This window comes from Oncorhynchus kisutch, linkage group LG23 (genome assembly GCF_002021735.2).
Source record: "Oncorhynchus kisutch isolate 150728-3 linkage group LG23, Okis_V2, whole genome shotgun sequence".
NCBI classification, from domain to species: Eukaryota; Metazoa; Chordata; class Actinopteri; order Salmoniformes; family Salmonidae; genus Oncorhynchus; species Oncorhynchus kisutch.
In genome coordinates, this window is record NC_034196.2 from 1,445,286 (window position 1) to 1,733,643 (window position 288,358).

Genomic DNA, 288,358 nt, shown 5'->3' on the forward strand with positions numbered 1-288,358 from the left:
CCTGCATGGTTTGTAGTCCTCTCTAGAGTTGCCCTTGACAACATTCCATGGCTTGTAGTCCTTTAGTTTGTAGACCACTCTAGAGCCCATGTCCACCAGTACGTCCTGGTTATCCCTCCAGCTCTCAGGTGATTGGTTGTCTCTCCAGCTCTCTAGCCCAACCATGGGGACCTCCCTCCCAGGCGACTGGTTGTCCCTCCACATATCTGGGACCCCCACAGGTGGCTGCTCTCCCCCAGGAGATGTGTCTCCCAAACACCTTGCTTTATAGCTCAGCAATGTTGTTACGTAAGAAGAAGATGGCACCGACGGAGATGGCAGCATCACTCTTAGAAAACTTTGCAATATTGTTTATGTACTATTTTTATTACATTATTAGCTCAGGCAATGTTTTGTGTCCTTACATACAACCAGGAACTATTGGATATTAGAGCGGCGGTAACCCACCAGAACTACCAGCATTACGACCAGGAATAAGTCTTCCCTGGAGCAGAACCTTTGTTCACTCTCCCCAGAGCAATTGAACTTATTCCAGAGGTCGACCTAAAATATTGTTGGCGGAGGAGAGGCACTCGAGGTGGCTTGCTTGTTCGGCTTAAGAGGCGCGCACACCACCCACCGCTTCTGAGTATATTACTCGCTAATGTTCAGTCTTTGGATTACAAAGTTGATGAGCTTAGAGCAAGGATTTTTTTCCAGAGAGACATCGGGTCCTGTAACATACTTTGTTTCACGGAAACATGGCTCTCTTGGGATACTCTGTCGGAGTCAGTAAAGCCAGCAGGATCCTCAGTACATCGCGCAGACAGGAATACATCTCTCTCCGGGAAGCAGAAGGACGGATGGGTGTGATTCATGATTATCGACTCATGATGTAATTCTAGGAACATACAGGAACTCAAGTAATTTTGTTCACACGACCTAGAATTTCTCACAATTAAATGCGACCATATTATGGGGTGGCAGGTAGCCTAGGTAGCCTAGTGCAAACTGGAAACCACAGATCCTGAGGGTGCATTTATTGTAGCTGGGGATTTTAACAAAGCAAATCTGAGGACTAGGCTGCCGGGGTTCTTTCAACATATTGACTGTCCTACTAGCTGGAGTCAGAGCCCAAGCCTTCTTAGGTCTCTCCTCCGCCCTCTCCTCTACCCTTTACAGGGTCTCAGCCGCCGAATCCGCCCACCATTTGCACTGACAAATTGATGGTGCTGACTAAAGCTAAAACTGGTGTAGAGAGTATAGGGATATTGTTATCCATGTCAGCAGCAACGATGTTGGGATGACACAGTCAGAGTTCACCAAGCACAACATAGCTTCAGTGTATAAATCAGCTAGAAAGATGTGTCGGCATCGAGTATTTGTCTCTGCGGATTATTATATTCAAAATTCTTTAAGTTCAGATGTTGTAGATCATTGCTAGACAACCATTTTCAGGTCTTGCTATAGATTTTCAAGTAGATTTAAGTCAAAACTTTAATTCGACCACTCAGAGATATTCACTGTCTTCTTGGTAAGCAACTCCAGTGTAGATGTGGCCTTCTGTTTTATGTCATTGTCCTACTAAAAGGTGAATTCATCTCGCAGTGTGTAACGGTTTTCTTCCGTTGAAGGAGAGGAGGACCAAAATGCAACGTGGTTAGTGTTCAACATGTTTAATATTGATGATAAACGAGAACACTACAAAATACAAAACAACAAATGTGAAAACCGAAACAGTCCTATCTGGTGCAATGACACAAAGACAGAAGACAACCACCCAAAGTACCCACAGAATATGGCTCCCAATCAGAGACAACGATAAACAGCTGCCTCTAATTGAGAACCAATCTAGGCAACCATAGACATACAAAACTACCTAGAAAGGAGACAGCCTTAAACAACAAAACCCCTAGACCAGGGAAAACACATAAATACCCCATGTCACAGGAGGCTCTAGCAGCTCTGGACAGGCGGGAGACTCTAGCAGCTCTGGACAGACGGGAGACTCTAGCAGCTCTGGACAGACGGGAGACTCTAGCAGCTCTGGACAGACGGGAGACTCTAGCAGCTCTGGACAGACGGGAGACTCTAGCAGCTCTGGACAGACGGGAGACTCTAGCAGCTCTGGACAGACGGGAGACTCTAGCAGCTCTGGACAGACGGGAGACTCTAGCAGCTCTGGACAGACGGGAGACTCTAGCAGCTCTGGACAGACGGGAGACTCTAGCAGCTCTGGACAGACGGGAGACTCTAGCAGCTCTGGACAGACGGGAGACTCTAGCAGCTCTGGACAGACGGGAGACTCTAGCAGCTCTGGACAGACGGGAGACTCTAGCAGCTCTGGACAGACGGGAGACTCTAGCAGCTCTGGACAGACGGGAGACTCTAGCAGCTCTGGACAGACGGGAGACTCTAGCAGCTCTGGACAGACGGGAGACTCTAGCAGCTCTGGACAGACGGGAGACTCTAGCAGCTCTGGACAGACGGGAGACTCTAGCAGCTCTGGACAGACGGGAGACTCTAGCAGCTCTGGACAGACGGGAGACTCTAGCAGCTCTGGACAGACGGGAGACTCTGGCAGCGCTGGAGAGGAGGAAGGCTCTGGCAGCGTTGACAGGCGGGAGCACCTGTAGGGCTGAGACGGAGAGACAGCCTGGTGCGGGGGGCTGCCACCGGAGGGCTGGTGCGTGGAGGTGGTACTGGATAGACCGGACCGTGCAGGCGCACTGGAGCTCTTGAGCACCGAGCCTGCCCAACCTTACCTGGTTGAATGCTCCCGGTCGCCCGCACTGGGCTGTGCAGGCGAACCGGGGACACTATGCGTAAGGCTGGTGCCATGTACGCCGGCCCAAGGAGACACACTGTCTCTAAATAGTGCTGCCATAGGGCTGCCTCTCCTGCTGCTGCCTGTTACCACGCCGCTTGGTCCTTGGTTGGTGGGTGGTTCTGTAACGGTTTTCTTTCGTTGAAGGAGAGGACCAAAATGCAGCGTGGTTAGTGTTCAACATGTTTAATATTGATGATAAACGAGAACACTACAAAATACAAAACAACAAAATGTGAAAGCCAAAACAGTCCTATCTGGTGCAATAACACAAAGACAGAAGACAACCACCCACAAAGTACCCACAGAATATGGCTGCCTAAATATGGTTCCCAATCAGAGACAACGATAGACAGCTGCCTCTAATTGAGAACCAATCTAGGCAACCATAGATATACACAACTGCCTAGAAAGGAAACAGCTCCATTAACAACAAAACCCCTAGACCAGACAAAACACATGAATCCCCCATGTCACAGCCTGACCTAACCAAAATAATAAAGAAAACCAAGATAACTAAGGCCAGGGCGTGACACAGTGTCATGCATGTGCTTAGCTCCATTCCGTTTTCTTTTCATCCTGAAGAATTCCCCAGTCCTTAACTTATTACAATCATACCCATAACATGATGCAGCCACCACTATGCTTGAAAATATGGAGAGTGGTACTCAGTAATGTGTTGTATTGGATTTGCCCCAAACAAAATGCTTTGTATTCAGGACTAAAATGAATTGCTTTACCACATTTTTTTGCAGTGTTACTTTAGTGCCTTTTCGCAAACTGGATGCATGTTTTGGAATATTTGTATTCTGTACAAGCTTCCTTCTTTTGACTGTCAATTAGGCTAGTATTGTGGAGTAACTACAATGTTGTTGATCAGCCTCAGTTCTCCTATCAGAGCCATTACACTCTAACTGTTTTAAAGTCACCATTGGCCTCATGGTTAAATCTCAGCAGTTTCCTTCCTCTCCGGGTAGCTGAGTTAGGACGCCTGTATCTCTGTAATGACTGGGTGTATTGATACACCATCCAAAGTGTAATTAATAACATCATCAAAAGCTCAAAAGGGATATTCCATATCTGCTTCTTTTTACCCATTTGCAAGGCATTGGAAAACCTCTATGGTCTTTGTGGTGGAATCTGTAAAATTAATTACTTGATTGAGGGACCTTACAGATAATTGTATGTGACTTATGAAAACTTCCTTCACTTATTTTGGTTTGCCCTAACAAATACATTTCAGCTTTTCATTTATATTAATTTGTACAAATTTAGAAAAATATCCTTTCACTTTGACATTATGGCATAAAATGTATATTTAATCTATTGTAAACTCAGTCTGTAACAACATTTGGAAAAAGTCAAGAGATGTGAATACATTCTGAAGGCACTGTAAGCTAAATTGTTAGCTTGGCTTTTATGATGTTTAAGGCTTATGCAGACAGAAGCCCTGTTTATACCTGGCGCTAACATGCATCCTGTGTCTTGTCCACATTCTGATTGTGTCCAAATTTTCAGAAATGCATCTACACATTACCACATTACCATTATGCAATGTATTAAGGCTACGTTGTCAGAAGGTGGGTGTAGCTGGTGCATGAAGTCAGGAGCAGGAAAGCAGAGTGAGTGAGAAACGTACTTTACTCAAAATAAAAGGCACAAGGTAACAATACACTTGACCAACAATAAACGGTAATCAATTACACATGGGTGGAATGAAACCAGGTGTTTAGAAAGCAAAGACAAAACAAATGGAAAATGAAAAGTGGATCCGCGATGGCTAGAAGACCGGTGACGTCGACCGCCAGCCCAATTCTGATATTTCTTTCACTAATTGGTGTTTTGATCAATCCGGTCTGAAAAGACCAATTAGTCGAGAAAAAAAACTTGCCCATGTAAACACAGCCTTACACATCCATTGTGTACAAATTGTGAACAGATATCAAATCCAAGAAGGCAGCATGTTAAGTCGTCCGTCTGTGACTAGTAGTTTACCTATTCATTTATGGTGGGGCGAATCGACACCTTGTTTTGTAGTGCAAAATATTTACCTTAGCTGGTGTAAAGATCATGGGTCTCCTTTAATTTGGATAATTTTTCATCATTAGTTGCACTTCCCTACTCAAAGTTTACCAAAGTAACCCTCTCTCTGGCTGGCCTAGGTTTTATTCTTTGCTTTCCCTCCGGATTGTCTCGTCCAAGCTGCTCCTCTTTGCTCTCCACCTGGCTGTCAGAGGCAGCTCCCGTTCCTCAGTCGACCCCCAATCTACTCACACACATACATACAATCCCTCTCTCCCTGGCCTCGATTACTTACATCTCTCTGAGAAAATGACAATTTTAGTGGTATTGCGTTGCGCACTGACTTTACTGAACTCTGGAGAACTCAAAACATTGTCACTGGGTGAGTACATCTGACAATGTGCTCTCCCCTCCATTTGACATTGTGTCTGCGGGAACTTGCTCTTTTTCACTTTGTCTACTCGTCCAAGTGCCAATTGTCATAGCTGAATCAGAATTAGTTAGGTAACATTGATAAATAAGATGTTTTATTTTCTTTCATAATATGCTTATGTGGAATAAGTCACTTGGGGCCCAAAGAGGGGAGAGGTCAGACTTGAATTTCACGTGTCTGGTAATAGGCAGAATATAAGAAAAGGGAGAAGTCAGGTTTGAACATTATCTTCATAATGAATATATCTGTGAAACCATGTGAAGGGCTCTACTATGTCTGTACTTCAGTCACTCCCTCCTTTTCCCATTGGGGGGAGGAGTATGGCAGTGTCTGGAACCATTGTATGTCCCCTCTGATGTTGCACTTATCTTGAGATAGTATGGAGGCTCACTACTCTCCGGGAGTTTGTCCAGGAGGAGGGTATTTGAGATGGGTGTATCTAGAATTGACAATTGATATATGCCATTGGATGAGGTAATGTTTTGTTAATATGAAGTACCAAGAACGAGAAGTAGAACCTTGTCTTAGAGAGCAAACTGAATGATAATTTATAGCTAATGCTGTCTGGCTATGGGATACTCCTCTCTCAAGTAAAAGTATTTCTTTGTGAACAGGGCTTGGTCGGTAGGGATGTCCTTGTCTCACCAGCGACTCCTGTGGTGGGCCAGGCGCAGTGCGCGATAACCAAGGTTGCCAGGTGCACGGTGTTTCCTCCAACTCATTGGTGCGGCTGGCTTCCGGGTTGGATGCGCGCTGTGTTAAGAAGCAGTGCGGCTTGGTTGGGTTGTGTTTCGGAGGACGCATGACTTTCAACCTTTGTCTCTCCCGAGCCCGTACAGGAGTTGTAGCGATGAGACAAGATAGTAGCTACTAAAAACAAATTGGATACTATGAAATTGGGGAGAAAAAGGGGTAAAATTTAAAATAAAAACAATACTAATAATAATTTGGGGAATGAGGTAGTTGGGTGACAATTTACAGATGGGCTGTGGACAGGTGCAGTGATCGGGAAGCTGCTCTGACAGGTGATGCTTAAAGTTAGTGAGGGAGAAAAGACTCCAGCTTCAGTGATTTTTGCAATTCGTTCCATTCATTGGCAGCAGAGAACAGGAAGGAAAGGTGGCCAAAGAGGAGTTGGCTTTGGGGATGACCAGTGAAATATACCTGCTCGTCACGCTCTGACCATAGAGAGCCCTTAGTTCTCTATAGTGTAGTAGGTCAGGTCGTGACTAGGGGGTGATCTAGTATAGATTTTCTATGTTGGTGCTAATATGGTTCCCAATTAGAAGCAGCTGTTTATCGTTGATAATATATAGGTAGGCTTTTTCCCCACCTGGATTTGCGGGATATTATTTTGTGTTTTGTGCATCACGTAGTCAATTTTTTTGTGAGTTTATTTGATTTATTGTTTTGCTAAGTTTCACTTTATAATAAAAATGTGGAACTCAACATCTGCTGCTCCTTGGTCCGTCTCTCCTTACGTTCGTGACACTGCTGGAGCACGTGCTATGGGTGGGTGTTGCTATGGAGACCAGTAAGCTGAAATAAGGAGGGGCTTTACCTAGCAAAGACTTATAGATGACCTGGAGCCAGTGGGTTTGGCAACGAATAGGAAGCGAGGGACAGCCAACGAGAGCTTACAGGATGTAGTCTGAGTAGAGTGTTGGAGGCTATTTTGGAAATGACATCGCCAAAGTCAAGGATCGGGAGGATAGTCAGCTTTACGAGGGTATGCTTAGCAGGATGAGTGAAGGCTGTTGTGAAATAGGAAGCCGATTCTAGATTTAATTTTGGATTGGAGATGCTTAATGTGAGTCTGGAAGGAGGGTCTACAGTCTAACCAGACACCTGGGTGTTTGAAGTTGTCCACATATTCTAAGTCAGAACCGTCCACAGTAGTGATGCTAGTCGGGTGGATGGGTGCTGAAAGCAATCGGTTGAAAAGCATGCATTTAGTTTTACTAGCATTTATGAGCAGTTGGAGGCCACAGAAGGAGAATTGTATGTCATTGAAGCAAGTCTGGAGGTTTGTTAACACAGTGTCCAAAGAAGGGCCAGAAGTAGACAGAATGGTGTCGTCTGCGTAGAGGTGGATCAGAGAATCACCAACAGCAAGAGCAACGTTATTGATGTGTACAGAGAAGACAGTCTGTCCAAGAATTGAACCCTGTGGCACCACCATAGAGACTGCCAGAGGTCCGGACAACAGGTCCTCCGATTTGACACACTGAACTCTGAGAAGTAGTTGGTGAACCAGGCAAAGCAGTCAATTGAGAAACCAAGGCTGTTGAGTCTGCCAATATAAATGCGGTGATTGACAGAGTCGAAAGCCTTGGCCAGGTCGATGAAGACGGCTGCACAGTAATGTCTTTTATCGATGGCGGTTATGATAACGCTTAGGACCTTGAGCGTGGCTGAGGTGCAACCATGACCAGATCGGAAACCAGATTGCATAGCGGAGAAGGTACGGTGGGATTCGAATTGGTCAGTGATCTGTTTATTAACTTGGCTTTCGAAGACTTTAGAAAGGCAGGGCAGGATGGATAGATAGTTGAAGTCGGAAGTTTACATCCACTTAGGTTGGAATAATTAAAACCCATTTTAGAACCACCCCACACATTTCTTGTTAACAACTATAGTTTTGGCAATTACAAAAGTAATTTTTCCAACAATTGTCTACAGACAGATAATTACTTATAATTCACTGTATCACAATTCCAGTGTGTCAGACGTTTACATACACTAAGTTGACTGTGCCTTTAAACAGCTTGGAAAATTCCAGAAAATGATGTAATGGTTTTAGAAGCTTCTGACAGGCTAATTGACATAATTTGAGTCAATTGAAGGTGTACCTGTGGATTCATTTCAAGGCCTACCTTCAAACGCAGTGCCTCTTTGCTTGACATCATGGGAAAATCAAAAGAAATCATCCAAGACCTCTGAAAAAAAATTGTTGACCTCCAGAGCTCTGGTTCATCCTTGGGACCAATTTGTTTGTTTGTTTGTTTGTTTGTTTGTTTGTTTGTTTGTATGTATGTATGTATGTATGTATGTATGTATGTATGTTTGTTTGTTTGTTTGTTTGTTTGTATGTATGTATGTATGTATGTATGTATGTATGTAAGCAAGCTTCCAAACGCCTGAAGGTACCACGTTCATCTGTATAAACACCACAGACCACACATCTGTCATATCGCTCAGGAAGGAGACGCTTTCTGTCTCCTAGAGATGAACGTACTTTGGTGCGAAAAGTGCAAATCAATCCCAGAACAACAGCAAAGGACCTTGTAGAGACGCTGGCGGAAACAGGTATCTATAGTAAAACGAGTCCTATATCGACATAACCTAAAAGGCAGCTCAGCAAAGATAAAGCCACTGCCTCAAATCCGCCATAAAAAAAGCCAGAATACGGTTTGCAACTGCACATGGGGACAAAGATCGGACTTTTTGGAGAGATGTCCTCTGTTTTGATGAAACAAAAATAGGACTGTTTGGTCATAATGACCATCGTTATGTTTGGAGAAAAAAGGGGGAGTATTGCAATTTCTGTTTGAATTGCAATTTCTGTTTGAAAAAGTTAGCCTTTACTTTCCTAACTGACTGTGTATATTTGTTCCTAACTTCCCTGAAAAGTTGCATATCATGGGGGCTATTCGATGCTAATGCAGTACGCCAGAGGATTATTTTGTTCTGGTCAAGGGCAGTCAAGTAGGGAGTGAACCAAGGGCTATGTATGTTCTTAGTGCTACCTTTTTTGAATGGGACATGCTTATTTAAGATGGTGAGAAAAGCACTTTTGAAAGCAACCAGGCATCCTCTACTGACCGGATGAGGTCAATATTCTTCCAGGATACCCGAGCCAGGTCAATTAGAAAGGCCTGCTCTCTAAATTGGTTTAGGGAGCATTTGACAGTGATTGGGGGTGGTCGTTTGACTGCGGATCCATTACGGACGCAGGCAATGAGGCAGTGATCGCTGAGATCCTGGTTGAAGACAGCAGAGGTGTATTTAGAGGGCAGGTTGGTCAGGATGATATCTATGAGGGTGCCCGTGTTTACGGATATAGGGTTGTACCTGGTAGGTTACTTGATAATGTGAGATTGAGGGCATCTAGCTTAGATTGTAGGACGGCCGGGGTGTTAAGCATATCCCAGTTTAGGTCACCTAACAGTACGAACTCTGAAGATAAATGAGGGGCAATCAATTCGCATATGGAGTCCAGGGCACAACTAGGGGCTGAGGGGGGTCTATAGCAAGCGGCAACAGTGAGACACTTTTTCTGGAAAGATGGATTTTTAGAGTTCGAAATGTTTGGGCACAGACCTAGATAGCCTGCAGAGTTCTGTCCTGCCATCTCTGCAGTAGATTGCGATCCCACTGTAACGGCTTTCTTCTTCCTCTTCTGAGGAGGAGTAGTAGGAAGGATCGGAGGACCAAAATGCAGCGTGGTATGTATCCATAATGTAATTTAATGAGAATGAATACAGAATACAAAAAGAACAAGAGAAACAAAATGGAAACGGAAAATAATCACCCACTCCACACAGGTGGGAAAAGGCTATCTAAGTATGATTCTCAATCAGAGACAACTAACGACACCTGCCTCTGATTGAGAACCATTCCAGGCCAAACACAAAAACACCAAATAGAAAAAGGAACATAGACAACCCACCCAACTCACACCCTAACCATACTAAAAGAAAGACATAACAAAATAACTAAGGTCAGAACATGACACTCGCCCCCTTTGGCAGTTATATTTTTGCGGAAAATGTTGTAGTTAATTTTGGTGGCCTTCCTAAGCCAGGATTCGTGCACGGCTAGGACATCAGGGTTGGCGGAGTGTGCTAAAGCAGTGAATAAAACAAACTTAGGGAGGACGCTTCTGATGTTAACGTGCATGAAACCAAGGCTTTTGGGGTTACAGAAGTCAACAAAATGATAGCGCCTGGGGAATAGGTGTGGTACTGGGGTCTACAGGGCCTGGATTAACCTCTACATAACCAGAGGAACAGAGGAGGAGTCGGATAAGGGTATGGCTAAAGGCTATAAGAACAGAATAAAAGGAGCAGATTTCTGGGCGTGGGAGAATAGATTCAGGGCATAATGTACATACAAGGGTATGTTAGGATGTGAGTAACAGTGGAGGTAAACCTAGGCGTTGAGTGACGATGCCCATAAGCTTGACACCTGTAACAACGCAACATCAAAACTCAAAAAACAGACAATGACTATGTTTCACCACTCTCGGCACCCTGTCCCCATTCGTTTAACGCAGAGTGCCTTCTCCCTCTGACCAGCAGAAAAAACATGCATCACAAGACCACTTCTGGTTACCCTCACCGATTCCACAGTATCCAAATATGTTTTCACAAAACCTAAAACTACAAATGGATCAGCCAAAAGGCAAGGGTCCACTTTTTCCAAAAACTTCACTCCTGCTGTCACAGACTCATCTTTATCCTGACTCTCGGTGCAAGCCTCGGGCTCCGAGAACTTCACCACACCTACCATCTCCCTTTTTTGCCACCGTTTTTTAAACGACTCAAGCCTACAGTCTTCCTCCCTGTCTCTCAGACCTCCATTCCTCCTCCGTATTACAAGTATACATCTGCTAATACTGCAATTCTCCTGAAATACATGTTTTTCTTGCTTTCTCAAGGGACATCATTTAACCGGCTTTCACATCTCTGTACAATCAGCACAAACCCCTCAAGATGTAGTGCTCAACAGTGCATTCCACAGAAAGCAGCTGCTTTGTCTTGATGTTATTCTTTATCAAAAGCAAACGCAACGCTTTTCCATTTCATAGAAGCGTGCTATTCCAACCACCATCCCAGTTTCTGGGTCGTCACCATAGACCTCCGCCCCATCTCTCAAGAAAACACCTCATCACTAAGTGTTGTATCATTATGCTCCTAGTTTTGTTAGGCAGACAGACTACCAATTAGACTGCACATATGGGTTGCAGGGAGACAACAGTGGACTAGAACGAAGTGAGCTACATTTAAGAACAACAGAGTGCGAATGAATACCACAAGAACATTGTGTCTGTTGTAGTGTTGTTTTTGGAGAGAAAACACGGGAAGAACAAAAAGACTGATATGACTGCGGCTTTCTAAATCTTCGAATACAAACATTCTTACATTGATGTACAGTATAAGGATTAAAATATGATGAATACAATTAAACTTATTGATCTTACGTATTGAGGCCCAAAATATTGTGAATATTAAATGGCCATTGACATTCTATGCCGTTTGTTTCCTGTTAATCTAGAAAAACAAACTTTGAATCAAATCAACCTGACAATGACAAGGTAATACAATTATTTCTTAACAGAAATTTTCACAGAAATGTTGTTAGAAATTCTATATAATATATTCTATATTCAGTGCCAGGACATGTAGGTGAGTGTCTTGTTCAACCTTGCAGCACTGCTGAAACAGCACAGAAGAGTACCGGTCCTGTCCTTAACTAATCAGGCTGGGGGAGATGGGGGAAGCTGGGGGGAGTGTGTCCTTAACCAATAGCTAGGCTCATTCTGTGAAGGGGAGGCTGGGGTTTACCGGGAGAGGACAGGACCATGTCCTCAACCAATGGGGAGGCTATGATTTTTTTTTTGGGGGGGGGGGGGGGGGGGGGTGGAGAGACAGCAGGACAGGTCTTGTCCTTAACTAATGGCACAGTTATGCAAAAGCCCCCATCGGCTGGCCAGCTGACCCTCTCCACACCATTCCTCACACACAGACACACAAATGCTTACACACACATGCACAAACACACCACTCTCTTTCAACCCATAGAAACACCACATGATCATTTTCCCTGAAAAATAACTAAGCTCCACTTCACCCTTCCAAAACTCTCTCTAGGCTGGCTACTGTCTGGTCTGTCTGTCTGCAATCGCGGGGGCATAAGCACTTCAGATCATACAGGATTAACATGGATTTTCCCAACTGTCCCTCATATATCTGGCTTGCCATAGGCGATTTTACTTTTTGATCCACATAATCAAGTCAACAGTTACATACTGTACCTTTCATGTATGTCTCTACCACTCTGGTCATGTCCTCATGGTGTAAATTAGCTGTTTTGTCTGGTTTTATACTTTAATACCTCCTCAGCTTTGATTTCCACCTGTATTTGAGCATCCCTATGTCTGAGTTGATAATGATCTTTGTTTGGTTGGATTCAAAAAAGTGTGAAATCACTGACTGATTTTGTTGATCTTATCAAGAAATACAAACGCTGAACATTCAGTACATTTTCTATGACTGACTCCAGTTGCCCACAGCGTTTAGCCATTATTCAAGACAATGTCAAGTTTGTATGAGGCTAGCACTGCACCTAAACAAGTCTAAGCACAAAATAGTGTTATCTTCATGAGTGGATGATTTGTCATCAATTAATAACCGCAGTTAAAGTTCAATAAACCTCTATTAAGGTTAAAAAAGGTTTATTTTTATTAGTAACAAACACAGAGAGACAGACTTTTGGTACTGGTGTCTTGTGACTTGAATTTCATTAATCTGATGACTGTTATTTATTTAATCCACTAAATATGTTTATTGTTACCTGATTAAATTAATCATGTGACAATTAACTCAATAGGAATTTGGGGCACCACAGAAGAAGTTGTTTAACGAGTTACCATCTCCTGAATTTATCTCTAGAAGATATATAAGTTATATATAAGTTATAGATTATATAGATTGATAACTTATTAATCTCATATCAGTCTCATTCTGAACAGTTGTAACCTTCTTGCTGCCTGCCATCCAGGACCTCTACACCAGGCGATGTCAGAGGAAGGCCCTAAAAATGGTCAAAGACCCCAGCCACCCCAGTCATAGACTGTTCTCTCTACTACCGCATGGGAAGCGGTACCGGAGTGCCAAGTCTAGGAGAAAAAGGCTTCTCAACAGTTTTTACCTCCAAGCTATAAGACTCCTGAACAGGTAACCAATGGTTACCCGGACTATTTGCATTGTGTGCTCCCCCAACCCTTCTTTTATGCTGCTGCTACTCTGTTTATCTTATATGCATAGTCACTTTAACGATACCTACATGTACATACTACCTTAATAAGCCTGACTAGGTGTCTGTATATAGCCTTGCTACTCTTTTTTCAAATGTCTTTCTACTGTTGTTTTATTTCTTTATACACACACACACACCTTTTTTTGGCACCATTGGTTAGAGCCTGTAAGTAAGCATTTCACTGTAAGGTTTACACCTGTTGTATTCGGCGCACGTGACAAAAAAAACATTGATTTGATTTGATTCCCAAAAACCCCAGCCTTGCACATTATTCAGTACTACACAAATTGATTTAGTCATTTATTTACTAGCTAACTAAATAATTACACAGAATACACACTTACATGAGACAAAGGTCCCTGGTGGACTGACAAGATATGAAGGCTTGTTACAACATAACGTTAGAGGGGAGAGAGGCAGAGAGAGGCAGAGAGAGATTAAGGGAAAGAGACACTTATCGTACATTTGGAAACTACGCTCACAGTAACCATTTACTTTGCACACGAACCACCGCTCGTTGGTAGTAAGAAAGTTATGTATTTATGTGTTTGAATGCCGTTCCTCATCTATCTCTGTTGAAACCTAACCTTCTGGAAAGGGTTTTTGTTGGCCTTTCCTGTGGGCCACTTGTACACGCTCTGATTGTCCACCAGAGGTCACAATGTCCTTCTTCTTAGTTGTCCGGTCCCATTTCCTCAGAGCTACTTAGCTGTACTTGTGATTGTCTGAGAGGATTTTTATCCTTTCTTCCTCGGGTAGATGGTGAAAGTTCCAAACTCACTTTACACATGCATCAGCCCAGCCCCCCCCCCCCCCCCCTTCCCTGTTCTATGGGTGAGTGAGGGCCTGGTTATTTGTCAACCCCTGCCAAGCTGATCTGAGCCACTGGACCCTCACATGTAGCCATGATAGTCCTCCTCTGATGGGTTCAACCTTCTGCAAGTTGCAACCCACCATAAAAATGACCACAAGTTGTCCTGGTTTGTGGATCATATTAGCAGTCCCCTTCTGCTGGTTTACCCTGGTAGGATTTCTGCAAACTGTAGACCTCCGCAAGAATGGCCAGGGGATGTCCTCTTTGAGGAGCTCCATTCCGTCCGGTTGTCCAAACTTGTGGATCTAGGATGTAACTTAGACAGACGTTAACAACGCACTCACCAACACACTCACTAACAACAATCACCAAATACATCATTACATTTCTTCCCCAAATGAGCGGCATTGTGGCACTAACTGGTGTTATATGGGGAACTTGTATGTGGCTCTATCACTTTCTAAGTGTCAAAGAAAATGAAACAAATGAATAAAAGCATAAACTAAATATTTACAAAATATAGTTACCACACCTTAATCATCTAATGGGAATATATTCTATATACGTCCACGCTCTTGGCTAAATGACTCTATCATGACATTTTGTCTAATGTCACATCTAGGACGAAACTACTTAGGGGTGTGTTGCTTATGGCACCATCCTAAGTTGATAACTACATGATAAGCCTACAGCTGTAAGGCACCAGCTTTGGACAGTCTACAGGGATGACCTATGGACCCGTGGGGAGAAACGGGTGATTCATGTAGCTGTAGAGTGAAAGGGCTTCAGAGTAAATTTGTAACTTTACCAAGGCTGGTACTTTGCTCGAACCCTTAAGTGATCCTAGTATAATTCCTCTTTAAATGTTCCATTGTTCATGTGCGTATATGCTTGCACATGCCGAGGGAAAGAAAACCAAGTATCATAGCAGGCTGCAACCTGTTCAGAATGAGTCTGACTTCATCAGATAACTTCAGTGTCATTAACTGTGTCTCTGTAAGAACTGGTGCCGACCTCAAGTCATATGCCAAGGGGACCTCTAGTGGTTTTCCTGCAAGTCAATGTGTCTTACACCATTGTAGTGGCGATAGGTATGAAGGAGTCTATCTCATAGCTATGTTATCCATGGAGGGGCTAACCTCGTGAAGGAAGTACTCTATAAGCACTGAACCAATCGTTGTGGTCATTGTTCATGACTACTAGTTAACTTTCCTCCTGAATGGAGGGTTCTATTTGTTAGCGGCATGTGTGTTATCCATCAGAAGAGTGTTTTGGAGACGCCCTTCCACGTGTTGCAATCTGAGTGACTACTACCTCCTCTGTTGCTGTTATCAATGGCAATTTGAATTGATAGGTCTCTAACCTTCTTACTGATTGTGGTTGGACTGACTGTTGCTGGCATTGGTACTGGTACCCAAAGGAACCAGCTTCCCTACCAATTCATTCAGAAATGTTATCCTACCAGAACGAATGATTAGAGCATTTTACTAGTTGCATTGTAGTTGAGACTACACATAGAACAGAATGATTATTGTCACCATTTTGTTTTTGGAGGTGGAAAGTCCACTTTTATGACCAGTGTGGTATACCTCAGTGATATATCAGATGTATTCTTAGGTTAACCCCGTCGAGGGTCTTGTCTGCTCCTCTATTTTCTCATGGGGAAGTTTACAACAAGATTTGTTTCCTGATCAGGCAGTCTCGTACAGTGTTGGACCCGTTGTACGAGTTGTCAGCAGCCACGTTGTTACTAGACTGGCTGTAATCTTTCAACCAAATCTCCTGGTGTTTGTGCCTCAAAACGCTGAGACTGTCTTGGCCTGCCAGTCACCAGTTGCATGTGGCAACTGTTCCATCACCTGCGAACTGAGACAAGGATGTTTTTCTGCGATATGTCATCGGGTCAGTGGCAGGACTGATGTCATCAGATGGCATAGAAAGGGGTTAGATTCCCTTTCAAAGTGGAAAGTGTATAATGGAATGCAGAGTTCACTCTGCACGTTGATGCTTTTATTCCTGAGATGGTCGCAGTGCTTGCGAAAGTGTCTGGAGGACAAGAGAAGTTAATCTAATGACAGCATCGCATGCCTCCAAGAAGGAGGGAAGTTGCTCACTCACAGTGACTGCTGGCTCGAAATCATGAAAATAAGAGTCAATCAGGTTTGCTGATTGAATGTGATGAGATATGTTAATATCTGCTTGAGTCCGATTCCAAGAGGTATCAAAATGTCTCTTGCCCAAGGGGTTCTGTTGACAGATACTCCTTGTGGGTGACTGTCCATCAAGTCTGCTCCGAGTAGCAGATTTTCAGTTTTGAGGCTGGTAACATAGTGTGAACAAGCGATATGTCTTGGAAGTGTAGTTTCAGCATGAGTTGCATTGTGAGAGGCGAGGTAGTCTGAATGGAACCTCGAAGTTCAGTGTCGCATCGTTCTGACACATTGGGTTCAAAGCCCTTTTTAGATCATTGAACAATGTTAAGCAGTCACAGGTTTAGCAGTCCTCCAGGACTGTTTCCAGGTATGGCCTCTGAGTTGGGTTTTTGTTGTCATATTCCCCACAAAGTGGAGTGAATGTTGGTATCGACGTGATGTGTCAATTGTGTTCATGTTTAAAAGAGTGGAATTGGCTATTGCGATGTTAACCTTGTGCTTCGCAATATTTGTATCTGAGTCAATAGTCAAAGCATGTGGGCTTGTTTCTTGATCAAGAGGGCCCTGCATAGGGTCTCAAGTGACAGCGGAAGTCATTTGATTGTTTACGTGCTTGCTAATGGAGTTCATTTTTGCGGACCTGTTGTCCAGCAAATCCACACCTAGTTATGGTGACTTACCTTTTGCCCTTTTCAAAAAAAAATTGGCGCTTTTGTACTGGTATTAGCCGAGCTTCTAGAGATTATTGGTCTGTTTCGGTCGCCATTGAACCTTTACCATTTTGACTTCGTGTGGGTGGGGTGCAGGAACGTGGAGGTCAGGTTGATTGTAGTGGTAGTCATTTTGCTGACGACATACTTTACAGCTATTTTGACCGCGGTGGTTACTGGTATCGTGATAGATACCTTTTGTTTTGCGTCATCACTCAACGCTCCTATCTCTGTTAACACACCCTGTAACTGGAGTGACTTCTCCTGTTCAATCTTTAAAACCTGAGCTGTCAGGGCTAATAGCGCGGCTCACTTTTGATGCCTCTAAAGCTGTGCTCGGAAACTCTTAGTACTGAAATTGGTAAACCAACATGGGCTGTAGGGCCCAAGTAGTTAATGAATCGGGGATACATGTTCAACAGAAAAATGTATTGAATGGCAATAGCTCTTCCATTCCTGTTTCAGTGAGTAGGCCAAAGTGAGGTGAATGAAGCCAATGATAGTTTGCTTGTGGGTGTTCATTCCAAGCTTGTTTGACAGTGTTAGCTGTCCTGTTTGCAAGTTGATGAACCACTGAATTCTATTTTCAAAGCCGTGGCAAGTTTTGCATAGTCGTTTTGCACGTGTTGCTGTTGTAGACGGATTAACCTTGTCATGTGTCTATTCGACATTGCATTCAACAGGTAAAGCCTGTCAGTATAGGAAGCGTTCGGGTAGCCATCCAAGGCGTCTTCTATGTCTGTTAACGTCTCGCTTGGCTTCCCTGGAACGGGGACAAAGGTGCAGATGTTTTTGACGATTTTGTCAAGGCGTTCCTTGCCAAGTGGCTTTGTTGGCGAGGAGGCACCATACTACTCTGTGCCGAATGTCCAAGAGGAGAAGACTGAGGGACACCTAAGAGAGGCAAAATCCGAAAACTCTAGTTGTCGTCACTCCTTCGTGTACCAAGCTCCAGGTGCTTGGTTAGGTAGTCACAATGTACCGCGGGACTGTTCTGGAATTCCTCCACATGGTACCTAAGGTATATAGATATTCTGCTACATTGCAGAGTCCACTTTGGCATTTGGAGTACTGATTATAGACACATAAGTGTCACACTGGCTCCGTTCGGCCTCATACTTATCTGTCATTGTTTGCAGGTAGAGGTCTTGTTGCAGAGCGAGAGAGTCAGTTACGAGATTCTCTGATTGCTTGGAGATTTTTTACATCTTTCTCACCCGGGTTCTCTCATCAATAACTTGATCAGCGACTTCATTGAGTTCTGAAAAAACTAGTTGTTCCGGTGGATGATGAGTTTGTGCTTGTTTGTCGTTATAAGTATTTATCATGACTTTTAATTGTTCTGTTTTTAAACAGTTCCATGGCTAGCAGTATTTTTCCCTTTTCTGCTATCTGGGAATTAAACTTTAATTAACCTGAAAGTGTTGCTGTGTCTAGGTTAAGATTGACATGTCTCATGGGTTGGAACAAATGAATTTGTTCCCTATCCAAATGAACAACCTGGCAATTTAACTTCCTTGTTCCATCTAATGAGACAAAAATATCCAATCAGTTGAGATTGGTTGGATATTATTTAAGTGTAACCAGTTGTTACAAATGTGAGAAGACGTTGGGCGTCAGTGGATTTCTTTTCATTATTAAACATTTCTGGTGATTATTCACCACAAGAGGTCACTTACCACTGAAAACTGAAACCACACGGAATTCCTGCAAAGGCGGGACTTCCGTCAATACTGGATAAGTACTGTAGGAGTTGGGCTTCAATGAGCTGGCAAAAGCAAATGTCATTGATTAATCAATGTTAATAATTAATCATACCTGTATAGGCTATCAGGAAATTAAACTTGAATTAACCTGAAAAGAGAGAGACAAAGGGAAAGAAACACTTATCGTACATTTAGAAACTACGCTCACAGTAACCATTTACTTTGCACACTAACAACCGCCCATTGGGAGTAAGAAATGTTTGTATTTACGTGTTTGAATGCCGTTGTTACGGTCTTCATCTGAAGAGGAGGCGAGAAGGATCGGAGGACCAAAATGCGGCGTGATACGCGTTCATGTTGAATGTTTAATTAAAGAAAGAACTGAACACTGAAACATTATACAAAAACAGTAAACAAAATAACAACCATGAAGCTAATGCGAGCTGCGCTAAAACAAGCCATCAACATAGACAATCACCCACAAATAAACAGTGCAACCCAGGCTACCTAAGTATGATTCTCAATCAGAGACAACTAATGACACCTGCCTCTGATGGAGAACCATACTAGGCCGAAACATAGAAATACCCAAATCATAGAAAAACAAACATAGACTGCCCACCCAACTCACGCCCTGACCATACTAAATAAATACAAAACAAAGGAAATAAAGGTCAGAACGTGACAGCCGTTGTTCATGATCTATCTCTGTTTCTCTCTCTCTAACGTAAACATGGGCACCTTCATAGATATTATCCTGACCAACTTACCTTCCAAATACACCTCTGCTGTTTTCAATAAGGATCTCAGCGATCACTGGCTCATTGCCTGCATCCGTAATGGGTCCGCGGTCAAATGACCACCCCTCATGACTGTCAAACGCTCCCTAAAACACTTCTGCAAACAGGCCTTTCTAATCGACCTGGTCCGGGTATCCTGGAAGGATATTGACCTCATTCCGTCAGTAGAGGATGCCTGGTTGTTCTTTAAAAGTAATTTCCTCACCATCTTAAATAAGCATGCCCCATTCCAAAAATGTAGAACTAAGAACAGATAGTCAGATTGGTTCACTTCCGACCTGACTGCCCTCAACAAGCACAAAAACATCCTGTGGCGTACTACACAATCATTGAATAGTCCCCCGCAAATATGCCGCTTTTTCAAACATAAATTTGCATCCCTCAGCTCTAACTCCAAAACGTTCTGGGACTGTAAAGTCCATTGTGAAGAAGAGCACCTCTTCACAGCTGCCCACTGCACTGAGGCTAGGAAACACTGTCACCACCGATAAATCCATGATAATCGAGAATTTCAATAAGCATTTCTCTACGGCTGGCCATGTTTTCCTCCTGGCTCCAAAAGCTCCTCATGAACACAGTGGAAACATTGGTCCTGTGCCAAATGTCATTGACAGATTTTAAGGAAATGGAGCTACTTGCCCGCAGCTACTTGCCCAAGCCTCCCCAGCTTCTCCTTCACCCAAATCTAGATAGCAGATGTTCTGAATGAGCTGCAAAACCTGGACCCCCGTACAAATCAGCTGGGCTAGACAATCTGGACCCTCTCTTTCTAAAACTATCCGCCGCCATTGTTGCAACCCCTATTTCTAGTCTGTTCACACTCTTTCGTATCGTCCGAGATTCATAAAGATTGGAAAGTTGCCACTGTCATTCCCCTCTTCAAAGGGAGAGAAACTCTAGACCCAAACTGTTACAGACCTATATTCATCCTGCCCTGCCTTTCCAAAGTCTTCGTATGCCAAGTTAACAAACCACTGGCCATTTTGAATCCCACCGTACCTTCTCCGCTGTGCACAGGTGAACCTCAGCCACACTCAAGGTACTAAATGATATCATAACCGCCATCGATAAAACCTGGCCAAGGCTTTTGACACCGTATTCTTATCGGCAGACTCAATAGCCCTGGTTTCTCAAATGACTGTCTCGCCTGGTTCACCAACTACTTCTCAGACAGAGTTCAGTGTTATCCGGACCTCTGGCAGTCTCTATGGGGGTACCACAGGGTTAAATTCCCGGGCCAACTATTTTCTCTGTATATATCAATGATGTCGCTCTTGCTGCGGGTGATTTCTTGATCCACCTCTACGCAGAAGACACCATGCTGTATACATCCTACCCTTCTTTGGACACTTCTTTCGGATCATTGGGATGCTAGTGTCACACCTCGACAACATCCAGTGAAATTGCAGAGTGCCTAATTCAAATTACAAAAATAGTAATAATTAACATTCATGAAAACACAAGTGTTATACATCGGTTAACTTCTTGGTGACAGGAGGCAATATTTTCACGTCCGGATGATATGCATGCCCAAATTCAACTGCCTGCTACTCATCCCCAGAAGATGAGATATGCATATTATTAGTAGATTTGGATAGAAAACACTCTGAAATTTCTAAAACTGAATCATGTCTGTGAGTATAACAGAACTTATTTAGCAGGCGAAACCCAGAGGACAAACCATTCAGATTATTTTTTTGAGGTCACTCACTTTTCAATGGGAATCAGATTTCTAAGAGACCTTCTTGCAGTTCCTATCGCTTCCACTGGATGTCAGTCTTTAGAAATTGGTTGAGGTTTTTCCTTTGTGTAATGAAGAAGTACGGCCAACTTGAAAGAGGGTCACTTGAAGTGTACTGTTAGATAGAGGCGCGAGACCAGAAAGCATGCTACAGTTTGTTTCTCCTGTATTGAACACAGATCATCCCGTCTTCAATTTTATTGATTATTTACATTTAAAAAGACCTAAGGTTGTATTACAAAAGTAGTTTGAAATATTTAGGCCAAGTCTACAGGTAACTTTTGAGATTTTTTTGTAGTCACGTTGCTCAAGTTGGTTTTTATGGATCAAACGCTCCAAATAAATTGACACTTTGGATATATATAGACGGAATTAATGGAACAAAAGGACCATTTGTGATGTTTATGGGACATATTGGATATATTTATATTGGATACATATTGGATACATATTTTTATTTCTGCGTTTTACGGAGGTGTTATCCTCAGATAATAGCATTGTTTGCTTTCGCCGAAAAGCCTTTTTGAAAGCTGACATGTCTGGATTCACAACAAGTTTAATTCGATTTAATGAAAGTTTGAACGTTTTAAAGTTTTTTATAGTAATTTATTTGAATTTAGTAAAATTAGATTACTAAAAATATTATATAGCAAAACACAGCTTAGCTTGTTGTTAATCCACCTTGCGTGTCAGATTTCAATACAGCTTTTCGGTGAAAGCATAACAAGCGTTTATGTAAGAACATCTCTCTCCGTAGACAAACACCTAGCAGCCAAGTAGATTGGTCACGAAAGTCAGAAAAGCAATAGATTAAATTGCTTACCTTTGATGATCTTCGGATGTGTGCACTCACGAGACTCCCAGTTACACAATAAATGTTCCTTTTGTTCCATAAAGATTATTTTTATATCCAAAATACCTCCATTTGTTTGGCGCGTTATGTTCAGAAATCCACAGGCTCGAGCGGTCACAAAAATTCCAAATAGTATCCGTAATGTCCGCAGAAACATGTCAAATGTTTTTTATACATAGTTAGTGGATTAAATAAATAAGTCATCAGATTAATGAAAGTTGAGTCACAACATTTGTTAGAGATGTTCACATGGCATGTAGCATCCCACATGCTAAAAATGATTCAGACAACTACAAAAAAAGAGGATATGAATTAGTAATGACTATTTACTCAGATTTGAGCTCAAGTCCATTCTAACCAGACAGAACAAAACACGTCGCTGAGTGTAGGCTTAGGATTTATTTACTGTATATCTGATGATCAGTCTGCAACACAATAAGCACGCAAGCACACAACACACACAAGCAAGACAGACTGTAACGCTTGTCTTCGTCCTCCTGTGACGGGGAGTAAGAAATGTCAAACCAATGCACAGCGTGGTAGGTGTCCATATTGTATTTAATATGAATACTGAACACTTGAACAAAAACTAAAAAACGACAAAAACGAACAGTCCTGAACAGTGAAGCAAAACACAGAACAGAAAATAATCACCCACAACTCAAGGGTGAAAACAGGCTACCTAAGTAGGGTTCTCAATCAGGGACAACGATTGACAGCTGCCTCTGATTGAGAACCATACCAGGCCAAACACAGAAATCCCAAATCATAGAAAAAAGAAAAAGAACATAGACTGCCCACCCCAACTCACGCCCTGACCATACTAAAACACAGACAGCACAAAGGAACTAAGGTCAGAACGTGACACAGACACATACCTCTACCCCTATAGTTTATTGGAACTATAGAACAAAAGATTGTCACTTCTCGTTCTGTACATACAGTAGTAGTGCTTAAATGTTCTAAGCATAAAACCAACTGGCCATTCACTCTAAAGAGATCCATCTATTGTGAAGGTGGACACATAGATTTTCATTTCAAACATTGTCAAACTGTAAGCATCACTCACAACTGGTCTGAGACAACTGCTCTGAGAAAACCATAGCAAAAGCAGTACCAACAGTTTTTAAAATATTCTGTAGGCTATCAATCAATCTTTGGCCAAGACAGAAAGCTGCTGCTCCTCCATTCCCTATTGTGCCATAACTAGGAAAAGTGACAACAATGGATATGGATCAGGCTAGCTGTCATTGAAGAAGAAGAAGAAGGTAGTTGGAAGAGGTGGAGAAGGCGGAAAGGAAAAGGTGGGGGAGAAAGAGGTTAATGAGGAGGACGAGAATGAGAAGGAGGAGGAGTTTGTTTGGCATGACAATGAGTGACATTGAGTTGACATGATATCACAGACTGGCAGTGAGGCTAGAAGAGGAGGAGGAAAATGACAAACACTTGGTTCAGCAGTGTCTGGGATACTCCTCCTTTAAGTACACAACCCTTCAAGGGAGCGACGCCTGCCTGTAATGACAAGGCCATGAAATCCATTACTAAAAAGAATTGCCGATCCGCAGAGATTCCTACGCCTAGCATGCTAGCCAAAACTCAAATTAGACAGCGCAAGGCTGTCAATGGTGTATCAAGCCCACACCTGGCCCTGGCCCTGGTCTAGCTGTCTAGGCAGGGCTGCCAAGTGGCCCTGATTAAAAGGGAAAAGGGTGACATTTCAGACGCACACTTAGATCCTGCAGGGATAATGGCAACCTGGCACTTAGATACTGGAGTTCTCAACCTGACCTGAAACCTCCTGCCAATCGATCACGATCCTCACCATCTTCCCAAAGCCTAGCTGGTCCTAAGCTTGTCAAAAATAAAATGTTATTGGTCACATACACGTTATTAGCAGATGTTATTGCAGGTGTAGCAAAATGCTTGTGTTTCTCACTCCGATGGTGCAGTAATATCTAACAAGTAATATTTAACAATTTCACAACATATACCCAATACACACAAATCTAAGTAAAGGAATGGAATTAAGAATGTATAAATATATGGACGAGTAATATCAGAGCGGCATAGACTAAGATACATTAGAATTGAATAGAATACATTATATACATATGAGATGAGTAAATGCAAAATATGTAAACATTATTAGTTGTTTAAGTGAGTTATTTTATTTATTAAAGTGTCCAGTCATGATGAGCTTGTGTTAAAATTTTTTATATAATTGAAAAACTATTATTTTCCTTCCCACGGATGTAAAAACAATCCAGCTACAGTAATGGCTGGAATATGATACATCCTGTGCCTTCGTTTCAGACCAGACTAGCCTAGATACCTTCTATCCCAGGGCCAGCGTGGAACTGAGACAATGGCAGGCATGGAGCCAACCAGGGATTGTTCAATCACTGGTCTGGAACCAGTGATAGCTCTAGAATGTTGTATAGAATCTAGAATTACAGCCATCAATCATCGGTCTGGAATCAGGCAACGTTATGGAATCTGGATTCTCAGCCATAATCACTGGTCTCCACACTTGAGACCTCCTATGTTGTGGGATATGGAACAGATTGGCTCCTCTACCTGAATAGATGCTAAAGCAACTAGCCGTATGACTTGCAGAATGAGAAAACGGGGGCCATTTTGTAGCTAAGGTCTATTTGTGGCATGGACGATAGCTGGCATTGTGAGTAATGTAATGTTTCATGTCTAGATTAAGTATTGACTGTGAAACATAGCACTCTGAATGTAACTGAAGAGATACTGTAATCCCTATGGACTGGTGAGAAGCCCAGGGGAGAGAACAAGGAAGACATTCTTACCTCACAGGAAGCTGGATATTTGGGGAACCATTCTGTTGGCCTATATTCTATACTGTATCAATTCCTATTCCTATCATAATTCTTTATTTAATTATTTTCACTGAGCACAACCAAGCCAGGGCACTACCCCCAAAATGTTCTTGTTAACATTCTCGGTTATGCTTAAACATTTGAAAACATCTAATTGGCTGTTCACTGTTTGTTACAGAACAGATCAGTCTCCATTGAAGATTGTACTGCCTTTATATATCCTCATTATTTAATTAGCCCACAATCACTTGCAAGCAGACACTGGCAGGCAGCAGCAGACAATTTACATAGCTTGGCACGAATGTGCCTTCTTAAAACCTGAAATGACATTTGACTTCAAAGCTTCAGATACCCGCTTGCTGCATTCCTATCTAAATGGTAAAGCAGGGATGGACTGGTCATAGGGTAATTCTGGCAAATGCCAGATAGGCACCCTGGGCTAAAGATGGCCCAGCCCATCTAAAATGTGATAGTTTTTCTGTGCGAAAGGATCATTATTTGGCTAATGATGGGGTTTTTGTGCAAAAAAAGGTCTGTGTGGCTTCTTAACCTGTGCCTGAGCATTGTGTGTGTGTGTCTGGGCTTGAGGAAACAAATCTGCCAGTGTGATCGAAGTGCTTGGGCTGATTTATGGTCCCAGTTCGGACCTTGGGTCAGTTTAAAAGCCCTGTCAGTCTGTCACTATGACGTTTATCAGCTACACATTTCTTTGTGTTGATAGCCTTACCCAGACACCTGACTGGCCAGACTGGGGTTTGCCCTTTGGTCAATTTCAGTATTACTTTCAGATATACGCAACACTCCTCTCCCTCTCCTCATTAGCTGAAAAGCATCCCCTATTGAGGAAACAATTGCTGTGTGTTTCTGTGTGCATGCGTGCGTACTTGAGTGTGTGTTGGCATGCAAACTAATCCACCAAACAACCCCAGCTGACAGGAATGAAAATAAAAACTGAGAAAATCAAGGGATGTTTAAATTATGATAACACTGGGAAGCTTGCATAATAATTCCCCATCACACCCAGATAGCTACTATCTGAGCTAATTCCCTTCTTGGTGACACATCAGACAGTTGTTTGGGATATGTTTATATATGGTATATTTTTGCTGTACAGTGTACAATACATTTTGCTGTATATATGGTAGATATATGGTACATGGGGGAATCATTACCCTTTGAAAAAATGCTCTCTGGCTCCAAAAATACCAATATTCTATCCAAAGAATGTTATGGACTCCATGTTTCAAATTCATACTATCTTTTGGGCCAGCAGCATACCACCCTGCATCCCACTGCTGGCTTGCCTCTGAAGCTTAGCAGGGTTGGGCTTCGTTGGTCCCTGGATGGGAGACCAGATGCTGCTAGAGGTGGTGTTGGAAGGCCAATAGGATGCATTCTTTCCTCTGATCTAAACAAAATATCCCATGTCTCAGGGCAGTGATTGAGGACATTGCCCTAAATTCCCATACCATTATGGCCACCTAATCCAACTTCCAATTGGTTCATTCTTTCCCCTGTAACTATTCTGCAGGTCGGTGCAGTAAATGATCATGTTTACCTGGTTAAATAAATCATGTATTCAGAAAGTATTCACTCCCCTTGACTTTTTCTGTCACGAATCCCGTTTCCTGAGTCTGATATTTGCCAGTGTTCTGTCCTGGAGTTTTTTTTCCGGCGTCCTGGAACGCACCCTGTCTGGTTGCCGGGCAATGTAGCCAGTTGGGAGTTCTGATTACCCGCACCTGTATCCCATCAGCTATCTGCACACCTGGTCCTGATCATCATCTCTCCTCTTCATAAGCCCGGACCTGACAACCATTCCCTGCTGGATCGTTAGCCATGAACAGTATGTTGTGCCATAGTATCAGCCTCAAGTTGGATAGAATTTGTTTTGTTGTTTTGTACGTCTTGCTTGCCTTAAACTTACCTTCGTTTGTTCTGGCTTCAGTTACTCACCCGGATCATTTACCCCATTCACGCCTGGTCGTCGGAGGATTCCGCTTCCCCATTGGATCCACCTATTTACTCCCATCAACTCACCACTGCTGCCCGCTACGCCACCTGGATATATCTACCCATTCACATTCACGTGTAAATAAATACTCACCTTCTTCCTACTCTCCTTGTCCTGGTCTGCTTCTGGGTTCAATTTTGAAGAAACGTGACATTTTCCACATTTGGTTTACAATTCAAATGAATGTAATTATCATTTTTTGTCAACGAAATACTCTGTAGTATCAAAGTGGAAAAAATATATAAAAATTTATGGAAAATAAATCACTGTCTTGATTAGATAAGTAATCAACCCTCTGAGTCAATACATGTTAGAATCCCCTTTGGCAGCAATTACAGCTGCGAGTCTGTCTGGGTAAGTCTATACAAGCTTTGCAGACCTGGATTATACAATAAATTGGTTGTTAATCATTGCTACTCAGCCATTTTCATGTCTTGCCAAATATTTTCAAGTCAATTTAAGTCAAAACTAACTAGGCCACTCAAGAACATTCAATGTCAGTGGATATTTGGTCTTGTGTTTTGGGTAATCATCCTGTTGAAAGGAGAATTTGTCTTCCACTGTCTGTTGGTAAGCAGATTGAAACCAAGTTTTCCTCTAGGAGTTTGACTGTGCTTAGCACTATTCTGTTTATTTTTATCCTCAAACTTCCTAGCCCTTGGCGATGACAAGCATACCCATAACAAGATGCAGCCACCCCCATAATGCATGTTTTGCAATATTTGTTCTTCTTTTCACTGTCATTTGTTAGTACTGTGGAGTAACTACAGTATTGTTGATCCATCGTCAGTGATTTCCTATCACAGCCACTAAACTCTAACTGTTTTAAAATCTACATTGGGAATGAGACCCTGGTCTCAATTGGGCTACCCTGAATACAGAAAAATTGGTCTCATGGTGAAATCATTGAGCGGTTTCCTTCCTTCCCGGCAACTGAGTTAGGAAGGGCACCTGTATCTTTGTGTTGACTGGATGTATTAATACACTATCCTAAGTGTAATTAATAACTGCACTATGCACAAAGGGATATCATTACACAGGTGCACCTTGTGCTGGAAACAATATAATGCTGTCTAAAATGTGCAGTTGTGGCACACAACACAATTCCACAGATGTCTCAAGTTTTGAGGGAGTGTACAATTGGCATGCTTATTGCAGGAATGTCCACCAGAGCTGTCCACCAGACAATTAAATGTTAATGTCTCTACCATAAGCAGCCTCCAATGTCATTTTTGATAATTTGGCAGTACGTCCAACTGGCCTCACAACCGCAGACCATTTGCAACCGTGCCAGCCCATGACCTCCACATCTGGCTTCTTCACCTGTGGTATTGTCTGAGACCAGCCACCCGGACAGCTGATGAAACTGTAGGTTTGCACAACCAAAACATTTCTTCACAAACTCTCAGAGACAGTCTCAGTGAAGCTCATCTGCGTACACGTTGTCCGGACCAGGGTCTTCACTTGACTGCAGTTTGGCATTGTAATCGACTTTAAATGCTGACCTTCGATGGCCACTGGCACGCTGGAGAAGTGTGCTCTTCACGGATTAATCTCTGTTCAACTGTACCGGGCAGATGGCGTCGTGTGGGCGAGCGGTTTGCTGATGTCAATGTTCTAAACAGAGTTCCCCAATTTGGCAGTGGGGTTATGGTTTGGACAGGCATAAGCTATGGACAACAAACACAATTGTATTTTATCGATGGAAATTTGAATGCACAGCGATACCGTGATGAAATACTGAGGCGCATTGTCATGTCATTCTTCCACCGCCATCACCATGTCATCATGTTTCAGCATGATAAAAGGATCTGTACACATTTCCTGGAAGCTGAAAATGTATGTTATTCTATGGCCTGCATACTCAAGACATGTCACCCATTGAGGAATGTTTGAGATGCTCTGGATCGACGTGAACGACAGCTTGTTCTAGTTCCCGCCAATATCCAGCAAAATCACACAGCCATTGAAGAGGAGTGTGACAGCATTCCACAGGCCACAATCAACAGCCTGATCAACTCTATGCGAAGGAGATGTGTTGCGCTGCAGGAGGCAAATGGTGATCACACCAGATACTGACTGGTTTTCTGATCTATGACCCAACCATTTTTTAAGGTACTGTGACCAACAGATGGATATCTGTATTCAAAGTCGTGAAATTCATAGATTGGGACCTAAATTAATTTATTTAAATTGACAGATTTCCTTATATGAACTGTAACTCAGTAAAATATTTGAAATTGTAGCATGTTGCATTATATTTTTAGTTCAGTGTAATTCTAATGTTTATTCAGTTTATGGATTGGTCATGAGCAGTCTTTCTCTTTTGGGGTCGAGTTGATTCAGATCCAACAACAGAAAATGATGCTTGTTGGCTTCATCTGTATGCTCTTTTTGTTTTTCTTGTGTCTGTAATACTAGGTTGCAAGTGACTCACTTTCTCTCCAGCTCCAGGGCAGCAGGGTCATTTGAGTAGGCGGGATTCTTGCAAAGACACACATGGCCCAGAAGGCCAGCCCAAGGAGTCTCAGGGCTAAACCCCTTTGTTTTTGTTCAAAGTGAAAACACTACACAAGAAAATGGGGAGGCATATGGTCGCCAACTCCATGCAGAATCCAGCTTTAATAGAAATCCCATCCAACCATGTTTACAAGTTTGAACACTGGAATGTGAGATGTAATCTACACCTCGATTAGGCTGATAGAAATCCTCATTATTTTGTTCAATGATTTTCAATTTGAGCTTCTGTGAGGACAGACGCTGGAGAGGAGAAGCAAGTACAGGGAGTGTATTAATCAATTAAATAATAATGTATATATATAATATATATATATATAATATATATATATATATATATATATAATTAATGTAATTAATTAATTAAATAATATTTACGTCCAACGTTTCGACAGACAAGCTGTCTTCATCAGGGTAAACAGCAACCAACCATTATGGACCATTCTGTTTTGATCTAAATATGAGCATAGCCCTTGTGATCATTATATGAGAAGGAGACCGTGTACTGGTGTACTTTACAAAGAGTTTGGACAGACCTATTCATTCAGGGGTTTTTCTTTATATTAACCATTGTCTACATTGTAGAATAATAGTGAAGACATCAAAACTATGAAAAATACATATATGGAATCATGTAGTAACCAAAAAAGGGTTGAACAAATCAAATTCTTCAAAGTAGCCACCCTTTGCCTTGTTGGCAGCTTTGCAGACTCTTGGCATTCTCTCAACCAGCTTCATGATGTAGTCACCTGGAATGCTTTTCAATTAACAAGTGTTGAATTTCTTTCATCTTACTGTGTTTGAGCCAATCAGTTGTGTTGTGGCAAGGTAGAGGTAGTATAGAGAAGATAGCCAGCCCTATTTGGTAAAAGACCAATACCACATTTTTAGAAGAACAGCTAAAAAAAAGCACGGAGAAATGACAGTCCATCATTACTTTAAGACATTAAGATCAGTCAATCTGGAAAATTTCAAGAACTTTAAAAGTTTCTTCAAGTGCAGTCGCAAAAACCATCCAGCGTTATGATGAAACTGGCTCTCATGAGGACCGCCATAGGAAAGGAAGACCCAGCGTTACCTCTGCTGTAGAGGATAAGTTCAGTAGAGTTAACTGGCTCTCATGAGGACCGCCACAGGAAAGGAAGACCCAGCGTTACCTCTGCTACAGAGGATAAGTTCAGTAGAGTTAACTGGCTCTCATGAGGACCGCCATAGGAAAGGAAGACCCAGAGTTACCTCTGAGGAGGATAAATTCATTAGAGTTACCTGGCTCTCATGAGGACCGCCACAGGAAAGGAAGACCCAGAGTTACCTCTGCTGCAGAGGATTTTTTTAAAATGTTTTCATTTCACCTTTATATAACCAGGTTGGCCAGTTGAGAACAAGTTCTCATTTACAACTGTGACCTGGCCAATATAAAGCAAAGCAGTGCGACACAAACAACAACACAGAGTTACACATGGAATAAACAAACATACAGTCAATAACAAAATAGAAAAGTATATATACTCTACAGTATGTGCAAATGAGGTAAGATAAGGGAGGTAAGGCAATAAATAGGCCACAGTGGCAAATTAATTACAATTTAGCAATTAAACACTGCAGTGATAGATGTGCAGAAGATGAATGTGCAAGTAGAGATACTGGGGTGCAAAGGAGCAAATAAATAAATAACAGTATGGAGATGAGGTAGATTGGATGGGCTATTTACAGATGGTCTATGTACAGGTGCAGTGATCTGAGACCTGCTCTGACAGCTGGTGTATAAAGTTAGAGAGGGAGATATGAATCTCCAGCAGCAGTGATTCTTGCAATTTGTTCCAGTCATTGGCAGCAGAGATCTATAAGGAAAGGAGGCCAAAGGAGGAATTGACTTGGGGTGACCAGTGAAATATACCTGCTGGAGCACGTGCTACGGGTGGGTGCTGCTATGGTGACCAGTGAGCTGAGATAAGGCAGGCTATCTCTGCAGTAGATTGCAACTCCACCCCCTTTGGCAGTTCTATCTTGTCGGAAATTGTTATAGTTAAGGAAGGAAATTTCAGGGGTTTTGGTGGCCTTCCTTAGCCAGGATTCAAACACGGCTAGGAGATCCGGGATTGCAGAGTGTGCTAAAGCAGTGAATAAAACAAACTTAGGGAGGAGGCTTCTAATGTTAACATGCATGAAACCAAGGCTTTACGGTTACAGAAGTCAACGAATGAGAGCGTCTGGGGAATGGGAGTGGAGCTAGGCACTGCAGTGCCTGGATTAACCTCTACATCACCAGAGGAACAGAGGAGAAGTAGGATAAGGGTATGGCTAAAGGCTATAAGAACTGGTTTTCTAGTACATTCAGAACAGAGTGTAAAAGGAGAAGGTTTCTGGGCACGGAAGAATGGATTCAAGGCTTAATGTACAGACAAGGGTATGGTGGGATGTGATTACAGTGGAAGTAAACCTAGGCATTGAGTGACGATGAGAGAGGTATTGTCTCTAGAGACACCATTTAAACCAGGTGAGGTCACCGCATGTGTGGGAGGTGGAACAAAAGGGATAGCTAAGGTGTATTGAGCAGGGCTGGAGGCTCTACAGTGAAATAAGACAATAATCACTAACCAAAACAGCAATGGGAAAGGCATATTGACATTAGGGAGAGGCATGCATAGCTGAGTGATCATGGGGTCTAGTGAGTAGCTAGGCCGACTGGAGACACAGCAATTCAGACAGCTAGCGGGGCCCGGAATAGCAGACTAGCAGATGGGCATTCAGGGGACGTCATGACGGAAGAGTCCGTCGTAGCCCCCTCGGGCGTTTACGTCGGCAGACCAGTCATGAAGGATCGGTGGGGCTCCGTATTGGCAGTAAAAGGGGTCCAGGCCAATTGGCAAAATAGGTATTGTAGCCCAAGGAGTGGCTGATGGCCCTCTTCAGCTAGCTGGGAGATGGGCCTAGCATAGGCTAGCTTCAGGCTAAATGGTGATTGCTTCGGTACAGAGACGTTAGCCAGGAGTAGCCACTCGGATAGCAGCTAGCTAGCTGCGATAATCCAGGTGAAAAGGTTCAGAGTTTACGGTGGGGAAAAGAGTTCAGTATGTTCTAGGTTGAATCTCGCTGTGCAGATTGGCAGTAGTTGTCTGGGCTAAAGGTTAGCTGATGACCGCTTGCAGTGACTAGCTGACTATCTTGTTCCGGTTCTAAATTAAAGAAAATAGCAGATCCATACCACATTGGGTGAGGCGGGTTGCAGGAGAGAATGCTGGAGTTGAGGATTAAAAATATTTTAAGTATATATATATATATATACGAAGAAAATGCAAAGAAAAAAGATACGGGACACGACAAGACAAAGATGCCTGACTGCTACACCATCTTGGATATGGATAAGATCATTTGCATTACCAGGCTCAGAAATTGGTAATTAACTGCACCTCAGAATGCACCACAGAGTTCAAGTAACAAACACATCTTAACATCAACTGTTCAGAGACTGTGAACCAGGCCTTCATTGTCGAATTGCTGCAAAGAAACCTCTACTAAAGGACACACATAATAAGAGAGACTTGCTTGGGCCAAGAAACATGAGCAATGGACATTAGACCAGCGGAAATCCATCCTTTGGTCTGATGAGTCCAAATTTGAGATTTTTGGTTCCAACCGCTGTGTCTTTGAGAGACGCAGAGTAGGTAAATGGATGATCTCTGCATGTGTGGTTCCAAACATGAAGTATGGAGTAGGGGATGTGATGGTGTGGTGGTTCTTTACTGGTCACACTGTCTGTGATTTATTTAGAATTCAAGGCACACTTAACCAGCATGGCTACCACAGCATTCTGCAGCGATACGCCATCCCATCTGGTTTGCGCTTAGTGGGACTACCATTTGTTTGTCAACAGGACAATGACCTAAAACACACCTCCAGGCTGTGTAATGGATATTTGACCAAGCAGGAGAGTGATGGAGTGCTGCATCAGATGACCTGGCCTCCACAATCACCCAACCTCAACCCAATTGATATAGTTTGGGATGAGTTGGACCAAGGAGTGAAGGAAAAGCAGCCAACAAGTGCTCAGTATATGTGGGAACAACTTCATGACGGTTGAAAAGCATTCCAGCTGACCTCATGAAGCTTGTTGAGAAAATGCAAACGGTGGCTACATTGAAGAATCTCAAATATAAAGTATATTTGTACTTGTTTAACACTTTTTTGGTTACTACGTTATTCCATATGTGTTATTACATAGCTTTGATGTCTTCTCTATTATTCTACATTGTAGAACCTAGTAAAAATGAAGAAAACCCCATGAATGAGAAGGTGTCCAAACTTTTGACTTGTACTGTATGTGTTCCAGAGTAGAGACCCATGCTAGCAACTGTAATTGAGTACTGGCGGTGTCTGCTGTGGCAGGTGGGAAGGTGCAAGTTAACTGAGCTTTACCTAGCAAAGACTTATAGATGACCTGGAGCCAGTGGGTTTGGCGACGAATATGTAGTGAGGGCCAGCCAATGAGAGCATACAGGTCGCAGTGGTGGGTAGTATATGGGGCTTTGGTGACAAAACGGATGGCGCTAAGTAGAGTGTTGGGGCAATTTTGTAAATGACATCGCCGATGTCAAAGATCGGTAGGGTAGTCAGTTTTACGAGGTTAAGTTTGGCGGCATGACTGAAGGAGGCTTTGTTGTGAATTGGGAAGCCGATTCTCGATTTAATTTTGGATTGGAGATGCTTAATGTGAGTCTGGAAGGAGAGTTTACAGTCTAATCAGACACCTAGGTATTTGTAGTTGTCCACATATTCTAAGTCAGAACCGTCCAGAGTAATGATGCTAGTCGGGTGGGAGGATGAGGGCAGCAATCGGTTGAAGAGCATGCACTTAGTTTTATTAGCATTTAAAAGCATTTGGAGGACACTGAAGGAGTGTTGAATGGCGAAGCTCGTTTGGAGGTTTGTTAGCACAGTGTCCAAAGAAGGGCCAGATGTATACAGAATGGTGTCGTCTGCATAGAGGTGGATCAGAGAATCACCAACAGCAAGAGCGACATCATTGATATATACAGAGAAAATAGTCTGCCCGAGAATTGAACCCTGTGGCATCACCATAGAGACTGCCAGAGGTCCGGACAACAGGCCCTCAGATTTGACATACTGAACTCATTCTGAGAAGTAGTTGGTGAATCAGGTGAGGCAGTCATTTGAGAAGCCAAGATCTATTGAGTCTGCTGATAAGAAAATGCAAACAGTGGCTACATTGAAGAATATCAAATATAAAATATATTTGTATTTGTTTCACACTTTTTTGGTTACTACATGATTCCATATGTGTTATTACATAGATTTGATGTCTTCTCTATTACTTACTAAAAATAAAGAAAACCCCTTGAATGAGAAGGTGTCCAAACTTTTGACTGGTACTGTATGTGTTCCAGAGTAGAGACCCATGCTAGCAACTGTAATTGAGTACTGGCGGTGTCTGCTGTGGCAGGTGGGAAGGTGCAAGTTAACTGAAAAATATCTAATCTCTCAATGTTCATATCAAAGTGAACCAAATTCTGCTGAAATTCCTTCCGAAGGAAAATGCCCCCAGGACCCCCCTACTGTCTTTGGGTTAAGCCCTGAATGTCTTCTAATCCTAGAAATGCCCATGATCAGTCACGTTATGGAAATGAAGTGGTCAAGCGCCAACAATGTCCCCGTTAAACCGCAATGCTACGCGAGCAAGAGAGAGTTGAACTCTAAATCGGTTCAGTCAGTAGATGGCGGTAATCCAGGAAACCTGATCTGTCAGGTTCAACAGAAGTCTGTCTCAGTTTGCATCATTCCCAAAGGAGGCAGAGGAGCCGAGCAGTTGAATGACATCTAATGAAACACGGGAGTTTACAGCGAGTCCTTTTGAGTTTTGCGCGTAGCTTGTCTTCCGAGCCAGGAGACAGTACGTTTTATTGAAAATCATGGAAGAAAAATCGAATTCGTTTTCCAGCAACAAAGAAGTGGAAAAAGCAGATGGGAATAATATATTTCAGAGGCAAGATTCGATACAGAAGAAGAATATGGGGAGCCAGAACATGAAATCAGGGGACCACCCGAACTCGGTGGGCTTCAAGGGTGACCAGGAGGAAGCCTTGGTCGGGTTCGACGATCTAGACGGGTCCGGGAACCGACACGGCTTTGTGCAGAGGCAATTTGGAGCGATGATGCAGCCTGGCGTCAATAAGTTCTCCCTGCGAATGTTCGGCAGTCAGAAAGCCGTTGAGAAAGAGCAAGAAAGGGTCAAAACTGCGGGATACTGGATCATTCACCCCTATAGCGATTTTAGGTAAGGAGTGGAAAGTCACCTTCTGATCTTTTTTTTTATTACCATGCGATCCATTCATCCACACAGCCGGGTCCACAAGACACCACATCACTGTCATCAGTGCGCGTAGGTTACGCCTCGTCAAATGTGTTGTCTAATCTTGCTTCGTTCTTGAGTCAATTATAGAGGCGTTGATTGTTTTACCTATCAAATTGTGATTGTATTCATATTTTCCATTGCGGCAATTGTCATTATTCTAATATGGAAGACAGAAATACATGAGACTATGATATGTCCTTGGAAAGAGGATGGTGAATGTCACGAGTTGAATACACAAATACGAATTGTATTCCACATAACAGTAGTTTTTATTGCTGCATATGCGGATCTATAATAAGCCATGAAAGTAAGGTGAGAACATCAGTATTGTAAACATAGCCCATCCTGCAATGATGAAACGACGACGAGGATCCTTCGGGATAAGTGAGGATGGCCTCGGGATGGAACATAGACATATGCGGTAAATTCTAGCGAGAAACGACAACAGAGAATAGGGAGAGAGAATAGATAAATAATTAAACATTGGTCGTCCGCATAAAATAAAAAGAGAATACAAGGGAAGGGATGAATTCAAACACCAGGCATTTAAACAGTTAAAGGGATCTCGCCTGCAAAACCGTGAATAATGGACAGATATTTAAAATGCACAAAGCTTTGGCGTGCCATACCCATCCATCAAACGTAAATCCACGTTGAACTGCGCAGAAATAATGCGATGGAATATGTATATTTGTTTTTAGGGATATATTAACCTATTACAACAAGTTCCTCTTATGATACACTTAATTGTTGCTTTGTTTTTTAAAATTCAATTGGATAGAGTTTGAGATAAGTGGTTAATGGGCTTGTGTAGGCATTGCGCAATACATATTTGTATTATTTAAAGTGTCATCCTCACGCCCAGTGTCTCTCTGACATTTCGTTGACTGCATAGAAACGAGCTAATATTGCGCATTGACAGAAATGACAGAATGAGATTATTATTTGGGTGACTGTCAGTCAGTGGAATATTTGTTTGGGAGAATTAAATAATCTTCACATCTCCTGACAAATTAAAATGATACACAGTATTCTCAAACATAATCTCGTCCAATGGACGCATTCACAACCTGCCTCATCTGTTCAGTAACACCCCAGCTTTGTATTGTGTGTTGTATAAACATTGCAGTGGCATGTGAATATGGATGAATCTACACTCTGTCTAGACTACAGCATTTAAAAAATATATATATTTTTTATTTAACCTTTATTTAACCAGGTAGGCCAGTTGAGAACAAGTTCTCATTTACAACTGCGACCTCGCCAAGATAAAGCAAAGCAGTGTGACAAAAACAACAGAGTTACACATATACAAGCGTACAGTCAATAATACAAAATAAAATAAAAATAGAAAAATCTATGTACAGTGTGTGCAAATGTAGAAGAGTAGGGAGGTAGGCAATAAATAGGCCCTAGAGGATAAAAAATAATTACAATTTAGCATTAATACTGGAGTGATAGATGTGCAGATGATGATGCGCAAGTAGAGATACTTGGGTGCAAAAGAGCAAGAGGGTAAGTAGTAATATGGGTATGAGGTAGTTGGGTGTGTTATTTACAGATTGGCTGTGTACAGGTACAGTGATTGGTAAGCTGCTCAGATAGCTGATGCTTAAAGTTAAAGAGGGAGATATAAGACTCAAGCTTCATAGATTTTTGCAGTTTGTTCCAGTCATTGGCAGTAGAGAACTGGAAGGGAAAGCAGCCAAAGGAAGTGTTGGCTTTGGTGATGACCAGTGCATTATACCTGGAGGAGCGCGTGCTACAGGTGGGTGTTGCTATGGTGAGCAGTGAACTTAGATAAGACGGGGCTTTACCTAGCAAAGACTTAGATGACCTGGAGCTAGGGGGGTTGGCGACGAATATGTAGTGAGGGCCAGCCAATGAGAGCATACAGGTCGCAGTGGTAGGTAGTATATGGGGCTTTGGTGATAAAACGGATGGTGCTGAGTAGAGTGTTGGGGCAATTTTGTAAATGACATCGCCAATGTCAAGGATCGGTACGATAGTCAGTTTTACGAGGTTAAGTTTGGCGGCATGACTGAAGGAGGCTTTGTTGTGAATTGGAAAGCCAGTTCTAGATTTAATTTTGGATTGGAGATGCTTAATGTGAGTCTGGAAGGAGAGTTTACAGTCTAACCAGACACCCAGGTATTTGTAGTTATCTGCATATTCTAAGTCAGAACCATCCAGAGTAATGATGCTAGTCGGGTGGGAGGATGAGGGCAGCAATCGGTTGAAGAGCATGCACTTAGTTTTATTAGCATTTAAAAGCATTTGGAGGCCACGGAAGGAGTGTTGTATGGCAAAGCTCGTTTGGAGGTTTGTTAGCACAGTGTCCAAAGAAGGGCCAGATGTATACAGAATGGTGTCGTCTGCATAGAGGTGGATCAGAGAATCACCAACAGCAAGAGCGACATCATTGATATATACAGAGAAAATAGTCTGCCCGAGAATTGAACCCTGTGGCACCACCATAGAGACTGCCAGAGGTCCGGACAACAGGCCCTCAGATTTGACATACTGAACTCAGTCTGAGAAGTAGTTGGTGAATCAGGCGAGGCAGTCATTTGAGAAGCCAAGGCTATTGAGTCTGCCAATAAGAATACGGTGATTGACAGAGTCGATAATTTTAGAAAGAGTGGGTCCAGGTTGTCTAGCCCAGCTGATTTGTAGGGATCCAGATTTTGCAGTTCTTTCAGAACATCAGCTATCTGGATTTGGGTGAAGGAGAAGGTTCTGCAGGAGTTACTGAGATGTTGGCCAGGGTAGGTGTAGCCAGGTGGAAAGCATGGCCAGGCGTAGAAAAATGCTTATTGAAATTATCGTAGATTTATTGGTGGTGACAGTGTTTCCTAGCCTCAGTGCAGTGGGCAGCTGGGAGGAGGTGCTCTTATTCTCCATGGACTTTACAGTGTCCCAAAACGTTTTGGAATTAGTGCTACAGGAAGCAAATTTCTGCTTGAACATTCTAGCCTTAGCTTTCCTAACTGACTGAGTGCATTGGTTCCTGACTTCCCTGAAAAGTTGCATATCACGGGGCCTATTCGATGCTAATGCAGAACATCACAGGATGTTTTTGTGCTGGTCAAGGGCAGTCACGTTTGGGGTTAACCGAGGGCTATATCTGTTCTTAGTTCTACATTTTTGAAATGGGCATGCTTATTTAAGATGGAGTGGAAAGCATTTTTGAAGAGAAACTAGGCATCCTCTACTGACGGGATGAGGTCAATATCCTTCCAGGATACCCGGGCCAGGTCGGTTAGAAAGGCCTGCTCACTGATGCGTTTTAGGGAGCGTTTGACAGTGATGTTGGGTGGTTGTTTGACCGCGGACCCAGTAACAACTCAGGCAATGAGGCAGTGATCACTGAGATCCTGGTTGAAGACAGTAGTGGTGTATTTAGAGGGCAGGTTGGTCAGGATGATATCTAAGAGAGTGCCCATGGTTACGGATTTAGGGTTGTACCTGGTAGGTTCCTTGATGATTTGTGTGAGATTGAGGGCATCTTGCTTAGATTGTAGGATGGCCGGGGTGTTAATCTCAATCTCCTAACCTGCTATGTTATTTGTTCTAACCTGCAGCATAAGGCACTCTAGCCTGCTATGGAAGTCACTTCTTGTCATAGCTGTATCGAAGTGACTTGAGAGTGTTTCACATGTAAATACACCAGTTTGACGTCTGGTCCCCAAAAAAGTGTCCATACCCAATATGCTACGTTTTAGTTCACCGGTGTCCCCCGGTAGAGTTGAATGGATGGTGAGGTGACTTTCCTTCCCTGTTATAATAATCTAAAGTATTGACTTGATTTTAGTTCGTCACTATCCATGGTGCTGAAGTGCTACTCTGCGCTGTGGAGTCTGGAGATAGTCTCTGCTAGCCTACTACTACACACATAATGCAATTATTTATTATTATTATTATTTTTAAACAAACAGTGTCCACTGGTTTAGGATACACTTCACTTCTCGTAGATATTGTATGTATAAAACTTTATGGGATTAGTTTGGGAGATATTTGGCTGATAAACACATTGCCTGCATTGCAAATATGGGAGTGGTGACAGTGCATCTAGAACGTCTGTCTGTCAATAGAACGAAGGTGTGCCAGTATTAGAACTACTACATGAGCTTAATTTAGGCTATAGTAGACCCCAAAACAAAACAAGTATGTGATCAACCTTTCTGTGATAATATACACAAAAGGCATATCTGGACCAATGTGATATGCATGACTGCTTATTAATGACTGTTACATAGATAACTGCCTCATCACTAGGATCATTTTAAATCATTTAAAAGATCCAGTCTGTAAATGTATAATTAAAAAAAAACTGTTAGACCTTGGGGCTTGCAAAGCAATAGTCCCTGCTTTAAAGTGAAACTGACAGTGTTTTAACTACTATGCAGATATGAAACAAACAATAGTCCCTGCTTTAAAGTGAAACTGACAATGTTTTAACTACTATGCAGATATGAAACAAACAATAGTCCCTGCTTTAAAGTGAAACTGACAGTGTTTTAACTACTATGCAGATATGAAACAAAGCAATAGTCCCTGCTTTAAAGTGAAACTGACAGTGTTTTAACTACTATGCAGATATGAAACAAACAATAGTCCCTGCTTTAAAGTGAAACTGACAGTGTTTTAACTACTATGCAGATATGAAACAAAGCAATAGTCCCTGCTTTAAAGTGAAACTGACAGTGTTTTAACTACTATGCAGATATGAAACAAACAATAGTCCCTGCTTTAAAGTGAAACTGACAGTGTTTTAACTACTATGCAGATATGAAACAAACAATAGTCCCTGCTTTAAAGTGAAACTGACAATGTTTTAACTACTATGCAGATATGAAACAAAGCAATAGTCCCTGCTTTAAAGTGAAACTGACAGTGTTTTAACTACTATGCAGATATGAAACAAACAATAGTCCCTGCTTTAAAGTGAAACTGACAATGTTTTAACTACTATGCAGATATGAAACAAAGCAATAGTCCCTGCTTTAAAGTGAAACTGACAGTGTTTTAACTACTATGCAGATATGAAACAAACAGAAAGTCATAATATCAGTCAAACATATCAAATATCCAGTTTATACCTCAAAACCAACTTTATAAGTGCTTTTACAAATAGGTGGTATTTGACTCAACATTCCTTGACGCACACGAAGGAAATGTTGGCAGAGTAGATGGATGCAGTTCAGTGCAGATTAATATAATTCACCAATACATTTCTTGGTAAAAAATATTGCTATTAGGTTGTAAATCACAGCTGTCCTGGTACATTGTTTGCTGCCTCCATTCGGGATGCAATATTTTAACAAAAACTGATGATTGTAACTAAGGCTGGGAATGTCAATACAATCAAACTAACAAGGGCACAAGTCAGTCATCACGTGGCTAATAGGATAGCTTATCTATACTGAACAAAAATAAAAACGCAACATGGAAAGTGTTGGTCCCATGTTTCATGAGCTGAAAGAAAATATCCCAGGAATTTTCCATATGCACAAAAAGCTTATTTCTCTCAAATTTTGTGCACAAATTTGTTGACATCCCGATAGTGAGTATTTCTTGACATGCTGACTGCAGGGATGTCCACCAGAGCTGTTGCCAGATAATTGAATGTCAATTTTTCCACCATAAGCCACCTCCAATGTTGTTTTAGAGAATTTGGCAGTACGTCCAACCGGCCTCACAATCGCAAACCATCTGTAACCACACCAGCTCAGGACCTCCACATCCGGCTTGGACTTACTGCTAAATTCTCTAAAATGACGTTGGAGGTGGCTTTATTTCTGTCTGAAATAAAGCCTTTTTGTGGGGAAAACTCATTCTGATTGGCTGGGCCTGGCTACCCTTTGCCCTCCCAGGCCCACCCATGGCTGTGCCCTTGCCTAGTCATGTGAAATTCATAGATTAGGGCCTAATAAATTGATTTAAAATGACTGATTTCCTTATTTGAACTGTATCTCAGTCCAATTTCAAATATTTGAAATTGTTGCCTGTTGCGTTTCTATTTTTCTTCAGTATATTTATTTTTAGCAAGCTAAAAACACAGATCCTAATGTTTGCTAGCTAGCCAGCTGCTAGGAGGATGTCATGTCATGTCGTTTTTCGGTGGCTATACACAGCTAGAGATGCAGGTGTCATTTATTTAGCTAGGAAAACTTGAACGGCTGTTATCCAGTTAGCATCTCTTGTGTTGGCAAATTCACTCTGGCTATCTACTCCGATTTTACAGCACTCTTGTCTGAGTGTTCCTGAGCATCAAATAACTGATACATTTAAGAACGCGCAACACCGGCTGAATATGACTGGTGTCAGTAAATGTAGGCAAAAAAGTAAGTCACAAACACTTTAGATAACATGTAAACAGTCTAGCTAACCAGCTCTGCTAGGGTAAGTAAAATCGTCTCATTTTTGTCTGGAAGTAGCTAGCTAGTAAGCTAGCTATCTTTAGCCAGTTAGCTTGGTTGCAGGCACGCTGCAGAAGGACGAGTAGGTTACAATACCCCGTCGTATATCAGTGTAATTTTGACGGCCAACTAGGTGTTGGCTTTGGGGATGACCAGTGAGATACATACCTGCTGGAGTTCGTGCTACAGGTGGGTGTTGTTATCGTGACCAGTGAGCTGAGATAAGGCGGAGCTTTACCTAGCATAGACTTATAGATGGCCTGGAGCCAGTGGGTCTGCCGAGGAATATGTAGCGAGGGCCAGCCAACTAGAGCATACCGGTTGCAGTGGTGGGTGGTATAAGGGGCTTTGACAAAACGGATGGCACTGTGATAGACTGCATCCAGTTCTGGGTAGAGTATTGGATGCTATTTTGTAAATTACATCGCCGAAGTCGAGGATCGGTAGGATAGTCAGTTTTACGAGGGTATTTTTGGCGGCGTGAGTGAAGGAGGCTGTTGCGAAATGGGAAGCCGATTCTAGATGTAATTTTGGATTGGAGATGTTTAATATGAGTCTGGAAGGAGAGTTTACAGTCTAGCAAGACACCTAGGTATTTGTAGTTGTCCACATATTCTAAGTCAGAACCGTCCAGAGTAGTGATGCTAGTCGGCTGGGTGGGTGCGGGCAGAGAACTGTTGAAAAGCATGCATTTGGTTTTACTAGCATTTAAGAGCAGTTGGAGGCCACGGAAGGATTGTTTTATGGCATTGAAGCTCATGTAGAGGTTAGTTAACACATTGTCCAAAGGAGGGTCAGATGTATACAGAAAGGGTTCAACCTGGAACCACAAAGTGTTCTTCAAAGGGTTCTCCGATTGGGAAAGCCGAATAACCCTTTTAGGTTGTAGCACCATGGCTGTTACATAATTTTGACATTTCATTGGATGGACTTCCTAATACCACTGTAAATGGGTTTCCATAGGTTTCTATTATTGAAAACTGTATTTGACTGTTGTATTTAGTTAATTTAGAAAGCTTTTGACAAATAGAAAAGACATAAACGAGCACCATGTGCTTAAAACCTGGTTGATGCTATCACCTTTCTGCCATTGAAATACCAAGGAGCAACTATGTGACTATATAACAACAGTCCATCCATGAATGACAGACCTCACCATTCATGGGTGCTTTGTATGGTTTAAAAAGCTTCTGCAACTCAATCTTTGTATGGTTTAAAAAGCTTCTTCAATCTTCTAACATATTCTTAGTACAGAGGCTGCTTAAAGTTTAATGGCTGGTTAGTAATATTCATTATTTATAGATTTCAGAAAGGGTTCGCGCTTGGCCTGGTGTAGCCTAGACATTTCTGCATGGCTTTCTTGTAGTATCAGTTGATATTTATCAAAATATGAGGGACATTGAATGAAATACAATATTACTTTGTAAAAAGTTAAATCATTAACTACATTCCAATATGATGAACACAGCAGAATGTAATCAAACCAAAATGTCTTCAGATTCCAAAAACAACACCAAAACAAACCTCTTTTTAGAGACTTGCAACTATGTTGTGCATTATTGATTTTGAAGTGGTTGTGTCTAGCTTCTTTTTTTCCCTCTTCAGATCAAAGAGGTGTTCTAACAGTCTAACGAAGGACATTGTGAAGAAAAGTGTATTTTTTTTCAAATCTATGGATCCATCAGAAATGGCACCTTTAGCTATTCAATATACAAGATAGTGCACTACTTTTGATCATAGCCCTTATGGGTTCCCTCTTCAAAAGTAGTGCACTGTATAGTAAATAGGGTGCCATTTCAGATCTCACTTTTTACCAAATCCATGAACTCTGGTGCTCCCTAATTAGCAGTGCTGCTCTCTGCTCTGTTTTTATAACTACATTTGCTACAGTACAATACAGAGCAATGTTCTCAATTCCACAGTCGCTGCACAATCATTGGATTCAATGTAGAACAAATACTAGATGTCTTCACCGGTCTAGTTGGACCCGATATACCCGAGATCCCAATCAGGCCCAATCTTGCTGCAGGTCTGAAATTCGAACTTGTCCCTCGGGTCCAGTGTTGTTTGATTGTCAACAACGGTAACTACAGCTGAGTGTATGCGAATGGACCCCACCACGGCTTTGCGTAGTCTACAACAGTGGTTCCCAAACTTTTTATAGTCCTTACCCCTTCAAACATTCAACCACCAGCTCCGTACCCCCTCTAGCACCAGGGTCAGCCCACTCTCAAATGTTGCCATCATTGTAAGCCTGCCACACACACACTTTACGATATATTTATTAAACATAAGAATTAGTGTGAGTTTGTCACAACCCGGCGCGTGGGAAGTGACAAAGAGCTCTTATAGGACCAGAGCCAGGGCACAAATAATAATATAATAATCAATAATTTTGCTCTTTACATAGCCATCTTACACAAAGCCTTATTTGTTCATCAAAAAAAAAATAATAACTCACCACAGGTCAATGAGAAGGGTGTGCTTGAAGGGATGCACATAACTCTGCAATGTTGGGTTGTATTGGAGAGAGTCTCAGTCTTAAATAATTTTCCACACACAGTCTGTGCCTGTATTTAGTTTTCATGCTCGTGAGGGTCTGGAATCCACTCTCACATGGGTACGTGGTTGCAAAGGGCATCAGTGTCTTAACCATGCGATTTGTCAAGACAGAATACTCTGAGCGCAGCGCTATCCAGAAATCTGGCAGTGGCTTCTGATTAAATGACATTTTCACAGAACAGCTTGTTGCAATTTCGATGAGGCTCTCTGGTTCAGATATCGGTAGGTGTACTGGAGGCAGGGCATAAAAGGGATAACGAATCCAGTTGTTTGTGTCGTCCATTTTGGGAAAATACCTGCATAATTGCGCAGCCAGCTCACTCAGGTGCTTCTCTATATCACATTTGACATTGTCCATAAGCTTGAGTTCATTTGCACACAAAAAACATGCAATGATGAAAAGACCTGTGTGTTGTCCTTGTTAATGTAGACAGAGAAGAGCTCCAACTTCATAATCATAGCCTCAATGTTGTCCTGCACATTGAATATAGTTGCGGAGAGTCCCTGTAATCCTAGATTCAGATCATTCAGGTGAGAAAAAACATCACCCAGATAGGCCAGTCATGTGAGAAACTCATCATCATGCAAGTGGTCAGACAAGTGAAAATTATGGTCAGTAAAGAAAACTTTAAGCTCAACTTTAAGCTTGTCCCTCAATTTAAAAAATGGTGTCAATTATTTGCCCCTTGATAACCAGTGCATTTCTTTATGTTGTAAAAGCATTACATGGTCGCTTCCCATATCATTGCATAATGCAGAAAATACACGAGAGTTCAGGGGCCTTGCTTTAACCTCTCTGGGATATTCGGGACGGTAGCGTTCCACCCCGCCAACAGCCAGTGAAAGTGCAGGGTGCCAAATTCAACAACAAAAATCTCATAATTTAAATTCCTCAAGCATACAAGTATTTTACACCATATTAAAGATAACATTCTCATTAATCCAGCCACAGTATCTGATTTCAAAAAGGCTTTACAGCGAAAGCACCACAAACGATTATGTTAGGTCACCATCAAGTCACAGAAAAACACAGCCATTTTTCCAGCCAAAGAGAGGAGTCACAAAAAGCAGAAATATAATAAAATTAATCACTAACCTTTGATGATCTTCATCAGATGACACTCATAGGACTTCATGTTACACAATACATGTATGTTTTGTTCGATAAAGTTCATATTTATATCCGAAAGTCTCATTTTACATTGGCGTGATATGTTCAGTAGTTCCTGTAACGGCTTTCTTCCGTCGAAGGGGGGTCGGACCAAAATGCAGCGTGGTTAGTTCGATACATGTTTAATGAAAACGAATACGAACAATACAAAAAACAACAAACGGAAAATGTGAAAACCTATACAGCCTGTCTGGTGACAACTAACACAGAGACAGGAACAATCACCCACCAAAACACACAGTGAAACCCAGGCTACCTAAATATGGTTCCCAATCAGAGACAATGAGAATCACCTGACTCTGATTGAGAACCGCCTCAGGCAGCCATAGACTATGCTAGACACCCCTACTCAGCCACAATCCCAATACCTACTAAAACCCCAATACCAAAACACAACACAAAATAAACCCATGTCACACCCTGGCCTGACCAAATAAATATATAAACACAAAATACTAAGACCAGGGCGTGACAGTTCCAGTGATTTTGCAGAGAGCCACATCAATTTACAGAAATACTCATTATAAATGTTGATGAAAATACATGTGTTATACATGGAAATATAGATAAACATCTCCTTAAATGCAGCCGCTGTGTCAGATTAAAAAAAAACTTTACGGAAAAAGCATAACCTGAGTACGGCACTCAAAGCCCAAAACAGCCAAAATAAATATCCGCCACGTTGCGCAGTCAAAATTTGTCAGAGGAGCATTATAAATATTCACTTACCTTTGATGATCTTCATCAGAATGCACTCCCAGGAATCCCAGTTCCACAATAAACGTTTGATTTGTTCGATAAAGTTCATAATTTATGTCCAAATAGCTTCTTTTGTTAGGGCGTTTGGTAACAAATCCAAACGCGCGTTCAGGCCCAGCCGAACGTCAGATAAAAAGTTCAAAAAGTTATATTACAGGTCGTAGAAACTTGTCAAACTAAGTATAGAATCAATCTTTAGGATGTTTTTGTCATAAATGTTCAATAATGTTCCAACTGGAGAATTCCAATATCTGTAGAAAAGCAATGGAATGAGAGCTACCTCCCATGTGAATGCGCATGACTGAGATCGAGGCTGCTGCCAGACCTCTGACTCAATCCCCTCTCATTCGGGCCCCCTTCACAGTAGAAGCCTGAAACAACGTTCTAAAGAGGGTTGACATCTAGTGGAAGCCTTAGGAAGTGCAAAATGAGCCATATCCCACGGTGTATTTGATAGGGGCTGAGTTGAAAACCTACAAACCTCAGATTTCTTACTTTTTGTTTGGATTCTTTTTCAGTTTTTTGCCCCTCCATATGGTTTCTGTTATACACACAGACATCATTCAAACCGTTTTAGAAACTTCAGAGTATTTTCTATCCATATCTACTAATAATATGCATATGTTAGCAACTGGGACTGAGTAGGAGGCAGTTTATTCTGGGCATGCTTTTCATCCAAAAGTGAAAATGCTGCCCCCTATCCAAAATAAGTTAGTATATCATTCGGAGAATCATAGATGACTCCGTCTTCACTGACGAGTTTCTGCAAATTATTTTTGTTGGCTGTATTGGATATTCAGGAAGAATTTGTTCATTTGTTTCTCCATATTCCATCCAGTTTGCTTTATTTTTGTAATAGATTACATTAGATCATTCTTGAATAAGTTCAAGTTATTTTAGTTTTTCCTCTAAATTATTTTGTATCTCTGTAGTATCGTTTTTATTGCTATCTACCTGTACTATTAGTCAGAAGCCAGAAGCCAGAAGCAGGAAACGTTGTTTCCAGAGTTCACAATCTCATTTTCAAGTCTTTGTTTAAAAAATTACGATATTTTGGAGATTATTTGTTTTTCAAATAACCGAAAGTGAGTGGTTGTAATCTGAATAAAGTGAAAAAGGCCATTCTTGAACATGGGGTGAGACAATAGGCCCTTTTAATATTTTTTTCTCATATAATTTAAGAAGCAGGTCACTAGGTGTAGGCAAAACCATAAGCAAATAGGTAAACTGATATGACTAAAGTGTTAATCAGGGCAATTCTTCCACAAATAGACAGGTATTTTCATCAAGGACACGTTGTTTGCAGAATCCAGAAACAGGAGGTGGAGTTCCAGAGCTCACAGCTGTGCCTGGGATGGATTGTGACTCCATCTCGTTCCTCACCCTCTTCAACGTGTCATTCACCGCCTGACTCTCCGCCAATGCCGCCTGACTATCTGCCAATGACGTGACTCTACGCCAATAATTACATTTAGAGTATTGGAGGATTCTAAATTAATATCTATGGGGCATGTTTCATTTGTCACGTTCTGACCTTAGTTAATTTGTTATGTCTTTGTTTTAGTATGGTCAGGGAGTGAGTTGGGTGGGTTATCTATGTTTTTTCTATAATTTGGTATTTCTGTGTTCGGCCTAGGTTCTCAATCAGAGGCAGCTGTCAATCGTTGTCCCCGATTGAGAATCATACTTAGGTAGCCAGGTTTCACTTTTGAGTTGTGGGTGTTTGTCTTCCGTGTTAGTGTTTGTTACCACACGGGACTGTTTAGTTTATTCACGTTTATTGTTTTGTTCCAGTGTTCTGTTGTGTTTGATTAAACATTATGGACACTTACCACGTTGCGCATTGGTAATATTTTTCCCTTTTAGAGACTGTAATACATGGCATCCAGGTCAGGGTAACCAATAATATACACAAAGCACTAACACTGACTCCTGTTTTTTAAGTGTTCATAGGTCTAGGTATAAATATTCCTGGCCATGTCACTTGATTACTACTGTGCCTTTTGTATCTACCTTTCCAATTACTTTTAGAGTTCGGGATGATTTACAAATGTACGCTTTTCATGTCATTTTTCGTTAGGGAAAATCTGGTCTGTCAGAATGTGTAAGAGGCTTTTATTTAATTATAATGCAAGGTTAATAATAATAATTATAATCGTTGGATAACAGATCAGCTCTGGGAACTCATTAACAGGTGGCTTCTGTCTTCAATATGCTTTAAATGTTTTATTATCCAAATGTTTAAAGTGTGTGTGGGCGACGGGGGGGAACAAAATGGTGCAGTTTGAGGTCATGAGGCGGACATTAAAAACATTTCTTTATTAAAGACTGTCATAAAAAATGTTGATAGTTTATTTTGATCCAAAGCCATGAATGAGTGAGTCACTCAGCTTTATGTACAGTAGGTGCCAAGGCTATATGACTGTGCCATCAACTTGTTTATTTAGCAGACATTACTTGCTGCTTATATTCAGTCAACACAGTCAACACGTATCTTATCTTATCTTATCGCGGAATATAATTTAACATTTTAACATTTCATTGACATTCAATTTTGAAGTTGTGCATAATGATCAGTTTCTATTTGGTTTATGGCTCCCATTCGTTTACAGCATTCATTCAGTTCGATGCACAGTAGCGCCTTGGGACCCAAAAGCGTAAACAGTGCTCTACCTCCCCCTTGTGGTGGTCTGGAGCTATGAAGCAGTGATGCAGGGTGACCTACTAAACCACAAATTACCTCCGAGTCCCGCAGCATAATCTCAAAACGTTTAATTGAGGAACCAGTTTATAATAGCAATAAGGCACCTCGGGTGTTTGTGATATATGGGCAATATACCACGGCTAAGGGCTGTGTCCTAGCATTCCTTGCCTAAGAACTTAGCCATGGTATATTGGCCATATTCCACACCTCCTCGGGCCGTATTGCTTAATTATACCTACAGTATATCCTGTTTGGTGCAGCAGCAGCACCTGCCTTAATAGGCAGACTGGCTAATGGGAGAAACGAGTTGTCGTATGCAAAATGGCCCCCGTTTGTTTGTTTGTTTATATGACTGAGTTGAGTACACAGACATAACATGATCCTGCCATGATATACAGCATGAGGCCTATCTGTGGAGGGCAGGATGCCTGGTTTCTCTGGAGTTTGTAGACCAGCTAACAGGCCATGTGGTGCAGGTTGATTCCACATGTGAAAATGCAGCACTGGCACCTGCCTTCTGTCATGTAGTATGTTGATAGCTAGGAATAAAATCATCATTTGCTTAGATGATCTGTATACAGTTTTAGCACTTCTGACACAGAAATGTCCATAAAGGTAGTATATTGGGCTTGATACTGACAAGGGTCTTTTCCAGTCATATTTGCCAAGTGATTTGGCCTAATTTACATTTTGAAATGCCCCAGACAGGTTCCAACTGTACGTTAGTGATGTGGTGCTTCAAACAAGCTCAATGTGAGAACATTCCACCCTTACTATGGAATGAGATTAGAGACGCGAGATGACCGTTTAGCTGAAGTGCCCCAGACAGGTTCCTACTGTACGTTAGTGATGTGGTGCTTCAAACAAGCTCAATGTGAGAACATTCCACCCTTACTATGGAATGAGATTAGAGACGTGAGATGACCGTTTAGCTGAAGTGCCCCAGACAGGTTCCTACTGTACGTTAGTGATGTGGTGCTTCAAACAAGCTCAATGTGAGAACATTCCACCCTTACTATGGAATGAGATTAGAGACGCGAGATGACCGTTTAGCTGAAGTGCCCCAGACAGGTTCCTACTGTACATTAGTGATGTGGTGCTTCAAACAAGCTCAATGTGAGAACATTCCACCCTTACTATGGAATGAGATTAGAGACGCGAGATGACCGTTTAGCTGAAGTGCCCCAGACAGGTTCCTACTGTACGTTAGTGATGTGGTGCTTCAAACAAGCTCAATGTGAGAACATTCCACCCTTACTATGGAATGAGATTAGAGACGCGAGATGACCGTTTAGCTGAAGTGCCCCAGACAGGTTCCTACTGTACGTTAGTGATGTGGTGATTCAAACAAGCTCAATGTGAGAACATTCCACCCTTACTATGGAATGAGATTAGAGACGCGAGATGACCGTTTAGCTGAAGTACCCCAGACAGGTTCCTACTGTACGTTAGTGATGTGGTGCTTCAAACAAGCTCAATGTGAGAACATTCCACCCTTACTATGGAATGAGATTAGAGACGCGAGATGACCGTTTAGCTGAAGTGCCCCAGGCAGGTTCCTACTGTACGTTAGTGATGTGGTGCTTCAAACAAGCTCAATGTGAGAACATTCCACCCTTACTATGGAATGAGATTAGAGACGCGAGATGACCGTTTACCTGAAGTGCCCCAGACAGGTTCCTACTGTACGTTAGTGATGTGGTGCTTCAAACAAGCTCAATGTGAGAACATTCCACCCTTACTATGGAATGAGATTAGAGACGCGAGATGACCGTTTAGCTGAAGTGCCCCAGACAGGTTCCAACTGTACGTTAGTGATGTGGTGCTTCAAACAAGCTCAATGTGAGAACATTCCACCCTTACTATGGAATGAGATTAGAGACGCGAGATGACCGTTTAGCTGAAGTGCCCCAGACAGGTTCCTACTGTACGTTAGTGATGTGGTGCTTCAAACAAGCTCAATGTGAGAACATTCCACCCTTACTATGGAATGAGATTAGAGACGCGAGATGACCGTTTAGCTGAAGTGCCCCAGACAGGTTCCTACTGTACGTTAGTGATGTGGTGCTTCAAACAAGCTCAATGTGAGAACATTCCACCCTTACTATGGAATGAGATTAGAGACGCGAGATGACCGTTTAGCTGAAGTGCCCCAGACAGGTTCCTACTGTACGTTAGTGATGTGGTGCTTCAAACAAGCTCAATGTGAGAACATTCCACCCTTACTATGGAATGAGATTAGAGACGCGAGATGACCGTTTAGCTGAAGTGCCCCAGACAGGTTCCTACTGTACGTTAGTGATGTGGTGCTTCAAACAAGCTCAATGTGAGAACATTCCACCCTTACTATGGAATGAGATTAGAGACGCGAGATGACCATTTAGCTGAAGTGCCCCAGACAGGTTCCTACTGTACGTTAGTGATGTGGTGCTTCAAACAAGCTCAATGTGAGAACATTCCACCCTTACTATGGAATGAGATTAGAGACGCGAGATGACCGTTTAGCTGAAGTGCCCCAGACAGGTTCCTACTGTATGTTAGTGATGTGGTGCTTCAAACAAGCTCAATGTGAGAACATTCCACCCTTACTATGGAATGAGATTAGAGACGCGAGATGACCGTTTAGCTGAAGTGCCCCAGACAGGTTCCTACTGTACGTTAGTGATGTGGTGCTTCAAACAAGCTCAATGTGAGAACATTCCACCCTTACTATGGAATGAGATTAGAGACGCGAGATGACCGTTTAGCTGAAGTGCCCCAGACAGGTTCCTACTGTACGTTAGTGATGTGGTGCTTCAAACAAGCTCAATGTGAGAACATTCCACCCTTACTATGGAATGAGATTAGAGACGCGAGATGACCATTTAGCTGAAGTGCCCCAGACAGGTTCCTACTGTACGTTAGTGATGTGGTGCTTCAAACAAGCTCAATGTGAGAACATTCCACCCTTACTATGGAATGAGATTAGAGACGCGAGATGACCATTTAGCTGAAGTGCCCCAGACAGGTTCCTACTGTACGTTAGTGATGTGGTGCTTCAAACAAGCTCAATGTGAGAACATTCCACCCTTACTATGGAATGAGATTAGAGACGCGAGATGACCGTTTAGCTGAAGTGCCCCAGACAGGTTCCTACTGTATGTTAGTGATGTGGTGCTTCAAACAAGCTCAATGTGAGAACATTCCACCCTTACTATGGAATGAGATTAGAGACGCGAGATGACCGTTTAGCTGAAGTGCCCCAGACAGGTTCCTACTGTACGTTAGTGATGTGGTGCTTCAAACAAGCTCAATGTGAGAACATTCCACCCTTACTATGGAATGAGATTAGAGACGCGAGATGACCGTTTAGCTGAAGTGCCCCAGACAGGTTCCTACTGTATGTTAGTGATGTGGTGCTTCAAACAAGCTCAATGTGAGAACATTCCACCCTTACTATGGAATGAGATTAGAGACGCGAGATGACCGTTTAGCTGAAGTGCCCCAGACAGGTTCCTACTGTACGTTAGTGTGGTGCTTCAAACAAGCTCAATGTGAGAACATTCCACCCTTACTATGGAATGAGATTAGAGATGCGAGATGACCGTTTAGCTGAAGTGCAGACACAGATAATTATAAAGGAAGGACCCAACGACTGGCTTCTGCATCATTTATTTAAACAGATCCATTACAGCCTGCAGAGTGCATCTCCAACCAGGATCCCAAATGGCACCCTAACCTATATGGTCCACTAGAGCTGGGACGATAAACTAGAAATGACTGACACCGACATTGCCATCCTCTTGCCGAAGGATTTTGCTTACGTCAGTAATTTTTTGCAATTTTTCTACACAATGTTCTGTTTCACTGTCGGCTGCTGACTCTCACTCCTTCTCTCAAATGTGCACCCGAAGGAGGGAGAGATGCATTCTGAGAAGCACAAGCTTGACAGTTGCTCAAAATGCTATTGCAGGAAAAATACAATTTTCAAAGCAACTACTGTTATTCTAGTTACAGAGAGGAGAGTCAGAGCTTTCTGTGAGTAAATCATGTATTTCTCTCACCTCATAATATTTAGTTCATGGCACCACTTTACAACCGGAGTAGGCTGTAGGCCTAGTTAATATGGTTTTGATACACCCGCAGAGCCGAACGCACCATTTGCAGTGAATAAATCAAGCAGGCCTAGCGCTGGAATGTTTTTGCAGGACATTAGCCTACATTTACTGATAGATGAATCAATTAGCCTACATGGCTATATAGCAACAATATAATATTTAGAGTTAGCGATCTAGATAAGTGTTTTGAGTTCCCACTTCCTCAGGTGGTGGATAGTATAACCTATAGGCCAATGTGCACAAAAATACACTTCATAATCCTGAATCCTATTTTGACAGGTTGCACATCAAAATATCAATCATGCATTTCCTGGATATGTTAGATGAAATAGCTTACTTTTTAATCATAGGCTACCATCTCAGCTGTCTTACTTCAAGACCTCTGCCACTAATGTAAAGTGACTGCCCATTAAAGCTGCAATATGTCACTTTTGGGCATCCCGACCAAATTCACATAGAAATGGGAGATAGATCTGTTATTCTCATTGAAAGAAAGTCTAAGAAGTGGTAGATCTGTTTTAAATGTTCTTAACTTTAGTTTTTGTGTCTTTTACTTCCAGCTTCAAACAGCTGAAAATCACATTGGTTTAGATGGCACAATGATTCTCTAAACCATGCATTGCTTGTTTTGTCACAAACTGAAATTAAGCAAACTATTTGAATTTTCGCAAACAGGAAATGGCGGATTAATTTCTGCATATGGCACCTTTTCGTTACATTTGTTGTTATCTAGCAAAATAATGACATTAATCGAGATAAAACTTTATGTCCATATCGCTCGGCTCTAGCACCTCCCCAAAATGATTGATCGTAATTTATCGCAGTTATCATTATCGCTAACATTTTCTAATTTGATTGTGATATGTATAGGTTGCCATTTGGGACGCAACCCCAGACTAGCCTAGAATCGACATTGACGAGCTTCACCGGACAGTGTCACCGGACAGTTTTTAGCATGACATTCTTGAAAGCATCTATTTTAGTACCATGTAATAGCATTATCAGTAGGCCTACGCCAGCAGAACATTTTGTGCTTGAAGAACAGACTCCCCCCCCAGCCCGGCCGGCTGGGCGCCCATGGATCACTTTTACTTCTCTGACAAGACAGGGGAGAGTCACATTTATACAGACACAACCAGGACCAGGTTTGTGTATAGTAAAAGCCAAAACATTTTAAAACAGAAAATGAAAATGGAGCTTTTCTTATTGGACAAAGTTAGGACAGTACCTTCCATGCATCACTCTGTTTGAAAATGTTTCTCCCCGGACACAACCCAGGGAAGAGTTTCTGCCTCTCAGGACATACCCAGCCTCACAAAGACACAAAACGATGTAGGTGACTAGCTGATTCTGTTGTGCCTATTGTTCCATTTAAGCTTTTTTTCAAGATCTGGGTTGTCTGCCATAACAGATCAAACCGATTTGAAGTGTCAGTAGATAGAGAAATATCGCATAGACCTCTCAGAGAACTCACAAAGACAGCCTGTAATATTAGTAGTGTCAGATTATCCTTAACCCAGCCTCTCAGCCATAGGGTACTGGTCTCCCAGTGGTACTACTAGAATCTAGTCTTCCCCTTCACTGTAAATTACATACAGGGGAATATATAGTCAAGTTTCTTATTAAATCCCCTCTGAAACAATATGAACAGGAAAAAGTGGGGATGGAAGAAAAATAAAATAAAAACAGATTTGTTTGATAGAAGCACTCGTTTAAGCTCCAAATTGATACTGATACCTCATAATCTCCCTTCATATGTTCCTTGACACGTGTGCATTCATTTTGCCTGACAGAATATTGGTAAGGTTTTTGCTGAGTATTGACTTCCATATCCATTCGATTACATTTTAACTCATGCCATAAAGGCTCTGTCTAGGGATGATGTGTGGGTTTATACATACAGGCATATCATATTCACACACCCACGCCTGGGTCCTTTGGTGCAAACTGATGCAATCCTCTTTGTGTAAATAATACAGCCATATTATCCAGGGATTTTTTTGTGTCTCTGTGACTCAGTTGATAAGAGCATTGAACATGGTGCTTGTAATGCCAAGCATTACAAGCACCATGTTGTATTCCTGCTGGGATCATATACAGTATACTAATAATATAGGTATTTACTGCACTGTAAGTCACTTTGGATAGAAGTGTCTGCTAAATGGCATGCATTAAGATGGCACCGAAGAGGATGGCTGACTTTTTACATGCTCCTAACCAGCTGTGCACTTTGGATAGAAGTGTCTGCTAAATGGCATGCATTAAGATGGCACCGAAGAGGATGGCTGACTTTTTACATGCTCCTAACCAGCTGTGCACTTTGGATAGAAGTGTCTGCTAAATGGCATGCATTAAGATGGCACCGAAGAGGATGGCTGACTTTTTACATGCTCCTAACCAGCTGTGCACTTTGGATAGAAGTGTCTGCTAAATGGCATGCATTAAGATGGCACCGAAGAGGATGGCTGACTTTTTACATGCTTCTAACCAGCTGTGCACTTTGGATAGAAGTGTCTGCTAAATGGCATGCATTAAGATGGCACCGAAGAGGATGGCTGACTTTTTACATGCTCCTAACCAGCTGTGCACTTTGGATAGAAGTGTCTGCTAAATGGCATGCATTAAGATGGCACCGAAGAGGATGGCTGACTTTTTACATGCTCCTAACCAGCTGTGCACTTTGGATAGAAGTGTCTGCTAAATGGCATGCATTAAGATGGCACTGAAGAGGATGGCTGACTTTTTACATGCTCCTAACCAGCTGTGCACTTTGGATAGAAGTGTCTGCTAAATGGCATGCATTAAGATGGCACCGAAGAGGATGGCTGACTTTTTACATGCTCCTAACCAGCTGTGCAAATTTTTATGTTTTTATGTTTATGTTTGTAACTTATGTTTTAAGTTATTTTGTACATAATGTTTCTGCTACCGAAAATAACTTCTGGAGATCAGAGCAGCGATTATTCACCACAAACTGGATGCTTTTTCCTTTAACAAGTCCGATGAGAAGGATATACTGCTTTCCCGGAAACAGGCCAAAATCCCCATCATTTGCGTGAAGAAAAGACAGAGGAAGAATCCGTAGGTGAGCGAGTAAACTCCCACTGCCATCCGTTATACTTGCTAACATGCAATCATTGGAATTAAAATTGATGACCTACGATTACGATTATCCTACCAACGGGACATTAAAATCTGTAATATCTTATGTTTCACCGATAATATAGAGCTGGTGGATTTTCCATGCACCTGCAGAACAGAGGAGCTACGTCGGGTAAGACGAGGGGTGGGGGTGTGTCTCTTTTTGTCAATAACAGCTGGTGCGCAATGTCTAATATTAAAGAAGTATCGAGGTATTGCTCGCCTGAAGTAGAGTACCTTATGATAAGCTGTAGACCACACTATCTACCAAGACGGTTCTCATATATATTCTCATATATATTATTTGTAGCATCTATTTACCACCACAGACCGATGGTGGCACTAAGACTGCACTCAACCAACTCTATTAGGTCAAAAGCAAACAAGAGAATTATCATCCAGAAGTGGCACTCCTAGTGGCCAGGGACTTTAACGCAGGCAAACATAAATCAGTTTGACCAACTTTTTACCAGCTTGTCACATGTGCAACCAGAGGAAAAAAATCTCTAGACCACCTTTACTCCACACACAGAGGCGCATACAAAGCTCTCCCCCGCCCTGCATTTTGCAAATCTGACCATAATTCTATCCTCCTGATTCCTCCTTAAAAGCAAAAACTGAAGCAGAATGTAGCAGTGACTCACTCAATACAGAAGTGGTCAGATGACTCGGATGCTACGCTACAAGATTGTTTCACTAGCACAGACTGGAATATGTTCCGGTATTCATCCAATGGCATTGAGGAGTACACCACCTCAGTCATCGGCTTCATCAATAAGTCCATCGACGACGTCGTCTCCACAGTGACCGTACCTACATATCCCAACAAGAAGTAATGGATTACAGGCAACATCCACATCGAGCTGCTGCTTTCAAGAAGCGGGACTCTAATCCGGACGCTTGTAAAAAATCCCGCTATGCCCTCAGACGAACCATCAAACAAGCAAAGCGTTAATACAGGATTAAGATTGGCTCTGATGCTCGTTAAATGGGGCAGGGCTTGAAAACTATTACGGACTACAATGGGATACTCAGATGCGAGCTGCCCAGTGACGCAAGCCTTCCAGACGAGCTAAATGCCTTTTATGCTCGCTTCGAGGCAAGCAACACTGAAGCATGCACGAGAGCACCCAAATTTCTGGATGACTGTGTGATAACGCTCTCGGTAGCCAATGTGAGCAAGACCTTTAAACAGGTAAACATTCACAAAGCCACGGGTCCAGACAGATTACCAGGACGTGTACTCCAAGCATGCACGGACCAACTGGCAAGTGTCTTCACTGACATTTTCAACCTCTACCTGACCGAGTCTGTAATACCTACATGTTTCAAGCAGACCACCGTAGTCCTTGTGCCCAAGGAAGCAAAGGTAACCTGCCTAAACGAGTGCTTTGAAAGGCTGGTCATGGCTCACATCAACAGCATCCTACCGGATACCCTAGACCCACTCCAATTCGCATACCATCCCAACAGACTATGCAAACCATAGTCTGGTGTTTTTTATGGCGGTTTTGTAGCAGTGACTTCTTCCTTGCTGAGCGGCCTTTCAGGTTATGTCGATATAGGACTCGTTTTACTGTGGATATACACTGCTCAAAAAAATAAAGGGAACACTAAAATAACACATCCTAGATCTGAATGAATGAAATATTCTTATTAAATACTTTTTTCTTTACATAGTTGAATGTGCTGACACACAAAAATTATCAATGGAAATCAAATTGATCAACTCATGGAGGTCAGGATTAGAAAGTCACACTCAAAATTAAAGTGGTAAAGCACACTACAGGCTGATCCAACTTTGATGTAATGTCCTTAAAACAAGTCAAAATAAGGCTCAGTAGTGTGTGTGGCCTCCACGTGCCTGTATGACCTCCCTATAATGCCTGGGCATGCTCCTGATGAGGTGGCGGATGGTCTCCTGGGGGATCTCCTCCCAGAGCTGGACTAAAGCATCTACCTGAGCCACTTGTGTGGGTTGTAGACTCCACTCTTTCTCATGCTACCACTAGAGTGAAAGCACCGCCAGCATTCAAAAGTGACCAAAACATCAGCCAGGAAGCATAGGAACTGAGAAGTGGTCTGGTCACCACCTGCAGAACCACTCCTTTATTGGGGGTGTCTTGCTAATTGCCTATAATTTCCACCTGTTGTCTATTCCATTTGCACAACAGCATGTGAAATGTATTGTCAATCAGTGTTGCTTCCTAAGTGGACAGTTTGATTTCACAGAAGTGTGATTGACTTGGAGTTACATTGTGTTGTTTAAGTGTTCCCTTTATTTTTTTGAGCAGTGTAGATACTTTTGTACCTATTTCCTCCAGCATCTTCACAAGGTCCTTTGCTGTTGTTCTGGGTTTGATTTGCACTTTTCACCCCAAAGTATGTTAATCTCTAGGAGACAGAAAGCCTCTCCTTCCTGAGTGGTACGATGGCTGTGTGGTCCTATGGTGTTTATACTTGCGTACTATTGTTTGTGCAGATGAACGTGGTACCATCAGGCATTTGGAAATTGCTCCCAAGGATGAATCAGACTTGTGGAGGTCTACAATTTTTTTTCTGAGGTCAATGATTTCTTTCGAATTTCCCATTATGTCAAGCACAGAGGCACTGAGTTTGAAGGTAGGCCTTGAAATACATCCACAGGTACACCTCCAATTGGCTCAAATGATGTCAATTAGCCTATAAGAAGCTTCTAAAGCCATTACATAATTTTCTGGAATTTTCCAAGCTGTTTAGAGGCACAGTCAACTTAGCGTATGTAAACTTCTGACCCACTGGAATTGTGATACAGTGAATTATACGTGAAATAATCTGTCTGTAAACAATTGTTGGAAAAATGACTTGTGTCATGCACAAAGTAGATGTCCGAACCGACTTGCCAAAAATACAGTTTGTTAACAAGAAAATTGTGGAGTGGTTGAAAAGTGAGTTTTAATGACTCCAATCTTAGTGTATATAAATGTTATGTGTCTATTCCCAGTACATCACTGTGGCCAAGCTTCCTGCCATCCGTGACCTATATCATAGGCGGTGTCAAAGGAAAGCCCATAAAATTGTTAGAGACTTTAGTCACCCAAGTCATAAACTGTTTTTTTCTGCTTCCGTACGGCAAGCGGTACCGGGGCGCCAAGTCTTGGACCAAAAGGCTCCTTAACAGCTTCTTCCCCCAAGCCATAAGACTGCTGAACAATTAATGAAATGGCCACCAGACTATTTACATTGACCCCCCCCTCCCTTCATTTGTTTTGTACACTGCTGCTACTCACTGTTTATTGTCTATGCATAGTCACTTCACCCTTACCTACATGTACTAATTACCTCAACTTACCTCTACCCCCGCACACAACTTTTTACTTTTGTTTATTTGGTAAATATTTTCTTAACTCATCAAGAACTGCACTGTTGGTTAAGGGCTTGTAAGTCAGCATTTCACGGTAAGGTCTACATGCATGGCGCATGTGACAAATAAAGTTTTGATTTGGTTAATGTTCTTACATGCTGTCTGTTTGTTCTATGTTTAATTCTTTGTATGTGTACCGTTCATATGTAAAGCCATATTTTGACATGTTATGTGTCTATTCTAGATTCTGAAACCATAGTTTTTTTTTACACATTCTCTGTTTGTTGTAGGTTCTATTGGTACAATCCCCTTTGTGTGTACTGTACTTAAAGCCATACTATTTGATGACCCATTTCTGTCTGTTTTAGGTTCTACTGGGACTTGGTAATGCTGGTCATGATGATGGGGAACCTGATCATCATTCCTGTAGGAATAACCTTCTTCTCGGAGCAGACCACCACCACCTGGCTAATATTCAACGTAGCATCAGACACAATCTTCCTCGTGGATCTGGTCATGAACTTTCGCACTGGAATCGTCAACGAGGAGAGCTCCGAGATCATCCTGGACCCCAAGGTCATCAAGATGAACTACCTGAAGAGCTGGTTTGTGGTCGACTTCCTCTCGTCCATACCAGTGGATTATATATTTCTAATAGTGGAAAAGGGGTTTGACTCAGAGGTGTACAAGACGGCGAGGGCGCTGAGGATCGTTAGGTTTACTAAGATTCTGTCTCTTCTGAGGCTGCTGAGACTTTCCCGACTCATCAGATACATACATCAGTGGGAAGAGGTAAGATATTTGTGGTGATAGAGAGTGTGTGTGTGTGTGTGTGTGTGTGTGTGTGTGTATGAGGCTGAATGCCACAGCTCTGACTTCTGACATTTAGGTGAATGTGAGGATGTCATTCTTGGACATCGGAGTTTAGATATGGGGTAATGAAGTTTAAACAGAGGGAGGTAAAGAGAGAGAAAGAGAAGAGAGATAGAGGGGTACAGAGAGAGAGGGAGAGGAAAAGAAAGAGAAGGAGAGAGGAGAAAGAGAGATAACCCTCCTATGGTGTCATTTCACTCCTCTGTGAGTCACTCATTCCATTTACCCAGCTAGCATTGCTCTCCCTTTTATACCTTTATTTCACTGATTGATCGATTGATCAACATGAATGTGCAAAATGTTCAAAATATGTTAACTTGCCGGATATCAGATCTGATTTTAATAGTGAAGTTTGAAAAAGCCGGAGATTCTATGGGAATAGGCTTTGTTATGCTTTATGTACAGACATTATTGCATTTCCAACCTCTCTTGCACCATGGGCAAGTATCAATGATTCCTGTGCTTACTACACAAATAGCCCAACTAGTGTCATTACAATGGATTACAAATGTAGCCTAATGTTGCGTTTAATTACATTTGCCGTTGCATTGGATCCTATATTTAATGTTGTATTAGATGGAGATAAGATTTAATCAGACTACATGATTTAATATTTTGTCTGTCAAGACAAAAGGCTGAGCTTGACAGAACAATCTAATATTACTTGATTCTGCATGTTGCATTGATGCTTTCATGTATAGAGTCTAATGCTCCTGTAGCTCCTGCTGCTCTGCATCTCCCTATGTGTCACTCAGTTTTCCTCTGCAGTCGACATTTGCATTTTGGTAAATTAGTAGATGCTCTTATCCAGAGCAGCTTATAGAATTGAGTGCATACATTTTCGTATTTTTTTTCATACAGGTCCCCCATGGGAATCTATCCTACAACCCTGGTGTTGCAAGGGCCATGCTCTACCAACTGAGCCACACGGGACCCCTCTTCCTGTTTTCCTTGCAGCTGTTTACTCCACAATGACAGAACTATTTTCCTTCCCTTCACAATGAAGAGTTGAAAACTCATAACACGATCATTTTGTTACAATAAGGTACAGATGCTCTCATGCCCTCGCTGTTCTCATGTACAACTTTCCCCTGTAACCAGTTCCCAGCATAATGCTGTAATATTGCTGTACAGCAGAGATACTGTAATATATTTTAAAATTACTATTTTCCTTCCTGTAAAATATATTACAGCATCTCCACTGTAAATTTACAGGGATTATGTAATGTTTTACAGTAAGCAAAATAGTACTGTGAAATACACTATATATAATCAAAAGTATGTGGACACGCCTTCAAATGAGTGGATTCGGCTATTTCAACCCCACCCGTTGCTGACAGGTGTATAAAATTGAGCACACAGCCATGCAATCTCCATCCGAAAACATTGACAGTAGAATGGCCCGTACTTAAGAGCTAAGTGACTTTCAATATGGCACCGTCAAAGAATGCCACCTTTCCAACAAGTCACTTTTCTGCCCTGGTCAACTGTAAGTGCTTTTATTGTGAAGTGGAGCAACAGCGGCTCAGCTGCGAAGTGGTAGGCCACGCATGATCGCAGAACGTGACCGCGTAGCGTGTAAAAATTGTCTGCCCTTGGTTGCAACACTCACTCCGAGTTCCAAACTGCCTCTGGAAGCAACGTCAGCACAAGAACTGTTCGTCGGGTGCTTCATGAAATGGTTTTCCATGGCCAAGGTGAAACACTCAAGTCTAAAATCACCATGCACAATGCCAAGCGTCGGCTGGAGTGGTGCAAAGCTTGCCGCCATTGGACTCTGGAGCAGCGGTAACACGTTCGTTCTCTGCAGTGATCCAGAGATCTGGATTTGGCGGATCCCATGAAAATGCTACCTGCCCGAATGCACTGTGCCAACGGTAAAGTTTGGTGGAGGAGGAATAATGGTCTGGGGCTGTTTTTTATGGTTTGGGCTAGACTTCTTAGTTCCAGTGAAGGGAAATGTTAACGCTAAAGCATACAATGAAATTCTAGACGATTTTGTGTTTCCAACTTTGTGACAACAGTTTGGGGAAGGCCCTTTCCTGTTTTAACATTATAATGTCCCCATGCTCAAAGCAAGGTCCATACAGAAATGGTTTGACGAAATCGATGTGGAAGAACTTGACTGGCGTGCACAGAGCTCTGACCTCAACCCCATCAAACACCTTTGGGATGAATTGGAACACTGACTGCAAGCTAATGCTGTATATGTGAAGTTCTCCCTGGAATATAAATGTAATAAAAACAATACTTTTGTACATAAAATAAAAATGGCAAAGTTGGTAACAACATTAACAGAATTGACAATAGAAGTAACAACAGTTAACACATACTGTATGTAACCATATAAGAGCATCATTACAACACTTACTGCTACCACATCATTTGACCATGGCAAAGTGACTGGCAATAATGGCAGAATATAAACAGTGTAGTTATTCACTCCGCAAGACAATAAAACAAGCTACACATCAGTATAGAGATAAAGTGGTTTGCAGACGACACAACAGTAGTAGGCTTGATTACCAACGATAACGAGACAGCCTATAGGGAGGATGTGAGGGCTCTGGGATTGTGGTGCCTGGAAAACAACCTCTCACTCAACGTCAACAAAACAAAAGGAGATGATCGTGGACTTCAGGAAACAGCAGAGGGAGCATGCCCCTATCCACATAAACGGGACCGAAGTGGAGAAGGTGGAAAGCTTCAAGTTCCATGGTGTATACATCACTAACAAACTGAAATGGACCACCCACACAGACAGTGTGGTTAAGAAGGCACAACAAAGCCTCTTCAACTTCAGGAGGCTAAAGAAATTTGGCTTGTCACCTAAAACACTCACAGATTTTTACAGATGCACAATTGAAAGCATCATCTCTGGCTGTATCGCCACCTGGTACGGCAACTGCACCGGCCGCAACCGCAAGGCTCTCTAGAGCGTGGTGTGGTTTGCCCAACGCATTACCGGGGACAAACTAACTGCCCCCCAGGACACCTACAGCACACGATGTCACAGGAAGGCCAAAAAGATCATCAAGGACATCAACCACCTGAGCCACTGCCTGTTCACACCACTGTCATTCAGAAGGCGAGGTCAGTACAGCTGCATCAAAACTGGGACCGAGAGACTAAAAAACAGCTTCTATCGCAAGGCCATCAGACTGTTAAACAGCCATCACTGGCACATTAGAGGCAGCTGCCTATCGTCATAGACTAAGAATCACTGGCCACTTTAAGGAATAGAACACTAGTCACTTTAATAATGTTTACATATCTGGCATTACTCATCTCATATGTACTCTACAGTATATAATGTTTTCTAATCTATTCTAAGGTATCTTAGTCACTTAATGTTAACATATCTATCATTACTCATCTCATATGTACTCTACAGTATATAATGTTTTCTAATCTATTCTAAGGTATCTTAGTCACTTAATGTTAACATATCTGGCATTACTCATCTCATATGTACTGTACAGTATATAATGTTTTCTAATCTATTCTAAGGTATCTTAGTCACTTAATGTTAACATATCTGGCATTACTCATCTCATATGTACTCTACAGTATATAATGTTTTCTAATCTATTCTAAGGTATCTTAGTCACTTAATGTTAACATATCTGGCATTAATCATCTCATATGTACTGTACAGTATATCATGTTTTCTAATCTATTCTAAGGTATCTTAGTCACTTAATGTTAACATATCTGGCATTACTCATCTCATATGTACTGTACAGTATATAATGTTTTCTAATCTATTCTAAGGTATTTTAGTCACTTAATGTTAACATATCTGGCATTACTCATCTCATATGTACTCTACAGTATATAATGTTTTCTAATCTATTCTAAGGTATCTTAGTCACTTAATGTTAACATATCTGGCATTACTCATCTCATATGTACTGTACAGTATATAATGTTTTCTAATCTATTCTAAGGTATCTTAGTCACTTAATGTTAACATATCTGGCATTACTCATCTCATATGTACTGTACAGTATATCATGTTTTCTAATCTATTCTAAGGTATCTTAGTCACTTAATGTTAACATATCTGGCATTACTCATCTCATATGTACTGTACAGTATATAATGTTTTCTAATCTATTCTAAGGTATCTTAGTCACTTAATGTTAACATATCTGGCATTACTCATCTCATATGTACTCTACAGTATATAATGTTTTCTAATCTATTCTAAGGTATCTTAGTCACTTAATGTTAACATATCTATCATTACTCATCTCATATGTACTCTACAGTATATAATGTTTTCTAATCTATTCTAAGGTATCTTAGTCACTTAATGTTAACATATCTATCATTACTCATCTCATGTGTATATACTGTTTTCTATACTATTCTACTGTATCTTAGTCCATTCCGCTCTGACATCGCTCATCCATATGTATATAACCTTAATTCATTCCTACTTAGATTTGTGTGTATTAGGTATGTATTGTGTAATTTGTTAGATATTACTTGTAGATATTACTGCACTGTCGGAGCTAGAATCACAAGCATTTCGCTACACCCGCAATAACATCTGCTAATAATGTGTATTTGACCAATGAAATTTGATTACATTTTATTTAAAAATTATATTGTGTGCCTGTGTGTGTGGGGTGTGGGGGAGAGAGACACAAAGAGATAGAGGGAGTTAAAATTGGGATTGGGTACAATGCTAGATCTATGATCAGGGGCAACTTATTTGGGGTAAGGGGGTTAAGAGGCAGTGAAACACACAACAGCACAGTTTGGGCAGGAGAGAGAAGTCAGCGCAGCATCAGGTTTCCACCGTAACTATCTTCCTCAGTTCTGATTTGTCAACTCTTCACACCCATAGGACAAGCATGGAAAAATAAAGAATATAATGAGAGACAGAGTGCACCAGGGCTTACTCGGTTGCTAAAAAATCAAGCTGGTGTGTGTGTGTGTGTGTGTGTGTGTGTGTGTGTGTGCTCATTTACCACACTTGACGTCTTAATTCAAACTCAGTGGGCTCTTGGAAGAATGTGGCAATGTAGAGGGCCACCTTGTCATTCACATTGTCCAATCTACAGGGCTCATCATCTTGGGTTGATTTGAACCAGGAATCTTTACAGGCATGCATTATATCCAATATAGTTTATGAAATTAATTAAAAAAATATTGCTATAGCCTCCACAATAACACAGATTATTTTACCAGGCTCACAACATTTTCTTTTCTTTCTGTGCCACCAAACGTTTGGATACTTCTAGTAAAGTAAACACGTTTAGTTAATACTGTAATATTTTTGGAACAATGTTTATATTAAACAAATGGTTAGTGGGAAGAGTCTATGTGGACACTCTTGGTCTGTAAAACAATGATGTATGTCTCGCAGCTGAGAGCCGAGTGAACCAAATAGTGATGGGAAGCTCGGCTCTTTTTACTGACTGATCTTTTCATCTTGTTCAGTCAAAAGAACACATCTTTCGGCTCATTTCATTCATTCGAGTCAGTAATGCCCAGAGCATGTACCTGCAAACGATGAACTGAAAACTGGAATGAGCCATTATTCAACAATCCTCTCATTCACATGTTAACAATAGGGGGCTTATTGGAGCTGAGACTTGTAAATGTATACTTTAAACAATGTACATTTGTTGATTGCTAGGCATACAAATACAATTATTTCTTGATACATTTGAAACGAGATATAGTTGTGGCCGGACTAGATTGTGAATGACTCTTTGTGAATGAATGCATTGCTATTTTTGAACAACTCTTTTTACTGACTTGAGAGTCATGATTTGTTTTTCTGAGTGACTTGTTCATGTAGTCCTTAATTTGACCCGCTAGTGCTGCTAATGACCCGCTAATGACCCGCAATGACCCGCTAATGACCCGCTAATGACCCGCTAATGACCCGCAATGAGTCCTACAGTAGGATCAATACAGCAGCCCCAGAGACGTTCTCCGACCACCAGTGTTTTACTGTTGAGAGAACAGAAAAGTGTTTACAGTGGCCCTCTCTCTGAGGCAGACCTTTGAACGTTTGGTCTGGACTGCCAGATGGGTGGGATTTACATTTCCAGGACTCTTCTATTGGTCCATTAAGCCAGGCAAGCTCAATAAAGCAGTCCAGCTACTGCAGACCTGCAGGCACAAACTGTAGCAAATCAAATCCAATTTATTTATATAGCCCTTCGTACATCAGCTGATATCTCAAAGTGCTGTACAGAAACCCAGCCTAAAACCCCAAACAGCAAGCAATGCAGGTGTAGAAGCACGGAGAAGCACCTGTGCCGTTGCCAAAGTCTAATCTCTGGTTCATCTCTGGCACAGGCCGATATGTAAATATCTCTCCCATCGCTGGCTGCATGCTTTTGGGCATACTAAATATTTTCTTGGGAGCCAACACACATGTTAGTCCACACATCCAGTTTGCACAGCTGTGCCTGGCATAGGAACAACGTGTCATGGTAAAGAACGTTAGAGACAGGAAATCATATTCCATGGTTTTACACAGATGGTTGATAACAAACATAATACAAAACTGCAGTGACAGGAAATCTGTATGATCTGTCACAATAGCAATAGAAACAGGATGGATACTGCTTACTGCAGTATCTCTCTCTCTCTCTCATAGTTATTTCAGTGTAACCAAACCGTGAGTGAAAGAAAGTGACACACAGTATCCAAACCCTATGTGCAGCTAGTCAGTGAGAGGGAAAGGCAGTGGGCACTCAATTAGTCACACACCAAACTGTTGCATTACCAGTACTATAGTACATTATCACAGGGGAGGGACAAACACAGTCCTCTGCTGTCATAATGTCCCTAACGCTGCAGTCCATCATTAAATTAGCCCTTTCTGTTGAATAAGGGAGATCTGCTGCGGCTGCAGCTGGATTCCACTGCTGCCAGGACCTACTGCAGTCTGGAGCAGCTGTCTCCAGCATTCCTGACATTCCTTCAGCCTGGCTCAGCCTGGCTCCAGGCATTTAAATCAGTGCCTCCCCCTTCCTTCAGTCCCCTCCTTCCCTATTGTTAGGTTCTTAATTTTCAGAGTAAATAACTCAGACACTAGAGAAGTTTTAACCAAGTTCTGCCCAAAGGTTCTGTACAGCTATAATCAGACAACACAACATTTGTCCAATCCAGATATTTATATCCCACTTAAGACACTCCTCCTTCTCTCCAATCCTTACATTTTATGGCTCTACAGGAAGCTAATAAAGAGGGTAACAGGATACCAAACATTTATTTATCTCTTTAGAGACTCTGTCCTCACCTCCTGACCTGAAACCTCAACTTTCATCAATACACAGATGTCCATCTGTCTTTCCTGTATCAATACGTCCCTCTCCTCTCCTCCATCAAACACATTCCAGAGCCTTCTGTCTTTCTACAGAGAACCTTTAACTTTCTCCTTTGATTCTATGCTTCTTCTCTATCATTTATTTAATAGACAGTGGCATCTCTTCCACCAGTCCCCTCCCTCCACTGTCATAGACAGAGACAGTGGCATCTCTTCCACCAGTCCCCTCCCTCCCTCTGCGGTCAGAGACAAAGTGGCAGCTCTTCCATCAGTCCCCTCCCTCCACTGTCATAGACAGAGACAGTGGCATCTCTTCCACCAGTCCCCTCCCTCCCTCTGCGGTCAGAGACAAAGTGGCAGCTCTTCCATCAGTCCCCTCCCTCCACTGTCATAGACAGAGACAGTGGCATCTCTTCCACCAGTCCATGTTAGCTAATGCCCTGGGAATGTTCCCGGTTTGCTTGGTAGACACCACAGCATCAAAATGTTTCTGGATGTCTGAAAATATTTGTCTTATAGCTTTGCTACTAGAATAAAGATTTTGCAGTGTGTTATTTTTCTCTCGTGTTGCTAGTCCAATATTGTTAGGCCGTTATTTCACTTAAAGACTCATAACTGCTTATCTCTAACTACTTTGGTTTACATGGATAACAATGTACATTTGAGATGAATGTATAATTGTGATAATAGAATGGAGTATTGCACTCCCTCAGATTGCTACTGTATGCAAAAGCAGTGTTGTGACGAAGCCGTGTAGTCTGCAGACTGCAGCCAAGCCATTCAGAGCCGGAGTTACTGACTATAGCTCCAGAGAATCCCCATATCACAGAGGGGCCAAATCTGCTGTCTCACTATAACAGTGGAGCTCAGGGAGAACCAGCTACCAGGACTGTCTCTGCTAAATGATAGCCCCATCTTGGGGACTCAGGTTGGGCTTCTCTCTGTACATATAGCATAGACTAGTGAGGAAGCATTAGTTAATCACTTCAAAGAATAAAGATAAAGATGTTAGCGACATGTCTTCAATGTAAACGGGTTGATACAGTGCCTTGCGAAAGTATTCGGCCCCCTTGAACTTTGTGACCTTTTGCCACATTTCAGGCTTCAAACATAAAGATATAAAACTGTATTTTTTTGTGAAGAATCAACAACAAGTGGGACACAATCATGAAGTGGAACAACATTTATTGGATATTTCAATTTTTTTTAACAAATCAAAAACTGAAAAATTGGGCGTGCAAAATTATTCAGCCCCCTTATTTTATTTATTTATTTTATTTCACCTTTATTTAACCAGGTAGGCTAGTTGAGAACAAGTTCTCATTTGCAACTGCGACCTGGCCAAGATAAAGCATAGCAGTGTGAGCATACAACAAAGAGTTACACATGGAGTAAACAATTAACAAGTCAATAACACAGTAGAAAACAAAGGGGGGGTCTATATACAATGTGTGCAAAAGGCATGAGGAGGTAGGCAAATAATTACAATTTTGCAGATTAACACTGGAGTGATAAAAGATCAGATGGTCATGTACAGGTAGAGATATTGGTGTGCAGAAGAGCAGAAAAGTAAATAAATAAAAACAGTACGGGGATGAGGTAGGTGAAAAGGGTGGGCTATTTACCAATAGACTATGTACAGCTGCAGCGATCGGTTAGCTGCTCAGATAGCTGATGTTTGAAGTTGGTGAGGGAGATAAAAGTCTCCAACTTCAGCGATTTTTGCAATTTGTTCCAGTCACAGGCAGCAGAGTACTGGAACGAAAGGCGGCCAAATGAGGTGTTGGCTTTAGGGATGGTCAGTGAGATACACCTGCTGGAGCGCGTGCTACGGATGGGTGTTGCCATCGTGACCAGTGAGCTGAGATAAGGCGGAGCTTTACCTAGCATAGACTTGTAGATGACCTGGAGCCAGTGGGTCTGGCGACGAATATGTAGCGAGGGCCAGCCGACTAGAGCATACAAGTCGCAGTGGTGGGTGGTATAAGGTGCTTTAGTGACAAAACGGATGGCACTGTGATAGACTGCATCCAGTTTGCTGAGTAGAGTGTTGGAAGCCATTTTGTAGATGACATCGCCGAAGTCGAGGATCGGTAGGATAGTCAGTTTTACTAGGGTAAGCTTGGCGGCGTGAGTGAAGGAGGCTTTGTTGCGGAATAGAAAGCCGACTCTTGATTTGATTTTCGATTGGAGATGTTTGATATGAGTCTGGAAGGAGAGTTTGCAGTCTAGCCAGACACCTAGGTACTTATAGACGTCCACATATTCTAGGTCGGAACCATCCAGGGTGGTGATGCTAGTCGGGCATGCAGGTGCAGGCAGCGACCGGTTGAAAAGCATTGGTTTTACTAGCGTTTAAGAGCAGTTGGAGGCCACGGAAGGAGTGTTGTATGGCATTGAAGCTTGTTTGGAGGTTAGATAGCACAGTGTCCAAAGACGGGCCGAAAGTATATAGAATGGTGTCGTCTGCGTAGAGGTGGATCAGGGAATCGCCCGCAGCAAGAGCAACATCATTGATATACACAGAGAAAAGAGTCGGCCCGAGAATTGAACCCTGTGGCACCCCCATAGAGACTGCCAGAGGACCGGACAGCATGCCCTCCGATTTGACACACTGAACTCTGTCTGCAAAGTAATTGGTGAACCAGGCAAGGCAGTCATCCGAAAAACCGAGGCTACTGAGTCTGCCGATAAGAATATGGTGATTGACAGAGTCGAAAGCCTTGGCAAGGTCGATGAAGACGGCTGCACAGTACTGTCTTTTATCGATGGCGGTTATGATATCGTTTAGTACCTTGAGTGTGGCTGAGGTGCACCCATGACCGGCTCGGAAACCAGATTGCACAGCGGAGAAGGTACGGTGGGATTCGAGATGGTCAGTGACCTGTTTGTTGACTTGGCTTTCGAAGACCTTAGATAGGCAGGGCAGGATGGATATAGGTCTGTAACAGTTTGGGTCCAGGGTGTCTCCCCCTTTGAAGAGGGGGATGACTGCGGCAGCTTTCCAATCCTTGGGGATCTCAGACGAGATGAAAGAGAGGTTGAACAGGCTGGTAATAGGGGTTGCGACAATGGTGGCAGATAGTTTCAGAAATAGAGGGTCCAGATTGTCAAGCCCAGCTGATTTTTACGGGTCCAGGTTTTGCAGCTCTTTCAGAACATCTGCTATCTGGATTTTGGTAAAGGAGAACCTGGAGAGGCTTGGGCGAGGAGCTGCGGGGGGGGCGGAGCTGTTGGCCGAGGTTGAAGTAGCCAGGCGGAAGGCATGGCCAGCCGTTGAGAAATGCTTATTGAAGTTTTCGATAATCATGGATTTATCAGTGGTGACCGTGTTACCTAGCCTCAGTGCAGTGGGCAGCTGGGAGGAGGTGCTCTTGTTCTCCATGGACTTCACAGTGTCCCAGAACTTTTTGGAGTTGGAGCTACAGGATGCAAACTTCTGCCTGAAGAAGCTGGCCTTAGCTTTCCTGACTGACTGCGTGTATTGGTTCCGGACTTCCCTGAACAGTTGCATATCACGGGGACTATTCGATGCTATTGCAGTCTGCCACAGGATGTTTTTGTGCTGGTCGAGGGCAGTCAGGTCTGGGGTGAACCAAGGGCTGTATCTGTTCTTAGTTCTGCATTTTTTGAACGGAGCATGCTTATCTAAAATGGTGAGGAAGTTACTTTTAAAGAATGACCAGGCATCCTCAACTGACGGGATGAGGTCAATGTCCTTCCAGGATACCCGGGCCAGGTCGATTAGAAAGGCCTGCTCACAGAAGTGTTTTAGGGAGCGTTTGACAGTGATGAGGGGTGGTCGTTTGACTGCGGCTCCGTAGCGGATACAGGCAATGAGGCAGTGATCGCTGAGATCCTGGTTGAAGACAGCGGAGGTGTATTTGGAGGGCCAGTTGGTCAGGATGACGTCTATGAGGGTGCCCTTGTTTACAGAGTTAGGGTTGTACCTGGTGGGTTCCTTGATGATTTGTGTGAGATTGAGGGCATCTAGCTTAGATTGTAGGACTGGCGGGGTGTTAAGCATATCCCAGTTTAGGTCACCTAACAGAACAAACTCTGAAGCTAGATGGGGGGCGATCAATTCACAAATGGTGTCCAGGGCACAGCTGGGAGCTGAGGGGGGTCGGTAGCAGGCGGCAACCGTGAGAGACTTATTTCTGGAGAGAGTAATTTTCAAAATTAGTAGTTCGAACTGTTTGGGTATGGACCTGGAAAGTATGACATTACTTTGCAGGCTATCTCTGCAGTAAACTGCAACTCCTCCCCCTTTGGCAGTTCTATCTTGACGGAAGATGTTATAGTTGGGTATGGAAATCTCTGAATTTTTGGTGGCCTTCCTGAGCCAGGATTCAGACACAGCAAGGACATCAGGGTTAGCAGAGTGTGCTAAAGCAGTGAGTAAGACAAACTTAGGGAGGAGGCTTCTGATGTTGACATGCATGAAACCAAGGCTTTTTCGATCACAGAAGTCAACAAATGAGGGTGCCTGGGGACATGCAGGGCCTGGGTTTACCTCCACATCACCCGCGGAACAGAGAAGGAGTAGTATGAGGGTGCGGCTAAAGGCTATCAAAACTGGTCGCCTAGAGCGTTGGGGACAGAGAATAAGAGGAGCAGGTTTCTGGGCATGGTAGAATATATTCAGGGCATAATGCGCAGACAGGGGTATGGTGGGGTGCGGGTACAGCGGAGGTAAGCCCAGGCACTGGGTGATGATGAGAGAGGTTGTATCTCTGGACATGCTGGTAGTAATGGGTGAGGTCACCGCATGTGTGGGAGGTGGGACAAAGGAGTTATCAGGGGTATGAAGAGTGGAACTAGGGGCTCCATTGTGAACTAAAACAATGATAACTAACCTGAACAACAGTATACAAGGCATATTGACATTTGAGAGAGACATACAGCGAGGCATACAGTAATCACAGGTGTTGAATTGGGAAAGCTAGCTAAAACAGTAGGTGAGACAACAGCTAATCAGCTAGCACAACAACAGCAGGTAAAATGGCGTAGACTAGGCAACGGGGCCAACAGATAAAACAAACAAGCAGAATGGAGTACCGTGATTAATGGACAGTTCTCAATTAAGTTAATACAAATCTCTGAATGATCCAATGTCGACCTAAATGACTAATGATGATAAATACAATCCACCTGTGTGTAATCCATGGAGAATAAGAACACCTCCTCCCAGCTGCCCACTGCACTGAAGATAGGAAACACTGTCACCACTGATAAATCCACCATAATTGAGAATTTCAATAAGCATTTTTCTACGGCTGGCCATGCTTTCCACCTGGCTACTCCTACCCCGGACAACAGCACTGCACCCCCAACAGCAACTCGCCCCAAGCCTTCCCCATTTCTCCTTCTCCCAGATCCATTCAGCTGATGTTCTGAAAGAGCTGCAAAATCTGGACCCCTACAAATCAGCCGGGCTAGACAATCTGGACCCTTTCTTTCTAAAATGATCTGCCGAAATTGTTGCCACCCCTATTACTAGCCTGTTCAACCTCTCTTTCGTGTCGTCTGAGATTCCCAAAGATTGGAAAGCAGCTGCGGTCATCCCCCTCTTCAAAGGGGGGGACACTCTTGACCCAAACTGCTACAGACCTATATCTATCCTACCGTACCTTTCTAAGGTCTTCGAAAGCCAAGTCAACAAACAGATTACCGACCATTTCGAATCTCACCATACCTTCTCTGCTATGCAATCTGGTTTCAGAGCTGGTCATGGGTGCACCTCAGCCACGCTCAAGGTCCTAAACAATATCTTAACCGCCATCGATAAGAAACATTACTGTGCAGCCGTATTCATTGATCTGGCCAAGGCTTTCGACTTTCGACTTTCGTCAATCACCACATCCTCATCGGCAGACTCGACAGCCTTGGTTTCTCAAATGATTGCCTCGCCTGGTTCACCAACTACTTCTCTGATAGAGTTCAGTGTGTCAAATCGGAGGGTCTGCTGTCCGGACCTCTGGCAGTCTCTATGGGGGTGCCACAGGGTTCAATTCTTGGACCGACTCTCTTCTCTGTATACATCAATGAGGTCACTCTTGCTGTTGGTGAGTCCCTGATCCACCTCTACGCAGACGACACCATTCTGTATACTTCCGGCCCTTCTTTGGACACTGTGTTAACAACCCTCCAGGCAAGCTTCAATGCCATACAACTCTCCTTCCGTGGCCTCCAATTGCTCTTAAATACAAGTAAAACTAAATGCATGCTCTTCAGCCGATCGCTACCTGCACCTACCCGCCTGTCCAACATCACTACTCTGGACGGCTCTGACTTAGAATACGTGGACAACTACAAATACTTAGGTGTCTGGTTAGACTGTAAACTCTCCTTCCAGACCCATATCAAACATCTCCAATCCAAAGTTAAATCTAGAATTGGCTTCCTATTTCGCAACAAAGCATCCTTCACTCATGCTGCCAAACATACCCTTGTAAAACTGACCATCCTACCAATCCTCGACTTTGGCGATGTCATTTACAAAATAGCCTCCAATACCCTACTCAACAAATTGGATGCAGTCTATCACAGTGCAATCCGTTTTATCACCAAAGCCCCATATACTGCCCACCATTGCGACCTGTACGCTCTCGTTGGCTGGCCCTCGCTTCATACTCGTCACCAAACCCACTGGCTCCATGTCATCTACAAGACCCTGCTAGGTAAAGTCCCCCCTTATCTCAGCTCGCTGGTCACCATAGCATCTCCCACCTGTAGCACATGCTCCAGCAGGTATATCTCTCTAGTTACCCCGAAAACCAATTCTTTCTTTGGCCGCCTCTCCTTCCAGTTCTCTGCTGCCAATGACTGGAACGAACTACAAAAATCTCTGAAACTGGAAACACTTATCTCCCTCACTAGCTTTAAGCACCAACTGTCAGAGCAGCTCACAGATTACTGCACCTGTACATAGCCCACCTATAATTTAGCCCAAACAACTACCTCTTTCCCAACTGTATTTAATTTTAATTTATTTATTTTGCTCCTTTGCACCCCATTATTTTGATTTCTACTTTGCACATTCGTCCATTGAAAAACTACCATTCCAGTGTTTTACTTGCTATATTGTATTTACTTTGCCACCATGGCCTTTTTTCCCTTTACCTCCCTTCTCACCTCATTTGCTCACATTGTATATAGACTTGTTTATACTGTATTATTGACTGTATGTTTGTTTTACTACATGTGTAACTCTGTGTCGTTGTATCTGTCGAACTGCTTTGCTTTATCTTGGCCAGGTCGCAATTGTAAATGAGAACTTGTTCTCAACTTGCCTACCTGGTTAAATAAAGGTGAAATAAAATAAAATAAATAAATAAATAAAAATATGCAAACAAGAAAACGCTCACCCAGAGGCGGTGCTCCTAGTAGCTGGGGATTTTAATGAAACTTAAATCAGTTTAACCAAATTTCTGTCGGCATGTTAAATGTGCAACCAGAGGGAAAATAACTCTGGACCAACTATACTCCACACACACAGACGCATACAAAGCTCTCCCTCGCCTTCCATTTGGCAAATCTGACCATAATTCCATCCTCCTGATTCCTGCTTACAAGCAAAAATTTAAGCAGGAAGCACCAGTGACATATTCATAAGTAAGCATTTCACTGTAAGGTCTACACCTGTTGTATTCAGTGCATGTGACTAATACAATTGAATTTGATTTGATCTGCTTCTGTTCTGTGGGTGGCACTGTGTGCTCTTTTCGAACGATGGGTCCCAGTCTCTCTATGGCCATGGGATCATTAAATAGTACCCGCAAAACAACAGTCTCAACGTCAACAGTGTAGAGGGGACTCCGGGATGCTGGCATTCTAGGCAGAGTTCCTCTATCCGGTGTATGTGTTTTTTTGCCCATCTTAATCTTTTATTGGCCAGTCTGAGATAGGGTTTTTTCTTAGCAACTGCCTAGGAGGCCTGCATCCCGGAGTCACCTCTTCACTGTTGACGTTGAGACTGCCGTTTTGAGGGTACTATTTATTTAAGCTGCCAGTTGAGGACTTGTGAAGGGTCTGTTTCTCAAACTAGACACGCTAATGTACTTGTCCTCTTGCTCAGTTGTGCACCGGGGCCTCCCAGTCCTCTTTCTATCCTGGTTAGAGCCAGTTTGTGCTGTTCTGTGAAGGGATTAGTACACATCATTGTACGAGATGTTCCGTTTCTTGGCAATTTCTCACATGGAATAGCCTTCATTTCTCAGAACGAGAATAGACTGATGAGTTTCAAAAGAAAGGTCTTTGTTTCTGGCCATTTTGAGCCTGCAATCGAACCCACAAATGATGAAGCTCCAGATACTCAACTAGTCTAAAGAAGGCCAGTTTTATTGCTTCTTTAATCAGGACAACAGTTTTCAGCTGTGCTAACATAATTGCAAAAAGGTTTTCTAAAGATCAATTAGCCTTTTAAAATGGTAAACTTGTATAAGCTAACAATGTGCCATTGGAACACAGGAGTGATGGTTGCTGATAATGGGCCTCTGTACACCTATGTAGATATTCCATAAAAATCTGCCGTTTCCAGCTACAATACTCATTTACAACATTAGCCATGTCTACACTGTATTTCGGATCAATTTCATGTTATTTTAATCAACCAACATTTAGCTTTTCTTTAAAAAACAAGGACATTTCTAAGTGACCCCAAACTTTTGAATGGTAGTGTGTGTGTGTATGTTTATAGATATATACATTTCCCCCAAAAATATATGGGGATTGGAAATGATGCAGACAATTACACTGATGGAAGCAACAATCTACCCTCAATGTTAAAACTGATCCCTAAAATTAAAATAACCTCTTGCCCCCAGAGTGGAGGAACCGATAACTTATGTGGCCTGTTTGTGTCTTGGCATTACAACCACAGTAGAAGTTGGCAAGACAGTAGCCAACAAACTGATCTGGGATCAACCTATCATTCAAAAGGACTCTAGCTACAGTAGACGTATCCCCATTTCTGTGGCCAAAAGCTTCGAGCTTCTACTTAAAAAAAATCCCAAATCCAACTCTCTCACTGTTGCCGCTTGTTATAGACCAAATCAAATCAAATTTATTTATATAGCCCTTCGTACATCAGCTGATATCTCAAAGTGCTGTACAGAAACCCAGCCTAAAACCCCAAACAGCAAGCAATGCAGGTGTATTTGCATCCTGTACACCCCCTCAGCCCCCAGCTGTGCCCTGGACACCATATATGAATTCATTGCCCCCCATTTATCTTCAGAGTTCGTACTGTTAGGTGACCTAAACTGGGATATGCTTAGCACCCCGGCCATCCTACAATCTAAACTAGATCCCCCCCCCCAATCTCAGACAAATTATCAAGGAACCTACCAGGTACAACCCTAAATCCGGGCACCCTCATAGATATCATCCTGACTAACCTGCTCTCTAAATACACCTTTGCTGTCGTCAACCAGGATCTCAGCGATCACTGCCTCATTGCCTGCGCCCCCCCCTCATCACTGTCAAACGCTCCCTAAAACACTTCAGCAAGCAGGCCTTTCTAATCGACCTGGCCCGGGTATCCTGGAAGGATTTTGAACTCATAACATCAGTAGAGGATGCCTGGTTATTAATTAAAAGTGCTTTCCTCACCATCTGAAATAAGCATTCCCCATTCAAAAATGTATAACTCAGAACAGATATAGCCCATGGTTCTCTCGAGACTCACTCGCGACTAAAACATCCTGTGGCGTACAGCATTAGCATCGAATAGCCCTCGCAATATGCAACTTTTCAGGGATGTTAGGAACCAATGTAAACAGCCAGTTAGGAAAGCAAAGGCTAGCTTTTCTAAACAGAAATTTGCATCCTGTAGCATAAACACCAAAAAGTTCCAGGACACTGTAAAGTACATGGAGAATAAGAGCACCTCCTAGGAAACACTGTCAACACCAATAAATCCACGATAATCAAGAATTTCAATAAGCATTTTTACACGGCTGGTCAATAAGCATTTTTACACGGCTGGCCTTGCTTTCCTCCTTGCTACCCCTACCCTGCACCTCAGCCACGCTCAAGTTCCTAAACAATATCATAACCGCCATTGATACATTCTTATCGGCAGACTCAATAGCTTTCGTTTCTCAAATGACTGCCTCACCTGGTTCACCAACTACTTCTCAGATAGAGATTAGTGTGTCAAATCGTAGGGCCTGTTGTTCGTACCTCTGGCAGTCTCTATGGGGGTCCCACAGGGTTCAATTCTCGGGCCGGCTCTTTTTTCTGTGTATATCAATGATGCCGCTTTTGCAGCTGGTGAATCTCTGATTCACCTCTACGCAGATGACACCATTCTGTATACAAATGTCCCTTCTTTGGACACTGTGTTAACAAACCTCCAAACGAGCTTCAACACTCTCTTTCTGTGGCCTCCAACTGCTTTTAAATGCTACTGAAACTAAATGCATGCTCTTCATCCGATTGTTGCCCACTCCTGCTCGACTAGCATCACGACTCTGGATCGTTCTGACCTAGAATATGTGGACAACAACAAATACCTAGGTGTCTGGTTAAACTGTAAACTCTCCTTCCACACTCACATTAACCATGTCCAATCCAAAATTAAATCTAGAATCAGCTTCCTATTTCGCAACAAAGCCTCCTTCACTCATGCTGCCAAACATACCCTCGTAAAACGAACTATCCTACCGATCCTTGACTTCGGCGATGTCATTTACAAAATAGCCTCAAACACCCTGCTCAGCAAATTGGATGTAGTCTAACACTGCGACCTGTACGCTCTCGTTGGCTGGCCCTCACTACATTTTCGTCTCGATACCCACTGGCTCCAGGTCATCTATGAGTCTTTGCTAGGTAAAGCCTTATCTCAGCTTACTGGTCACCTGTAGCACACGCTCCAGCAGGTATATTGCACTGGCCATCCTCACTTCCTTTGTCTGCCTTTCCTTCCAGTTCTCTGCTGCCAATGACTGGAACGAATTGCAAAAATCACTGAAGCTGGAGTCTTTTATCTCCCTCTCTAATTTTATACATCAGTGGTCAAAGCAACTTACCGATCACTGTACCTGTACACAGCCAATCTGTAAATAGCACACCCAACTACCTCATCCCCATATTGGTATTTATCCCTTTTCTCTTTTGCACCCCCGTATCTCTACTTGCACATCATCATCTGCACATCTATCGCTCAAGTGTTAATTCTAAATCGTAATTATTCCGCCTCTATGGCCTGTTTATTGCCCTACCTCCCTACTCTTCCACATTTGAACACACTGTACATAGATTTTTCTGTTGCATTATTGATTTTATGTTTGTTTATGTGTAACTCTGTGTTGTTGTTTTTGTCACACTGCTTTGCTTTATCTTGGCCAGGTAGCAGTTTTAATTTTGAACTTGTTCTCAACTGGCCTACCTGGTTATATAAAGGTGAAATAAATAAAAATGTGTTCTAATTGACTGTGTTTTGTATCTTAATGTGTTTTTAAATGTGTATATTGTCTATATTTATGTTTATCTTGTTATGACTGCAATCCCGCTAACGGGATCGATATGACAACTACCAGTGAAAATAGAGGGCGCCAAATTAAAACCACAGAAATCTCATAATTACAATTCCTAAAACATACATGTGTCTAATATCATTTTAAAGGTAATGTTGTTGTTAATCCCACCAAAGTGTCCGATTTCAAATATGCTTTTCAGCAAAAGCACTACAAACGATTATGTTAGGTCTCCACCAAACCACAATAAGAGTCAACAGAAACCAGAAAGTACATGATAAATGTTTCCTTACCTTTGATGAAAAGTGGACCTAGGAATCCCAGGTCCACAATAAATGCTTGATTTGTTCGAAAATGTCTATTATTCATGTCCAATTAGCTACTTTGGTAAACAATTCCAAAGTCACAAAGCGAGTCCACTATAACGTGACGAAATGTCCAAAGGTTCCGTAACAGTCAGTAGAAACATGTCAAACGATGTACTGAATCAATCTTTAGAATGTTGTTTACATATACAGTATCTTGAATAACATTCCAACCGGAGAATTAGAATGACTTCAGATGACCGGTGGAACGCAGGTCCTTCCCCTGTGCACGTGCATGGTGAAAGCATGGTCTACTCGTGGCAGTGGTGACTATTTCCTGTCTCATTCGACCCCCCTTCATATCCGAGTCATCAGACAAAGTTCTATTGACTGTTGACATCTAGTGGAAGTCATAGGAAGGGAAAACTCATCCATATCTTGCTGTAATTTCAATGAGAGCTTAGTTGAAAATCTGCCACCCCCAGAAAAAATCCAAACAGGAAGTGGAATTTCTCAGGTTTCTCAAGCCTGCAATATGAGTTCTGTTATACTCACAGACATAATTCAAATAGTTTTAGAAACTTTCTAGTGTTTTCTATCCAATACTAATACTAATATGGATATATTAGCAACTGAGACTGAGGAGCTGGCCATTTACAATGGACACCTTTTCATCCAAGCTACTCAATACTGCCCCTGCAGCCATAAAAAGTTATCTATACTTTACTTTTGTACATGCTTGTTTTGTATTGTGCATGACTCATTTGTAAAAGAGACTTTAGTCTCAATCAGTGATGTAAAGTATTCAGTAAAAATACTTTAAACTACTCCTTAAGTAGTTTTGGGGGGTATCTGCACTTTACTATTTATATTTTTGATTCCTAAAGAAAATAATGTACTTTTTACTCCTTACATTTTCCCTGACACCCAAAAGTAGTCGTTACATTTTGAATGCTTGGCAGGACATGAAAACGGTCCAATTCATGCACTTATCAAGATAACATCCCTACTCATCCCTCTGCCTCTGATTTGGCGGACTTACTAAACACAAATGCTTAATTTGTCAATGATGTAAGCGTTGGAGTGTGCCCCTGACTATCTGTACGTTTAAAAATATTTTTTGTCTGATTTGGTAAGGAATTGTAAACAATTTATACATTTACTTTTGAAATTACATTTACTTTTGATCCAGTTACGATCTTGTCTCATTGCTGCAACCCCCCAATAGGCTTGTGAGAGGCGAACGTCGAGTCCTGCATCCTCCGAAACATGACGCGCCTAAATGCAGTTCTCAACACCCGCCCGCTTAACCCGGAAGCCAAATGCACCAATGTGTCGGAGGAAACACTGTTCAACTGACAAAGTCAGCCTGCAGGCGCCTGGCCCGCCAGAAGGAGTTGCTATAGTGCGATGAGCAAAGTAAAGCCCCCCCGGCGAAACCCTCCCCTACCCCAGATGAATTGTGCGCCGCCCTACTGGACTCCCGGTCACGGCCGGTTGTGACACTGCCTGGGATTGAACATGGGTCTGTAGTGACGCCTCAAGCACTGTGATGCAGTGCATTAGACACCTACACCACTCGGGAGGACCAAGTCTGGAAATCTTACAGAATTTGAATTTTATGTAAATATACTGAACAAAAATATAAACACAACTGTGACAACCATCCCACTCTGTCTGCCGTATTCTCTTTGTTCTTGTTTCCTTATTAGGATGCCGGTGGGCGGAGTTGGGAGGGTCGTCAGCTACATGGGAAACACCTGGGCCGGGTGTGTCCCAGGATAAATAGACCTCTTCCACATTCATGGAGGAGACTCTCTCCATGACAGACACCTTTAGAGAATTTGTTGTATATCTTGGTGTTTTTTTATTGTTTGCTTTGGCACCTTTCAACACCCTGCATTATCACATTCATGCATGCAAAACACTCACTTACACTACTGATTACACACACCATTGTATATTGTACTTAGTTACTTATTTAATAAATATATGTTTTGTTACTCCTTATCTCCACGTTGTCTCCCTTTTGTTACGGGCTTTGAGCCGGTTCGTGACAACAAATGTAAAGTATTAGTCCCTTGTTTCATTAGCTGATCCCAGAATTTTTCCATGTGCACAAAAGGCTTATTTCTCTCAAATGTTGTGCACAAATTTGTTTACGCTCCTGTTAGTGAGTTTTCCCCTTTACAAAGAGAATCCATCCTTCAGACAGGTGTGGCATATCAAGAAGCTGATTAAACAGCATGGTCATTACACAGGTGGACTTTGTGCTGGGGACAATCAAAGGACACTCTAAAATGTGTAGTTTTGTCACACAACACAATGCCACAGATGTCTCAAGTTTTGAGAGAGCGTGCAATTGGCATGCTGACTGCAGGAATTTCTACCAGAGCTGTTGCCAGAGATTTTAATGTTAATTTCTCTACTATAAGCCACCTCCAATGTCGTTTTAGAGAATTTGGCAATACGTCCAACCGGCCTTTCAACCCCAGACCACATGTAACCATGCCAGCCCAAGACCTCCACATCCGGCTTCTTCACCTTTGGGATCGTCTAAGGAGGAGGAGGGGGGGTTCTGATGAGTATTTATGTCTGTGATAAGGCCCCTTTGTGGGGAAAACCAATTCTGATTGGCTGGGTATTGCTCCCCAGTGGGTAGACCTGACTCCCAAGTGGATAGGCTTATGCCCACCCATGGCTGCACCCCCGCCTAGTCATGTGAAATCAATAGATTAGGGCCTAATGAATTTCTTTCAATTTACTGATTTCTATGAACTATAACTCAGTAAAATCTTTGAAATTGTTGCATGTTGCATTTATATTTTTGTTCAGTATATACAGAATAGCCTAATCGTATTATTATCTGTATTGAAGTAACTTATTACCCTCCAGTTACCCACAAGAGAGAGATACAGAGAGAGAGAGAGACACACACACAGAGAGAGAGATTGTGTGTTGAGTGAAGTCTAATGACATGCATGGGAGATGTACCTACGGTAATGGCGGCATAATGCACCAAGTGATTCATTAGAATCTATTGGTGCGTTTGAGTCTCCGAATTCATGTTCTGCTGCATCTATTTGCAAAGAGAAAATATTCCACAAGAAGAATTTGGCTGGACTTAGTTATGCTTTTTATTAGTCCAGATACACTGCCGTTAAATGTGTTGTACTACAGTATCATTGTGAATCAAAATTATTTCTCCTCATGTTCATTTACTGTATCCTCTCAGGCATTAGTTCTAGTATATGCATATAGGTAAACATTTTTAACCACTCAAAGTCTTAACATATTGAGAATACACTATATATCAAATTAAATTCACCTACAAAGCAACTAGTGATGTGGCTGGGAATGGAAGGGTGTTTGTATAATTATACTGCTGCCTGCAGTATATGTATTTAACCAGTAAAGATTGAGGTTAAATCCTATTTTGCAAGTGCGACCTACGGGGTCTCCTTTACTGCTGAGATCTGTGAAAGGTGGAACAGTGCCACTGGTCACCCCCAGGCGCATTTGTTATTGTTTTAGTTTTGTTTTTGAAAAGAAGATAAGCTTCCAGCAACGTAATAAACTAAAATCGTAGCACATACTAGCACATACTCTGCTGTAGCACATACTCACATACTAGCACATACTCTGCTGTAGCACATACTCTGCTGTAGCACATACTCTGCTGTAGCACATACTCTGCTGTAGCACATACTCTGCTGTAGCACATACTCTGCTGTAGCACATACTCTCTCTCACTCTGCTGTAGCACATACAATCCAGCCAAATCCCTCTTTCCGTCTTCCCTCTTATCCACATGGAGGTATAATCCTCCCAGACTGTCTCCTCAGTACACTGACACACACACACAAGACTTACACACCAACACACACTCACATCTCTATCCAATATACTCTCTCTGCAGCTCTCTCTTTCTCTCCTACTTTTTCTCTCCCTATCCTCTCCCTCCTCCTCCATCTCTGGTTGGGTGTGAGAAGACAGGCTGTAGCACCACCAGGGCTGTGTGAAATGGTTTAAGTCGAATTACCAGCAGTAGTTTCCCTTGTTAGAAACATGGCATTTCTCCTCCTGCTGTATTTCAACTGAAAACCATGAATGACTGGGGAGTTTAATGATTTGTTGTCCTAGTTTGCTGCTTCTCGTTGTTTGCTCTGTGAATGGTTTAAACAATTGCGATCCTAGAGAGTATGGCTCTGCTGGTATTTTGATACTAGTCTACAGGTTGGTCAAATATGTCTGTCATTTTGAACGGACTTCTGAATTGTGAATGAAAATGGCGTAATATAATTAAAATCAGTACTTGATTACTAATCAGTAATCAATAAATTACTGTTAGAGAGTGTACAGATCATGAGGTTTTTTTGGATGAGAGATGCCTCTTGTCAGGCACTATCTTTAGTGTGTGAGGGGTGATAAATGCCATGAATGAACTGTTGTGAATGTGTAATTTAAAATGTGGTTATTGTTTTTAATTTAAGCAATCAATGTGGAGGGGCAAATAAGGGTAAGCTATTCATTTTTTACATTTAAATAATAATGCAGAATAAAGAGACACAAAAAGTAAAGCCATTACAGTGCAATTCCAAGATTTGAAAATAAATTATACATGTCTATATATGTGAAGAATGAGAGATTCAAACATTAACAGTGTATTTGTGTGTGTGTGTGAAGCTGCATACGTATGCAGCTTCACGTACGCACACACACTGTTAAGACAAATTCATAACATCGTCAATCACAAAAAAAAGATCAAATGAACCACAGACAAGCACAAACCCGAAACAGGTGGGGTTTTAGGAGGGGTTCTCAAAGACACTCATGAGGGTGTCCACTGAAAGTTGATTAGTAAAAAATAACTGTGTCTTAAGAGACCCTCATCATGCCCCAGAAAAGGCAAACCAAACCAAAAACTTACACCAACTTACAATATGGAGTTCAAAGTAAGTGGCGCTAACCAAATGGGAGAACACTACATAAAAGGCTGCTGTCATTGGAAATGTATAGAGGGCACACCTCTGATCTTTGCCCTTGATCTCTACTGCCCATAGAGGGCTTTCCTGGCAAGTGTGCCCTCTATACATCTTTAAGGTGTACATGCGGTCTATAACCAGAATTGGCGGCTTGAGAGAAAGATTTTGAATGAAAAGATAGGAAATATGTACATATGTTTGGCTTACAGTATATATGGCTAATTAAGCAGCCCATATAGAGTGCAGCAGTTGTAGACTAGGACAGGAAAGCAGCGCCACCGAAGGAGAACTAGGGATCAAACCTGAGTTAGTATCCTGTGGTAGCGCCTTGCTCTCTCTGACATTCAAACAAACGGTGAGATTTTAATAATTATTTCATGAAAATACGTCAAAGTAATATAATGCGTTACTTTCCACACAAAGGAATATTGTAAAGTAATGCGTTGCTTTTGTAAAATGTAACAAGTAATATGTACTTTTTCAAGTAACTAATCCCAACACTGCTCCTGCCAGTTGGTGCTCTGGGCCAGCTGCTCTTAAATATCACCTATGCCAGCACAGGTGCAACACATCCTGACCAACGAGGTTGATTCCAATCAGGGAAAACCACACACAACCTTGTAATTTAATATTTTTTTTAGCAAAAACCCAAAGCTTATAACACACACTAAAGATAGAGCCTGATCAGAGGCATCCCCTATCCAAAAGTATTACCCAACTGCCTTCTTCCCTGTGACAGCACTGTAAGCCACCGGGTCTACAAATGGCTCCTGTTAGTCAGGTCACAGCACGGCAGGTTAATGGCACTATATCTCTCCCTTTAACCTCATTTAGTTTAGTTAGTAACCACTCTTTATAATCCAGTTACCATTTCTGTTGGATTATGTTTAGTTCTATTACTGGTAAACTCATTAGAGAAATCTAATTAGTAATGGGAATCAATACATTCTCAGTATAGATAATCTATGCTAGACCTGGGTTCAAATACTATTTTCTTTAGCCTGCTTGGAGTCTCAGGTGGGTGGGGTTTGCAATATTGTGACTTTCCATTGGCTCCATCGCACCTGGCAAGCTTGAGAAAGGCCAGCTAAAGTATTGAACCCGTTTCAAGGAAAATCTTTCCAACTAAATGAACTAGTGTAGCCAACAGCCAAATGGCATAGCCAGATCAGGGCTTAATATAAGGATGACTCAGGATATGCTATTCTGTTCTTCTGAAATAGGCTACATTTTCTTCATATGTTTCTTTAGAGCTGCCTAAAATATAATGGATTCATTGGGATGGTGTAGGCTACATTACATGGATTTATTAGACTTTTTAAAATGTAAATGTTAAACTGTTCAGCATCAGTGGCTTGTAGGCTATGCATGGAAGCCGAGATGCTAAATGTGTTTATGTTAATTAACAGTCAATTACTGTGAGACCGGCAGTTATTTGAATGACAATCACCGGCTGACAAAATTTCATGACTGCCATGTTGGCTGTATTTTCAGAACTACATTCAGCATGATGGCTATTCACGTCAGTCTCAATGGGCTTTATCCACTTGCCTTTTGCAAATGTAATTATTCTCCTTGCTCATATAGAGAGGAGCCCTAATGCACGCAACATCTGCCATCTACCAAGGAGAGAGAGAGAGATAAAGGGGGAGGGACAGACAGGTAATCCACCATTGCTAATTATAGCTGCCAAAATTACCAGAAGTAAAATATTAATGGAGGGAACAGGACATTTAATGGTTGTGTCAGTGGTTTGATCAGCATTTATTCAAATTCCAATTCAACCATAATTGAATTCAATACCAAATAACTGTAATTTTCTTGAAAGTGCATAATGAATCAAAATGCAGAGTAAATCAGAATGCATAGTGAATAAAAATGCATGGCGTGTAAAGGTTTTCCTCCTCTTCGTCTGAAAAGGTGTAGTATGGATCGGACCAAGATGCGGCGTGGTAAGTGTTCATGATGTTTAAATTTTAAAGACAAACTGAACACTGTTACGAATCCCTTTTGGCCCGACAGTCTAGGGGGGGATGGTAACGAGACCCGTAACATAACTCATGCAATTTATAATAGTGACAAAGTAAAAGTGAGAACGAAATAACCACAGACAACTAAATTACCGTCAAACACGTGGTTTATTAGAAAACACACGGTAATGGGGGGGAGCAGGAAAAGGTGAGCTGGACCCAAGGAAAGAAACAATAAGTATTCAAAAACACCCCTAAGCTAGACTAGCCTACTTTAACAGCTAATTAACTAACCAAATATACAGTTGGTGGTCCGCCCAGTTCTACCTAGTGTATTTAACAAAGTCTACCTACGGGTAGTGTATGCCCATGGGCGACTTGTCTTGGTTTCCCCTTTTCCCACCAGCAAACAAACACCATAACCAAAAACAATACTCACAGGTGAGGACAAAGTGCTATGGAGGTGCTCAAACAAAAGATAGCTCAATACATAAAGAGAGAGTGAAACAGAGATCTACAGACATGGCATTTACAGAGAGATTGAGCTCTAGAGCAAACAACTGACAGGGTTTTTAAACCAAGGGAAAGGAGCTGTGATTGGGTAGGAAACAGGAGGAGGTGTCTTCTGATTGGGGAGTGATGATTTTCACCTGTGAGGGGAGAAGGAGAGAAAATAACAGGATACCTGTATCCATAACACTAAAAATACAAAAACAATAAACGTAACGTGAATAACCGAAACCAGTACCGTGTGGTGAACAAACACAGAAACAAACAGTGAAACCCAGGCTACCTAAGTATGATTCTCAGAGACAACTAATGACACCTGCCTCTGATTGAGAACCATACAAGGCCGAAACATAGAAATCCCCAAACATAGAAATCCCCAAATCATAGAAAAACAAACAGACTGCCCACCCCAACTCATGCCCTGACCACACTAAATAACGACAAAGGAAATAAAGGTCAGAACGTGACAGTACCCTGCCCAAAGGTGCGGACTCCGGCCGCAAAAGCTGAACCTATAGGGTCTGGGTAGGCGTCTGTCCGGGGTGGCGGCTCTGGCACGGGACGTGGACCCCACTTCACCACAGTCTTTCTCCGCCCCATTGTCAGCCTCTGTGCCCTCCTAAACACGCCGACCCTCGCCGCCGACCTCGGACTGGGGACCCTAGAAATGGGTCCCGAATGTACGGGTGACTCCGGCGCAGCGCCGGACAGGCGGGAGACTCCGGCACAGCGGCCGGACAGGCGGGAGACTCTAGCAGCTGTAGGGAGGAGACAGAGACAGCCTGGTGCGTGGGGCTGCCACAGGACCCACCAGGCTGGGGAGACCTCCAGGGGGCTTGGTGTTAGGAGGAGGCACCTGAAGGACCGGGCTGTAGGGGAGCACTGGAGCGCAGCCTTGGCACCACTCCACCAGGCTGGATAACGACTCTAGCCCGGACCCTCCAGAGTGCAGGCACAGGTTGAACCGGGCTGTGGTTAAGCACAGGAGATCTAACAACTAGACAACTAATGACACCTGCCTCTGATTGAGAACCATACTAGGCCGAAACATAGAAATCCCAAAATCATAGGAAAACAAACAGACTGCCCACCCCAAATCACACCCTGACCATACTAAATAACAAAACAAAGGAAATAAAAGGATAGAACGTGACATCTGTCAAAAAACACAACTCAAAGGAGCCTAGAACAACAGAGCACATGCTCTACCCTGCCATCCATCCATTGCTCTTGTCACGGTTGTGTGGATAGACGGACCAAGGCGCAGCGTGATTAAAGTTCCAAATATTTATGCGAAATTTCCAAACAAAAAGAAACAAACAATGAACTGTGACATCAACGGTGCCACGTGCACTAACTCAAAACAATCTCCCACAAAACACAGGTGGGAAAAAGGCTACCTAAATATGATCCCCAATTAGAGGCAACGATTACCAGCTCCCTCTAATTGGGAACCATACCAAGCACACCAACATAGAAATAATTATACAAGCTCACCCTCTAGTCATGCCCTGACCTTCTACACCATAGAGAACCAAGGGCTCTCTATGGTCAGGGCGTGACAGCTCTGGGCTTCCCATCCTGTCCTGTCCTTTATATTTGAAGGCTGAAAGAAGTTGATTAATTTGTAGCATTATGAACTTGTCAAACACACACTTGTATTTGGTTGAGTTTGGTCCAATCAGGCACAAGAAACACAAAATGAGTCATTTAATATATATATGTATTTCAGATTGCACCTTTAAATTAGTGTAATGTGTGGACCTGTAATTTATTTACCTTCCCCTTGTCTGTGGCTCTACATGCAAGGAGAAGCCAAGCAGCTATAGCTAGGATAGCTAAAAGAGTCTGAACTAAACTGTCGCCCATACGACAGGGCCCCTGCTCATGTAGATGTTGCTCAGAATGGAAATGTACAGATTAAGGATGAACAGAAGTGTGGAGGTTATCACACACGCAGGACCAAAATAGATCCAGCCGGCAGTGTGCAGAGCCTGAAGGTTCAGAGAGACACATTCAGAGTAGAGGAATGAGGATGCAGGGAGGCAGGGACTTCTCCATGGCGAGAAGAGAAGACACACGCGTATGCACACACACACACACACACAGACCCCTTACTGGGACTTGATGGTGACAGTAACAGACAACAACAGTCAGGGACCCGGCCCTCATTATAAAACCCTCTGCTCTACTCTGCTCTGCATGGCCTCGCAGTTAATGTTTTCGTAAAGAAATGTAGGAGGAAAGAGAGAACACAAAAAAATATCACACAACATAAACCTGAGAAGAACATGTAGGCTATGACTTTTTTCTTTTTTTTATTTGTTAAAAAAGTTTGAAATATCCAATAAATGTCGTTCCACTTCATGATTGTGTCCCACTTGTTGTTGATTCTTCACAAAAAAATACAGTTTTATATCTTTATGTTTGAAGCCTGAAATGTGGCAAAAGGTCGCAAAGTTCAAGGGGGCCGAATACTTTCGCAAGGCACTGTATGTGCACTTGCAGTATTTTGTTTGCTCTGTATATGAATTTCTCCTAACTCCTAACTTAGCAACAGACGAGGAGGAAATAATAAGATAGTTGAAAAGAATCACAAATTTCCATTTGATCACAGCACAATATTTTTGCAATTGCACACATTACTACTGTCACAATAAAAAACAGATGAGGAAAGATTGCAAGAAATTTAAGAGGAAGGCAGTGGAAGCCATTTCCCTGGAAATAGTTTGTCATCCTTCATTGTAATAGCCAGTCACTGTTTTAATCCCTTCAAATAAATCCTCTATTAATCCCCAGTAACCTTAACTGGAGGTCATTTACAGCCGCCCCCAATTTAAAGATACATAGAGGGCATTGTGTGTACGCTGCGTGCAACTTGATGTGTCCTTTGCATAGCCTGCATGAGTCCTTTGCTTGTGAGACATACATTTCTTTAGCTATGAATTAATAAATTAATGATTGTGTTGGGGAAAATGTGTTTGAGTTTGCTGATTTCTGTTTACTTGATTGCGGTTTTCTTTGGTGTTCATTGAATAAAAGTTGAACATACGCAGGGAGTCAGGAAGCAGGTCAGTTTAGTAATAACAAACATGAAGATAAACAAAACAGGAGTAGTGTACTGAACGTTAACAAAACCAATACTGCCTGAAGACTGAGGCTACTGAGGGCTAAATAAAGGGGAAAGAATCAGGGCGATGATGAAGTCCAGGTGTGCATAACAATGGGGAGCATGTGTGCGCAATGATGGTTGCCAGGACCGGTGGTTAGCAGCGGGAGAGTTGGAGTATGCGTGAATGTACCCCTCTCCTAACGTGTGGCTCCAGTCGCAGAATGACACCGGCCAGGTGGGCGGCCCTGAGAGTGAGAAGTGGGCCTGGCCAGACGGAAGAGGTAGACATCCCAGACCCAATAGCATAGGAATAGGCTACAGGATCGGAGGATTCTAAATTGTTTGCCTTCATTAGACAACTTTGTTCCAATATTTCTGTAAATCAGTGATATTTATTCCCATAGTAATTCTTTATGGATCCATAACTAAATCAACATCTGCATTTTGAAAAAGTATTTTTTATCATTGTTTTATTCACGAAATGTGTTAATTTGTTTGTTAGGCTACTGTGCAGTCTACAATACATACTAGAGATCGACCAATTATTCGGAATGGCCGATTAATTAGGGCCGATTTCAAGTTTTCATAACAATCGGAAATCTGTATTTTTGGACACCGATTTGGTCAATTTTTTTATTTAATTAAATGTTTTCCTTTTACACCTTTATGTTACTAGAACACAATCTTATTTTCAATGATGGCCTAGAAACGGTGGGTTAACTGCCTTGTTCAGGGACAGAATGACAGATTTTTACCTTGTCAGCTCGGGGATTCAATCTTGCAACCTTACGGTTAACTAGTCCAACGCTCTAACCACCTACCTTGCATTGCACTCCACGAGGAGCCTGCCTGTTACGCAAATGCAGTAAGAAGCCAAGGTAAGTTGCTAGCTAGCATTAAACTTATCTTATAAAAGACAATCAATCAATCATAATCACTAGTTAACTACACATGGTTGAGGATATTACTAGTTTATCTAGCGTGTCCTGCGTTGAATATAATCGATGCGGTGCGCATTCGCGAAAAAGGATTGTCGTTGCTCCAATGTGTACCTAACCATAAACATCAATGCCTTTCTTAAAATCAATATACAAGTATATATTTTTAAACCTGCATATTTAGTTAATATTGCCTGCTAACATGAATTTATTTTAACTAAGAACATTGTGTCACTTCTCTTGCAACAGATTCAGGGTATATGCAGCAGTTTGGGCCGACTGGCTCGTTGCGATCTGTGTGAAGACTATTTCTTCCTAACAAAGACAGCCAACTTCGCCAAATGGGGGATGATTTAACAAAAGCGCATTTGCGGAAAAAAGCACAATCATTGCACGACTGTACCTAACCATAAACATCAATGCCTTTCTTAAAATCAATACACAGAAGTATATATTTTTAAACCTGCATATTTCAGCTAGAAGAAATCCAGGTTAGCAGGCAATATTAGCCAGGTGAAATTGTGTCACTTCTCTTGCGTTCATTGCACGCAGAGTCAGGGTATATGCAACAGTTTGGGCCGCCTGGCTCGTTGCAAACTAATTTGCCAGAATTTTACGTAATTATGACGTAACATTGAAGGTTGTGCAATGTAATAGGAATATTTAGACTTATGGAAGCCAACTTTAGATAAAATACAGAACGGTTCCGTATTTCACTGAAAGAATAAACGTTTTGTTTTCGAGATGATAGTTTCCGGATTCGACCATATTAATGACCTAAGCCTCATATTTCTGTTTGTTATTATATTATAATTAAGTCTATGATTTGATAGAGCAGTCTGACTGAGCGAATGGAAGGCACCAGCAGGCTTGTAAGCGTTCATTCAAACAGCACTTTCGTGCGTTTTGCAAGCAGCTCTTCACAATGCTTCAAGCATTGCGCTGTTTATGACTTCAAGCCTATCAACTCCCAAGATTAGGCTGGTGTAACCGATGTGAAATGGCTAGCTAGTTAGCAGGGTGCACGCTAATAGCGTTTCAAACGTCACTCGCTCTGAGACTTGGAGTAGTTGTTCCCCTTGCTCTGCATGGGTAACACTGTGTTCCTGGTAGGAGCGCAAGTAGGAGCAAGGAGAGGGACAGAAGCTATACTGTTACACTAAAGTGCCTATAAGAACATCCAATAGTCAAAGGTATATGACATACAAATCGTATAGAGAGAAATAGTCCTATAATTCCTATAATAACTACAACCTAAAACTTCCTCCGTGGGAATATTGAAGACTCATGTTAAAAGGAACCACCAGCTTTCATATGTTCTCATGTTCTGAGCAAGGAACTTAAACATTAGCTTTCTTACATGAGGATGGATTGGAAAATATGGTGCTTTGTTCCAATATTTCTGTAAATCAGTGATATTTATTCTCATAGTAATTCGTGATGGATCCATGACTAAATCAACATCTGCAGTTTGAAAGAATATTTTTTATCATTATTTTATGAACAAAATGTGTTTATAACATGGGAAATTGCCCAATTCCTTACATAAGGGAGAGCATGTCCAGACTTTCTCTGTGACCTCAAGTACTCATTAACTGTCTTCAACCCTTTTTGGGTTGCATCAGTCAGTCATGGACGGAAACTTCTGAGACACAGTGTTAATGACTGCCAAGTCAAGATCCAATAGGCTTCTTAACAGCTTCTATCCCCAAGCCTTAAGACTCCTGAACAGCTAATCAAATGTCTACCCAGACTATTTGCATCCCCCACCCCCATTTTTACGCTGCTGCTACTCTCTGGTTATTATCTATGCATAGTCATTTTAACTCTACCTACATGTACATATTACCCCAATTACCTCGACTAACCTGTGCCCCCGCACATTGATTCTGTACCGGTACCCCCTGTATATAGCCTCACTACTGTTATTTTATTGTTGCACTTTAACTATTTGTTCTTTATCAATTTTTACTTAACACTTATTTTCCTTAAAACTGCAATGTTGTTAAGGGCTTGTAAGTAAGCATTTCACGGTTGTATTCTGCGCATGTGACATATAACATTTGATTTGATACCCCTTGACTTCCACATTTTGATATTTTACAGCCTGAATTCAAAATTGATTAAACAGATTTTTTGGATCACCCATCTATACACAATACGCCATAATGACAAAGTAAAAACATGTTTTTCAAAGTCTTTGCAATTTACAAATGTATCATGCTATCAGGACGCTGAAAAGCATCCCCATAGCATGATGCTGCCACCAACATGCTTTACAGTAGGGTTGGTGTTGGTTTTCTCCAGACATAGCACTTTGGATTCATGCCAAATAGTTATCTTTTTGTCTCATCAGACCACAGAATCTTTTGCCTTATGTTCTCAGTCTTTTACGTGCCTTTTGCAAACTCCAGGCATGCTGTCATGTGCTTTTTTCCATCTGGCGACCATAAAGCCCAGATTGGTGAAGCGCTGTAGGAACTGTTGTCCTTCTGGCAGGGTCTCCCATCTCAGCCAACAAACTTTGTAGTTCTGTCAGAGTAGTCAGTGGGTTTTTGGTCAACTCCCTGACCAAGGTCCTTCTTGCCTTGTTGCTCATTTTGATCGGACTGCCAGCTCTTGGCAGAGACTGGGTAGTTAAATGTTTTTATTTATTTACCAATGATGGAGGCCACTGTGCTCTTCGGAACTTTCAACGCTCTAGAAATGGTTTTATACCCTTCCCCAGATACAGTGGGGAGAACAAGTATTTGATACACTGCCCGATTTTGCAGGTTTTCCTACTTACAAAGCATGTAGAGGTCTGTAGTTTTTATCATAGGTACAGAACAGAATCTAAAACAAAAATCCAGAAAATCACATTGTATGATTTTTAAGTAATTAATTTGCATTTTATTGCATGACATAAGTATTTGATACATCAGAAAAGCATAACTTAATATTTGGTACAGAAACCTTTGTTTGCAATTACAGAGATCATACATTTCCTGTAGTTCTTGACCAGGTTTTCACACACTGCAGCCAGGATTTTGGCCCACTCCTCCATACAGACCTTCTCCAGATCCTTCAGGTTTCGGGGCTATCGCTGGGCAATACGGAATTTCAGCTCCCTCCAAAGATTTTCTATTTGGTTCAGGTCTGGAAACTGGCTAGGCCACTCCAGGACCTTGAAATGCTTCTTACGTAGCCACTCCTTAGTTGCCCTGGCTGTGTGTTTTGGGTCGCTGTCATGCTGGAAGACCCAGCCACGACCCATCTTCAATGCTCTTACTGAGGGAAGGAGGTTGTTGGCCAAGATCTCTCGATAGATGGCCCTATCCTTCCTCCCCTCAATACAGTGCAGTTTTCCTGTCCCCTTTGTAGAAAAGCATCCCCAAAGAATGATGTTTCCACCTCCATGCTTCACAGTTGGGATGGTGTTCTTGGGGTTGTACTCATCCTTCTCCTTCCTCCAAACACGGCGAGTGGAGTTTAGACCAAAAAGCTCTATTTTTGTCTCATCAGACCACATGACCTTCTCCCATTCCTCTGGATCATCCAGATGGTCATTGGCAAACTTCAGACGGGCCTGGACATGCGCTGGCTTGAGCAGGGGGACCTTGCGTGCGCTGCAGGATTTTAATCCATGACGGCGTAGTGTGTTACTAATGGTTTTCGTTGAGACTGTGGTCCCAGCTCTCTTCAGGTCATTGACCAGGTCCTGCCGTGTAGTTCTGGGCTGATCCCTCACCTTCCTCATGATCATTGATGCCCCACGAGGTGAGATCTTGCATGGAGCCTCAGACCGAGGGTGATTGACCGTCATCTTGAACTTCTTCCATATAATAATTGTGCCAACAGTTGTTGCCTTCTCACCAAGCTGCTTGCCTATTGTCCTGTAGCCCATCCCAGCCTTGTGCATGTCTACAATTATATCCCTGATGTCCTTACACAGCTCTCTGGTCTTGGCCATTGTGGAGAGGTTGGAGTCTGTTTGATTGAGTGTGTAGATAGGTGTCTTTTATACAGGTAACGAGTTCAAACAGGTGCAGTTAATACAGGTAATGAGTGGAGAACAGGAGGGCTTCTTAAAGAAAAATGAACAGGTCTGTGAGAGCCGGAATCTTTACTGGTTGGTAGGTGATCAAATACTTATGTCATGCAATAAAATGCAAATGAATTACTTAAAAATCATACAATGTGATTTTCTGGATTTTTGTTTTAGATTCCGTCTCTCACAGTTGAAGTGTACCTATGATAAAAATTACAGACCTCTACATGCTTTATAAGTAGGAACACCTGCAAAATCGGCAGTGTATCAAATACTTGTTCTCCCCACTGTATATGCCTCCAGACAATTCTAGCTCGGAAATGTACGGACAGTTCCGTGGACTTCATGGTATAGTTTCTGCTCTGACATGCACTGTGAACTGTGGGACCTTGTTTAGACAGATGCGTTTCTTTCTAAATGATGTCCAAACATTTTAATTGGCCACAGGTGGACTCCAATCAAGTAGTGACATCTCAAAGATGATCAACAGAAATTGGATGCACCTGAGCTCAATTTGGAGTGGCATTGCAAAAGGGTGTGAATACTTTGCAAAATATTTCTAAAAACATGTTTTGATTTTGTCATGATGTGGTATTGTGTGTAGATGGGTGAGATTAAAAAAAAGATTTAATACATGTTGTATTCAGACACAACAAAATGCGTAATAAGTCAAGAGGTATGAATACTTTCTGAAGTCACTGAAGCACAATTAAGCTCCTGAGCTATACTACCAGGCTAGGGTAGGATATCATGATTCATGAAAAATTCACACCCCAGCCCTGTAGGCCTACTGTAGGTTAGAGAGGTTTTCCAGCAAGGTGGATTGAGCCCCTGAGTACCTGCAGCTAGACAAAGTCTGTTTAGCTCCTGGAAAGTAATATACAACTTGATGCTATTAACTCAACTGCTATGAGCATCTCGCCCTCTTGCTTCATGTTTCATACTCTCCCTCTCTCTCTCAATTTTCAATTCAATTCAAGGGGCTTTATTGGCATGGGAAACATGTGTTAACATTGCCAAAGCAAGTGAGGTAGATAATATACAAAAGTGAAATAAACAATCAAAATTAACAGTAAACATTACACATACAGAAATGTCAAAACAATAAAGACATTACAAATGTCATATTATACATAGTGTTGTAACAATGTACAAATGGTTAAAGAACACAAGGGAAAATAAATAAGCATAAATATGGGTTGTATTTACAATGGTGTTTGTTCTTCACTGGTTGCCCATTTCTTGTGGCAACAGGTCACAAATCTCTCTCCCTCCATCGGTCTCTTTTGTTTTCAATTATATGTCGTTGATGAGGACAGCGTAGACAAACTGTGAAGACATCTCTGTTTTTGCCACGTTGGGTGTGAGGGAGACATTAGCAATTCAAATAGGCCAAAGTTGCTGCTTCCTGTTTTTCCCATCCTCTCTGAGTCCTGCAGGAGTATGTTGCTTAATACATGTGCTGTTTCTCTCTTTCTTCCTGTGTGTAATCAAACACACAGTGACACATAAAGTAGCGCTAACAGAGCGAGTAAAGATAATGCAGTGGTAGGTAGCAGGAGAGAGCAGAGCACTGAGACGGTGAGACAAGCAGCCATCCTTTCAGCTCTGCTGGCAAGTAACAGAGCGAGTAAAGATAATGCAGTGGTAGGTAGCAGGAGAGAGCAGAGCACTGAGACGGTGAGACAAGCAGCCATCCTTTCAGCTCTGCTGGCAAGTTTTAGCCTTCCCTTGTACTGCCACTGAACCTCCCCACAGATGAGTTGGATCACTGAGATCCAGTGAACCAACTCATCACTGAGATCTATCAGTCTGTATTTGGACTCCTTCCTCTCTCTTCCGTTCTGCTTCCTAGCATGGCCTGCTTTGTCCTTGACATGGAGGGGGATGGATGTACAGCATGAGAGGGAGGGAAGACTCAGGTGGGTTCTGTTAAGGATGGTGCAGTGTTGTTTTTAAACTAGGCAAGTAATTTAAGAACAAATGTATTATTTACAATGACGGCCTACCCCGGCCAAGCCCTAACCCGGACGATGCTGGGACTCCCAATCACAGCAGGTTGTGATACAGCCTTTAATCAAACCAGTCTGTAGTGACACCTCTAGCACTGAGATGCAGTGCCTTAGACTACTGCGCTACGAGGGAGTGTTACAAAACCTTCAACTATAAATGTTGGGTCCACATGGCGTAGCGCAAATGACAACACCTGAATAGCACTTGGCCTGAGTGACTGAGTAACAGGGAGGATGTCCAATCACATTCCCTCACAGACAGGGACGTGATGATTGCATGTTTGTGACAGGTCCTGGATGGTCAATGAGAGGGTCATTGGCAGAAGAGATTATATCTGGCCCGTGTGTGTGTGTGTGTGTGTGTGTGTGTGTGAGAGAGACATGTCCTATGAGGTTAATGGAAGGGCTATTGGCAGTAGAGCTCCAGTATGTCTTGGCTTCAATACATCCACATGCTTTTTCTTCAGTACATCATGGGGTCATCATGAAGTCAGTAGAAAATAAAAGGGGAGGGCAGAACTTTGAGTGGGAGAGTGAGAAAGTGACAATTGTAATATGGGTGCGCGAGGGTGCATGCTGCGGGCTGCAATCCCGTTAACGGGACGATATGACAACAGGCAGTGAAAGTGCAGGGCGCCAAATTCAAAACAACAGAAATCTCATAATTAAAATTCCTCAAACATACATCTATTTAATACCGTTTGAAAGGTAATCTTGTTGTTAATCCCACCACAGTGTCCGATTTCAAATAGGTTTTACAGCGAAAGCACCAAAAACGATTATGTTAGGTCACCACCAAGCCAAAGAAAAACTCAGCAATTTTTCCATCAAAGAGAGGAGTCACAAAAAGCAGAAAGAGATTAAATAAATCACTAACTTTTGATGATCTGCAGATGATCTCAACCCCATAGAAAATCTTTGGAGGGAGTTGAAAGTCCGGGTTTCCCAGCAACAGCCCCAAAACATCACTGCTCTAGAGGAGATCTGCTTGGAGGAATGGGCCAAAATACCAGCAACAGTGTGTGAAAACCTTGTGAAGACTTACAGAAAATGTTTGACCTCTGTCATTGCCAACAAAGGGTATATAACAAAGTATTGAGATAAACTTTTGTTATTGACCAAATACTTATTTTCCACCATAATTTGCAAATAAATTCATTAAAAATCCTACAATGCGATTTTCTGGATTTTTTTTCTCATTTTGTCTGTCATAGTTGAAGTGTACCTATGATGAAAATTACAGGCCTCTCTCATCTTTTTAAGTGGGAGAACTTGCACAATTGGTGGCTGACTAAATACTTTTTTGCCCCACTGTATGTGGATTATAATGAATTACATTTTTGTAGGCATTTATACATTTTGTAAGGGAAAATCAAGTCCGAAAGTAAGGCTTAGGGTACATGTGATTGTCCCATTTTGCTACGTCATGCCTGGGTCAGTGTTGTCATGCAGTTTCAGTATTTACGACGTGTTGCAGGGTTGGGGTCAATTTCAGAAGGAAACAATATTCCAATTTAACTTTCTTAATTGAAAAGCATTGAAGATAAATGCAATTGGAATTTCAGTATACTGAATTGACTGGAATTTTAATGAAATTGACCCCAACCCTTATGTGTTGGTATCTACAGATGTAGGGTCTTAATTTGATCACCCTGGTGCAGGAGGTTTAACCCCCTAGAGTTGATGTCTGCTCCCCCACGGAAATTGAATTAGCATAATGTAAAAAGCCTCTTGGGACTCATCTGAAGTCAGTATAGCCGATCTGCCAACTTCTGTCTGTAGCGTCTGAAAATTTTGGGCATTACACTAATATGACCCCTCTGTTCACAAATGTGAGACTTTCACTAACACATACATATCTAGGACACCAACAGGCCTCAGAAGACTCGTCTGAAGGTCCCCTGGTACCAGTTGACAAAATGAAGGGAAGTACATATGGAGATTGTTTAGTACCAAAAAATGTTTAGATATGTTTCCTGATCTTTCTTATTTCCTTTAGATAGACAGACACTTCAGAACAAAGTTCCTTTAGATTGTTCAATACATGTTGTTCCATTTGGTGAATCTGTTATTCAATGTGTTAGTATGGTCTAATAGCAGTAAGGCCAAATACATATATATATTTCATCCCAAAAAGTTTGATTTTTTTTGATACTTCAAGGGGTTGTACATGTTTTTAAAATGGCATAGACTGTAATGGGTTAAAAAGGCTTCTGAAGATTGTAATTTCCACTTTGAAATTCCGGACTCAATTTTCCTTTACGAAAAATGTATTATGCCCTACAACAATTTCTGTTAATTATAATCCACATATTTTCCTGCTGTAGCAAACTGGCTCAAATTAAGATCCTACATCTGTAGCTGTGAAAAGTTGTCTTCTATAATATGTATTGCTTGCTTAGTAGTTATTCAGCAATTATGACCACGGAATTGACGATAAGACTGTCTTGCGATATAATTTCAGATACCTTGACTTTATAATAATAGTGAGGAGGTGCAAATGTTCTACAAGGGGCAAAACCTTCCTCATTGTTGCTTGAATATCTTGAATTACATTAGGCCTATTTGTTTTTCCAGACCTTGACTCTACAGCATTCAACAGCATTCCAACTAGGTATTTATCAAATCAAATCAAATTTATAGCCCTTCGTACATCAGCTGATATCTCAAAGTGCTGTACAGAAACCCAGCCTAAAACCCCAAACAGCAAGCAATGCAGGTGTAGAAGCACGGTGGCTAGGAAAAACTCCCTAGAAAGGCCAAAACCTAGGAAGAAACCTAGAGAGGAACCAGGCTATGTGGGGTGGCCAGTCCTCTTCTGGCTGTGCCGGGTGGAGATTATAACAGAACATGGCCAAGATGTTCAAATGTTCATAAATGACCAGCATGGTCCAATAATAATAAGGCAGAACAGTTGAAACTGGAGCAGCAGCACGGCCAGGTGGACTGGGGACAGCAAGGAGTCATCATGTCAGGTAGTCCTGAGGCATGGTCCTAGGACTCAGGTCCTCCGAGAGAGAGAAAGAAAGAGAGAAAGAGAGAATTAGAGAGAGTACACTTAAATTCACACAGGACACCGAATAGGACAGGAGAAGTACTCCAGATATAACAAACTGACCCTAGCCCCCGACACATAAACTACTGCAGCATAAATACTGGAGGCTGAGACAGGAGGGGTCAGGAGACACTGTGGCCCCATCCGAGGACACCCCTGGACAGGGCCAGACAGGAAGGATATAACCCCACCCACTTTGCCAAAGCACATCCCCCACACCACTAGAGGGATATCTTCAACCACCAATTTACCATCCTGAGACAAGGCTGAGTATAGCCCACAAAGACCTCCGCCACGGCACAACCCAAGGGGAGGGCGCCAACCCAGACAGGATGACCACATCAGTGACTCAACCCACTCAGGTGACGCACCCCTCCCAGGAACGGTATGAGAGAGCCCCAGTAAGCCAGTGACTCAGCCCCTGTAATAGGGTTAGAGGCAGAGAATCCCAGTGGAAAGAGGGGAACAGGCCAGGCAGAGACAGCAAGGGTGGTTCGTTGCTCCAATCAATCATATGACCAACTGAAGAGATGAGTCTTCAGTAAAGACTTAAAGGTTGAGACCGAGTTTGCGTCTCTGACATGGCTTTTATTTATCCCCCTCAGGGCAATAATATAGAAAAAAAACGTTAAGAATAACATTTCTTTTATTTTAATACCTTAAGAACCCATTAAAACTCAATTAAATGCATGCATTAGTGACTTTTAAGGCAGTTTATGGAGAAATTACCTCATCAACCCCTCGGATTGGGTCCTTCATGTTGTGGGGGACGAGGGATAAGGCAGTAGACAGGTTCAACAAAATGTTGCATTTTACATTTTTAACAAATGGGTGATAGCTGGTTTGTCATGTGAAACTGGAACTTTGTGAATTTTCACTCAAACACTTCCAGGTTTTTTTCAGAAAGACAGTAATTGGCACTTTGGCCAAAATGGGTAATGGAATAATGAGCCAGGAGAGAAATAATGGGTTTCCTATGCAAATGAGAACTAATTAGCAGATAGAGTGGAACTCATATAAGTGTGAGGAGATTCTATTTTGTTCTGATCCAATGTCAGCCAATCCTTTTCTCCAGACCTGTTCAGTCACACTGTAGATTGGCTTTTATTCTAGCAGCGCCCTGGTTCGCTCTGACTAAGCAACATCATTGTTATCGTGTCTCTCTCTCTCTCTCGTTCTCTCTAGATCTCTATCTCTCTGGTTCTCTCCCTCTGTCTGCTCATGTCATCTCATGTCTCCATGGTTAAATCCAGTTTATTTTGGATAGTTGATATGGGTATTAGTAAAGAATGTATAGTGTGGATGGGGGTTCAACTGTAACTAAAAAATATGTTTTAAAGGAAAATGCTTTACGTGTTAATTGAATAACATGTCTGACTGGAAGTGTTAAACTGGAAGTGTTAGAAATCAGTTAGTTTAAGTTTAAAGTTTAAAGAAACAGTTATTTGATCATTACAAGCTTTTGAAATGTGCTATTATTATTATTATTATTGGCTAGTGCATTGGCTTGGCTATGCCCTCTTCTGAACTTATTCCCCCTGCGTACAGCAACCTTACATTTTTTGCCATTTCACTGTGGTCTGTTTACTTTGGATGATGTCAATGACAAATACTGAATACCCAAACATCTGTGAATTACACTGACACCGTGTTGTAAAGTGATTGAAATTCTCCTGTGGCCAAAATGGCTGCGGCTCTCCTCTCTACTACTGCTTTAAAATTACATTTTTGGACTACAAAAACAACTATTTTTGGATAGTTGTAGTATGCTTGCGCTCTAACCACAATTTGAAGTATTTTCTGGACTGTTGAAAGGGTGCTCAATCTTAGGAATGTAAAACTGAAATACTGAGCTTCAGGTTAGTAACTTAATTCCTTTCAAAAATGGTTAATAATGTCGCGTTTCGGAGCAATCATCTTTGTCCCAGAACTATTAATATTTGAATCCTTGTATCTTAACATATTTTTCCCCCTTCTCTTTTCTCTGTCTCCAGATCTTCCATATGACCTACGACCTGGCCAGTGCTGTGGTAAGAATATTTAATCTGATAGGGATGATGCTACTGCTCTGCCACTGGGATGGTTGTCTACAGTTCCTGGTTCCCCTCCTACAAGATTTCCCCCAAGATTGCTGGGTGTCGCTAAATGGTATGGTTGTAAGTATTATACCCTACATCTTGTTTGTTTCTTTCGTAGTTGGAAATGTTAAAACATTGGTACCAGTTGGAATCACTTTAAAAAGGTAGGTAGCTTAATGGTAACCACATTTAACATATGGATTTGCATTAGTATACACATCAAAAGTCCCTCTTTTATATTTTTTTGAGTTATTACCTTTTTAACATATTACATTATGTTACTTAATCAATCAGAGACGATGCTGTCAGGCAGCACTGCCGCAAAATAAATGTTGGCTTTTAGATGGCAATCACCTCACTCTCTCCCAATTTGTTACTATTAGAAGTTGTAACTTTAGAATTAACGACAGCGAGAAGGTGCAAGTCAAGGAATAATTGAGGCCTGGACAAATAAACTTGACTCTGTAAAGAATAATCTCAGCTGAAGCATAAAACCGATCAGAATTCTGAAAAACTATGAAGTTATGCCAGGAAATGTTTTTGTGGGGTGTGACGTTTGTGGAGGATAAGCCAGCTTATTCCCAATTATGTAATGTCCAACTTCAAATGTGGGAACTTCAAAATGGCAATCACCTCACTCTCTCCCAATTTGTTACTATTAGAAGTTATAGACAGCGAGAATGAATGGTGCAAGTCAAGGAATAATTGAGGCCTTGACAAATATACTTGACTCTGTAAAGAATAAGTTAGGTATGACACTACAAGCTTTGCACACCTGTATTTGGAGAGTTTCTCCCATCTTCTATGCAGATCCTCTCAAGCTCTGTCTGGTTGGATGGGGAGCGTCGCTGCACAGCTATTTTCAGGTCTCAGCCAGAGCCAGACTTAAGGGCATTCAGAGACTTGTCCCGAAGCCACTCCTGCATTGTCTTGGCTGTTTGCTTACTGTCGTTGTCCTGTTTGAAGGTGAACCTTTTCCTCAGTCTGATGTCCTAAAACTCCTGGTTTTTATCAAGGATCTCTCCATGCTTTGTTCCGTTCATCTTTCCCTCGATCCTGACTAGTCTCCCAGTCCCTGCCGCTGAAAAACATCCCCACAGCATGATGTTGCCACCACCGTGCTACACTGTAGGGATGGTATTTTGGCGATGTGATGAATGGTGCCTGGTTTCCTACAGATGTGACGATTGACATTCAAGCCAAAGAGTTCAATCTTGATTTCATCAGACCAGAGAATCTTGTTTCTCATGGTCTGAGAGTCCTTTAGGTGCCTTTTGGCTAACTCCAAGCAGGCTGTCGTGCTTTTTTACTGAGGAGTGGCTTCCATCTGGACAATTTACAATAAAGGCCTGATTGGTGGAGTGCTGCAGAGATGGTTGTCCTTCTGAAAGGTTCTCACATCTCCACAGAGGAACTCTGGAGCTCTGTCAAAGTGACCATCGGGTTTTGGTCACCACCTTGACCAAGGCCCTTTTCCCCCGATTGCTCAGTTTGGCCTGGTGAACAGTTCTAGGAACAGTCTGGGTGGTTCCAAACTTCTTCCATTTAACAATGATGGAAGCCACTGTCTTGGGGACCTTCAAAGCTGCACACATATTTTGGTGCCCTTCCGCTCGACACAATCTTGTCTCAGAGCTCTACAACTATTCCTTCTACCTCATGGCTTGGTTTTTGCTCTGAAATGCACTGTCAATTGTGGGACCTTCTATAGACAGGTGTGGGGCTTTCAAAATCATGTCCAATGAATTGAATTTACCACAGGTGGACTCCAATCATTTTGTAGAAACATCTCAAGGATGATCAATGAAAACAGGATGTACCTGAGTTCAATTTCGAGTCTCATAGCAAAGAGTCGGAATACTTTTGTTTTTAAGGTCTTTAGTTTTTTTATTTTTAACAAATTTGCAAAAAATGTCAAATGTGGAAAAATCCTTTTGCCACTTGTTTTTGCGTTACAGCCTGAATTTAAAATGGACAAGTTGCATGGACTGCAATAATGTTTAACATATTTTTTGAATGACTACCTCATCTCTGTACCCCACACATATAATTATCTGTAAGATCCCTCTACTGAGCAGTGAATTTCAACCACAAAGACCAGGGAGATGTTTCAATACCTCGTAAAGAAGGACACCTATTGGAAGATGGGTAAAAATAAAAAAGCAGACATTTACTTAGAAACGGTAGCCGCAGGATCAGAGTACACCTGAAAAACAATAACACTAAGTCTCGAAAACTCACTCAGGTAATGAACGCACAAGGTAAACAATTCAAGCTTCTGCAAAGGACAACATAAAACACAGATTTTAAAAGGAACATCATAATGAGTAAATAGAACACACCTGAGTGTCGTTAATGTCTCTAGGATGGTCTCTGCCGCACTCTGGCGACAGGTGGGACCACCATGTAGTTGGTTGAAGTCCCAAACAAGTTCCGGATCTAGGATGTCCCGGGCAGAAACCCACACCCGCTCCTCTGGGCCGTAGCCCTCCCAGTCCACCAGGTACTGCAGGGTGCCTCGGACCCAACGAGCCGCCAACAGACGCCGGACAGTGTAGGCCAAGCGACCATCAACAAGTCGAGGGGGCAGAGAGGCAGGTGTGGGGGGAGAGTAGGGACTTGTCCTTACCAGCCTGAGACGGGAGACATGGAAGAATAGACAGACCCTCATAGACCTGGGAAGCTGGAGACGATAGGTGACCGGCTTGATGCGACTCGGGCTCTTGAATGGTCCGATGTAGCGTGGAGCAAGCTTCCGCGAGTTCACCTTTAAGGGAAGATCACAGATGGACAGCCACACCCGTTGACCTGGTTGGAGGAGCCGAAGAGGCCTTCGGTGTCGGTTTGCCTGGTGTTGGTGTCGGGCAGAGAGCGGAGCAAGGAGGATATCGCCCTAATCCAGGTGAGGTGACATGTTCGAGTGAACGCCTTGGCTGATGGCACCACGCTTCGGCCTCTTGTTTAGGAAACAGGTGGGTGGGTGAGCCGGAACTGACACTCGAACGGCAACAGTCCAGTGGACGATTTCATCATTGTGTTATGAGCATACACTCCACAGACGAGGCCATACCGTGTGACGAACTGGAGCCCACGATCCGAGACAATGTCCTGGGGAAGTCCGTGTAGTTGAAAGACATGGGTAGTCATGAGATCAGCGGTCTCCTTCACTGAGGGCAACTTGGGTAAGGCGATGAAATGGGCTGCCTTGGAAAGCCAATCAACAACTACCAGGATAGTGGTAAGCCCTTGGCATGGGGGTAACCCTGTGATAAAGTCTATGGACAGGTGGGACCAGGGCAGAGGTTGGAGCAACCCAGCCCGTCGGAGTCATGAGCACTTGCTTTGGGCTCAGGTGGAGCAGGCCGTTACGAAGGATCTCACATCCTCAATCATGTTGGGCCACCAGAATTTGTGCCTCAAGAACTCCAGTGTCCGTTTAACCCCTGGATGCCCAGTTAATTTAGAGGAGTGTCCCCATTGTAGTACTCGGGATCGGGCTGATCGTGGAACATGATTGTTGACCCCGGCCGGGTCAGGTTCTTGGGTCTAGGCTTGTCGGACCGTGCTCTCAATACTCATATCACAGGGTCCACAATGCGGGAGCTGGGGATGGGCTTGGAGTCCCTCTACCCATTAGAGACATCGTGTTGGCGTCTGTTTTCTGAGTCCAGAAACAGGCAAGGGTCAAAACTGGGAGGACTAGAAAAAGGAGAATAGCAAAGGCAGGAGAACAGGAATAACGCTGGTTGACTTGGAAACATAGAAGACAAACTGGCACACAGAGACAGGAAACACAGGGATAAATACACTGGGGAAAACAAGCGACACCTGGAGGGGGTGGAGACAATAACAAGGACAGGTGAAACAGATCAGGGTGTGACACAGACGTGTGCATCCCAGCTGCCTACTTTAAAAAATGGGGCAAATCCAATACAACATTACTGAGTACCACTCTCATATTTTCAAACATAGTTGTGGCTGTATAATGTTATGGTTGTGCTTGTAATTGTTAAGGACTGGGGACTTTTTCAGTAAAAAGACAAGGCAGCTGAGCACAGGCAAAATCCTAGAGGAAAACTTGGTTCAGTCTGCTTTCCATCAGACACTGAGAGATGATTTCACCTTTCAGCAGGACAATAACCTAAAACACAAGGCCAAATCTACACTGGAGTTGCTTACCAAGAAGACAGCAAATGTTCCTGAGTGGCAGAGTTTTGACTTAAATCTACTTGAGCATCTATGGCAGACCTGAAAATGGTTGGTGACCATTGCTAGACAACCATTTTCAGGTCTTGCCATGGATGCTCAATGGTTGTCTAGCGATGGTCAACAACCAATTTGACAGAGCTTGAAGGAATTTTTTAAAGAATAATGAGCAAATGTTATACAATCCAGGTGTGGAAAGCTCTTAGTCTTACTCAGAAAGGTGAGTCGTACAAAGTATTGACTCAGGGTTGTAGATATTTTGTATTTAATTTAATACATTTGCACAAATGTCTACAGACATGTTTAAATCTGTCATTATGGGGTATTGTGTGTAGATGGGTAAGATTTTTTTAATTTATTTAATCCATTTTGAATTCAGGCTGTAACACAACAAAATGTGGAATAAATCAAGGGGTATGAGTTCTTTCTGAAGGCACTGTATATGTGACCGGTCTTATGTACAGTAGTCAAATTTGAAATTGTGTTTTTTAAATTGGATAAAAGTAGACTCAGAGCTACAAAATGTTATATCATACACTACAGTTGAGGAACAATGGGAAAGTAACTTTGCTTTGAAAGTTGATAAACTTGTAAACTCACTTTTGAGAAAATCACTTTTGGTACTACTACAGGAGAGCCCTTCTTTGTCTACACCCATTCAGCATCGTTCAGCCTCTTAAGCTTTATTACCACCCATCTCTTTAAGGGTTTATCCGAGTGTTGTGTACTAACAACAGAAGTCAAGCACCAGAGTTAACCTGTCTAGGACTGGGGTTCCACTAGGAGAACCCCCCGGCAACAGCCAGTGAAAGTGCAGGGCGCCAAATTCAAAATAACAAAAATCTAATAATTAAAATTCCTCAAGCATACAAGTATTTCACACCATTTTAAAGATACAATTCTCTTTAATCCAGCCATAGTGTCTGATTTCAAAAAGGCTTTACAGCGAAAGCACCACAAACGATTATGTTAGGTCACCACCAAGCCACAGAAAAACAGCATTTTTTTCCAGCCAAAGAGAAGAGTCACAAAAAGCAGAAATAGAGATAAAATGAATCACTAACCTTTGATGATCTTCATCAGATGACACTCATAGGACTTCATGTTACACAATACATGTATGTTTTGTTTGATAAAGTTGGTCTAGCGCACTGCATCACAGCGCTAGCTGTGCCCCCAGAGACTCTGGGTTCGCGCCCTGGCTCTGTCACAGCCGGCCGCGACCGCGAGGTCCGTGGGGCAATGCACAATTGGCCCTAGCGTCGTCCGGATTAGGGAGAGTTTGGCCGGTAGGGAAATCCTTGTCTCATCGCACACCAGCGACTCCTTTGGCGGGCCGGGCGCAGTGCACGCTAACCAAGTGTTTGGTTAGCGTGCACTGTTTCCTCCGACACATTGGTGCGGCTGGCTTCCAGGTTGGATGCACGCTGTGTTAAGAAGCAGTGCAGCTTGGTTGGGTTGTGTTTCGGAGGACGCATGGCTTTCGACCTTCGTCTCTCCCGAGCCCGTACGGGAGTTGTAGCGATGAGACAAGATAGTAATTACTAACAATTGGATACCACGAAATTGGGGAGAAAAGGGAGTTAAACAAAAAATAATATATATATTTTTTTAATAATATGAGTTTACATTGGCGCGTTACGTTGAGTAGTTCTAAAGCATGCGGTGATAATGCAGAGAACCACATCAATTTACAGAAATACTCATAATAAACATCGATAAAGATACGACTATTATACATGGAACTTTAGATAAACTTCTCCTTAATGCAACCGCTGTGTCAGATTAAAAAAAAACGTTAAGGAGAAATAATAATCTGAGTACAGCCTTTAGACAACAAAGCAGCCAAAAAGATACCCGCCATATTGGGTAATCAACATTACTCAGAAATAGCATTTCAAATATTAACTTACCTTGATGATCTTCATCAGAATGCACTCCCAGGAATCCCAGTTCCACCATAAATGTTTTGATTTGTTCGATAATGTCCAAATATCATATTTTGTTAGGGCCTTTGGTAAACAAATCCAAAAGCTTGTTCAGGTCGCGCCGAACGTCGGACGAATAGTTCAAAAAGTTCCGTTACAGTATGGAATCAATCTTTAGGATGTTTTTAACATAAAACGTCATTAAAGTTTTAACCGGACAATTCCTTTGTCTGTACAAATGAAGTGGAACATAGCTACCTTTCACGTGAGCGCGCCAGACCGAAGCTATGGCAGTCTGCCAGACCACTCACTCAAAGAGCCCATCAATGAGCCCCTCCTTTAGAGTAGAATACTCAAAACCAAGTTCTAAATACTGTTGACATCTAGTGGAAGCCTTGGGGAGTGAAACATAACTAATATCACCCTGTATCTTCAATGGGGCCTGAGTTGAAAACTGCAAACCTCAGATTTCCCACTTCCTGGTTGGATTATTTCTCAGATGTTTGCCTGACATATGAGTTCTGTTATACTCACAGACATCATTCAAACAGTTTTAGAAACTTCAGAGTGTTTTCTATCCAAATATACTATTTATATGCATATTCTAGCTTTAACGGCTGAGTAGCAGGCAGCTTAATTTGGGCACGTTTTTCATCAAAGCTACCCAATTCTGCCCCCTACCCCAAAGAAGTTAACTTCTTGAGTCTCACAACTCAATCGCTGGTTGAAAACTGTTTTCTGCCCCTCCCAAAAGATAGAATTTGTAGCCCTCTTTCTGGGACTCACCCACAAATATGGGGTGAGCTTCTAGTCATGAAATCTATGCAGCCTACTCAATCACTTTTTATAGCTACTGTTTACAGGCCTCCTGGGCCATATACAGCGTTCCTCATTGAGTTCCCTGAATTCCTATCGGACCTTGAAGTCATAGCAGATAATATTCTAATCTTTGGTGACTTTAATATTCACATTGAAAAGTCCACAGTCCCACTCCAAAAGGCTTTCAGAGCCATCATCGACTCAGTGGGTTTTGTTCAATATGTCTCTGGACCCACTCACTGTCACAATCATACTCTGGACCTAGTTTTGTCCCATGGAATAAATGTTGTGAATCTTAATGTTTTTCCTCATAATCCTGGACTATCGGACCACCATTTTATTACGTTTGCAATTGCAACAAATAATCTGCTCAGACCCCAACCAAGGAACATCAAAAGTCGTGCTATAAATTCACAGACAACACAAAGATTCCTTGATGTCCTTCCAGATTCCCTCTGTCTACACAAGAACGCCAGAGGACAAAAATCAGTTAACCACCTAACTGAGGAACTCAATTTAACCTTGCGCAATACCCTAGATGCAGTTGCACCCCTAAAAACTAAAAACATTTCTCATAAGAATCTAGCTCCCCGGTACACAGAAAATACCCGAGCTCTGAAGCAAGCTTCCAGAAAATTGGAACGGAAATGGCGCCACACCAAACTGGAAGTCTTCTGACTAGCTTGGAAAGACAGTACCGAAAGGGCCCTTACTGCTGCTCGATGTGGAATAATCCTATTTTTCTAACTTAATTGAGGAAAATAAGAACAATCCGAAATTCCTTTTTGATACTGTCGCAAAGCTATCTAAAAAGCAGCATTCCCCAAGAGAGGATGGCTTTCAGTTCAGCAGTGATAAATTCATGAACTTCTTTGAGTAAAAGGTCATGATTATTAGTAAGCAAATTACGGATGCCTCTTTGAATCTGCGTGTTCCTTCAAAGCTCAGTTGTCCTGAGTCTGCACAACTCTGCCAGGACCTAGGATCAAGAGAGACGCTCAAGTGTTTTAGTACTATATCTCTTGACACAATGATGAAAATAATCATGGCCTCTAAACCTACAAGCTGCATACTCGACCCTATTCAAACTAAACTACTGAAAGAGCTGCTTCCTGTGCTTGGCCCTCCTATGTTGAACATAACAAACGGCTCTCTATCCACCGGATGTGTACCAAACTCACTGAAAGTGGCAGGAATAAAGCCTCTCTTGAAAAAGCCAAACCTTGACCCAGAAAATATAAAAACTATCAGCCGATATTGAATCTTCCATTCCTCTCAAAGATTTTAGAAAAGGCTGTTGCGCAGCAACTCACTGCCTTCCTGAAGACAAACAATGTATACGAAATGCTTCAGTCTGGTTTTAGACCTCATCATAGCACTGAGACTGCACTTGTGAAGGTGGTAAATTACCTTTTAATGGCATCAGACCGAGGCTCTGCATCTGTCCTCGTGCTCCTAGACCTTAGTGCTGCTTTTGATACCATCGATCACCACATTCTTTTGGAGAGATGGGAAACCTAAATTGGTCTACACGGACAAGTTCTGGCCTGGTTTAGATCTTATCTGTCGGAAAGATATCAGTTTGTCTCTGTGAATGGTTTGTCCTCTGACTAATCAACTGTAAATTTCGGTGTTCCTCAAGGTTCCGTTTTAGGACCACTATTGTTTTCACTATATATTTTACCTCTTGGGGATTTCATTCGAAAACATAATGTTAACTTTCACTGCTATGTGGATGACACACAGCTGTACATTTCAATGAAACATGGTGAAGCCCCAAAATTGCCCTCGCTAGAAGCATGTGGAAGACATAAGGAAGTGGATGGCTGCAAACTTTTAAACTCGGACAAAACAGAGATGCTTGTTCTAGGTCCCAAGAAACAAAGAGATCTTCTGTTGAATCTGACAATTAATCTTAATGGTTGTACAGTCATCTCAAATAAAACCGTGAAGGACCTCGGCGTTACTTTGGACCCTGATCTCTCTTTTGAAGAACATATCAAGACCATTTAAAGGACAGCTTTTTTCATCTACGTGACATTGCAAAAATCAGAAACTTTCTGTCCAAACATTATGCTGAAAAATTAATCCATGCTTTTGTCACTTCTAGGTTAGACTACTGCAATGCTCTACTTTCCGGCTACCCGGATAAAGCACTGAATAAACTTCAGTTAGTGCTAAATACTCCAGTGCTAGCCTCCCTACACTGGCTTCCTGTCAAGGCAAGGGCTGATTTCAAGGTTTTACTGCTAACCTACAAAGCATTACATGGGCTTGCTCCTACCTATCTCTCTGATTTGGTCCTGCCGTACATACCTACACGTACGCTACGGTTACAAGACGCAGGCCTCGTAATTGTCCCTAGAATTTCTAAGCAAACAGCTGGAGGCAGGGCTTTCTCCTATAGAGCTCCATTTTTATGGAATGGTCTGCCTACCCATGTAAGAGACGCAAACTCGGTCTCAACCTTTAAGTCTTTACTGAAGACTCATCTCTTCAGTGGGTCATATGATTGAGGGTAGTCTGGCCCAGGATTGGGAAGGTGAACGGAAAGGCTCTGGAGCAACGAACCACCCTTGCTGTCTCTGCCTGGCCGGTTCCCCACTTTCCACTGGGATTCTCTGCCTCTAATCCTATTACAGGGCTGAGTCACTGGCTTACTGGGGCTCTTTCATACTGTCCCTAGGAGGGGTGCGTCACTTGAGTGGGTTGAGTCACTGATGTGATCTTCCTGTCTGGGTTGGACACCCCCCCTTGGGTTGTGCCGTGGAGGAGATCTTTGTGGGCTATACTCGGCCTTGTCTCAGGATGGTAGGTTGGTGGTTGAAGATATCCCTCTAGTGGTGTGGGGGCTGTGCTTTGGCAAAGTGGGTGGGGTTATATCCTTCCTGTTTGGCCCTGTCCGGGGGTGTCCTCGGATGGGGCCACAGTGTCTCCTGACCCCTCCTGTCTCAGCCTCCAGTATTTATGCTGCAGTAGTTTATGTGTCGGGGGGCTAGGGTCAGTTTGTTATATCTGGAGTACTTCTCCTGTCCTATTCGGTGTCCTGTGTGAATTTAAGTGTGCTCTCTCTAATTCTCTCTTTCTTTCTCTCTCTCGGAGGACCTGAGCCCTAGGACCATGCCTCAGGACTACCTGACATGATGACTCCTTGCTGTCCCCAGCCCACATGGCCATGCTGCTGCTCCAGTTTCAACTGTTCTGCCTTATTATTATTGGACCATGCTGGTCATTTATGAACATTTGAACATCTTGGCCATGTTCTGTTATAATCTCCACCCGGCACAGCCAGAAGAGGACTGGCCACCCCACATAGCCTGGTTCCTCTCTAGGTTTCTTCCTAGGTTTTGGCCTTTCTAGGGAGTTTTTCCTAGCCACCGTGCTTCTACACCTGCTTTGCTTGCTGTTTGGGGTTTTAGGCTGGGTTTCCGTACAGCACTTTGAAGGGCTATATAAATCTATTTGATTTGATTTGATTTGAACTTGCTAGCTACTTCCAGAAACAAATGACAGTGCCTAGTTAAATAAAGGTTAAATAAATAAAAACTCACTAAACATTCCTTGCCCTAGCAGAGCTGGTTAGGCTGTTATGCATTAGTGACTGCAACTGTGCTCTCAGATTGTTTGCTGGTAACACTCTGGCCGATGAGTAGGGTTGATCCGAACGTTCTGACCTCAAAACGGCAACCATTCACCCAAGCTAACTGGCTAACATTGGTTAGCTGGCTAGCTACTTCCAGAAATACATAATGAGAGAACACCCCACTCTGACCATATTACTCATCCTAGCAGAGCTGGTTAGGCTGTTTTTATGTCATCCAGAGCATTGGTGACTGCAAGTGTGCTGCTGGCAACAATTGAATTACGCTTATTTCCCAACTTTACCTGACACCGGCCATATTCAACGGGTGTTGAGCGTTTGTAAATTCATCAGTTATTCTGGGCTCTGGCACACTCAGACGAGAGTGCTCTGAAATCGGAGTAGATGGCCAGACTGAATTTCCAAAATCACCCGAAATGGTTACTTGCACAGTGAAGTCTTTTGTTAAGACATGTAGCTAGCTAGCTAAGCAGATGGCTCTGAGATACAAATAATAAGGTCATACACGTAACATTAACTAGTGAGCCAGCCAGCTAACATTAGCTAGCTAGGTAAACAATGAACCATAAACCCAACTCATGACATTACTACCCTGCATGAATCTGCAGGTAGCTAACCAACCAGATTCAATGTTAGCTAGCTAACATTAGGCTATATCTAGCCAAGCAAATGTCTCTTTCTGTCAAATATATAAACGTGTAATATCTGAAAATGTAGCTAGCTAGACTATCTTACATAGACTAGTCTAGTATATAGAATTAATGGATGAATGCGTCTCCTGTCATGGATGCCATGCTTGCCTTTAGTTTGAAGATGTAATCTGGAGACAGGTGTTTTCTCCATCTCCTTAGCTATCATACTCGAATTCCACTGATTTCAAAACTCCGTCCTCCAGAAATTAGAGAGCACCACTTCTGCAGTTTTAATACACAATACATTTATTTAAAAAAATCCCTGTTAGACAGGATTACCTAGACATACTGACTAGCTCAAATAGAAAGAAGTGTGCAACAGTGCCTTGCGAAAGTATTCGGCCCCCTTGAACTTTGCGACCTTTTGCCACATTTCAGGCTTCAAACATAAAGATATAAAACTGTATTTTTTTGTGAAGAATCAACAACAAGTGGGACACAATCATGAAGTGGAACGACATTTATTGGATATTTCAAACTTTTTTAACAAATCAAAAACTTAAAAATTGGGCGTGCAAAATTATTCAGCCCCTTTACTTTTAGTGCAGCAAACTCTCTCCAGAAGTTCAGTGAGGATCTCTGAATGATCCAATGTTGACCTAAATGACTAATGATGATAAATACAATCCACCTGTGTGTAATCAAGTCTCCGTATAAATGCACCTGCACTGTGATAGCCTCAGAGGTCCGTTAAAAGTGCAGAGAGCATCATGAAGAACAAGGAACACACCAGGCAGGTCCGACATACTGTTGTGAAGAAGTTTAAAGCCGGATTTGGATACAAAAAGATTTGTGCTGATATCTAATATCTCAAAGTGCTGTACAGAAACCCAGCCTTAAGCCCCAAACAGCAAGCAATGCAGGTGTAGAAGCACGGTGGCTAGGAAAAACTCCCTAGAAAGGCCAAAACCTAGGAAGAAACCTAGAGAGGAACCAGGCTATGTGGGGTGGCCAGTCCTCTTCTGGCTGTGCCAGGTGGAGATTATAACAGAACATGGCCAAGATGTTCAAATGTTCATAAATGACCAGCATGGTCGTATAATAATAAGGCAGAACAGTTGAAACTGGAGCAGCAGCACGGTCAGATGGACTGGGGACAGCAACATACACTGGTTTGATTCCACGGCCACAGGGCGGCGTACAATTGGCCCAGCGTCGTCCGGTTTAGCCGGGGTAGACCGTCATTGTAAATACAAATTTGTTCTTACTGACTTGCCTAGTTAAATAAAGGTTAAATTAAAAATTTAAAAACACATCTCAACATCAACTGATCAGAGACGACATGAATCAGGCCTTCATGGTCGAATTGCTGCAAAGACACCACTTCTAAAGGACCCCAAAAGGAAGAGACTTGCTTGGGCCTAGAAACATGAGCAATGGACATTAGACCAGTGGAACTCTGTACTTTGGTCTGATGAGTCCAAATTTTAGATGTTTGGTTCCAACCACTGTGTCTTTGTGAAACACAAAGTAGATGAAAGGATGATCTCAGAATGTGTGATTCTCACCGTGAAGCATGGAGGAGGAGGTGTGATGGTGTCAGTGATTTATTTTCCATTCAAGGTACACTTAACCAGCATGGCTACCATAGCATTCTGCAGCGATACGCCATCCCATGTGGTTTGCACTTAGTGGGACTATAATTTGTTTTTCAACAGGCAATGACCCAAACACCCTCCAGGCTGTGTAAGGGCTATAAGACCGAGAAGCAGAGTGATGGAGTGCTGCATCAGATGACCTGGCGTCCACAATCACCGGACCTTAACCCAATTGAGATGGTTTGGGATAAGTTAGATTGCAGAGTGAAGGACAAGCAGCCAACAAGTGCTCAGCATATGTGGGAACTCCTTCAAAACTGATGGATAAGCATGTCAGGTGAATCTGTTTGAGAGAATGCCAAGTGTGCAAACCTGTCATCAGTAGCCTGCTAATATTAGCCCTACCAGCCTGTTAACATTAGTTTAGCATTGCATAAGTCATCCAGTGGCTATCTAGTCATAGCTTAAAGCTACATTAAAGTAAACCAAAGTTTTGGAAATACATAACACCATCTAACCAGTTATCAAATACTGTTACTGGTATATGCAGTTAAGCCAGCAAGCCAGCCAGCAACGTTAGTTATTTTAGTCTGCTAGTTAGCCTAGTCAGCTAACTAGCCAACCATCACGGTCAACATAGCTAAGAAGTAAGCCAGAGAACAATACCAACTAGGCTAGCACAGGCAGGAACAAAACAGCTAGCAGATATAAAGTAGAGAGAGCAGAGAAAGCTAACTCAGCCGTCAGTAAGTTACCAAAGAAAAACCATGGAGAGAGGAGCTTCAGAAGGAGAGTCATTTTCGCCGGCCAAATGAGAGTCAGCTAATCCAATAGCGATACAGTGAAGTAAAATCACATTAACTGATCCGCTTAATCTCCATCACTGCTGATACTCACAATGTACCGGTAGGTTGGTAGGAAACAGAGGTTGCAGGCTTCACATTCACACTTAGTACAGCACCTGGTTTCAGTCAGAGTTTCATTCCGAAGTCTGCCTTCCATCGAAGTCCTCCTGGAGTAACGTGAGCACTGCATACAGTAGACGTGCCCACAGTTCCCTTATTCCAATTTATATAGTTTCCTCTTTTTGGATGTCCGTAGTAGCTCAACAATGCCTACACTTGGTCTTGATTGCATGTTGACATGTCTAGTAGCCAGAGGTGTGGACTCTAGTCACATGACTTGGACTTGCATCAGACTCGAGTCACAAATATGATCTCAAATTGCATCTCGACTTTGACTTTAACCCCAATGACTCGTGACTTAACTTGGACTTGAGCCTTTTGACTCGACCTGACTTGATACCCTCCCCAAGCCCAAATATAAAAAATTATGCTATTAAAAAAAGTGCGCAGTGCAACAACTCTTCATTTAACGGATTACAGTTTGAATTGGACAGCAGCCAGTAAAATTGTGCCAGCTGAGAAAAAATTTGTGCATGATAGTGCAGAGGAATGTCGGTGGGGGAATTCAGATGGAGCGCTTGGAAAGATGATACCCAAAATTATTTTTTTCGGATATAAAGACTACACTGTGTCAACAAAAAGGAATTGCAACTTGCAAAACATGCAGGAAGAAAATTTAGTTCGACATTTGAAGCAGCACAAATAACTGTAAATCGTGGCTAATATAGCCGACAGCTATATCATTCATAACTTTGCTAGCATGTTGGCTAACGTAACTTTAAATCAATGAGCCTCCACACAGTCAGTCAGTGTGGGAACGTGATCATTGCACCCGAGATTGAGCTACAACTGGCTAGGCAGATGGTAGCCTAAATCCTGCCTGATGTTACTGCTGTTCCTAAAGCCATTGACATATGTTAGCCTACTGTAACCACATACACAGCGTGTGTTTGTGTGTGTGTGTGTGTGTGTGTGTGTGTGTGTGTGTGTGTGTGTGTGTGGTTTGGGAAATTATGTGCAAGCCTACATTGCCCGATTGTGCCCCATAGCGATAGTCGATCGCTATTGGGGGGGGGGGTCTACACATGTATTATCCTTGTAAATATACATTTTATTTAGGAAAATAATAAATATATTATTACTAAATATATTTGCGTAAATGTAATATACTAACTATTACTCTTGTTAAAAATATGAAATGGTATTACATTTGGTGAAGAGCACATTTTGACTTGTTTAGGACTCAAAACTCTAAATTTAGTCATAAAAACTACTTTTTCAACCACTCCACAAATTTCTTGTTAACAAACTATAGTTTTGTCACGTTCTGACCTTTATTTCCTGTGTTTTGTATTTAGTTAGTATGGTCAGGGCGTGAGTTGGGTGGGCAGTCTATGTTTGATTTTTTCTTTGTTTCGGCCTAGTATGGTTCTCAATCAGAGGCAGGTGTCATTAGTTGTCTCTGATTGAGAATCATACTTAGGTAGCCTGGGTTTGACTGTGTGTTTGTGGGTGATTGTCCCTGTCTTTGTGTTTTGCACCAGATAGGGCTGTTTAGGGTTTCACACGTTTCTTGTTTTGTTGTATCAGTTGTTCATGTGTAAGTTTACATATTAAAAGAACCATGGACACTTACCACGCCGCATATTGGTCCTCTGATCCTTTTCGCCTCTCCTCTTCAGATGAAGAGGAGGACGACAGTGACAGAATCACCCACCAACCAAGGACCGAGCAGCGTGGTAAAGGACAGCGACGACAGCAGCAGCAGCATCAACAACAGAGGCCAGCATCACAGGACTCCTGGACATGGGAGGAGATACTGAACGGAGAGGGGCCCTGGGCACAGGCTGAGGAATATCGCCGCCCCAAAGCAGAGCTGGAGGCAGCGATATGAGGAGGCAGCACGGCAGCGCGACAGGTACGAGAGGCAGCCCCAAAAATGTTTTGGGGGGGGGGGCAGACGAGGTGTGGTACTAAGCCAGGTAGAAGACCTGAGCTCACGCCTCGTGCTTATTATAAGCAGCGCATTACTGGTCAGGTACCGTGTTATGCGGTTAAGCGCACGGTGTCGCCAGTGCGTGCCCATAGCCCGGTGCGCTATAGGGCAGCCCCCCGAAAGTGCCATGCGAGTGTGGGCATTGAGCCAGGGCGTATGGTGCCTGCTCAGTGGGTCTGGTCGCCGGTACGCAGTTTTGGTCCAGGTTATCCTGCGCCGGCTCTGCGTGCTGTGTCACCGGGGCGCTGGGAGGGTGCAGTGCGTCCTCTGCCTGCGCTCCGCTCGTGCCGGGCAAATGTGGGAGTGGAGCCTAGGGGAGAGGTGCGTGTAGTGAGCACTAGATCTCCCATGCTTATCCACAGCCCGGTTCAACCTGTGCCTGCACTCTGGAGGGTCCGGGCTAGAGTAGTTGTCCAGCCTGGGGAAGTGGTGCCAAGGTTGCGCACCAGAGCTCCAGTGCTCCCCCACAGCCCGGTCCTTCAGGTGCCTCCTCCTAACACCAAGCCTCCTGAAGGTCTCCCCAGCCTGGTGGTTCCTGTGGCAGCCCCACGCACCAGGCTGTCTCTCCGTCTCCTCCCTGTAGGTGGCCCGCCTGCCCGGCACTGCTGCCGGAGTCTCCCGCCTGTCCGGCGCCGCTGCCGGAGCCTCCCGCCTGTCCGGAGCCTCCAGGCTGTCCGGCGCTGCTGCCGGAGCCTCCCGCCTGTCCGGCGCCACTTCCGGAGCCTCCCGCCTGTCCGGCGCCGCTGCCGGAGCCTCCCGCCTGTCCGGAGCCTCCCGCCTGTCCGGCGCCGCTGCCGGAGCCTCCCGCCTGTCCGGCGCCGCTGCCGGAGCCTCCCGCCTGTCCGGAGCCTCCCGCCTGTCCGGCGCTGCGGCCGGAGTCTCCCGCCTGTCCGGCGCTGCTGCCGGAGTCTCCCGCCTGTCCGGCGCCGCTGCCGGAGTCTGAGGCGCCAGAGCTTCTGCCCCTCTGTCCAGAGCTTCTGCCCCTCTGTCCAGAGCTTCTGCCCCTCTGTCCAGAGCTTCTGCCCCTCTGTCCAGAGCTTCTGCCCCTCTGTCCAGAGCTTCTGCCCCTCTGTCCAGTGGGGTCATTGAGAGGGGTGGCCATGGTGAGAAAGCCACGGAGGCGGACAATAAGGCGGACTAAGACAATGGTGAAGTGGGGTCCGCGTCCTGCGCCAGAGCCGCCACCGCGGACAGACGCCCACCCAGACCCTCCCCTATAGGTCAAGGTTTTGCGGCCGGAGTCCGCACCTTTGGGGGGGGGGGATACTGTCACGTCCTGACCTTTATTTCCTGTGTTTTGTATTTAGTTAGTATGGTCAGGGCGTGAGTTGGGTGGGCAGTCTATGTTTGATTTTCTATGATTTGGGGTTTTCTATGTTTCGGCCTAGTATGGTTCTCAATCAGAGGCAGGTGTCATTAGTTGTCTCTGATTGAGAATCATACTTAGGTAACTGTGTGTTTGTGGGTGATTGTTCCTGTCTTGGTGTTTTGCACCAGATAGGGCTGTTTAGGGTTTCACATGTTTCTTGTTTTGTTGTATCAGTTGTTCATGTGTAAGTTTACATATTAAAAGAACCATGGACACTTACCACGCCGCATATTGGTCCTCTGATCCTTTTCGCCTCTCCTCTTCGGAAGAGGAGGAAATCCTTTACAAGTTTTGGCAAATCGGTTTGGACAACTACTTTGCGCATGACACAAGTAATGTTTATAACAATTGTTTACAGACAGATTATTTCACAGTATCACAATTCCAGTGGGTCAGAAGTTTACATACACTAAGTTAACTGTGCCTTTAAACAGCTTGGAATATTCCAGAAAATTATGTCATGGTTTAGAAGCTTCTGATAGGCTAATTGACATAATTTGACATAATTTGAGTCAATTGGAGGTGCAAATGTGGAAGTATTTCAAGGCCTACCTTCAAACTCAGTGCCTCTTTGCTTGACACCATGGGAAAATCTAAATAAATCAGCCAAGACCTCAGAAAAAAAATTGTACACCTCCACAAGTATGATTCATCATTGGGAGCAATTTCCAAACGTCTGAAGGCACAATGTTCATTTGTACAAACAATAGTACGCTAGTATAAACTCCATGAGACCATGCAGTCGTCATACCGCTCAGGAAGGAGACGAGTTCTGTCTCCTAGAGATGAACGTACTTTGGTGTGAAAAGTGCAAATAAATCCCAGAACAACAGCAAAAGACCTTGTGAAGATGCTGGAGGAAACAGGTACAAAAGTATCTATATCCACAGTAAAACGAGTCCTATATCAACATAACATGATAGGCCGCTCAGCAAGGAAGAAGCCACTGCTCCAAAACCACTGTAAAAAAGCCAGACTACGGTTTGCAACTGCACATGGGGACAAAGATTGTACATTTGAAGGAAATGTCCTCTGGTCTGATGAAACAAAAATAGAACTGTTTGGCCATAATGACCATCTTTATCTTTGGAGGACGAAGGGGGAGGCTTGCAAGCCGAAGAACACCATCCCAACCATGAAGAACGGGGTGGCAGCATCATGTTGTGGGGGTTCTTTGCTGCAGGAGGGACTGGTGTACTTCACAAAATAGATGGCATCATGAGGGAGGACAATTATGTGGATATATTGAAGCAACATCTGAAGACATCAGTCAGGAAATTAAAGCTTAAAATGCGTCTTAAGGAAAACAAAGTCAAGGTATTTGTAACGGATTTCCTCCTCTTCGTCTGAGGAGGAGTAAGGTGCTGGAATGTACAGCACCGGGCTATGCACACACACCGGGGACACCGTGCGCTCCACCGCATAACACGGTGCCTGCCCAGTCCCTCTTGCTCTCCGGTAAGCACGGGGAGTTGGCTCAGGTCTCCTACCTGACTTAGCCACACTCCCCGTGTGCCTCCCCCTTCCTTGCCAGCCGTGTTCCCTCGTATCTCTGGCTCCTCTCTCCAGCTGCCTCTGCTATCCTAGCTACCTCCACCTGTTCCCATTGGAGGCGATCCCTTCCAGCCAGGATCTCCTCCCATGTGTAGCAACCCTTGCCATCCAAAACGTCCTTCCATGTCCAGGAGTCCTGACATCACTGCTGCTGCTGTTGCTGCCCGTTACCACGCTGCTGGGTCCTTTTGTGGTTCGTGTTTCTGTATCGGATTTCCTCCTCTTCGTCTGAGGAGGATGGGACCAAAGCACAGCATGGTAAGTGTTCATGATGATATTTAATTCAAACTCAGAACACCAAACAATAATAAATGACAACGTGAATTTACAAAACCCAAACAGTACCGTGTGGCCCAAACACTCACACGGAAACAAATCCACAAGCCAAAAGTGAAACCCAGGCAACTAACAACACCTGCCTCTGATTGAGAACCATACTAGGCCGAAGACAAAAACCAACATAGAAAAACAAACATAGACTGCCCACCCCAACTCACGCCCTGACCATACTAAAACAAAGAATAAAATAACAGAACTATGGTCAGAACGTGACAGTATTGGAGTGCCCATCACAAAGCCCTGTCCTCAACCCTATACAACATTTGTGGGTAGAACTGAAAAAGCATGTGCGAGCAAGGAGGCCTACAAACCTGACTCAGTTACATCAGCTCTGTCAGGAGGAATTGGCCAAAATTCACCCAACTTATTGTGGGAAGCTTGTGGAAGGCTACCCGAAACGTTTGACCAAAGTTAAACAATTGAAAGGCAATGCTACAAAATACTAATTGAGTATATATAAACTTCTGACCCACTGGGAATGTGATGAAAGAAATAAATCATTCTCTCTACTATTATTCTGACATTTCACATTCTTAAAATAAAGTGGTGATGCTAACTGACCTAAAACAGGGATTGTTTTCCTAGGATTAAATCTCAGGAATTGTGAAAAACTGAGTTTTAATGTATTTGGCTAAGGTGTATGTAAACCTCCGACTTCAACTGTACATGGCTTGGTTCTTGTTTACCAGTTGCATGTGTGTACTGTATGTTGACAGTATGCATGTTTATAGTAGGCCTTAGCATGCTCCTTAATCCCCCAGTGGGAGATTCGCTGCTGCAATGGTGGCTTCTCCAGGCATGGTGGCTTTAACATGGTTAAATTGGTTCCCCATGCAGATCAATTCAAAGACATACTGTACATGTTTTATTTATTTATTTTACCTTTATTTAACCAGGTAGGCAAGTTGAGAACAAGTTCTCATTTACAATTGCGACCTGGCCAAGATAAAGCAAAGCAGTTCGACAGATAAAACGACACAGAGTTACACATGGAGTAAAAACAAACATACAGTCAATAATGCAGTATAAACAAGTCTATATACAATGTGAGCAAATGAGGTGAGAAGGGAGGTAAAGGCAAAAAAAGGCCATGATGGCAAAGTAAATACAATATAGCAAGTAAAATACTGGAATGGTAGTTTTGCAATGGAAGAATGTGCAAAGTAGAAATAAAAAAATAATGGGGTGCAAAGGAGCAAAATAAATAAATAAATAAAAATTAAATACAGTTGGGAAAGAGGTAGTTGTTTGGGCTAAATTTTAGGTGGGCTATGTACAGGTGCAGTAATCTGTGAGCTGCTCTGACAGTTGGTGCTTAAAGCTAGTGAGGGAGATAAGTGTTTCCAGTTTCAGAGATTTTTGTAGTTCGTTCCAGTCATTGGCAGCAGAGAACTGGAAGGAGAGGCGGCCAAAGAAAGAATTGGTCTTGGGGGTGACTAGAGAGATATACCTGCTGGAGCGTGTGCTACAGGTGGGAGATGCTATGGTGACCAGCGAGCTGAGATAAGGGGGGACTTTACCTAGCAGGGTCTTGTAGATGACATGGAGCCAGTGGGTTTGGCGACGAGTATGAAGCGAGGGCCAGCCAACGAGAGCGTACAGGTCGCAATGGTGGGTAGTATATGGGGCTTTGGTGATAAAACGGATTGCACTGTGATAGACTGCATCCAATTTGTTGAGTAGGGTATTGGAGGCTATTTTGTAAATGACATCGCCAAAGTCGAGGATTGGTAGGATGGTCAGTTTTACAAGGGTATGTTTGGCAGCATGAGTGAAGGATGCTTTGTTGCGAAATAGGAAGCCAATTCTAGATTTAACTTTGGATTGGAGATGTTTGATATGGGTCTGGAAGGAGAGTTTACAGTCTAACCAGACACCTAAGTATTTGTAGTTGTCCACGTATTCTAAGTCAGAGCCGTCCAGAGTAGTGATGTTGGACAGGCGGCTAGGTGCAGGTAGCGATCGGTTGAAGAGCATGCATTTAGTTTTACTTGTATTTAAGAGCAATTGGAGGCCACGGAAGGAGAGTTGTATGGCATTGAAGCTTGCCTGGAGGGTTGTTAACACAGTGTCCAAAGAAGGGCCGGAAGTATACAGAATGGTGTCGTCTGCGTAGAGGTGGATCAGGGACTCACCAGCAGCAAGAGCGACCTCATTGATGTATACAGAGAAGAGAGTCGGTCCAAGAATTGAACCCTGTGGCACCCCCATAGAGACTGCCAGAGGTCCGGACAGCAGACCCTCCGACTTGACACACTGAACTCTATCAGAGAAGTAGTTGGTGAACCAGGCGAGGCAATCATTTGAGAAACCAAGGCTGTCGAGTCTGCCGATGAGGATATGGTGATTGACAGAGTCGAAAGCCTTGGCCAGATCAATGAATACGGCTGCACAGTAATGTTTCTTATCGATGGCGGTTAAGATATCGTTTAGGACCTTGAGCGTGGCTGAGGTGCACCCATGACCAGCTCTGAAACCAGATTGCATAGCAGAGAAGGTATGGTGAGATTCGAAATGGTCGGTAATCTGTTTGTTGACTTGGCTTTCGAAGACCTTAGAAAGGCACGGTAGGATAGATATAGGTCTGTAGCAGTTTGGGTCAAGAGTGTCCCCCCCTTTGAAGAGGGGGATGACCGCAGCTGCTTTCCAATCTTTGGGAATCTCAGACGACACGAAAGAGAGGTTGAACAGGCTAGTAATAGGGGTGGCAACAATTTCGGCAGATAATTTTAGAAAGAAAGGGTCCAGATTGTCTAGCCCGGCTGATTTGTAGGGGTCCAGATTTTGCAGCTCTTTCAGAACATCAGCTGAATGGATTTGGGAGAAGGAGAAATGGGGAAGGCTTGGGCGAGTTGCTGTTGGGGGTGCAGTGCTGTTGTCCGGGGTAGGAGTAGCCAGGTGGAAAGCATGGCCAGCCGTAGAAAAATGCTTATTGAAATTCTCAATTATGGTGGATTTATCAGTGGTGACAGTGTTTCCTATCTTCAGTGCAGTGGGCAGCTGGGAGGAGGTGTTCTTATTCTCCATGGACTTTACAGTGTCCCAGAACTTTTTTGAGTTAGTGTTGCAGGAAGCAAATTTCTGCTTGAAAAAGCTAGCCTTGGCTTTTCTAACTGCCTGTGTATAATGATTTCTAGCTTCCCTGAACAGCTGCATATCACGGGGGCTGTTCGATGCTAATGCAGAACGCCATAGGATGTTTTTGTGTTGGTTAAGGGCAGTCAGGTCTGGGGAGAACCAAGGGCTATATCTGTTCCTGGTTCTAAATTTCTTGAATGGGGCATGTTTATTTAAGATGGTTAGGAAGGCATTTTTAAAAAATATCCAGGCATCCTCTACTGACGGGATGAGATCAATATCCTTCCAGGATACCCCGGCCAGGTCGATTAGAAAGGCCTGCTCGCAGAAGTGTTTCAGGGAGCGTTTTACAGTGATGAGTGGAGGTCGTTTGACCGCTGACCCATTACGGATGCAGGCAATGAGGCAGTGATCGCTGAGATCTTGGTTGAAGACAGCAGAGGTGTATTTAGAGGGGAAGTTGGTTAGGATGATATCTATGAGGGTGCCCGTGTTTAAGGTTTTGGGGAGGTACCTGGTAGGTTCATTGATTATTTGTGTGAGATTGAGGGCATCAAGTTTAGATTGTAGGATGGCTGGGGTGTTAAGCATGTTCCAGTTTAGGTCGCCTAGCAGCACGAACTCTGAAGATAGATGGGGGGCAATCAGTTCACATATGGTGTCCAGAGCACAGCTGGGGGCAGAGGGTGGTCTATAGCAGGCGGCAACGGTGAGAGACTTGTTTTTAGAGAGGTGGATTTTTAAAAGTAGAAGTTCAAATTGTTTGGGTACAGACCTGGATAGTAGGACAGAACTCTGCAGGCTATCTTTGCAGTAGATTGCAACACCGCCCCCTTTGGCAGTTCTATCTTGTCTGAAAATGTTGTAGTTTGGAATTAAAACTTCAGAATTTTTGGTGGTCTTCCTAAGCCAGGATTCAGACACAGCTAGAACATCCGGGTTGGCAGAGTGTGCTAAAGCAGTGAATAGAACAAACTTAGGGAGGAGGCTTCTAATGTTAACATGCATGAAACCAAGGCTATTACGGTTACAGAAGTCGTCAAAAGAGAGCGCCTGGGGAATAGGAGTGGAGCTAGGCACTGCAGGGCCTGGATTCACCTCTACATCGCCAGAGGAACATAGGAGGAGTAGAATAAGGGTACGGCTAAAAGCTATGAGAATTGGTCGTCTAGAACGTCTGGAACATAGAGTAAAAGGAGGTTTCTGGGGGCGATAAAATAGCATCAAGGTATAATGTACAGACAAATGTATGGCAGGATGTGAATACAGTGGAGGTAAACCTAGGTATTGAGTGATGAAGAGAGAGATATTGTCTCTAGAAACATCGTTGAAACCAGGAGATGTCATTGCATGTGTGGGTGGTGGAACTAATAGGTTGGATAAGGTATAGTGAGCAGGACTAGAGGCTCTACAGTGAAATAAGCCAATAAACACTAACCAGAACAGAAATGGACAAGACATATTGACATTAAGGATAGGCATGCTTAGTCGAGTGATCAAAAGGGTCCGGTGAGCGGAGAGGTTGGTTGGTGATTTAGACAGCTAGCCAGGGCATCGGTAGCAAGCTAGCATAGGATGGAGGTCTGTTAGCCACCCCTTACGTTCCGTCAGTAGATTAGTGGGGTTCCGTGTGGTAGAGGGGATTAATCCAAATCACACAACAACAACAAAAATAAAAACAATAGATATAGTTATAGAGGCCCAAGAAGAAAATATAATAATAATAATTAAAAAAATAATTAAAAAATAATAATAATAAAAAAATTGTCCGATTGTCTATTCAGATAGCAGCCGGTAAGACAGCTAACGGTTAGCAGGCCGCAGATGGGCGTTCAGGTAACGTCGCGACGGAGGAGCCGGCCGAATAACTCCTTCGGGTAGATAACGTCGGCAGTCCAGTTGTGAAGGCCCGGTGGGGCTCCGCGAAGGCAGTAAAACGGGTCCGGATAGGTGACTGCAGCCCAGGTGTGATTGATGGAACTCAGGAGTGATTGACGGAGCTTGCTAGCTCCGATGGTCACACGGATAGCAGCTAGCTAGCTGTGAGATCCGGGTATGAATGTCCAGGGACATGGAGAGAAAAATTGGTCCGGTATGTTCCGTTCCGAGCCGCGCTGCGCCGTACAGAACTGGCGATAGATTTTCGAGCTAAAGGATAGCTGATGACCACAAACCGTGGTTAGCTGAATATTAACGATTTGCCAGTAAAGGAGCTAACTAGCTTCTGAACTAGCTTCTGGATTAGCTTCTGGCTAGTTTCAGGCTAGCTTCTTGGAGTTTCTGGCTAGCTTCTTGGAGGATTACAGATCTGAGGTAAATAATACTTTTTTATAAATATACATTGGTGAGGCGGGTTGCAGGAGAGTGTTTTGAAGATGAGTTGATGGAAAATAAAAATAAAATGTATGTGAAAAAGTTGTAAATATATATATATACAGGACACGACAAGACGAGGACAAAAGACGTCTGAACTGCTATGCCACCTTGGAGATGTTTAGTATATATGTTGATATATATCATTGGTTGCGTGACATATTATCAACACTACAACATACAGTTACATAAACACATTACACCATACTTCAACATTTTAACATAATACAGGTCTCGTTTGCAAATATATTTAGCCTCAATTAGACGAACCAGTGTAAATGAAGGCTAAATGAGCATATTGCCTACTACTTCAACATACTGTAAGCTTACACTATACAGGATCTTTTACTAATATCTTTCTCTTAGATGTTCTATAATTCTGAAAGGGACTATAAACTGATCAAAAATATAAGTGCAATATGTAAAGTGTTGGTCCTATGTTTGATGAGCTGAAATAAAAGATCCCAGAAATGTTCCATATGCACGAAATAAAAACCAGTGCACAAATCTGTTTACGTCCCTGTAAGTGATCATTTCTCCTTTGCCAAGATACTCTATCCACCTTACAGGTGTGAAATAAAAACCAGTGCACAAATCTGTTTACGTCCCTGTAAGTGATCATTTCTCCTTTGCCAAGATACTCTATCCTTCTTACAGGTGTGAAATAAAAACCAGTGCACAAATCTGTTTACGTCCCTGTAAGTGATCATTTCTCCTTTGCCAAGATACTCTATCCACCTTACAGGTGTGGTATTTCAAGAAGATGATTAAACAGCATGGTTATTACACAGATGCACCTTGTGCTGGGGACACTTACAGGCCAGTCTAAATTTTGTGCAGCTTTGCCACACAACACAATTTTGAGGGAGTGTACAATTGGCATGCTGACTGCAGGAATATTCACCAGCACTGTTGCCGGAGAATTTGCTGTTAATTTCTCTACCATAAGCTGCTTCCAGCGTTGTTTTAGAGAATTTGGCAGTACGTCCAACCCTCCTCACAACCACAGACCACGTGTATGGCATTGTGTGGGTTTGCTGATGTCAACGTTGTGAACAGAGTATCCCATGGTAGTTTGAATGCACAGAGATACCTTGATGAGATCCTAAGGCTCATTGTAGTGCCATTCATCTGCCATCGTCACCCCATGTTTCAGCGTGATAATGCACGGCCTCATGTCACAATTTCCTGGAAGCTAAAAATGTCCCATTCTTCCATGGCCTTCATAATCACCAGACATGTCACCCATTGAGCATGTTTGGGATGCTCTGGATTGACACGTATGACATCATTTTCCAGTTACTGCCAATATCCAGCAACTTCACACAGCCACTGAAGAGGAGTGGGACAACATTCCACAGGTCATAATCAACAGCCTGATCAACTCTATGCGAAAGAGATGTATCGCGCTGCATGAGGTGAATGGTGGTCACACCAGGTACTGACTGGTTTTCTGATCTACGCCCCTACTTTTTTTAAGGTATCCGTGACCAATAGATGTAGATCTGTATTTCCAGTAATGTGAAATCCATAGATTACGGTCTAATTAATTTATGGGGGGGCAGGTAGCCTAGTGGTTAGAGCGTTGGACTAGCAATCGAAAGGTTGCAAGAACGGATCCCTGAGCTGAAAAGGTAAAAATCTGTCGTTCTGCTGCTGAACAAGACAGTTAACCCATTGTTCCTAGGCTGCCATTGAAAATAAGAATTTGTTCTTACCTGACTTGCCTAGTTAAATAAAGATAAAAAAAATCTAATTCAATTGACTGATTTCCTTACATGAACTCAGCAACATCTTTGAAATGGTTGCGTTTATATTTTTGTTCAGTATTGCTTAATTTTCACAAGAATATGGAATACTAGAGTAAGGATATACAGTGCATTCGGAAAGTATTCAGACCCCTTCCCTTTTTCCACACTTTGTTACGTTACTGCCTTTAAAAAATGAATCAATACCTCAATACACAATACCAATACCTCATAATGAACATATTTTTTTAAATGTTTATAAATGTTTGCAAATGTATAAAAAAATAAAACACAAATACCTAAATCACGTACAGTAAGTATTCAGACCCTTTCCTATGAGACTCGAAATTGAGCTCAGGTACATCCTGTTTCCATTGATCATCCTTGAGATGTTTCTACAACTTGTCCATCTGTGGTCAATTCTATTGATTAGACATGATTTGGAAAGGCATACCTGTCTATTTAAGGTCCGACTCTTGACAGTGCATGTCTGAGCAAAAACCAAGCCATGAGGTTGAAAGAATGGTCTGTAGAGCTCCAAGACAGGGTCGTGTCGAGGCACAGATCTGGGGAAGGGTAACAAAAAATGTCTGCAGCATTGAAGATCCCAAAGAACACAGTGGCCTTCATTCTTAAACGAAAGAAGTTTGGATCCACCAGACTCTTCCGAGAGCTGGCTGTCCGGCCATACTGAACAATCAAGGGAGAAGGGCCTTGGTCAGGGAGGTGCCCAAGAAGCCGATGCTCCCCATCCAACCTTCCAGAAAGACAACCATCTCTGCTGCAATCCACCAATCAGGCCTTTGTGGTAGAGTGGCCAGACGGAAGCCACTTCTCAGTAAAAAGGTACATGACATCCCGCTTGTTGATTGCAAAAAGGCACATAAAGGAATCTCAGACCATGAGAAAGAGGATTCTCTGGTTTGATGAAACCAAGATTGAACTCCTTGGCCTGAATGCCAAGCGTCACATCTGGAGGAAACCTGGCACCATCCCTAGGGTGAAGCAGCATCATGCATTGAGGATGTTTTTCAGCGACAGGGACTGGAAAACTAGTCAGGATCGAGGGAAAGATGAACTGCACAAAGTACAGCGAGATGCTTGATGAAAACTTGCTCCAGAGAGCTCAGGACCTGAGACTGGGGCGAAAGACAACGACCCTAAGAACATAGCCAAGACAACGCAGGGTTGGCTTTGGGACAAGTCTCTGAATGTCCTTGAGTGGCCCAGTCAGAACCCAGACTTGAACCTAATCGAACATCTCTGGAGAGACCTTAAAATAGCTGTGCAGCGACGCTCCCCATCCAAACTGACAGAGCTTGAGAGGATCTGCAGAGAAGAATGTTAGAAACTCCCCAAATACAGGTGTGCCAAGCTTGTAGCATCATACCCAAGAAGACGTGAGGCTGTAATCGCTGCCAAAGGTGCTTCAACAAAGTCCTGAGTAAAGGGTCTGAATAGTTATGTAAATATTAAAAAATATAGATAGATATTTTAATACATTTGCAAAAAATTCAAAAAAACGTTTTTTGCTTTCTCATTATGGAATATTGTGTGTATATTGATGAGGGGGGGAAACTATTTAATCCATTTTAGAATAAGGCTATAACGTAACAAAATGTTGAAAATGTCAAGGAGTCTGAACACTTTCCAAATGCACTGTATAAGAAAAGAAAATAAGCCTTCAAACTTTTTTCTTTCAAGGCAAGTCCATCTTATTCAAACTGTATGCCTTTTGACCCCTTCATTTTTTGGGCTGCAACCACACAACCAAACCCTGAACCCAATGAACTGTTTGTTACATTACTCATCTTAATAAATGTCACAAGCCTCCAGGTCAGGATATTCTGTACAACTCCTGAGCTGCTAACCCACTTCCTAGTGGCATAAATTCCATCCCCTTGCAAGCCACTAGTCTTGAAGACTTCAATGTTGATTTATTAAATAAATCAAACATAAAAAAGAGAGTAGAGTAATATGTAATATATAATATGGCTCTAGCAAGCCACCAAACAGGCCCCTACATCTGTGACTACATCCAACATGGCACCCTATTCACTATATAGTATATTTATTTTGACCAGAGCCCTTAAGGCCTCTATAGGCACTACAAAGTGAATATGGTGCCATCTGGGATGCACACTATGACTCCCGGCAAGGCACCTAAGGTCAATTTGGAAAGACGGCTGTGACAGCTCCCATATACAGTCTCTTGTAGTTGCTCTTCCTGGGTGACTGACTCCTCCAATTTTCTCACCTGTTCCTCTCTTTCTGTGAACTAAAAGTGCTGAAGAAGTACTCCAGCAGAACACTTCATAGAAAGAACTACTCATGCACCTCTAGAATCTTGTCACTCCCAACCCCCACTGTCTCAAACACTGTTGTACTAAATATAATATTTGTTCTATGTTCTGACTTTTATTGGTGTTTTCTAGAATGCTTCCTCCTGTGCTCTGTCTTTAACCGGTTTTGATGCATCACCTGTGTCACATTTTATGTTCTTTCTTTTCCTGCTGTGCCACCTCCAGTGTGTGCTAGGCTTCATCATACCGTGCTGTTGTACTTTATAACATCCATTTTATGTTCTTTCTTTTCCTGCTGTGCCACCTCCAGTGTGTGCTAGGCTTCATCATACCGTGCTGTTGTACTTTATAACATCCATTTTATGTTCTTTCTTTTCCTGCTGTGCCACCTCCAGTGTGTGCTAGGCTTCATCATACCGTGCTGTTGTACTTTATAACATCCATTTTATGTTCTTTCTTTTCCTGCTGTGCCACCTCCAGTGTGTGCTAGGCTTCATCATACCGTGCTGTTGTACTTTATAACATCCATTGTATGTTCTGTCTTTTACTGCTGTTTGTCTGCCACATGTATGCCAACTCCTTGTTCTCTTTTACTGCTGTTTGTCTGCCACATGTATGCCAACTCCTTGTTCTCTTTTACTGCTGTTTGTCTGCCACATGTCAACTCCTTGTTCTCTTTTACTGCTGTTTGTCTGCCACATGCCAACTCCTTGTTCTCTTTTACTGCTGTTTGTCTGCCACATGTCAACTCCTTGTTCTCTTTTACTGCTGTTTGTCTGCCACATGCCAACTCCTTGTTCTCTTTTACTGCTGTTTGTCTGCCACATGTCAACTCCTTGTTCTCTTTTACTGCTGTTTGTCTGCCACATGTCAACTCCTTGTTCTCTTTTACTGCTGTTTGTCTGCCACATGTCAACTCCTTGTTCTCTTTTACTGCTGTTTGTCTGCCACATGCCAACTCCTTGTTCTCTTTTACTGCTGTTTGTCTGCCACATGTCAACTCCTTGTTCTCTTTTACTGCTGTTTGTCTGCCACATGTCAACTCCTTGTTCTCTTTTACTGCTGTTTGTCTGCCACATGCCAACTCCTTGTTCTCTTTTACTGCTGTTTGTCTGCCACATGTCAACTCCTTGTTCTCTTTTACTGCTGTTTGTCTGCCACATGTCAACTCCTTGTTCTCTTTTACTGCTGTTTGTCTGCCACATGTCAACTCCTTGTTCTCTTTTACTGCTGTTTGTCTGCCACATGCCAACTCCTTGTTCTCTTTTACTGCTGTTTGTCTGCCACATGTCAACTCCTTGTTCTCTTTTACTGCTGTTTGTCTGCCACATGTCAACTCCTTGTTCTCTTTTACTGCTGTTTGTCTGCCACATGTCAACTCCTTGTTCTCTTTTACTGCTGTTTGTCTGCCACATGTCAACTCCTTGTTCTCTTTTACTGCTGTTTGTCTGCCACATGTATGCCAACTCCTTGTTCTCTTTTACTGTTGCTGTAGTGCCTGCCACCTCCAGTGTCCACCTCCAGTGTCCACCTCCAGTGTCCACCTCCAGTGTCCACCTCCAGTGTCCACCTCCAGTGTCACACACCATACTGTTATACAGTACTTTAGAACAAATTCCTACTAGGTTTTTTTGCTGCCGCTCTCTTGGAAGCCACCTCAAGTGTTCTGTCTTATACCGTTGCTTTAGTGCCTGCAACTATTGTACTTTACCCAGGTCTTTCATTCTCTGCTGCTGTCTTGTATGCCACCTCCAGTCTGTCAATTTTCTCAGCTCCCTATGTGGAAGCCTTTGAAACCTGTATGCTAGAACTGCAGGATCTGATTTCTCTTCAGGAATTTAGCAGGTTGGTTTATGCCCTGTCTTTCATCGGAGTTGTCTTTTCTTGTATGCCACACCTACCAGTGCTGTCGCTGCAGGCTCCCTATTGCTTTTCAAAATCAGAGCTTCAATTTCCACACTGTATAAGCACTTGCATTTAATATACAAGAACTTTGTGACAACTGCTGATGAAAAAACGCCATTATAAATACATTTGATTGATTGACATTTACAGCAACAGTAAGGATCATCAGGAGACTATGTTGAGAATCAATGCTGAAGAATGCGGTTGTATAAATACTGTATGCTATTGATTCAAACCAATGTACCAGATGCTTAGTCTAGGCCTTGCTCCAGCAGGGTGTATAGTGTCTGGGCTGAATCATAGTGCCTTGGTCCTGACAGGACTGTATTTCTGCCTCTCTGCACTGAATCCCATTAAAGCACTTGTGGTAATCAGCCATAAGAAGGGTTATGTCCCAAATGGCACCATATTTCCTATATAGTAGACTATAAAAGCAGTGCACTATGCAGGGAATAGTGCCATTTGGGACGCAGTAGAGAAAAGGCAGAAGCCAGGCAGAACCCTCGCCTCTCTGCTTCCTCCGTCCAGCTCAGTGAAGTGAAGGATCCCTATTTCAAAGACAAACTATACATCAGCTCTTACACAGCTAATGGAAGTAATCAATGTTGATTAGCACCGCTTCCAGCCAACAAATTGTTTTACACGCATTGGCCGAGGAGGAATGAGGGAGCAAGGGAGGAGAGGGAGTGGTGGTTTAGTCACTCTGTGAGCGTAATGTGCCCAAGCATGAAGGTATGTTGGCAGGATGTTCTGTGGAGGTTCAGTGATCCATCAAAGAGAAAGATCCTCCTCTCTCTGTGCCGTAAATCTTCTACAAGCCCGCGATAACTCCCCCCTTTCCCCTTCTCTCTCCCTCTTTCTCCCCCATCCTCCCCCTGTCTCCCCTACAGAATGACTCGTGGGGTAAGCAGTACTCGTACGCTCTCTTTAAGGCCATGAGCCACATGCTGTGTATCGGGTACGGCGCCCGGGCGCCCGTCAGCATGTCCGACCTGTGGATCACCATGCTCAGTATGATTGTGGGTGCCACCTGCTACGCCATGTTCGTCGGCCACGCCACCGCTCTCATCCAATCACTGGACTCGTCCCGCAGGCAGTACCAAGAGAAGGTAATTAATTAATATAAAATCATATGTTTTTATTATGCTTTTGTTTTTATTATCATTATTTATCAACTCAATGGTTTCCTGCACCTGGTGTTCCATGTTGTTCATTTCCATCATGAGGTAAGTGATTTAATATTTTCAAAACTTTTATATATTTTTACAATACATAATGCTTATTTCTCTCAGCTGGATTATGCCTACACTGGGCCTGTATTTTAAGGGTGCTGCACTGCACTCACAGAGTGTCAGATCATAATATCGCCGTTCTGCTCGGTGGCTCTGAAAGAGGATTTGGAAAAGCCCTCACAGATACCAAAAACCCTTGTCCCTGTTGTGAGGAGGTTCCCAGACAGAATTACAGTAGCACCATGTCTGCATCCCAAGTGCTCTGGTCGAAGGTAGTGCACTTTGGAGGGAATAGGGTGCCATTTGGGATGCTACCCATCTCTGTTTGGGTGCTTTTAGGGAACACTGTTAGGGGAGGTTCTGCAATCTAGATCCCCTATTACATCATTTCTGCATGAAATTATTCCTCATGGACCACCAAACATCTGGAGTCATGCTAATGAGTTTTGAGTTCTTAGTATAAGCTCTTAGAATCTAAATGATTGGGCTTTTGCAGTAAAGAGCAGAGTACAATTCCCATATCCGTTAGACTAGTGTTATGGCTAGGGCTTGCTTCTGAAGCTGTGGACTTATAAACACTTATGATGCAATCTAGTCTCACTGTACCTATACAAATCTGTCAGTTTGACCCTTGCAAAGATTGGTCAGGATTAGGGTGAGATCATTACTACCCACTGTTTTGAGTCTGACCCTCAGATAGATTTAGTTAGCACCAGTGCGATCTATGACTTTAGCCATAATAATCTGTGCTGACCGTTGGATAGGTTTCTTAGTAGGCTCACCTGTGAGTGATCTGATTAGCCATAATAATCTAATCTAGTGCTAACCTTTGGGGAGATGGGTAACTGTAGCATACAGTGGATCTCTCTATGACTGTAGTCTCACCTGTGATCTGTGAATAGATTCGATTCCATCCATTTCCTCATCTTGGCTACTTTATTGTTTATCTGGTTTGTATTTATTGTCAGGAAGTTGTGAAAGCATCGATTTGATAAAAAATGTAAGGCCTAATAAGCTGTCACACACACAAACTGGATTGAACACAACACACATACACTCGGCAGTGGATGAATAACTTTCATTGTTTTTACTGCAATATATAGTGGGGCAAAAAAGTATTTAGTCAGCCACCAATTGTGCAAGTTCTCCCACTTAAAAATATGAGAGAGGCCTGTAATTTTCATCATAGGTACACTTCAACTATGACAGACAAAATGAGAAAAATATTTTGCAAATAAATTCATTAAAAATCCTACAATGTGATTTTCTGGATTTTTTTCTAATTTTGTCTGTTGAAGTAGTACATATGATGAAAATTACAGGCCTCTCTCATATTTTTAAGTGGGAGAACTTGCACAATTGGTGGCTGACTAAATACTTGTTTGCCCCACTGTATACTGCAATATTTCACTGTTACATAATTTGCCTAATTCATAGCTACATGTTTAATTTAAAATTGTGGAATGATATCATGAACATATCGAAACATTTAAAAACACTTCCATAGAACATAACAAATAGAACATTTTCGCACAGAACATAGAATGCATAGAACAGAGTAATCCCTTGCATTGTACATCTAACCAGGATGAAGATCACACGATGACGATCACTTTGTCATTTATCATCAGTTGAATCACCTAGCTAGATAATTGGTAAGATTTCATTGTTTGGCGCTCTGCAAACATTATTAATCATCTAGAATACCCTTGCTATTGTGTCTAAAGTATGTCTAAAGTGTTGTTATCTCACGCTATTCGGTCTCACAGTCACAGCTCAGATCAGAGATCCCACAGAGACAATGAACCCTCGACAGCAATACATGTGATCCACTGTCTCTGAGTTAAGCCATGCCAAACCAAGATGTAATGAGCTGGTCTACATATCCAACACATTTGCTGGAAAGGACAATGTCAAAATATCAGAGCCAGCACAGTTTGGTTTAGGTTGGGACTATAGTGTGAAAGGGTAACAATGCAGGGAGGCAGAGTGATGCATGGAACAGCTGATAGAATAGAATAGCCTAGCCCGGGACTTGGGCCAGTTTGAGCTGATGATGCAGAAGACAGCATGGCACTATGATAGCCATGTGTAGATTTGCTGCATCACCAACAGGAGAAACATCTAAGGAAGGTTTCACCCCCGGTTAAACCCTACACAGCTGATTCAAACGATCAAAGCTTGATTATTAGTTGAATCAGATATATAGTTCTATGGCAAAAACCAAAATGTTCACCCCTTGGGGTCCCAAGGACCGAGATTGGGAAACACTGGAGTAGAGTACATTTTTATGAGGATGATGCCTAAGGATGTGCTCTAAATGAATAGCAAACAAAGAATCAAATAGGACTTTAGAAATATAATTTACATTACAACCACTGGCCTTCAAACAATTTCCACAGCTTTATTTTGTGTTAAAATACTTCAGGGAACATTGGGTTTGCAAAAGCCATACAGTCTGAAATCATGGCTTCTATTGAAGTCAAAATCAACTAGCATTTTATCTGTCAAATATTTTGCAGATCTTATCGTGGGTATAGCGAAATGCAGATATTCCTAGCTCCAACAGTGCAGTAGTACCTAACAATACATGCAAATCCCCCCCCCCCCCAAAAAAAATAAAGAAATATCTAAATATTAAAACTAGCAGTATAAGAGTCCGGAATATATATCCAAAAGTTTGTGGACACCACTTCAAATTCGTAGATTCGGCTATTTCAGCCACACCCATTGCTGACAGGTGTATAAAATCGAGCACATTGCCATGCAATCTCTATAGACAGACATTGGCAGTAGAATGGCCTTATTGAAGAGCTCAATGACTTTCAATGTGGCACCTTCTTAAGATGCCACCTTTCCAACAAGTCATCTAATCAAATTTCTGCCCTGCTAGAGCTGCCACAGTCAACTGTAAGTGCTGTTATTGTGAAGTGGAAACATCTAGGAGCAACAACGGTTCAGCCGCGAAGTGGGAGGCCACACAAGCTGACAGAAGGGAAACACAGAGTGCTGATGCATGTAGCGCATAAAAATTGTCTGTCCTCGGTTGCAACACTCACTACAGAGTTCCAAACTACCTATGGAAGCAATGTCAGCACAATAACTGTTCATCTGTAGCTTCATGAAATGGGTTTCCATCGAAGAGCAGCCGCACACAAGCCTAAGATCCCCATGCTAGCTTCGGATGGAGTTGTGTACACCTCGTCGCCATTGGACTCTGGAGCAGTGGAAACGCGTTCTCTGGAGTGAAGAATTACGCTTCACTATCTGGCAGTCCGACGGATGAATCTGGGTTTGGCGGATACCAGGAGAATGCTACCTGAACGAATGCATAGTGTCAACTGTAAAGTATGGTGGATGAGAAAAAATGGTCTGGGGCTGTTTTTCATGCTTCAGGCTAGGCCCCTTATTTCCAGTGAAGTGGAAACTTAACAGCATGCAATGACATTGTAGATGATTCTGTGCTTGCAACTTTGTTGCAACAGTTTGGGGAAGGCCCTTTCCTGTTTCAGCATGACAAAGCCCATGTGCACAAAGTGAGGTCCATACAGAAATGGTTTGTCGAGATCATTGTGGAAGAACTTGACTGGCCTGCACAGAGCCCTGACCTAACGCCTGATTCCTGCCATAAACCCTGGACCATTGATCATCACAGCTAGCTAGCTGCCACTGAGTGACACAGACCTGAAGCTAGCCCTGAGCCAGGCGCATCTCCAGGCTAGCAAATGTAATTACCACAACTACAATACTAATTTCGACCATCTGACCCGGGCCCTTCGTCGACATGGTGCCCTGCCGTACCACCACGACTGTTCCGCAGACGTAATTCCATCAGCTGTGTCTTCAACCGGCCTTTCCCGGATGTTGGAGCAGACGCTTCTACTTACCCCGGACTTCTAACTTTAAATGCTGTGTCTCCCGCGTGCCAGCGTAGTAACGACTACCCCACGGCTTCCCTGTTCCATCTATTGCTGTACACTGGACCCTATGATCACTTGGCAACATAGCTGATGCCTGCTGGACTGTTCATTTATCACGGAACTCCACTTTCTTTATCTTTCTTTATCTGTCGGCCCTAGCCCAAAACTCAGGCCCTGTGTGTTGCTCACCGACCCTCTCTGCCTATTCATCGCCATTTTACTTGTTGTCTTAGCTGATTAGCTGTTGTTGTCTTAGCCATTGTTGTCTTAGCTAGCTCTCCCAATCAACACCTGTGATTGCTTTATGCCTCGCTTTATGTCTCTCTCAAATGTCAATATGCCTTGTATACTTGTATAATTATCATTGTTTTAGTTTACTGTGGAGCCACTAGTCCCACTGTACATGCCTTAGATACCTCCTTTGTCCCACCTCCCACACATGTGGTGACCTCACCCAGTATAACCAGCGTGTCCAGAGATGCAACCTTTCTTATCATCACTCAGTGCCTGGGCTTACCTCCACTGTACCCGCACCCCACCATACCCCTGTCTGCAAATTATGCCCTGAATCTATTCTACCATGCCCAGAAATCTTTTATTCTCTGTCCCCAATGCACTAGACGACCAGTTTTGCTAGCCTCATCCTACTCCTCTGTTCCTCGGGTGATGTGGAGGCACCAAAAATTCTGAGATTTCCATACCCAACTACAACATTTTCTATCAAGATAGAACTGCCAAAGGGGGAGGAGTTGCAATCTACTGCAGAGAGAGCTTGCAAAGTTCTGTCATACTTTCCAGGTCTATGCCCAAACAGTTTGAGCTTCTAATATTAAAAATGAATTTCTCCAGAAATAAGCCTCTCACTGTTGCCGCCTTATTATATACCCCCCTCAGCTCCCAGCTATGCCCTGGACACAATATGTGAATTGATTGCCCCATCTATCTTCAGAGTTCGTTCTGTTAGGTGACCGAAACTGGGATATGCTCAACACCCCAGAAGTCCTCTAAGATAGATGCCCTCAATCTCACACAAATTATCAAGGAAACCACCAGGTACAACCCAAAATCCAGAAACATGGGTACCCTTATAGATAGATCCTGACCAACTTGCCCTCCAGATACACCTCTGCTGTTTTCAATCAGGATCTCAGCGATCACTGCCTCATTGCCTGCATCTGCTATGGGATCCGCGGTCAAACGACCACCCCTCATCACTCAAACGCTCTCTATAACACTTCTGCGAGCAGGCCTTTCTAATCGACCTAGCCCGGGTATCCTGGAAGGATATTGACCTCATCCCATCAGTCGAGCATGCCTGGTCGTTCTTTAAAAGTAATTTCTGTACCATCTTAAATAAGCATGCCCCTTTCAAAAAATGTAGAACTAAGAACAGATATAGCCCTTGGTTTACTCCAGACCTGACTGCCCTTGACCAGCACAAAAACATATTGTGGCGGACTACAATAGCATCGAATAGTCCCAGTGATATGCAACTTTTCAGGGAAGTTCGGAACCAATACACGCAGTCAGTTAGGAAAGCAAAGGCTAGCTTTTTCAAACTTTGCATCCTGTAGCTCTAACTCCAAAAAGTTTTGGTACACTGTTAAGTCCATGGAGAATAAGAGCACCTCCTCCCAGCTGCCCCCTGCACTGAGGCACAGATAAATCCACGATTATCGAGAATTTCAATAAACATTTCTCTACGGCTGGCCATGCTTTCCTCCTGGCTGCCCCAACTTCAGCCAACAGCTCTGCACCCCAAGCTGCTACTTGCCATAGCCCCCCCCTTCTTCAAATTCCCAAACTTTTACAGACCTATATCCATCCTGCCCTGCCTTTCTAAAGTCTTCAAAAGCCAAGTTAACAAACAGATCACTGACCATTCCGAATCCCACCGTACCTTCTCTGCTGTGCAATCCGGTCTCCGAGCTGGTCACGGGTGCACCTCAACCACGCTCAAGGTTCTAAACAATATCATAACTGCCATCGATAAGAGACAGTACTGTGCAGCCGTCTTCATCGACCTGGCCAAGGCTTTCAACTCTGTCAATCACCGTATTCTTATCGGCAGACTCAACAGCCTTGTTTACTCAAATGACAAGAGCACCTCCTCCCAGCTGCCCACTGCACTGAGGCTAGGCAACACGGTCACCACCGATAAATCCATGATAAACAAACATTTCAATAAGCATTTCTCTACGGCTGGCCATGCTTTCCTTCTGGTGACCCCAACCCCGGCCAACAGCTCCGCACCCCCTGCAGCTACTTCAAATCAAATCAAATCAAATGTATTTATATAGCCCTTCGTACATCAGCTGATATCTCAAAGTGCTGTACAGAAAACCAGCCTAAAACCCCAAACAGCAAGCAATGCAGGTGTAGAAGCACGGTGGCTAGGAAAAACTCCCTAGAAAGGCCAATACCTAGGAAGAAACCTAGAGAGGAACCAGGCTATGTGGGGTGGCCAGTCCTCTTCTGGCTGTGCCGGGTGGAGATCATAACAGAACATGGCCAAGATGTTCAAATGTTCATAAATGACCAGCATGGTCGAATAATAATAAGGCAGAACAGTTGAAACTGGAGCAGCAGCACAGTCAGGTGGAAGTTGAAACTGGAGCAGCAGCATGGCCAGGTGGACTGGGGACAGCAAGGAGTCATCATGTCAGGTAGTCCTGGGGCATGGTCCTAGGGCTCAGGTCAGTTGAAACTGGAACAGCAGCATGGCCAGGTGGACTGGGGACAGCAAGGAGTCATCATGTCAGGTAGTCCTGGGGCATGGTCCTAGGGCTCAGGTCCTCCGAGAGAGAGAAAGAAAGAGAGAAGGAGAGAATTAGAGAACGCACACTTAGATTCACACAGGACACCGAATAGGACAGGAGAAGTACTCCAGATATAACAAACTGACCCAAACTGACCCCAGCCCCCCGACACATAAACTACTGCAGCATAAATACTGGAGGCTGAGACAGGAGGGGTCAGGAGACACTGTGGCCCCATCCGAGGACACCCCCGGACAGGGACAAGCTACTTGCTTGAGCCTCCCCAGCTTCTCCTTCACCCAAATCCAGATAGCAGATGTTCTGAAAGTGCTGCAAAACCTGGATCCGTACAAATGAGCTGGGCTAGACAATCTGGACCCTCTCTTTCTAAAATTATCCACCGCCATTTTTTGCAAACCCTATTACCAGTCTGTTCAATCTATCTTTCGTATCGCCTGAGATCCCTAAAGATTGGAAAGCTGCCGCGGTCATCCTCCTCTTCAAATGGGGTGACACTCTAGACCCAAACTGTTATAGACCCATTTACATTCTGCCCTGCCTTTCTAAAGTCTTTGAAAGAAAAGTTAATAAACAGATCACTGACCATTTTTAATCGCACCGTACCTTCTCCGCTGTGCAATCCGGTTTCCGAGCTGGTCATGGGTGCACCTCAGCCACGCTCAAGGTACTAAACAATATCATAACCGCCATCGATAAAAGATTGTACTGTGTAGCCGTCTTCATTGACCGGGCCAAGGCTTTCGACTCTGTCAATCACCGTATTCTTATCGGCAGACTCAATAGCCTTGGTTTCTCAAATGACTGCCTCGCCTGGTTCACCAACTACATCGCAGACAGAGTTCAGTGTGTGAAATCGGAGGGCCTGTTGTCCGGACCTCTGGCAGTCTCTATGGGGGTACCACAGGGTTCAATTCTCGGGCAGACTCTTTTCTCTGTATATATCAACGATGTCGCTCTTGCTGTGGTGATTCCCTGATCCACCTTTACGCAGACAACACCATTCTGTATACATCTGGCCCTTCTTTGGACACTGTGTTAACTTTTTCTGGCTGTAGTGGCAGTATTGAGTAGCTTGGATGAAAAGGTGCCCATTGTAAACGGCCAGCTCCTCAGTCTCAGTTGCTAATATATGCATATTATTATTAGTATTGGATAGAAAACACAAGTTTCCAAAACTGTCAAAATATTGTCTGTGAGTATAACAGAACTGATATTGCAGGCGAAACCCTGAGGAAAATCAAAACAGGAAGTGGCTTCTATTTTGAAAACTCCATATTCCATAGCCTCCCGTTGCTGGATTTAAAGGGATATGAACCAGATTCCTTTTCCTATCACTTCCTCAAGGTGTCAACAGTCTTCAGACATAGTTTCAGGCTTTTATTTTGAAAAATGAGCCAGAACGATAACATCACGTCAAGTGGTAACATGAGTTTTGCTCACCCAACAGAATTTGGACAGCCATTGTTTTCACCTCTCCTACTGTGAAAGACATTTGCGGTTGATGTATTATCGATTATATATTTTAAAAACAACCTGAGGATTGATTATAAAAACTATTTGGAATTTTCATCTGCGTTGTCATGACCGCTCTTTCCTGTGGATTTCTGAACATAACGCGACAAACAAACGGAGTTATTTTGATATAAAAATCATCTTTATGGAATAAACGGAACATTTGTTGTGTAACTGGGAGTCTCGTGAGTGAAAACATCCGAAGGTCATCAAAGGTAAACGATTAATTTGATTGCTTTTCTGATTTTCGTGACCAAGCTTCCTGATGCTAAGTGTACTTAATGTTTTAGTGCGATCGAAAAACTTACACAAACACTTGGATTGCTTTCGCTGAAAGCATAATTTCAAAATCTGACACGACAGGTGGATTAACAAAAGGCTAAGCTGTGTTTTCCTATATTGCACTTGTGATTTCATGAATATAAATATTTGTAGTAATATTTATTGAATGTAGCGCTATGCTATTCAGTGGTTGTTGATGACACTTAACCCGATGTTGGGATTGCAGCCAGCTTCAATGCCATGCAACACTCCTCCAACTGCTTTTAAATGCTAGCAAAATCAAATGCATGCTTTTCAACCGTTCGCTGCCCACACCCGCTCCCCCAACTAGCATCACTACTCTGGATGGTTCTGACCTAGAATACATGGACAACTACAAATACCTACAGTGGGGAGAACAAGTATTTGAAACACTGTCGATTTTGCAGGTTTTCCTACTTACAAAGCATGTAGAGGTCTGTCATTTTTATCATAGGTACCCTTCAACTGTGAGAGACGGAATCTAAAACAAAAATCCTGAAAATCACATTGTATGATTTTTAAGTAATTAATTTGCATTTTATTGCATGACATAATTATTTGATCACCTACCAACCAGTAAGAATTCTGGCTCTCACAGACCTGTTAGTTTTTCTTTAAGAAGCCCTCCTGTTCTCCACTCATTACCTGTATTAACTGCACCTGTTTGAACTCGTTACCTGTATAAAAGACACCTGTCCACACACTCAATCAAACAGACTCCAACCTCTCCACAATGGCCAAGACCAGAGAGCTGTGTAAGGACATCAGGGATAAATTGTCGACCTGCACAAGGCTGGGATGGGCTACAAGGACAATAGGCAAGCAGCTTGGTGCGAAGACAACAACTGTTGGCAAAATTATTAGAAAATGGAAGAAGTTCAAGATGACGGTCAATCACCCTCGGTCTGGGGCTCCATGCAAGTCCTCACCTCGTGGGGCATCAATGATCATGAGGAAGATGAGGGATCAGCCCAGAACTACATGGCAGGACCTGGTCAATGACCTGAAGAGAGCTGGGACCACAGTCCCAAAGAAAACCATTAGTAACACACTATGCCATCATGGATTAAAATCCTGCAACACACGCAAGGTCCCTCTGCTCAAGCCAGCGCATGTCCAGGCCTGTCTGAAGTTTGCCAAAGGAGGAATGGGAGAAGGTCATGTGGTCTGATGAGACAAAAATAGAGCTTTTTGGTCTAAACTCCACTCGCTGTGTTTGGAGGAAGAAGAAGGATGAGTACAACCCCAAGAACACCATCCCAACCGTGAAGCATGGAGGTGGAAACATCATTCTTTGGGGATGCTTTTCTGCAAAGGGGACAGGACGACTGCACCATATTGAGGGGAGGATGGATGTGGCCAAGTATCGCGAGATCTTAAGAGCATTGAAGATGGGTCATGGCTAAGTCTTCCAGCATGACCATGACCCGAAACACACAGCCAGGGCAACTAAGGAGTGGCTCCGTAAGAAGCATCTCAATGTCCTGGAGTGGCCTAGCCAGTCTCCAGACCTGAACCCAATAGAAAATCTTTGGAGGGAGGTGAAAGTCCGTATTGCCCAGCGCCAGCCCCGAAACCTGAAGGATCTGGAGAAGGTCTGTATGGAGGAGTGGGCCAAAATCCCTGCTGCAGTGTGTGCAAACCTGGTCAAGAACTACAGGAAACGTATGATCTCTGTAATTGCAAACAAAGGTTTCTGTACCAAATATTAAGTTCTGCTTTTCTGATGTATCAAATACTTATGTCATGCAATTAAAATGCTAATTAATTACTTAAAAATCATACAATGTGATTTTCTGGATTTTTGCTTTAGATTCCGTTTCTCACAGTTGAAGTGTACCTATGATAAAAAATGACAGACCTCTCCATGCTTTATAAGTAGGAAAACCTGCAAAATCAGCAGTGTGTCAAATACTTGTTCTCCCCACTGTAGGTGTCTGGCTAAACTGTAAACTCTTCTTCCAGACTCATATCAAACATTTCCAGTCCAAAATAAAATCTAGAGTCGGCTTTCTGTTTCGCAACAAAGCCTCCTTCACTCACGCCGCCAAACTTACCCAAGTAAAACTGACTGTCCTTCCAATCCTCGACTTCGGCGATGTCATTTGCAAAATAGCTTCCAATACTCTACTCAGCAAATTGGATGTAGTCTATCACAGTGCCATCCGTTTTGTTACCAAAGTGCCTTATACCACCCACCACTGCGACCTGTATGCTCTAGTCGGCTGGCCCTCACAATATATTCGTCGCCAGACCCATTGGCTCCAGGTCATCTATAAGTTAATGGTAGGTAAAGCTCCGCCTTATCTCAGCTCACCCGTCACGATAACAACACCCACCCGCTATCTGAGCAGCTAACCGATCGCTGCATCTGTACATAGTCCATCTGTAAATAGCCCACCCAATCTACCTACCTCATCCCCATATTGTTTTTATTTACTTTGCTGCTCTTTTGCACACCAGTATCACTACTTACACACCATCATCTGCTCATCATCATTTGCTCATCGATCACTCCAGTGCTAATCTGCTAAATTGTAATTACTTGGCTACTATGGCAAATGTATTGCCTTACCTCCTCATGCCATTTGCACACACTATATATAGACTTTTTTTATTGTGTTATCGACTGTACGCTTGTTTATTCCATGTGTAACTCTGTGTTATTGTTTCTATCGCAATGCTTTGCTTTATCTTGGCCAGGTCGCAGTTGTGAATGAGAACTTGTTCTCAACTAGCTTACCTGGTTAAATAAAGGTGAAATAAAAAATAAAAATGAAAAACCCATCAAACACCTTTGGGATGAATTGGAACGCTGACTGCGAGCCAGGCCTAATTGCCCAACATCAGTGCCCGACCTCACTAATGCTCTTGTGGCTGAATGGAAGCATGTCCCCGCAGCAATCATCCAACATCTAGTGGAAGCCTTCCCAGAAGAGTGAAGACTGTTGTCGCAGCAAAGGGGGGACCAACTCTATATTAATGCCCATGATTTTGGAATGAGCTGTTTGTCAAGCAGGTCTCCACATACAGTGCATTCGGAAGTATTCAGATCCCTTTATTTTTTTCACATTTTGTTAGGTCACAGCCTTTTTCTCAAATTTATTCAAATGTTTTTCAATCTACAAATGTTTTTCAATCAATTTGTTTGGACGCTTAAGTGGCCCGAGCATAAATCCTCGTTTTTGCTTACATTAGCGCACATGCCAAGGGAAAGAACCAAGTCTCCTGGTAGGTTGCAACCTGTTCTGAATGAGTCTGACGTCAGATAATTTCCAGGTCGATACCTGGAGATCAGTAAGAAATTAATATGTTAAGGGAACCTGTATTAGTTTTACCTAACATCAATATGTCTTACACCATTGTAGGTATGAAGGAGTCTGTTTCATAGCTATGTTTCATAGCTATGTTACCCACGGAGGACGTAACCTCACGACAGAAGTACTCTCTAAGCACTGAACCAGTTGTATGCGGTGTGATCATGGTTCATGACTTCTAATAACTATCCTCCTGAATGGAGGGTTCTATTTATTAGTGGCATGTGTGTTGACCATCAGAAGAGTGTTCTGGAGATTCCCTTACACGGGTTGCAATCTGAGTGACTACTAACTCCTCTGTCGCGGTGATCAATAGCAATTTGACTTGTGAGGTCTAACCTTCTTACTGATTTTTGTTGGACTGACTGTGGTAGCATTGCTCAAGGGGACCAGTTGTCCTACCGATTTATTCTGAAATATGGTCATACCGGAACAAATGATTAGAGCACTTTACTAGACGTATTGTAGTTGAAACTACACATGGCAAGATGCCTATTTTTGCCATTGGTTTTGGAGGTAGAAGTTCACTGGAATATCTTAGATGTCTAGGGGCCTGTCTGCTCCTCACTGTTCTCATAGGGGAGTTTACAACTAGATTTGTTTTCTGCTCTGGTGGCCTCGTACGATGTTGCACGTGGTCTCAAACCCCCTATTGGCCTCGTTGAGGCTCATCATGGGTCTGGGCTACTATTCCCCCCTTTGTGTCCCCCCCCCCCACCAGTGGTTGGTGTTGGTATCCGAGGTACAAACAAAAAGATTGGACCCTATGTATGAGTCATAACAACGAGTGGCCGTGTTGTTATGAGAATGGCTGTAACCTTTCAACCAAATCTCCTGGTATTTGTGCTTCTAAACTCTCAGTGGCTGTCGAGGCTTGTCAGTCACCACAGTGTCCGCGTATGGCAACCTCTTTCAACAGTGGGAGTCATCGGGTCAGTTGCGGTACTGACACCATTAGTGTCATTGTAAAGGGTAACAGTCCCCCACAAAGTGGAAGATGTATCATCGGAAGCATCAATGTTTTTCTTGCTGTGGCGGACGCAGTGCTTGCGGAAATGTTCGAAGAGCAAGAGAAGTTCATCTCAACTACGGTATTGCACGACCTCAAAGAGGGAAGTTGCTCATTCACAGAGACTGCTGGATCGTAACCATGAAATAATGGTCAATCAGGTTTGCTGATGGAATGTGTCGAGCTATCATAATATCTCCTTGGATCGGATTCTGTACCAAGAGGTTCCTAAACATCTTTTTCCCAAGGGGTGCTAGCATCAGGGGAAGACAGTGTGGTCAGTGGATAAGCACTGTGACCATACGTGGTTGGTTTTCCAATCCATCAGTAGGAAGTGGGAGTAACTGATCCATCAAGTCTGCTCCGAGTAGCAGGGGTTCAAGGCTGTTAACATACACAGGGTGAACAAGCGATACGTCCTGGAAGTGTAGTTTCAGCATGACTCTCAATGTGAGAGGTGAGGTAGTCTGAGTGACCCCTCGAAGTGTAGTGTCTCATCGTTCCACTTCTAATGAACGTTTAGTTGGCTTCAAAACCCTTTTGAGATCATCAAATAATGTTTGACAGAGGAGCAACATTGTCGTGGCCGAATCAATTAGCGCATAACAAGTTAAGCAGTCCTCTAGGACTGTTTCCAGGTATGGCCGTGTAGAGTTGCATTTAATGGACATATTCCCCACAAAGTGGCGTTGTCATTTGCAATGACGTGATGTGCCATTTCTGTACAAGGTGAAGGCATATCGACATTTCGGACTTTGAGTGGGCTTGGCTTTATCTAAACTTTTTTACTTTTAGCAGTTGATTGGTTGTGGTCAGTAGCTGTATGGTTGCAGTCAGTAGTTGTGTGGTTCTTGTCAGTAATTGTGATCAGTAATTATGGTCAGTAGTTGTGTGTTTGTGGTCAGTAGTTGTTTGGTTTTGGTCATTCATTTTGTGGTTGTGGTCAGTAGTTGTGGCCATTAACTGTGTGGTCAGTAGTTGTGTGGTCAGAAGTTGTTAGGTTGCTGTCAATAATTGTGGTCAGTAGTTTTGGTTATTAGTTGTGTGGTTGTGGTCAGTACTTGTGTGGTTGTGGTCAGTAGTTGTGTGGTTGTGGTCAGTACTTGTGTGGTTGTGTTCACAATATGTGGTCAGCAGTTGTGTGGTTGTTGTCAGATGTGTTCAGTAGTTGTGTAGTCAGAATATGGGTGGTTGTGGTCTATAGGTGTTTGGTTGTGGTCAGTAGTTGTGGTCAGTAATTGAGTGGTTGTGGTCAGTCATTGAGTGGTTGTCTCAGTAGTTGTGTTTAGTTGGTATAGTCAGTAATTGTGATGTTGTGGACAGTACTTGTGTGGTTATGGTCATTAGTTATTTGGTTGTGCTCAGAAGTTGTGGTCAGTAGTTGTGTGGTTCTGGTCAGTAGTTCTGGTCAGGAGTTATTTGGTTGTGGTCAGTAGTTGTGTGGTAAATATTAGTGTGGTTGTTGTCGGTAATTGTGTAGTTGAGGTCAGAAGTTGTGGTCAGTGATTGCTGTCATTGGTTGTGTGGTTGTGGTCAGTGGTTGTGTGTTCAATTGTTGTGTGGTCAGAAGTTTTGTGGTTAGTAGTTGTGTCGTCAGAATTTGTGTGGTTGTGGTCTATAGGTGTTTGGTTGTGGTCAGAAATTGTGGGGTTGTGTCAGTAGTTGTGTTGTCTGTTATTGTGTGGTTGTTGTGAATTGATGTGTTGTTGTGGTCAGTAGTATTGCTCAGTAGTTGTGATCAGTAATTGAGTGGTTATTTTCAGTTATTGTGTGGTTGTGTTCAGGAGTTGTGGTCAGTAGTTATGTGGCTGTGGTTAGGGATGTTTTACGTTTTACCACCACACCTGTGGTCATGAGTCATGAAGGCAGTCAAAATCCATGTGACTGCTTTAGTCACAGTAATTAGGCTTGTCAAAGCTCTGATGCTGCTGATGGTCATTAGTAGACTACCAAACTTGCTAACTGCCTGGTATGCCTCGCTCTATTGTCCCTGTAATCAATCTGACATCAATACAAATGTCATTGAATATCTAATCAAACACTTCATGAGAGCACATTAGCTAATGTTGTGCAACATTTCTATAGGCTTTCTATAGCAATTGCTCGAGAAAACGCTCCTCTATATGGCCTCTATTAAAAAGAGGAGTATCCCATTAGCTTTCTATTGGCAAGGCCTACTATATTTATTTCTTAACTTTCCTAATATTAAGCACATTGCTTGTCTTTACAACAGGAGTATAGCCTACATGAAAAGTGTCCTCCATTCACTATTTACGTACATAGATGTATTTTTTTCCGGTACCCATATTTCGAGACAGGTGCATGATAATGGTCCATTTTAAATCAAAACAAATTTCACACATATATTATTTAGTATATGTAAAGACAAGATTAAATCAATTATAGTCTGATGGAAACTGATGGCAGCCCATTCTAGCATAATCAATGCTTGGAGTTTGTCAGAATTTGTGGGTTTTGTTTGTCACCCCGCCTCTTGAAGATTGACCATAAAATCTCAATGGGATTAATGTGTGGGGAGTTTTGGCCATGGACCCGAAATATCAATGTTTTGTTCCCTGAGCCACTTAGTTATCACTTTTTCCTTATTGTTCGTCACCAAACTGTTCCTGGATGGTTGGGAGAAGTTGCTCTCAGAGGATGTGTTGGTACCATTCTTTATTCATGGCTGTGTTCGTAAGCAAAATTGTGAGTGAGCCTACTCCCTTGGCTGAGAAGCAACCAGACACATGGCTGGTCTCAGGATGCTTTACTGTTGCATGACACAGGACTGATGTTAGCGCTCACCTTGTCTTCTCCGGACAAGCTTTTTTCCGGAAGCCCCAAACAATCAGAGAAGGGGATTCATCAGAGAAAATGACTTTACCCCAGTCCTCAGCAGTCCAATCCCTATACCTTTTGCATAATATCAGTCTGTCCCTGATGTTTTTACTGGAGAGAAGTGGCTTCTTTGCTACCCTTCTTGACACCAGGCCATCCTCCAAAAGTCTTCGCCTCACTGTGCGTGCAGATGCACTCACACCTGCCTGCTGCCATTCCTGAGCAAGCTCTGTACTGGTGGTGCCCCGATCCCGCAGCTGAATCAACTTTAGGAAATGGTCCTGGCGCTTGCTGGACTTCTTTGGGTGCCCCGAAGACTTCATCATAACAATTGAACCGCTCTCCTTGAAGTTCTTGATGATCCGATAAAAGGTTGATTTAAGTGCAATCTTACTGGCAGCAATATCCTTGCCTGTGGAGCCCTTTTTGTGCAAAGCAATGATGACGGCATGTGTTTCCTTGCAGGTAACCGTGATTGACAGAGGAAGAACGATGATTCCAACCACCACCCTCCTTTTGAAGCTTCCAGTCTGTTATTCGAACTCAATCAGCATGACAGAGTGATCTCCAGCCTTGTCCTCGTCAACACTCACACTTGTGTTAACTAGAGAATCACTGACATGATGTCAGCTGGTCCTTTTGTGGCAGGGCTGAAATGCAGTGGAAATGTTTTTTGGGGATTCAGTTCATTTGCATGGCAAAGAGGGACTTAGCAATTAATTGCAATTCATCTGATCACTCTTCATAACATTCTGGAGTATATGCAAATTGCCATCATACAAACTGAGGCAGCAGACTTTGTGAAAATTAATATTTGTGTCATTCTCAAAACGTTTCGCCACGACTGTAGAGCCTACATAAGCAGCGAGTGAGTTAAGTTTTTTTCATAAAAATGCACCTTTATAATAATAGCATTACATGCATAATCGCATTTGCGGTCACTTTTGATAATGGCGTTTTCCCGCTAATGGAACATTTGTGCTTATTGTGCCATGTGCTCATGGCTGCGCTTATAATGTGAAGAAATATCCTAATAGTTTATCAACATTTAAAGCTAAACATTCTGATCTGTTGTGTCAGCCACACTGTGTAAAAAAAAAGTGTATTTTGATGCTAGTAGTAGTTGTATTAATTTGGGGTCTATCACATCCCACAATTGTCCCAGACTATGTTTGGAATGTTTATTTCTCACAGAGAAAAGATCAGGTCAACTTTTGTACTTTGGGGGATAGAAGATTGCTACATAGGCTAGTGCTCTTGCTGGTTCTTTAGACCTACACATCTTGTTGGGTGACAAAAAAGTAAATGTGGACAGCTCTTCCAATATCTTCAATATGCACCTCGGAATTGGATAAGGCTGCCTGTAGTTGCGTCCCAATGTGCCTGTCTTCACTTGTAGCCTGTGAGAAAGACCTTATCACGTGATGGAGAGTTATGTGAGTGAGAGGTGATTTGGAGCGCAGAGCCTTAGACTGCTGCACCCCTCGGGACCCCCCCTAAGTAGTTGTGTTGTTGTGCTCAGTAGTTTTGCTCTGTAGTTGTACTCAGTAGTTTTGTGGTTCAGTAGTTGTGTGGTTAGTAGGTGTGGTCAGCAGTTGCATGGTAATGGTGAGTAGTTATGGTGAGTAGTTTTGTCAGTAGTTGTCAATAGTAGAAGTGTGATTATGGTCAGTAGTTGTGGTCATAAATTGTGGTCATTAGTTGTGTGGTTGTAGTCAGAAGTTGTGTGGTTGTGGTCATTAATTCTCGTCACTCTCTTCCCTCGTATCATAATTTTGGGGAAAAGTTAATGCAGTTACTAAAACATGCTGTATCGTTTGAACCGTATAAGGTATTTTGGTTCCCAGAAATTATGAAGGTGTCATACCCTCTAACTTTTATTCTAACTTGTTCAGGAAGTGGTAAATATGTCAGTTGTTTACAAAAAAGTTGTGTGGTTCAGTAGTTGTGTGCTCAGTTGTTTTCTGGTCAGTAGTTGTGTGGTTGTGGTCGGTAGTTGTGGTCCGTAGTTGTGTGGTCAGTCGTTGTGTGGTCAGTAGTTGTATGTTTGTGGTCAGTAGTTGTGTGGTTGTGGTCAGCAGTTGTGTAGTTGTGTAGTTCAGTAGTCACGTGGACAGTAGTTGTGTGGTAATGGTCAGTACTTCTGTTCAGTAACTGTGTGGTTGTGGTCAGTAGTTGTGTGGTTGTGGTCAGTCGTTGTGGTCAGGAGTTGTGATCAGTAGTTGTGGTCTGTAGTTGTTGTGGTCAGTATTTGCAGTCTGTCACGACTTCCGCCGAAGTTGGCTCCCCTGCCTGTTCGGGCGGTGCTCGGCGGTCGTCGTCACCGTCCTACTAGCCGCTACCGATCCCTTTTTCGTTTGTCTGTTGGTTTTGTCTTATTAGTTTCACCTGTGTGTATTTTAGTTTAATTAGTTTCCCTATATATAGTAGGTTGTCCCGCCCTTGTTTTGTGCGGGATTGTTTTTGTTACTCTGTTGGATTGTGGTTTTCATGTGTGTATTCTCCGGACTGTTTGGTCCTGTGTTTGGGCTGGTCTATTCTATGCGCCCTGTATGTTGGCGTGACCGTTTGTTTGCCGGAGAATAAATTCACGATATACTGAACCCTGCTCTCTGTGCCTGATTCCAAACCACCACTCCTAGTATCCCGTGACACAGTCAGTAATTGTGGTCGGTAGTTGTGTGGTCCAGTAGTTTTGTGGTTGGGGTCAGTAGTTGTGGTCACGCTCCTCTCCCTTGTCAAAATTCTTCTCTCCGCTGCCACATGTGATCCTCTCTGTCTGTGACTATCCATAGCAATGTCTCCGTTTGGGCTGCTCAATGATTAGACAGAGAGCTCTTAGCTGCTGTAATTTACCTACTTTCTTTCACTCTAAACTGACAAACAGCTGTATGTTTTTATTGGTAGAAGATATTTTTTGTGTTTTGCTTTGAAAAGCAGAGAAGACGATTTAATTAAAACCTCTTAGCGCTACCCCCCTACTTTTTTCAATTTCCGCCTGAAGACATACCCAAATCTAACTGCCTGTAGCTCTGGCCCAGAAGCAAGGATATGCATATTCTTGGTAACATTTGAAAGAAAACACTCTGAAGTTTGTGTAAATGTGAATTGAATGTAGGAGAATTTAACACAATAGATCTGGTTTAGATAACACAATGAAAAAAGCCATACATTTTTTTTCTTTTTATTGTTGTATCATCATCTTTAACTAACATTAGGCTATAATTAGCAATACAAATGGCTCTGATACGAATAACATTACTACACAGATCATACACATAATGTTAGCTAAAAAGCCAGCCAGCTAGAGTTAGCTAGATAGCTAACAGAACGCTTTAACTTGAAATGAAATCGACTTTCTGACAAAATTTGAAATATGTAATATCTAAAGATGTAGCTAGCTAGACTATCTTACCTGTATACGTAAATGGAAGCTTCACTCTCTCTGTGACGGATGCCACGGTTGCCCTTAGTTTGAAGCTATAATCAGGACACAAGTGTTTTATTCTCTTTTGCGTTAGAAAGGATTACCTACACATACTGATCAGCTCATGTTATAGACAGAAGCATGCTACATGGCAGACCAATCTGAATTAATCTCTCAGCATGTCCAGCCTAGCCATGATCTCAGCCAATCATGGTTAGCAGGAAGGTTCCTTACTTTTTCCGTAGCTAAACCAACTAGGCTCGTAATTTAACAATTTTATGGCATATAAATTTGTAATTTTAAGGCACATGAAATTCACGTGTTCCAAAATGCATTAATGCCGCTGGAGGAGATGACTGACGTTTTACAATCCCCTAACCAATCGTGCTATTGTGTTTTGTTTTTTTGTGTTATTTGTAACTTATTTAGCACATAATGTTTCTGCCACCATGTCTTATGACTAAAAAGAGCTTCTAGATATCAGGACAGCGATTACTCACCCCGTACTGGAGGAATTACTTTTTCTTTAAAAGGTCGGACGGGAAGGATTTACTTCAGATGCCTGGCAAGGCCCACGTCCTCATCATTCGCAGAAGAAAGAGAAGGAGATGTTGGGGACGAACGTCTGTGTGCCTTGTAGGGACCCGACGGCGAGCGTGTAATCTCCCTTTACCATCTGTCCTATTAGCCAACGTACAATCAATGGAAAATAAAATAGATGAACTAGGATCACATATATCCTACCAATGGGACATTCAAAACTGTAATATTGTATGTTTCATCAAGTCATGGCTGAACGACGACATGAATAACATACAGCTGGCAGGTTTTAAGCATTTTCAGCAGGATAGAACAGCGGCCTCTGGTAAGACAAGGGGTGGAGGTCTATGTATATTTGCAAACAACAGCTTCTGCACGAAATCTAAGGACGTCTCAAGGTTTTGCTCACCTGAGGTAGAGTATCTCATGATAAGCTGTAGACCAGACTATTTACCAAGAGAGATTTCATCTATATTCTTCGTAGCTGTCTATTTACCACCACAAACTGATGCTGGCACTAAAACAACACTCAATGAGCTGTATACGGCCAAAAGCAAACAGGAAAACGCTCATCCAGAGGCGGCGCTCCTAGTGGCTGGGGACTTTAAATGCAGGGAAACTTAAAACTGTTTAACCTCAATTTTACCTTAATTTCTAGCAGCGTGATAAATGTGCAACCAGAGGGGGAAAAAAACTCTAGACCACCTTTACTCCACACACAGAGACACGTACAAAGCTCTCCCTCACCCTCCATTTCGCAAATCGGACCATAATTCTCTCCTCCTGATTCCTGCTTACAAGCAAAAACTAAAGCAGGAACCACCAGTGACTAGGTCAACAAGAAAGTGATCAGTTGAAGCAGATGCTAAGGTACAGGCTGTGTTGCTAGAACAGACTGGAATATGTTCTGAGATTCTTCCGATGTCATGGAGGAGTACACTACATCAGTCACTGGCTTAATCAACAAGTGCATCGATGATGTCATCCCCACAGTGACCGTGCGTACATGCCTCAACCGGAAGCCATGGATTACAGGCAACATCCGCACTGAATGGTAGAGCTGCCGCTTTCAAGGAGTGGGTCTCTAACACAGAAGTTTATAAGAAATCCTGCTACGCCCTCCGACAAACCATGAAACAGGCAAACATCAATGCAGGACTAAGATTGAATTGTACTACAACGGCTTCGATGTTCATTGGTTGTTGCAGGGCTTGCAAACTACAAAGGGAAGCACAGCTGCGAGCTGCACAGTGACACAAGCCTACCAGATGAGCTAAATTACTTCTGTGCTCGCTTCGAGGCAAGTAACACTGAAACATGCATGAGAGCATGAGCTGTTCTGGACGAATTTGTGATCACGCTCTCCATAGCCAATGTAAGACCTTTAAAGAGGTCAATATTCACAAGGCCGCAGGGCCAGACGAATTACCAGGATGTGTACTCTGAGCATGCGCTGACCAACTGGCAAGTGGCTTCACTGACTTTTCAACCTGTCTGAGTATGTAATACCAACATGTTTCAAGCAGACCACCATAGTCCCTGTGCCCAAGAACACAAAGGTAACCTGCCTAAATGACTACCGACCTGTAGCACAGATCTGTAGCCATGAAGTGCTTTGACAGGCTGGTCATGGCTCACATCAACACCATTATACCAGAAACCCTAGACCCACTCTAATTTTCATACCACCCCAACAGATCCACTGATGATGCAATTTCTACTGCACTCAACACTGCCCTTTCTCATCTGGACAAAAGGAACACTTAATGGATCCTGGACTTCCTGATGGGCTACCCCAGTTGGTAAGGGTAGGTAACAACACATCCACCACACTGATTCTCAACACGGGTGTTTCTCAGGGGTTCATGCTCAGTCCCCTCCTGTACTCCCTGTTCGCTAATGACTGCATGGCCAGGCATGACTCCAACACCATCATCAAGTTTGCCGATGACACAACAGTGGTAGGCCTGATAACCGACAATGATGAGACAGCCTCTCTGGCCGTGTGGGGCCTGGACAACAAGCTCTCCCTCAACGTGATCAAGACAAAGGAGATGATTTTGGACTACAGGAAAAGGAGGACCGTGCACGCCCCCATTCTCATCAACGGAGCTGAAGTGGAGCAGATTGAGAACTTCAAGTTCCTTGGTGTCCACATCACCAACAAACTATTATGGTCCAAATACACCAAGACAGTCGTGAAGAGGGCACGACAAAACCTATTCCCTCTCAGGAGACTGAAAAGATTTGGCATAGGTCCTCAGATCCTCAAAAGGTTCTACAGCTGCACCATCTAGAGCATCCTGCCTGGTTGCATCACTGCCTTGTATGGCAACTGCTCGGCCTCCGACCGCAAGGCACTACAGAGGGTAGTATGTACGGCCCAGCACATCACTGGGGCCAAGCTTCCTGCCATCCAGGACCTGTATACCAGGCGGTATCAGAGGAAGGCCCTAAAAATTGTCAAAGACTCCAGCCACCCTAGTTATAGACTGTTCTCTCTGCTACTGCTTGGCAAGCGGTACCGGAGCACAAAGTCTAGGTCCAAAAGGCTTCTTAATAACTTCTACCCCCAAGCCATAAGACTCCTGAACAGCTAATAAAAGGGCTACCCAGACCCCTATTTTACCCTGTTGCTACTCTCTGTTTGTTATCTATGCATAGTCACTTTAGCTCTACCTACATGGAGGTAGGGAACTGATCTGTCTTCCCAATATAAATTATCAAAACTGCCGGAGGAATAAAAATAGAATAAATAGTAAAGTCTGCCAGTTTCATTTGAGGTCCAGTATCTTGACAACTGTGCCATACAGATAGCAAAAAGAATTAGGAAAATATTTTTGATGTCCCGATTCCATGGTACATGGTGTATAAACGACGCAAGATTCAAGACTTTGTGCTTTTCAGCTAAAATTATTATATAGAATTCTTGCCACCAACAATATGTTGAATATTTGGGGCATAAAATCATTGAAACTCTGCATATTTTGTTGTGAGGATACAGAATCAATAGACCATTTATTTTGGTATTGCCCTCAGGTAGCCTGTTTCTGGTCTCAGGTTCAGGAATGGCTGAAAATGCATAACATTGATTGAAAATTGACCCTAGAAATAGTACTAGGAGATCTGGAGAGACCGGGTCAGTCAATTACTAATATACTAATACTCTTAGTAAAAGTATTTATCTTCAACTCGCAATCTGTCAATTCTATTCGATTACATACATTGAAATTGTATGTTAAACATCAGGGCATAGTTGAAAGATATATGTTGCATAGAAATCCAAAGAGGGTGGCCAGCAGAGATAGGTGGGATGGGCTGAGGGAAGCTGAGGGTTGGGATGTGGAATTGTAGACAAGTGGGAGTGGAGTTAGAATGATGGTCAAATTTCTAAATAAATAAAGTCAAAATAAAACATAATAAAAAGTATGTTTGAACGACACTGAGGGGCAGTGTTTTTACAGCTAATGCCGGTTTGCCTGTGGCTGATGCCGTGCAGGTGTTTGTACACATGCATATACACACACTCTCATTCAAATACACACATACACGGACACACACATATGTAAATAGTGCCAGACATGCACTCAAACAAATACAGTTGACCTTGCTGTTATGATTTTAGTTGTCCTTTGTTTTTGTTGCATTATTTTCTGTTTTCTTTTGTCTTTTTCTTTTTTCTCATGAGTTCATTTTCTTGGTTGTTGGTGCATTGTGGGGGTTCTTGGGAGTGTGGAATGGAATTCATTTTCTTGTTTATTATTTTATTATTACATTTTTTTAATTTTTGGGGAGGCGACTGTGGGAGGGGTCTGGATTGGTTGAAGGACAGCTATGGGAACTGTGGGGGGATCTTGGAGGTTATGTGTCCCCGTTTCTTTGGCCTTGTGAGAGATTTGAGCAGGGCGTTGATCCTGGATGCTTCTGTGTGTTGCAGTTGACCGAAGTCCTTCCTCCAACATTCGAACAATCTAAACATCTCAGCGTTGGTTTGGAGTTAATAGCGGTTAAAGAGGAGAGTTTTTTATTTTACCATTGTAGTCTATGGCCCTTTTCTTCCCATTGAAATACATTGGTATCCATGGCAACAGCTCAATTTCAGCTGCACAAGGATGCAACATTAGAAAGCTGTTAGCTGACATTATCTAGATGCTTCTCATCACTAAACTATGACAAACAGCTGTTATTGGTTGAATAATTCTGTTCCGATTCCATATTTTAATAGCAGAGAAGTAGACCAAGATGTCACCCTCTAAGTTTGTGTGAGTATTCATAGCAACAGCTCCGTTTGGGTTTCTCAATGATGACACATTAGCTAGTTTTTTTTGTCACTCTAAACTCCTGTGACTTTTTATTGGTAGAGTATATTTTTGTTATAACGTCAGATTTGAATAGCAGAGAAGTAGAGGAAGATTTCAAATCAGACTTGTTGGGGGAGTGGTAAAAATGGCAGTTGTGTGGAAAAAATGGGGATAAATGTGTTAATGCAGTTACTAAATTCCTATAGGTGTATCATTAGATCCGTAGCGATATTTTTGTTCTGCGAACAGACTTGAATATCAGAGAAGAATACAAAGATGTCCTACATTCTAACTTTTTGTGTAACTTGTTGGGGAAGTGGTCAAAAGTTTAGTTGTTTATAAAAAGTTAGTGAAAAGGTTGATATGGTTACTTAAACAGTTGTGACGTTTGATCTGTACCAGATCATTTTGTTATTATTTCAGATTTGTAGAGGAAGATTTTGTACAGGAATTTTTTACAAGTTGATTTCAAAGTGGTCAAAGTAGCTGATGTGTCAAAGTTACATTGTTTACAGTGAATGTTGGTAGTTATGATGTCACAATGGGGAGCTTTAGAATGTTGAAAAAAAGTCCCATTAAAGTGAATGAAGATGGGCAAAAAGTTTAATAGTTTAAAAAGTATAAAAGATATCAAAATGTTGTATGCAAGAAACCTAATCCAGATGAGTCTACATATTATAAATCTTGAACGGGGTAAGAGGAGTAAAATGCGTCAGAAGAAGAAGAAAAAATAAGAAGTATAACCAAAATAAGAAGTCCCACATAATAAAAAGTCAGAAGTATGTCAAAGATTTAAGTGGGGGCTTTTACTTTGCGATCCCCACAATGATATAACTACATAAGACACAGTAAGAAACGGTAACTGAAGATCTCCACAAGGGGGCAGAGCAGAGCTATGCTAAACAGGCCAAATTAATACAAAAGCCATGGTCATGATAAGGATACAACACAAGCGAATACGTATCTGGCACTATTAGCATTGTTTTAGCTAATAGAAGAATATAGCTAGTTACATAAGCACAATTGAGTATGACACCATAAAGGTTATATAATTAGTACCTCACTTGTCCATGGTTATAAGGAAATACACAGAGAATACATTACGCTCCATGCATAGCTATAAACGGTGTGCTACAGTAGAAATGTCATAACATGGTATACAGAAACTGTTATGATGATGTAATAAGGCACTAACTTTAATAGAAACGCACGCACGTCCAAAGTAAGTATTAGTAAGGAAAACAACAATGAAGGCAATGTTGGCGCCAGATGGAAAATATGCCAGGGGGGAAAAAAGTTTGGGCAGGTTCTGTTCTGACTGGAGATGAGCAAATGTCTGACAACTTGACCAGGGGAAACACTCCTTTGGCTCTCATCGAAGAAAGAAGTTTGTCAAGGCTCATCTAGCTTATCCTCGCCTACATTAGCATTGCATGCCTTAAATGTAAATTGTCGGCAACCGTGAAATGGGCTACTTCTATGTGAATTGATGAAGAGGTGGAACGTATCTCATTTCAAACTGTTGATGGAAAACAAAACTGTTGTTTCAAAATAATTTTAAATTGAGATGTTGAAATATAGCCTATAGATAATTAGCATGCAGCGTGCCTTGGTTTGAGGGCAGCACGGGTTATCTGTCCTGTTGCATATCAATACAATTTTGTAACACTTAGCGCATAAAAAAACTAATGCTGAGGTGATCATTAGAGATATTTGGAACTCAAGTGTGAAACAGTTAAAACAGGTTTTAACAGTATTCCTACTGTAGAGATTGACTCTAGATTGAATGTTGTGACAGCTGAATGACTCCATTAGGGCACAGCACCCTGCAGAGAGACTGGCTCCAGATCATATTTAGTGACCCCATATCCTACCATATGACAACCAACCCTCTGAGACATGACAACAACCACAGTCAAGACACACTCTGAATTATGCATGGCCTGTCTTTAGTACATTAATTAAATTGCTTAATGTTCTCATTTGTGAACCATTTCAGGAAACTAGGCGTATGTCGCAATTCACTACTTCACAAGAGAGCCATTTGAACATTTTATTTTTATTTTTTATCAAAACATGTTTTTTTGGGCAGAAATGCCTTCTGGAACATGTGAACTTTCATGTCCCTTAATAACAAAAATGTTTTCTATCTGCAAATACGAATACAATTGTTAATGATGAGCCTTGTTGGTAAACTACAGAAAAAGCGAGCAACCTTACCACTAGCCATGATTGGCTAAGATAATGAGTGGGCTGGACATGCCAAGTTCAGAGTTCAGATTGGTCTTCCAAATAGAAGGCTTTTGTCTATTTGAGCTCAGTCTGTTTTGGTAATCCTGTCAAACACTGATTTTTTTAAATGTAGCTGCATAAGTGTTGATCTCCACTTTTTGGAGGATCGAGATTTGAAATCAGTGGAATTAGAGTATGATAACTAAAGAGATGGCTGAAACACCTGTTTCCATAATACGTCTTCAAACTAAGGGCATTTGTGGCATGGATCCGTGACAGAGAGAGGAGTCTATCAAGCATGATGATGTATACTGTATGGGTAAGATAGTCTAGCTAGCTACATTTTCAGATATTACACGTTTCAAACAGAAAGTGATTTAATTTTAAGCTGAAGTGTACTGTTAGATAGCTAGTTAACATTACCTGGCTGGCTCCCTACCTAATGCTACGTGTATAACGTTGTTATTCATCGTTGTTTAATGTTAGCTGGCTGGCTCGTGGTGTGTGTGCCATCACGTTGTTTGCCTAGCTAGGTTCATTGTTTACCTAGCTAGCTAGCTACCGGTCTTAAGCCAACGTGTACTGTTAGCTAGCATTAGCTGGTTGGCACCCTAGCTAACGTTAGGTGTCTGGCTCATTAGTTAACGTGACATGATGTGTGTGATATTACATGTTGTTTACCTAGCTAGGTTCATTGTTTTCCTAGCTAGCTAGCTACATGTCCTAAGCTAAAGTGTACAACACCCGTTGTGGCCGGTGTTGGTAAACCTCGGCAAAAAAGCATAATGAAATTGTTGCCAGTTGAGCTGGTTAGGCTATTTTCATTTTATCCAGAGGTAAACAAATCATCGGCCAGAGCGTCAAGTATGTGCTCTGAACGCTCAGAGAACGAAACGAGATGGGTGGGGCTAAATCTCAAGAGGGTGCGAACGATGCTGAATGGGTGTAGACGAAGAAGAGCTCTCTCACCGAAACACTAAAATGCAATCAAAATTGAGTTTACAAGTTTATCAACTTTCAAAGCATAATTACTTTCCCATTGTTCCTCAAATGCATTGTATGATATACAATTTTGTAGCTCTCAGTCTCTACTTTTGTTCAATGTAAAAAACAGAAATTTAAATTTCGCTACATAAGACCGAATCCAAATGGTGAGTCACATTTACATTTTTAGATTTGAGTCATTTAGCAGACTCTGCTGTCCTAGCTACAGAGGGAATCTTATTCCACCATTGGGGTGCCAGGACAGAGAAGAGCTTGGACTGGGCTGAGCAACAGCTCCCGTAGGGGTGGGAGGGCCAAGAGACTGGAACTGGCAGAATGGAGTGCTCTGCTTGGGGTGTAGTGTTAGAGCATAGCCTTAAGGTAGGGAAAGGGGCAGTTCCACTTAGTGTTCCATAGGTAAGCAACATGGTCTTGTAGTGGATGCGGACTTAGACTGGAAGAAAGAGGAGTGTGCGGAGGAGCGGGATGACATGAGAGAACTTGGGAAGGTTGAAAACGAGGCTGGCTGCAGCATTCCTGATAAGTTGCAGAGGATTAGTGGCACAAGCGGGAGCCCAGCCAATAGCGAGTTGCAGTAGTTCAGACGGGAGAGTTCAAGTGCCTGTATTAGGACCTCCGCCTCTTCCTGTGTGAGGTAGTGTTACTCGGATGTTGAAGGGCATGAACCTGCAGGACGGAGTCACTGCTTTGATGTTTGCAGAGAATGACAGGGTGTTGTCCAGGGTCATGCCAAGGTTCTTTACACTCTGGGTGGGTGACACTGAAGAGTAGTCAATCATGATAGAGAGGTCTTTGAGCGGGCAGGCTGTCCCCTGGAGGGAAGAACAGCTTGGTGGGCCGACAAGTTGAGATATCTGCCAGGCACACAGAGATGCGTGTCACCACCTGGGTGTCAGAAGGGGGGAAGGAGAAAAGTAGTTGAGTGTCATCCGCATAGCAATGATAGTAGAGACCATTTGAGGATATGACGGAGCCGAGTGACTTTATGTATAGAGAGAAGAGGAGAGGGCCTAGAACCGAGCCCTTGGGGACACCAGTAGTGAGAGTATGTGGTGCAGAGACAGATCCTCTCCACATCACCTGGTAGGAGCAGCCTGCCAGTAGGATGCAATCCAGGAGTGTGCAGAGCCTGAGACGCCCAGCCCGGAGAGGGTGGAGAGGAGAATCTGATGGTTCACAGTGTTGAAGGCAGCAGATAGATCTAGGAGGATGAGAACAGAAGGAGAGAGTCAACTTTGGCAGTGGGGAGAGCCTCCGTGAACCATCTTGAAGCTTGACTGTTTAGGGTCAAGAAGATCGTTCTGAGTGAGATAATGAGTAAGTTGATCAGACAGCACGCTCAAGTGTGTTGGAAAGAAAATAAAGACGGGTACATGTCTGTAGTTTTTGATGTCAGTCAAGTGTTGGTTTCTTGAGAAGGGGAGCGACTCGGACCATTTTGAAGTCAGTGGGGATGCAGCCAGTGATCATGGATGAGTTGATGAGGGAAGTGAGGAAATTGAGAAGGTCTGTTGAGATGGTCTGGAGAAAGGAGGAGGGAATGGGGTCGAGCGGGTAGGTTGTCAGTCGGCCAGACCTCACTAGTTGCAGGATTTCATCTGGAGAGAGGGGAGAAAGAGGTTAAGGCATAGGGTAGTTATTTGTGAGTGAGACCTGTGAACTCAATAGGCTGAGTGATTGAGTAGTGAATGTCATCAACCTTCTTTTCAAAGTGGTTGACAAAGTCATCTGCAGAGGGGGGGGGGGGGGTAAAGAGAGGAATGTGTGGGTATGGCGATGTTTCTGCTGTTAGGCCTAGTGCTGCATTACATCATGGCAGAGTTTGCAAAACAATGGCTACCCAATTGAAACAAATAATCATGACGTATAGTTCTGTCAGGTAAGCCAACTTTACAGTTAATATTTAATTGAGAAAATGTTTATGAAAAGTCTATCTACTCTACCCACAATACGGTTATCATTAACAATGCTAACTGGCTATAGACAAACACGCACACCAAACAGACAGACAGGGGCAATATTGCTGGAAATTAATTGGCAGATATTGTGTTACGTCTGGATTTTTAAGCCAATAGTGGCCAACCAGGGGTGGGAAAATGTCAATGTGGCTCTGATTGTATAGTAGCCCGGAGCTTTATGTTTATGAAATTTTGTGGTGAAAAATGTACTTTCAGAATTCAAATCAAATCAATTGTATTTATATAGCCCTTGTTACATCAGCTGATATCTCAAAGTGCTGTCAAGAAACCCAGCCTAAAACCCAAAACAGCGAGCAATGCAGGTGTAGAAGCATGGTGGCTAGGAAAAACTCCCTAGAAAGGCCAAAACCTAAGAAGAAACCTAGAGAGGAACCAGGCTATGAGGGGTGGCCAGTCCTCTTCTGGCTGTGCCGGGTGGAGATTATAACAGAACATGGCCAAGATATTCATATGTTCATAAATGACCAGCATGGTCAAATAATAATCACAGTAGTTGTCGAGGGTGCAGCAAGTCAGCACCTCAGGAGTAAATGTCAGTTGGCTTTTCATAGCTGATCATTAGGAGTATCTCTACCGCTCCTGCTGTCTCTAGAGAGTTGAAAACAGCAGGTCTGGGACAGGTTGCATGTCCGGTGAACAGGTGAACAGAATTGATTGGCGAGCTACTCATATGTGGGCTGGGATCTACCTATTGGAGACCCCTGATGTAGTAGATCTCTCTTGTTTACGTGAGATCATGGGTAGCCTATATTTAGAGTGAGGAGAGAGACAATTGTTTAGGCCGGAGTGGAAGCCTCGCTCAGAAGAGCCTCAGGCTGTACTTGTTCTGCCACCTGCCACGTTCATACGCAATGACCCTGGATACAAGTTGTCACCCCACCGTGTGTGTATGGGGTGCATGCGAGTGTGTGCACATGCATGTGTGTTGTGTATGTCCTTGTTTCCGTTTACAACATGTTGCCTGTAATGACCGCTAATGTTATTTTACCTCCAATTGCTTTTGATGTAATGTTTTGAAATCCCCACTCATAACATCAAACAACAATCAATGTGACAGCTTTTGTTGTCTGTTATTTTCAGTTCAATTGGTTTATTGACATTATCTCTTCTCTCCATCTTTACAGTACAAACAAGTGGAGCAGTACATGTCATTCCACAAGCTACCTGCAGACATGCGGCAGAAGATCCATGATTACTATGAGCATCGCTATCAAGGCAAGATCTTTGACGAGGACAATATCCTGAGTGAGCTCAACGACCCTCTCAAAGAGGTGAGAATGATGCCTTTGTTGTTTGTTGTATTTGAAGGGTCTGTCCCAAATGGCACACTATTCCCTATATAGCAAACTACTTTAGGACACTGTGTTCAAAAATGGTGCACGATATAGGGAATATGGTGTCATTTGGGATGAACTTAAGGCTTTGTGAATGGACATTTGTTACAGTAATTCATTCTGCAACAACAAGGCAATATTTTCTTCATACAATCTCTAACCATCTCTAATGGAGCAAACATGGAGTGCTGAGTGGTTTTATCTCTAATTCATATATATTTAATTAATTTATGACATATTCATACTTTAGATATCATACAATGACCAGGTGAATTTTCGTCAACGAATGAATCGTCATTAATATTCAGCTGAAAATATCTCTGTAGAGGGTTTTTGTTAATCTCATGTGCTCTGTAACAAATTTAAAGGACAAACTGCAAAACAATAATGACTACAACTGGTGGAACACAAACTGAACATTAATCAGCATAACAGATATTTTTATTGGCATAAAGACATTAAGTTGCTCAAGAATGCAATATACAGCGAGATACTGTACATAGAAGTGAGATACATGAAAGTGAGATTATATTAGTGTTTATGCCCATTAACACTAGAACCGCTGGGCCTCGAGAGACCCCCCTTCAAGCTAATGAGCAATCATTCTGACTGCAACATTCTAATCGTGTAATGAATACATTTATTATGCTTTCGCAAAAAGTGTCATTTGGTTAGGTCAGGGTAAACTGACAAGACTTGTTTGATTAGGTGGACTGGTGGATATACAGTGCCTTCAGAAAGTATTCAAACCCCTTGACTTTTCCCACATTTAGTTGTGTTACAGCCTGAATAAAACATTTATTAGAATTAGGAATTTTCTGTCATGGCCTACACACAATACCCCATAATGTCAAAGGGGAATTATGCTTTTCGAAATGTTTACAAATGATTTAAAAATGAACAGCTGAAATGTCTTGAGTTAACGTTGTTATGGCAAGCCTAAATAAGTTCAGGAGTAAATATTGTCTTAACACTAGAACCACCTGGCCTTTCAGCATATAAATTCCTGTTAGAGAACGGTGAATGGTGTTTTCCAGCTAATTGATTGCATTTTGGAACTGTCTGCTGCTGTGTGCGCATTGCTGCACTTATAATGTTAAGCTAAACATTCTGAAACACATCAACAACCGTTGTTTTATATAGCTTAATAACAAAAAATATTGGCGGCTGACTAAATACTTTTTTGCCCCACTGTATGTGTACACAAACAAAATCATGGGCATTAATATGGAGTTGGTCCCCCCTTTGCTGCTATAACATCCTCCACTCTTCTGGGATGGCATTGTTGGTGCACATTGCTGCAGGGACTTGCTTCCATTCAGCCACAAGAGCATTAGTGAGGTCGTGCACCAAACTTTACAATTGGCACTATGTATTGGGGCAGGTAGCGTTCTCGGACTGCCAGACAGTGAAGCATGATTCATCACTCCAGAGAACGCATTTCCACTGCTCCAGAGTCCAATGGTGGCAAGTTTTACACCACTCCAGTCAACGCTTGGCATTGTGTACAGTCATCTTAGGCTTATGTGCGGCTGCTCAGCCATGGAAACCCATTTCATGAATCTCCCGACGAACAGTTCTTGTGCTGGCATTGCACCCAGAGGCAGTTTGGAACTCGGTAGTGAGTGTTGCAACTGAGGACAGATGATGTTTACATGCTACATGCTTTACAAGCTACATGCTACAGCCACTTTGAAGCTGAACCGTTTCCATTTCACAATAACAGCAATTACGGTTGACCGGGGCAACTCTAGCAGGGAAGAAATTTGTCGAATTGACTTGTTGGAAAGGTGCCATCCTATGATGGTGCCATGTTGAATGTCACTGAGCTGGCCATTCTACTGTCAATGTTTGTCTATGGAGACTGCATGGCTTTGTCCTCGATTTTATACACCTGTCAGCAATGGGTGTGGCTGAAATAGCCGAATCCACAAATTTGAAGGGGTGTCCAAATCAAATCAAATGTATTTATATAGCCTTTCGTACATCAGCTGATATCTCAAAGTGCTGTACAGAAACCCAGCCTAAAACCCCAAACAGCAAGCAATGCAGGTGTAGAAGCACAGTGGCTAGGAAAAACTCCCTAGAAAGGCCAAAACCTAGGAAGAAACCTGGCTATGAGGGGTGGCCAGTCCTCTTCTGGCTGTGCCGGGTGGAGACTATAACAGAACATGGCCAAGATGTTCAAATGTTCATAAATGACCAGCATGGTCAAATAATAATAATCACAGGCAGAACAGTTGAACCTGGAGCAGCAGCACAGCCAAGGTGGACTGGGGACAGCAAGGAGTCATCATGCCAGGTCATCCTGAGACATGGTCCTAGGGCTCAGGTCCTCCGAGAGAGAGAAAGAATTAGAGAGAGCATACTTAAATTCACACAGGACACCGGATAAGACAGGAGGAGTACTCCAGATATTACAAACTGACCCTAGCCCCCTGACACATAAACTACTGCAGCATAAATACTGGAGGCTGAGACAGGAGGGGTCAGGAGACACTGTGGCCCCAACCGATGATAGCCCCGGACAGGGCCAAACAGGAAAGATATAACCCCACCCACTTTGCCAAAGCACAACCCCCACACCACTAGAGGGATATCTTCAACCACCAACTTACCATTCTGAGACAAGGCCGAGTACAGCCCACAAAGATCTCCGCCACTGCACAAGCGAAGGGGGGGTGCCAACCCAGACAGGAAGATCACATCAGTGACTCAACCCACTCAAGTGACGCACCCCTCCTAGGGACGGCATGAAAGAGCACCAGTAAGCCAGTGACTCAGCCCCTGTAATAGGGTTAGAGGCAGACAATCCCAGTGGAAAGAAGGGAACCGGCCAGGCAGAGACAGCAAGGGCGGTTCGTTGCTCCAGAGCCTTTCCGTTCACCTTCACACTCCTGGGGCAGACTACACTCAATCATATGACCCACTGAAGAAATGAGTCTTCAGTAGAGACTTAAAGGTCCACATACCTTTGTATATAGAGTGTACAAGTGTGAAGTGTATCCTAAGTTTACGAAAGAACTGTCAAAATGTTGTTCAATCATAGCCTAGGGTGGTTCAGCTGTTAGGGCTGCTGCCTTCAGCGCACTTATATAGATTTGATTCTGTCCCACAGCCTTCTGGCACAAATAACTAAATCCCTGCTATTGACTTGATTTACATGGACAGTCCAGGTATATTTTACCACTGATCTTGATAAGAAATGGTACCAGGCAGTTTCAGATAACATAAATATGAAACTAATAAAATAATAACACCAACATTAGTTTCCAGTCATACAAAATGTCGAGTAAATTGCCACAGTAGATTTGCCATGGTAAACTATGAAATACTTTGTATGGAATGCTTGTCAAACAGATACATTGCCCTTACTCTGTTAAAAAAGTACTAAGTTGTTCTGATGACAATACCAACCAGAGGGCAAACATATTTTTAAAGACTTTGGTTGCTAGCAGGACTAAACGACAATTTATACTTGTGGTCGGAGGCTTTGCATGGAGGGTGTGGCGCAATTGCGGAGCCTCTGGAGGCATGCAGAGGCCAAATCCAGCTCTGTACCGCATCGCCTTTGCGCCTCTCGAATTTTGTAACAATGCAGAAGGCTCTGTATAACTCCGCATTGACATGATTGGTTGACGGTAGTTGATGACGGGAGGTCCGGTATAAACACAAACCCACTCCTTGACAACTTCCTTTCACAACAGCTCTGTGCTACTCTGCGAAGCGCAAGAAGTATGAATGCCCTGACCTCTGCAGAGGCCGTATCACCATAAATGCTCTGCCTTTAAGGCAGATAGGAAGAGGTGAACCAAGAGGGCTCACTCTCGCCAAAATCTGTCCAGACTGATCCCAATGCGTTTCAATGCCAACCCTAAACTTCCATGCACCCCTAAACAGACCTAAACATCTCGTCATAGTATACAGATCTCTGACTAAGGTTAAACCGACGTCATCTTTTAGGGAGATGTAATGAGGAGACCAATAATGGTTGCAATTGAAATCAGTTGTGTGGGTGAATTTAACTCATATTGATGGTTTAACGAGACATCAGCTGGCGATAATCTAATGCCATCGATGGTTGCAATAGGCTCCTTATTATTCGATTATATTCCAATAGGCTACAATTTGTAGGCTTACCATTAGCCTAGCCATTGTCACATAATGAATGGTGTGAAAACCGATAAAAGGCTACTGTTTGTGTTTCCCTGGCTGAGTTGATTGACAGATGTTGGCCTAGTTCTGTAGAATGATAAACTTTTCTCCAGAGTGGATGCTCATCCCCGTTTTATAGTTAGGCTATGTATAATTTGCAGAGGTGGGTAGAGTGCTGAAAATCTGAACTTAAGTTAATTAAAGTACTTTTACTTAGATTGTGGTTTACTGAAGCAAAAGTAAAATTAGCCATCGAACTACTCAAGTCAGAGTAAAAAAGTTTCCTGTCAGAAAACTACTTAAAATGTAGGTAGCATTAACGTAAGCACATGTAACATATTGATTTGCATTAGTTTACGCATCAAATGTCCCAATGCACAGTTACAGCTCACGTGTACATTTTTCCAGTTATTATATAAAACCGATCAGAATTCCGAAGTCATGTTGGAAAAATATTTATTAGGAGTGCATGTGTCAGCTGGTTGCTATCAATACCTAGCTTACAGCTACATTAAAGTAAACCAACGTTTTGGAAATGCATAACGGCATCTACTGTAACCAGTTATCAAATAATGGTAGCTAAATGCAGTTACTTCGGCAAGAAAAAGTATGTGAACCCTTTGGAAATACCTGGATTTCTGCCTAAATTGGTCATAAAATTTGATCTAAACTTCATCTAGGTCACAACAATATACAAACACAATCTGCTTAAACTAAGAACACACAAACAATTATACATTTTCATGTCTTTATTGAACACACCGTGTAAACATTCACAGTGCAGGTTGGAAAAAGTATGTGAACTCTTGGATTTAATAACTGGTTTACCCTCCTTTGGCAGCAATAATCTCAACCAAACATTTTCTATAGTTGCGGATCAGACTTGCACAATGGTCAGGAGGAATTTTGGACAATTCCTCTTTACAAAACTGTTTCAGTTCAGCAATATTCTTGGGATATCTGGTGTGAACTGCTCTCCTGAGGTTATACCACAGCATCTAAATCGGGTTGATGTCAGGAATCTGACTGGGCCATTCCAGAAGGCGTATTTTCTTCTGTTGAAGCCATTCTGTTGTTGATTTACTTCTGCGTTTTGGGTCATTGTCCTGTTGCATCAGGACAATGATTGGCGGACAGGCTTCAATTGGCGGACAGGTAGTCTAACATTCTCCTGCAAAATGTCTTGATAAACTTGGGAATTCATTTTTCCATTGATGATAGCAAGCTGTCCAGTCCCTGAGGCAGCAAAGCAGCCCCAATCCACGATTCTCCCTTCCCCATACTTTACAGTTGGGATGAGGTTTTGATGTTGGTGTGCTGTGCCTTTTTTTCTCCACACATAGTGTTGTGTGTTCCTTTAAAACAACACAACTGTAGTTTCATCTGTCCACAGAATATTTTGCCAGTAACACTGTGGAACATCCAGGTGCACTTTTGCAAACTTCAGACGTGCAGTAATATTTTGGGGTACAGCAGTGGCTTCTTCCGTGGTGTCCTCCAATGAACACCAATTTTGTTTACTGTTTTACGTATCGTAGACTTTTCAACATAGATGTTAGCATTTTCCAGAGATTTCTTTAAGTCTTTAGCTGACACTCTCAGATTCTTCTTAACCTCATTGAGCATTCTGCACTGTGCCCTTGCAGTCATCTTTGCAGGACGGCCACTCCTAGGGAGAGTAGCAACAGTGCTGAACTTTCTCCATTTATACTGTAGACAATTTGTCTTACCATGGACCGATGAACATCAAGGCTTTTAGAGATACTTTTGTAACCCTTTCCAGCGTTATGCAAGTCAATCTTAATCTTCTGAGATCTCTTTTGTTCGAGGTATGGTTCACATCAGGCCATGCTTCTTGTCAATTTTGTGAGTGTTTTTTATAGGGCAAGGCAGCCCCAACCAACATCTCCAATCTCGTCTCATTGATTGGACTCCAGGGAAGCTGACTCCTGACTCCAATTTACATTTGGAGAAGTCATTAGCCTAGGGGTTCACATACCTTTTCCAACCGATACTATGAATATTTACATTATGTATTAAACAAATACAATAATTTGTGTGTTATTAGTTTAAGCACACTATGTTTGTCTATTGTTGTGACTTAGACGAAGATCCGATCAAATTTGATGACCAATTTATGTAGAAATCCAGGTAATTCCAAAGTGTTCACATACTTTTTCTTGCCACTGTATCTTAGCCAGTAAGCTTGCCAGCCAGCTAACGTTAGCTATTTAGCCAACTAACTGTTAGCCTAGCCAACCACCACGGTTATGGTCTGCAAGCTAGAGCCCAACTAGAAGGCCATTATCCCTGAGTCGCCTCTTCAATGCTGACGTTGAGACTGGTGTTTTGTACTTGTCCTCTTGCTCACTTGTGCACCGGGGCATCCCACTCCTCTTTCTATTCTGGTTAGAGCCAGTTTGAGCTGTTCTGTGAAGGGAGTTGTACACAGCATTGTATGAGGTCTTCAGTTTCTTGCTCGAATGGAATAGCCTTCATTTCTCAGAACAAGAATAAACTGACGAGTTTCCCAAGAAACTTATTTCTAGCCATTTTGAGCCTGTAATCGAACCCACAAATGCTGATGCTCCAGACACTCAAGTAGTCTAAAGGAGGACAGTTTTATTGGTTCTTTAAGCAGAACAAACATTTTCAGCTGTGCTAACATAATTGCAAAAGGGTTTTCTAATGATCAATTAGCCTTTTAAAACAATAAACTTGAATTAGTGTAACGGTCGTCGTTGGAATGAGACCAAAGCGCAGCGTGGAAATTGTTTATATTTAATGTTCACAAAAAACACTCAAACAAAATGACAAACATAGAAAACGAAAGCGCAGAGTTCTGTCAGGGACAACCTAAACAACCTAAACAACCTAAACAGAAAACAATCACCCACAAAACACAGGTGGGAAATTGGCTACCTAAGTATGGTTCTCAATCAGAGACAACGAACGACACCTGCCTCTGATTGAGAACCATACTCGGACAAAAACGTAGAAAATATAAACTAGAAAAAAGAACAGACAACCCACCCCAACTCACGCCCTGACCAACCTAACACAAAGACATAAAAATAAACTAAGGTCAGAACGTGACAAATAGCTAACACAATGTATCATTGGAACACAGGAGTGATGGTTGCTGATAATGTACTCACAGTACTCCTATGTAGATATTCTATAAAAAAATCTGCCGTTTCCAGCTTTCCAGGAGTCATTTACAACATGAACAATGTCTACACTGTATTTCTGATCAATTTGATGTTATTTTAATGAACTTATTTTTATTTTTTTTCTAAATCAAGGACATTTCTAGGTGACCCCAAACTTTTGAACGGTAGTGTATGTAAATGAGCTATATCTGCATTTTATTTTCAATACATTTGCAAACATTTCTACAAACATGTTTTCACTTTGTCATTGTGGGGTATTGTTTGTACATCTAGTTAACCCATTTTGAATTCAGGCTGTAACACAACAAATTGTGGAATAAGTCAAGGGGTATGAATACTTTCTGAAGGCACTCTCTAAGCCTGTCTGCACCATCTTGCAGATGTCCTCCAGCACGGTTAGTCTCCAATGAAGACTGACATTTCACTATAATTTCCGTCATGTTACTAGTATGCAAATCAGTCTTATTTGTATACTAGTAAGATGACTGATAGTAAAATGTGTTTCAGCATGGAATTGAACATCAAGGTAGGTATTCAGGTAATAATCAAATAGTGCAAATATCAATTGCCATAGTCAACTCAATCGTATTTTTTCCTGCCATGGTAGGATTTATCCTCCATCCTCCTTCTCTTCCAAACCTCTTCTTTCCACGTTGAAGGTTATTTTGTTTTCTTGGCTGGCCCATTCTCCTCCCCCTTTGATGTGTTTCCTTGGCTCCTCCCCCTTTGATGTGCCACTACAAGTTGTAAATAAAAATACAGACAAAAAAGGTATTTCTAGTATATGGCACAAAATGCTCACTGAGCTGATACCCTGACTGCACTGTATGGCAGATGTGCTTATAGGCCCTGTCATAAAAACAGAATGACATGTAGACACACACACAGAGACAGAGAGTTATAGAGAGCAATGGACTGAGAGGATGCTGTGCTGGACTGACCGGTTGATCAAGCTAATGTTAGCTAGATACATGGCTGGCACTGCAGCTAGCTAACTAGCTTAGCTGCAGTGCACGTGAGCTACCTCTCACGTGAACGCGTGGTCAGCTCATGGCACTCTGGGAGAGACCTTACTCAATCCCCTCTCATTCGCCCCCACGTCACAGTAGAAGCCTCAAACAAGGTTCTAAAGACTATGAACGTCTAGTGGAAGCCTTAGGGAGTGTAATATGACCCCATAGACACTGTATATTCGATAGTCAATGAGATGAAAAACTACAATCCTCAGATTTCCCACTTCCTGGTTGGATTTTTTCTCAGGTTTTTGCCTGCCATATGAGTTCTGTTATACTCACAGACATCATTCAAAAAGGTTTTAGAAACGTCAGAGTGTTTTCTATCCAAATATACTAATTATATGCATATTCTAGCTTTTATGGCTGAGTAGCAGGCAGGTTAATTTGGGCACGCTTTTCATCCAAAATTCCGAATGCTGCCCCCTACCCTAGTGAAGTTACATGGATAAAGTCTAAAGATTGTTTCCCCACTGGAGTCGGGCCTGACCAGGCGGGCTGAATACTGGGTATCTTAGTCATTATTCATTGTACATGATTGAGGTCAGAACCCATGGCTTTGGCTGGCCCACTGCTACTGTTGTCTCAGTACTGAGCTAAAAGCATCAAGCACAGCCAGACAGGAGACTGGCTAATGTCACTTTGGCCTGGATGCTCCCATTGGAGAGTCATCATCCCTCACAAGAAGTGAGTAAGGGGTTATAGTGGAGCAGTGAAGGCCAGGCTCTGTCAGTTTGTCTCTCTGCATGGCAGACTGAGGAGGGTTGAGGTGCTTCTCAGTAAAACATCTGAATGGCACAGTGAAGCTACAGAGACGGAGACGTAGACAGAGACATAGGAGTAGAGGGAACTGGAGAGGTGGGTAGGGGAGGTGCTAGTAAGTAAACATCCCAATACAGGAAACAATCTCCAACAATAGCTGAGGGTTGATGTGTCTGAGGAGACGAGAAAGATGACTGGCTTTCACTGAGGTCAAACTCATCATCATCAGAAAATAGTTCCTGACCATTTTCTACTGAACCTTTTTTTCCTTATACCTTGAACATGTATCAAGCTAAAACATGGAAACAGAGCATTTTATTAACCATCCCTGAATGACCCCATACATTAAGCAATCGCTGGTTGTGTCTGAGGAGACCAGAATGACTGGCCTCTACTGAGGCAATGATCATCATATTCAATAGACAATAGCACACAAGTTCCCAAAAGAGTAATGAAAAGTGGCTCAGAGATATTAAAAGCGGATCTTATAGACGTAGCTATCATACATTCAATCAAATCTGAGATTACCTGTTTTACTTGGATGAACTCACATTAAAATAATACCATTTGTTATGGTGTTTTATTTAACCAACAGAAAATGGAAATTGGAGAACCTTCAAAAAGACATTGCCTTCCTGGATTATTCATCTGACTAAAATCCAAGAAACAAATTATTCATGAATGAAATCTAATAGAGTAGAGGGACACGTCAGGGTTGACCGCTATCACCACTCTTATTCCCTTTTGTTATAGTCATACAATTCTTTAAGTATTTAAGTACCAAAAATGATATTTTCTTTTTTTTTAGGAAATTGTGAACTTCAACTGCCGGAAGCTTGTGGCTACCATGCCACTGTTCGCCAACGCAGACCCCAACTTTGTGACGGGCATGTTGAGCAAGCTGAAGTTCGAGGTGTTCCAACCCAACGATTACATCATCAGAGAGGGCACCGTGGGCAAGAAGATGTACTTCATCCAACATGGTGTGGCCAGTGTTATCACCAAGCTCAACAAAGAGATGAAGCTGACTGACGGCTCCTACTTTGGAGGTACGTAGAGAAAACAGAAAAACAAAGACATCCTGCATGTTTTCTATGGTACCAATTTTCGCTTAGACAGACACCAAGCTATAATACGGAAAAAGGGAACTGTGTCAAGGACCACTGTGTAGGCGTACTCAGACTCACTCCATCCACTCAAATCCTCTTTTGCCTTTGCTTTGATGTTTGTCAAGTCCCATCACTGCAGATAAAACATTTTGGGACTGGAGTTAGCTTCTCATATTACATAACGTTCATCTGGATGTGTCACGTCTAATCAAGGTGGGTGGAATCAGGCGCAGAGAGCAGAATGCGATAATAAAGTTTATTCTCCGGTGAACAAACAAACACGGTCAACCCAAACACACACAGGGTTAAATTATCCAACATAGGATAACAGACTAACCGGAGAATAAGAAAACACGATAACCACGACAGACGAAAATGAATGACAAAATAAACAATCCCGCACAAAACAAGGGTGGGACAACCTACATTATATACAGACACTAATTAACTAAACAACACACAGGTGAAACCAATCAGACAAAACCAACAGATACACGAAAAGGGATCGGTAGTGGCTAGTAGGACGGTGACGACGAACGCCGAGCACCGCCCGAACGGGCAGGAGAGCAAACCTCGGCGGAGGTCGTGACAGGATGGGGTGGTGGAAGGCGGGGTTGAGGGGGATGAAGAGAGGACAGGCCAAGCCAGGGATCAGGACTCAGATCACCCAGAGGACAAAAAAAGGTTGCATGTCTGTCTGCTCTGCATTGGGGTCTGTAGCAGCAGCCAACAGGGAATATTCCTTCTGCTTAATTGAGGGAGTAATTCACCCATCCTGTTAGAACATTATACAAATCATAAAATATTTTTCGATTGAACTATCCATTTAAAAGGCAGTTGTTTACATTGCCAAATTTTCAGGGATGTCTCCTTGTTGTGCAAAAGAGAGAGAAGCAGGCTAACTATTTTTAGAGGGATTTTTCATTTGATCCAAGTTCAACCCCCCCTTCCCACGGAAAGACAACTTAAGATTCTAAGTATATCTTCTGGCTGTGTGGCATGCAATCATGTAATCTTCCAGATAGATATGGCCTGCCTGGAAAGAAAGATGTGAATCAAGAAATTAATGAGTGGACGATTTTTTCATTCAAACTCCCCTGCTGTCCGAATAACCTCACATCCGATTATTTAGTCCAAACATCGAATTGAATTGAAACCAGGCAAAAACAGCGAAGCAATCAAAAACAGTACCATACCGTGCATTTGATGCATGTTCGATACACAAATGTATTGTATTGTAATCAAATAAATCATTGACAAATATAAATTCTCTGAATTCATTCAGCTTTCATGTCATTATGTTCCGTGGGCACAGTCAGACTTGTCCTGTCCTGACACAGCACAAAACAATACTGTAAACAGGGCTGGATCTGATTAGAGCATAGTGGACCCGTGAAACTAACACTTTACCTGACACCCAGCATTATAACAAGTTATGACACATTCATAAACATGTCATATTTCAGAACCACTGACATAACTTGTCACATCCTATTATAAAATGGTCATAACACTTTCATGACACTTATTTAGACCTGTTGTGACATATACTGTACTACGTTATTCAATAGCTGGTTATGACTCCTACATAAGTATCAAAACCCTCAAAACCTACCACACAAGACAAAACATTCCATTACACCATAGCCTACGTGGTAACAGTATGTTTATGATATATAAAATCTTTAGAAATGTACGTTGTTAGAACTACCCCTCCCGGCTCTGGGAGAATTGTCATAAGCAACCGCTGAATAGCATAGCGCAACAGTCAAAAAATATTACTAGAACATATTCATATTCATGAAATACCAAGTGAAATATTTTGAAACACAAGCCTTTTGTTAATCACCCTGTCGTCTCAGAATTTGAAATTATGCTTTACAGCAAAAGCAACACAAGCGTTTGTGTAAGTTTATCGATAGCCTAGCATAGCATTATTTCCACTTAGCATCAGGAAGCTTGGTCACGAAAATCAGAAAAGCAATTAAATTAACCATTTACCTTTGATGATCTTCGGATGTTTTCACTCACGAGACTCCCAGTTAGACAGCAAATGTTCCTTTTGTTCCATAAAGATATTTTTTATATCCAAATAACACCGTTAGTTTGGTGCGTTATGCCCAGGAATCCACCGGAAATAGCGGTCACGACAACGCAGACAAAAATTCCAAATTATATCCAGAAACATGGCAAAGGTTTTTTATAATCAAGACTCAAGGTGTTTTTCAAATATCTATTTGATAATACACTGCTCAAAAAAATTAAGGGAACACTAAAATAACACATCCTAGATCTGAATGAATGAAATATTCTTATCAAATACTTTTTTTCTTTACATAGTTGAATGTGCTGACAACAAAATCACACAAAAATTATCAATGGAAATCAAATGTATCAACCCATGGAGGTCTGGATTTGGAATAACACTCAAAATTAAAGTGGAAAACCACACTACAGGCTGATCCAACTTTGATGTAATGTCCTTAAAACAAGTCAAAATGAGGCTCAGTACTGTGTGTGGCCTCCACGTGCCTGTATGACCTCCCTACAACACCTGGGCATGCTCCTGATGAGGTGGCGGATGGTCTCCTGAGGGATCTCCTTCCAGACCTGGACTAAAGCATCCGCCAACTCCTGGACAGTCTGTGGCGTTGGTGGATGGAGCGAGACATGATGTCCCAGATGTGCCCGTTTAGATTCAGGTCTGGGGAACGGGCGGGCCAGTCCATAGCATCAATGCCTTCCTCTTGCAGGAACTGCTGACACACTCCAGCCACATGAGGTCTAGTATTGTCTTGCATTAGGAGGAACCCAGGGCCAACCGCACCAGCATATGGTCTCACAAGGGGTCTGAGGATCTCATCTCGGTACCTAATGGCAGTCAGGCTACCTCTGGCGAGCACATGGAGGGCTGTGCGGCCCCCCAAAGAAATACCACCCCACACCATGACTGACCCACCGCCAAACCACTCATGCTAGAGGATGTTGAAGGCAGCAGAACGTTCTCCACGGCGTCTCCAGACATTTTCACGTCTGTCACATGTGCTCAGTGTGAACCTGCTTTCATCTGTGAAGAACACAGGGCGCCAGTGGCGAATTTGCCAATCTTGATGTTCTCTGGCAAATGAAAAACGTCCTGCACGGTGTTGGGCTGTAAGCACAACCCCCACCTGTGTACATCAGGCCCTCATACCACCCTCATGGAGTCTGTTTCTGACCGTTTGAGCAGACACATAAACATTTGTGGCCTGCTGGAGGTCATTAGGCAAGGCTCTGGCAGTGCTCCTCCTGCTCCTCCTTGCACAAAGGCGGCGGTAGCGGTCCTGCTGCTGGGGTGTTGCCCTCCTACGGCCTCCTCCACGTCTCCTGATGTACTGGCCTGTCTCCTGGTAGCGCCTCCATGCTCTGGACACTACGCTGACAGACACAGCAAACCTTCTTGCCACAGCTCGCATTGATGTGCCATCCTGGATGAGCTGCACTACCTGAGCCACTTGTGTGGGATTTAGACTCCGTATCATGCTACCACTAGAGTGAAAGCACCGCCAGCATTCAAAAGTGACCAAAACATCAGCCAGGAAGCATAGGAACTGAGAAGTGGTCTGTGGTCTCCACCTGCAGAACCACTCCTTTATTGGGGGTGTCTTGCTAATTGCCTATAATTTCCACCTGTTGTCTATTCCATTTGCACAACAGCATGTGAAATGTATTGTCAATCAGTGTTGCTTCCTAAGTGGACAGTTTGATTTCACAGAAGAGTGATTGATTTGGAGTTACATTGTGTTGTTTAAGTGTTCCCTTTATTTTTTTGAGCAGTGTATATCAACCGGGACAGTTGGCTTTTCACTAGGACCAGCAAGAATCACTCTGAGAGCCCCCATCTATCCACTGTCTCTTACAATGTGGTCATTCACGCTCATTCTTCAAAATAAAGACCTGAAACTACGTCTAAAGGCGGTAGACACCTTAGGGAAGCCATAGAAAAGGGAATCTGGTTGATATCCCTTTCAATGGGCAATAGTATTCGGCCCCCTTGAACTTTGCGACCTTTTGCCACATTTCAGGCTTCAAACATAAAGATATAAAACTGTATTTTTTTGTGAAGAATCAACAACAAGTGGGACACAATCATGATGTGGAACGACATTTATTGGATATTTCAAACTTTTTTAACAAATCAAAAACTGAAAAATTGGGCGTGCAAAATTATTCAGCCCCTTTACTTTCAGTGCAGCAAACTCTCTCCAGAAGTTCAGTGAGGATCTCTGAATGATCCAATGTTGACCTAAATGACTAATGATGATAAATACAATCCACCTGTGTGTAATCAAGTCTCCTTATAAATGCACCTGCACTGTGATAGTCTCAGAGGTCCGTTAAAAGCGCAGAGAGCATCATGAAGAACAAGGAACACACCAGGCAGGTCCGAGATACTGTTGTGAAGAAGTTTAAAGCCGGATTTGGATACAAAAAGATTTCCCAAGCTTTAAACATCCCAAGGAGCACTGTGCAAGCGATAATATTGAAATGGAAGGAGTATCAGACCACTGAAAATCTACCAAGACCTGGCCGTCCCTCTAAACTTTCAGCTCATACAAGGAGAAGACTGATCAGAGATGCAGCCAAGAGGCCCATGATCACTCTGGATGAACTGCAGAGATCTACAGCTGAGGTGGGAGACTCTGTCCATAGGACAACAATCAGTTGTATATTGCACAAATCTGGCCTTTATGGAAGAGTGGCAAGAAGAAAGCCATTTCTTAAAGATATCCATAAAAAGTGTCGTTTAAAGTTTGCCACAAGCCACCTGGGAGACACACCAAACATGTGGAAGAAGGTGCTCTGGTCAGATGAAACCAAAATTGAACTTTTTGGCAACAATGCAAAACGTTATGTTTGGCGTAAAAGCAACACAGCTCATCACCGTGAACACACCATCCCCACTGTCAAACATGGTGGTGGCAGCATCATGGTTTGGGCCTGCTTTTCTTCAGCAGGGACAGAGAAGATGGTTAAAATTGATGGGAAGATGGATGGAGCCAAATACAGGACCATTCTGGAAGAAAACCTGATGGAGTCTGCAAAAGACCTGAGACTGGGACGGAGATTTGTCTTCCAACAAGACAATGATCCAAAACATAAAGCAAAATCTACAATGGAATGGTTCAAAAATAAACATATCCAGGTGTTAGAATGGCCAAGTCAAAGTTCAGACCTGAATCCAATCGAGAATCTGTGGAAAGAACTGAAAACTGCTGTTCACAAATGCTCTCCATCCAACCTCACTGAGCTCAAGCTGTTTTGCAAGGAGGAATGGGAAAAAATGTCAGTCTCTCGATGTGCAAAACTGATAGAGACATACCCCAAGCGACTTACAGCTGTAATCGCAGCAAAAGGTGGCGCTACAAAGTATTAACTTAAGGGGTCTGAATAATTTTGCACACCCAATTTTTCAGTTTTGATTTGTTAAAAAAGTTAGAAATATCCAATAAATGTCGTTCCACTTCATGATTGTGTCCCACTTGTTGTTGATTCTTCACAAAAAAATACAGTTTTATATCTTTATGTTTGAAGCCTGAAATGTGGCAAAAGGTCGCAAAGTTCAAGGGGGCCGAATACTTTCGCAAGGCACTGTACATATTCTAGTATCTGGTCCTGAGAAATAGGCCTTTTACTTTGGGAACGTTATTTTTCCTAACATAAAAATAGTGCCCTCTAGCTTCAAGAGGTAATATTACATTAATTGTAACATTGCACATTGATGTCAGACATCCCCAATGCTCTGTTGCTGATGACTGGGATGAATGCAGGAGCAGATTTCAGGAGGAGGACAAGATGGCAATGTATCTGATAGGCCTATCTGGCATATATGACTTTAATGCTTCTTGACAGTGTCATGAAGTGTATTTTCTTAGTCTAAGTAAAGTGACAGAGGATGGTCATAATGCTTCATGACAGTGTCATAAAGTGTATTTTCTATGATGAAAAATTATGAAAAAAACATGACTAAAGAATTCATTACAACAAAACAAATTATTTAAGAAATAAATGTTCAAATGAAAGGAAACTTCTTGGCAGGGAAAACACAAATTTGAATAAATGTGGGGTTTGACACTTATGTAGGTGTAATAACCAGCCATAAAATAACACATATGTCAAAACAGTGTTATGATCATATTATGACAAGTTATGTCAGCTGTTATGACATACAGTTGAAGTCGGAATTTTACATACACTTAGGTTGGAGTCATTAAAACTAGTTTTTCAACCAATTTCTTGTTAACAAACTATAGTTTTTGCAAGTCGGTTAGGACATCTACTTTGTGCATGACACAAGTCATTTTTCCAACAATTGTTTACAGACAGATTATTTCACTTATAATTCACTGTACCACAATTCGAGTGGGTCAGAAGTTTACATACACTAAATTGACTGTGCCTTTAAACAGCTTGGAAAATTGGCTTTAGAAGCTTCTGATAGGCTAATTGACATAATTTGAGTGAATTGGAGGTGTACCTGTGGATGTATTTCAAGGCCTACCTTCAAACTCAGTGCCTCTTTGCTTGGCATAATTGGAAAATCTAAATAAATCAGCCACGAAAATTGTAGACCTCCACAAGTCTGGTTCATCCTTGGGAGCAATTTCCAAATACCACGTTCATCTGTACAAACAATAATATGCAAGAATAAACACCATGGGACAACGCAGTCGCTCAGGAAGGAGACACGTTCTGTCTCCTAGAGATGAATGTACTTTGGTGTCAAAACTGCAAATCAATCCCAGAACAACAGCAAAGGACCTTGTGAAGATGCTGGAGAAAACAGGTACAAAAGTATCTATTTCCACAGTAAAACTAGTCCTTTATTGACATAACCTGAAAGGCCGCTCAGCAAGGAAGAAGCCACTGCTCCAAATCTGCCATTAAAAAGCCAGACTACAGTTTTCAACTGCACATGGGGCAAAGATCGTACATTTTGGAGAAATGTCCTCTGGTCTGATGAAACGAAAATAGAACTGTTTGGCCACAATGACCATTGTTATGTTTGGAGGAAAAAGGGGGAGGCTTGCAAGCCGAAGAACACCATCCCAACCATGAAGCACGGGGGTGGCAGTATCATGTTGTTGGGGTGCTTTGCTGCAGGAGGGACTGGTGCACTTGAGGGAGAAAAATATGTGGATATATTGAAGCAACATCTCAAGACATCAGTCAGGAAGTTAAATCTTGGTCACAAATGGGTCTTCCAAATGGACAATGACCCCAAGCATACTTCCAAAGTTGTGGCAGAATGGCTTAAGGACAAAGTCAAGGTATTGGAGTGGCCATCACAAAGCCTTGACCTCAATCCTATAGAAAATATGTGGGCAGAACTGAAAAAGCGTCTGCGAACAAGGAGGCCTACAAACCTGAATCAGTTACATCAGCTCTGTCAGGAGGAATGGGCCAAAATTCTCCCAAGTTATTGTGGGAAATGTTTGACCCAAGTTAAACAATTTAAAGACAATGCTACCAAATTCTGATTGAGTGTTTGTAAACTTCTGGCCCACTGGGATTGTGATGAAATAAATAAAATAGTAGATAAATCATTCTCATTTCACATTCTTAAAATAAAGTGGTGAATTTTTACTTGGATTAAATGTCAGGAATTGTGAAAAACTGAGTTTAAATGTATTTGGCTAAGGTGTATGTAAACTTCTGACTTGAACTGTATTATGACATGAGCAAATTAAGGCTCTAATCAGAATGGGTCACAGCAATGGTGCAGTTAGCAGCTCCATCTAGAGATTGTACTGTAGTGTACTGCTTCAGCTCTGCACTTTTTGTTAACGTCCCAAATGACACCCTATTCTCCATATAGTGTACTACTTTTGACCAAGGCCCATAAGGCTCTGTCAAATGTAATGCACTATATAGGGAATTTCAGGGGTGTCAACAGTGAACTCTGTTTAGTTTGAGCTTGATGTGTGTGGTGGTGGCACTGTAAGCCCCCAAATGAATGGGAAATCTAATTTAAATTAAACAAAGCTTCCACTTCTTTTGATGCACAAAGTGTGTGTGTGTGTGTGTGTGTGTGTGTGTGTGTGTGTGTGTGTGTGTGTGTGTGTGTGTGTGTGTGTGCTGCTCGTGTGTGTGTGTGTAGCCAGTCATTCTACCATGTTATGCTGAAACCAGGCCCCTTTTCCGGCCAGCTGCCCATCTGGTGGTTGTGATATACAAACCTCGTCTGTTTGTCTTTGCATGAGTATGGCATTAAGAGATGAGCTCTAACTTGGGAGCAGCTGGTCCAGTCAGGAAACTCCTTACTTCCCCTCCACTGAACCACACTATCAGCATCTTAATATAGCGGCCATTGGACCAGGCCATAACCGGCAATGCTCGGCTAGCTGCACCCAGTGCCACTGGATATTGAATATCATTACCATATATGATTAGCATTAGTCAGGAGACTCACTACTTCCCCTCCACTTAACCACATTATCAAAATCATAACATAGCCCAGCTCTTGGGTCCATGGGGAAATGAGATGTATGACACATGAAGTAATGGCAAATTACCCAGGGTACCCCAGGGGTCAATGGTGATGACATATGACAGGAAGGGGCGATGAAGAGACACATCAGATCATGTGGAGCGGTACTAACCGGTGAGTCACTCTCTCCTAGGCCTCACACTTCGAGGCCTGGTTGTCCAGATGACTAGTCTTCCTCATTCCCACCACAGATCTGGGTTCAAATACTATGAATATTATTTGAACCCAGGTCTGCTTGTCATCAAGAAGACTTTGCAACAAGGCCTGGGCTCTGTTCCCACCGTGTTTTCCCTGAAGGAGATACAGGACAGGAGAGATAAGCTAACCGATTGTCTGCTCATTTGTGAGAGTGACAGAAACACCTTCTCTTTGCTCGCCCACTCAGGCGGCTAACAGCTAACCTTCCTCCTTTCCTCTGTGCCGCCAGCCACAAACTGTAAAGTAATACAATTAACCCCAAATACAACCAACTCTATATCTGCTCTTAGCTGCTGTGTATTTGTTATTGCTCATTATCTTTTGTCTCTCTCTTTCTCTATGAATAGTACTTTCTCTTGGATGGTAAGGAAGTAATTAGAGTGAAGAGGTTATGAGTACAGAGGGGGGACGGTGTGACAGTGTGGCAGTTTGGCTCTGGCTGTGTCCCAAATGGCATTTCCTATGCAGTGCATTACTTCTGACAAGAACCCTATAGGCACTACATAGAGAACAGGGTGCCATTTCAGACACATCTAGTGTGGCCGCCTCCTGTCATGTTGCACCCCATGGAGTCTCTCTGTGCCAACATAGATTGCATTTATGAGGAGATTTTTCCATTGTAAGAGCACTAACACCTTGTTCACACTCGCAGCTTCTGTTTTCACATCCTGCGGGCTACAGCAGGCAGCTAACACTTTTCACAAAGGACATCTAGGCTGTGAATGTCAAGGGCATTTTCCTCTAATAAATCATACCTCTGTTCATTCACTGTGCTGCTAATATGACTCACTGTTCTGCTCTAAAGAAAATATTGCAGCATATGGACATGTTTGTCTATACACTATCAATAAATTGTAACCCTATGTTAAGGGAATTTTTTATCAATGATGACTAATTATGTATACATTTCAATCAGGAGTGACTAATCAGAATACTATTATGTTACTGTATATGTACTAATCTGAATACTATTATGTTACTGTATATGTACTAATCAGAATACTGTTATGTTACTGTATATGTATGAATTTTCTTTTTAATCCTAGTACTGAATATAATGTGTGTAAATATAATCAAGAATTAGAACAATGACTGTCTGTTCCTTGGTAGAAATGAATGAACTATATCGCCAGACTGGCTAGAATGCTTATCTACACAGGCTGACCTTGGCTCTAGACGATGTGGGAAGGCTTGAGAACTATACAGCCTTTGTACCAGTGTCAAGAAGAGACGGAACAGTTTAGAAAACGCTGATGTCATTTTCAGTTTATAACTTGTGGTAAAATGTGTAATGAGCAGTACTCTCGTGAATAAAAGCTGCTGGTTGACTTTAAGACGGGGCTCTATCAATTTCATACAAATAAGGATCATACAAATCATTATGAATTGACAGAGTGTTTGATTTTAATTGGGTATTAAAACAGAGGAATTTAATTCCTGCAACACCCTAGCATCAGCTAACATCAGCTAGCCCCTGGGGACAAGATGTGCAAGGTTTACTTTCCCAGTGACCCTCTTTTCTGATAGGTCTGTTTGGATGGTCTGACCCCACAGTAGCAGGGTTGATAATTACCTTTCCTGAAAGGACATGTCCTTGGACATGTAACATGTCCAAGGGCAGAGTGAGTGGTCTTGGAATAAGGGAAGCAAGTCTAGCACATTAGGTCCCAGTGGCTAACATATTCTACATGTCATCTGGGTAGGTACTGAAGGTCTGGTTAGGTACTGTCTACCACTTCGATAGGAAGCAAAAGTATTGGGACTACGCTCGCTACATACAGGCCAAGCTGAGGGGAGCTGAGAACCAGCACCTCAAATATTTTACTCCTTGAGCTCCTTTTCCTCTTATAGAATATAAGAGCCAGTGGAATATGGAGAATATGGAGCCAGTGGGTTTGGCGACGAGTATGAAGCGAGGGCCAGCCAACGAGAGAGTACAGGTCGCAATGGTGGGTAGTATATGGGGCTTTGGTGATAAAACGGATTGCACTGTGATAGACTGCATCCAATTTGTTGAGTAGGGTATTGGAGGCTATTTTGTAAATGACATCGCCAAAGTCGAGGATTGGTAGGATGGTCAGTTTTACAAGGGCATGTTTGGCAGCATGAGTGAAGGATGCTTTGTTGCGAAATAGGAAGCCAATTCTAGATTTAACTTTGGATTGGAGATGTTTGATATGGGTCTGGAAGGAGAGTTTACAGTCTAACCAGACACCTAAGTATTTGTAGTTGTCCACGTATTCTAAGTCAGAGCCGTCCAGAGTAGTGATGTTGGACAGGCGGGTAGGTGCAGGTAGCGATCGGTTGAAGAGCATGCATTTAGTTTTACTTGTATTTAAGAGCAATTGGAGAGATATGGTAATATGGTAATATTAGATATATGATATGGTAATCTGTCCAATGTTGGAGGTTGCACACCCCAGATTAGGTTAGAGCTGGTCTTTGTTATGGCTGTAATTACTCAGTCCATTGGTTCCTCCCTCCCTGTGTGTCTATCAGAGATCTCCAGTTCTAACAAACAAAGGTATTACTGACAACGGAACGCATTTTGGCCATGAAGCCTTAGTCAGCATAGACACCAAACAGAAAGCGTTTATAAGTAGTGTACACACATCCAGTAGTAATTAAAGAAATATAAGATACCCACAGACCCAAGGTCTTCTTGCACAATAAAACTGCAGGAGTGTTCGAAAGTGTGAGTATCTATCTTTCTTTCATGAGCAAACAGAAACAGTGCATTATTTCAGTGACATCAAAAAGTAAGAATTGAGCTTATTGTCTAATTGTGCATATTGTATTTTCTCTACAGAGATTTGTCTGCTGACGAAGGGGAGACGCACGGCCAGCGTTCGTGCCGACACTTACTGCCGTCTCTTCTCCCTCTCTGTGGATCACTTCAACGAGGTGTTGGAGGAGTACCCCATGATGCGCCGTGCCTTCGAGACTGTAGCCATCGACCGCCTGGACCGCATCGGTAAGACCATGACCACACCTTGCTATTGATACTGTACTGTGTTGGCTTGGTGCCCTGTCATGCCCTGCCTGTGCTGTGTCATGTGTATCTATCTGTTTTTATCGTGTTTGCCCTCCGTCACAGCACTGTGTCCATCGCAATGCATGACTTGTAAGCTGCACTATCTTTGATCTTTCTTTCCTCCTCTCTTTCCATCAAGTTACCTTAATTTGACAAACAAATTACATTGGTAACATAGATTGTTTTCAAAATGAAGTCAAAGTCCAATTGTGTTAATAAATGGAAGTCAGTGGCAGTGCATTTCACTGACTATCTGGTAGGATGTCAGATCTGTCCCAGATCTGTGCCTTCTTTGGTTTTGTGTTGACCCCCAACTGGAACCCCTTCCGGCGATTGGACGGAAGCTAGAACGCATTTGCATGTGCCTCCGTATTCATTCGCCTGCACACCTAGGTATGAGCTGCACCCTGACCCCATCCCTAGGCCCAGGCCAGCCAGGGCAGCCAAAGACTGGCTGATCTGGGCACGTGAGACCATGGAGGAAGTTAGCCAGCTTGACCAGGCTTTTCCAGGCACGTCTTGTACACATGATATGATGCCACTTAGCTTCTTGGGACCCAAGGGTTGCAAAATTCGTGAAACTTTCCACAAAATTCTAAGGTTTTCCAGAAATCCCAGATGGGATATTCCTGGATTCAGGAGGGAATATGCAGCAAATATGGGAATCCTCCAACCTGGATTTCTGGAAAAACTTGAGAATTTGTGGAAAGTTACCAGATTGTTGCAACCCTAGATACAAGCATTTTCCTTTCTAAGAGCAACATAGACAAACTTGGCCATTATTAGTGACCATTTAACTAAAGTCATAAAGAATGATAATCAATAAATCTGAAACATAATTATTATAACGATTGAAAAAAGGGCCAGATGTATGTAATGCAACCAGGGCATCTATTTGTTTTTTATGCTGTTTCTTTTCCATTTTAAAGTATAATTTTTTTTAATGAATTTGCTCATAATGTAGTATATTTCTACTATGTCAAAATTTGGGAAATATTATGATATACCTCTCCAGGAACATATCCCATAATATAGACCAGACAGGTCTAGCTGTTTCTCCTCAATTGAGTGCTTTATAACTAAAAATATTATGGGATATGTTCCTGGAGAGGTTGCCTGCAAAACTCACATTTCAACATGGCCACACACTTATACAAAGTACAAAGCATATAGCATCTAATGCTTGTAGAATATTGCACTAGTAATGCATATACACTACCGTTCAAAAGTTTGGGGTCACTCAGAAATGTCCATGTTTTTGTAAAGAAAAGCACATTTTCTGTCCCTTAAAATAACATCAATTTGATCAGAAATACAGTGTAGACATTGTTTTTCTTTGCAACTCTGCCTAGAAGACCAGCATCCCGGAGTCACCTCTTTAATGTTGACGTTGAGACTGGTGTTTTGAGGGTACTATTTAATGAAGGTGCCAGTTGAGGACTTGTGAGGCGTTTGTTTCTCAGGAGAAAGGTCTTTGTTTCTGGCCAGATGCTCAACTAGTCTAAAGAAGGCCAGTTTTATTGCTTCTTCAATCAGAACTGCAGTTTTCAGCTGTGCTAGCATAATTGCAAAAGGTTTTTCTCATGGTCAATTAGCCTTTTAAAATGATAAACTTGGATTAGCTAACACAACGTGCCATTGGAACACAGGAGTGATGGTTGCTGATAATGGGTCTCTGTACGCCAAGAGTGGTACCTCCTTTAAACGTTGCGAGCTTACACCACGGGACTTAGAGGTACGTCACGGCTTCATTGCTCCAGACTACCACAAGGGGGAGTTAGAGCACTCATTTTGCATTTGGGTCCCAAGGCTTTTATATGACCAATCATATCGAGTGATTCTAAGGATGAATTTGACGCGGGCCACCAGTCCCTGGTGACTTCAACAAAGATGACTGACAAAACATTACGGGAAGCAAGTGTTTGTAGTTATAACGTCATAACGAGTCAAGCTACAAAATTACAATTGAGAGGAATATGTTAGTTAATGAGCCTATGGGTTCCCCTACAGGAACTCCACCCCCCGTTCAGCTGAAACGGTGGCGCAGGGAATGCAAAAATATTCTTAGAAATATTTAACCTCCACACATTAACAATAAGTCTATGGGTTCCCCTACAGCCTGTCAGATTTTTAAAATGTTTTACAGCGAAAACACAGCATATATTTATGTTAGACCACCACCAAAACAAAGAAAAAACATAGCCATTTTGTACAACAAAAGATAAAATGACAAAAGCAGGATTTTAAACTCATTCACTAACCTCTTGAAAATCTTCATCAGATGACAGTCATATGACATGTTACACAGTACATTTATGTTTTGTTCATAATATGCATTTTATATCCATAAATCTCGGTTTACATTGACGCCATGTTCAGAAAATTCTCCAAAATGTCCAGAGGAATTATAGAAAGCTACGCCAGATAACAGAAATACTCATCATAAACTTTGACTAAAGATACATGTTCTACATATAATTAAAAAGATACACTGGTTCTTAATGCAACCGCTGTGTCACATTTTTTTTTACGTTACGGAAAAAGCCTAACATTGCAATAATCTGAGGCGGCGCTCAGACATAACAATATTTCTCCGCTATGTTGGAGTCAACAGAAATACAAAATTACAGAAATATTCCCTTACCTTTGATGATCTTCCATCAGAATGTAGTGCAAGGAGTCCTAGTTCAACAATAAATCGTTTTGTTTTATAATGTTCAATTCTAGTGTCCATGTAGCAGCATTTGCTACCACTTTCAGCTCAAATGCCCAAAAAATGACCTCTGGTCCAGGATAACCTTGCATCAAAACTTCCAAATTACATATTACAGGTCGACGAAACTGGTCAAACTAAGAATCAATCTTCAGGATGTTATGATCATGCAGATCGAATAGCATTCCAACCGGGCCATTCATGTTCATCTGGGGCTGATTGGAACAGACAAAGCACTCGAACGCATACGCGCCTTCAAGCACATGGAAATCTTTTGCAACACTTAGTACTTTCCTTCCCATTAGGTCAGAGTTCACAGCAAATGCTCCATTCCACTTTCTACTGAATGAGGACATCTAGTGGAAGACATAGGAAGTGTTTCCAGATCCATAACTTGTTGGGAAGGGAGGGGGCGATGACGTCAAAGTTGCCCCAACTTTCAGGATTTCAAAACTAGTTTGGAAGATTGCCTGCCCTGTGAGTTCTGTTATACTCACAGACATAATTCAAACGGTTTTAGAAACTTCAGAGTGTTTTCTATCCAATAGTAATTATAATATGCATATATTAGCAATTTAGGACAGATTTTGATGCAGTTCACTATGGGCACGCAATTCATCCAAAGGGGAAATACTGCCCCCTATCTATAACAGTTAATGTAGAGACAAACGATTGTGCATATGTTTTTGTCATAAAGTTAATTTACGAAAATCGTTATTTATCAAGTTTTTTTTCAGCCATATCCAATACCAGGTGTATCAAACTCATTCATTATAGCAAGCAGAGAACAGTTTTCGAACCCTCAACATTCTAGCCCGAAGTCCAGCACACTATCGACTGTGCCCAAATGTATTAATTGGGGTTGAGGCCGATTATGGCTAAAAACACTTTATCAATTGGAATCTTTAACGTGGAAAGGGAAAAAAATATTATTATTAGTTTTTCACAAGCGTAGCAGGATGAGCTATTAGCTGAACAATAGACTATTCAACCTTTACTAAAGAATGACCTAATAGCCGAGCTATTAGCCCATCCAACAAAGCATTTGTATCTATCTATCTACAGACCTCCATGGGTTGATCAATTTGATTTCCATTGATAATTGTTGTGTGATTTTGTTGTCAGCACATTCAACTATGTAAAGGACAAAGTATTTAATAAGAATATTTCATGAATTCAGATCTAGTATGTGTTATTTTTTGTTCCCTTTATTTTTTGAGCAGTGTATTATTATTCGTTTTTTCACAAGCATAGCAGGATGGGCTATTAGCTGAACAATAGACTATTCAACCTTTACTAAAGAATTGTCTAACAGCTGAGCTAGGTGTGAGCCCCCCATCCCCAACCTGAGCTAGGTGTGAACCCCCCCTCTCCCCAACCTGAGCTAGGTGTGAAACCCCCCCTCCCCAACCTGAGCTAGGTGTGAACCCCCCCTCCCCAACCTGAGCTAGGTGTGAACCCCCCCTCCCCAACCTGAGCTAGGTGTGAACCCCCCCTCCCCAACCTGAGCTAGGTGTGAACCCCCCCCCTCCCCAACCTGAGCTAGGTGTGAACCCCCCCCCCCTCCCCAACCTGAGCTAGGTGTGAACCCCCCTCCTCCCCAACCTGAGCTAGGTGTGAACCCCCCCCCTCCCCAACCTGAGCTAGGTGTGAAACCCCCCCTCCCCAACCTGAGCTAGGTGTGAACCCCCCCTCCCCAACCTGAGCTAGGTGTGAGCCCCCCCTCCCCAACCTGAGCTAGGTGTGAACCCCCCCTCCCCAACCTGAGCTAGGTGTGAACCCCCCCCTCCCCAACCTGAGCTAGGTGTGAACCCCCCCCTCCCCAACCTGAGCTAGGTGTGAGCCCCCCCTCCCCAACCTGAGCTAGGTGTGAAACCCCCTCCTTGCCAACTGCCAGCCACAAAAGAAAATCATCCAGAATGTTTTTAGATTTTCTCCCTCCCAGACATTATTTGCTAAAGGACTTAATGATGAAATGCCTATGTATGTTATGTTGTAAATTTGAACATGAATTATGCCCCTATTTCAGATTACACTGACGTTTTTCTTACACTGTACCCAATGATTTATGAAAACTTGCTTGGTAGGTTGATGTCCTCATTGTGGTTTTACAGACCTGTTTAATATGTTTTATGTACACACTTTATTAGAATATTTATTATATGCATATTGTTATATTTGGTAGCACTTATTAGTTTTCCTTCGCCTCCAACTCCTTCCGATGCGTGGCACGGATGTGGGTGTGGCTAGGTCTACATAAGGGTGCTAATTTAAAACACTCACAAAAGCTTTGACGAAGGCCGTGAGGCTGATACATAAGGCTTATAAAAGATCAGTGACACGATCAAGAGCAGTGTGCGGGTTTCTTCCTCTTTTCCTCATCTTATCCGGCTGTTGCCATGCACCAGCAAAAAAGATAGCTCAGATGTGCAAGTGCCTTTTGAATTTGACTTTACAAACAACAAGAGGTCTTAATTGCAGTCTATTTCTTCAGAACCTAGACCTATATAAAATAACTTAACTGGTTGAGGTAGGCTGTGAGGCTTAACAGCCTAATAGAAGTAGGATTTTTTTTTATTAGGCCTACTTACAATTGCAACTGGTCAAAAATGTAGCATCCTACATTAAAACAATCATTTAAAGAAAAAAGTCTGCATGTTCGAAGTTAAACAATGTAACTAATAATTAAAAATGCACATTTGTAAATCCCAAACTCTAGAAGTAATTGGAAAGGTAGAAACAAATTATGTGTGACATTGTGGTTACAATAAAGAATGTAGCCCATAATGCAAATGATTCCTATTAGCAGGACAATAGCCTTTTTACAGCCCGGCTACTGTTGTGAAAATATCTCAACTTGCAATGTATTCGATGCTTATGTATTCTAAAGTGTTACATTTCTAACTCAAAACAGCATTTCTTCATCAACATTTTTATGCTTTTGTTAATCTTCTTGATATTCTACCTTTTTTTCCTTTTTTTCTTAAAATTTTTCAAATTCTGAGCAAATTGCTCAAGGGCCACGGTTGATTCATCTGTGAAGATGATGTAATTGAATGTCTCGCCAGCTTTGATCCATGCCTGGGCCTGCAGGACGCAAAGTTCTTTGTTTGTCAGACGAATCATTGGGTCAAAACTACAGGACAGTACAAAACAAGTGAACACACATGGTTAATGTTCTGAGAATTAAAAATATATTTATATATAAACAAGCTTAAAAATGTATACACACTGCTCAAGAAAATAAAGGGAACACTTAAACAACACAATGTAACTCCAAGTCAATCACACTTCTGTGAAATCGAACTGTCCACTTAGGAAACAACACTGATTGACAATAAATTTCACATGCTGTTGTGCAAATGGAATAGTCAACAGGTGGAAATTATAGGCAATTAGCAAGTAACCCCCAATAAAGGAGTGGTTCTGCAGGTGGGGAACACAGACCACTTCTCAGTTCCTATGCTTCCTGGCTGATGTTTTGGTCACTTTTGAATGCTGGCGGTGCTTTCACTCTAGTGGTAGCATGAAACGGAGTCTACCTCCAGCAGGCCACAAATGTGCATGTGTCTGCTCAAATGGTCAGAAACAGACTCCATGAGGGTGGTATGAGGGCTCGACGTCCACAGGTGGGGGTTGTGCTTTATAGCCCAACACCGTGTCGGACGTTTGGCATTTGCCAGAGAACACCAAGACTGGCAAATCCGCCACTGGCGCCCTGTGCTCTTCACAGATGAAAGCAGGTTCACACTGAGCACATGTGACAGACGTGACAGTCTGGAGACGCTGTGGAGAACTTTCTGCTGCCTGCAACATCCTCCAGCATGAGCGGTTTGGCGGTGGGTCAGTCATGGTGTGGGGTGGCATTTCTTTCGGGGGCCACAGAGCCCTCCATGTGCTCGCCAGAGGTAGCCTGACTGCAATTAGGTACCGAGATGAGATCCTCAGACCCCTTGTGAGACCATATGCTGGTGCGGTTGGCCCTTGGGTCCTCCTAATGCAAGACAATGCTAGACCTCAAGTGGCTGGAGTGTGTCAGCAGTTCTTGCAAGAGGAAGGCATTGATGCTATGGACTGGCCCGCCCGTTCCTCAGACCTGAATCCGATTGAGCACATCTGGGACATCATGTCTCGCTCCATCCACCAACGCCACGTTGCACCACAGACTGTCCAAGAGTTGGCGGATGCTTTAGTCCAGGTCTGGGAGGAGATCCCTCAGGAGACCATCCGACACCTCTTCAGGAGCATGCCCAGGCGTTGTAGTGAGGTCATACAGGAACGTGGAGGCCACACACACTACTGAGCCTCATTTTGACTTGTTTTAAGAACATTACAATGTTGGATCAGCCTGTAGTGTGGTTTTCCACTTTAATTTTGAGTGTGACTCCAAATCCAGACCCTCCATGGGTTGATAAATTTGATTTCCATTGATTATTTTTGTGTGATTTTGTTGTCAGCACATTCAACTGTGTAAAGAAAAAAGTATTTAATAAGACTATTTCATTCATTCAGATCTAGGATGTTTTATTTTAGTGTTCCCTTTTTTTTGATCAGTGTGTGTATATATATATATATATATATATATACATACATACAGCATTACTTACTGTGCCGTGATGCCCGCAGATTACAGATTGCCTTTGCCGATCGATCAGTGAGTCAATGGCTTGAATAGTCAATGACTCACTCACGAGTTGAAAAGGAACGAGATGGAGTCGCAATCCATGTCAGGCACACCTCTGGAACTCCACCTCCAACAGGCAGAGTCAACAGGCAGACATTTTCATTCTTCTTCTGACAACAATACTTGACCAACTGCTCACCAGGCACAGCAAGGGCCACCCGGACCATTATGCTGTTCTGCTATTCAAAGGATGTGTAACCGAAGAGAGATACCATGAATGGGCACAGAATACATAGCCTTCCCGCTGTGGCCGTCTATTTCAGCACCGTTTCCCACTGCCCTGAGACAAGCATGAAGAAATGAACATCTTCAAATATTTCATGATATTCTGAAGATATGTGTTGACTGAATGTCTGCAAAATAATCAAGTTAGGTTTCTCCAGAAATAAATAATTCTAAATAACTGGCTTTATTTACAAATCAGTGAGAATGTCTCACCCCAATATCAAGAATTGCCTTTTTCTCACTAACTCTAGGTTAAAACCTCTTGAGGATAGGGGAGACACTAGCGTCTCAACTGGCCAATTGCCAGGGGAAATGCAGAGCGCGAGATTCAAATAAAATACTATACAATTCAAACGTTCATTAAATCACACATGTAAGATACTCAATTAAAGCTACCCTCGTTGTGAATCCAGCCAACATGTCAGATTTTAAAAATGCTTTTCGGTGAAAGCATAAGAAGCTATTATCTGATAGCCTGCACCCATCTGCACCAGCAATAAACAAAGGAGCATAGCAGGCGCTACACAAAATGCTGAAATAAAATATAAAATATGCATTACCTTTGACGGGCTTCTTTTGTTGGCACTCCAATATGTCTCATAAATAGCGCGTTTGATCCAGAAAAAGACAGCTTACAAAAACGCAACGTCAATATAAAATATTTCAAAAGCTGCCTATAAACTTTACCAAAATATTTCAAACTACTTTTGTAATACAACGTTCGGTATTTTCAAACGTTAATAATTGATCAAATTGTAGACGGGGCAATCTGTATTCAATACAGGAACGAAAACAAACCAGCACTGCTGTTCACGTCTTGCGCAACTCATAAAAGTGTCCCCAGTTCCGAGTTGGCCTACTTCTTCATAGAACAAAGGAATAACCTCAACCATATTCCAAAAACTGGCGACATCGTGTGGAAGCGGTAGGAACTGAAAATGGGTTCCTATTAAATATCCAATGGCAAAGACAATGTAGTAAACAGAGAGGGGGAAAAAAACTATCTGAACAGTTAGTCCTTGGGGTTTTGCCTGCTACATAAGTTCTGGTATACTCACAGACATCATTCAAACAGTTTTAGAAACTTCAGAGTGTTTTCTATCCAAATCTATGAATAATATGCATATCTTATATTGTTGGCATGAGTAGCAGGAAGATGAAATTGGGCACGCTATTTATCCAAAAGTGAAAATTCTGCCCCCTAGCTTTATTAACCTGTCTAGGACTAGCGGACCCCCCCCCCCCCCCCACCCCCACCCCGCGCCAAATTCAAAACAACTAAAATCTCATAATTAAAATTCCTCAGGCATACAAGTATTTTACACAATTTTAAAGATACAATTCCCGTTAATCCAGCCACAGTGTCTGATTTCAAAAAGGATTTACAGCAAAAGCACCACAAACGATTATGTTAGGTCACCACCAAGCCATTTTTTCCAGCCAAAGAGAGGAGTCACAAAAAGCAGAAATAGAGATAGAATTAATCACTAACCTTCGATGATCTTCATCAGATGACACTCATAGGACTTTATGTTACACAATACATGTATGTTTTGTTTGATAAAGTTCATATTTATATAAAAAAATCATAGTTTACATTGGTGCATTATGTTCAGTAGTTCTGAAACATGCGGTGATATTGCAGAGAGCCACATCAATTTACAGAAATGCTAATAATAAACATTGATAAAGATACGACTATTATACATGGAACTTTAGATAAACTTCTCCTTAATGCAACCGCTGTGTCAGATTTTTAAAAAACTTTATGGATAAAGCAAACCATGCAATAATCTGAGTACAGCCTTTAGACAACAAAGCAGCCATAAAGATACCCGCCATATTAGGTAGTCAACATTACTCAGAAATAGCATTTTAAATATTCACTTACCTTTGATGATCTTCATCAGAATGCACTCCCAGGAATCTGAGTTCCACCATAAATGTTTTGATTGGTTCGATAATGTCCATTAGTTATGTCCAAATATCTTATTTTGTTAGGGTGTTTGGTAAACACATCCAAAAGCTTGTTCAGGTCGCGCCGAACGTCGGACGAAAAGTTCAAAAAGTTCCGTTACAGCCCGTAGAAGCATGCCAACCTAAGTATGGAATCAATCTTTAGGATGTTTTTAACATAAAACGTCATTATTGTTCCAACCGGACAATTCCTTTGTCTGTACAAATGAAGTGGAATGTCGCTACCTTTCACATGAGCGTGCCTGACCGAGGCTGTGGCACTCTGCCAGACCACTCACTCAAAGAGCCCTTATGAGCCCCTCCTTTAGATTAGAATCCTCAAAACAGGTTATAAATACTGTTGACATCTAGTGGAAGCCTTGCGAAGTGAAACATAACTAATATCACCCTGTATCTTCAATGGGGGCTGAGTTGAAAAACTACAAACCTCAGATTTCCCACTTCCTGGTTGGATTTTTATCAGGTTTTCGCCTGCCATATTAGTTATGTTATACTCACAGACATCATTCAAACAGTTTTAGAAACTTCAGAGTGTTTTCTATCCAAATATACTAATTATATGCATATTCTAGCTTTTATGGCTGAGTAGCAGGCAGGTTAATCTGGGCACGCTTTTCATCCAAAATTCCGAATGCCCTAGTGAAGTTAAATGGATAAAGTCTAAAGATTGTTTCCCCACTGGTGTCGAGCCTGACCAGGCCGGGCTGAATACTGGGTATCTTAGTAATTATTCATTATACATGATTGAGGTCAGAACCCATGGCTTTGGCTGGCCCACTGCTACTGTTGTCTCAGTACTGAGCTAACAGCATAAAAAAATGAAAATGCTGCCCCATATCCCAAAAAGGTTCAATGAAAACGAAATCTCCAAAATGTTGTTACTTTTAAACAATGCGTTTTATTAGTATTCATTCATTTAGAATTTTATTAGATATTCTCAGATATTCTCACAGATCCTAACGGAAAATGTCCCTTTAGATATTAATATAGAGTCCTACAATCGCCTAAATGTAAGGAAAATGCCCCTTGTTATGGCTAGGAGTCCCTCAAAAGGAACATCCCCCTCCCATTCAGCTGAAAAGGTGGCACGGGAAATTCAAAAATATTTTTTTGAAACATTTCACTTTCACACATTAACAAGTCCAATACAGCAAATGAAAGATAAACATCTTGTTAAACTATCCATCATGTCTGATTTTTTAAATGTTTTACAGCGAAAACACAACATATATTTATGTTAGATCACCACCAAATAAAAAAAAACACAGCCATTTTCCCCAGCCAAAGATAGTCACAAACGCAGAATTAGAGATAAAATTAACCATTAACCTTTGATAATCTCCATCAGATGACACTCATGACATCATGTTACACAATGCATTTATGTTTTGTTCGATAATATGCATATTTATATCCACAAATATCGGTTTACATTGACGGCATGTTCAGAAATGCCTCCAAAATATCAGGAGTAATTACAGAGAACTACATCAGATAACAGAAATACTCATCATAAACTTTGACGAAAGATACATGTTTTACATATAATTAAAGATACACTGGTTCTTAATGCTGTCAGATTTTAAAAAACGTTACGAAAAAAGCATCTCATGCAATAATGTAAAACAGTGACTCATTCACCTCTCATTCGGTCAAAGTTCACACCAGAGGCTCCATTCCACGTTCTACTGAATGCTGACATCTAGTGGAAGTAGTAGGAAGTGCGGGCAGATCCATATCTTATTTGGATGTGAATAGGCGATGAGTTGAAAATCAACCAGCCCCAGAATTTCTACTTCCTGTTTGGAAGTTTGCCTGCCCTATGAGTTCTGTTATACTCACAAACATAATTCAAACAGTTGACACAGGGATTATTTAGCTAAAAAGCCCGGTACTATACTGCCGGACATCATGCTGTAAAGCCCCATATTTTCCATTCCATCCTAACAGAGGGTTTTTTGTTTTTCAAAACCCCATAATATTAATCAAATGAGTTAAGCAAGTACCAGTCAAAAGTTTGAACACACCTACTCATTCAAGGATTTTTCCATATTTTTACGATTTTCTACATTCTGAATAATATTGAAGACATCACAATTATAAAATAACACATATGGAATCAGTTAAGAAAAAAATCCTATTTACCAGGACAGCCTTCTCCTTCCTCCCAAACGGGGGACCCCGGTCTCCCGCGTGCCCCGCATTCTGTAGTACCGACATGGCCTGCTCTTTGTTATGTAAGGAATTAGGCACTTTCCCATGTTAACTACAGTATCTATTGTAGATTGTAAAATCAACCCCATATACAATGTTATTACAAAAAATATTTAATGCCAATACGTAATACTATCAAATGTTCTCAAAGATGCCCTCTGGTGGTCAAACTAGCAATAACTTGGCAGAGAATTAAATGACAGAATGCTGCGGCAGCACGCAATGTGTGCCACAGTATGACGCAGCTTTTAATGGAGGAACCGCTGTATGTAGATATTCCATTTAAAAAATCAGCCATTTCCAGCTACAATAGTCATTTACAACATTAACAATATCTACACTGTATTTCTGATCAATTTAATGTTATTTTAATGGACAAAAAATGTGCTTTTCTTTCAAAAACAAGGACATTTCTAAGTGACCCCGAACTTTTCAACGGTTAGTGTAAGTAATGCATCCATATTGAAAAGGCACCTCTTTCATATTGTATGTACTGTACGTACTCTTTGTCCTAAGACGGCCATTATATGTTTCCACATAAAGTATCTATTAGGACAAAATATAGCAAATATCTTGGTAAACAATACTTTATTATGTTCCCAAGTGCCTTTGTCAGATTTTAGATTTTAACAGAAGTACAAAGTTAGCTGATGTTGTATGCAATAATATTCTTTATAGAGAGCACATTTTGCGTCTCTCAACTGCAGTTTCTGCATTGAGAGGCTTTATTTTGAAGTGAGGTTGGTAGGGATGTTGGAATGTTTTGCTTCTCCATGAGAGTCTTAAGACATGAGAGCCTTGTTTTAATCTTTAACAAGCATATATCTTAACAAAACTCATATAGATTCCTTAAAATAAAAATGAGCTATTTCAAACATTACATTAGAATATAATTGTTTTAATAAATCAGAAACAGTATTGAAGAGATTATTTTAAAATAAAGCATTAAAATAAACAAGTCATGTACCATCGTAAAGCATGTACCATTACCGAAATAAAATAGGAATTGGGTAGTAGTGGTTGGGAATATGTATCATCGTAAAGCATGTACCATTACCGAAATAAAATAGGAATTGGGTAGTAGTGGTTGGGAATATGTATCATCGTAAAGCATGTACCATTACCGAAATAAAATAGGAATTGGGTAGTAGTGGTTGGGAATATGTATCATCGTAAAGCATGTACCATTACCAAAATAAAATAGGAATTGGGTAGTAGTGGTTGGGAATATGTATCATCGTAAAGTATGTACCATTACCGAAATAAAATAGGAATTGGGTAGTAGTGGTTGGGAATATGTATCATCGTAAAGCATGTACCATTACCGAAATAAAATAGGAATTGGGTAGTAGTGGTTGGGAATATGTATCATCGTAAAGCATGTACCATTACCGAAATAAAATAGGAATTGGGTAGTAGTGGTTGGGAATATGTATCATCGTAAAGCATGTACCATTACCGAAATAAAATTGGAATTGGGTAGTAGTGGTTGGGAATATGTATCATCGTAAAGCATGTACCATTACCGAAATAAAATAGGAATTGGGTAGTAGTGGTTGGGAATATGTATCATCGTAAAGCATGTACCATTACCGAAATAAAATAGGAATTGGGTAGTAGTGGTTGGGAATATGTATCATCGTAAAGCATGTACCATTACCGAAATAAAATAGGAATTGGGTAGTAGTGGTTGGGAATATGTATCATCGTAAAGCATGTACCATTACCGAAATAAAATAGGAATTGGGTAGTAGTGGTTGGGAATATGTATCATCGTAAAGCATGTACCATTACCGAAATAAAATAGGAATTGGGTAGTAGTGGTTGGGAATATGTATCATCGTAAAGCATGTACCATTACCAAAATAAAATAGGAATTGGGTAGTAGTGGTTGGGAATATGTATCATCGTAAAGCATGTACCATTACCGAAATAAAATAGGAATTGGGTAGTAGTGGTTGGGAATATGTATCATCGTAAAGCATGTACCATTACCGAAATAAAATAGGAATTGGGTAGTAGTGGTTGGGAATATGTATCATCGTAAAGCATGTACCATTACCGAAATAAAATAGGAATTGGGTAGTAGTGGTTGGGAATATGTATCATCGTAAAGCATGTACCATTACCGAAATAAAATAGGAATTGGGTAGTAGTTGTTGGGAATATGTATCATCGTAAAGCATGTACCATTACCAAAATAAAATAGGAATTGGGTAGTAGTGGTTGGGAATATGTATCATCGTAAAGCATGTACCATTACCGAAATAAAATAGGAATTGGGTAGTAGTGGTTGGGAATATGTATCATCGTAAAGCATGTACCATTACCTAAATAAAATAGGAATTGGGTAGTAGTGGTTGGGAATATGTATCATCGTAAAGCATGTACCATTACCGACATAAATAGGAATTGGGTAGTAGTGGTTGGGAATATGTATCATCGTAAAGCATGTACCATTACCGAAATAAATAGGAATTGGGTAGTAGTGGTTGGGAATATGTATCATCGTAAAGCATGTACCATTACCGAAATAAATAGGAATTGGGTAGTAGTGGTTGGGAATATGTATCATCGTAAAGCATGTACCATTACCGAAATAAATAGGAATTGGGTAGTAGTGGTTGGGAATATGTATCATCGTAAAGCATGTACCATTACCGAAATAAATTGGAATTGGGTAGTAGTGGTTGGGAATATGTATCATCGTAAAGCATGTACCATTACCGAAATAAATTGGAATTGGGTAGTAGTGGTTGGGAATATGTATCATCGTAAAGTATGTACCATTACCGAAATAAATAGGAATTGGGTAGTAGTGGTTGGGAATATGTATCATCGTAAAGCATGTACCATTACCGAAATAAAATAGGAATTGGGTAGTAGTGGTTGGGAATATGTATCATCGTAAAGCATGTACCATTACCGAAATAAAATAGGAATTGGGTAGTAGTGGTTGGGAATATGTATCATCGTAAAGCATGTACCATTACCGAAATAAAATTGGAATTGGGTAGTAGTGGTTGGGAATATGTATCATCGTAAAGCATGTACCATTACCGAAATAAAATAGGAATTGGGTAGTAGTGGTTGGGAATATGTATCATCGTAAAGCATGTACCATTACCGAAATAAAATAGGAATTGGGTAGTAGTGGTTGGGAATATGTATCATCGTAAAGCATGTACCATTACCGAAATAAAATTGGAATTGGGTAGTAGTGGTTGGGAATATGTATCATCGTAAAGCATGTACCATTACCAAAATAAAATAGGAATTGGGTAGTAGTGGTTGGGAATATGTATCATCGTAAAGCATGTACCATTACCGAAATAAAATAGGAATTGGGTAGTAGTGGTTGGGAATATGTATCATCGTAAAGCATGTACCATTACCGAAATAAAATAGGAATTGGGTAGTAGTGGTTGGGAATATGTATCATCGTAAAGCATGTACCATTACCGAAATAAAATAGGAATTGGGTAGTAGTGGTTGGGAATATGTATCATCGTAAAGCATGTACCATTACCGAAATAAAATTGGAATTGGGTAGTAGTGGTTGGGAATATGTATCATCGTAAAGCATGTACCATTACCGAAATAAATAGGAATTGGGTAGTAGTGGTCGGGAATATGTATCATCGTAAAGCATGTACCATTACCGAAATAAATAGGAATTGGGTAGTAGTGGTTGGGAATATGTATCATCGTAAAGCATGTACCATTACCGAAATAAATTGGAATTGGGTAGTAGTGGTTGGGAATATGTATCATCGTAAAGTATGTACCATTACCGAAATAAATAGGAATTGGGTAGTAGTGGTTGGGAATATGTATCATCGTAAAGCATGTACCATTACCGAAATAAAATAGGAATTGGGTAGTAGTGGTTGGGAATATGTATCATCGTAAAGCATGTACCATTACCGAAATAAAATAGGAATTGGGTAGTAGTGGTTGGGAATATGTATCATCGTAAAGCATGTACCATTACCGAAATAAATAGGAATTGGGTAGTAGTGGTTGGGAATATGTATCATCGTAAAGCATGTACCATTACCGAAATAAAATAGGAATTGGGTAGTAGTGGTTGGGAATATGTATCATCGTAAAGCATGTACCATTACCGAAATAAAATAGGAATTGGGTAGTAGTGGTTGGGAATATGTATCATCGTAAAGTATGCTGAAGGCTAGAAATAAAATAGGAATTGGGTAGTAGTGGTTGGGAATATGTATCATCGTAAAGCATGTACCATTACCGAAATAAAATAGGAATTGGGTAGTAGTGGTTGGGAATATGTATCATCGTAAAGCATGTACCATTACCGAAATAAAATAGGAATTGGGTAGTAGTGGTTGGGAATATGTATCATCGTAAAGCATGTACCATTACCGAAATAAAATTGGAATTGGGTAGTAGTGGTTGGGAATATGTATCATCGTAAAGCATGTACCATTACCGAAATAAAATAGGAATTGGGTAGTAGTGGTTGGGAATATGTATCATCGTAAAGCATGTACCATTACCGAAATAAAATAGGAATTGGGTAGTAGTGGTTGGGAATATGTATCATCGTAAAGCATGTACCATTACCGAAATAAAATAGGAATTGGGTAGTAGTGGTTGGGAATATGTATCATCGTAAAGCATGTACCATTACCTAAATAAAATAGGAATTGGGTAGTAGTGGTTGGGAATATGTATCATCGTAAAGCATGTACCATTACCGACATAAATAGGAATTGGGTAGTAGTGGTTGGGAATATGTATCATCGTAAAGCATGTACCATTACCGAAATAAATAGGAATTGGGTAGTAGTGGTTGGGAATATGTATCATCGTAAAGCATGTACCATTACCGAAATAAATAGGAATTGGGTAGTAGTGGTTGGAATATGTATCATCGTAAAGCATGTACCATTACCGAAATAAATAGGAATTGGGTAGTAGTGGTTGGGAATATGTATCATCGTAAAGCATGTACCATTACCGAAATAAATAGGAATTGGGTAGTAGTGGTTGGGAATATGTATCATCGTAAAGCATGTACCATTACCGAAATAAATAGGAATTGGGTAGTAGTGGTTGGGAATATGTATCATCGTAAAGCATGTACCATTACCGAAATAAATAGGAATTGGGTAGTAGTGGTTGGGAATATGTATCATCGTAAAGTATGTACCATTACCGAAATAAATAGGAATTGGGTAGTAGTGGTTGGGAATATGTATCATCGTAAAGCATGTACCATTACCGAAATAAAATAGGAATTGGGTAGTAGTGGTTGGGAATATGTATCATCGTAAAGCATGTACCATTACCGAAATAAAATAGGAATTGGGTAGTAGTGGTTGGGAATATGTATCATCGTAAAGCATGTACCATTACCGAAATAAATAGGAATTGGGTAGTAGTGGTTGGGAATATGTATCATCGTAAAGCATGTACCATTACCGAAATAAAATAGGAATTGGGTAGTAGTGGTTGGGAATATGTATCATCGTAAAGCATGTACAATTACCGATATAAAATAGGAATTGGGTAGTAGTGGTTGGGAATATGTATCATCGTAAAGTATGCTGAAGGCTAGAAATAAAATAGGAATTGGGTAGTAGTGGTTGGGAATATGTATCATCGTAAAGCATGTACCATTACCGAAATAAAATAGGAATTGGGTAGTAGTGGTTGGGAATATGTATCATCGTAAAGCATGTACCATTACCGAAATAAATAGGAATTGGGTAGTAGTGGTTGGGAATATGTATCATCGTAAAGCATGTACCATTACCGAAATAAAATAGGAATTGGGTAGTAGTGGTTGGGAATATGTATCATCGTAAAGCATGTACCATTACCGAAATAAAATAGGAATTGGGTAGTAGTGGTTGGGAATATGTATCATCGTAAAGTATGCTGAAGGCTAGAAATAAAATAGGAATTGGGTAGTAGTGGTTGGGAATATGTATCATCGTAAAGCATGTACCATTACCGAAATAAAATAGGAATTGGGTAGTAGTGGTTGGGAATATGTATCATCGTAAAGTATGCTGAAGGCTAGAAATAAAATAGGAATTGGGTAGTAGTGGTTGGGAATATGTATCATCGTAAAGCATGTACCATTACCGAAATAAAATAGGAATTGGGTAGTAGTGGTTGGGAATATGTATCATCGTAAAGTATGCTGAAGGCTAGAAATAAAATAGGAATTGGGTAGTAGTGGTTGGGAATATGTATCATCGTAAAGCATGTACCATTACCGAAATAAAATAGGAATTGGGTAGTAGTGGTTGGGAATATGTATCATCGTAAAGCATGTACCATTACCGAAATAAAATAGGAATTGGGTAGTAGTGGTTGGGAATATGTATCATCGTAAAGTATGCTGAAGGCTAGAAATAAAATAGGAATTGGGTAGTAGTGGTTGGGAATATGTATCATCGTAAAGTATGCTGAAGGCTAGAAATAAAATAGGAATTGGGTAGTAGTGGTTGGGAATATGTATCATCGTAAAGTATGCTGAAGGCTAGAAATAAAATAGGAATTGGGTAGTAGTGGTTGGGAATATGTATCATCGTAAAGTATGCTGAAGGCTAGAAATAAAATAGGAATTGGGTAGTAGTGGTTGGGAATATGTATCATCGTAAAGTATGCTGAAGGCTAGAAATAAAATAGGAATTGGGTAGTAGTGGTTGGGAATATGTATCATCGTAAAGTATGCTGAAGGCTAGAGACTTATTAAAATAAGTTATTAAGCAAAAACTCAGGGACATTTGTATAAATTGCATTGACAAATATTTGATATACAACAGCAGAACATTATTGTGAATTTGATCTATAACAAATCTCACAAAATTACACTTGACAATATTCTCAAGCACTTTATCATTCGATCTACAACTGCAGTGCCTTTGGAAAGTATTCAGACCCCTTGAACTTTTCCACATTTCGCTAGGTTACAGCCTTATTATAAAATTGATGAAAGTTTTCTTCCCTCAAATCTACACACAATACCCCATAATGACAAAACAATAACTGGTTTGTAGAAATTAAATATTACATTTACATAAGCATTCAGATCCTTTACTCAGTACTTTTTTTAAGCACCTTTGGCAGCATTACATTCTTGAGTCTTTTTGGGTATGACGCTACAAGATTGGCACACTTGTATTTGGGGAGTTTCTCCCATTCTTCTGTGCAGATCGTTTCAATCTCTGTCAGGTTGGATGGTGGAGTGTTGCTATACAGCTATTTTCAGGTCTCTCCAGAGATGTTCGATTGGGTACAAGTCCGGGCTCTGGCTGGGCCACTCAAGGATATTCAGAGACTTGTGCCGAAGCCACTTGTGTGTTGGCTTTGCTGTGTGCTTAGGGTCGTTGTCCTGTTGGAAGGGGAACCTTCGCCCCAGTCTGAAGTCCTGAGCACTCTGAAGCAGGTTTTCATTAAGGATCTCTCTGTACTTTGCTCCATTCATCTTTGCCTCTATCCTGACTAGTCTCCCAGTCCCCGCCACTGAAAAACATCCCCACAGCATGATGCTGCCACCACCATGCTTTACCGTGGGGATGGTGCCAGGTTTCCGCCAGACGTGACGCTTGGCGTTCATGCCAAAGAGTACAATCTTGTTTCTCTTGGTCTAAGAGTCTTTAGTTGCCTTTTGCCAAACTCCAAGTGGGCTGTCATGTGCCTTTTACTGAAGAGTGGCTTCCGTCTGGCCACTCTACCATTAAGCCCTATTTGGTGGCGTGCTGCAGAGATGGTTGTCCTTCTGGAAGTTTCTCCCATCTCCACAGAGGAACTCTAGAGCTCTGTCAAAGTGACCATCGGGTTCTTGGTCACCACCCTGACCAAGGCACTTCTCCCCAGATTGCTCAGTTTGGCCGGGCGGCCAGCTCTAGGAAGAGTCTTGGTGGTTCCAAACTCCTTCCATTTACGAACGATGGAAGCACTGTGTTCTTGGGGACCTTCATTGCTGCAGAAATGTTTTTGTACCCTTCCCCAGATCTGTGCCTCAACACAATCCTGGCTTGGAGCTCTACGGACAATTCCTTCAACTTCATGGCTTGGATTTTGCTCTGACATGCACTGTCGACTGTGGGACCTTATATAGACAGGTGTGTGCCTTTCCAAATCATGTCCAATCAGTTGAATTTACCACAGGTGGACTTCAATCAAGTTGTAGAAACATCTCAAGGATGATCAATGGAAACAGGATACACCGGAGCTCATTTTCGAGTTTCGTAGCAAAAGGTCTGAGTTGTTGTGTAAATAAGGTATTTGTTTTTAATGAATCTGCAAAAGTTTCTAAAGACCTGTTTTCACTTTGTCATTATGGGATATTGGGTGTAGATTATTGAGGAATTTGTTTTATTTAATACATTTTAGAATAAGGCTGTAATGTAACAAAATGTGGAAAAAGTCAAGGGGCCGGAATACTTTCCGAAGGCTCTGTATAATCAAAAAGGGGCGGTATGATTGGAGTGGAGTTTTTGTATAGGCACCCAGTGTCTTTTAAAATATGATTGGAGTGGAGTTTTTTTATAGGCACCCAGTGTCTTTTAAAATATGATTGGAGTGGAGTTTTTGTATAGGCACCCAGTGTCTTTTAAAATATGATTGGAGTTTAGTTTTTGTATAGGCACCCAGTGTCTTTTAAAATATGATTGGAGTGGAGTTTTTGTATAGGCACCCACTGTCTTTTAAAATATGATTGGAGTGGAGTTTTTGTATAGGCACCCACTGTCTTTTAAAATATGATTGGAGTGGAGTTTTTGTATAGGCACCCAGTGTCTTTTAAAATAACAAATTCTGTGAGAAGATTTTTATCAAATCAATTTAATTTGCAGAACGATGGTGTGCAAATGTCTAAAACCTGGATTAAGCCTGTGGCGGTATGATTGGAGTGGAGTCTAAATGTCTAAACCCTGGATTAAGCCTGTGGTTTGTATTTATTTCCTGTTTGTTTTTTCTTCTTTCTTCTTTGTAAATTGATTTTAAATTGTTATGTTTGTTTGTGTGACTCAGGCATGTTGATATTGAATTTATTTGCATCCTAAGTATTGGCTCAACATTGCAATATTATTGTGACAGGCAAGTCGGCGTCAATCGATAAAACATGATGTCATGATTGGGATATGCCATTCAGATCGAATTAATAGTCCATAGGGCCTATACGATATGGTATGTCATACTACCATTTACTGGTCATATGAATCAATCCTCCCATATCTTTAAACATCTGGCTATAGTACTGTACATCAATTCCATTGCCCTGTAGATTCTGAGTGTGTGTTTACTACCCTCTGAAACGTATGCCCCTTTGACCTCTGTGGAGGTTGTGATTTACATTTGCCCTTTTCACCAAAGATTTAGGTAGGCGTATTTTTTTTAAACTGCCGGATCTTAAAATAACACTTCTCCTAAATCAGGAAGTGTTATGGAATAAATCCGTTCATTTGGACTTTAAAAAAAGGGTGTTTTGTCTCATACAAGGGAAAATACAATGTCATGATCAGTGCTGGATGTCCCGTTTATATATGACTGCATTTGGTTAAGTGCTTGTCTGGTTGGTTCTTTAACAAAACAATACCATGCATTGAAACAAATAACATGTTGCACAATTCATTGTATCTCTATCTAAACATGATTTGACCAGGAGTTCCTCTTAAGATGAGCACATCTCGTTGTCAAGAGTGTCCTGGCCGACGAATAGGCAGCAGGTAAATGCTTTATTACAACTACAATATTCGCACATCCAGGTAAAATGACCCAGAGGGACACTAAAATGGATCCGAACTCAAATACATCTTCCAGAACATGAACTCACAAAGTTACATTAATTCACAAGTTGATTTCCTTCCTCCATTGAAAAGAAACCTGAAGTGCCCCACAGTAGGTGTAACATATTTTTTGTTGTGAACATACAGGCTGATTAATTATTATTTTCTAAGTAGTAATTTGACAGAGGTAACTAAAACAAAGGAATATTGATAAAATATAACATGTACTGTTTCTGTAAGCATTTTCATTATCCTGACCATGAGATGTTACAGGATTGACTACAGTAATTGTTCATATCTGACATTTGTTCACAAATTATTACATTTCCTTAGATTAGTAAGTACTTGGATAGTATCAATGCAACTGTACACATATTGTTGAGTAAAGGAATCCATTTCATCCAGTTCTTTAATGTTTTTAATTATTTCAGAATTATTAGAGTTTTTGAAAAAAAATCATTGTTGAGAAAACAATTAGTTTTGATTAATTTTTAAAAAACAAATTGAGATGTTAGCTGATCATTTTATTTTTTTCAGTTCAACAGTTAGAGAGACAGGGCTGAAAACCAAAGCAGCTTAATGCCCTTCCTATTTTTTGAGTTTGGGCTGACGTCAAAGCAAGCAACCACCTGGTGAGGTGCTTGAGCTCTGTGTACCACAGCATTGGTACCACTGTTCCGCCCCGTCAGTAATTACCATAGGTTGGGATAAACCTGCACAGACTGGTCGGTTAGATAACGAATCAAAGGCATGAATTCCAAATAAGAAATGGTCTCTTTATTGATTAAAGCCACAGTCAAATTAAAGTTAATGTGCTTTAATCTACAGGCCTAGGTGGCAAAGTCATTTTTAAAATGGGATGCATCAGGAATGTTCCGTATGTTTTTGAATAAACTAAAGTTTGTTACTCATGATAACTCATCAATCAGTGAAAGGTTTTGGATACATTTTTATATTCAAAAGTAGTTCAAGTTTGACAGCAGTTTCTTTCCTTTGTTGGTCATTGTAACCAACATCAGTGTTTTTTATTGTTTTTATTGTTGTTCTCGTGGTTATTTCTGTTAACCACCTTTTGTTTCAGTGTTTTTTCTTTTCTATTTCTTTATTGGTGTAGTATTTATTTCCCCCAGCGCACTGACATAATGGATTGACAGTTATCACCATCGCCATTAGTTCAACCCTTACAAACAGCAAAATACAAAAATGCTTTGTGAAACAGCTACTGAAATAGCTGATTACCCATTTCCGTATATTTCGCTGCATTTTAGTTCGTTTCATGTCTAAAGACAATAAATATTCATCATAAACACTAGTACTATCCTTTCACCAAAAAGGAAACCAAGTACAGTATGTTGAAAGAAAACAACAGTGCCTTCGGGAAAGTATTCAGACCCCTTGACATTTTTCTATATTTTGTTACATTACAGCCTTTTTCTAAAATTGATTAAATAGATACAAATATCACAGCATTCTACACACAATACCCCATAATGACAAAGTGAAAACAACCTATTTACATATGTTTTTAGACCCTTTGCTATGAGTCAAAATTGAGCACAGGTGTATCATGTTTCCATTTGTCATCCTTGAGATGTTTCTACAACTTGGAGTCCACTTGCGTTAAATTCAATTGATTGGATATGATTTGGAAAGGCACATACCTGTCTATATAAGGTTCAATTGTCGGTAGAGCTCCGAGACAGGATTGTGTCGAGGCACATATCTGGGGAAGGGTACCAAAATATTTCTGCAGCATTAAAGGCCCCTAGGAACCCAATGGCCTCCATCATCCTTAAATGGAAAAAGTTTAGAACCACCAAGACTCTTCTTAGAGCTGGTCTTAGAGCTGGTCGCCCGATAAACCCGATGGCCACTCTGACAGAGCTCCAGAGTTCCTCTGTGGAGATGGGACAACCTTCTAGAAGGACAACCATCTCTGCAGCACTCCACCAATCAGGCCTTTGTGGTAGAGTGGCCATACGGAAACCACTCTTCAGTAAAAGGCACTTGGAGTTTTCCAAAAGGCACCTAAAGACTCTCAGACTATGAGAAACAAGATTATATTAGGATTATATCAGGATGACCCCAGAGCCAACGAGATTCCGGGTTGATGACATAAAATCCTGCGACTATTTAAACATTTGAAATGGTTTCAAAACAAATGTCCTTGTTAAACTTTGACACAAAGTAGTCTGTGATAAATAGCACAATATTTTTCAAGTGCAGTCGCAAACCATCAAACGCCATATGAACAGGGTTGGGGAGTAACGGAAACTGTAAACTTTTGAAAAACTAGATGATTACTTTGAGGATTACTTTTAAATTCAGAAAGAATGTTTGTTCCACTTGAGTGTGTCTGACCACAAGTCAGAGACCACTATGATGATGGATTGCGGTAAAAGAGCAGGAATAGGCTTTTGTAGGCTACAGTCTAAGCTATGTCTTCCAAAGGTGCGACTGCTGTCGGCATCCAAAGATTATCCAACTTGAATCAACGCTTGGAGGTAAGGATGAGAGCAGTGGTGTAGTCTAAGGTGATACGGATATCACACAGTGGTGTAGTCTAAGGTGATATGGATATCACGTATTATTAATATCTACATAGCGCATTGATGTGAATCTCCTGCTCTCTCATGTAGCTATTTGAGCCTTACAGAATGTTGTTGTTCTGGATGGCTGTTCAGAAATCTAAATGTGTATTTGAACCCAATAAGGGTTGAATTCAAGAAGTTTAAGCTGCCTATCAATCATTGTTTTTGAAACCAGTGGACAGCACGCTTGCAAAAATGTACACTCTTGCATCAGCTGCATAGTGCGGATCCCAGCCTATGAAATAACAGTGGGGCTTTTATCGCTCAATCTAATTCATGCTGATAAAAAATAAATTCATAGGCCTAATGGACAGATGCTCAAACTCATACACTTTTGATCGACTTAAAGGGCCAATCTGTAGTTCCATTTTCAGATATATTCTAATCATATTATTATACAGTTGAAGTCTGAAGTTTACATACACCTTAGCCAAATACATTAAACTCTATTTTTCACATTTCCTGACATTTAATCCTAAAAACAAATTCCCAGTTTTAGGTCAGTTAGGATCACCACTTTATTTTAAGAATGTGAAATGTCGGAATAATAGTAGAGAGAATGATTTATTTAAGCTTTTACAACATTAACAATGTCTACACTGTATTTCTGATCAATTTGATGTTATTTTCATTAACAAAAGTGCTTTTAAAGCAAGGACATTTCCAAGTGACCCCAAACTTTTGAACGGTAGTGTATTTACAGTGGGTATAGAAAGCCACCACCTCCTTTCAAAATGTTCACCTTTTGTTGCCTTACAGCCTGAAATGAACACACATAAAATCAGACTTTTTCTAAGCTTTAGTTACGCACAGTAATCTACACTATCCAAGTAAAAAAAAAAAAAAAAAAAAAAAAGTGACAATTTATTACAATTAAAACTGTAAAATACCCTATTTGGATAAGTGAACACCCCCCTGAGTTAATACTTGTTGGAACCACCTTTTGCTTGATTTACAGCCATGTGTCTCTTTGAGTTAATACTTGTTGGAACCACCTTTTGCTTGATTTACAGCCATGTGTCTCTTTAAGTTAATACTTGTTGCAACCACCTTTTGCTTGATTTACAGCCATGAGTCTCTTTGAGTTAATACTTGTTGCAACCACCTTTTGCTTGATTTACAGCCATGTGTCTCTTTGAGTTAATACTTGTTGGAACCACCTTTTGCTTGATTTACAGCCATGAGTCTCTTTGAGTTAATACTTGTTGGAACCACCTTTTGCTTGATTTACAGCCATGAGTCTCTTTGAGGTAATACTTGTTGGAACCACCTTTTGCTTGATTTACAGCCATGAGTCTCTGAGTTAATACTTGTTGGAACCACCTTTTGCTTGATTTACAGCCATGAGTCTCTTTGAGTTAATACTTGTTGGAACCACCTTTTGCTTGATTTACAGCCATGAGTCTCTTTGAGTTAATACTTGTTGGAACCACCTTTTGCTTGATTTACAGCCATGAGTCTCTTTGAGTTAATACTTGTTGGAACCACCTTTTGCTTGATTTACAGCCATGAGTCTCTTTGAATACATCTCTGCACATCTAGACTTCTTGTCCTTCAGCCACTGTACGATAACTTTACACTTTGTAATATTTGCACATTCTACCTTGCAGAATTGTTCAAGCTAAGTCAAAATGCATGGTGGCCGCTCACTCTTCAAGTCATTCCACAGATTCGGGATGGGAATTAGGTTGGGGCTCTGACAAAGCCACTCAAGGACATTCACCTTCTTGTCCTTCAGCCACTGTACGATTGCTTTAGCGGTGTGCTTTGGGTCATTGTCATGTTGAAATGTGAACCATCTTCCCATTTTCAACTTCCTGGCAGAGGCCTGCATGTTCTACTCAAGAATCTGTCGGCATCTTGCACTGTCCATTTTCACTTATATCCTGACAAGCGCTCCAGTCCCTGCTGAAGAGAAACACCCCTACAAAAGGATGCTGCCACCGCCATGTTTTACTGTAGGCATTGTGTTCTTTAGGTGGAAAGATGTATTGGGTTTTCGCCAGACACATCGTTTTGCGTTCAGGTCAAAAGGTTCAGTTTTGGACTCATTTGACCACAGCACCTTTTGCCACTTGGCCTCGGATTCTACAAATGTGCTTTTTGGCAAAGCTCAAACGAGACTTGATGTGGCTTTTTTTGAGGAGTGTTTTTTTTCTTTCCACCCTCCCATAGAGGCCAGATTTGTGGATTGCTTGTGATATTGTGGTCAAATGCACACATTGACCAGTCTTTGCCATAAAGGCCTCTAGCTCCATCAAAGTTGCCATTGGCTTCTTGGAATCCTCTCTGATCAGTCTTCTCCTTGCCCAGTCATCCAGTTTGGAGGACAGCCTGATCTATTTTTTTACATTTTTTTTATTTAACCAGGCAAGTCAATTAAGAACAAATTCTTATTTTCAATGACGGCCTAGGAACAGTGGGTTAACTGCCTGTGCAGGGTCTGGGTGGTGCCATTGGGGCGGCAGGGTAGCCTAGTGGTTAGAGCATTGGACTAGTAACCGGAAGGTTGTGAGTTCAAACCCCCGAGCTGACAAGGTACAAATCTGTCGTTCTGCCCCTGAACAGGCAGTTAACCCACTGTTCCCAGGCCGTCATTGAAAATAAGAATGTGTTCTTAACTGACTTGCCTGGTTAAATAAAGGTAAAATAAAATATAAAAAAAATACGCCTTCCACTTCATAACAATGGTCTTAATTGTGCTCCGAGGGATAGACAAAGCCTTTGAAATCTTTTAATATCCATCCCCTGACTTGTGCCTTTCCACAACTTTATCTCATGGATCTTTTGAAAGTACCTTTCGGCCCATAGTGGATTCTTTGCTTTGAATTGTACTACTAAGCAGTGGAGTTCTCTATCAACTACTGCTTTTATTCTGAACTAATCAAAGTCACTACAATTGATCACAATTTGAAGCCAATTAGCTTGGTGTGTGATCTGGAAGGTGGTACATTTACAATTGCAATTCTAAGGGGGGTGGTCAGTTATCCAAATAGGGTATTTCACTATTTTACATGTAATTAATTTTAGGATTTAAAAAATAATAATAATCTCACTTGGATACTGTGTGTAAATAAAGCTGGGAAAAGTATAATTTTATTTGTTTTCATTTCAGTCTGTAAGGCAACAAAATGTGAACATTTTGAAAGGGGGTGGTGACCCATTGTATTTTGTATTTTAAAAATGTTTTATAACGTCATGTCACTAACTTAAACTGTCATTAAACAAATATGTTACAGTAGTGGGGACCTATAGTTTTTAGAATGTGTTGAAATATGTTTAATAGTGGTGGTTGAATCCTTACAGTGTATTCTACAGTTTATAGCCAACTGTTGTACAACTGAATGTGTAGTTAAAATTAGTAAGGTGTACATTGAATGTGTTTTTTAATTAGATATTGTTCCTATGATGTATTTGTGAAAATTATTAGAATCAAACCTTTTTTGGGGGGGGGGTGTATATATCACTCATTTATTCCAAGACATAGCAGTGCAGACGTCTTTTGTCCTCGTCTTGTCGTGTCCTGTATATATATATATTTACAACTTTTTTTCACATACCTTTTTATATATATTTTTTAATTTTCCATAAACTCATCTTCAAAACACTCTCCTGCAACCCGCCTCACCAATTTATATTTATAAAAAAAAGTATTATTTACCTCAAATCTGTAATCCTCCAAGAAGTTAGCCAGAAGCTAATCCAGAAGCTAATTAGAAGCTAATCAGAAGCTAGTTAGCTTCTTTACTGGCTAATCGTTAGTATTCAGCTAACCATGGTTTGTGGTCATCAGCTATCCTTTAGCTCGAAAATCTATCGCCAGTTTTGTACGGCACAGCGCGGCTCGGAACGGAACATACCAGACCAATTTTTCTCTCCATGTCCCTGGATTTCAACCGCTAACTCTGGACATTCATACCTGGATCTCACAGCTAGCTAGCTGCTATCCGTGTGACTATCGACTTTCGTCGATTCCGGAGCAAACATCAATTATTCCGGAGCTAGCCAGAGTTCCATCAATCACTCCTGGGCTACAATCACCTATCCAGACCCGATTTACTGCCTACGCGGAGCCCCACCGGGCCTTCACAACTGGACTGCCGACGTTATCTACCCGAAGGAGTTATCCGGCTGGCTCCTCCGTCGCGACGTTACCTGAAAGCCCATCTGTGGCCCGTTAACCGTTAGCTGTCGTATCGGCTGCTATCTGAATAGACAATCGGACAATTTATTGATTTATTTTTATTATTATTTTTTTTTAAATATATTTTTCTTGGGCCTCTATAACTATATCTATTTTTTATTTTTTTGTGTGATTTGGATTAATCCCCTCTACCACACGGAACCCCACTAATCTACTGACGGAACGCAAGAGGTGGCTAATAACAGACCTCCATCCTATGCTAGCTTGCTACCGATGGCCTGGCTAGCTGTCTAAATCGCCGTGACCCCCAACCAACCTCTCTACTCACTGGACCCTTTTGATCACTCGACTAAGCATGCCTCTTCTTAATGTCAATATGCCTTGTCCATTGCTGTTCTGGTTAGTGTTTATTGGCTTATTTCACTGTAGAGCCTCTAGTCCTGCTCACTATACCTTATCCAACCTATTAGTTCCACCACCCACACATGCAATGACATCTCCTGGTTTCAATGATGTTTCTAGAGACAATATCTCTCTCTTCATCACTCAATACCTAGGTTTACCTCCATTGTATTCACATCCTACCATACATTTGTCTGTACATTATACCTTGATGCTATTTTATCGCCCCCAGAAACCTCCTTTTACTCTCTGTTCCAGACGTTCTAGACGACCAATTCTTATTGCTTTTACCCTGCAGTGCCTAGATCCACTCCTATTCCCCAGGCGCTCTCTTTTGACGACTTCTGTAACCGTAATAGCCTTGGTTTCATGCATGTTAACATTAGAAGCCTCCTCCCTAAGTTTGTTCTATTCACTGCTTTAGCACACTCTGCCAACCCGGATGTTCTAGCTGTGTCTGCATCCTGGCTTAGGAAGACCACCAAAAATTCGGAAATTTTAATCCCAAACTACAACATTTTCAGACAAGATAGAACTGCCAAAGGGGGCGGTGTTGCAATCTACTGCAAAGATAGCCTGCAGAGTTCTGTCCTACTATCCAGGTCTGTACCCAAACAATTTGAACTTCTACTTTTAAAAATCCACCTCTAAAAACAAGTCTCTCACCGTTGCCGCCTGCTATAGACCACCCTCTGCCCCCAGCTGTGCTCTGGACACCATATGTGAACTGATTGCCCCCCATCTATCTTCAGAGCTCGTGCTGCTAGGTGACCTAAACTGGAACATGCTTAACTCTGTCAATCACCACATCCTCATCGGCAGACTCGACAGCCTTGGTTTCTCAAATGATTGCCTCGCCTGGTTCACCAACTACTTCTCTGATAGAGTTCAGTGTGTCAAATCGGAGGGTCTGCTGTCCGGACCTCTGGCAGTCTCTATGGGGGTGCCACAGGGTTCAATTCTTGGACCGACTCTCTTCTCTGTATACATCAATGAGGTCGCTCTTGCTGCTGGTGAGTCTGATCCACATCTACGCAGACGACACCATTCTGTATACTTCTGGCCCTTCTTTGGACACTGTGTTAACAACCCTCCAGGCAAGCTTCAATGCCATACAACTCTCCTTCCGTGGCCTCCAATTGCTCTTAAATACAAGTAAAACTAAATGCATGCTCTTCAACCGATCGCTACCTGCACCTGCCCGCCTGTCCAACATCACTACTCTGGACAGCTCTGACTTAGAATACGTGGACAACTACAAATACTTAGGTGTCTGGTTAGACTGTAAACTCTCCTTCCAGACCCATATCAAACATCTCCAATCCAAAGTTAAATATAGAATTGGCTTCCTATTTCGCAACAAAGCTTCCTTCACTCATGCTGCCAAACATACCCTTGTAAAACTGACCATCCTACCAATCCTCGACTTTGGCGATGTCATTTACAAAATAGCCTCCAATACCCTACTCAACAAATTGGATGCAGTCTATCACAGTAAAATCCTTTTTGTCACCAAAGCCCCATATACTAACCACCATTGCGACCTGTACGCTCTCGTTGGCTGGCCCTCGCTTCATACTCGTCGCCAAACCCACTGGCTCCATGTCATCTACAAGACCCTGCTAGGTAAAGTCCCCCCTTATCTCAGCTCGCTGGTCACCATAGCATCTCCCACCTGTAGCACACGCTCCAGCAGGTATATCTCTCTAGTCACCCCCAAAACCAATTCTTTCTTTGGCCGCCTCTCCTTCCAGTTCTCTGCTGCCAATGACTGGAACGAACTACAAAAGTCTCTGAAACTGGAAACACTTATCTCCCTCACTAGCTTTAAGCACCAGCTGTCAGAGCAGCTCACAGATTACTGCACCTGTACATAGCCCACCTATAATTTAGCCCAAACAACTACCTCTTTCCCTACTGTATTTTATTTATTTATTTATTTTGCTCCTTTGCACCCCATTATTTTTATTTCTACTTTGCACATTCTTCCATTGCAAATCTACCATTCCAGTGTTTTACTTGCTATATTTTATTTACTTTGCCACCATGGCCTTTTTTGTCTTTACCTCCCTTATATCACCTCATTTGCTCACATCGTATATAAACTTGTTTATACTGTATTATTGACTGTATGTTTGTTTTACTCCATGTGTAACTCTGTGTCGTTGTATGTGTCAAACTGCTATGCTTTATCTTGGCCAGGTCGCAATTGCAAATGAGAACTTGTTCTCAACTTGCCTACCTGGTTAAATAAAGGTGAAATAAAATCAAATAAAAAATCCTAAATCCTTATACTACTCTCTATATTGATTTCTACCTTTTACCTCTTACTTCTTAATATCTTATCACTATGTACTATGATGTTTTTTTTATTACAGTACTCTCACTCAGATTTCCTTATACTTATACCATAGTCACCCCCATTTATACTCACTGTTATCACACCTCATAATAACCAGTGTCATAACATCCACCTTTGCTGGAGTGTATATAGTGTGGTTTGTTAATATGTTGACATGTGTGCCATGGCTGAAGTCAACCTAACCGCTAACTGATCTACTCCTAACAGGAAAAAAGAACAGCCTACTCCTCCAGAAGTTCCAGAAGGATCTGAACGCTGGGGTATTCAACACACAGGAGAACGAGATATTGAGGCACATAATCCATCAGGACAGGGAGATGGTGATGATGGTGGACCGCAAGCAGTCGGTCACAGGGATGTCGGTCACCGGGATGAATTCCACCCCGATATCTGGAAATTCCATGATTAACTCTCCTGCTCAGCAGCCCTACACCACTGCCCTGGGCACCAACCAGTTTCAGCAGTCATCCGCCCATTTAACATACAGTGCTTCGGGCGTCATTGCTCCCTCTGCCGCAGCCACCGCCCGCATCCTGCCAGCCTCGACCCAGGGTGTCTACCCTGTCCCCAGTGTCTCCAACAGCAGCCTGAACTCATCCTCGCCTGTCCCCCAGACCCCCCTCTCTCTCCAGCAGCAAGGAGCTATCATGTCCCCAGTATCCTGCAACACGGCTGTGTGCAGTCCACCTATGCAGACCCCTGGGCTGGCAGGACGCAGCTTCCAGTATGGCTCGCCCACTACCTCCCAGCTCTCCCTTTTCCAGCAGCCGCTGCCTACTGCCCTACCACCCCAACAACCACTACCACAGCAACCACAACAGCTGCCCCAGCAAACAGGAGGAGCTGCAGCCTCCTTGGCAACACAACAACCACAGCAGCAGCAGCAGCCAACACAGCAGCAAGTCCCTTCACCTCAGAGGAGTGACATTCTCCACAAGGGCAGCCATACTCTCCAGTCTGGAAGCCTGAGTCAAGATGTACGCCACCTATCTGCCTCCCAATCCTCCCTGCCCCATGACACATCCCTGGGGCCCAGAGCGCACCCTGGAGTGTCCGGGGACTTCCTGTCCTCCATCGTCCTGCCGGTGGCTGCAGTCCAGGGGCCAGGTATGCAGAGCGGTCTCCGCACCACATTGCCCCAGAGGGTCAACCTGTTCCGCCAGATGTCATCGGGAGCATTGCCCCCGGTGCGAGCGGCATCCTCTACAGCCCAGCACAGGGATTCCACAGGTTCTAGAAAAGATTCTAGAAGAGATTCTAACTTAAGCAGTACAGAGACCGACCAAGATAAGATGCGGTTCGCATCAAATTTATGATCCCATTTGACTTTTTTAAACTTCTGTTTGAATTCACTTTTAATGGAGATACAAGAAAAAATAACCTCATAGAATTCATGTACAGACTACCCTTGTATTATATTTTAGACACATTTTCTTCCTAAACTTAAGAATGTATATTAAACAAATATATATCAATATTTGTAAATCCAACTAGAATATTTGGCAAAGACTATTTAAAAGCTCTAGTATATAAAACATGAGTATTCCTTTCCGAAAAATATAAATATACAATGTATGGATGTTTTCTGTTTGTTTGTTCTTCTCTGTTTTTGTAAACTGGAATACGTCGTGATGAATCCTGACTATTTCTATTTTTTGTTTTGTACCTGCGAAAAGAGGAACAAATATCATCTCATACTACGCAGCTTTGTCACCACTGTGGAATAACTGACGCAAGCGAACCTTGAAACTGTCAAAAAGCACACACTAAATCTGATAACAAATTAGTTAGTATTACTTCCTACAGCAGTTCGGGTCCAAATGAAATAAATATAATTGCTGCTTTATTTTTATTTTTGGAGAGAAGGATGATGTGTGGGCGAGGGATGGATGATTCTGTTTTTTCTATTCCTAATTTCAGACAGTGATAGACGGTATGTAATGTTGCTTAAAAAACGGTGTACATTTATAATAGACTGTGATATGAAGATTATCTATATGTGTCTATATGTGTGTTGTAAATAGTTTTATAGATCTAGTATTTGCAGATACTGTGTGGTGCATTCTCAATCATAACAGTATCTTACTTCTTTCAGGAACCTGGATATCATTTATATGTGGAAAAAAAGTGAACAAGTGACAGCAATACATATGTTCATTCGAGATAAGAAAACCTTAATGCAATAGCTAGCACTACTTGATACTGAGAAATGCCTGTTCTGAAGTCAAACTGAGAATCCTTATTTGTCTGTATAGTATTTATGTCCTTGTTTCATAATTCATTAAAAAAAATATTAGGGATAGGCGTCCCGTCAACGGGACAGTTGTAAATAATGCAGCACCTTGTGTCACGATCGCAGACTTGAGAGAAACAACAAATGTTGGTACATATAAGTGTCTTATATCGGCTGAAAGCTTAAATTCTTGTTAATATAACTGCACTGTCCAATTTACAGTAGCTATTACTGTGAAAAAATGCCATGCTATTGTTTGAGGAGAGCTCCTAACAACAAAACACTTTTCACTACGATAGGTTTGATATATTCACCTCTGAAGGTGACATGTGTACTTACATTCTGAAATCTTGCTCTGATTTATCATCCAAAAGGTTCCCAGAGATAATATGTCCTTTTGTTAGATAAAATCGTTTTTCATATCCTAAAAAATATCCTAGCATTTCCACACATTCAAGTTGCAAAGAAGGAATCTGTGAAAATCTAACACTAAACGTTGTTTCAACCAGTCAAATCACATGTGTATGTATTCCCTAGATGTCCTAGAATGTAACCAGACTTCACTGTAGTATTTCTTATATCCTATTGGACACCAAATTTGGTCAGAGAGCGAAGCCTTCATGGCATGCCGATGACGCGGGCGGTCTTCACTTGAACGACTCTAACTTTGTCAAATAAGCACCAATCGGGGTCAAACAAAGCTAGCTAGATAGCCAATCTGCTACGGGAGTATGCGGAATCCTCGTATCTGTCACAAAATGTTGCTGCTATCCTTGTGCAGAAAAATGTAATGTTAATGTAAATGTCTCCTACACGATTTGCCCAAATGTACCTGGGTGGCTTCACACTGAATGTCATGTAGTTCACTCATACTTCAAGTTATCCGTCTGAAACTTTGCACATACACTGCCGCCATCGTGTGGACACCATCGGACTTCAACCAGAGCGATGGCTAGATTTCCGACCTTTCTGTTGTATTTCAAAGATGGTGGTAGTAAAAAATAAATGGTTGTTTTTTTCTTTGTATTTTCTTCTACCAGATCTATTGTGTTATATTCTCCTACATTCAATTCACATTTCCACAAACTACAAAGTGTTTCCTCTTTATGCTACTCCATCTTTGGAACAATATTATTTCTAGAGATGCTATATATGATTTCAATAAAATGGATAATACCAATAACTTTTTACCAATATATTCATGCTACACAATACAGAAATACCTTCTTAAAGTATACATGAAGTTGTCAATAATTTTTTACTGTGGGTGTGTTGGGTGACTTGCCTACAGCAATGAACAGTTATTATATGTCTGACGACCCACACACAATATGCCACTTTAGAATGACTGTAAATATGAATCATTGTTGAATATTATATCTTGACTGCAAATGTTTAATTTTGACACCATTTGATTCCCTATTTTTTCATGAAATTGTTTATTACGTCCACTGAAAGAACTAAAATGTGTTACATTTTGGATATTATATTCTGTCAGTGTTTTTTTATTGTTGATTTTTTACATTTTCTATTCATTGACTAGCCTTTCATATCATGTATTGTGAATAATGTGATAGAATAGTGTGGCATGAATGAATTTTTTAAAATCCTATTCATCTCAATGGAAAGAAAAGTCTTCCTGCCGACAGACAATTTATACGTTTTCTAGGACTTTTTCAACAATATGCCTATGCTGTAGATTTGCATTCTAGGAGTGTATAATATCAGCTGTTAACTGTGATGCTTACCAGTCACTGTCAACTGATGTTGAAGAGACAGATGTGACCTTTCCAGACACTTCTGGAAGTGTCATAAGTCAAGTGTTCAGGGCCGATTTTCCAAAAATGTGTTATTAGCGTGAGATCAACACACACTGGTTTGCATTAAGGTGTCTTTCTCTTGTGTGTGTGAATTCATCATATATGGGCCTAGATACTCTAAACTGACTGGGGAATATCTTAAAATCAGAATACTGTGACTAACATGGGTATAAAGAAGAATAATGTTTTGGTTGTTGAAAATTTCTATCAAATCAATCAAATTCTCAACATGCTGACAATTCAATTGTGTAATAACACATTACAGTAAACAATAGTAGCTGTAACAATATCAACACAAAAAACATTTATGCACTAATTTATTTAGTATCCTGAGGGTCCAGAAATGTGACTCAACTGTGAGTCAATCAAATGAGGTCATACATGATAACACCGCTTACCCCGTAAGGTTGTAGGCTATTTGACATGCTTATGAATTTATGTTTTTGTTTGTTAAAGAACCCAATGAATTGTGTATCACGACCATGTGAGTAATGAGTATGATATTTTCCTCACACACAATAACAACAACCTCTCATGGTTTTAGAGTCGGTCTTCATGGCACCAAACAGGCTCTATCAGTACAGAGTATCGAAACCCTTACAGATAGTTTTACAAATAATTTAATATCTTCAAATGTTGACGTTCAATGCACTGTGAGATTATGTTTTATTGTTTTGTTCCTTGTTTGTTTACATTATTCATGTGTAACGGAAGCATTTGAATTTTCACAAAAGGACATTCTGAAGTATTTGTGCCTAAAACTATCGCAATGTTCGATTCTTTTTTGTTTTGAGTGTGAAGAGCTGCGGCGCACACATACATTACTTTATCACGTGTGTTCTATGTTTCAGTATTTTTAGAGAGGAAGATGTAAGCAATGAAGATGGCCAAATTTCTCTGTTTATCAATTGGAATTTTTTAACACAATGTGAACTTCTATAAAATGGTTCTGTCATTATATTCTAGCATTCTCAGAATTACAGTAATGACTAGTACAGTAAGAAGTGCAGTCTATAGAACTGGGAAGGTATAACATGGCAAGTTGACTAGACATTATAGTAATTCTGAGCACATGTGTAACTTTCTTTGTAGCATTGATAGCATTGATGTTGGGTTGATTATTAATGTTGCGTGGAATGAAACTGGCCAAAGCAAAACATTCTAACTAATTTTCTTTGTTTTGAAAACCGATACAGACTCTTCAGTCAGTTAGATTAAGTGTAAAGAAGGTTAAAAGGGAGATATATTATCTTATTAGATTGGAACTCTCTGGCCCATTCTAGGGTTCTAAACGTGGAGAGATGTTCTATTCCAACAAAGAGTGCTTAATCCTGCTCTGCCATAGTACGTGTATAGGAACTAGTACTGTACACAGTTCAGATGGATAGCAGCACTGTTGGTTTGTGCTGTTTTTGATGCATGCCTTTGGAGGGAAAGTTTCCTATGTGCTTTTTTCACAATAATTCTGACCACAGCTAGCTAGTATTCTGGAATGGGCATTATGATGATGTATGTAGCACAGCGTGAAGGGACATGTGCGTTTACCATTTTAGGAGTATGGAGAACACTGAATAAACCAGCACATACGTTTCTATATATATATATTATTTTTATATGCAAAAATAACAAAAGAACAGTGCCCAGAGAAAGGAAATAGGAAATAGCCTCAGAGTAGAATTTCTGAACTAGGATCAGTTTGAACTTTTAGATTATAATGAAGATTATATGGACACGGCACTAAACTGATCCTCCTAGATCAGCACTCACACTCTGAGACGTTTTGTGAATACGGGCCAGGACCTTTTGGTTTACGACCACGACAGTACAGGTTTAATATTTTTATGAAAATGTGCATGTTGGAGAGAGAGAGGGGAAGATTATGGAGATAATGTTGTAACGAGCCACACATACACTCCCCTTAAACCCTGCTGACACACCTGATCATTGTTGAGCTCATTCATGTTAATTAACCACGGCTGGGTAAAAATAAGCAATTAGTTGGTTACTTGACACAGGCTAAGGAAAGGTACATGTAAAACTTTCTTACAACCATATGCAGACAAACGGTGTTTGTCCCCCAAAAAATGTGGATTTCTGTTTTTATTTTTGTTTGTTTGTAAATAAAACCTTTAAAATATAGAAAATAAAATACATTGTCATTTAGCTGCTGAGTTTGCATGTCATTTTGTTTCTCAATGGTTTTAGACAGACAGACAGACAGACAGACAGACAGACAGACAGACAGACAGACAGACAGACAGACAGACAGACAGACAGACAGACAGACAGACAGACAGACAGACAGAGACAGACAGATCAATAATCTCTCATAGGTCACATTTTCTCTTTTCATATTTGAAACAGCTAAAGACAGAGAGACGATTGAGAGGAATGTGATGGGATGGAGGAATGATATGATGAAGGAGGGTGGGGGTGGTGGTGGTGGTGGCTGTGCCATCAGGAATATAGTTTATCAGCAGTTACTGGTGAGATTAATAATGGGTGTTCTGGAGCTGTGGGGATTTCCATTCATTACCTCATAATACAGTTATCACTCATAAAGACGAATACCCCTCCACCTGACAATTCAGTTGAGGACACCAGGGTACACATTTTTAATCATATCCTCTATAGTGCATAGGGCTCTGGTCAAAAGTAGTGCACTATATAGGGAATATGAATATGACATTTGAGATGAAGCCATTGACTCATATCTGAAGGTGTACTGTAACTGTGCTAGTTTATTTGAAGACAAAACATTCGTCATTTAGGGATGACACTTATCTTATTCCTTTTGTTTTTACAAATTCGGGTAAAGGTAAAGACACGATTTACTGATAATTCATGTATTGCACGTCCCTCACTCGGTCACCGTTGCCAATGTTATCAAAGTTATACAGACTCCACAGCCATGTTGATGTCACTATGGAGGCTTCCAAAAGTGGAACGAGAGCTAATGACTGTTTCACCTAAAAACACTATAGAGGCTTGGAAAGACGATGACATTGTTAAAGTAAGCAACTATTTAGTAGGAAAGAAACTGTGTCATCATCATCATGTCATCAAATTTACAATGTTGTCATTAGCTAGCAATGTTTGTAAAAAATACTTAGCAATTCTAACATTAGCTAGCTAAAATCTGGTGGTCTCCACTCAATCTTAGCTAGCTAACTAGCTAATGTTATACTGCAACTAAAGTCAAACACAGCTGTAAACTGTTGTCCTGATTAAAGAAGCAATAAAACTGTCCTTCTTTAGACTCGTTGAGTAACTGGAGCATCAACATTTGTGGGTTCGATTACAGGCTCAAAATGGCCAGAAACAAAGAACTTTCTTCTGAAACGGGCTCTAACCAGAATAGAAAGAGGAGTTTCTTCAGATGACTAATACCGTTACAGCGCTGTTCTGTGAAGGGAGTTGTACACAGCGTTGTACGAAATCAGCACAACTGTTTTCAGCTATGCTAACAATTTCAAAAGGGTTTTCTAATGATCAATTAGCCTTTTAAATATCCAATTCATGGATTAGCTAACACAATATGCCATTGGAACACAGGAGTGATGGTTGGGCCCCTGTACGCCTATGTAGATATTCCATTAAAAAATAAGAAGTCATTAATCAATGGTCACTTTCAACATCAATGTCTACACTGTATTTCTGATAAACTTGATGTTATTTTAATGGACAAGAAATTTGCTGTCACGTTTTGACCATAGTTCTTTTGTGTTTTCCTTGTTTTAGTGTGGGCAGGACGTGAGCTGGGTGGGCATTCTATGTTGTGTGTCTAGTTTGTCCGTTTCTATGTATGGCCTGATATGGTTCTCAATCAGAGGCAGGTGTTAGTCATTGTCTCTGATTGGGAACCATATTTAGGTAGCTTGTTTTGTGTTGGGGTTTGTGGGTGGTTGTTTCCTGTCTTTGTGTTCTCTGCACCAGATAGGACTGTTTCGGGTTTTGCCACGTTTGTTATTTTGTATTTGTGTAGTGTTCATGTTATCGTCTTTTATTAAACATGTTGAACACGAACTACGCTGCATTTTGGTCCTCCTCTCCTTCAGCGGAAGAAATCCATTACAGAACCACCCACTTTAACAGGACCAAGCAGCGTGGTAACGGGCAGGAGCAGGAGAGGCAGCGATGTCAGGATTTCTGGACATGGGAGCAGAATCTGGACTATACAACTTGGGAAGAGATAGACAGGTCGGCGATCGACCCAGGGAGAGTGCCGGAGCCCGCCTGGGATTCGCTGGAGCAGTGCGAGGAGGGTTACAGGAGAATGGAGTTAGCGAAACGAGCACGGTGGGGTGGTAGGAAGCCCGAGAGGCAGCCCCAAAAATGTATTGGGGGGGGGGCACACAGGGAGCATGGCGAAGCCAGGTAGGAGACCTGCGCCAACTTCCTGTGTTTACCGGAGAGCGAGAGGGACTGGGCAGGCACTGTGTTATTCTGTGGAGTGCACGGTGTCTCCAGTGCGGGTGCATAGCCCGGTGCGGTACATACCAGCTCCTCATATCGGCTGGGCTAGAGTGGGCATCAAGCCGGGTAAGGTTGGGCAGGCTCGGTGCTCAAGAGCTCCAGTGCACCTGCACGGTCCAGGCTCTATCCAGTGCCACCTACACGCACCAGCCCTCCGGTGGCAGCCCCCCGCACCAGGCTTCCTGTGCGTGTCCAGAGCCCAGTACTCCCTGTTCCTCCAACCCGCACTCGCCCTGAGGTGCGTGTCCTCGGCCCAGTACCACCAGCGCCAGCACCACGCACCAGGCCTACAGTGCATAAGTCTATATATACAGTACCAGTCAAAGGTTAGGACACACCTCTTCATTACACGTTTTTTTGACTCTTTTCTACATTGTAGAATAATAGTGAAAACATCAAAACTTTGATATAACAACTACGGAAATTGTAGTAAAAATGTAATACAAATCAACATATTTTTTTGATTCTTCAAAGTTGCCACCCTTCAACTTGATAACAGCTTTGCACATTCTTGGCAGTGTTTCTACCAGCTTCATGAGGTATGCTTTTTCAACTGTCTTGAAGGAGTTCCCACATACGCTGAGCACTTGATGGCTATTTTTCCTTCACTTCATTCCTCCAATTCATCCCAAATCATCTCAATTGGGTTGAGGATGAGTGATTGAGGAGGCCAGGTCATCTGATGCATCGCTCCATCACTCTCCTTCTTGGTCAAATAGCCCTTACGCAGTCTGGAGGTGTATTTTAGGTCATTGTCCTGTTGAAAAACAAATTACATTCCCACTAAGCACAAACCAGATGGGATGGCATATTGCTGCAGCATGCTGTTGTAGTCATGCTGGTTAAGTGTGCCTTGAATTAGAAATACATCACTTACCAAATCACTTGGCCAAAGCAAATCTCTTCTTATTATTGGTGACCTTTAGTAATGGTTTCTTTGCAGCAATTTGACCATGAATCGACCTGACTCACACAGTCTCCTCTGAACAGTTGATGTTGAGATGTGTCTGTTACTTGAACTCTGTGAAGCAATTATTTGGGCTGCAATCTGAGATGCAGTTAACTTTAATGAACTTACCAGTCAAATGTTTTAGAACACCTACTCATTCATTTTACTATTTTCTATATTGTAGAATAATAGTGAAGACATCAAAACGATGAAATAACATATATGAAATAATGTAGTCCCAAAAAAGTGTTAAACTTAGGGTGGCTATTTGACATTCTCCAAATAGTCACCCTTTGCCTTGATGACAGATTTGCACACTCTTGGCATTCTCTCAACCAGCTTCACCTGGAATGCTTTTCCAACAGTCTTGAAGGAGTTCCCACATATGTTGAGCCCTTGTTGGCTGCTTCTCTTTCACTCTGCGGTCCGACTCATCCCAAACCATCTTAATTTGGTTGAGGTTATCTGATGCAGCACTCCATCACTCTCATTCTTGGTTAAACAGCCCTTACACAGCCTAGAGGTGTGTTGGGTCATTGTCCTGTTGTAAAACAAATGATAGTCCCACTAAGCCCAAACCAGATGGGATGGCGTATCACTGCAGAATGCTGTGGTAACCATGCTGGTTAAGTTTGCCTTGAATTCTAAATAAATCACAGACAGTGTCACCAGCAAAGCACCCACACACCATCACACCTCCTCCTCCATGCTTTACAGTGGGAAATACACATGCAGAGATCATATCATCCGTCCACCCACACAGCGTCTCACAAAGACACGGTGGATGGAACCAAAGATCTCCAATTTAGACTTCAGACCAAAGAACACATTTCCACCGATCTAATATACATTGCTCATGTTTCTTGACCCAAGCAAGTCTCTTATTATTATTGGTGTCCTTTAGTAGTGGTTTCTTTGCAGCAATTCAACCACAAAGGCCTGATTCATACAGTCTCCTCTGAACCGTTGATGTTGAGATATGTCTGTTACTTGAACTCTGTGAAGCATTTATTTGGGCTGTAATTTCTGAGGCTGGTAACTCTAATGAACTTATTCTCTGCAGCAGAGGTAACTCTGGGTCTTCCATTCCTGTTGCGGTCCTCATGAGAGCCAGTTTCATCATAGTGCTTGATGGTTTTTGCGACTGCACTTCAAGAAACTTTCAAAGTTCTTGAAATTTTCCGGATTGACTGACCTTCATGTCTTAAAGCAATGATGGACTTTAATTTCTCTTTGCTTACTTGAGCTGTTCTTGGTATGGACTGTACTTTACGAAATAGGGCTATCTTATGTACCCCCCCACCCCCACCATGCCACAACACAACTTAAGGAAATACATTCAACAAATGATATTTTCAGAAGGCACAACTGTTAATTGAAATGCATTCCAGGTGGCTACCTCATGAAGTTGGTTGAGAGAATAAAATATATTTAGATTTGTTTAATAACACTTTTTTGGTTACTACATGATTCCATGTGTGTTATTTCATAGTTTTTACAATGTAAAACATAGTACAAATAAAGAAACACCCTTGAATGAGTAGGTGTTCTAAAACAACTATTGGCCTATATCGAAGTTCCCATTCCTCTCAATTAAAAAAAGAAGCTATTGCTCAGCAACTCACTGCCTTCCTGAAGACAAACAATGTATACAAAATGCTTCAGTCTGGTTTAAGACCCCATCATAGCACTGAGACTGCACTTGTGAAGGTGGTAAAGCTGTCCTCGTGCTCCTAGGCCTTATAGTGCTGTGTTTGATGCCATCGATCACCACATTCTTTTGGAGAGATTGGAAACCCAAATTTGTCTACATGGACAAATTCTGGCCTGATTAAGATCTTATCTGTCGGAAAGATATCAGTTTGGTTTGTTCTCTGACAAATCAACTGTAACTTTCGGTGTTCCTCAAGGTTCCGTTTTAGGACCACTATTGTTTTCACTATATACAGTGCCTTGCGAAAGTATTCGGCCCCCTTGAACTTTGTGACCTTTTGCCACATTTCAGGCTTCAAACATAAAGATATAAAACTGTATTTTTTGTGAAGAATCAACAACAAACAATCATGAAGTGGAACAACATTTATTGGATATTTCAAACTTTTTTAACAACAAACTGAACAATTGGGCGTGCAAAATTATTCAGCCCCTTTACTTTCAGTGCAGCAAACTCTCTCCAGAAGTTCAGTGAGGATCTCTGAATGATCCAATGTTGACCTAAATGACTAATGATGATAAATACAATCCACCTGTGTGTAATCAAGTCTCCGTATAAATGCACCTGCACTGTGATAGTCTCAGAGGTCCGTTAAAAGCGCAGAGAGCATCATGAAGAACAAGGAACACACCAGGCAGGTCCGAGATACTGTTGTGAAGTTTAAAGCCGGATTTGGATACAAAAAGATTTCCCAAGCTTTAAAAATCCCAAGGAGCACTGTGCAAGCGATAATATTGAAATGGAAGGAGTATCAGACCACTGCAAATCTACCAAGACCTGGCCGTCCCTCTAAACTTTCAGCTCATACAAGGAGAAGACTGATCAGAGATGCAGCCAAGAGGCCCATGATCACTCTGGATGAACTGCAGAGATCTACAGCTGAGGTGGGAGACTCTGTCCATAGGACAACAATCAGTCGTATATTGCACAAATCTGGCCTTTATGGCAGAGTGGCAAGAAGAAAGCCATTTCTTAAAGATATCCATAAAAAGTGTTGTTTTAAAGTTTGCCACAAGCCACCTGGGAGACACACCAAACATGTGGAAGAATGTGCTCTGGTCAGATGAAACCAAAATTGAACTTTTTGGCAACAATGCAAAACGTTATGTTTGGCGTAAAAGCAACACAGCCCATCACCCTGAACACTCCATCCCCACTGTCAAACATGGTGGTGGCAGCATCATGGTTTGGGCCTGCTTTTCTTCAGCGGGGACAGGGAAGATGGTTAAAATTGATGGGAAGATGGATGGAGCCAAATACAGGACCATTCTGGAAGAAAACCTGATGGAGTCTGCAAAAGACCTGAGACTGGGACGGAGATTTGTCTTCCAACAAGACAATGATCCAAAACATAAAGCAAAATCTACAATGGAATGGTTCAAAAATAAACATATCCAGGTGTTAGAATGGCCAAGTCAAAGTCCAGACCTGAATCCAATAGAGAATCTGTGGAAAGAACTGAAAACTGCTGTTCACAAATGCTCTCCATCCAACCTCACTGAGCTCGAGCTGTTTTGCAAGGAGGAATGGGAAAAAATCTCAGTCTCTCGATGTGCAAAACTGATAGAGACATACTCCAAGCGACTTACAGCTGTAATCGCAGCAAAAGGTGGCGCTACAAAGTATTAACTTAAGGGGGCTGAATAATTTTGCACGCCCAATTTTTCAGTTTTTGTTTGTTAAAAAAGTTTGAAATATCCAATAAATGTCGTTCCACTTCATGATTGTGTCCCACTTGTTGTTGAATCTTCACAAAAAAATACAGTTTTATATCTTTATGTTTGAAGCCTGAAATGTGGCAAAAGGTCGCAAAGTTCAAGGGGGCCGAGTACTTTCGCAAGGCACTGTATTTCCCCTCTCGGTGATGTCATTCGGAAACATAATGTTAACTTTCACTGCTGCGCAGATGACACACAGCTGTACATTTCGATGAAACATGGTGATGCCCTAGCTGGAAAACTGCGTTTCAGACAAAGTGGATGGCTGTAAATGTTCTACATTTAAACTCGGACAAAACAGAGATGCTTGTTTTAGGTCCCAAGAAGAAAATAGATTTTCTGTTGAATCTGACAATTCATCTTGATGGTTGTACAGTCGTCTCAAATAAAACTGTGAAGGACCTCAGCGTTACTTTGGACCCTGATCTCTCTTTTGATGAACAAATCAAAACTCTTTCAAGAACAGCTTTTTTAATCTACGTAACATTACAAAAATCAGTTACTTTCTGTCCAAAAATTATGCAGAAAAATGTCTCCAGTCTTTTGTCACTTCTAGGTTAGACTACTGCAATACTCTACTTTCCGGGCTACCCGGAAAAAGCACTAAATAAACTACAGTTCGTGCTAAACACGGCTGCTAGAATCTTGACTAGAACCAGAATATTTGATCATATTATTCCGGTGCTAGCCTCTCTACACTGGCTTCCTGTTAAGGCATGGGCTGATTTCAAGGTTTTACTGCTAACCTACAAAGCACTACATGGGCTTGCCCCTACCCATCTTTCCGATTTGGTCCTGCCGTACATACCTACACATACGCTACGGTCACAAGACGCAGGCCTCCTAACTGTCCCTAGAATTTCTAAGCAAACAGCTGGAGGCAGGGCTTTCTCCTATAGAGCTCAATTTTTATGGAACGGTCTGCCTACCCATGTGAGATACGCAAACTTGGTCTCAACTTTTAAATCTTTATTGAAGACTAATCTCTTCAGTAGGTCCTATGATTGAGTTTAGTCTGACCCAGGAGTGTGAAAGTGATTGGAAAGGCACTGGAGCAATGAACCGCCCTTACTGTATCTGCCTGGCTGGGTCTCTCTCTCCACTGGGATTCTCTGCCTCTAACCCTAATACAGGGGCTGAGTCACTGGCTTACTGGTGCTCTTCCATGCAGTTCCTAGGAGGGGTGCGTCACTTGAATGGGTTGAGTCACTGACGTGGTCTTCCTGTTTGGGTTGGCATCCCCCCTTGGGTTGTGCCGTGGCAGAGCTCTTTGTGGGTTATACTCGGCCTTGTCTCAGGATGGTATGTTGGTGGTTGAAGATATCCCTCTAGTGGCGTGGGGGCTGTGCTTTGGCAAAGTGGGTGGGGTTATACCCTGCCTGCTTGGCCCTGTCTGGGGGTATCGTCGGACGGGGCCACAGTGTCTCCCGACCCCTCCTGTCTCAGCCTCCAGTATTTATACTGCAGTAGTTTATGTGTCGGGGGGGCTAGTGTCAGTCTGTTATATCTGGAGTATTTCTCCTGTCTTATCCGGTGTCCTGTGTGAATTTAAGTATGCTCTCTCTAATTCTTTCTTCCTTTCTCTCTCTATCGGAGGACCTGAGCCCTAGGACCATGCCTGACCTGATGACTCCTTGCTGTCCCCAGTCCACCTGGCCATGCTGCTGCTCCAGTTTCAACTGTTCTGCCTGCGCTATGGAACCCTGGAGTTGGAACACTGTAGCTTGAGTTGAAGAAAGAAAAAGCTTTCTGGTTACGAGTTGTAAAATAGACTTAGAGGTTATTCTCAGGTCAGGTACAAGTTAATAGATCTGCTCATTCATTCTCTGGGGAACACTGCCCTCAGCTCATACATTCATATTGCATTAAATGTGTGATTTTTAAAATTGTATTTAATTTTATGAGGATTTACATACATTTAAAAACATTTACATGTAGTGTGTGTGTTGCACATACAGTGGGGCAAAAAAGTATTTAGTCAGCCACCAATTGTGCAAGTTCTCCCACTTAAAAAGATGAGAGAGGCCTGTAATTTTCATCATAGGTACACTTCAACTATGACAGACAAAAAGAGAAAAAAAATCCTGAAAATCACATTGTAGGATTTTTTATGAATTTATTTGCAAATTATGGTGGTAAATAAGTATTTGGTCACCTACAAACAAGCAAGATTTCTGGCTCTCACAGACCTGTAACTTCTTCTTTAAGAGGCTCCTCTGTCCTCCACTCGTTACCTGTATTAATGGCACCTGTTTGAACTTGTTATCTGTATGAAAGACACATGTCCACAACCTCAGTCACACTCCAAACTCCACTATGGCATAGACCAAAGAGCTGTCAAAGGACACCAGAAACAAAATTGTAGACCTGCACCAGGCTGGGAAGACTGAATCTGCAATAGGTAAGCAGCTTGGTTTGAAGAAATCAACTGTGGGAGCAATTATTAGGAAATGGAAGACATACAAGACCACTGATAATCTTCCTCGATCTGGGGCTCCACGCAAGATCTCACCCCGTGGGGTCAAAATGATCACAAGAACGGTGAGCAAAAATCCCAGAACCACACGGGGGGACCTAGTGAATGACCTGCAGAGAGCTGGGACCAAAGTAACAAAGCCTACCATCAGTAACACACTACGCCGCCAGGGACTCAAATCCTGCAGTGCCAGACGTGTCCCCCTGCTTAAGCCAGTATATATCCAGGCCCGTCTGAAGTTTGCTAGAGAGCATTTGGATGATCCAGAAGAAGATTGGGAGAATGTCATATGGTCAGATGAAACCAAAATATAACTTTTTGGTAAAAACTCAACTCGTCTTGTTTGGAGGACAAAGAATGCTGAGTTGCATTCAAAGAACACCATGGGGGTGGAAACATCATGCTTTGGGGCTGTTTTTCTGCAAAGGGACCAGGACGACTGATCTGTGTAAAGGAAAGAATGAATGGGGCCATGTATCGTGAGATTGAGTGAAAACCTCCTTCCATCAGCAAGGGCATTGAAGATGAAACGTGGCTTGGTCTTTCAGCATGACAATGATCCCAAACACACCGCCCGGGCAACGAAGGAGTGGCTTCGTAAGAAGCATTTCAAGGTCCTGGAGTGGCCTAGCCAGTCTCCAGATCTCATCCCCATAGAAAATCTTTGGAGGGAGTTGAAAGTCCATGTTGCCAAGCAACAGCCCCAAAACATCACTGCTCTAGAGGCGATCTGCATGGAGGAATGGGCAAAAATACCAGCAACAGTGTGTGAAAACCTTGTTTGACCTCTGTTATATACCCTTTGTTGGCAATGACAAAGTATTGAGATAAACTTTTGTTATTGACCAAATACTTATTTTCCACCATAATTTGCAAATGAATTCATTAAAAATCCTACAATGTGATTTTCTGGATTTTTTCTCTCTCATTTTGTCTGTCATAGTTGAAGTTTACAGGCCTCTCTCATCTTTTTAAGTGGGAGAACTTGCACAATTGGTGGCTGACTAAATACTTTTTTGCCCCACTGTACATGTCAGTACATACACACAAATAGTAGATCACATGGGGGGAAGCGTTTTGCCGCGAGGTGATATATTTGTTTGTTGAAATCAGGTTTGCTGTTCATTTGTGCTATATGAGATGGAAGGGAACACTGTGTAATCATATATACAGTACACAATTGATTAATTGTTTACTGTGTATTGGTGAGATCAGCTTGTTAAGTAACTAATACTGCTCCTGGCACCTTTGCCTACAACCATATCTGAGAGATGAACAGCTTCTGAAATATTTTAAGTATTCATAGTTATCATCTGTGGTAATTAGATTGTTCAGAGGGTTGAAATGCCAGCTGGATCTCAATGGCATGCTGTACTGTGCATTAGGAGGAAACAGAGTTTGAGGTTAATAATATAATAATAATATGAGTATAACAGAACTGATATTGCAGGCGAAATCCTGAGAAAAATCCAATCAGGAAGTGACTCTTATTTTGAAAGCTCTGTCTTTCTATGCATCCCTATTGCCCATTGAAAGGGATATCAACCAGATTCCTTTTTCTGTGGCTTCCCTAAGGTGTCTACAGCCTTTAGACGTAGTTTCAGGCCTTTATTTTGAAGATGAGCGTAAACGTCCACATTGCATAAGTGGTCAGTTGCTGGCTCTCAGTGTGATTTTTGCGCTAAACAGAGATGTAGCCATTTTTCCTCCCTGTCCCAGTGAAAAGCCAACTGTCCCGGTTGATATATTATCGAATAGATATTTGAAAAACACCTTGAGGATGGATTATAAAAAACGTTTGCCATGTTTCTGTCGATATTATGGATATAATTTTGAATTTTTGTCTGCGTTGTCGTGACCGCTATTTCCGGTTGATTCCTAGGCGTACCGCATCAAACTAATGGAGGCATTTCAATATGAAAAATATCTTTATTGGAACAAAAGGAACATTTGCTGTCTAACTGGGAGTCTCGTGAGTGAAAACATCCGAAGCTCAAAGGTTAACGATTAAGTTGATTGCTTTTCAGATTTTTGTGACCAAGTTACCTGCCGCTAGGTGTACATAATGTTTGCTCGTATATCGATAAACTTACACAAACGCTTGTATTGTTTTCGCTGTAAAGCATAATTTCATAATCTGAGACGACAGGGTGATTAACCAAAGGCTAAACTGTGTTTCGCTATATTTCACTTGTGATTTCATTAATATTTTCTTATTATTTGACCGTTGCGCTATGCTATTTAGCGTAGTTGATGATAATTATCCCGGAACTGAGGGAGGGGGGGGTGGTTCCAAGAGGTTAACCCTTTAAACTAACCCTTCCCCTTTAAACCTAACTCCCAACCCTAACACAAACCCCTAGCCTAGCTAATGCCAACCAGGTAGCTAACGCTACCCACCTAGCTAGAATTTGTAGCATGTCATACGTTTCACAAATTCTTAACATATAATACCTGTACCAAATTTGTAACATATTGTACGTTTTGCAGAATTTGGCACATAATACGAATTGTAAACATATCATACAAAATGGGTGATGGACAACCAGAAATGAATACATACCATAAGAAAGGTAACATATCATACTAACTGGGGTGTCTCGGATTTACATACAGAATACATACTGACTTGCCTAGTTAAATAAAGGTTCATTTAAAAAAAACTATAATAATACAAAATGCTCTGAGACCAGTTGTCTGTCCCCAGAACAAAATCTAGTAGATGGCCAGCATGCAAGCAAAATGTGGTTCTGGGTTCTGAGACTACTGAGCTATACATGGTTTGTATAGTTTCATCATAATATTGTTTTGAACATTCGTTTTCGGACTGCCAGGACGGCCAGCTGAACATTTACTCAATACATCCTCAATCGGCACTGATGAATATTTGGTCTAAAGTGCATTACTATGGCTTAAAAATGCGATGCAATTTCTAAAGGCGGCAACTTATTAGTAGCAAAACCTTGTGTCTTCATTTTGATGTCTCCAGATTGACTTTAGTTGCAGTGTAACGTTAGCTAGCTAGCTAAGAGATTAAGTGGAGACCACCAAATTTCTTCTTACAAACTTTGCTAGCTAATGACAACATTGACATCTGTCTAAAGTAAATTCGATGACATGAGGATAATGGCAGTCGTTTCCTACTAAATAATTGTCTACTTTATCAATGTCATCCTATTTCGAAGCCACTATAGTGTAATTTGGGCGAAACAGTCATAGTTCCCATTCAAAGTCATTTACTTTTGGTCATCAATGTGGCTGTAGAACGTTGATAACAATGCCAATGACTCGACCGCGTGATGGAGTTGCAACCCATGTAAGGGAACACCCCCCTGAAATGTACAAAATGAAGGGGAAGTCATTGGCACTGGACAAACCATATACACAGTGACCAATACCACTCAATTCGGCGTTGTTTCATTCAAAGTTGATTGCAAATGCCATATTATTTTTCGAAATTCTTAGGATTTTTTTGTCAATTACACAAGTGTAAGAACTGTATGAATATACTTTTGTCCAATTTTATTATCATAATTTATTTTTTATTTTTTGTGGTACATAAGGCATATGTTTTGTCCATTTGCAACATGAGTTCATAGGAAGTCAAAAGCCAAAGTCAAAAGTCACTTTGTTTGGGCCAAATGCCATAAGAAATGTCCAAATGCAATATGAAAGATTTGAAAATGCCAAATCAGGATGTTATGTCCATTTGCCATGTACCATCACGAATTTGACATTTTTTTAATTTTTTATTTCACCTTTATTTAACCAGGTAGGCTAGTTGAGAATAAGTTTTATTTGCAACTGCGACCTGGCCAAGATAAAGCATAGCAGTGTGAACAGACAACACAGAGTTACACATGGAGTAAACAATTAACAAGTCAATAACACAGTAGAAAAAAAAGAGAGTCTATATACATTGTGTGCAAAAGACATGAGGAGGTAGGCGAATAATTACAATTTTGCAGATTAACACTGGTTTGATAAATGATCAGATGGTCATGTACAGGTAGAGATATTGGTGTGCAAAAGAGCAGAAAAGTAAATAAAAACAGTATGGGGATGAGGTAGGTAAAAATGGGTGGGCTATTTACCGATAGACTATGTACAGCTGCAGCGATCGGTTAGCTGCTGAGATAGCAGATGTTTGAAGTTGGTGAGGGAGATAAAAGTCTCCAACTTCAGCGATTTTTGCAATTCGTTCCAGTCACAGGCAGCAGAGAACTGGAACGAAAGGCGGCCAAATGAGGTGTTGGCTTTAGGGATGATCAGTGAGATACACCTGCTGGAGAGCGTGCTACGGGTGGGTGTTGCCATCGTGACCAGTGAACTGAGATAAGGCGGAGCTTTACCTAGCATGGACTTGTATATGACCTGGAGTAAGTGGGTCTGGCGACGAATATGTAGCGAGGGCCAGCCGACTAGAGCATACAGGTCGCAGTGGTGGGTGGTATAAGGTGCTTTAGTAACAAAACGGATGGCACTGTGATAAACCGCATCCAGTTTGCGGAGTAGAGTTTTGGAAGCTATTTTGTAGATGACATCGCCTAAGTCGACGATCAGTAGGATAGTCAGTTTTACTAGGGTAAGTTTGGCGGCGTGAGTGAAGGAGGCTTTGTTGCGGAATAGAAAGCCGACTCTAGATTTGATTTTAGATTGGAGATGTTTGATATGAGTCTGGAAGGAGAGTTTACAGTCTAGCCAGACACCTAGGTACTTATAGATGTCCACATATTCTAGGTTGGAACCATCCAGGGTGGTGATGCTAGTCAGGCGTGCGGGTGCAGGCAGCAAACGGTTGAAAAGCATGCATTTGGTTTTACTAGCGTTTAAGAGCAGTTGGAGGCCACGGAAGAAGTGTTGTATGGCATTGAAGCTCGTTTGGAGGTTAGATAGCACAGTGTCCAAGGACGGGCCGGAAGTATACAGAATGGTATCGTCTGCGTAGATGTGGATCAGGGTGTCGCCCGCAGCAAGAGCAACATCATTGATATATACAGAGAAAAGAGTCGGTCCGAGAATTGAACCCTGTGGCACCCCCATAGAGACTGCCAGAGGATCGGACAGCATGCCCTCCGATTTGACACACTGAACTATGTCTGCAAAGTAGTTGGTGAACCAGGCAAGGCAGTCATCAGAAAAACCGAGGCTACTGAGTCTGCCGATAAGAATATGGTGATTGACAGAGTCAAAAGCCTTGGCAAGGTCGATGAAGACGGCTGCACGGTACTGTCTTTTATCGATGGCGGTTATGATATCGTTTAGTACCTTGAGTGTGGCTGAGGTGCACCCGTGACCGGCTCGGAAACCAGATTGCACAGCGGAGAAGGTACGGTGGGATTCGAGATGGTCAGTGACCTGTTTGTTGACTTGGCTTTCGAAGACCTTAGATAGGCAGGGCAGGATGGATATAGGTCTGTAACAGTTTGGCTCCAGGGTGTCTCCCCCTTTGAAGAGGGGGATGACTGCAGCAGCTTTCCAATCCTTGGGGATCTCAGACGATATGAAAGAGAGGTTGAACAGGTTGGTAATAGGGGTTGCGACAATGGCGGCGGATAGTTTCAGAAATAGAGGGTCCAGATTGTCAAGCCCAGCTGATTTGTACGGGTCCAGGTTTTGCAGCTCTTTCAGATAATCTGCTATCTGGATTTGGGTAAAGGAGAACCTGGAGAGGCTTGGGCGAGTAGCTGCGGGGGGGGGGGGGAGCTGTTGGCCGAGGTTGGAGTAGCCAGGAGGAAGGCATGGCCAGCCGTTGAGAAATGCTTGTGAAGTTTTCGATAATCATGGATTTATCGGTGGTGACCGTGTTACCTAGCCTCAGTGCAGTGGGCAGCTGGGAGGAGGTGCTCTTGTTCTCCATGGACTTCACAGTGTCCCAGAACTTTTTGGAGTTAGAGCTACAGGATGCAAATTTCTGCCTGAAGAAGCTGGCCTTTGCTTTCCTGACTGACTGCGTGTATTGGTTCCTGACTTCCCTGAACAGTTGCATATCGCGGGGACTATTCGATGCTATTGCAGTCCGCCACAGGATGTTTTTGTGTTGGTCGAGGGCAGTCAGGTCTGGAGTGAACCAAGGGCTATATCTGTTCTTTGTTCTGCATTTTTTGAACGGAGCATGCTTATCTAAAATGGTGAGGTAGTTACTTTTAAAGAATGACCAGGCATCCTCAACTGACGGGATGAGGTCAATGTCCTTCCAGGATACCCGGGCCAGGTCGATTAGAAAGGCCTGCTCACAGAAGTGTTTTAGGGAGCATTTGACAGTGATGAGGGGTGGTCGTTTGACTGCGGATCCGTAGCGGATACAGGCAATGAGGCAGTGATCGCTGAGATCCTGGTTGAAGACAGCGGAGGTGTATTTGGAGGGCCAGTTGGTCAGGATGATGTCTATGAGGGTGCCCTTGTTTACAGATTTAGGGTTGCACCTGGTGGGTTCCTTGATGATTTGTGTGAGATTGAGGGCATCTAGCTTAGATTGTAGGACTGCCGGGGTGTTAAGCATATCCCAGTTTAGGTAACCTAACAGAACAAACTCTGAAGCTAGTTGGGGGCCAATCAATTCACAAATGGTGTCCAGGGCACAGCTGGGAGCTGAGGGGGGTCGATAGCAGGTGGCAACAGTGAGAGACTTATTTCTGGAGAGAGTAATTTTTTTAATTAGCAGTTCGAACTGTTTGGGTATGGACCTGGAAAGTATGACATTACTTTGCAGGCTATCTCTGCAGTAGACTGCAACTCCTCCCCCTTTGGCAGTTCTATCTTGACGGAAAATGTTATAGTTGGGTATGGAAATCTCATAATTTTTGGTGGCCTTCCTGAGCCAGGATTCAGACACGGCAAGGACATCAGGGTTAGCAGAGTGTGCTAAAGCAGTGAGTAAAACAAACTTAGGGAGGAGGCTTCTGATGTTGACATGCATGAAACCAAGGCTTTTTCGATCACAGAAGTCAACAAATGAGGGTGCCTGGGGACATGCAGGGCCTGGGTTTACCTCCACATCACCCGCGGAACAGAGGAGGAGTAGTATGAGGGTGCGGCTAAAGGCTATCAAAACTGGTCGCCTAGAGCGTTGGGGACAAAGAATAAAAGGAGCAGATTTCTGGGTATGGTAGAATATATTCAGGGCATTATGCGCAGACAGGGATATGGTGGGGTGCGGGTACAGCGGAGGTAAGCCCAGGCACTGGGTGATGTTAAGAGAGGTTGTATCTCTGGACATGCTGGTTGTAATGGGTGAGGTCACCGCATGTGTGGGAGGTGGGACAAAGGAGGTATCAGGGGTATGAAGAGTGGAACTAGGGGCTCCATTGTAAACTAAAACAATGATAACTAACTGGAACAACCGTATACAAGGCATATTGACATTTGAGAGAGACATACAGCGAGGCATACAGTAATCACAGGTGTTGATTGGGAGAGCTAGCTAAACCAGTAGGTGAGACAACAACAGCTAATCAGCTAGCACAACAACAGCAGGTAAAATGGTGTTGACTAGGCAGAGAGGGTCGGATTAACTACACACAGAGCCTGAGTGTGGCTGGGGCCGACAGATAAAACATAAACTAAAACAGAATGGAGTACCGTGATTAATGGACAGTCCAGCAGGCATCAGCTATGTAGCCAAGTGATCACAGTGTCCAGGAGGCAGCGGTGGATGGGACAGGGAAGCTAGACTGGCAAGTATTATCCAGGCTAAAAAAACTGTCTGGCTGTGCAGAAGGTAAAAGCCGCTAGCAGTGGCTAACAATGACTAAATAGCTTGTAGCTAGTTAGCTTGTTGGCTTCTGGAGGTTCTTGAATGTGTTCTAAAAATTTCAAATAATAGCGATTCCATATCACATTGGGTGAGGCAGGTTACCGGAAGGTATAATCGAATTAAAAATCGAAAAGAGATTGAAAATAAATATGGGTCCAGTGAGTGGATGGGCTGGCTGGGGACGCTGGCCGGGGCTAAACAAGCTAGCAGTTAGCAGGCCGAAATAGCAAGCAAGCAGATAGCAAGGGCTAGAAGGTTAGCTGATGACCGCTAGCAATGGTATGCTGACTGATAGCTGGTAGTTAGCTGGCTAGCTTCAGTTGAGGGGTTCCGGATCCGAAGTAAATTTAAATACTTTAGAAGAAAAAAAAGCTGATCCACGCTACATTGGGTGAGGTGGGTTGCAGGAGAGTATTGAGATGTTGAGGTTTAGAAAAATGTTTTAAAAGATATGCGAAAAAAAATATGTAAAAAAATGAATATATACAAGGGACACGACACGACACGACGTCTGACTGCTACGCCATCTTGGACATGCTCAAAAATACTGCAGAAATGCTAAATTGACTGGCCTGATGAACTCGGGATGGCTGCGCAGTGATAGTGCTTCCTCTCCATCGCTCGTTGTGTTGATTTCATCATGTCCATTTGGTGACGTTTTTTCACTGTTGAATCATATTGCAAATGCACGTGCATTTGCAATATGTTTCAATGGGCATTTACCATCACAAATTTGTCATGCTCAAAAATCCTCCAGAAATGCAAAATTTACTGGCCTGAACTCGTGCATCAGGATGGCCGGGCAGTGATATTTGTTCCTTTCCATCGCTCATTGTGTTGATTTCATCATGTCCATTTGGTTGTGTTTTTTTCACTGTTGAATCATACTAAAAATGCACGTGCATTTACAATATGTTTCAATGGGCATTTACCATCACGAATTTGGCATGCTCAAAAACCTTGCAGGAATGCGAAATTGACTGGCCCGATGAACTCGAGAATGCTGGGCAGTGATTCTGGTTCCTCTCCATCGCTCGTTAGGGTTGATTTCAGAATGTCACTTTGGTGATGGTCACTGTTTAAACATATTGCAAAACATATTGCAAATGGACAAAAGTCACCAGCAAGTCACCGTTCATCAGTCAATTAGATATCATTCTGACACCAAACTGATACAAACTGACACCAAACCCACTTTTTCCAACTCGTTTAGAAGCCAACTATCACATACTTCAGAGCTGGCCCAAAATTCACAACGCCTTCTGTTCAAACCATAATAAAAACGTAAAACACGTAGTTACGTTCTAGCTGTGGGTCAAGTTATGACATTATGTTTAGGCCTATGTGAAGCGACCCCGATTCCCAAGTTTCCCAAGTTTCGATAGGTCATTTGGTGCCCGAGCAAGACCCTAATTGGTGCGGAAAATCCACTTTTCTCCATGCCTTACTACGGGGTCCTTAATTTAAAACCTCTTCATCCTACCCCTCACTTTTTCGAACATTCTGTTAAAAATCGCGCAACATTTCAGCGCCCTGCTACTCATGCCAGGAATATAGTATATGCATATGATTAGTACGTGTGGATAGAAAACACTCAGACGTTTATAAAACTGTTTAAATCACGGCTGTAACTAAAACAGAACGTGCGTTTCATCGAAAAGCGCAGGAAAATCTGATCACTGAAAATGGGAAAATATATCCATGCGCCACTTGAACCAATTGTTAAACGTGAACCACATTAAATGGAGCAGAGGTTGCAGTACCTACAGCTTCCACACGATGTCAACAGTCTTGTCATTTGCCTACGAATTGTTTCTTTGTCAAACGGACACGAGGCATCACATTTCTTCCGGTCTCCGACCGGATATTTTGGTGGAGATTTATCCGGACATCATTTCCAGAGGTACAGCTATAGAATATACATCGCCTTGTGATCAATTTGATCGCTTATTAACGTTTACTAATACCTAAAGTTGCATTACAAAAGGTATTTCGAAGTGTTTTGTGAAAGTTTATCGTCAACTTTTTTAATAAAAAAAAATGACGTTACGTTATAAAACGTTATTTTTTCCTGGATCACACAGTCTTCATAGATCGATATCTAGGCTATATATGGACCGATTTAATCGAAAAAAAGACCCAATAGTGATATTTATGGGACATCTAGGAGTGCCAACAAAGAAGATGGTCAAAGGTAATGAATGTTTTATATTTTATTTGTGCGTTTTGTGTAGCGCCGACTATGCTAATTATTTTGTTTACGTCCCCTGTGGGTCTTTTGGGGTGTTACATGCTATCAGATAATAGCTTCTCATGCTTTCGCCGAAAAGCATTTAAGAAATCTGACTTGTGAATGTTTGAGTTTTAACGAGTGCTATTAGCATGTAGCGTAGCACATTTGCATTTCCTGATGTCTAGATGGGACGTCTGCGTCTCAGGTAGGAGCAAGAGTTAAGATAAAAAGACTTTAAACTCAGGATTCTGTCAGAGCCTACCTCAATCAAGACATGTTTACTTATAGGTGCATTGCGACCGCCTCGGCCCATATAGACGGACCCCAACGTTTCTGTCCGATAGCTCATTTAACCACTTCCGGTTGCTTCAGGACGCTTCGAATCGACACAGGTAGACCTCATAGTGTCCTGATGAACTGTCATTGAAGACAGGTTCATAAGGCATTCATAACCCACATAGGCTTCAGGTTGACTTTAGAGGAGCAGGCAATGTATTCCTATGGGGAGATGTCATTGTAATCTGTGAGATCAAAATATCCTGATGAACTGTTAAGGGTTAATGCCACACGGTCAAGGTTAGGCTTGCACAGATCGGGGGGACCTCAGGAACGTACCTGAGGTCGAATTGGGCTTCTCACCCTAACGGTTATCTCACTGTCACTGAAGCCAGGCTTCATTTTGGGCCTACTCTTTTCACGGTCGCTGCACTCAGAGCGAGCTACGGTCAAGCGGGGCATCTCGTTGAACTCGGCACAGCCTAGAGAATATGGAAATGCCATTGCAGGCTCTGTGTGTCTTCAAGCACCGCACTTTGTCACTCCATCCTTGCTGTGTGTGTGTGTGTGTGTGAGAGAGAGAGCTTTTCTTTGACATCTGTTGGGAGAAATGACTGACTTACAGTTCATGAGGGTTGACTAATCACACATTAAGTTTTGAAAAGATCGGACCTTTTTAACCCTTCGAAACAGCACCCATGACACCATTTTAAGGCACTTCCGGTTTACACAGGAAGCTGAAAGTGAACACATATCCTCCTTGGGGTAGGCAATTATAGAATTGAGTTTTATGTCTTCACGTTAAGAACTGACTTATTTACGGAGGGTTTAGTGAGTGTGTGTTATTTCAGAAAATCACAGAATTCTCGCAGAGCTCCGAAGCACACTTTAAAAAGATTCGTATGAACACGCTGCAGCTGGATCTCTAACTGTTTAAAAAAATATATATCTATTTTTGAACATCACCTATTTGACATTGTACGATTTCTCTTAAATGACGATAGATAAATGGCTGGTTCTTTTTTTATTGACACCGTAGGTTCCTATGCTTTGACGTGATGCGGAAAAATTATTGCTCTATTTTCATTTTGGACCTTTAATCCCAGAAAAATGTCCATAACTCAAAAACCGTTGAGGCCTAGACGCCATCTTGTTCGGGGCCAACTGCCCATTATGTCAAACCTCTGCTCACCAAGTTTCGTCTTCGAAGTCTTTTCCGTTTAGGAGATAAGGCCACGTCGTGATTCGTGATGTTTTGTACATTTGCAATATGATTCCATTCGCCCCCTTGTGGGATTTACCAGGACACCGGAAAAATGAAGGTAAGTGAAGATTTATAATGCTATTTATGACTTTTGTTGACTCCACAACTTGGCGTGCTTTTGTGGCTGAACGCTGTTCTCAGATTATTGAATATTGTGCTTTTGCCATAAAGCTTTTTTGAAATCTGACACAGCGGTTGCATTAAGAACAAGTTAATTTTATGTTAAACCTGTATCTTTCATCAAAGTTTATGATGAGTATTTTTGTTATTTGATGTGGCTCTCTGCAATTTCTTTTGGAGTTTTGGAGGCATTTCTGAACATGGCGCCAATGTATACTGAGGTTTTTGGACATCAATATGAACTTGATCGAACAAAACATACATGTATTGTGTAATATCGAGTCCTGGGAGTGTCATCTGATGAAGATCGTCAAAGGCTAGTGATTAATTTGATCTATATTTCTGCTTTTTGTGACACCTCTCTTTGGTTGGAAAATGGCTGAATGCTTTCTGTGACTAGTTGCTGACTTAACATAATGTTCTGTTCTGCTTTTGCCGAAAAGCCTTTTTGAAATCGGACACTGGTTGGATTAATGAGAAGTGTATCTTTAAAATGGTGTAAAATACTTGTATGGTTGAGGATTTTAATGGAGATTTGTGGTTGTGAATTTGGCGCCCTGCAATTTCACTGGCAGTTGGCGAGGTGGAACGCAAGCGTTCCGAACGATCCCAGAGAGGTTAACAGACTGACCCTAGCCCCCGATAAATTATTGCAGCATAAATACTGGATGCTGAGACAGTCTGGAGACACCACAATACCACCGGACAGGGCCAAACAGGCAGGATATAACCCCACCCACTTTGCCAAAGCACAACCCCCACACCACTAGAGGGATATCTTCAACCAAAAACGTACCATCCTGAGACAAGGACGAGTATAGTCCACAAAGATCTCCGCCACGGCACAACCCAAGGGGGGTGCCAACCCAGACAGGAAGTTCCCGTCAGTGACTCAACCCACTCAAGTGACGCACCCCTCCCAGGGATGGCATGGAAGAGCACCAGTAAGCCAGTGACTAAGCGCCTGTAATAGGGTTAGAGGCAGAGAATCCCAGTGGAGAGAGGGGAACTGGCCAGGCAGAGAGAGCAAGGGTGGTTCGTTGCTCCAGTGCCGTTCCGTTCACCTTCCCACTCCTGGGCCAGACTACAATCAATCATAGGACCTACTGATGAGAATAGTGTTCAATAAAGCCTTAAGGGTTGAGACCGAGTCTGCGTCGCTCTCAATTCCATAAAAATGTAGCTCTATAGGAGACTTTGAAGTAGTTGTTCCCCTTGCTCTTCAAGGGAGCGATGGGTAACGATGATTCGAAGGTGGCTGTTGTCTATGTGTAAAGAGGGTCCCTGGTTCGGGACGGAAGTAAAACTGTTACACAGACACCATTTATAAATCTGGAGAATCTTTTCTTTGTAATTATGTATATCTGGGCAGCGAGCTCGTTTGTCATCGATCGCTAGGCCAGAAAAAGTTATTTTTCCCCGTACTTTCTCATTACGCAGACATAAGCACAGTTGACACCATCGAGGTGCGGATGTTCACTTTCTACACTAGTTTATTTCCTCCAGTTTCGTCCTGCAAACAGATTGTAGTGGTAAAATAAAACGGGATAGATTTTTTTATGGAATCCTAAGCATCACTCCAGTCAAAACTATCTCTGCGAACGTTCGATTCCATTCATTTGCTATGGGCTCGCGCTAGTGTTCCAGCTTAGTCAACGTTCTTATTAAGCTGTTTTTCAGCCTTGGGTGAATTTTTACTCCTATTGTCCAGCCTGTAGCTAGCCAGAATGAATTTACGAAAGCACAATGACTATACCATGTAGTTAAACTAAGAATGACGAGAACAATCAAGTCTATAGTTAATCTACTGGCAAGTTTGATGTACAACTACTAACATACCGGTACACACTTGCTGTGTAATGACATGCTATGTGGTTCATAAGGACTAGCTAACAAATTGTCAGCCAACATAACGTGTAAGGTAACTTATTTGAACAGTCATTACATTGTTCGTTATGGAAAATCTGGTCTGTGAGGGGGGGGGGGGGGTTCACATCTAGCTCGGCTATCAGACTATTCTTTAGTAAAGGTTGAATAGTCTATTGTTCAGCTAATAGCCCAGCTATTAGCCCTCTCATTCCTTTCCATCTTCCACGCGTCATCATTCTGCTCTGGAGTCGCTCGCTTGTGGGCGTGCTGGCAGGATAGGGCAGCGTCTTCAGTTACTAGTGAAGAATTCTGCATACAGTAGCACGTTTGTATGAAGGTGTGGTTATTCACAGTCAAATTGTTGTGTCTTTTTGTCGAAATCAAAAATAATTGTTCTGAAACCCACTTTTTTACCGACACAAAAGGAAGTCAAAGCGGACATGTACGAAGATGGCATCTCAGGTTAGCAGCACTGGGCTGTATTGATTTATCCTAAAAAATGACACGTGCTGCTTTAGATTGAACGGTCATATCTCAGTTATTGTTTTCTTTACTTTGAGAGAGAGCAAGGGGGTCGAAAATGTAGATATTGTTATATAAATAATCTAATATCGAGCATTACTAGCGGGCCAACGCTCTGGTTAAACCGGATGTCCTCAGATAACTCTGGGCCCAGTGTCCTCAGTCAAGTTTAGAGCCTACGTGCAATAACATGATTATCTGAAGGACACACAGCTGCCATCATGCAAATATACTCCCCTGTAAACTACAAAGAACATCCTGCAACACTAACGAGCTTAGAGTGCCAAACTATCTCACTGACATTGACCCTTGCATGCACTCCTGCAAAGACAGGAAACACCTGAGCCTAAAGCAGACATTGCCAGTCCCTATATCCACGCTTCCTTGACACACAAACATCTCATGAGCACTGTACACTCACACTCCACCCCCCCCTACTGGTCGGGTGCCAAGAGCAGAGGACTCTGCTGTGCACCAATGGGGCCCCTGCTCTGGCTAGAGCAGGCCCGCCTCCAACTCTTCAGGACCAGTCAGAAGACCAACACGACGAGACTCCACCTACATTATTCTGTGTATACATTCTGCTGTAAACTCTGGCTGAGGAGCCTAATTATTCTGACTCCTCACAGAGTCATATTGCTTAGGTCCGTGCACGATGTAGGACAAGATATCTTTGACTCAATAAACTGCCTTTTTGCTACACCTGATTCCACTCTGTCCAGCGTCCATCATTTGGTCTCGCCCTCCTGTATTTGAACATCAACAAAATGGTAGCAGAGGATGGTTTAACATCTGAATTCGATCTATGACAAGTTGATGTGAGAGGAGACAAATCATTGGGTGCAAACCAGATGGAAGAGTGACCTGTAGATACAGGAGACCATCAGTCATTCAACTTGCCTCAGGAAACTGATCAGAGCGCTCGACATAAAAGGTAAGCAGAACCTGTTAAATCGAAATCTGCATATTATATTATAGTCTAAACCAAATTTTGATCAGAAGTACTGAGCGTGAGTATGAATTGCTGTTAAAATTGCTTTTAAGAAATCAAGGCATGGTTAAAAGATATCTAGCATAAATAGAGACTGGTTAACTGAATCTGCATGTAAAATATCCTATTAATAAGTGGTATACTGTTTAATTGGTTGTGTTAGAGGTGTAGTTAATTAATAGATCGACTGAATCTGCATGTAAAAGATCCTATTAAATAAGTGGTATACTGTTTAATTGGTTGTGTTAGAGGTGTAGTTAATTAATAGATCGGCTGAATCTGCATGTAAAAGATCCTATTAAATAAGTTGTAGACTGTTTAATTGGTTATGTTAGAGGTGTAGTCGAGTAGACATAGTATATGTAAGTTTAGCGTTCCACAAGACAGAGATCGGGAATGACGTGACCATTGCACATCACACTATAACATAATATAACCAGTTTTGACGTTCCGCGATTTTGTTGTGCCCAATTCAGAGAAAACATTTGTTGGGGAATGATTGCCATACTCTGAATACATAAACGGTGTAATATTGACGGACGGTGAGCCAAATACTGATCAGTCGCCGAGCTGTGAATTAACCCAGCCGCCGTGCTAAAATATTGACCGTTTCTTTTTTCCCTCTTTCCGCTGTTGGTATTCCCCAGGAGATAAAATTATTCTGACAATTGTTATAGAACCGCTCGAATTTACTGATATATTGTTCCAAAAGGAAATGACTGAATTATTTCTAGAAAGTACTTAAATAAGCCGCCGAGCTGAGCACGGACTTTGATTGACAAGCCGCCGAGCTATACACAGATTTTTAGTTTTCCAATTTCTATCGATATTTCCTAAAGTACTAGAATTATTCTGACAATTGCTATAGAACCGCTTGAATTTGTTAACATATTGTTCCAAGAGGTGATTGCTCAATTATTTTTAGAAAGTATTTAAATAATTCGCTGAACAATTTTTTTGTTTTCTATTTTTAATTCATATTTCCTAAAGTACTAGAATTATTCTGACAATTGTTATAGAACCGCTTGAATTTGTTAACATATTGTTCCAAGAGGTGATTGCTGAATTATTTTTAGAAAGGATTTAAATAATTAGCTGAACAATTTTTGGTTTTTCTAAATTCGATCGGTATTTCCTAAAAGAGATAGAATTACTCTGACAATTGTTATAGAATTGCCTAAATTCTCTGATACATCGTTCCAAAGGGAAATCAGTGAATCATTTCTAGATAATACCTGAATAAAACACTGAACACATTCAATAAAAAATATTTTTTTTAAACACACGTAATTGTAATCACATACCGATAGAACCTTTGAATACGAGGGTGGGGTACAAGAGTTGAGTCTGTCCCGGCACCGCGAATACATCCTTGGTTTCGACCAAGGACGGGCTAGTTATACAAAGATAGAAATAAACACATATTACACAGGACATAGTACAGGAATCACTGAAACCTAGAGGACACATTTCAGACATTACCAGATGAGCTAGAACAGGAATTAGGAGCCAAATAAGATCTTTTTCAGATAATCACTGCCTTAGTTATTCGTGCCTAACCGCGTTAATAATTACCTTAGCAGTTCACGTAATTATTTTGTGATAACATGTCTGGCTCAAGTACACCCAAACTCAAGTTCAATGAATACTTAGAACAGTGCATGACTGATAGAGCGGGAGGGAAAGACCAGTATAAAAAAATGAAAAAAGTGTGGGAGGGGGTAAAACTGAAATGGATACGGGCGGGTTACCTTAGAGGGGGACCTCCAGTAGACGAGGAACTCCAATCTATGCACAAAGGGCTAGAAGAAGCCGTAAAGGGAGCAAAAGCAAGTGAGACAGAGGGGAACAAGACTCATTTGTTCAAGAACCAAGGCACTAAAGAGAGAGAGCGAGCCGAAGCGGAGTTGAAAGTAGGGACGTGGGCAATAGAAGAAAGTAGAAGGGTGCTGCCAAAAAACAAACTGGACATGATGTGTGTGGCCTCAGCAGAGACCAAAACTCCACTCGAGAGTTTACCCACAGTTGCCAACATCAGCACGGTGTCTGCTCCTCCCTCACTATACCCAGAAATACCATTAGAGGTGGCCCAACCTCCGCCATACCCAATGGGGCATAATCAACGTGGGCATTCTCACAACCCGTTCAAAGGTAACCCTTTCCTCACCAGGACCCAGCCCGCAATACAGGCCCCAGTTCTGAGTGTACAGGCGGGCCAGCTAAATGGGGCTATGAGCTTCGGAATAACAGGAGAGCAGATAGAGTGTGAGCCACTCCCCACCACCAGCACTCTACATACAGGGAACACCTCCCAGAAGCGAGAGCACCAATGCAAGGAAGGAGCTTTCCCTGGAAACTCTGCAGCTCCCCTCCTGATAGATCTTGGAGGCTCTATGGGCTCCCTATCAGGTCCGGGAAATGGAGCTGCAGATGGGCGTTTCCCCCTGGAGGCACAACGACCAAACCCCAACTACTTCCATTTAAAGGGTTCCCCGCGAAGCCTCCAAGTCGAGGAAGGGTCCTACCTCAGCCACGAGAGTCAGGCGACGGAAGATGATGAGGACAGCAACAGAAAGACACCCACCAGTTTAGAAATAGACTGTGAAATACAACACTTAAGGAGAAAATTAAGTGAATCAATAGCCCAAGCGAAGGGCCTGATGAATAATGAGAGCAGAGGGATGGGTGAGTACCACATCGAAGGCATGATGAAGGGAAAGGTGGCTGACATGACCAATACACAGGGGGCGACCGCCACCCGGAAGTCTGCCAGGGTGGCTGAACTAAGATCAAGAGGAGTGACCACCAGAGAAGACTGGGACCTGGAACGGAGTGGAGCCAGCATGTATCCTCTACTCCCAGCAGCTGATCCACGGTACGTAGAGTACCAACCCTGGAAAATGACTGACCTGACCACATTGATGGAACAGATGCCCAGCCTACATGGAGGGGCCTCCGCATGGCTACACCAGCTGCAGACTCTGACCTCCGGTCTGGATCTCTGCCTAGGAGACATGAAAGCACTACTAGCCAGAGCCACCAACCATGGCACCATGAACGGCATCATGACAGCAGCCGAACTCGGAGTCCAGCCACCCACCCTGCCCCTAGATCGTTTCAGGACCGTTTTATGGGATGAACTGCGCAGAGCTTATCCTAATGAAAGGAACCATGCCAACCTGTCCTCCTTCACTACAACCCAGGTGAGCATCCAGCAGAATATCTGGATAGAGCTAAATCCACCTGGAGATCAGTCCATGATGAACCATTTGACCATACATACACCACCCTCAATATGTGGAAAGAGATGGTGGTCAATGGCTGCCCAGGGGATGTAAAGACCAAACTGAGAGGAACGGTGGGACTGATCGCACTTAACTTGACCCAATTTAATGCTCATGTGCACCACCATGTGGGCCAACACAATAAAGACAGAGGGGGATCCGAAAACCAAGTCCAGTCCCTCCAGGTACAACTCCTGAAACTCCAATTGAAGGAAGCACAAAAAGGAGAAAAACCTTAGAAACAGATGGTGGTGGAAGAAACCCAGGAGTCAGCCACCAAAACAGACATCCCTCAAATAGTGGCCCAGACTGTGTCTCAGATGATCCTACTCCAGTGGGGCAGCCTGGAGTTCCTCAGCCTTGGTATCCTCCGCAACCACAACTTGCATACCAGCCGCAATGGATACCAGGCCATCCCAGAGGAGGGGTTTGTTTCAACTGTAGAACTCCAGGGCACTACTCACGAGAGTGCCCATACCCACTCACACCACACCAACGTCAGTGGAACTCTACGAGAGGTCCATATGGGAGGGGACGGGGTGGAAATAGACCTCAACAGTACGAACATCAGCAACCAGGACCCATACCCATGCATCAGCAACCCGCATACAACCAACCGCAGTTCCAGGGAATGACTGGGGACACCATGCCCTGGCCATGAAGATGTCCACCACCTGCGGCAGGAGGGGGAGACGATATTTTCAACTACACACTGAACCATCTATGATATGGGTTCCTGATAGACACAGGATGCACCTATTCTACTATCAAGTTCCCTCAAATGCTGTCATCTGATTCCATATCGGTGGTAGGGGTCACGGGATCACCTGAGGCTCAAAGCCGCACTATCCCTTTAACATTCTCCTGGGAGAAATCTCAGTTGAAACACCAGTTCCTGTACTGTCCAAAATGCCCGATCAACCTACTAGGACGGGACCTCTTATGCAAAATGGGGTGCACCATATATCTTACTGAAAGTGGAGTGGCAGTATCCACCAACCCTCCCACTTCAACACCTGATCGCCCAGTAAGAATTATGATGATGCCACTCCTGCCGACACCCACGCTGTCTGAAACCCAAGAAGTGTACCCGCTCAAATGCCAACCCACAGGGCCTGCCACCCCTCACATCCAGTTTAAGTTCAACCAACCTCTGCACCCATATAAGACTCCCCAAGCTGAGATCCATTGCACACTCAATATAACAGACTCTGATGATTGCCCCTATACTGAAGACTGGGACGAAGACATGATGCACCTGACCCCACCTATCAGGTGTTGTACCATTGTGTGTGGCCCAGAGGGGGTGGCAGCACCGGTCATCCTACAACCAAGGAACCTCCACGCACCCCTGGCCTGGACGCCTGAAGCATCAACAGCTATTGCACCTGACTACAACAACAAGTGAACACAGAGAAAAATATGGCAGATGCACTCAACGCAGAAGAAGGAAACATAGCAGCCTATGCGGTGGTGCAGCAACTCCCAGACGGTTCACATGTCACCCTTGAATCAGCCATCATCCTTCAACCAGCATCTGCCCAATTAGCTGAAATCATCGGATTGACGCAGGCCCTCATCAGAGGAAAAGGAAAGACTGTGAATATCTATACAGACTCAGCCTATGCCCATGGAGCAGTCCACACTGATGGACCCAGAACTTTTACGAGAAGCACATGGCCCCACACACGAAGGCAAACTAAAGACCCTCCAAAAGGTCTCGCACATCTGGTGGCACCCTCACATGAAAAATATGACTGACTTATTTTATGACGAATGCAATGTTTGTGAGAGCCACAACCCAAAGAAACCATATCAAACACCAATGGGCTCATACCCAGTACCTAATGCATGTTTTCAGGCCACCACTGAAGGTAAAGGTTGGTGACTGGGTGAGGGTTAAAGTCCACAAGAGAAAGTGGCTGGAACGCAGGTGGACTGGACCGTACAAAGTGAAGGAGGTTACTTCACACTCAGTCCAGGTCAAAGGTAAATCAGGCGCACCTTGGCACCACCTTACACATTGCACTCCAGCCCCAATTCCTTCTAGAACACTGACTGAAGTCAGAGCTGATTTGAACAGCCTAAATTCGATTCCAAATAAAGACACTCCTGATGCGGAATCAAACTCCGCCTCCCCTGAAAAAGGAACCTCGCCCAGTTAGAGGGACATTTCTCCCTCCCTGGGTAAGGCTAGGGATATCTGGCCACTTATATGTGATATTCCTACTGATATTTGGGGTGTCCCTGGGCACTTTCACATGGTTAATAGAACAACAAACACATACTAAAGCATCAACCCCTCTCACCTCAACCCCTATCCCTGATAACATTCCTAGCACCACTCCCTTCAATCTCACACGCACCAAACGTAGCACTACACCTACAGACCCACCATGCACACCAGACAAGGTTAGAAGCACCACCTTATGTATACCCACGAATGCAACCACCACCATTGCACTACCTCGCTTTCGCTGCATACTTGAGGGGGCTTCTTGTTTTCTCTTAAAAGACGTGAAGAGGGGGACTCAAAAATTTGGTTCCTTATTTCTATTGTTCACGTCTAATAAGTGAAGAGGGGGATTTGTTATATAAATAATCTAATATCGAGCATTACTAGCGGGCCAACGCTCTGGTTAAACCGGATGTCCTCAGATAACTCTGGGCCCAGTGTCCTCAGTCAAGTTTAGAGCCTACGTGCAATAACATGATTATCTGAAGGACACACAGCTGCCATCATGCAAATATACTCCCCTGTAAACTACAAAGAACATCCTGCAACACTAACGAGCTTAGAGTGCCAAACTATCTCACTGACATTGACCCTTGCATGCACTCCTGCAAAGACAGGAAACACCTGAGCCTAAAGCAGACATTGCCAGTCCCTATATCCACGCTTCCTTGACACACAAACATCTCATGAGCACTGTACACTCACACTCCACCCCCCCCCCCCCCCCCCCCCTACTGGTCGGGTGCCAAGAGCAGAGGACTCTGCTGTGCACCAATGGGGCCCCTGCTCTGGCTAGAGCAGGCCTCCAACTCTTCAGGACCAGTCAGAAGACCAACACGACGAGACTCCACCTACATTATTCTGTGTATACATTCTGCTGTAAACTCTGGCTGAGGAGCCTAATTATTCTGACTCCTCACAGAGTCGTATTGCTTAGGTCCGTGCACGATGTAGGACAAGATATATTTGACTCAATAAACTGCCTTTTTGCTACACCTGATTCCACTCTGTCCAGCGTCCATGATTTGGTCTCGCCCTCCTGTATTTGAACATCAACAATATTGCCAGATGTTCACTGTGTGAGGACCAGGCCGTGGAAGCTTTATTGCTGGCAAAAAGTGTCCATCACCAGAGGTAATTAAACTGTTGTGTTCTTTTTCGCCGTGGAATATGTCTCGCGTGCATTAATTTAAAAACCCTTAAGATGTCAGCTGCTAATTTTCAGATTTATACCACAAACATTTCCACTGGACGATCTGTTGCTGCCAAGCCATGGGTTAGTCTTGTAATAACCAAGTGATGAGAAACACAGCCCTCTATATTTAAATGTTTCAGGTACACTTTGAAATTAGATACTGTATGTGACGCAGACACCTATTGGCATTATCTTCTATTGTTTGTCCTCACGGGTCTGTTTTTCAGCTTAAAGTACTCTGTAGCCACTTGTGTGTGGTGTCCACGTCATCCCTCTCCCCCTAAATCCTCTAGGTTATATCAGCTGTTTTGTTGAACCCCTCCCGCATCTGAACTGGCTGACAGAGGGCACGGCCTGATCATAGGTGAGATGTCACTTGGTTGAGTCAACAGGAAGTATTATTAGATGCTTTACATTGAAATCCCAGAGTTAATGATCCAAGGTCAGTTCTGCATTTCACCTCCTGATTTAAGATGACTGACCGTGTTAGAATAAAAAGGCTTAATCACGCCCTCTCCTCTGCAGGTATGTTGATGTGAGAGAAATCCAGTCCCGACAGCGCAATTGGGATGAACTGAGAGAATATTAGGGTAGCACTGTCATTCATGAATCATATGCTCTCTCCCCCCACCTCATCTTCTAATGCACACCATATGTGCATTGAAGTACAGATTTGCCTACCTTTTAACTAGGCATGTCAGATAAGAATGACGGCCTAGGAACTGCCTTGTTCAGGGGCTCAGGGATTCTTCTGGTTACTAGTCCAATGCTCTACCCACCTTCCCGGCCAAGATTGAACTCTTATAATATTACAATTAAAATGCACTTTCAATAAAGCGTTTCACATTCTCCACTGGTTGAAATCCTATCCTCTGTCCTCAGATTAATGGAGTTAGAATTATACAGGAAAAACGCCCTATGCATATGAATTACAAATCAAATCATGTTTAGTCTATTGTATAGTTACAATGTGTAATCATTGATATCCCAGGAGCAGTAAACAATGCTGGTGTATAATTGTAATACACATGCAGACACCGCATCGTTTGATATGACTGACAAAGAATGTCAGTCATACCTGAACCACACCTTTATTTGTGTAATGGTTTTCTTCTGGTGAAAGAGAGGCGGACCAAAGCGCAGCGTGGTTATTTTGATTCATGTTTTAATAAATCACTTCACATGAACAAACTAACAAACTAACAAAAACAAGAAACGTGAAAACCCAAAATAGCCCTATCTGGTGCAAAACACAGAGACAGGAACAATCACCACAAACACACAGTGACACCCAGGCTACCTAAGTATGATTCTCAATCAGAGACAACTAATGACACCTGCCTCTGATTGAGAACCATACTAGGCCGAAACATAGAAATACCCAAATCATAGAAAAACAAACAGACTGCCCACCAAACTCACGCCCTGACCGTACTAAATAATGACAAAACAAAGGAAATAAAAGGTCAGAACGGGACAATTTGCCAAGGAAGAGGACATGATCGGTGAATATATTCAATGTACAGGCTACAATATCGGAATCTCATGTGTGGTAATAACTAAAATACGTGTGTATATATATATCTTGCATCCTTGGCACAATAAAAGGTATATTCTACTCTCAGACTTGAGGTTCATAGATTGGTATGAATATTAGTGCAGAACTTTACGTTTTAGGGTCCATACCCAGATTGGCAACGGTTATTTTTAATCCGACACAATAAGCAAGTAATCGTTAGCTAGCCATGTTACTTCAGCTGCATTGCAAGGCAAGCTTACACAATTGTGCAGTCAATGCTTTAGCCAGCTAGATTCTTTACATCCACTGTTTCACAAGACAAAAGCCTGGTTTGTTGGTTCTCAGGAGTCCCTAAAAGACGAATTACAAATCCATTCTCCTAACACTAGCTAATCTGGTAACTTGCTAAATAGCGATTTTCGTAATTGAACTTTTACAAAAAAAATATAGCCGCGTCTCTACATTAACACATTCCTCTCAAATTGTACATTTGCTTGACTCGTTAAGACAACTTCCATCTGTTTTGTCAGCAATCTTCGTTGAGCGCCACAAGGCAAGGGTGGCTCGCGTCAAAATTCCTCAAAGCCTTGGGACCCAAATGCATAATGAGTGCGCAACCTCCACCTTGTGGTGGTCTGGAGCAAGGAAGCCATCCCGCGGTGCAAGCTCGCAACTTTTAAAGGGGTGTGTCTCGTCAGTCCCCGCTGTACCGTACGGTGTGTAAATCTTATCCTGATGCGGGAATAGATTGCAAAGTATTCATGGCTCTGTACCTTCCGTAGTTCAGACTTGGAGATTGTGGGGAATGCATGGGTGTCCAAGCTGTGTGCTAGTAGTTTTAAAAATAGACAGCTCGTCAACACTTCTTACACAAACAGGTAGTGATGAAGTCAAGCTCTTCCCATTTGAGATTGACATGCATATCATTAAAGAAGAAATGTCCATATTTGGATGGAAACCAAGCTAGTGAGAGGTATCAAGGAAAGTTGTAATTTCAGTTGAAAATGACCAACCACAGCCCTGCTGGGCTCACTTTGGCAAACCACCATCTGCTATAACATTGAGTCAGTCCATCCTACTGGACATTGGAAAGCTTTTGTTTTGACACCCATTGTTTGTCCTAGACGGGAAATTGGTGTGCAACACTTATCTCCCTCCGGTGGATGGTTCAGAGTTCCATGCTTACAAAAGGGTTGATTGATACATGTCAGATGACAAGCCTACGACATGGTGTTAAACGCAAATCAGATACAGTTAAGGTAGCTCCAACGGTTAGGATTGTTTTATATAGAACAATTTATTTGACATGTTCGAACAAGACATTACACCCAAAGAATGTATCCAGAAGAAACATATAAATGACGCTCCTCAAAGATGTCTTTGACATGTTGAGAGAGAATCTATTAGTTCAGTTATGGTCTGCCAGGGTCTGAAAAGCATAAAACAAGACCTACCTCTTTTCGGGTTGTCCTGATTCACACATTGTCCACTACAGGGGCCGCCAGAGGGACTACATCACAATGGACAAAGACCTAGGAATCAAAGATATGATGGTGTCAGAAAAAAAGTTTTTAAAGGGATGATTGCCACTCACAAAATATCTTCCAGAACGAATGAAAGGAAAATCCATCCTGTAGTTCTGTTCAAGACCAGTCATTGGAGCCACGAACAACCAATGACATTGTGACCTCATGTAGCCAATCAGAGAGAAGACCCAACCACCTACCTTTCCACTGCGTTATCCCACAAATACATTTATGCTTTCACACCAAGCTAGCGCTGGTTCGTGTGGTCAAATGTATCAACGATAAGTGTCCCTTATGGAACGGGGGGGGGGGTGGACAGACAACTTGTAAAAATCCGTCATATTGTGTCAGTCCGCTAGGGACCTGTGTGTTTAGCCTGTGTTTAGTTAGCTAGTAATTAAATTAAACCAATTTGTATAGTACTGAATAATAAGGCTGGGGGTTTTGCAGCTGCAAGGAGGGTACGATGTAATGGTTAATAAGTTGACTTTATCAATGTAATAGATTTCTACTGTCTAGAGTTTAAGTCGGGAGACAGTAACTCTGTGAAACCGCTTCCGGCACCCCAAATTCTAACATGATTCATTTAGAGTTGGCTAACAATTATACAGTCCTCTGATAATTCAAGGTCACGTCACGACAGTGGTTTGTTGGTTTTAATTTCTGATCTTTTGGCCCATCAGACCTGGATGAATCTGATTTAGTACATTTATTTTTACTTTAAAGAACAGAAATTGGGCTGCCTATTTGAAGAATGCTCATTTATTTTCCGTCAACATTATTACTTTTGGTCTACTGCAATGGCTTGTTAAATTACGGATGTCAAACATGTATATTCAATTACATTGACATGAGGCGAGATGTCCCTCTAAATGGTTCTTCAAATTCTAAATAATCCAGAATGGTCAGACTACAGGCGACTTGAATATTGATCAATTAACCGTGGTTTAACCAAAGTTGCCAAATAGACAGTCGGTATCATCAACAAGGCAATCATATTTTTCAAAATAAGTACTTTCTTTTAAGAATTTCATGCAATGCGCCATAGCAATTCTTCCACTGTCGGAAAAATTGGTCACAAAATAAATTCTACACCCATGGCATCGGAATCAAACGTGGAGGACTTCTGTGAAGTCTCTACTATACAAAGTAACCTACACATTGACAGTTCAGGCCAATTTTTTTATTTGCATCTTTGGGAGGGTTATCATTTCCTATTTAACTGCCAGATATTAGCTAAAAGGGATTTGTGAATTCTGAAGACGTTATATTAAGAGGCAAACGTCCACACCAGTACAAAGCCACTTGAGCTGACAGATGGTCAGGTTTTGCACAACGATATAGTTGCTGAACTGCCCATTTCGTGCACAGCCATGTGAATGTGGTGTCTTGTCCTATGATATACAAAACATTTTCAGCCTGTTTTTTTAAACTGCTGTGACATTTCTGATTTAATAAACAGCTGCAAAGTTACTCCCGTGACAGATGAGCCTTGTGTCCACATGGCCAAATCTAGGTTTTTACGACCATTTCATTAAAAAGGTCAAATTGCGTGATTTGATAGCATTTTGCAAACCCTATCCCCCAAATGAATGGTTTTGACCAATAAAGTTGCTTCACTACACTGCTTTGAGTAACATGCATCCAGATACTGAAAATGAAGTGTAATTTGCAAAGTCATTGTAGCCCATTACAATGTAGGAAAAATAAGTCATCTTTCAATAGTTACCCAATTTTAATTATTGAGATAAAATTAGGCCAGCGGTGTCCATCTGTGGCAAAGTGCTCACCCAAATCAAAAATGTTGTCTTTTTTTTTTTAAATATGAGCATTAGCTAGCTAAATAAGTTTAGCAAGCTGCTGCTACACTTGACCGTGGTATTTGTTCTTGTTTAGCAACTCCCAATTAGCGCATTCCTCTAGGACAGGAAATTCCATTGAAAGCGGCATCAACTTCTGGGGATCCTGTCAACTGATCCTATTCAGTTTCAAACATCCATGCTGCACAGGCGTGTGAACCATCCTTTATGTTTAGTGCAATAACTGTTTTAAACACAAGAGGTCACTTGTGCCTGAATTCAACCCAAAACCAACAAGTATTCAGGCAGTGTTAAGAGCAGTTGTATGAAACCAATCGGAAAGGCAAGCCAAGCTTGCCAGCCGCTCTTGATTTCCATTCGACTGACCATCAGCTTGGCACAACACTGAACTGTAGCCAACCAAAAGGATAACATTGAGTAAAAAGGTGTAGGTAAATGCCAACATTAACCTTTTCACATGCGAGTTCCAAATATCTTCAACAGTCGCCCCAGTGGGAGTTGATTTTATGCGCGTGATGTCAGAATGCACTCCCTGTTCCAAAATGTGGACAGTTAACCCGCGCTGACCTCAACATTAGGCACACTACCTGCTAATTTTCTATAGGCTGTTTCAACTTCTAATTTTGCCTCATTCATTCACAAAAGTAGCTCATTTCACTGTTGCAGACCATTTCTATTTGAGAATTTAATGAGCCGGACAAACTTTCCTTCAAAAGAAAGCCCAAGCACTTCCCCAGAGCAAGTATTCAGGCCTTGCACATTTATTGCCTTCCTTACAAATAACTGTGGACATGCGTGCATTCCTATCAAAGTGACTTATTTTCTGCATAACGTATTGTTGTTTCTACTGTAGCGTACCGTAAGTATAATGTACTTAGCTTTTTATTCATGCTTTCTGATTCTTGCCTAGATTGTAATGGACACATGTAAAACACTTTTGAAGGTGATACTGAATATGAGCTAATGCTAACGCCATACAATGCAGTCCGGTTATCACGTACGCGTCTGTCAGACTTCTGGTGATCTCAACTGGAGTACCCCCATTGTCTTGAATGCACTAAAGTCGTTAGTTGATTTGAACACGGCATCAGAGTGTAAACTATGGTACCTCAGGGTTGCCAGATCAGACCAGGAGTATTTGGCTTAGAGAAACTGTCTGCCCCCTCCATTTATTGTTGATAAATGCCCCATCTTAGTTCCTGCATCATCCTCTCCACAATACCTTCCCCAAGGACTTAACCCCCCAAAAATGGATTGAGCTATATCTTGCAACTCTGTTTAGCTTTCATGCTACAGTTGCATTTGGAGAGGTGACAACTGGCTTTTTAATTAGTTAACTGTAAACTACTTGTCATGTGTACGCCGTGACAAGTACAACGATTTGTCACATGCTGAAGTGGCCAAACTAAGTTACGATCTCAGGCAACGGGCGCAGTGAATGGCATGCCACATTTTCTAAACTAGATTTACTTGGCTCCCTTGTACCGCATCACATTGTAAAACAAGAAACTCTGTTATTTAGACTAGATGATAACGTTAACATGTATATATTTTACAAGCAAAGGTGGAATAAAGTTGTGAAGACCTATATTTCTCATCAGTAGAAGACATTGTTTAGCTGATTTTCATACAACGCGGTTTAGAGTAGTTTGTTGCAGCATACGTTCCATTCCAATGGTACGCTACAGGGACCACTCAGTGATAACAAGCATGTGATCGTACGTGCCAGAATCTCCCATAAGTGTTAAACTGGGTGGAGATCTGGTGACAGACCGCACACGGCTCACATCGTTTTTAAGCATTGTGACCACTCAGGACCTATGGATGGGGCATAGCCACAGTAGCCAAAGTAAATGGCCTGCCAAGCATAATAGGTTGCTAATTATTCAGGAACCACACCTGTGGAATAACACTTGTTTAGGCCCAAAAGCAACATATTACCCATTAATGATGAGTGCCACAGGAGTTCACAGTGAAGTGGAAGTAGGCGAAGCGATCGTCGCTGTAGGTGGGACCACAGGCGGGGGTCGCTCAGGGTCAGCTGACCGGAGTTCAGACCGGGAGCAGACTCCACCTTCACTGCCAGCGCAGTCATCGTTCCTTTAGAGAAACACTCTTGGAGGTGGGGGAGCAAAAGACAGATAGCCATCAGACCTGGGTATTTGTTACACTTAATTGAGCTTGCTGAGCACAGGAACCAATGGAATAGCACCAAAGGTGCAAACCATGCCCATCTGGCACTACTATTAGACTCACAGTATTTGCAAGGAACCCAGGTTTGGTAACCATGTCAAACGACTATTTATCGGAAGTAATTGTTTGAGAACCAACCAGTCAGCGTCTTGAGGAAGCTGCAAGCCAGGGAAAAGTATTTGATGGTCATGTAATTGTAGGACTTCAACAGAGCCACATCCAGTCTGCTCCTGACAGAGGACGAGTGAACCGACTGGGAACCAATGGGAGGAAAGCGAGGCTAGCTGCAGCAATTTAGGTTAACATGTTTTGGGAGACCATTCAACAGTAGTTTGGAGTAGCCCAGAGACATACGAATGTCCAGCAGTACAATGTCCACAATGGCAGAGTGAGAGAAAGTAGCGTGCTCTGGTAAGATGACCAGGCCGTAGATCAGCTGAAGAGTGAAGGTTGTGACACCTTGTTCCGCCCTTCTCTGTAGTGAAGTTAAAAGCATTGGTCAATTGATAGCATTGTTGTAACAGAACCTTATTCAACATCAACTGACAACTAAGTACATATGGGGACTATTAAAACAAACTATATACACTGCTCAAAAAATAAAGGGAACACTAAAATAACACATCCTAGATCTGAATGAATGAAATATTCTTATTAAATACTTTTCTTTACATAGTTGAATGTGCTGACAACAAAATCACACAAAAATTATCAATGGAAATCAAATTTATCAACCCATGGAGGTCTGGATTTGGAGTCACTCAAAATTATGTCCTTAAAACAAGTCAAAATGAGGCTCAGTAGTGTGTATGGCCTCCATGTGCCTGTATGACCTCACTACAACGCCTGGGCATGCTCCTGATGAGGTGGCGGATGGTCTCCTGAGGGATCTCCTCCCAGACCTGGACTAAAGCATCCGCCAACTCCTGGACAGTCTGTTGTGCAACGTGGCGTTGGTGGATGGAGCGAGACATGATGTCCCAGATGTGCTCAATTGGGTTCAGGTCTGGGGAACGGGCGGGCCAGTCCATAGCATCGATGCCTTCCTCTTGCAGGAACTGCTGACACTCCAGCCACATGAGGTCTAGCATTGTCTTGCATTAGGAGGAACCCAGGGCCAACCGCACCAGGATATGGTCTCACAAGGGGTCTGAGGATCTCATCTCGGTACCTAATGGCAGTCAGGCTACCTCTGGCGAGCACATGGAGGGCTGTGCGGACCCCCAAAGAAATGCCACCCCACACCATGACTGACCCACCGCCAAACCGGTCATGCTGGAGGATGTTGCAGGCAGCAGAACGTTCTCCACGGCGTCTCCAGACTGTCATGTCTGTCACATGTGCTCAGTGTTAACCTGCTTTCATCTGTGAAGAGCACAGGGCGCCAGTGGCGAATTTGCCAATCTTGGTGTTCTCTGGCAAATGCCAAACGTCATGCATGGTGTTGGGCTATAAGCACAACCCCCACCTGTGGACGTCAGGCCCTCATACCACCTCATGAGTCTGTTTCTGATCGTTTGAGCAGACACATGCACATTTGTGGCCTGCTGGAGGTAATTTTGCAGGGCTCTGGCAGAGCTCCTCCTGCTCCTCCTTGCACAAAAGCGGAGGTAGCGGTCCTGCTGCTGGGTTGTTGCCCTCCTACGACCTCCTCCACATCTCCTGATGTACTGGCCTGTCTCCTGGTAGCGCCTCCATGCTCTGGACACTGCGCTGACAGACACAGCAAACCTTCTTGCCACAGCTTGCATTGATGTGCCATCCTGGATGAGCTGCACTACCTGAGCCACTTGTGTGGGTTGTGGACTCCGTCTCATGCTACCACGAGTGAAAGCACCACCAGCATTCAAAAGTGACCAAAACATCAGCTAGCCAGGAAGCATAGGACCTGAGAAGTGGTCTGTAGTCACCATCTGCAGAACCACTCCTTTATTGGGGGTGTCTTGCTAATTGCCTATAAATTCCACCTGTTGTCTATTCCATTTGCACAACAGCATGTGGAATTTATTGTCAATCAGTGTTGCTTCCTAATTGGACAGTTTGATTTCACAGAAGTGTGAAGAGTTACATTGTATTGTATAAGTGTTCCCTTTATTTTTTTGAGCAGTGTACTTAAAGTAATGTTGCCCTCATTCCTCTAAATCAAGCACTATTGGCAAGTGAATGCATACAACTGCCAAAATAATGGAAACACTTGAGTAAATGAGGGATACAAAGTACATTTATGCCATTATTTATATTTTGTTGGTGGCCCACTTATTAGGGCATGTACAAATCACTGTGTGTGGCTTTGCATTTAACAGAAACACACCTCCTTAAAGACCACCGGGTCTGAGAAGGGCACCTCCATCCTAAAGGTCTATTTTACTAAACCAGACTCACAGTTGCAATCTTAGATTATTAAAGTTGAATTAACAATGTCCTAGCTTTTCAAAGTAACAAGAATAATGCCTTATTTCGGGAAAATGCAAACATGTCCATATTAGCTGGGTTAATGAAATTAAATGACCAAGAAAATGACTCAAAACCTCAATTTTCTTGTTCGAAGTCAGAAGCATTATCCACTATGCAACACCTTCTACTCAATATACTCCTATATGACATCAAACAGACTTTGCTTAGCAACAATAGACATCAAGTTGGGAACCTGTCCAAATGAGGAAAGCTAGTGATATTTACCATGTACAAAGATACTCTTTCCTTCAATCTTGCGATGCAGAATCAGACAAAATAATTCTCAGGCCTTGCAGTTTTACATTTTTAAAGTTGAATAACAACTTTTCAAAGCAACAAGAACAAGGTCTGAGAAGGGCACCTCCATCCTAAAGGTCTATTTTACTAAACCAGACTCACAGTTGCAATCTTAGATTATTAAAGTTGAATTAACAATGTCCTAGCTTTTCAAAGTAACAAGAACAATGCCTTATTTCGGGAAAATACAAACATGTCCATATTAGCTGGGTTAAAAACCTGTTGTGACTAGGGGGCAGTATTTTCATTTTTGGAAAAATAACGTTCCCAAAGTAAACGGGATATTTTGTCAGGACAAGATGCTAGAATATGCATATAATTGACAGCTTAGGATAGAAAACACTCTAAAGTTTCCAAAACTGTAAAAATATTGTCTGTGAGTATAACAGAACTGATATTGCGGGTGAAAGCCTGAGAAAAATCCAATCCGGTAGTGACTCATGTTCTGAATGCTCTACGTTCCGATGCGTCCCTATTGAGCAGTGAATGGGCTATCAACCAGATTACTTTTTCTACGTATTCCCCAAGGTGTATACAGCATTGTGACGTAGATTCATGCCTTTATGTTGAAGAATACCCGTAAGCGGCTACATTGCGCAAGTGGTCACCTGATGGCTCTCAGAGTGATTCTTGTGTAAAATACAGAGGTAGCCATTTTTCCTCTCGCTCCTACTGAAAAACCAATTGTCCCGGTGGATATATTATCGAATAGATATTTGAAAAACACCTTGAGGATTGATTATAAACAACGTTTGCCATGTTTCTGTCGATATTATGGAGCTATTCCTATTCATGAAAATCACAAATGAAATATATTGAGACATAGCTTAGCCTTTTGTTAATCACCCTGTCATCTCAGATTTTCAAAATATGCTTTACAGCCAAAGCTAGACAAGCATTTGTGTAAGTTTATCGATAGCGTAGCATAGCATTTTGCCCAGCTAGCAGCATGTAACTTGGTCACAGAAATCAGAAAAGCAATCAAATTAAATCGTTTACCTTTGATGAGCTTCAGATGTTTTCACTCACGAGACTCCCAGTTAGATAGCAAATGTTCCTTTTTTCAAAAAATATTATTTTTGTAGGTGAAATAGCTCCGTTTGGCTGAGAAATCGCCCGGAAATTGCAGTCATGAAAACACCGAAAAATAATCCAAATTAGCTCCATAATATTGACAGAAACATGGAAAACGTTGTGTTTTTCAAATATCTATTCGATAATATCTCCACCGGGACAATTAGTTTATCAGTAGGACCGATTGGAATAAAGTGCTACCTCTGTATTTTACACGAGAGTCACTCTGGAAGCCATCAGGTGACCGCTTGCGCAATGTAGCCGCTTACGGGTATTCTTCAATATGAATGCATAAAACTAGGTCACAATGCTGTAGACACCTTCGGGAATACGGAGAAAGAGTAATCTGGTTGATAGCCCATTCACTGCTCAATAGGGACGCATTGGAACGCAGCGCTTTCAAAACATGAGGCACTTCCGGATTAGATTTCTCAGGCTTTCACCTGCAACAAGTTTATTTTGTTGGCACTCCAATATGTCCCATACACATCACAATTGGTCCTTTTGTTAGATTAATTCTGTCCATATATATCCAAATGTCCATTTATTTGACGCGTTTGGTCCAGAAAAAAACTGCTTCCAAGAAACGCAACGCCACTACAAAATATTTCAATATTTCAAACTACTTTTGTAATACAACTTTTAGGTATTTTTAAACGTTAATAATCGATCAAATTGTTAACGGGTCTATCTGTGTTCAATACAGGAAGACAACAAACCAACGTTACTTTTCATGTCTTGCGCACTCTCAACAGTGTTACCCAGTTCCTAGATGGCCTACTTCTTCATTGCACAAATGAATAACCTCAACCAAATTCCGAAGACTGGTGACATCCAGTGGAAGTGGTAGGAACTGAAAACAGGTTCCTAAGAAATATCATTTGCCAATGAGAACACAGTGAACAGACAAGAGGCCCAAAGAAAAATATTCTGAACAGTTAGTCCTCTGGGTTTTGCCTGCTACATAAGTTCTGTTATACTCACAGACATGATTCAAACAGTTTTAGAAACCTCAGTGTTTTCTATCCAAATCTATTAATAATATGCATATCTTATATTCCTGGTATGAGTAGCAGGAAGTTGAAATTGGGCACGCTATTTATCCAAAAGTGAAAATGCTGCCCCCACGTCACAGTAGAAGCATCAAACAAGGTTCTAAAGACTGTTGACATCTAGTGGAGCCTTAGGAAGTGCAACATGACAAATATCCCACTGTATCTTCAATAGGGAATGAGTTGAAAAATGACCAACCTCAGATTTCCCACTTCTTGGTTGGATTTTTTTCTCAGGTTTTTGCCTGCCATATGTGTTCTGTTATACTCACAGACATCATTCAAATGTTTCTTTAAACTTCGAGTGTTTTCTATCCAAATATACTAATACTATGCATATCTTAGCTTCTGGGACTGAGTAACAGGCAGTTTACTCTGGGCACCTCTGGACAACTTATTCAGCCAAGCTACTCAATACTGCCCCCAGCCATAAGAAGATAAAAAGACTAATCTATGTATCTGTGCCAATATAGTGTCTGTGACAGCATGGGCAGCGCCATTGAGGCTATCTTCATATTAAAGTAGTAACATTTCTTCTTCACAATTGTCTGAGCCCTTCTGATGACCCGATTGGGGACATGACTACAACAGGGTCACCAGTAGGGCTCAGCCAATGAAGTTCGTAGTCCCACCCAGAGGACTACATTCCAATTTTGAAAGTGCATGCAAATGCAGCATTTTGGCCATTAGAGGCCAATATCATTCTCTCTGTCTGGGCTACAATTGTAGACGGTTGGGTAATTATGCTTTTCACCTGTGAAAGGCTGTTGTGCTGCTAATGAGGGAGTTCTATTAACCTGAGCCGAGGTGCACCGGTCCATGGCCCCTGACATGAATGGATAAAAGCGGTGAGGGCGGAGCACCCTTCTAAAATTGAACAGTAGCCTTACATTTAGGTTTTTGTCCTAACACTACACAGCTGATTCAGATTAACAAAGCTGGATGATTATTTGAATCAGCTTTGTAGGGCTAGGGGAATAAAAAGAAAATGTGCAGCCCTTTGGGGTTCAGGTGACTGAGTGTGGGAAGCCTTTGTCATAGGGTAAAAGTTGCATACCCCTGGGCTGTAGGCTGCACACTTTGGGTCAAATATCAGGTTCTGTAGCTGGGTATTTTATCAGAACAAATCTGTTCTACAATGATTATTTTCCTTAGCTCAGGGTAAGTAGTAGCAGGCCTAGGAGAGTCTTATGTGACGCAAACATTTGAGTTGTGTTCTTCCTCCTTTTAATCATAATTTGTCAAATGCCTTACAGGCTGTTTTGCCTATTGATGGCAGCTGTGGGCATACAAGCACAACAGACACCTTCTATAAGTATGCATTTTGCACCCTGTAAATTCAAGCACTAAGTGTTTGACAATATTTTCTTAACTAACCTTTCCCATTCCAGATTACCTGAATGCCTTGGTAACGTTATTCGTTTGAGTGTCGCTCCTCTTTTTGAAGAGGTTGATGCTGTCTTCAGTGAGTTTGCCTCTTATGATTCTCTTTCTCTCCTTTCATAATCCATGGCTTGATATTGCTTGTCAACTATTGTGTTCACACCATCTCCATCCCTTCCAGATGACACACACATCATAAACCTGACGCCTGGCCTTGCTACTCAGTGTGGATTCAGCTTTAAATTTGACCCCATGGGGAATGCCATGTTTTTTTTGCATCTCTTCAACACTGCTTTTCCAAAAACATGGTAACCCTAAGAACTGTAGTGTTTGCTTGTACTTCAAATGGACAGTTTGCCTTTCAGTGTCCCTGCATTTGCAACCCATAATGTAGCAACGTCATTTTATTTAACCTTTGACACAGATGAGCCCTGTATACACAAAGATACAAGTCAATATTTGCATCACTAGATGGAAAAATGAAATCATTGAAAACAAACACATTCTTCAGTAAAAAGGTCCTCAATAAGCCTGCGTTGCCGTAGAGATGGTAATTCATACTATTTTAGCGCATGGAGGTTATTAGAAGTACGGTGCCAGAAACATTGAAGCAGTTTCACTGAACTCTGTGGATATCAAAAGGATCTCCATTGTTAGCCACCCCTGGGTCTGGTATCTCTTACCTCTAAGTTAACGATGACGTAAGGTACAGCAGAAGTTTATGGAGGGCTTTCAGAGGGCCAGCCAACTTTCTGATACAGACTGCAGTGATGTGAACTATTGAGCTCTACTCCTGTAGTGTGGCTTCAATACAGTGGCAGCTGCATTCATATAGCCAATTTTGCCACAGTTTTTAACTTGCATGAATGTCACCAGAATTTTTTATTTATTTTTTGCTATATAATGAAAGGCTTTTTTTTCCCTTCCCCCTTCATTTTAGGATGATGCCAGGAAACCACATGACTGAAGACCCTGTGTATAGAGTGGGAAAAACCTGTAGCTACACCCCCTGGACCTCCTGAGAGATTCTGTGCGACCGCAACTACATGGAGGCAAGTGAGCAGAGCATGCCCCAATGGACATGTTTACAGTCGTGCTTGTCGTACTGCCTGTATAAATGATCTGTCTAGAGCTACAACTGTCCAGTGTTTCATTTCTGCTGCGACACAACATAGAGGTCTTGACTCTCTCTCTCTCAATTCCACTCGCCTCTTCAAAATGCACATAGGACAACTTTTAGAGGTGGGGAATCTTTGCCTATTCTCAATGCATTTAAGGAGGCGAATGGACAGATTGAGAACTGGCCCTTGATTTCCTATTGTATGGGAGGGAGAAAGGCCATTATTCCCTATGCATTTTATTCTCTAGGTGTCTCAGAAGGACTCTTCCAGACATCCAAACCGTCCCCGAACCAGCCCACTGGGGGCCCGAAAGCAAGGAGCGCCAACTTCCGGAGAGGAGCTGAGGTAGCCATATTTCAGTTTCTGTAATTTCACTACAACATGACAGATGGCGCTAAACAAAATGTGCTTTTCATATTTCCATTTCCTGAGACAGGCTGTTGCTTCAGGATACAAAATGACAGCAGTCGTCTTTAGTCCTAGCAAGAATGTCATGAATGTGGATGAGGTCCAAAGAAAGGGCTATGCAATAGCCAACACTCTCACATGGCTGGTGTTAAGAAGCCCTCATAATGCAGAGGAGACATACCTCCAGAATGTAAGCTGACTTTCTCCACTTCCTCCATGAACTGTGTCATGTTCAGTAGAGCAAACATTTGGAAAGGGTGGCCCTACCTGATATTGTTAATACGGTTTTCCCTACTGAACACGGCCCTGGTGTGGTTGCCCCCTGAACAGGTAGCTGGGGTTCCGATGCGTGTGCTCTCAACCTTCTTTGAGCAGAAGTGGCTGGGTACTCGAATAGACGCCACGGCTGTTTGTCCAACACCAGGTTGAGTGTGAAACAATTTAAGATCCTTTAAACCCAGTTCTTAATTGGCTCTAGACAAGACTTTCATTTGTTATGTAGTGTTCAGTTGGGAAAATGTTTTGGTGAACTTTTTCCAAATAATGGCTCTTGTTTTCAGTTGCAAAATGTTCTGTTATGATGTGCACTTGGCTTCTCGTTTCACTGCAGAGGCAGTGGCCTTTACTCCAGAAGTGATCACCTGGTACATGCCCAAGCACAGACCCACTTTTCTCCTCTGATGCCTTCACCATGTTGGAGGTGTACATGGGAATTGACGCTAAGAGGCTGGACACTGAGGAAATGCCTGCCATAAACTACTCGGGTTTTAGTCACAGAGGCTCATATTATTGTTGAAATTCCGGTGGGGGCGGTTGGCGGCTACTTCAAGGTCAGCATTGGATGAGAAATGTTCCTGTTTAATTTGTCAATCTAATTTGTAGAGCCTTTTTTTTTACTGCAGCAGTTGTCAGTGCTTTGCAGTAACCCTTTTCCATCTCTCATGGGTAAACTCCTAGAAATGTTGTCTTGTGTAAAATGTTTCTTATTGAGCAATAGTTAATCACTTAATCAGGCTAATATACAATGGATTGCAAAATTGTGTGAATGTTGCATAAAATGACACTTAAACGTACTCTACCGCTTGTCTTTGCAGTTTGTCCTTTAGCTGCTTGAAATTTGAGACCAAACATCCAAACTAAAGTATTGTTTACCTGACTTTTTAGGTAGCCGGTAGCTTTGCCACTGTCAACTGAATGCAAGCAACACTCGGCTGCTGTTTACATATTGTGCAAGTGTTTACTTTGCGTGTCAGTTGCTCTGAAAATGCACACCGCCGGTGTGAAGTCTGGTAACCAATACTTTCCTTTGGATATTTTGTCTTATATTACGAGCGGCTAAAAGACAAGCGGTAGAATAATTGTATTTAACTTTCTGGCTTATAAGGATCATTGACCTGTTTTTTTACACTCCAATTGTGTATTACAGCCTGACTGCATCACTCGTCTCCCTTACTGGTCATCCTGAATATGACTCTGTACTTTGTCACTAACACCATTGAGCCCATGCTTGAGTTTCTGTGGATCGAGTAGGTCTCACACGAGGACACCAGCTACAAAGTCTTCATCCCTATCACAATGCCTCCGATGGCCAGGCCTCCACAATTTCGCAACTGAGTCTGGTTTAGTTAAATAGTGCCTAAAGTAATTTGGGATGCCTGGGTTGTTCATTAGGCACAAAACAGAAGAAAATGTACTGAAACGGGGAGGCAATACCCTGACTTATCCAATAACAGATGTCCACTTTCAACTTCCATTGTACCGCATTTCAAAATGTTTTCCTTTGTTTGCCAATGAACAGACACACGGTGCTAACTGTTGCAGAGTGCAATGCCAGAGGCTTCAATGTTCAGGAGCAGAGATCCCCGGACAACACCTTGAAGACCTTCAGGATGGAGGTGCCCTTCTCAGACCCGGTGCACTTTAAGGAGGTGTGTTTCTGTTAAATGCAAAGCCACACGCAGTGATTTGTACATGCCCTAATAATTGTGCCACCAACAAAATATAAATGGCACAAATGTACTTTGTTTCCCTCATTTACTCAAGTGTTGCCATTTATTTTGGCAGTTGTATGCATTCACTTGCCAATAGTGCTTGATTTAGAGGAATGAGGGCAACATTACTTTAAGTACACTGCTCAAAAATAAAGGGAACACTTAAACAATACAATGTAACTCTAAGTCATTCACACTTCTGTGAAATCAAACTGTCCACTTAGGAAGCAACACTGATTGACAATAAATTCCACATGCTGTTGTGCAAATGGAATAGACAACAGGTGGAATTTATAGGCAATTAGCAAGACACCCCCAATAAAGGAGTGGTTCTGCAGGTGGTGACTACAGACCACTTCTCAGTTCCTATGCTTCCTAGCTGATGTTTTGGTCACTTTTGAATGCTGGCGGTGCTTTCACTCTAGTGGTAGCATGAGACTGAGTCTACAACCCACACAAGTGGCTCAGGTAGTACAGCTCTTCCAGGATGGCACATCAATGCAAGAAGGTTTGCTGTGTCTGTCAGCGTAGTGTCCAGAGCATGGAGGCGCTACCAGGAGACAGGCCAGTACATCAGGAGACGAGGAGGAGGCCGTAGGAGGGCAACAACCCAGCAGCAGGACCGCTACCTCCGCCTTTGTGCAAGGAGGAGCAGGAAGAGCACTGCCAGAGCCCTGCAAAATGACCTCCAGCAGGCCAGAAATGTGCATGTGTCTGCTCAAACGGTTAGAAACAGACTCCATGAAGGTGGTATTAGGGCCTGATGTCCACAGGTGGGGGTTGTGCTTACAGCCCAACACCGTGCAGGACGTTTGTGGCATTTGCCAGAGAACACCAAGATTGGCAAATTCGCCACTGGCGCCCTGTGCTCTTCACAGATGAAAGCAGGTTAACACTGAGCACATGTGACAGTCTGGAGACGCCGTGGAGAACGTTCTGCTGCCTGCAACATCCTCCAGCATGACCGGTTTGACAGTGGGTCAGTCATGGTGTGGGGTGGCATTTCTTTGGGGGGGGCCTCCATGTGCTCGCCAGAGGTAGCCTGACTGCCATTAGGTACCGAGATGAGATCCTCAGATCCCTTGTGAGACCATATCCTGGTGCGGTTGGCCCTGGGTTCCTCCTAATGCAAGACAATGCTAGACCTCATGTGGCTGGAGTGTCAGCAGTTCCTGCAAGAGGAAGGCATTGATGCTATGGACTGGCCCGCCCGTTCCCCAGACCTGAATCCAATTGAGCACATCTGGGACATCATGTCTCGCTCCCATCCACCAACGCCACGTTGCACAACACTGTCCAGGAGTCTCCCTCAGGAGACCATCCACCACCTCAGGAGCATGCCCAGGCGTTGTAGTGATGTCATACAGGCCACACACACTACTGAGCCTCATTTTGACTTGTTTTAAGGACATTACATCAAAGTTGTATCAGCCTGTACTGTGGTTTTCCACTTAAATTGAGTGACTCCAAATCCAGACCTCCATGGGTTGATAAATTTGATTTCCATTGATAATTTTTTTGTGATTTTTGTTGTCAGCACATTCAACTATGTAAAGAAAAGTATTTAATAAGAATATTTCATTCAGATCTAGGATGTTATTTTAGTGTTCCCTTTATTTTTTTGAGAAGTGTATATAGTTTGTTTTAATAGTCCCCATATGTACTTAGTTGATGTTGAATAAGGTTCTGTTACAACAATAATGCTATTAATTGACCAATGCTTTTAACTTCACTACAGAGAAGGGCGGAACAAGGTGTCACACCCTTCACTCTTCAGCTGATCTATGGCCTGGTCATCTTTCCAGAGTATGCTCCTTTCTCTCACTCTGCCGTTGTGGACGCTGTACTGCTGGACATTGGTATGTCTCTGGGCTACGCCAAACTGCTGTTGAATGGTTTCCTCTCGTTAATGATTTCCCTGAAAGGAAATTGGCAGTGAAAGCCCAACTAGCCATACTGTAGGTTTTTCCTATGTGGTCTCTCTACAAAGAAAATGTTAAGATTTAGAGCATTTGGACCCAGTTGTCCTGTTCCTGATTTGCCAGGATCGTGTTTATTCAGGCCCACTGTTGCAAAACAAGGTTCAAGTAGTACCTTCGTGTTTTTTGTGCTTAATTAATGAACACAACCCTGTTTGTCCTTATAGTGTCAGCTCAGTCACTGCCATCTGTGATCAGGAGAACTTCCACATCACTGTGGACTACAGGAACCAAGAGCCCTTTTTCGTGGTCTTGGTTGGCAAGCGGCTGCTTAACCATGAGCTTGCTCAACCGTATTTAACAGAGGGTGATGCAGACTTCACCATCACCAGCCCTTCGACGGACGCAGTGTTTGCGGTACGACGCTCTCCCATTAACCTAAATTGCCCCAGCTAGCTTCGCTTTCCTTACCCTGTATACATGCATACAATATTGGACTAATGAACTCTCCCATTGGTTCCCAGTCGGTTCACTCGTCCTCTGTCAGGAGCAGACTGGATGTGGCTCTGTTGAATCCTTACAACATGACCATCAAATACTTTTCCCTGGCTTGCAGCTTCCTCAAGACGCTGACTGGTTGGTTCTCAAACAATTACTTCTGATAAATAGTCGTTTGACATGGTTACCAAACCTGGGTTCCTTGCAAATACTGTGAGTCTAATAGTAGTGCCAGATGGGCATGGTTTGCACCTTTGGTGCTATTCCATTGGTTCCTGTGCTCAGCAAGCTCAATTAAGTGTAACAAATACCCAGGTCTGATGGCTATCTGTCTTTTGCTCCCCCACCTCCAAGAGTGTTTCTCTAACGGAACGATGACTGCGCTGGCGATGAAGGTGGAGTCTGCTCCCGGTCTGAACCCCGGTCAGCTGACCCTGAGCGACCCCTCCTGTGGTCCCACCTACAGCGACGATCGCTTCGCCTACTTCCACTTCACTGTGTACCCCTGTGGCACCACCAGGAAGGTAAAATGACTATTACCCTGAGGTGATGGGTACTGTGTATTTACGGACTGTTTGCTTCTGCAGGCTGTAATAAGCAATTCCCCTCTACTACGTCGTTTATCAACAAAGTCATGCTGTATGAGAACGAAATCTCCTTGCCAGATGAACTTGAGGTGAAGCTGAATGCCACAACGTCTTCAGAGGAGGAATATTAGTAAGTGTATTACGCATCACAATTGTTGCTATTAGCTTTTATAGTTTTTTTTTTTTTTTTTTCACCAATTGCTCAATACTTTGTATACAGGGAAAATGTGCCTCTACTACCAGTGTGTCCACTCCACTGCTTGAAGTTGCCTACATTCCTCTTTTTAGGTAAAGGTTTCCTGCTACTACGGCCAACATAACTCGCACATTGGCCTTCCTGACCAGGCCGCGTGACAACTAGCTTTTTTACGAGACTGGGATGGGTCGCCTAATGGTCAGAATGAGACTCGCTCAGGGTAACTGTGCACAAATTCAGAATTTCAATTTGACCTCTAAAAGAATCTTGGAAGGTCTCCTTTACAAAACCATTCCCAAAAATGTAAGCCTTATGATATATTACTCTTGCGTTCTGAGATCTACAGGTGTGGCTATGGAGTAACGGTGAGGAGCTGATTTGGGGGGGTAGTGTTGGCTATAAATAGCTTGTTTTCATCGGGGCACAACAGGATATGATAAACGAGCGTTTCTTAATGGACAAGTTCAGATGGTGCCCACTGAACACGACCCCCGGTTGTCTTGTTCTGTGTTCCAGACGCCTTGTATAACACGTTCCACCAGGAGGTGAGGTACCTGAGACAGCCTCTGCACTTTGAGTTGGAGCTGACCACGTCCTCTGACCCAAGGTAGCGCTGGTGCTTGACCACTGCTGGGCCACCCTCAACGAGGACTGCGACTCCCGACCCTGGTGGAATCATTAATGGGTAACATGTTGTTTTTGGGCGCAGTGTTATTCCACAGGTGTGGTTCCTGAGTAATTAGCAACCTATCATGCTTGGCAGGCCATTTACTTTGGCTACTGTGGCTATGCCCCATCCATAGGTCCTGAGTGGTCACAATGCTTAAACGATGTGAGCCGTGTGCGGTCTGTCACCAGATCTCCACCCAATTTAACACCTATGGGAGATTCTGTCGCGTACAATCACATGCTTGTTATCACTGAGTGGTCCCTGCAGCGTACCATTGGAATGGAACGTATGCTGCAACAAACTACTCTAAACCGCGTTGTCTGAAAAGCAGCTAAACAATGTCTTCTACGGATGAGAAATAAAGGTCTTCACAACTTTATTCCACCTTTGCTTGTAAAATATATAAATGTTAACGTTATCATCTAGTCTAAATAACAGGTTGACTTGTTTTACAATGTGATGCGGTACAAGGAGCCATTTAAATCTAGTTTTAAAAATATGGCACGCCGTTCACTGCACCCATTGCCTGAGATCATAACTTAGTTTGGCCACTTCAGCATGTGACAAATCGTTGTACTTGTCACGGCGTACACATGACAAGTAGTTTACAGTTAACTAATCAAAAAGCCAATTGTCACCTCCCCAAATACAACCGTAACATGAAAGCTAAACAGAGTTGCAAGATATGGCTCATTCCATTTTGGGGGGGTTAAATCCTTGGAAGGTATTGTGGAGAGGCTGATGCAGGAACTAAGATGGGGCATTTATCAACAATAAATGGAGGGGGCAGACAGTTTCTCTAAGCCAAATACTCCTGGTCTGATCTGGCAACCCTGAGGTACCATAGTTTACACTCTGCTGTGTTCAAATCCACTAAAGACTTTAGTGCATTCAAGACAATGGGGGTACTCCAGTTGAGATCACCAGAAGTCTGACAGACGCGTACGTGATAACCTGACTGCATTGTATGGCGTTAGCATTAGCTCATATTCAGTATCACCTTCAAAAAGTGTTTTACACACGTGTCCATGTGAGAGGCATGCTCGTGTCTTGTCCAATGAGATTTTTCCATTTTTTTTCTTAGGGGTGGCGTCTGTTCATCTTAACTGTAGAATACAGAAAACACTTCCATAAACGAGCTCTAAATCATGTTTGATGATCTGGATGTCCCATTTTTTTCTGTGCTGTATGTGACCAATAAAATTTGAGTTGATTGAACTTGTAAAAGTCTGTTTCAGGTGGTGAGGCCTCCTCGTTTACATCAAGCAGTCATCAAGAAGATGTTGACCTTGATCTATGTATTTAACATTGGAAAGAGGACTTAGTTTATTTAGATACTAGGCATAGCTCATTCTAATAGGCTATACTGTATCTACTGCTGTACATATCATTCTTAGTATGTCTGGTGTATACACCTGTAATAGGCTATACTGTATCTACTGCTGTACATATCATTCTGCTATCAGTCTGGTGTATACACCTGTAATAGGCTATACTGTATCTACTGCTGTACATATCATTCTTAGTATGTCTGGTGTATACACCTGTAATAGGCTATACTGTATCTACTGCTGTACATATCATTCTTAGTATGTCTGGTGTATACACCTGTAATAGGCTATACTGTATCTACTGCTGTACATATCATTCTGCTATCAGTCTGGTGTATACACCTGTAATAGGCTATACTGTATCTACTGCTGTACATATCATTCTGCTATCAGTCTGGTGTATACACCTGTAATAGGCTATACTGTATCTACTGCTGTACATATCATTCTGCTATCAGTCTGGTGTATACACCTGTAATAGGCTATACTGTATCTACTGCTGTACATATCATTCTGCTATCAGTCTGGTGTATACACCTGTAATAGGCTATACTGTATCTACTGCTGTACATATCATTCTGCTATCAGTCTGGTGTATACACCTGTAATAGGCTATACTGTATCTACTGCTGTACATATCATTCTGCTATCAGTCTGGTGTATACACCTGTAATAGGCTATACTGTATCTACTGCTGTACATATCATTCTGCTATCAGTCTGGTGTATACACCTGTAATAGGCTATACTGTATACTGCTGTACATATCATTCTGCTATCAGTCTGGTGTGTATACACCTGTAGATTGCATTTGGATTACAGTGCTAATTGAGTTCTGCATTTCTTGAATTTGTTTATATATTTTTTTCTTGTTTTATTATTTGTAAAGTGTACTTTCACATTGAGCTGCACTGTTCGTACCCACTGGGCACACACTGGTTGACTCATTGTTGTTTCCATGCAAATTCAGTGAAATTACGTTTCAACCAACGTGGAATGGACGTTGAACAGTGTCCAGTGGCTAATAACATTAAGCATTTCGCTGCACCCGACATCTATTTTTAAAGATGAAACTAGCAGGAACACACTGATCAATACATTTGTTTCTGATCAACACCTCTTGTGTCATGTCACTTTTGCCTTGTCAGCTTTAGGAAATACTGCCTGTGAACCTAATGAACTTGACTACAGTATTCTGAAGGAGACAAAAGAAATACTTTGTAAAGGGGTGTTTGCAATTCCAGCAAAATGTAGTCTGAAGGAATAAGAAGACAGTAATTAACCGGTATTAGAAAGGTTACTTCATGAGAGACGGAGTGAAATAGATCATTGTTATCAAAACCCTCTTAATAGCCACAGTCGGGGCAGAAGCACATTTGTTTCTGAATTGATTCATTCAAAAGGCTTGTCTGTCTCTGACATTGGACACCTCATTAGTTGCCTATCTGACTGGGCAAACACAATCACACAGGAGAGAGCTATATTATCTTCTTGGGGAGCTGCTGAATCTACCTGTAGATGTTATTTTTTTATTGAACTGATATTTAAATAGGCTTGTCAGTGAAGAACACATTCTTATTTACAGCCCCGGGCAAACACAGACAACGCTGGGCTAATTGTGCACCGCCTATTGAGACTCCCAATCACGGCTGGATGTGATACAGCCTGGATTTGAACCAGGGACTGTAGTGACGTGTGTTGCCCTGAGATGCAGTGCCTTAGACTGCTGCGCCACTGGGGAGCCCAAAATATGTGGTAATAGGACTACTTGATTGGTATCTACAGAAAGAGGGAAAACAATGAATCAATGGGTTTATTTATGATAAGCGTTAGTTACTAGTATTAAGAATGTTTTTATTACAATGCAGTACTGACCATTATCTCATCCATGCAACTCACGCTGATTACAGTCAAACAGAAAAAGAAGCACTTCCTCCACCTGTTAGCCATGAAGTGTACTGCAGGCAATGTAACAAGGCAATGACCATAATAAAGCTAATCAAATTTTATTTGTCACATGCGCCGAATACAACAGGTGTGAAATGCTTACTTTACAAGCCTTTAATCAACAATGCAGTTCAAGAAATAGAGTTAAAAGATTTACTAAATATTGGTACCGAGTCAATGTGTGGGGTGCAGGTTAGTCGGGGAAATTTGTACATATAGGTAGGGGTAAATTGACTTAGTCAACTATCGAGTTGACTAAGTTCTAATGTCACATGCACAAGTACAGTGAAATGCCGTCCTTGCAAGCTCCAAACCCAACAATGCAGTAATCAATAACAATGTAATACTAGAAATAACAAGGTAGAACAAAAACACAAGTAAGTAAGCATACTACACTGAGTGGACAAAACATTAGGAACACCTGATTGGTATCCCATAGACTCACCAGGTTAATCCAGGTTAATCCAGGTGAGCGCTATGGTTGAAGTGTTAAATCCACTTCAATCAGTCTAGATGAAGGGGAAGAGATGGGTTACAGAATGATTTCTAAGCCTTGAGACATTGATTGTGCATGTGTGCCATTTAGAGGGTGAATTGCCCATACAACATATTTAAGTGCCTTTGAAAGGGGTATGGTAGAAGTTCCCAGGCACACCGGTTTGAGTGTAGGAAGAACTGCAACCCTGCTGGGTTTTTCACGCTCAATAGTTTCCTGTGTGTATCAAGAATGGTTCACCACCCAAAGGACATCCAGCCACCGTGACACAACTGTGGGAAGCATTGGAGTTAACATGGGCCAGCATCTCTGTGGAACGCTTTCAACACCTTGTAGAGTCTATATCCCGATGAAGTGAGGCTGTTCTGAGTGCAAAAGAGGGTGCAACTCAATTCTAGGAAGGTGTTCCTAATGTTTTGTACTCAGTATAGAGGTCCTAGATGGAAGGGAGCTCGGCCACAATAATGTACTGGGCTGTCCACACCACCCTCTGTAGCACCATGTGATTGAGGGTGGTGCAGTCGCCATACCAAGCAGGGATGCAGCCAGTCAAGATGCTCTCAATGGTACAGCTGTAGATTTTTTTGAGGATTTGAGGGCCCATGCCAAACCTTTTTCATCCTCCTGAGGGGGAAGAGGTGCTCTTGCGCCTACTTCACGACTGTGCGTGTGTGTGGACCATTTTAAGTCCTTATTGATTTGGACACAGAGGAACTTGAAGCCTTCAACCCACTCCACTGTAGCCTGTCGATGTGGATGGGAGCGTGCACGGGCACCACACTTCCAGGCTGTCTCATCATCGTGGGTGATCAGGCATACCACCGTTGTGTCATCAGCTACGTGGTTGTGGGTGAACAGCGAGTATAGGAGGGGACTAAACACACACCCCTGTGGGATCCCTGTGTTGGGGGTCAGCTTGGCGGAGGTGATGTTGCCTACCCTCACCACCTGTAGTCAGCCCGTCAGGTGTTCAGTCCCAGGGTCCTAAGCTTGGTGACAAGCTTGGAGGGAACAATAGTGTTGAACGCTGAGCTGTAGTCAATAAAAAGCATTCTCACATAGGTATTCCTCTTATCTAGGTGGGTGACAGCTGTGTGGAGTGCAATTGTGGTGTCTATGGATCTGTTGGGGCAGTATGCAAATTGGAGTGGGTCTAGAGTGCCTAGGATGATGGAGTTGATGTGTGCCATGACCAGCCTCTCAATGCACTTCATGATTACAGTTTTTATTTACATTTTTTACCTATATTTAACTAGGCAAGTCAGTTAAGACTTGTATCTCACTGATCATCCCTAAAGCCAACACCTCATTTGGCCGCCTTTCCTTCCAGTTCTCTACTAAAAAATTATACTGTGTTATTGACTTGTTTATTGTTTTCTCCATGTGTAACTCTGTGTTGCTGTCTGTTCACACTGCTATGCTTTATCTTGGCCAGGTCGCAGTTGTAAATGAGAACTTGCTCTCAAGTAGCCTACCTGGTTAAATAAAGGTGAAATTAAAATTAAATTAAAATAACAAATTCTTATTTTCAATGACGGCCAGTGGGTTGTGGGTTGCCTTGTTCAGGGACAGAACGACAGATTTGTACCTTGTCAGCTCGGGGATATGAACTTGCAATCTTTCGGTTACTAGTCCAACGCTCTAACCACTAGGCTACCCTGCCGCCCCAGGGCAGATATGGGTGCTACCGGGGCAGTAGTCATTGTTGCATGAGGCCTTCGAGTTCTTGGGACCAGGAATGATGTTGGTTATCTTAAAACTTGTGGGGATTACAGACTGGACAAGGAGAGGTTGAAAATTACCATGAACATGCCTGCCAGCTGTTCTGCGCATGCTCTGAGAACGCGCCCAGGAATACCGTCTGGCCCAGCTGGTGTTGACCTGATTAAAGACCTTACTCATGTCGGCCTTGGAGAGTGAGAACAACCAGTCCTCTGGGTCCGTGACAACACTTACACCCAGCACAATGTTGTTATTGTCAAAACGTGCCTAAAAATGCATTGATTTCATCTGGTAGCGAGGCATTGTTGAGCAGATCAGGACTGAGTCTTCCTTTGTAATCCGTAATATACAGTATCTAGCCTATCAGTGACTTGTGTTTGCTTCTCTAAACACAAATGATAATGTCAGAAAGCAACATAAACATTTTAGGTGTTAGTTTTCCAATAATCTCAGCATTTCAGTATTTGATCCACATATTTGTTAGCTCTCATCTTTCTTTCCCACTAGAGGGCGACCTCTAACAGTTAGTCAGCTCAGAAGTAGATCCCAGGCCGACCATGAACAGAAACACTCACACACTAGATGCAAGTTCAGCCTACTCTGACAAATGATAACTTGGCTTGTAATCTGGGCTCAGAGAATTTAGTATTATTCTGTATGTAAATCCAAGACACTCTATTTAGTATGATATGTTACGTTTTGTATGGTATGCATTTATTCGTGGATGTCCATCCTGCATTTTGTATGATATGTTATGAATTGCAATTCATACAATATGTTACAAAGTTTGCTAAACGTACAATATGTTACGAATTAAAAAAATGTATGATGTGTTACAAATTCCAATTTGTTGTTGTTAACATTAGCTAAGTGGCTAGGTGGCTAATGCTAACGTTAGCTAGCGTTAGCTAGGCTAGATGTTAGGGTTAAGGTTAGGGGTTAGGTTAAAGGGTTAAGGTTAGGGTTTTGTCTTATGTAGCCATACCAAACGTAACTTATCATACCAATTTCATTGATTTACTTTTACTATGTTATGTCTAGTCTATGAGACCAGGCTGTGACTTAATGAAATAAAACGAAAGAAGGGTAAACTTGTGTTTGGTATGAAACCCTATGTTAACTTTACACCTCTCGCTGTCAGTTTCAACGAAATAGACTCTACGTAAAAATAAAAACACAGGGATAATATTCCTCTAATGAACTTTCACACAGTTCTCATGCTGGGATTGACCTCAGTGTTCCTGGGTGAGAGACATTATGAGGTTGTTTTGAAGAAGTTTTTACAGCTTCTCTCTGCCCGCCCAGTCTTCTCAAATTAACATGAGCTGAAACACACTGCCCCATGAACACACACACACACACACACACACACAAGTCCACAAACGTAGCCCTTTTCGCCCTATACATCCATTACATAGCACTGCTCACTGCTCATAGCACACTCACTGCTCATAGCACTGAGTGTCTGCAGTCTATTGACACAGTACTGAAACTAGAGACAAACAACACAAGCACAGCTTGAGATAAGAGCTCAATTAATGAGAAACGTCATTTCTGTTGGCAAATTGGATTTCTATTTTGATGACTTGCTGCAGTGTACAAGCCCTCAGACTCAGAGCTCTCTTTATTCATTCTCTCCATTTAATGAATGAAGGGCTACTGTCTCCAGACAGACTTTCAGCAGTGACTTTAGAGAGAGACGTAGAGATAGAGAGAAGTAGAAGTTTATAGGCACCCAAAAGCTACCTGCTCTTTTGATGAACAGCTAACACACTACTTACACGAACTCTTGGCTACTTTGTTTCCTTCTGTGTTTTAAAGTTCTCAATATGAAAGCAAAGATCCCCTTGAATGGCCTTGCTCATTGTGGTAGCTTAATTTATTTTAGTGTCCGATATGTTTGTTTTGGGTTTGTCCAAGGATCAGTACTTCGATGGAACATCCTTCAGTTTGGACTGAGAGGTTATGCAGTCAAGTGAAAGAGGAGTCTGTCTGTCTGTTCATCTATTCTCCCCTGAGTCAAAGGTTTTCCCCCTTTCTCTCTCTCTCCCCTCTCTCTCCGCTGACACTCAGGTCCTCTGCCAGGTGCGGGGCTCTCTGCACTCCCCTGATTGCCTCTGGCACCGGGAGCACACCCATACACACCCTTACACCCTTACACACCCTTACACACACATAGCCCAGACACACACATTTCATACAGGCTCTGTGTAGCGGAGCCAGAAGTGTTTTAGCATCGCCACGGCGCTAATGGGCCATAAAGACTCACCCAGAAAGAAAAAATCCAATGCTAGCTCAACAGTCTCATTCAATGGCAGTGTATTTGGGCAAGCTGTCATTATAGTCCACAGAACAACAGGGCTTTGAAAGACAATGCTCACTGTCTAAACTGTAGGGAGGGAAACAACTTAGGACGAACAGAGCAGAGAGGTCCATTTCAGCCCCAAAATCATCTAGATTCACAGCCTGATATGAGACTGCAGGGCTTGGGAGCATTAGTGCAAATTTCCGGTGTGTTTTTCACGGACCAGTTTCACAGACGTACTTAGACACACACATACACACACAGAGCCACACATGCATGCACATGTAATTGCGATGATTAATGGCTGTTATTATGATGTCATGTACGAGTTCAGTTCAGTGGAAACTTGGCATTTCGGGATAAATGCTCCTCTGAGAACCTATTGGATTTTTTATTGCTTTATTCCTGGCCATTGATAAAAGTCCCTTGATGTCAGATGTTGGTATGTGATTCATATGAAATGAAAAGGATGAGAATTAACAGCAGATGCATGTGTGTGTAGCAGGCCTTGAGCTCACAATACCCATCTGTAGAAACCCTTTGTGTCGAAAGACTAAAGGAAAGAAGAAATATTTCAACTTGACTTCAAATAGTCACAGATAAAGAAGCCATGGTGCTTTAAAAATAATAGCAATTAAATAAATCTTAATTGTATGGCACGCGCACGCACACACACACACACACACACACACACACACACACACACACATGTTTATTGCTATTCTGTCCAGACTGTGTATGATTACAGGTTGCAGAGTCAATATTTAGATTTTGTGGAGAACAGCACAGCCCAGCCTGTTTATTTTCCTCTCGCTACTGTATGTGTGTGTTGACTCAGAGAGCTGCGGACGAAGTGGGATGTCAATGGTCTCACAAATCACACCCTGTAGTATAAACTGTTGTAGTTTCTTTTAGATAACCGTTATCATCCATATAGATCGCAAGGTTACTGTTAGCATAATTTCGCCATATGCTCTCTTGATGTACGGTGCCTTCAGAAAGTATTCCCACATTTTGTTACATTACAACCTTACTCTAAAATTGATTGAATTACTTTTTTCCCCCTCATCAATCGAGACACAACCATAATGACAAAGCAAAAGCAGGTTTTTATACATTTTTGCAGATGTATTAAAGATGTATTTTTTTAACGAGATATTACATTCAAATAAGTATTCAGACCCTTTACTCAGTACTTTGTTGAAGCAATTTTGGCAGCGATTACAGCCTAGAGTCTTCCTGGGTGACGCTGCAAGCTTGGCACACCTGTATTTGGGGAGTTTCTCCCATTTTTCTCTGCAGATCCTCTCAAGCTCTGTCAGGTTGGATGGGGAGCGTTGCTGCACTGCTATTTTCAGGTCTCATAAGAGATGTTAGATCTGGTTCAAGTCCGGGCTCTGGCTAGGCCACTCAAAGAAATTCACAGACTTGTCCCGACACCACTCCTGCGTGGCTGGATGCTTAGGGTCGTTGTCCTGTTGGAGAGGTGAACCTTCGCCCCAGTCTGAGGTCCTGATAGCTCTGGAGCAGGTTTTCATCAGGGATCTCTCTGTAGTTTGCTCTGTTAATCTTTCCCTCAATCCTGACTAGTCACCAAGTCCCTGCTGCTGAAAAACATCCCACAGCATGATGCTGCCATCACCATGCTTCACCGTAGGGATAGTGCCGAGGTTCCTCCAGACGTGAAACTTGGCATTCAGGCCAAAGAGTTCAATGTTGGTTTCATCAGACCAGATAATCTTGTTTCTCATGGTCTGAGAGTCATTTAGGTGCCTTTTGGCAAATTTAAGTGGGTAGTCATGTGCCTTTTATTGAGGAGTGGCTCCTGTCTGGCCACTCTACCATAAAGGCCTGATTTGTCACACCCTGATCTGTTTCACCTGTCTTTGTAATTGTCTCCACCTCCCTCCAGGTGTCACCCATCTTTCCCATTATCCCCTGTGTATTTATCTCTGTATTCTCTGTTTGTCTGTTGCCAGTTCATTTTGTCAATCCTATCAGTGTTTTACCCTCTGTTCCTGTCTCTTGTTTTGTTCCTGTTTTCTAGTTTTCCCGGTGTTGACCTTTTCTGCCTGCCCTGAGCCTGCCTGCCATCCTGTACCTTCGCCCCACCTATCTGGATTACTGAGCTCTGCCTGCCCTGAGCCTGCCTGCCATCCTGTACCTTCGCCTCACCTATCTGGATTACTGAGCTCTGCCTGCCCTGAGCCTGCCTGCCATCCTGTACCTTCGCCCACCTATCTGGATTACTGAGCTCTGCCTGCCCTGAGCCTGCCTGCCATCCTGTACCTTCGCCTCACCTATCTGGATTACTGACCCCTGCCGCCCTTGACCTGTCTTAGCCTGCCCCTGTTGGATTAATAAACTGTTGTTACTTCGACGTTGCCCGCATCTGGGACTTACCTGAAACGTCATATGATTGGTGGATTGCTGCAGAGATGGTTTTCCTTCTGGAAGGTTCTCCCATCTCCACAGAGGAACTCTGGAGCTCTGTCAGAGTGACCATCGCATTCTTGGTCCCCTCTGTTACCAAGGCCCTTCTCAGCCGAGTGCTCAGTTTGGCCAAGCAGCCAGCTCTAGGAGGAGTCTTGGTGGTTCTAAACTTCTGCTATTTAGAAATTATGGAGGTGTGTGCCTATCCAAATCATGTCCATTCAATTTAATTTTTTCAAACAGAAATTTGCATCCTGTAGCACAAACTCTAAAAAGTTCTGGGTCACTGTAAAGTCCATGGAGAATAAGAGCACCTCCTCCCAGCTGCCCACTGCACTGAGGCTAGGAAACAGTGTCACCACCGATAAATCCACTATAATTGAGAATTTCAATAAGCATTTTTCTAAGGCTGGCCATGCTTTCCACCTGGCTACCCCTACCCCGGTCAACTGCCCCTACCCTCGACTTCGGCGATGTCATTTACAAAATAGCCTCCAATACTCTACTCAACAAATTGGATGCAGTCTATCACAGTGCCATCCGTTTTGTCACCAATGCCCCATATTCTACCCACCACTACGCACTCGTTGGCTGACCCTCACTTCATACTCATCGCCAAAACCATTTAATTGGTATTATTTTGTAAATGACATCGCCAAAGTCGAGGATCGGTAAGATGGTCAGTTTTACAAGGGTATGTTTGGCAGCACGAGTGAAGGAGGCTTTGTTGCGAAATAGGAAGCCAATTCTAGATTGAACTTTGGATTGGAGATGCTTAATGCGAGTCTGGAAGGGTTTACAGTCTAGCCTGACACCTAGGTATTTATAGTTATCCACATATTCTAGGTCAGAACCGTCCAGAGTAGTGATGCTAGTCGGGCTGGTGGGTGCGGGCAGCGATCGGTTGGAGAGCATACATTTAGTTTGATTCGCATTTCAGAGCAGTTGGAGGCCACAGATGGAGTGTTGTATGGCGTTGAAGCTCGTTTTGAGATTTGTTAACACAGTGTCCAAAGAAGGGCCAGATTTATACAGAATGTTGTCGTCTGCGTAGAAGTGGATCAAAGAGACACCCGCAGCAAGAGAGACATCATTGATATATACAGAGAAAAGAGTCTGCCCGAGAATTGAACACTGTGGCCCCCCCCATAGAGACTGCCAGAGGTCCGGACAACAGGCCCTACGATTTGACATACTGAACTCTATCTGAGAAGTAGTTAGTGAACCAGGCGAGGCAGTCATTAGAGAAACCAAGGCTGTTGAGTCTGCCGATAAGAATACGGTGATTGACAGAGTCGAAAGCCTTGGCCAGGTCAACGAAGACGGCTGCACAGTACTGTCTTTTATCGATGGCGGTTATGATATAATTTAGGACCTTGTGCGTGGCTGAGGTGCACATGTGACCAGCTCGGAAACCAGATTGCCTAACGGAGAAGGTACGGTGGGATTCAAAATGGTCGGTGGTCTGTTTGTTCACTTGGCTTCTCCAAGACTTTAGAAAGGCAGGTCAGGATGGATATAAGTCTGTAACAGCAAAGGCTCTGAGATATAGGTCTCATGGCAAAGGCTCTGAATATTTATGTAAATAAGGTATTTCTAAAAACCTGTTTTTGCTTTGTCATTATGGGTATTGTGCGTAGATCGATGCGATTTGATTTGATTTGATCCATTTTAGAATAACGCTGTAACGTAAGAAAATGTGGAAAAAGTCAGGGGTCTGAATACTTTCCGAATGCACTTTATGTCGCCCTGTAAGTTTTATCATTAGCATGAGGTGGTCCTGTTGTTTCAACCACAAAGACACAGAGGGTTTGGGGTTTTAGTGTTAGTACTCAGAGGTGGGCTCGTGTCTAAGAATAAACAATTGAAACGGGCCAGTGTCTGACGTACCGCCTGCTGTAAACATATTGAGGGAGGGACAGAGGGATGGAAGAGAAAAGGGGACACAGCCTCAGATTTACGTCTATAGATAGTTTGAGTCGTCGGCTAGAGACTGATTAGGACTCTTTGGCGCCATTGTTGAAAGCATTTGTGAGAGGATTCTTGTGATTAAGATTCACTGAATGTCAGACGTTTTAGTATTTGCTCCTGACAAGCTACAGCTACAGAAGTGGCAGAATGTGTCCTATGTCTTTGACCGTACCTTATCTCCTTGTGTCCTTGTATCCTTTTACATCTGTGACCTGGTAGCGGAACCTCACATACTGTAAGGTCAGAGTCATGCCGCCAGGCTGAGTGCTGCTGCTGTGTATGTAACCTACCGTATGGTCACTACAGAATTCTAGACTGTTGGATAAATCTCTCTATTTTGGTGAAGAAGTGAACCTGGCTTGGACTTGTTAAAGTCTGGCCCCATTACACCCATGTTTACATAGTCACAGGAGTTGTTGCCCTGCATGACCTCCGTATGAAGGGCTACAGCTTTAAGGGTTACAAGTTGTGTTTTTCCAGTTGGCTGC

The 288,358-nt window shown here is 42.3% G+C and overlaps 2 protein-coding genes and 2 long non-coding RNA genes across 4 annotated transcripts; 3 read left to right on the top strand and 1 right to left on the bottom strand.

Moving 5' to 3' along the window:
• Window positions 1-13,575: 13,575 nt before the first annotated feature.
• LOC116356619 (uncharacterized) lies at window positions 13,576-19,170 on the bottom strand. Its single transcript, XR_004205031.1, has 3 exons — window positions 18,958-19,170; window positions 18,661-18,749; window positions 13,576-14,434 (listed from the first exon to the last, which is right to left on the bottom strand). It is a non-coding gene; the product is annotated as an uncharacterized LOC116356619 (long non-coding RNA).
• A 16,101-nt stretch (window positions 19,171-35,271) lies between these two features.
• On the top strand, window positions 35,272-221,085 carry LOC109868709 (potassium/sodium hyperpolarization-activated cyclic nucleotide-gated channel 1-like). Its single transcript, XM_020458430.2, has 8 exons — window positions 35,272-35,750; window positions 60,396-60,819; window positions 102,595-102,756; window positions 133,923-134,141; window positions 164,552-164,698; window positions 174,673-174,913; window positions 186,511-186,675; window positions 218,034-221,085. Exons 1-8 carry the CDS (start codon window positions 35,386-35,388, stop codon window positions 219,140-219,142), a joined length of 2,832 nt encoding a protein of 943 aa, XP_020314019.2. The 5' UTR covers window positions 35,272-35,385; the 3' UTR covers window positions 219,143-221,085.
• Window positions 221,086-268,128: 47,043 nt separating this feature from the next.
• Window positions 268,129-269,327, top strand: LOC116356518 (uncharacterized). The gene is made up of 4 exons (XR_004204932.1): window positions 268,129-268,208; window positions 268,285-268,358; window positions 268,458-268,584; window positions 269,217-269,327. It is a non-coding gene; the product is annotated as an uncharacterized LOC116356518 (long non-coding RNA).
• A 527-nt stretch (window positions 269,328-269,854) lies between these two features.
• LOC109868687 (uncharacterized) lies at window positions 269,855-278,112 on the top strand. Its single transcript, XM_031802224.1, has 10 exons — window positions 269,855-269,995; window positions 270,136-270,190; window positions 273,535-273,655; window positions 273,943-274,132; window positions 274,240-274,351; window positions 274,568-274,737; window positions 274,801-274,930; window positions 275,089-275,216; window positions 275,513-275,681; window positions 276,905-278,112. Exons 1-7 carry the CDS (start codon window positions 269,855-269,857, stop codon window positions 274,891-274,893), a joined length of 882 nt encoding a protein of 293 aa, XP_031658084.1. The 3' UTR covers window positions 274,894-274,930; window positions 275,089-275,216; window positions 275,513-275,681; window positions 276,905-278,112.
• The last annotated feature ends 10,246 nt before the right edge of the window (window positions 278,113-288,358 follow it).

Excerpts from the sequence above, each read along its gene's own strand:
- LOC109868709 (XM_020458430.2), top strand. The coding sequence starts at position 35,386 with ATGGAAGAAAAATCGAATTCGTTTTCCAGCAACAAAGAAGTGGAAAAA. Across the intron at positions 35,751-60,395 it reads CACCCCTATAGCGATTTTAG|GTTCTACTGGGACTTGGTAA; the intron begins GTAAGGAGTGGA and ends TGTCTGTTTTAG. Across the intron at positions 186,676-218,033 it reads CGACCGCCTGGACCGCATCG|GAAAAAAGAACAGCCTACTC; the intron begins GTAAGACCATGA and ends TACTCCTAACAG.
- LOC109868687 (XM_031802224.1), top strand. The coding sequence starts at position 269,855 with ATGACAGCAGTCGTCTTTAGTCCTAGCAAGAATGTCATGAATGTGGAT. Across the intron at positions 270,191-273,534 it reads CTTTGAGCAGAAGTGGCTGG|AGAAGGGCGGAACAAGGTGT; the intron begins GTACTCGAATAG and ends ACTTCACTACAG. Across the intron at positions 274,738-274,800 it reads CCTGTGGCACCACCAGGAAG|GCTGTAATAAGCAATTCCCC; the intron begins GTAAAATGACTA and ends TTGCTTCTGCAG.